General features: G+C 34.7%; 2 protein-coding genes across 3 annotated transcripts; one reads left to right on the forward strand and one right to left on the reverse strand.

Annotated features, from left to right (window-relative positions):
- Nucleotides 1-4,154: 4,154 nt before the first annotated feature.
- On the reverse strand, nt 4,155-129,635 carry LOC149788947 (uncharacterized). 2 transcript variants are annotated; one of them, XM_089975089.1, is made up of 20 exons: nt 129,519-129,635; nt 126,620-126,669; nt 106,172-107,017; nt 104,244-104,451; nt 99,477-99,518; nt 91,016-91,236; nt 85,511-85,671; nt 84,780-85,227; nt 77,840-78,079; nt 75,958-76,165; nt 74,680-74,845; nt 70,904-71,086; nt 70,049-70,148; nt 68,137-68,276; nt 62,039-62,228; nt 60,565-60,715; nt 53,550-53,696; nt 46,813-46,919; nt 43,556-43,648; nt 4,155-9,594 (listed from the first exon to the last, which is right to left on the reverse strand). In XM_089975089.1, the coding sequence occupies exons 3-20, from the start codon at nt 106,959-106,961 to the stop codon at nt 8,084-8,086; spliced, it is 5,106 nt and encodes a 1,701-aa protein (XP_089831215.1). In that variant the 5' UTR covers nt 106,962-107,017; nt 126,620-126,669; nt 129,519-129,635; the 3' UTR covers nt 4,155-8,083. The 2 variants fall into 2 exon arrangements, with proteins under 2 accessions (XP_089831215.1, XP_089831216.1); XM_089975090.1 differs by lacking the exon at nt 99,477-99,518.
- Nucleotides 129,636-129,811: 176 nt separating this feature from the next.
- On the forward strand, nt 129,812-212,545 carry LOC149788948 (uncharacterized). The gene is made up of 18 exons (XM_089975092.1): nt 129,812-130,001; nt 142,035-142,143; nt 153,517-153,658; nt 154,764-154,880; nt 158,738-158,936; nt 161,085-161,214; nt 162,850-162,961; nt 165,509-165,687; nt 167,899-168,088; nt 170,857-170,934; nt 172,007-172,167; nt 175,037-175,208; nt 175,680-175,925; nt 176,705-176,841; nt 177,661-177,739; nt 179,832-179,987; nt 180,624-180,707; nt 201,637-212,545. Exons 1-18 carry the CDS (start codon nt 129,950-129,952, stop codon nt 205,549-205,551), a joined length of 6,258 nt encoding a protein of 2,085 aa, XP_089831218.1. The 5' UTR covers nt 129,812-129,949; the 3' UTR covers nt 205,552-212,545.
- Nucleotides 212,546-218,595: the final 6,050 nt, after the last annotated feature.

A 218,595-nucleotide genomic window follows, 5' to 3' on the forward strand; every position in this document is an offset into this window, starting at 1 on the left:
GATAAGAAATAAGGTCACTTTCAAACACAGTGATTTGTTGATATGTGTATCATTGGATGATCATACCATTTTCAAAGTTTCATGATGATCCATTGAGATCTGGGAGACCAACTGCAAGATTCTGTCGTACTGCATTCATCACGAGGACAGAAATTCCAAAAGAAAATTGACCTGTCCATACATGCATCTAAAGATGATGACCATAACACTCACCCAGTTTCATGGTGATCTGCTGAAAAATGTGAGACTTCCGGTAGTTGCATTCAAAAGATATTAAGCAAATTTCATGTAATCCATCAAAAACTGGAGGATTAGTTGTGTCCCAAGATAGTGTGACAGATGGAAGGAAATTGATGTAAATTCATATATAGTCCTGGATCTATAGAGGTCTGGATACAAGAGAATCACAACAATGTATTGTCTTAAAAATTCACTCTGTCAGCATATGAATATCATTTTGTTTCTTGAAAAGATACATGCAATATCTGCTTATAATGGCATTTTACTGTGATGCTTTTACACTGTCCTTTTTGGTGATTTTAAAATACATAATGTCCTCTGTTCAAGTGATACTTTTATGTTGCAGTAAATTTTAAGTTTCTCCAACAGTAAACGTCATATTGTGTTAGATCTTCTGATTTCACAGAACTTCTTATTCGCTGAAACAAAGGTCTTTAATTTGTTTTATTACAAGATGAAATTTAGCTCATTTTAAAAGTCAAAAATCAATTTCAGCTGTATGAGACTATAAAACAACCCGAAAGTTAATTATGTCACAATGGCGCAATCTGATCAGAACATCCCAATGCCATCAGATGGCAGTAATTGAAGAAAAAATATTTCTTTAATATAAATCTTGTGATAATTGGATTAAATAAATCCAACAAAACATGCTTTTTGCAATGAATAATGCATCATTCTGATCTGTGATACAGCTCTCCCTTATTGTAACACTCTTCATTACAATGGAATTCAGGACACAGCATTGTACCACTATGGAACCCATGACCAGAATTAAATCAATGTATTTGAAACTGCTCTGTCAAAAGTATTACAATATGGGCTGAAATGAACAACCTGAAGATTGATATATATTATATCTTTATATCCAATTTATATATATCTTTATATCCTTTTTAAACCAGTACTTATCAAAATTAAGTGCACAACTGCCTTGAAGCAAAAAAAATTATACTTCCATAAACTAAAATTATTACTATGTTTAACTGCCATTTTGTTTATTCCCTTCCCTGTGACACACACACATGCATTCATGAAATTTTTGATCGTTCTCACCATGCCATAGTTAGTAACACATTGTGATGACAGAGAGAGAGAGAGCTGCAATTAACTGTCAAGTAACACATGGTAATGAGAGAGATAGCTGCAATTATCTGTCAAGTAACAAACTGTAATGAGAGGAGAGCACTACAATTAACTGTCAAGTAACTGTAATGAAAGAGAGCAGCAATTAACTGTCAAGTAACACATTGTAATGGGAAGAGAGAGAGCTGCAATTATGTCAAGTAACACCTTGTAATGAGAGGGAGAAGTAGCTGCAATTAACTGTCGAGTAAAATACCATAATGAGTAAGAGAGAGGTACAATTAACTGTCAAGTAACACACTAATGAGAGAGAAAGAGTTGCAATTAACTGTCAAGTAACACAATGTAATGAGAGGGCTGAAATTAACTGTCAAGTAACATTGTAATGAGAGCTGTAATTAGCTGTCAAGTAACACATTGTCATGAGAGAGAGCCACAATTAACTGTCAAGTAACACAATGTAATGAGAGCTGCAATTAACTGTCAAGTAACATTGTAATGAGAGAGCTGTAATTAGCTGTCAAGTAACACATTGTCATGAGAGATGCAATTAATGGTTAAGTTACACAACGTAATGAGAGAGCTGCAATTGACTGCCAAGTAACACATTGTAATGAGAGCTGCAATTTGTCAAGTAACATTGTAATGAGAGGAGATGGGTGTAATTAACTGTCAAGTAACACATTGTAATCAGAGAGAGAGAGAGAGAGCTGCAATTATGTGTCAAGTAACACACTGTAATGAGAGAGAGCCACAATTAACTGTCAAGTAACCCAATGTAATGAGAGGGAGCTGCAATTAACGGTCATGTAACATTGTAATGAGAGAGCTGTAATTAAATGTCAAGTAACACATTGTCATGAGAGAAAGAGATGCGGTTAACTGTCAAGTTACACAATGTAATGAGAGATAGCTGCAATTAACTGCCAAGTAACACATTGTAATGAGAGAGATGCAATTCGTCAAGTAACACATTGTAATGAGAGGAGATAGGTGCAATTAACTGTCAAGTAACAATATAATGAAAGAGAGCAGCAATGAACTGTCAAGTAACATTGTAATCAGAGAGAGAGCTGCAATTATCTGTCAAGTAACACATTGTAATGAGAAAGAGCCACAATTAACTGTCAAGTAAGACATTGTAATGAGAGCTGCAAATAATGGTCAAGTAACACACTGTAATCAGAGAGCTGTAATAAACTGTCAAGTAACACATTGTCATGAGAGAGGGAGAGATGCAATTAACTGTCAAGTTACACAATGTAATGAGAGAGACAGCTGCAATTGTTTGTCAAGTAACACATTGTAATGAGGAGAGAGGTGCATTTAACTGTCAAGTAACACAATGTAATGAGAGAAAGAGCCACAATTAACTGTCAAGTAACATTGTAATGAGAGAGAGAAGGAGAGCTGCAATTAACTGTCAAGTAACACACTGTAATGAATGAGAGAGATGCAATTAACTGTCAAGTAACACACTGTAATGAGAGGGAGATCGAGCTGTAATGAGAGAGAGAGTCACAATTAACTGTCAAGTAACACAGTGTAATGAAAGTCTGCTGCAATGATCTGTCAAGTAACACATTGTAATGAGAGAGAGAGCTGCAATTAACTGTCAAGTAACACATTGTAATGAGAGGGAGAGGTAGCTGTAATTAACTGTCAAGTAACACACTAATGAGTAAGAGAGAGGTGCAATTAACTGTCAAGCAAGAAAGAGTTTCAATTAACTGTGAAGTAACACAATGTAATGAGAGAGAGCATTATAATTAACTGTCAAGTAACACAGTATAATGAAAGACTGCTGCAGTTAACTACCAAGTAACACATTGTAATGAGAGAGAGAGCTGCAATTATCTGTCAAGTAACACATTGTAATGAGAGCTAGCTGCAATTGTCTGTCAAGTAACACATTTTAATGAGAGAGAGAGAGCTGCAATTAACTGTCAAATAACACAATGTAATGTGGGAGAGTGCTATAATTAACTGTCAAGTAACACATTGTAATGAGAGAGATAGCTGCAATTATCTGTCAAGTACCGGTAACACACTGTAATGAGAGAGAGCTGCAGTTAACTGTTGAGTAACAGATTGTAATGAGAGAGAGAGAGATGTAATTAACTATCAAGTAACACTATGAGAGAGACAGCTGCAATTAACCGTCAAGTAGCACAATGTAATGAGAGAAAGAGCTGCAATTAACTGTCAGGTAACACATGATAATGAGATAGGGAGCTGCAATTATCTGTGAAGTAACACATTGGAACGAGAGAGAGAGGGAGCTGCAATTAACTGTCAAGAAACACACTGTAATGAGAGAGAGCTGCAATTAACACACTGTAATGACTGAGAGAGAGCTGCAATTAACTGTCAAGTAACACAATGTAATGAGAGAGAGAGCTGCAGATAACTGTCAAGTAACACAATGTAATGAGAGAGAGCTGCAATTAACTGTCAAGTAACACATTGTAATGACAGAGAGGGTTGCAGTTCACTGTCAAGTAACACAGTGTAATGACAGAGAGGGCGGCAATGAACTATTGGGTATGTTACACTGTCATGATCATTACATTATTTACATGACATTATTAGAGGTGCTGACATTTCACTATTCTAAAATAAATTTAAAAGTTTTAAACTAAATCCTGTAAGAAAGAAATTAATGACCTCAGTTGAAGTCAATATGTCCTTTACTAAGTAATATTTCCCTACACTTTGCATTGGTTAATTTGAAATTTTCAAATCTTCTGGCTGTTATAATTTATCTGGAGTCAATAATAATGATAGAGAACTATCAACTAGGTCACATATATGAACAAAAGTGAATATAATGTACTGTACATGTTTATTATATCACAGTAAGCAAGATATCACAACAAGGAGTAATCACAGTAAGCAAGATATTATAACACTGTGTGCAACTTTACACTTTCATGTACCAAAAAGAGATCCTATTTCTACTGTGGAAAATAATTGCAAACAAGTCAGTACTGGAATACATTTAATATGTTGTAAAACTATCATATCTTGCAAGCAAGAAAAGGCTCTAAACTACGATTAAATGTAAGAAAGTAATTTTTTTAAATATATCTCCTTCCTCTGACTGTACCATTTTGTACAGTATATACTCACTTATAAGATGAACCCAACTGCAAACTGCATGCAAGCCAGATCTGCCATCACATAATGTGCTGGTAGCTCTGGGTCTGTGCAGTTTGTTAGGAGTAATTGATAAAATAGACAAGACAGACCTGGATATGCTGGTGCATTATGCTAATGTAGATCAGGATCTTTATTGTTTGCAATTTGATTCAACTTATAAGCAAGTATATATATATGTATGTGTGTGTGTGTATATATATATATATATATATATATATATATATATATATATATATATATATATATATATAATGCAGTTAAAATCAAACAAATCAACCTTTGTCAAAGATTACATCAAAATAAAATCATGGTATGTAGTTTATAATGAACTGCTTGGTATCATCAAATCATACCTTCATTTGGATCTAAAACTGAGTACTTTCAAGATCAAACATTTGCAAGAAATTGGCAACCTACAGTTATGTAAGTCAACCCAAAGAGCTTACTTTGATGTATATAAGATTTTCTTGCCAGGATTACTTAAATACGAGACTAGCACATGTTGACTGTCCTGATTTCCTTCTAATATTTTTTTTATAAAGCTCCTTCCTGTAGCTAATTCATAAGTAATGTAATTCTTTGGTAATTTACCATGGGGAAAAAAAAACATTTACAAAATCTGTAGCATCTAAACATCTGCTGAAAGACTCTGAAAGCAATTTAAGCTTTTGCCTTGATCTGTGAATTCAGAGTCATATCATGTATTCTGACAAACATTAAAACTCAGCTACCAATACAAGCAACACTATGATACACTGATACAAAAATATTTAAAGTAGAACATTTTTATGTAAAAAATGTGTAGACATTGTTTTATGACATTTTAAATAGCAAATTCAATACTCTGCAAAATGTGACAATGTTCATTATAGTAATGTATGTTGATAATATATACTGACATATATAATCAATGTTCAGAACAAATATATCATCTTCTCAACTGTCTTTTCCAAGTTATCTCCTCTATATAATCAAATATGAATTTTGGGCTCAGTTTACAGACAAATGCACAGGAGCTCATTACAAAGAAAATCAAGGGATGGGGGTTCTAACCTATAAAAATATTCCTAAGTTGGAAATTAGCAGATGCAATTAGGATAAACTAGCAGTGTTGGAACTACCGAGGGTGCGGACTTGTGTCTTCCCATGTGTTATATTATTACAGGTTAGAACCCCCATCCCTTGATTTTCATTGTAACGCGCCCCTGTGGACAAATGTGTTCATTGACCTTGATTGCCTGCATTCTGATTAATGGTCAAGCTTAATTATTCTATATTTCTTAACTTCCATATGAGCTTGTCATCTCTGCAATCTTAAGTTATGAGACTCTAAACTATAATGGATAATAATTTTGGACACAAACTCAAGCCTGCAAAAGTGTATATCAACATCACATAGTTTTGAACATTACTGGTTTTACAAGAACCCCATCTTCTTTAATAAAAACCTTCCGACTGTACAATTAATACATGCACTATACACCTGGAATGAACCCAAACTAGGTAAACATGGGACAAATGTACAAGAAGAACATTACTGTCTAAAGTTGCATTGTATGTCATGTGACAACTAACCCATTCATGTAAACTTGGATCAAAATTATTCATTGAACTGAGGGAATAATGCCTTCTGTCATAAAGTAAATATACCGGTTAAAAACGGAGAGAAAAAAATGTTCATTATTAAAGTTATCCCCATACTGTATTTCCTTTGTGTACAGTACACTCAGCTTTTCCCAAAAAATAAACCTGGACCTGCTGACAATTTAGGATGATCACTTGTGAAATGTTTAAGTATCCTACCTTTTTTTAAATAAATGTATCTTTTTAAATAGCTATGGGTGAAATTAATCCAAAATCACTAAGAGTTGATAGACTGGTGCACAATTTCCTGTACTAATGTTTTGCTGAATATCCATCCCCAAGCAAGAATCAATGCATTGAAAAGTATGAGAAATGGTTTCCTGTTACAAATTGCTCATAAAATAATAGCTGATTAAGTATAAAAAAATTACAGAAATTTTACAGGTTAAAGGTTAAGGATGCACAAAGGAAATGGTATGTAGGTGAGCAACGTTTTCAGTAGGGCACAATTATTTAGACTAAATTGAGTTTTCTGTAATTAAAAACCTGTGTGGTCTACTTACGGCACATAGTAAATTGATAACAATTTCCCAAAAGTCTGATATATCTATAGCTAATTTTCTTTTCTTTCACAAGACTGTTATAGCAATCATTCAAATTGTATTAGCATTTTCCTTTTCATTATTTAATATGAGACAGAAGTTGTAATCACAACGTTTTAAATCCAATCTCTCTCATAGTTTATAGTGTAATGATACATACTGGTTAAAAGTGATGTGATGCTGATGGCATCACAATGTAACAATCATATCATTTTGAATTCCACATTAAACACTGATTTTGAAAAAACACCCTTGATTCAATAGTAGATTAAGGTTTACACCATGAACTTGAAATATTGATTAGAACAAACAGTGGAGACGCTGATGTGCCAACAGTAGATCTGAGTCCGACTGTTCAAAGTCTGGATTGGGTTATTTGCATGCAAGTTAAGCTTGGTAGAGTAAACCATAAATTTTCCTGTCCATTATGAAATGACAATTTTTAGCTGTTTGGGCTAGATGGGTGAGGGAACTGTCATCCCCTGTCATGCACATTTTAGTAGATTGTAAAGTGGTTCATTAGCTTTTAGAAATGGACTACTAAAAAAAAATGGAAATTATCAAGTAAGTTTAGTTCTGGCTTTCTATTTACTCGGAATTCAAGGCAGAGATATCAGTGATGTCACAAGAAGAAAAGAAGACTCACTACCAGGTAGTGATCATCCTAAATTGTCTCCAAATCCTGTAGGGATTAAATGGATACATAGAGAATGGAGGGATGCTGATTTAATTCCCTTTCCCTAAATTGAAACTCAATTCTCTATCTCCAAATTGAAAAAAAAAAATTCTTCTATTTCCCTTTGAATGTTGACTGTCACTCAGTGCCTGATGACCAATGACCTTACCAATTGGAAGAGGGACTGTTTGACTTGGATTGGAGACTTAGCATCCCAGAAAAGGTAAGGGATGCAATAGTAGCAGGTTACTGCTATTAAATTATATGCTTACTGGTAATGTAAATTTATCTTATCCCAAATTTGTTGTAATTTTCCACCAGGTCACATTAAATGTGGAAATAACATATTGAAAATTCTCCAATACTTATTGTACAGTTTCTTCAGTTTGTTATTGAGACTATTATATGATCAAAAATGGACTATGAAAAACTCTATCCTATTTAATAATTTAAGTGTGGTTTTGTACTTGATCTAACTATGTGTATACTACTGGAGCAGACCCAAAATGTAGAATGTGAATGTTGACTTGGAACTTAAATCTGATTAGATACCAAAAGTAACCAAATGAAGATCTGCCCGTTTTACTTTAAAAATACACAGGGACCTTATGGCAGGTTGTGGTCATCACAGTTAGTTTGGTACAATTTTACAGACCAATTTACCCCAAATTCATAAGCACCTCCTTATGATCTAAGAAATCTGTTGTCACTTCCATATTGACTATTTTTTATGCTAATTCTGCATAACTGCCTCTTTGAAAGTCACCGTTGTCCCATGACTTGGATATACATGTATATCCTCTGATGGCATGGCTTCATCTACAATGAATGTGGCATGCCTTGAGGACTTAGGTCCTGGGGGATTCAAACCGGTCACTGTGGGACTCAGATCCAAAATGGAATTACCCTGATACACGTGGCCATTTGCATAGTCTGGACCTTGGTGCTCTCTGTTATTTGGTATTTCTTCCATTGGCCCAAAAGAAACTACATGTCCTTTTTGACAGGTTTGGATATTTCTATAAGCATCTCTTGTGTAGGGTGGAGAGTAGGTAATCTTTGGCTCTGGAGGGATGAAGTTTCCCGGGCGTCTCTGAGATCTTTTTGGAGGATATTTTGTCTTGGGGGTTTTGTATCGCCCTGGTACATGGTACCAAGCTGACTTGTGGTGAATCCTACGAGAAATATCCCGTGGGCATTGCACAGGCAGGATGCTTTGAACTGAACTGTAAGGTCCTATTGTGGCAGTGCGGGCATTGGTCAGTACGCTATCTGGCCCTGCAGGGATTCCTGATGTCCGTCTGCTACTGGTGGAGTCCATGGAGTACCCTGATACAGTGCTTACAGCAGTGTACAGAGAGCTACCTATGCTTCTAGCACTACCACCTGGACGCCTGGGTTTGACTGAAACCTGTCTAGATGAGTGTATACTGGACGAACCACTTTTTGCACTTCCAAGTCTTTTAAAGAGTCTAACTGGTGGTTGTGTTGGTGAAATTTCCACATTCTGCTCTTCATCAACCTGTACTTTTGGAACCAAAGCAAACTTGACTCCACTCCTATATGAGTCTTCTGCAAATGAATCTAATGCATGCTCTTCGGTACGGGCATCAGTCAGGTCAGCTTTGCTTAAGTCAAGGTCAACAGTAATTTGCTGTTTACCAGTCTCTTCAGACACCTGGTCACTTTTGGAAGGTGAGATCCTCATGGAAGAGATTGTATCTACCATCTTCTTTACTGGTATGTCTGACATCTGCTTCATATCTGTCACCTGCTTCAGCCTCCTTTCCATGCTAGCTCTCTGCTGTAACAAGCGTGGACGATCCGATTCAAGCAACAGTCTTTCAGACATTGGAACATGGCCAAGATTACTGTGTCTCCCATGTGATTTGACTGATTCAGTGTCCTGATTTAAACTCTTAGAGGACTGCATCCCTGACCTTGAACCAGTCAAATGACTCCCTGGCCTAGACCCTGTTAAATTACTCCCTGGTCTTGACACTGTAAAACGACTTCCAGATCTTGACAAAAGGCTAGGTGTTTTAGTTCTTCCAGGCTGTGACTTGAACTTCTTTCCTAAATTTTCCAGATCATTCTCACGCCATGTTAGTGAGCTGAATGGTCTCTCTAATGTGCGCACATCTGTGGGTTTGGATGGCCCATATTCATACTTTCCTTTCTTGATAGAGATCTCTAACTCATTTAAATAGTGCCGTACAGCCCGTGTATCTATGTGTTTCTCACCTGTAATAAAAATAAAAGAATTATATGTATCTATCACAGGTCTTTAGAGAAATATGGTGTCTTCCTTGCATACCATGCATTGTATTTGATGTTAAAAAAACTTTGACACAAATTTTTAAAAAAGAATCAATATTGACACCCCAGCTGCCATTGCCTTTGCCAGCAGTAAAGTTACACCCATGTGTAGTCTATTCCCCTCACCTTAAAAAGCTTTAACTCAATCTGGGCACAAAAGCCTAACTTACAGTGGGTGTTGAGTTGCCACTTCTGGTAACTGAGATGCTATCAAAGTAAGCAACTCTTTAATGTTATAGCATGGACCTTTTTGACCCAGAGTTAAAATCAAACAAAATGCAATAAATGCAATCTGTCTATTAACAAGATGAGAGACAATATATGCAATCTGTGTATTAGCAGGATGAGACTACATTCAACCTATGTATTAACAAGATGATAGACAAAATACATGCAATCTGTCTTTTAACAAGATGAGTTAATACATGCACTCTATGTATTAACAGGATGACAGACAATGCATGCAACATGTATATTAACAAGATTGAGACAATATATAAAATCCGTCTATTAACAAGATGAGAGACAATACATGCAACCTGTATATTAACAAGATGAGAGACAAAAAATGCAATCTGTATTAACAAGATGAGAGACAATACATGCAATCTGTACATTAACAAGATCAGAGACAAAAAAAATGCAATCTGGTTATTAACAAGATGAGAAACAATACATGCAATCTGTACATTAAGAAGATCAGACACAATATGCAATCTGTGTAAAAACATGATGAGAAAATACATGCAGTCTGAGTATTAACAAAGAGACAATACATGCAATTTGTGCATTAACACAACAAGAGACAAAACAAAAAATCTGTGTATTAACATCATTTGTACCAATCAAAGCATTAAATCAACTCCAAAACTAACTAGGCCAAAATTAAAGACACAGCATTTTAAACTTGTAAGTACTGTGAATGTCACATGATCTGCCTTTCTGACACAGCATTTTAAACTTGTAAGTACTGTGAATGTCACATGATCTGCCTTTCTATGTTAAACAGTACTCTATGTAGGCACTAGTAAGGCATGGTTGATATTACTGATCTCAATGGTCTCAATGACTTGCACCTTTCATCAGAGTATTTGGCCCTGAATTTCACTTACTATGTAGCACAAATCATTATTTTTTTATCTGATTAACCATGAGGATGACCTCTTGACCTCAGAATTAATAGGTTTCTTTATTAACCTAAGTGCAAGCAATCCACAAGGATTTACTCAATTAAAAAAGCTATGCTGAAAAGCAAGTTTCATGAATCACAATGGCATTGAACACTGCAATGAACCAAAATCAACAGGCCTTTTCTACACCTTATATGAAAGCCCTGAAAAAACTTTGGTCAAAGTATGAGGTTTGGAACTAAAATTAATATGCAACAAGGGTACCTTGAAGGAACTTACAAAAATATTTGTAAAAAATTTGTAGAAATACAAGACAAGACCATTTACTGCTGAGTGTTGAATCATCTGGTGCCAATAATGAAAATAATACTGACACTATTTATATTTAAGACCAACTAGACATTATAAGAAATCTTGGGTGAAAATCCCATATCAATATGACTTTCTCTTTCAGAGGATGAGCAATAACATGATTTTCAAGATGGCAACCATAATAATACTAGATCTCAGAGAGGTGCCACTTTCATTTAGAATCAAATACAGTACACATCTTAAGAAATCTTTTAGTGAAAACCACATGTTAATACAATTATCCATTTAGAAGGAGCAATAAAAACATTTTCAAGAGGGTCACTATGGCAACCATATTTTATGTTGAATTGGCACCATTTAGGTCCAACAAAACACCATAAGAAATCTTTCAGTGAAAACCATTGTCAATATGACCATCCATTCAGAAGGAGTATTGATAACATAAAAATGAGCCAAAAACCATTCTGATGTTTTCACTTAGTAACCTTGAATTTTGACCTTTTGACAACAAATGGATGTTACATTGTGCCAAAGCAAATAGTGTAAAATAGTCTTATCCAGGGACATGCCACAGCAGCTGACCATGGCTGATCTGATAGTAATGTTCAAACCTGCACCTTTCTGGTAATCAATCCAGCATGCTAACCACAGAGCCACTGCAATTCCACCAAATAATATAGTACCACTGAGTTATTGTGATTTCCCAAATAATGTAGTACCACTGAGTCACTGTGATTTCACCAAATAATGTAGCCACTGCGATTCCACCAAATAATGTAGTACCACTTCACCACTGCAATTCTACCAAATAATGTAGTACCACTTAATCACTGTGATTCCCCAAATAACATAGTACCACTTTGTCACTGTGGTTCCCTAAATAATGTAGTGCCAAGTACTCACTGTGATTCCCCAAATAATGCAGTATTCTCAGTCTTAAATTCCCATTCTTCTTTAATAACTAATTCAATCGACAGGAAAATTAAATAAATCAATCAAAATTAAAGTCTGCAATGTCTCTCAACATGGTTTGCTTAGTTTAAACAGCTGCATCTGACAGAATCATTTATAAGCAAAATTTATTTTTAAAAACTATATTCTAAAATAGCACTAGATGTGTAACTACCTGCAAACAGTTGCAATCAGTTCAAAACCGTAAAAGATTGATATATTTATATAAAAAAATGTATGTCACCTAAATCTAGTACGGTATATACTGGCCAGTCTTTGATGGGTTTAAGCAATTATCAATATCTACCATATATACTCACTTATAAGATGTATAAAACTACAAAATGAAAGGATCCTGATCTGCCATAGCATAAGGCACTTACTGATCAAGATATATGTTGTTTGTTCTACTGACTACTCCTAACAAACTGCACAGACCCAAATCTGCAGGCACATTATGCGATGGCAGATCTGGGTCTGTGCAGTCTGCAGTTGGACTAGTCTTATAGGTGAGTATATACGGTACACGAGAGGGCATGGATCATATAATATTTTAATTGTCCTTATTTAATTCATATTTATTTTCATTTTTCCAGCATTTTATGTTTACTTTTATAAAATCTAGCCACACCAAAAAGAAAGTTTTCCAATTTGTGGATTCCAGTCTGGAGTCACCCCAAGCTATCCAAGAATTACCAGGTACTACAAGTATGGTGGAAAAATTAAATCACAGACTAGCCTTAACAGTCAATGAAATAAGCTCTAAATCTTATTGCAAATTAAGACTGAGCCTTCAGAACAAATTAATCATGTTTGCATGGCAAGGTTTAGGCAGCATAGATCTATGATAAACCAAAACAAACATGGAATATTTATCATGCGATCCTCCAAATAATCTAACTTTTGTTTATGTATCATCTCCCTAAGTAAAAAGTAAACCAAACAAATTAACAAAAAAATAAAGAAATCTAAAACTGTTATCCATTAACAGATATCAAGTCTAGAAACAAAGCAGTTACTACTTGTTTTGATTACATAAAAAAATAATTTTGGGATTGATTGATGGATTCTTAATATTTTGGTTGATGTGCTATTTAACTCAAGATTCTGCCCCCATAAATTTTGCTATATTAAGTTTGTATTGGCACTATATAGCCAGGTTTGTGCTGATGTGCCATTAAATCCTAGACAGACAGACAGACACACACAACTATATATATATATATATATATATATATATATATATATATATATATATATATATATATATATATATATATATACTTTTAATGCAAACCAAATCCAGAAGATCTGAAAAGCACGCAATATTAATTTGACCAGTAATTCATTCATTTCATACACTTCATATGTACACATCAATGACTGTCTACACTTGTTTGTAAGTGAAGTCAAACTGTAAACAATGAAGATCCTGATCTGCTGTAGCATAGTGCACCTACAGATCAGGGTATATATTGTTTGCTCTCCTGATTACTCCTAACAAACTTCACAGACCCAGAACAGCATGTGCTTTATGCGATGGCAGATCTGGGTCTATGAAGTTTGCATTAGGCCCATCTTATAAGCGAGTATACATCATATATTCTGCTTGAGATTTATCAGTGGAGAGGAGTTTCAGATGCAAATCCACATCTTATGGGATTATAAATACATGAAGACTGTGTCCAAATACTATCAAACAACTGCAAATGCATGAACAGTGTACTTTTGCCAAAAATTAGTCCATGGAAAACAGAATTCACAGTGCTGTCAATCTTGGGACCAATCAGTTTTTACTAATTTGGTAAATTCAGTATTTTTCTTGAATAAAAAAAATAAGTGGTTAATTTTACTACATTTGTCCAGAGTTAAGACCATTCTTGATGATAAGCCATCTCTATTTTTACAAAAACTTTGACCAACATTTACTAATGATATATGTGTCTAATATTGTAATAAGTCCAATCACTATTTTATGACAAAATTAATGGACTGGTCCTCTGGTAGTACAGTAAAACCTGTCCTGAAAGACCACTGCTATGTGAGACCACCTGTCTTGAGAGATCACATTCTCAATACAAAAATATATACATTATATAGCATTGTGACATATTATGAGAGGCCACCTGTCTTGAGAGACCATCATTTTTGGGCAAAAGAGGTGGTCTTATAAGACAGGTTCTACTGTATTTTGAAAGAAACACTACATTGTTTATGTGATACTGTATGCTAGTCATATAAGTCAAGTCCAATTACAAAATGCACATACCCAGATCATACTGTGCTAGGTGATCTAGATCAATGCAGTTTGTTAGAAGTAATCAGTAAAACAAGCAATATACACTTTTATCAGCCAGAACATTACGTGACATCTGATCTGAATCTATGTTGTCTGCAGTTAGACTTGACTTAAAGCGAGTATAAATAGTAACAATTTTTCTTTTCAGTTTCAAAAGAATAAAGGTAATTATAACAAATTTTGAGACCTGTCATAAAAAATGTGAATATTCATTACAAAACTTCTTAAGCATTGAGGAATTTAGTAATTAATAGAAAATAGCAAGTAATGTAAAATTCTTCCCAAATTTAGTGCAAAACTGGGGGAGTTTAAAAGAAATATCTGTAAATGTATATAATTCGTCAAAAACTTAAAACTAACTGTTACCTGGCAACTTGAATATACTGGGTGATATTCCTGATATTAAAGTGAACATTTTTATTTCATGCACGCCAATCCAGTCTCTTTATTAGGCATATGGTCACAATGTATATCCTTCTTTAAAATCCCAACATACTCTTGTTGGTAAATTTCCATTTTGACTATGTCAAAGCCTGAAGTAGGGTCGGTGTATGTTTGCCTTTGAATAAACACATTCAGTCATAACATTTGAATGTTGACAAATCTGAGGAACAAAACACTAATGCCACCTCAACAGCAACATTTTTTACCTGCCATAGTGGTACACATTTATTTTATTCAGGAATTAAAACCCCATAAGAAAGGTCATTTATCAAATTTTGTCAATAAACTTCATAATCCATTTTACTGCCTGTGTGCCTGATCCCTCTTTCAAACAAATCCTCTTTGACACTCAAAAGCTTTGTCAAATGTAGAAACTTCATTTTAACCATGTAACATACTTATGTTCATAAAGGAAATGGACACAATTGACACTTCTGCTTTCTTATCGCTATGGACTGCTAAAAAGCACGGAAACCAGTAATCCTCAGTATAGAAATCCAGTAAAAAATTTCAACAATACCAATAATTAAGTGGAATTATTCATTAAATCCTCAATAAGATATGTTAATATCATTCACAAAATGTTTGTCCAAGAAACATTGTATCATGTCCCCATCCACTGGAGTCCCAATTTTAGCCAAAGCAATTAACTCCACTTAATATGTAATTTGAATTCCATACTAGTTGCCTACACTTTGATCTGTTCAATGTCAACTGCATGTTTAAAACGAGTATTAACAATTAATAGTTTGCTGGTCCATCTAATACACCCATAGTAAGTGTGGGGCTCTCTATGGAAACCCCACAACAAATTTTTATCTCTGCTCATTCATAATGAGGTTAATTTTTATACAGGTATATAATACAATGGCTTCGGATTCATCATGTTAATGAAATACCAATCAGTCAAGATAGACTTAATTAATTGGGTGACCTTTTAACTCTTCTTGTAAATCAGTTGTTCACAAAATCATCAATGGCTATTTCTTTATCTTTATACCCTTTTCTGACAAATGACATAATGTGATGGGTCAATGTTCCTTTCAACAATTATAAGTTAAAAGAATCAGGGAATTAACCTGAAATTAGAGTGTTAACAAAAAAGAAAGAAATTAAAACAGTCTTGGATGTATCCAAAAACTAGGTGTATCCAAAAACTAGCTGTATCCAGAGTGTATCCAAAAACTAGGTGTATCCAAAAACTAGGCTTAATAAAAATCCATTCATAGCTATGTCTAATCATGTTCACAGTCTATCACAGATTAAAAAGCAGTCAAGACCTTTGACCTTGAAATCGATATCTGAGTATCATCAACTTGTTTATTGAAAAACAATCAAATACCAAATATGGTAAAAGATACATTTGCATTTACGCAAGCTACTGTGTTCATAAGCTCAATATGGCAGGTTACAAATTCACCTTGTTACAGTGGTTATTACCGACAAAACCTGGTGTGCACCGCCATATTCTTTTCGGACAATGAGAAAATTAGAACAAGCAAGATGTGATGCTGACATTGAACTATGTCATTTACTCCGTGAGCTATTCTGATCTAATTGTAAGATAAAAATTATTAACCAAATTTATTAATAAACCACAAAAAAGACTTGTTGTATAATCTTTAAGTCCTCTAATATGAGAAGATTAGTGATTTTTTAGCTAAGAAGATAACTGTTTTATTGTTCAGTCTGATAAAAATAGTAACATAAAATCCTTCAATAGTAGCCTGTTTTTCATTGTCATAATTTGTATCTCATATTTTCATTCCTGGTTTCAAAAAAATTACAATGTCCATTTTGCAAAATGTTACGGTGGTCTATTATCCTCATGTTTTTTTTCTTCATTCCTGTATCAATATGCTTCATAATTCTCCTACTTGTCTATCTTTTCATACATTCATTTATTGTTCATTTGTTCATTCTTTCATTTATTTTATTCTCACACCTACTCTTTTACTTACCAACTGATATCCATCTACCTCTTTTTGTACATCCATTTCAATGTGCATTCCTTTTAATTGTAAAACTAACTGGTGGAATAGAAAACTAAATGATTTTTATTACATAATCTTAATAATTATTTAGAAGGACGACATCATCAGAACAATTTTAAGGCATAAAGTTATAATTAAATTGACAAAGCCATGGTGGAGGAATTCCTGAAGATTATTTCAATTTTTATCTAGCAAAGTAATGTGTGATTAAAAGCTTTTCATGCATTACAAATTTGTACAGGTCCTAATTCTCAAAAAATCTATTTATTACAAAATTAATAGTCATTATTGAATGATAAGAAATATCTATGCAGACAATTGTTTTTCAAATTCCTCTGGACTTTTCTATATTTATATGTTCTAGGCACATGCTAAATATTTAGGCAGGGAGATATTAAGGTAACATTGCTTCAGATTTTTTGGTGTAATTTCTGTTCCAGAAGTAATTTACACTTTGTTCATGATGAATACAATGCATTTTTATTAAAATTTACCAAGATATTAGAGAGAAACAAAATTAAATTAGGTTGGTGTGCCTGTCCATCTTATCAAAAATTCTAAATCTTGATTTAATACTCATGTCCACAGTTTATAGTCTGTAAAACAGAATGATTTTATATTTGTAATGTAATTTTGAACTGGGAACATTGTCTTCATTTAACTCTACATATTGAACTTAGCAGCTATGTTAAAAAATTGTCCTTTTGGTTTATGACCAGCCCACATGGGCTATTTTAGGTGTGAGGTCATTTATGCACTGCATCACATCTGCCTAATTCATAACCTGCCTTATGAAGCATGAAAATGCAAGCAGTGACCTTTGACTTGAGCCCAAGGTCAAAGTTTGATTTTTAAATGTAAGGAAAGAATACCTCATAAGTATGCAAAGGCCTTATGATAAAACTCGTTGAACGTCCTGATATTAGCCATCTCATGAGTGGTAATATTCAGTCAATCTTATGCAAAATTACCTCATTAATATGCATGGAACTCACTCATAATAAATTTCAAAGGATATCTTAATTATACAATATAAGCCTTACTTGAAAGTTTGATAATAATCTTACCAGAAACAGAATCACTAAAGTATTGACAAGCTCAGCCAATCAGGCAAGACCACCCCATTAATGACCATGTATGGTACATAATTCAAGAATACATAAGAGCTGTGCTGAAATTCTATATGATATTAAATATGTCACATCATGAAACTCAACTTAAGGGAGACTGCAGACTGACCAGATTTATTATATCTGGTACTCTCTTTAAGTAAGAATTTACAAATTTGTACACAAAAATATAAATATAAGCAAGTACCTGCTCCATTTTTACTTTGAAAAATGGTAATCTTGAATAAACCTATACCAAGAGACCACCTGTCTTGAGTGACCTCCTTGTTGGTAAAAAGAGTGGTCTCACAAGACAGGTTTTACTGTATCAAAAACATAGGAACAGTTAAAACTGTTTTATGGCAAACACTCAAAAAGGAAAATATTATAACTGATGAAATTTGGAAGAAATATCCTCATGGAACATGTATGCCCTAGACAGTGTCCAAAGACTGACAAAATACAAAACCTAATCAAAGAGTGACAGATAGACAAAAGGATGGATTGATGTCTAATGCATGAGTAACACTGTATGCCCACATCAGTGTTACGGTAGGAAATAAAAACAACAACTGTGTAACCTCAGACCTGTATTATTAACATAATCTACCCAGATTTCTAGAATAATCAATTACATCATAATGAGGTACTGTTTTAACTGCGCATATTGATTATATGACTTGTTCAAACATAAAAATTTACAGAACCAATTACATTTTCAATACATCCAAAATGTTCATGAACTAACTTGTATCTGCATACATTTGCATAATTGTTTTCAAAATGATGGAGAGATAATGTGTCACTTCTCTGTAGGAGGTCATCGTACAGCTTATCTTTGGACTGAATGGACTTGTTGGTAAACAAAAACAGGTATCATTTTTGTAATTTAATGGTTATTTTTTTCCACATATCATCCTAAACTCTTAGTACCTATAGATATGACTGTTTATCTTTTATCCACCATCTCAGAATGCATCAAGCATATAAAGTGTCCCACGTGTCATATTTACCTTACTCAGTCTAAAGATATGAGCCCCACCCCAACAATGGTTTGTCTTTGTGGTTTTATGGGTTTGACACCAATTTCCAGCATATTATAGGCTATACATAGTGGCCAGTATACTGAGTGGAGGAAGAACCCATGCAAAAACCTGGAAAGAACCACCAACCTACTGGTAAGATCTCTCACAAACCATAAGTGGCCAAGTCATGACTCAAACCCACACAGACTGATGTCAGGGATCTGTAAAGATGAATGCGTTAAACCACTTTATCACTTGACCCCCACAAAACAAAGGAATGAAGAAAGAAACAGGTAACATTTAAAAAGGAATTATGAAATAAACAGGTAACATTTAAAAAGGAATCATGAAAGAAACAGGTAACATTTAAAAAGGAACGATGAAAGAAACAGGTAACATTTAAAAAGGAATGATGAAAGAAACAGGTAACATTTAAAAAGGAATGATGAAAGAAACAGGTAACATTTAAAAAGGAATGATGAAAGAAACAGGTAACATTTAAAATGGAATATAATTTGGTTTTACTATACCATATTTTTTTAAATGCAGAATGATAATGTAATACAACTTTGCTAATTTAAAGAGAAAAAATAACTTTGCCAATTTAAAGAGAAAAAGTGATAGAATCTTTGTCACAAATACTAGTGCAGCCTATGTTTTTGGACACTGTTGTGCATTAGTTAATGAGGAAGAGGTGTACCATGATATACAGGTCCATACATTTTTAAAGAAGAAGCAATATTAAAAATTTCTTTCAATCTTCATGAAAAACATTCACAGATACCCACAATGATATAGCTAACTTCTTCATATGTAATGACGCATATACTATTTCTTGCAAAATAAAATAAAAATGCAGGGACAATTGCATCCATGACATATGCTTAGCAAATACATAGTTACAAATGATGTTTTGTCATTACCAGATCACCAACCAAATATCCATTATATCACCACCATTCAGACTGCTAATTCTCTTCTGTTCACAAAGCAAGAAAATCTTATTGTTTCCATCAAAATTCAACAATCTATAAAGCTCAAAGAGTAAACAAAAACACCTCTACATTAGGTAGCTGTCAGTACAACATATCAGGTTTCCTTGACTGGTAAATAATAACATTCCCAAACAGAATAGTGCTTTGTTCTTCTTCACTATTTATTGTCTCTCTGGGGGTAGACTGCACCTCAGTCTAGTCAATATAATCCTGATAAATTATTTCCTTGTATATCATATGTTAATAAGGAAGAATAAATTTTAGTTTTGTAAACTGGCAACACAAATATAAATCAGCTTCTGTGAAGACAGATTGTAATTCCCACAATTATGATTTTTATATTCATGTTCCAAAAGAATTTGATCAGTGTTTGATTTTATTGAACAATAGCCTAATTTTCTCAAGTTTCACAAAAAATGTCAAATAAAGTAGATTTTTTAGAGTGAGTTGGGTAGGTGGGTGTGAAGTTGTTGTTGTTGTTGTTGTGGGGTTTAACGCCATTTTTCAGCACACGATAGGCTATACATGGCGGCCAGTATTAATGGTGGAGGAAGAACCCGGAAAACCCCGGAAAGAACCACCGACCCACGAGAAGCTACTGGCAAGCTTTCTCACACGCCCACATTGGCTGAATCTTAGACTTGAACCACCGCAGACAGAGGTGAGATGGCAGTGATCCGTAACAAAGAGCACTTTAGACCACTCGGCCACTCGGGGCCCCTGGGTGTGAAGTTTTCACAGCCAGCCCAGATTTGGGAGTTAGATATAAAAGATAGGCATAGGGGCTATCACTGTTGGGTATCAACTCTTTTCATACTTCCCACAGGTGGTTATTCACGATTTAGCAGAAAACTAGAGCTATTATAAATGAGTCTATCAAAAAAGGCACCACTTAATACAATTTCCCTGTCAGGCCTTAAAAAGAGAAATTTGATTGAAACAAATGGGTATATCGCACAATAACAAATCATTTCTGCAAACTGACAATTTAAAATTGCTGGCAATCAGAATCATGTAAGAACTGAATTTTGAAGCAACACAAAAAATTCACTTGAAATCCAATCTCCTTGCACTATTAGAGTACAAAACCAAGCTTGAAAAAATGGACCATATTAGTTGCTGATATCTGGTCGTCACTACTTTGGGGAACTGAACTAGAAATCATCTGAATCTCATCAATATAAAGATGAAATCACCAATCCAAGGTAAGAAAAAACTGAAATCACCAATCCAAGGTAAGAAAAACTATTCTGAATGTATAAGAGGATGGAAAATCAGGGGCCATAACTTCTCTCATTCAACATGTAGAAACATTGGACTTGACCACATCGGAGGACCTGTTAATATAAAGCTCATACCATTCTAATCTGAAAATCAACAATTTCTTGTACTTGGTAAAACTGTGCTTCAATAACCAAAGTTTGGCTGCAGATGAAATCAGGGGACAAAACTCCTGAAAATGATGTTAAGGAATAATGGAAACCATATTCAATGAAGATCTCATTAATATAAAGCTCCAAGCCTGATTTCAATGAAATCCAACAAGCTTTGGTAACATTTTGTTTTGAAAAGAAAAGTAAGGAGGACAGGCAAATTCTCGCAATGATGATTTGGAAGGCTGGAATCAAAGTCTTTCAAAATCTCATCAGTATAAAAGGTGTATGCTATATCTGGTTCAAAATGAATGATCCTTAATAAAGTCATGCTGCAGAAGAAAAAAAAAACTAATCAGATGCCATAATAGTGCAATTTACCACTAACAAGATACAGCTTCATTAGTCATTAATATCATAATGCTATTAGGCAACATTGTTCCCACAACTTATATGCAGTATTACACTGGTACTGAATTTGGTCTGAACACCATATCAATGGATGTAAATTCCCTGCCTATATTCAGATATGATTACTTTGTCAGTCATGCACCATTTCAACAAAGCCTACAGAACCCTGAAAATAAAGCTCATTCGAAATTTCATTAATATATAGCTGCATACCAAATTTGGTTGAAATCCAGTGCTCCTTGACAAAGTTAAGCTACACAAGTTAAAGTCAGAGGATGGGCAATCAGGGGTCATAACTCCCTTAAATGATAATATACTGTATGTACTCGCATATAAGTTGAATCAGACTGCAAACAGCAAAGATCCTGATCTGCCATTGCATAATGTACTTCCTTAACAGGGTCTATGTTCTTTTGTTCTACTGATTAAGGTACTCCTAATGAACTGCACAGGCCCAGATCTGCTGGCACATTATGCTATGGCAGATCTAGATCCATGTAGTTTGCAGTTGGATTTGTCTTATAAGCAAGTACATACAGTAGTAGGCTGAAAATCAAGCTCTTTTGAACTCATTAGTAAAAAGCTGCACACCAAATTTGGTTAAAACCCAACTATTTCCACTGAAATTATTTTACTGAACCCAAACTGTTAACAAAAGGACAAAAGGGCTGACAGACTGACAGGTGTGATTATAAAAGGGCTATATCAACTGTGTCAGAAGGCCCCCCCCCATCCACAAATGTTAAAAAAATGGAAGAGAAGGATGACATTCAAGTGACCTCCCATATAAATCCATCTGTAGGGAGATATGCTGAGACCAAGAATTTGCCTCATATCTAATCTCAAATGGTAGAGGGTACTACACAGTATTACTATGGCTGGGATGGAATGACAATTCATAAATCAATCAGAAAATAAATTATAAATTGCTAAAGTTGTCCAAGAACTATTTGAAAATATAAACAGCTGCAGTGAAATCCCCTGGCTTTAATATATATTAATATGAATTGGCCCCATGAGAATTTGGTGTATTGATCTTTAATATATATTAATATGAATTGGCCCCATGAGAATTTGGTGTATTGATCTTTGTCATGCAATGTATGCTAGGTTTTATAAAGAGCTACATGGATTCTAAAAATAATGGGAATCAGTCGTTAGCGTGTTCTGTTTCTGTATTGTCTTGTGATTAACCTTTTTAAGACTTACAATAATAACACATAATTATGATGAAGTTCTCAAGATATGACCCAGGGCTAAGTTCTCAAGATATGACCCAGGGCTAAGTTCTCAAGATATGACCCAGGGCTAAGTTCTCAATATGACCCAGGGCTAAGTTCTCAAGATATGACCCAGGGCTACTATGACCCAGGGCTAAGTTCTCAATATGACCCAGGGCTAAGTTCTCAAGATATGACCCAGGGCTAAGATCTCAAAATATGACTAAGGGATAAGTGTTATGACCCTGAAATCCAGTGGTGCATAATGGCCTGTATGAAAACTTAACCAAAGGGGGATGTTTATGCTTGATTTGTTGATTTAGATGGCACTATTAATGGCTTTAAGAAAAAAAACAAGGAAATGAGAATTAAGCCCATTTCCTGCCAACACACAGATGAAGCTGACCTGGGCTAGCCTGGGCAGGTACCAAACCCAAACAAATTGGATTACAAGTCCAGTGCTCTACCAACTGAGCTACCAAAGCTCCCACCAAAGTAGGATGGACAGAAAGATGGAAGGAAGAACAGACAAGGGAGACACTATGCCCCTTTCACACTCATGGTAGGGCATACTAAATAACCCTCTCAGAAGTTGAGTCAAATGCAAATTACACAGATGACAGATCTGGGTCACTGCAGTTTAGTTTGCCAGGAGTAATCAGAAGAACAAATAGCAGAGACCTTGATCTACTGGCTCATTGTTTGATGGCCAGCCAGGGTCTATATTATTCGCATTTGGACTCAACTTTTTTAAGTGAGTACCATATATACCCACTTATAAGTTGAGTCCAACTGCAAACTAAACACAACCAGATCTGCATAATGTGCCAGCTGATCTGGGTATGTGCAGTTGTTAGAAGTAATCAGTAGAACAAACAGCATAGATCCTGACCTGCAGGCACATTATGTTACAGCAGATCAGGATCTTTGTTTTTTGCAGTTTGAATTGACTTATAACTGAGTATATACAGTATTGTAGAGTAACAGATCTTTCTTCATATTCTATCTTTGAGATAGCAATGTAAGATGTCAACCCTTGAAATTAGTTGAAAAGTCAAAGGCTCGTTATCACAGATCTCAGAAAGCGTATGATTCTGATGAATGAAAGCATGCATGTTTTTTTTAAGGTGATTAGAAGGAACAAAAACATTTTCTCTGTGGGAAAATATTCAACAAAACTACAACTTTTATTATTAAAGTTTGCATTAATTATGAATACCATTACGGACAAAATATCATGTTTTATAATCATCTTCAGTAACCATACAAAAATCAATGGTACTAGTTGCATTCTGAGTTAATTTGAAGTCACTCAAAAAATGACAATATGGTATAAATCCAGACTAGAGGTATATATCTCGAATAGTTTGGATCAAATTATCTATAGGTCACTTCAGTATTTTGTTATGTGTGTTGTGAATAAAGTCACCAGCCTATTTAAATGCTTCATTACAATGTGCTCCAAAACAGTTACAATTCATTGACAGACATAATTAGGCCAACTTTTTACTCTATCTAATGCACAGCCCAGCTGTGATCAATAATAATTAGTGATTAGAGGCTCCAAACTACAGGGCATCATCTAAATGATAATCCACAACATAAAAGACATCAAACTATAATACCCAAAAAATTTCATTCATATTATTAAACATCTGCAAACATAATGAACTTTGAGACTGAATGAAGGTCAAAATGATACTAATAAAATCCACAATTGTAAATTCTGAAAATATTGTGACATCATCACTCCCATTGAATGTGGTATAATCGACAAACAGAAGAAAAACAGAAATTGTCTTTTTTGGGGACAAAAAAATAAAAGAAATAAGAAATTTGTAAACTAGGTAACATATATATATATATATATATATATATATATATATATATATATATATATATATATGTCATGTTTACCCCGACACAGAGTAGCCCAGTTTGAAACATGTATAATCAAGGTAATTCTGACGGGTCATTGTTTGATGTCGAACATTGCCGAAGGCTAGCACTAATCCGTTACGTAAGATTGTTGTGGCTAGAATAGAAGAACCGGACATCGGAGTTGAGAGGCGCCCGATAGCCAATTATCACCTAGGTGTCGAAATGTTTCCAAGATCAAAAGAAATTGCCTGAAGAAGTGGGAGTGTCCTAACTTCTTTCCCCTGCAAACAGACAGACAGGTTGAACTGGCCGCTAAGACGATTGGACAGGGGCACAGCGCCACCCAATCAGAATCGAGATGGGGGGAGACCTTGATTTGGGTAGAATGATATCCCTGAGTTTCCCGGCAAAAGTTAGTTCGCTGAGAGAAACTACCCAGAGAAGAGGTTAGCATAACTCCGAATAGCCATTCGTTATTGGCGGGAAAATCTTAGAGCGGGAAATTCTAAGTACAGAAAGCTTCAAAAGGTCAGTAGATATTTGTTCGGTCTCTGTGGAATGCGACTGCATTTTAATTGTAGGTCGTATGTATACTTTATTAGTACTAGAATCATAGTACGAAGAATTACTTTGTTTTGTTAATATACTTGCATATTTTGAAGAAATGAGTTGATATTTGTAAAGAATTATATAGCTTGCCAGCCGTCGTAAGAGTTAATATTGTAATTTACTATGTGGGTATTTTATAGTAGACTAACACATATGTTCATATGATTATAGATTTTGCCATTGTTGAATATTTGTAATGTACAGACATGCGTCTGATTTTGTCAGATTATAGTACGATGAGATTAAATATATATGTGTATATACTGACGTGACGCAATGTATTGATGTCTGTATAACAATTCGCTGATACCGTGTTATTACGCCATTGTTTACCCTGCAAGAAGTGTGTGGGAATTTCGATGTGTATGCATGCGTGGCCGAAACAGTGACAGCTATCTGATGGTTAATTGTCGTTATAGTGGGAGGTGAGGTTTGATAAAACATTTGTTAACGCCTTGTGGTTTTTCACAGGAAGCTTTGAGGGACAGACCAGTTAAAGTTTGGTCCAGTTGTCTCGGATAGAGAGATGGAGGAAAGGAGGGAAGGAGAAGAGGGTGGAGTTGAAGTCTGGGAGCGGAATTGGAGGAGGAGATAATAGAGAGGGAAAGGAGAAGAAAGGAGAAGTTGAAGTCTGGAGCGAAGCTGGAGGAGATAGTAGAGAGGAAACAGAGACAAAGAAGGAGTTAGAGGAACGGAAAGAAGGAAGAATCAGCGGGAAGAAATAGATGAGTAGATGCAAGGACAGGGGGAAAATCGAACTCACACTGGAAATCACGGGATGAATTAGGCTGTCACTTGGTCGAGGGAAAGACAAGTGATTGGAAGTTATCGTGTTTAAATTATCACATTTATTAAATTGTTATTGATTGAATTTCATCTTCGTGTTCTCTATAATTTAACCGTCGGCATTGCTGACTGGGGGCTCAGAGCTGTAAATCTACATCATCACTAATTTAACTTTCTAACCTAACAAGCCAGGGTGAAACTTTCAATTTAATTTAATTAAATTATATTGGGAGAACCCCACCCCAATACGACAGAACGCCACAGTGGGCGCTCCGTCCGGGATCTGAATAAAACATAAATATTATTTTACGACCTAAAAGTTTATTTGTTAGGAAGTATTAGTGAACAGTGTGAGATATTTTCCATCCTATGTATTTTGAATTTTTATGATTTTCTCATCTTGTGTTTGTTATATTTGATATTTGCATGTTTGGTAGATCTTTAATTACTTGCAGTAATTGTGAAGCAAATATCGAGCAAATATCTTACCTGAACGAAATTAGTTGTTGTCGACAGGTAAGTATTTGGCTGGGAACTTGTAATATCTGTCCATTGTTAGTAAGGTCGAGACAAGGTATCACTTCCTATTAGTATAACAATATGGCTACAGAAAGGCAAATGATCAAGGAGTACTGTGCCATGGGTTCGGAAGATCTCGGATACGAGGGAGATCGCCTGGCAGCATTTATTGAAGAAAGAATCAAGGAATGGAAGGCAGAAAAAGCAGCGGAGAAGGCGCTGGCCAAGATAGCAGTGGACCGAGAGCAAGAGCTGGCCAAGATAGCAGCGGACAGAGAGCTGGAGCTGGCCAGGATAACCGCCGAAAGAGAAACACAGAAAGAGCTAGAGCTGGCCAGACTGGCTCACACTCTCGAAATGGAAAAGGTCAGGTTAGCGGCTAGGGACACCGATCGGGACGACGCCAGCACAAGTTCTGGAGGGACCGGACGACCTTTCATCGACCACCGAATGGTCCAGATAAGTATGCCGCGGTTCAGCGATAAGGAGGAATCTATCGACGATTTTCTTGTTCAGTTTGAGAAACTCGCTCACGCTCATAAAATTCCTGAACAACATTGGGCAATTAATGTCTCAGCTTTTTTGCAAGGTGCAGCTCGTGAAGTCTACCACGGCTTAGCTGCAGACGAAGCTGACGACTACAATGCGCTCAAAAAGGCCCTTCTCTGCCATTATCGGCTGACCACCGAAACATATCGCAAACTTTTTCGGGACTCGGCGAAAAAGGCAACGGAGACCCACTCTCAATTCCACACCCGTGTTCGAGGGTTATTTGAGAAGTGGATGAAGATGGCCGAAGTCGAACGATCGTACGACGGGCTACGCAAGGTTATACTCAAGGAACATGTCCTGAGTACTTACCGTCACAAGTTGACAGTCTTTCTAGCAGAAAGAGAGCACCGGACACTCGAAGAGATCGCTAGCATGGTGGAGCGATACGAGCAGGCACACTCGAAAAGTGGAGGTTCCGGGGGTGCGGACCGACCCCGACCCACTGAATCGCGCCGTGTGGTTGAGGTAGAGCCGGCTGTCCATAACCGTCAGGGCGACGGGAGGGTCGGAGGGGGATCTACAGGTAGGGATGCCAACCATAGACCTGGACAGGCCTCACCCACGAAAGCGGGACTTGCAGGTCGGCAAGGGCCGCCGACGTGTTACAACTGCAAGCGCCTGGGGCATATTGCCAGGGACTGTCCCAAGGGCAGGCAGACCCAGGTGAATGCCGTCGCTAGGAAGGAGCGCGAGCCGGAGGCAAGCTGTAACCCAGCCAACCTCGCGTCTGCTACTGTCAACGGAGAAGGTGCCACCATCTTGTATGACACTGGGTGTAGCGTCCCAGCCCTTGTGGACAAGAAGTACGTTAAGCCCGAGGATTACACAGGGGAGGTAATCGAAGTTCAGTATGCGAACAGCGCGCGTGACTCATTGCCAGTGGCTGTCATTGACCTCGATTCACCGTACGTGAAGGGGAAAATTGAAGCTGCATGCTTGGATGGTTTATCACATGACGTCATACTGGGATGTCGTTATGTGTTGCCACAACCGAACCCAGAAACCTGCACACCAATGCCGGTGAGTGCTGTGGAAACCAGGTCCAAGAGTTGACAGACAAAAGCGAAGCCGAGGGAAGTTACATCGACACCGGTGAGTAACGTTCTTCCGGCCAAGCTGAGGAAGCTGCAACAGGAAGACAAAACTCTGGCGCAGTTGCACAAATACGCTGCAGCAGGAACGGAGAAAGAAACTCCGAATGGCGCGGTGAAGTTTGAGTACAAGAAGGTCATCTTGTATCGCCACACCAGGAAAGGCCGCAAACACTTTAAGCAAGTCGTCGTGCCGAAAGAGAAGCGAGGCGAAGTGTTAAAACTCGTGCATGAAAGTCTCATGAGTGGACACATGGGAATTCCCAAGACGCTTGACCGTCTTGTCAGAGAATTCTACTGGCCAGGGGCCCAGGGAGACGTTAAGCGGTTCTGTCTCTCCTGTGACAAGTGCCAGAGAATGGCACCGGAAACGGCTCATCAACCCGTCCCCTTGGGGAGTAAACCCGTTATCGATGAACCATTTTGATGCGTCGCGATGGATTTAATCGGACCGATAAAACCCGCATCGTCACACGGGAATCGTTATATGTCGCGTACGGCAGTCGGAAGTTGTCAGCTGCCAAGAAGAACTACTCCGTATCGGAGAGAGAATGCCTCGGAATCATGTTCGGTATATCACGGTTCGAGCGGTACTTATACGGGCAGAAGTTCATCTTGGAGACCGACCACCAACCACTCGTGTATCTCGCGCAGGCGAAATTGTCGAATGGACGATTGATGCGATGGTCGCTGTTCTTACAGCAATACCAGATGCAGATCAGGTACGTGAAAGGAACTGAGAACGTAGGCGCCGATTTCATGAGCAGGAGCGCTGGAATGGTATAGATCGCTGTATATATATATATATATATATATAGTCATGTTCATACTCAGTGTGTACTGTCGCGATGATGTTCTTTATTTCGTGTATTAATGCCATTGCATTTGAAGTAATTTTGAGGGAATAAAATCCAGATTTTATTCTCAAGCGTGGGGGGGTGTCATGTTTACCCCGACACAGAGTAGCCCAGTTTGAAACATGTATAATCAAGGTAATTCTGACGGGTCATTGTTTGATGTCGAACATTGCCGAAGGCTAGCACTAATCCATTACGTAAGATTGTTGTGGCTAGAATAGAAGAACCGGACATCGGAGTTGCGAGGCGCCCGATAGCCAATTATCACCTAGGTGTTGAAATGTTTCCAAGATCAAAAGAAATTGCCTGAAGAAGTGGGAGTGTCCTAACTTCTTTCCCCTGCAAACAGACAGACAGGTTGAACTGGCCGCTAAGACGATTGGACAGGGGCACAGCGCCACCCAATCAGAATCGAGATGGGGGGAGACCTTGATTTGGGTAGAATGATATCCCTGAGTTTCCCGGCAAAAGTTAGTTCGCTGAGAGAAATTACCCAGAGAAGAGGTTAGCGTAACTCCGAATAGCCATTCGTTATTGGCGGGAAAATCTTAGAGCGGGAAATTCTAAGTACAGAAAGCTTCAAAAGGTCAGTAGATATTTGTTCGGTCTCTGTGGAATGCGACTGCATTTTAATTGTAGGTCGTATGTATACTTTATTAGTACTAGAATCATAGTACGAAGAATTACTTTGTTTTGTTAATATGTTTGCATATTTTGAAGAAATGAGTTGATATTTGTAAAGAATTATGTAGCTTGCCAGCCGTCGTAAGAGTTAATATTGTAATTTACTATGTGGGTATTTTATAGCAGACTAACACATATGTTCATATGATTATAGATTTTGCCATTGTTGAATATTTGTAATGTACAGACATGCGTCTGATTTTGTCAGATTGTAGTATGATGAGATTAAATATATATGTGTATATACTGACGTGACGCAATGTATTGATGTCTGTATAACAATTCGCTGATACCGTGTTATTACGCCATTGTTTACCCTGCAAGAAGTGTGTGGGAATTTCGATGTGTATGCATGCGTGGCCGAAACAGTGACAGCTATCTGATGGTTAATTGTCGTTATAGTGGGAGGTGAGGTTTGATAAAACATTTGTTAACGCCTTGTGGTTTTTCACAGGAAGCTTTGAGGGACAGACCAGTTAAAGTTTGGTCCCGTTGTCTCGGACAGAGAGATGGAGGAAAGGAGGGAAGGAGAAGAGGGTGGAGTTGAAGTCTGGGAGCGGAATTGGAGGAGGAGATAATAGAGAGGGAAAGGAGAAGAAAGGAGAAGTTGAAGTCTGGAGCAAAGCTGGAGGAGATAGTAGAGAGGAAACAGAGACAAAGAAGGAGTTAGAGGAACGGAAAGAAGGAAGAATCAGCGGGAAGAAATAGATGAGTAGATGCAAGGACAGGGGGAAAATCGAACTCACACTGGAAATCACGGGATGAATTAGGCTGTCACTTGGTCGAGGGAAAGACGAGTGATTGGAAGTTATCGTTTTTAAATTATCACATTTATTAAATTGTTATTGATTGAATTTCATCTTCGTGTTCTCTATAATTTAACCGTCGGCATTGCTGACTGGGGGCTCAGAGCTGTAAATCTACATCATCACTAATTTAACTTTCTAACCTAACGAGCCAGGGTGAAACTTTCAATTTAATTTAATTAAATTATATTGGGAGAACCCCACCCCAATACGACAGAACGCCACAATATACATACATACATATATATATATATATGTGATGTGTGATTTTGATTTTTAATGCATCTTTAACAATTTTTCAGTCATATCACTATGATGTCTGCAATGTGGCAGTTTATAGTGATGTCTAGCACTGGGGCAACATGCCGCAGACATATAGCATGATGTCCCACCCAGTCATATTATCCTGACACCAGGCCGACCAGTCCTAACACTAACCTCTTACTGCTGAACATCAAGCAAGGCAGCTGTTAGTATCATTTTAGTAAGTCTTTGGTATGACTCGGCCAGGGATCGAACCCATGACCTCCTGCATCTGAGGCAGATGCTCTAACCACCTGGCCACCGGAGTGGGCTCCAAAATAATGTAGTTTGCTAGCCAGAGGCTAGAAAATTTCCAGTTAAACTAATAGTTTCACAATTTACCTAAGTAGTTTGATGGCTAGTAATTATAGATAAATATCTGACATTGTTTTGTGAGAAGGGCTAGGGAAGATTCAGTAGGAGATATAAGACATTTATTTGTGAGAAGGGCTAGCGAAAATTCAGGAGGAGTTATAAGACATTGATCTGTGAGAAGGGCTAGAGAAGATTCAGCAGGAGTTACAAGACATTGATTTGTGAGAAGGCTAGTGAAGATTCAGCAGGAGTTATAAGAAATTGATTTATGAGAAGGGCCAATGAAAATTCAGCAGGAGTTATAAGACATTGATTTGTGAGAAGGGCTAGTGAAGATTAAGCAGGAGTTACAAGACATTGATTTGTGAGAAGGGCTAGAGAAGATTCAGCAGGAGTTATAAGACATTGATTTGTAAGAAGGGCTAGTGACAATTCAGCAGGAGTTACAAGACATTGCTTTGTGAGAAGGGCTAGAGAAGATTCAGCAGGAGTTACAAGACATTGATTTGTGAGAAGGGCTAGTGAAAATTCAGCAGGAGTTATAAGACATTGATTTGTGAGAAGGGCTAGTGAAAATTCAGCAGGAGTTACAAGATATTGTTTTGTGAGAAGGGCCAGTGAAGATTCAGCAGGAGTTAAAATACATTGATTTGTGAGAAGGGCTAGTGAAGATTCAGCAGGAGTTATAAGACATTCATTTGTGAGAAGGCTAATGAAGATTAAGCAGGAGTTGTACATTTCTAACTCCACCTTTTGTCTACAATCAAATCTAAGTAAAAATTCTCCCTCTCTTATGTCTATGTTATTCAACAAGAAATAAGACAAATATTCATATTTTATTCCTTCAAATGCTTTTGAATCATCATGATGGTTGCTCTTCGGGTAGGTATGTTATGCTTTCAGAGTGATTTGTAAATAAATAATTTGACATCAAAATTACTGTGCTGAGCTCACATCTGATTTTTATGTTACTCTTTTAGAAATCTGTATTCCTGTGAATTAGAAATGGATTTAAAAGGGTTAGGAGGGGTGGGAGTCTCTCAAATACATATGATATCAGAGGTATATCTTATTTGCCAATAATTATCATCATCATCTTCATGATTGTAACATGTCATTTATTGGTATGCATTTAATAATCTGCATATTCCTAATTGTTTTAAGAATATTCATAATCCGACAAAATTAGCTCAAATTTACTCCCCATCTGAAGATATCTACTTTCTGTAACTTTTATGCTCTTACAAAAGTTGATCCTGAAGATAAGTTGCACCCCTATAGTTGATCTTCAAATGGTAGTCTGGTTCAATGAATTACACATAGCTTGGATGTCAAGTAGATAAGTCACACTGAACTAATTCAGTAAATTTTTATTGCCCCCAAAAAACTGACTTATCTACAAATACACATGTCACAAGAAGAAAAAAAGCAATACAGGTACAGGAAGGAATAGTTGCTTTTTATAGTTATGTAACTGGTTATTAGATGAATGGCTCATCCCTTTTAATTCTTCCCACAATGTTATTTTGAAACAAACAACAATAAAATAGTATGCATATACCAGTACCTTATCTTTCCTAATCTTGTCTATACTTATTAATTTCTTGTAACATGTCTGGTATTTTCTGGTTCCAACAACTTGTTGCAAATTTATTGAGGTTTAAACATAATGATAATCACTGAACAGTTCTATATCCAGCAATTTGGCTAATTCCAGTGTAAATTGTTCATCATTGTGTGGCACACTTCTTGTTTTATAAAGAACGGGACCTATTTCCATATATCTAGCTTCTGTTCATTCATTGAAGAAGTATGAAGTGTCTATTTGGAGATGACCGAAATTTGCTGTTGATATAATCATTAAGGATTGATATACAATATGTTCCATGGACAATGGATTTCTGAGGTATGAGATGGTAAAACTGATAGCATAATCGCAGGGGCATAAGAAACTGGTTCTTCAAATTGTAAACACAAAGTAAAGCATATATATATATATATATATATATATATATATATATATATATATATATATATATATATATATATATATATATATATATATATATATATATATATATATATATATATATATATATATATATAGTCTATTTAAAATTATTGTGAGAGTGCATGAGCAAATAACAATTAAATACAGTCTGTAGTAGACAAAATTAATAAAAATCCTGCACAGCTGCATTTACAGTTAACTGTTATGGCTGTCTAATAACTAAGACTTCATAATATTATTCACAAAAAGCCAGGATGGTCTGCAATGTCTGTGTACTGTCATAAACTCACTAATAAACTTCACTAGTAATTGATAACCTTTAAGACATCAAATGAATAATCAAGAATTATGTCAAATGGTTGTATGACTGGTTAATAGGATGTTTCTGTAGTGGTCAAAAGAACACAGATACATACATTGCTGAATGCAAACATAAAGACTTACTGTATATACTCAGTCATAAGTTGAATCCAACTGCAGAACTGCACTGACCAAGATCTGCCATCACATGTGCTAGCAGATCTGGGTGTATGCAGTTTGTTAGGAGTAATCAGTAAAATAAACAACAGTGACCCTAATCTAATGGCACATTATATGATGGCAGATCAGGGTCTATGTTTTTTGTAGTTGGACTTGATTAATAAACAAGCATATATGGTATATTTTTTTACCATGCTTTAATTTCTAGTAAATCTATGGTTAAAGATAAACACTATATTCAATAACTTAGTAACATAGGTGGTACCAGTACTACACATGGTACATAATACACTTACTACCTGTTTTGTTGTAGGTCATTGTGACCTTGACCATGACCTATTCATTCTAAAAATCATCGTGATCATGGTATCATTCTGAGAAACTTATCTGTGGAATCTGGTGAAAGTAGTTTTAGGACAACTCAAGTATTGAAAACTAATTTCCCTTTGTTAAATGCAATGACCTTGACCATTAATGTCATAGTCAATATGATTATTCATATCATCAAGGGCAACATATCTATGAGGTTTGTTTACTGCACATTCAGCAGAATGCAAAAAGCATTTCACTTTCTAGGGTCACAGGTCACTTTTCCTCCTCCAAAGCACTAAGCAATTTTGTATGATATTAGGCAACCAATTGTAAAGTTTGATGAAGATATGTAAAACAAATGCAAAATTACTGAATGGAAAAATATATGCTTTGGTGGATCACAGTAACCTTATCCTTTGACTTTTAGATACCAGAATTCTTTGCATCAGAAAGAGCAACCCACTTACAAATGATAAGGTATGTGAAGCAAAATACAAATGATTGCAAGGAATCCAAACTGATATAGTATTGTTTATGCTCCCATTTATTTGTACCCACATAACAATTTTAAAAATGAAAAGCATCAAGGATGTAAAAAACATACAAAACTGGTCTTTTCATTCATCAATTTATAATTTCTAACCTGATTGTTGCCTGATGGTCCCTAACACTGTCAACTTGTTGGTGTTTCAAACCAAACAAGGGCTTCTTTCATCACATGGTCACCATATTTTCAAGCATGAGTCAATTTTTTTCTGTAAACATGTAGTTTGCCATCTTTAATAAGCTCTGAATTATCCTGAATATTTCTGTAACTTTGGGAGTTGTATCCATTTCAACACATGTAAACAAAAACTAAATCTTCTGATTTGTTCAATTCTTTTGAAATATTAAAACTAGAAATTCCCAACTATGGATGCTGATGATAGTTTACTGAAAATGGACTGTTCCAACAACCAGAAGATGACAGATAGCAGTCGATCTAAGTCCTTACATTGGCAACTTCTGTTTCCTTTGAAACAGAAGCAAGATGACAATGTAAGGGACCTTCCAGCAACAATCAGGTTAGAAATTATAAACTGATACCGTAGTCCTCCTTTTGAACAGTCCCCCCCACCCAGTGGCCACCAACTTCTTATGTCCAGAATCCCTTGGCACCAACAAGTCTGTGTTCAAAAGGACCCTTCAAGAATGTCCACCCCTCCAACACAACCAGCGGCCAGCATATTAGTAAAATGTTCCCTCACAATTGGTTACTTTTTATTTCAAATGTGTCCAGAACCAATAATTAATTCATATCGTGACCTAAGGTAAGTAATCAGATTATTTCTGTCATCGATACATGTCAGGTTTCTGGTACTGAAAGAAGTGTTGACTAAAGTACATGTAACACTAAGATTAATATTATATCATTGTCCATAAAAGCCGACGTTTACAGTAAATGGGCTCAACAATGTTATGATAGAGTTTTGGGCTTCACACATCTATTGTGTTCTTCTCTTTGATGATTACAATCAGACATAATTGTCAAGATCATAACATGGTCAGCATAGGCTAAAAATAGATTCTGTGGATTAACACACACAGAAAAATTAACCTTGAACAAAACAGGGTACCAGACAAAGACCAAACAATCTTGTGACAATACATTTATTGCTTCCTTTATGTCAAGAAGGCATTTCGTCCACCCTACAAAAGTTTTGTCTGCATAATTAAATCACATACAGTTAGCAACATCCAAATAAATCATTACCAAACATTAACATGTCATCACGTAAATGGAGATGTATTATTTTAGAAGAAAGCTGGTTATTCTACTCAACATCATCGGGTGGGGTGGGGAGGAGGAACTTGCCAAACCATTTTATGTAGAAAAGACTCAAATAAAACAATTTTATGTTGAAAGACTTGAATGAACGACGTCGCAACCAATAAGGAGGTTATTCAGCAGCAGTGGAAAAATGGAGCAAATGAAAAGAGAATTATGTATGTACCATAATTTAAATGAAATTTTTGAAAGGTTTTGCAATGTGCATGACAACAATACATGCTCGCATATCATGCTTATGTCAAGAATAAGAACTATTAATGTATATTCAGTTGAAATAAATCTATTGTTATGACATGAAGAACCTTATAATAATTAATGTTACTTTTAAATGAAGATATTAAATGCTCTGAAGCATGTAACTTTCTTACTACATACATTACTATAATTCTCACAAAAAATTTAGTCCCAGTCTGGAATGGCCACCCATCTTATAAGGCCACTTTCCCAGTACAGAAGGGGTGGCCATATAAGAGGGGAACCACTGTATTATAAATAGATTATGTGAAGACAATGTAAAATAAAAACAATCGACTTGACTATAGTATGTAAAAGTCTGCAATGACCCATATACACAAATGCATTGTGAACTGTGGTTATGACTAGAGCTGTTAGCAATAGGTACAGTTCATATTGCCCCACTCACTACAATTTGGGCTATTATCAATGGCTACATTTTCATATTGCCCCATTCACTACAGTTTGGACTATTAGCAATGGCTACATTTTCATACTGCCCCACTCACCACAATTTGGACTATTAGCAATGGCTACATTTTCATATTGCCCCACTCACCACAATTTGGGCTATTAGCAATGGCTACATTTTCATATTGCCCCACTCACCACAATTTGGGCTATTAGCAACGGCTACATTTTCATATTGCCCCACTCACCATAATTTGGACTATTAGCAATGGCTACATTTTCATACTGCCCCACTCACCACAATTTGGGCTATTAGCAATGGCTACATTTTCATATTGCCCCACTCACCACAATTTGGGCTATTAGCAATGGCTACATTTTCATTTTGCCCCACTCACCACAATTTGGACTATTAGCAATGGCTACATTTTCATACTGCCCCACTCACCACAATTTGGGCTATTAGTAATGGCTACATTTTCATATTGCCCCACTCACCACAATTTGGGCTATTAGCAATGGCTACATTTTCATATTGCCCCACTCACCACAATTTGAACTATTAGCAATGGCTACATTTTCATATTGCCCCACTCACTACAATTTGGGCTATTATCAATGGCTACATTTTCATATTGTCCCACTCACCACAGTTTGAACTATTAGCAATGGCTACATTTTCATTTTGCCCCACTCATCATAACTACAGCTATTAGAAATGGGCACATTCTATATGGCCCTACTCACTGCAACTTGAGCTATCAGCAACAAGTACATTTCATATGGCACCATTCACTGCAACTAGAGCTATCAGATGTGGGTAGATTTTATGTGGTCCCACTTACTATAACTGGACCTATTAGCTAAGGGTAAATTTCAGATGACCCTACTCACTACAATTTTGGCTATTAGTAATGGGTACAATTTATATGGCCCCACTCTCTACAACTAAAAATATAGGCAATAGGGAAATTTCAGATGGCACCACTTACCACAATGAGTATATTTCATTAGACCCCACTAACTACAAAATAAATGGATAAGTCATAACTAAATCCATTAGCAATGGATGCATTCCATACGACCAAATTACTTCAAAAACTACTATTAGAAATGGGGTACATTTCATATATCCCACTCACTACAATATTACTTATGCTAGCACTGTGAGAAATGGATACATTTCATGTGGACTTACTCACTACAATGGGTACATTTCATAAGGCCTCATTCACTACAATGGGTACCTTTCATATGCCCCACTCACTACAATGGATACATTTCATATGGCCTTACTAACTACCATGGGTATATTTTATACTGACCCACTCATTATAATAGATACACTTCATATGGCCCACTCACTACAAATGGTACATTTCATATGGCCCCATTCACTACAATGGATACATTTCACGTGGCCCCACTAACTACAATGAGTATATTTCATAGTAACCCACTCGCTACTACAGATACACTTCATATGGCCCAACTCAGTACAATGGATATATTGCATATGGCCCCACTAACTACAATGGGTATATTTTATATGACCCAACTCACTACAATGGATACATTTCACATGGCCCCACTCACTACAATGGGTACATTTCACATGGCCCCACTCACTACAGTGGGTACATTTCATATGGCCCCATTCACTACAATGGGTACATTTCATATGGCCCAACTCACTACAATGGATACATTTCATATGACCTCATTCACTATAATAGGTACATTACATTCACTTCAATGTGTATATCTCATATGGCTTCATTCACTACAATGGGCACATTTCATATGGCCCAATTCACTACAGTTTTCATAGGCAGTCCTCCAGCAGAAGAACTCTAGAAAATCAAAATTTGGAAAAAGTAGACATTCAGGGAACATAACTTATCTTAATGATAATATGGAATCATTCAACTTACAGGTGCCTGAAAATTTTCACTGAAATGCATTATTCCTAAGTAAAGTTAAGCTGCTGAAAGCAAAGTTAGGACAGACAGACAGGGGCCATAACTCTTTGAAACAAGAGACCCAAGTGGGCCTGATATTGTTTACTGACACATGGAGTTTTGTAAAAGCAAACACATACAAAAAAGATTGATCATAATATTTCACAGGGGACTGGGATTTAATAAACATATTAACCAAGAAATATTATATCCAAATTCATTGTCTATTTTTCAAAATGTTTATATTCATGTCCATCTTGACATACATGTCAATGACAATGGTCACAAGTGCAACAAACAAGTTTTGCCTTCTGCTGAAAGTGTCAGCTGGAAAGAATTGTCAACTGTCATCTGTTCTTTTTCTTCTAATCTGAATTTTTTTTTTACTTTTATGTTTTCCAATGCAAATGTTCATAAAGAATATCAGGTGTGTCACACTGAGCCTGGTACAGTCTAATGTCCACCATCTTGAACCTCACTGGTTCTGGCTACAATGGCTAGTTCTAAGTCCTCATCTTCCTTGTCATATCCAATAGGATATAAATAACCCAGCAATCACAAATTGCACAAACACTATCTTGAATAGTTTATAATGCAGATATGACAATATAACTACTGGAATTAACGTAATCCAAGATATCAACATCCTCATTACCAAACCCAAGCAGGGGAAACAACTCATCATGCACTGTAGCGAGGGAATTATGAATGAGGTGTGACTGACCATCATGCTTTTATTGTGCCTTTGCTATTTAGTGATTATAAATGAGATGTGATAATTACACCTTTGTTATCCTTTGGTATTTAAAAGACTGACATTGTTTACCTTACTTTTGTGTGTCTGGTGATACAAACTTTAGAACTGAACTAATTTTCCCTGACCACACCAATCAAATGCTATATCCATTTAAACATTGAAACAAAAGAACTTTGTAACAAAACCTTTGGAACATACAATAATTAGAACTTAAACTTTAATAATCTAAAAGAGAAAATGGTTACCCAAGAACATAATAGGCGATCTTTCTTGTACATGTACTGAATCTGTTGAGTTAAAAGAAAAGTATGAAGCACTTAGCTGTAAAATTGTCTATTAGGCAAAAAAAATTATATTCATGTTTCTGGTTCATGCTAAAAAGACTGTTTGGTCAGTCAGAAATATTTTGTTTTAATATTTTTTCCTGCAATTGCTAAAAGTGGACTATGCTTGCATGACCTAAATTTATCTGTTGAGGACAGGTCTTGTCAGTATTATTCAACAGCATTATGTATTAATATAGTTACATTATGCAATCTCTATATCACTACTTAAATAACTTGAGTTTGATATAACTTGTTATAAGTTTGAACCAATCACAGAATCCTGTATGTTGAATTTTAATGCATTTGTATTTTACCAGTCAGAGATTACTGTTTAGTAAAATGTGCAAAATGTGACAATTACTATATTAAACTTTAAAAAAGGAACCACAATAATCACAAGTAGGTTGATTCACTTATTACCATTTTTTAATTGCAGATTTAAATGGCTTATATTTAAAAAAGGTGGACTATCAAAAAGCAGTAATGATGCACAAATGCATTAATGAGCATCTTGCTTCCTATTTGATAGAAATTTTTCAACATTGTAGCTCAGTCAATAAACTGACATCTGACAGTCATAAAAATCTGATTTATAAAAGCCAAACATTGAACAATTCAAATGCTCATTGCATTATATTGGTACATTAATATCTAATTCTCTGCCAATGAACATAAAACCAGCAGAGACAGTAGGTCTTCAAACACAGGTACCTATGTAAGGTTAGAACATACCATCAGTAGAGACAGTAAATGTTTCAAACACAGGTACCTATGTAAGGTTAGAACATACCATCAGTAGAAACAGTAAATGTTTCAAACACAGGTACCTATGTAAGGTTAGAACATACCATCAGTAGAAACAGTAAAGGTTTCAAACACAGGTACCTATGTAAGGTTAGAACATACCATCAGTAGAAACAGTAAAGGTTTCAAACACAGGTACCTATGTAAGGTTAGAACATACCATCAGTAGAAACAGTAAAGGTTTCAAACACAGGTACCTGTGTAAGGTTAGAACATACCATCAGTAGAGACAGTAAATGTTTCAAACACAGGTACCTATATAAGATTAAAACATACTATCAGTAGAGACCATAAAGGTTTCAAACACAGGTACCTATATAAAATTAGAACATACCATCAGTAGAGACAGTAAATGTTTCAAATACAAGTACCTATGTAAGGTTAGAATATACTATCAGTAGAAACAGTAAAGGTTTCAAACACAGGTACCTATATAAGATTAAAACATACCATCAGTAGAGACCATAAAGGTTTCAAACACAGGTACCTATATAAGATTAGAACATACCATCAGTAGAAACAGTAAAGGTTTCAAACACAGGTACCTATGTAAGGTTAGAACATACCATCAGTAGAAACAGTAAAGGTTTCAAACACAGGTACCTATGTAAGGTTAGAACATACCATCAGTAGAGACAGTAAATGTTTCAAATACAAGTACCTATATAAGATTAGAACATACCATCAGTAGAGACAGTAAATGTTTCAAATACAAGTACCTATGTAAGGTTAGAACATACCATCAGTAGAGACAGTAAATGTTTCAAATACAAGTACCTATGTAAGGTTAGAACATACCATCAGTAGAGACAGTAAATGTTTCAAACACAGGTATCTATGTAAGGTTAGAACATACCATCAGTAGAAACAGTAAAGGTTTCAAACACAGGTACCTATGTAAGTTTAGAACATACCATCAGTAGAGACAGTAAATGTTTCAAATACAAGTACCTATATAAGATTAGAACATACCATCAGTAGAAACAGTAAAGGTTTCAAACACAAGTACCTATGTAAGGTTAGAACATACCATCAGTAGAGACAGTAAATGTTTCAAATATAAGTACCTATGTAAGATTAGAACATACCATCAGTAGAGACAGTAAATGTTTCAAACACAAGTACCTATGTAAGGTTAGAACATACCATCAGTAGAGACAGTAAATGTTTCAAACACAAGTACCTATGTAAGGTTAGAACATACCATCAGTAGAGACAGTAAATGTTTCAAACACAAGTACCTATGTAAGGTTAGAACATACCATCAGTAGAGACAGTAAATGTTTCAAATACAGGTACCTATGTAAGGTTAGAACATACCATCAGTAGAGACAGTAAAGGTTTCAAACACAGGTACCTATGTAAGGTTAGAACATACCATCAGTAGAGACAGTAAATGTTTCAAATACAGGTACCTATGTAAGGTTAGAACATACCATCAGTAGAGACAGTAAATGTTTCAAACACAGGTACCTATGTAAGGTTAGAACATACCATCAGTAGAGACAGTAAATGTTTCAAACACAAGTACCTATATAAGATTAGAACATACCATCAGTAGAGACAGTAAATGTTTCAAACACAAGTACCTATGTAAGGTTAGAACATTAGATCAGCAGAAACAGCAGAGGTTTTCAAAACAAGTCAGCTAATCAAGGTTAAGACATAAGATTGGCAGAGACAGTAGAGGTCTTCAAACAAAGGTACCTATGTAAGGTTAGAACACAAGAAATGCATGCAATATCATTTTATACATGCTAATAATTCTACTACATTTTCCTGTATCTTCATATTAACTGAATGAACATGATCTTATTACAGACAGGGCCTTCCATTAGATTTAAAGGTGAAGGGTGACTTGCCAATGTAGACAGGGGGTTTGGGGGACCTACCCCAATGGGGATACAATTTTTTTTTGGTAAAGTAGCCAGGTATAAACTAAATGTAACCAGGTAGATCACCTGGCTCCCAGCTGATAAAGAAAGCCCTTTATTGATATAACAGATGCCAAACTTCAGCATGTATGAGTGTAGTTGTGTGTTTGTACTATAAATACTCATGTATGTGTGTAGTTGTGTGTTTGTACTATAAATACTCATGTATGTGTGTAGTTGTGTGTTTGTACTATAAATACTCGTTTAAACATTGATTTCTACTGCCAAGTACACAGACCCAGATATACCATTGTATAATGTGCCAGGAGATCTGGGTCAATGCAGTTTGTTAGGAGTTATTAGCAGAACAAAAAATAAAGACTTTGATCCACCAATGCATTTTGTGATGGCAGATCTAAGTCTGCAGATTGCAGTTGAACTTGACGGGTCAGCATGTATATATGGTACTTTATTTGGAATCAAATTAGTGCTGAAACATTAAAAAAGACATTTAAAACTAAACTTAAAATTTGTTCAATATCCAATCATTATTCAAGTCTCCATTTAAAGATTATGTATAACTCATTACAGCAATCTAGTAAAACAATTACAACATTTTTTTTTTGTGTGTAAGGATGGACTATTAGAAATGATGAATATTTTAATATATAATTAACCTGATATTTAGTTCCACTATTTCAGCAGTTTTTTTCACCCCAAAAGTAAATATATCTGATTGTTAAGTAAGTTGATAGAATGTATGGAAATGATAATTCACCAATGGTCACTTCATATTACTAAATCCAAGGAGAAAACCTAATTTACGGACTATAAAAATATGTTTGCCCTATTAATTTATTCAATCAACTAAAATACGCAAGTAGAAATTATTTTTATTTCCTGCTTCATACTGTCAATCATATTTTCTTTTTTTCATAAATTTTGTGTATTCACTATATTTGTAACATAAAATATTTCTGATAACACACTGGCAATAAACGAATGGCATGACTGTACTGCTATTAAACAGGACTTAACATTTTTGAAACTGGATTTCTTCCTAAATTTGCACAAATTGTATTGTCATAAAATGTATTTTTGAGTAACAGATGTACAGACAGACAAATGCATGCAAAAAGGAGGTTTAAACAAACATACAGAAAAGTACAATGCCAAAAAAAGTATGATTATCAAACCAGTGCAATACTCTCTCACATACCTAATTTTCTAATTCTAATATCCAGAGCTTTGCTTAATATTCGACAAGCTTCCATCTTGGCTGCAAAGCTGGGCTCCTCTGACAACATTTTGCCTGTTAATTAGAAAAAGTTTTCCTTAAATGAGGCATGTCTTGTATCAAAGTGGTTTATGTTCAGTAATGAAAGAATGTTTGAGTAATTCATTTTAACTAAATACTGGGTAAATTCAATAATGTCAAAGTGGCTTATATGCACTAATTAATGAATAACTGCAATGGAATCAAAGTGGTTTATGTACACTGGTGAAATAATGAAACAATGTTTGAGTAACTCATTTTAATTAATTACTGGGTAAATTTGATTGAGTCAAAGTGGTTTAAGTACATTGATGAAAAAATGATTGTGTAATTCATTTTAAGTAATTAATGGGTAAATTTTCAATGGAGTCACAGTGCATTATTTACACTGATGAAAGGATGTTTGAGTAATTTATTCATATTGATTTAATGTACTAAATAAGAAGTGTTCATATAAAATGGATGCCTCACCAAAGTGTCTGAATGACCAGAACTGAAAATTTAACAAGGTGTTACATAATAGACAAATGAACACACAAGGGTAACAAACAAGATGCCTCATCACAGTTCCTAAAATGCCTAAGTAAAAAACTTAACCAAGGCATGACATATAGAACATACAAGGGTAACAAACAAGATGCCTCATCACAGTTCCTAAAATGGCTAAGTACAAAATTTAACCAAGGCATGACATATAGAACATACAAGGGTAACAAACAACATGCTTCATCACAGTTCCTAAAATGCCTAAGTACAAAACTTAACCAAGGCATGACATGTAGAACATACAAGGGTAACAAACAAGATGCTTCATCACAGTTCCTAAAATGCCTAAGTACAAAACTTAACAAAGGCATGACATATAGAACATACAAGGGTAACAAACAAGATGCCTCATCACAGTTCCTAAAATGCCTAAGTACAAAATTTAACCAAGGCATGACATATAGAACATACAAGGGTAACAAACAAGATGCCTCATCACAGTTCCTAAAATGCCTAAGTACAAAACTTAACCAAGGCATGACATATAGAACATACAAGGGTAACAAACAAGATGCTTCATCACAGTTCCTAAAATGCCTAAGTACAAAACTTAACCAAGGCATGATATATAGAACAGACAAGGGTAACAAACAAGATGCCTCATCACAGTTCCTAAAATGCCTAAGTACAAAACTTAACCAAGGCGTGATATATAGAACAGACAAGGGTAACAAACAAGATGCCTCATCACAGTTTCTAAAATGCCTAAGTACAAAACTTAACCAAAGCATGACAGGTGGACATATAGATCAGACAAGGATAACACAAAGAGACTTCATTACAGTGCTTGAAATTACCTAAATGCAAAACATTAACCCAAGGTGTTACAGATGGACAAATGGATGCAAGGATCAGGGTAATGCCACTATCAATGTCATGATGGGGCACACAAATATTTTAGCAATGAGCTACCAATGTCATGATGGAGCACACAAATATTGTAGTAATGAGCTACCAATGTCACGATTTCATTTTCTTTCCTGAAGTGGTTTTTACTTAAGCATGCTATCAAAGTTCTTCTCAAAAAAGTCCAAAATGTTCAAAAATGTGTTAAAAACATTCAATTTCTGTAAGAGTTTGAAAATATGCCTGTCCTGTAATGTTCTGAAAAGGGGTGGGAAGGTTAATAATAATAATAATAATAATAATAATCAGGACTTTGTATAGCGCCTAATCTTTAGAAGCTGTAAGTGCTTTACAACATTAGACAACACCTATAAGATAAAAAACATATAATGATATGATTACAAACACAAACACCATGAAATTAGAAAACACAGAAAAAACATGCTGAGAATATTTAAGGTAGGAAACATTATTAGGTCTTTAAGTTTGTTCTTGCAGTCAAAATAAGTGAGTTTTGAGAGCACTCCTGAAAGGGATCACTGTGTCTTTGTGTCTAAGTTCAGTGGGCAATTCATTCCATGTTGCTGGGCCCTGGTATGCAAAAGAACGCCGTCCGTATGACTTTGTTTTCATAGTGGGAATAATGAGTATACGATTGTCAGAAGAGGAGTGTAAGTATCTTGCTGGTGTCTACACATGGGTGAGGTCGGATAGGTATGTTGGACTAGAGTCCGTCAGTGAAATGTAGCACAGAGAACAAATTTTGTGTTTGATTCTGGATCGAATGGATAGCCAGTGTAGGGTACAGAGCAGTGGGGAGGTGTGCTCTGATCGTGGTACTCTAAGTATGATCCGAGCAACTGTGTTGTGAACTTTTTGAAGTTTCTGGAGTAGATATTGAGATGAACCAGACAGAATTGAGTTACAATAGTCCAGTCTTGAAAGTACTAATGAACACACAAGTGTTTTAGTGGCATCAACTGAAAGATATTTGCGAATGGAGCTGATGCGTCTCAGCTCAAGATATGCAGCCTTGCATATGTTCATGACATGTTGGTGCAATGTGAGGGTACTGTCCAGAGTAACACCTAGGTTTCGTACTGATTGTGTGAATTTAATGTTGGTGTTGCTGATATTTATTGTTTGAGGCAAAAGATGTGAATGAGAAAGTCTTTGTGTTGTGATCAGAATGGCCTCAGTTTTATCATCATTCATCTGCAGCTTGTTACATGTCATCCATGATTTCACATCAGAAATGCACCTCTCTACACCTTGGATGGTAGCATCAACTTCAGTTGGGTGGCTAGATTTGTATATTTGGGTGTCATCAGCGAACAATTGGTGAGACACTGGATGATGATCTATGACACTTGAGAGTGGCTGAGTGTATAGAATGAAGAGAACAGGTCCAAGAACAGATCCCTGTGGAACACCACAACATAGATCAACTGGGCTGGAGTGTATTCCATTTGCAGACACAATTTGTGTCCTGTGACCAAGTAGGACTTGAACCACAGTAAGGCTGTATCATTAATGCCAAATACATGCTGGAGACGGTGAAGTAATATATCATGGTCTATTGTGTCAAATGCTGCAGACAAATCAAGGAGGGTGAGGACTGTAATCTTTCCTCTATCCAAAGCTGACAGAATGTCATTAACTACTTTTAGAAGAGTAGTTTCAGTACTGTGGCAATTACAATTACAACTGAGCAAAATTTTATTAGAAAGAGAGATGGGTTATATAACCATGGACTTACCATGGCGAATGGTAGCACAGCACAGAAACAGAAATTAGTGGATCCTTACCCAACTCAAAGAGGACGTCCCCACACAGAGTATGTTCCTTCCCATAATACTTCTCTCTAATGTCCAAGGCTCTTCTGAAAATGTCTTCAGCAGAGTACTTGTCAAACCTGGTAAGAAAGGATTTTGACATAAGCTAATTTGTTTAATAAGTTGTAAGTCAAATGTCCAACACAAGATTATGAAGCAAATAGACATATATCAGAAAATATCAACGTTATAAAAATATCAGAAGGTCAAATAAATGCTGAGATAAAGAATAAAAATTACAAAACATCATGATTATGTCAACAGGAAGTTTAGTGAAAAAATATACTTGTTTACCATCAAGAATATCACTGCCCACAAACTTTAGAAATATTTGTAAATAAACATACAACTTGATAGCAAAGGCATTGAGCTCTTTAATATTTAGTGTTTTCTGCATCAATATGTTTGGGTCTTTTTCTGTAATGAAGCCAAATTCCAAAACAATATTCTTCATAGTGCTTTCTATGGAACACATATCAGATAGCCACAACTTCATTAATAAAGCTACAATCCATGAAACAATTCACAGAATCAAAACCTCCCGTCAGAATTAATTCACTGGTCTAATTAATTAAAATTAATTAATTTGATTAATTCACAGATGAAATTAATGCACTGATGTTTTTCAAATGATCAATTTTCAGAGTTTAATTAAAGTTTGGTATTCATCTCTATTATCTTATATCACATTCAGGATATATTCATATGAAACACACCTTTCTGAATATGGACATTTTTTGCAAAGAAACATGACAGATTTCTTCTTTGGCAAACATTACATATTTCCCTAGCTCAGAAAGGCAATGGGCCCTTGTGATGGGTCAATGGTCCACTTTCCTATACAATGCCATGCAAAAATAAACAATGGGTAATATTTCAAAAATTAAGGAGCCACTATGAAAATCTGATTGACCAAGTATCTTTAAACATTTCTCATGAAGTAAAAGAAAATGCTATATTTTAATTGGTCATATAGGAGTCCCATTCAGAAATTAATTCAGTTTAAAAAGTGTCTGTTATACTGTTCTTTGAAATTACCACCAACCCATCCCATGAATATCCATGCACATTACTTAAATTGACACCAACCCATCACATTAATATCAATGCACATTACTAAATTTACACCAACCCATCCCAGGAATATCCATGCACATTACTTAAACCAACACCAACCCATCCCATGAATATCTATGCATATTACTTAAACTCACATCAACCCATCCTATGAATATCCCTTCACATTACTTAAATCGACACCAACCCATCCCATGAATATTCCTGTACATTACTTAAATCGACACCAACACAACCCATGAATATCCCTGTACATTACTTAAATCGACACCAACGCAACCCATGAATATCCCTGCACATTACTTAAACCAACACCAACCCATCCCATGAATATCTATGCATATTACTTAAACTCACATCAACCCATCCTATGAATATCCATTCACATTACTTAAATCAACACCAACCCATCCCATGAATATCCCTGTACATTACTTAAATTGACACCAACCCATCCCATGAATATCCCAGTACATTACTTAAATCGACACCAACACAACCCATGAATATCCCTGTACATTACTTAAATCGACACCAATGCAACCCATGAATATCCCTGCACATTACTTAAACCAACACCAACCCATCCCATGAATATCTATGCATATTACTTAAACTCACATCAACCCATCCTATGAATATCCCTTCACATTACTTAAATCAACACCAACCCATCCCATGAATATCCCTGTACATTACTTAAATTGACACCAATTCATCTCATGAAAATCCCTGCACATTACTTAAATTGATATGAATCCATCTCATGAATATCCCTGTACATTACTTAAACTGACACCAACACAACCCATGAATATCCCTGCACATTACTTAAATTGACACCAACTCATCCCACGAATATCCCTGCACATTATTTAAACTGACACCAATCCATCCCATGAATATCCCTGTATACTATTTAAACTGACACCAAGCCATCCCATGAATATCCTTGCACATTACTTAAATTGACACCAACCCATCCCATCTAATGAATATACCTGCACATTACTTAAACTGACACCAATCCACCCCATGAATATCCCTGCACATTACTTAAATTGACACCAACCCATCCCATGAATATCCCAGTACATTACTTAAACTGACACCAACCCATAACATCTAATGAATATCCCTGCACATTACTTAAACTGACACCAACCCATCCCATGAATATCCCTGCACATTACTTAAATTGACACCAACCCATCCCAAGAATATCCCTGCACATTACTTAAATTGACACCAACCCATAACATCTAATGAATATCCCTGCACATTACTTAAACTGACAACAATGCATCTGATGAATATCCCTGCACATTGCTTTAAAAAAACTGCAATCTGAAAGTCTTGCTTACATTGTCATTACGACATTTAATACTATATATGCTCGCTTATCAGCTGAGTCAAACTGCAAACAACAAAGATCCAGATCTGCTTTAGCATGATGTGCCTGCAGATCAGGGTCTATATTGTTTGTTGTTCTGATTACTCCTAACAAACCAGATCAGCTGGCACAATATGCAATGACAGATCTGGGACTGTGCACTTTGAAGTTGGTATTGTCTTATAAGTGAGTATATATGGCATCCATAACTGTAATCTTGACCTGTTTGGACTTTTGGCCCTGTCTATCTACCTGAGGGATCACAGAAAAATGGTGGTACTCTACAGTTTCATATTTTGCATAGGGTTAAATTTATAAAGAAAAAGAATTTCCCAGTTTTCCTCACTGGTTATACTGGCTATTTAAGATAGACCTAAGTATATACAATGTATTGTCAAAAGAACTTTTAATTCCCTTTACACTGGTGTATGATTGATGGGTGTAATTGGGGTTATAGAGTATACAACTTGGTCTTACTTCAAATGTGCACATATAATTAAAAAAATGCTAGTTCTTCTTGGTCATTTTCACTTTCTGGACTTCAGAGGCAATTTATTTTGTAAAAAAAGAGACCCATAACCATTTTTTTTACATACATTACATTTGATAATTTATCCATTGCTTGTGCACAAGCTGGTATTGTTTAGTCTGGATAAATTAATTTTCCCTATTTTAGTAACTGTTAAAGACTGTAATTTAGACTAATTCAGGCTGATTTTTTGAGCAAATGGGAGCAGTCATTTTGGTTAGCTGTGTGCTTAGATCTTGTACAATATCTACAAATACAATATCCAAAGAAATTTTCAGCTATAGCATATTAAAGTAACATAAAGTAACAGCATCTCCATTGTGCATGTTTCAAATGCAACATTTAAACCGGTCACTCTCTCAGATGTTCATAATATCTGTTCAGCACCCCACCCCCAAAGAACAGAATGTGTGCACTTGCTTTCCTACTATCACTGTCACATGATATACATGATTTCCATGGAGACTATCCCAGCTACCTTTAAAAGTACATATATAATAGATCTAATCTGTTAATCTATTAACACATGTTATGTATGATTATTATCAGGATCCTACATTTGCATCATCATACCAATGACAGGAAAGCACCAGAGGTTATCTATATGACACATTTATCAGTAATTTGACCAAACAAGGTCATTATCGCTTTTAGCTCCTCCATGAGGGACCCCAAAAAGGGTTTGGGTAACAAGAACACCAATTCCTGCATGCTGAGTTTAGGCTAAAGCTAAACTGCAAATATTTTACCTTGAATAATGCAAGATCAAACAGGTGAGCTAGTGCATAACAAAATGAACTGTCTCTGAGTCATTTAGAACCAGTATCAAATATGAACTGACTCTAAGAAGAAGTTAATGAAATGTATGAACCATTAACTGAAACATTTTGCAAAACAATCTTAAAAAAACCTGTTGATGGTGATTATGGTATTGCTGCTGCCACATCTGTTGGAAAAGCTAATATGCACTTAAAAAGAGAAAAAGTTCAATCCCAGGGCTACTATTTAAATTTTTTAATGGCATTTTGAGTATTAAAGCACGAAGGAAAGGCACAAGAAACATCAATTAGTTTTTGGGACAAAACTCCTGCATGGTGATAGGGAAGAAAGAATGAGGCAAAGAGGGAAGGTGGTGGAGGATCTAGAACCCATTTTCTTTTCTGATTGCACACAACAGCTAAAATAAACGTGAAGAGCTAGAATAAGTGATGGAGAGTGATAAAAGAAAAAAGACGGGGCTTGTATATTGGGCCCATAATCAAAGCATTGCTGTAAAATGTTAACCAAAACTCTTAAACAAATTTCCTATGTTTTCTATGATCATGACCTTGACCCCTAGGTCATAAGTATGATAGTACATATCACAGAATTTTTTTTTTTTAACAAATTGACTAAAATCATTCAAGAAGTTTAAAAATATAAGCAAATGAAAAAAAACTTTCCACAGATTTTCTGACTGTGACCAGAACCCCATGAAGAATGGTGTGAAATGTCTTCGCTTCATAATAATTCATCCCAAATATGAAGAAAGACTACCAAGGGGTTTAGAAAATATAAGCAAATGAAAAAAATGAAAAATGCAATCCAATATCTTAACATAAATTTTCTATGACTGTGACCTTTACTCCAAGGTCAAAATAGCAAGTCCACATGTCAAAGAATTAAATGTCTTAGCTTCAAAATATTTCAACTCAAGTATGAAGGAGATCCATGAAGGGGTTAAAGAAACAAAAACAAATTTTAAAAAATATAACCAAAACTTTAAAGAAAATTGTCAATGATCCTGACCATGAGTCTAAGATCATTGGAATATACAAGCATTTAAGAATGAACTGTCTTAGCTTCTTAAAGCTTCATGGTAAGTGTATTGAGATTCCAGTGTTTAGGAAATATCAGCAAATGAAAAATCATTATAACCAAAACCTTAATGCAAATATTCCATGACAGTGATCTTGACCCCAAGGTAAAATGAGTAAGCAAACATGACATAGAATGAATTGTCTTAGCTTCATTATGATTCAAGCCAGTTATTATGACAGTGTATCAAGGAGTTTATGAAATATATACAAATGGCAAATGTTATCCAAATGCTTAACAAACCATTGATGCCACTAGCATAAAGTGACTGATATGTCTCATTTCCCACCAACATGATGTGCTCAACAATAATGAAGATGTCATAGGCATATATTTTAAACTCATTCTTCCAATTCTAGCTTTACCTGCACAGCAAGGACTCAGTACACTAAGCACCCTTTTTATTGTCACTTATGCTGATATTAGTCCTTGACTAATGAGTTACCCTCTATAAATAAAACATTATTATTATTATTATTATTATTATTATTATTATTAAACTGAGAAGATTTACTGTATAATAAATCAGGACTATTACATATGTACTCACACGCTTGTAAAGATCATCACAAAACTATCAACCAGTTCAATAAATCCAATGGAAACTATGGTTAGGTCTGTATGGGCCATTTACTAGCTTTTGTTCATTCGTGAATAGATCTAAGATAGGCAAAATATGTCTTCTAATCATACAGATATCAGGAACAATAATTAAGGATATGTCTACCATATGTATCCAGACATAATTTACATCTTACTGCAACCAGTATAGACCCAGAACTTCTATGAAATAATGTACTTGAAGATCAGGGTTTATGAAGTTCATTCTATTTATGATGCTGAGCAAACAGTGTAAATCATGATCCGCCAGTACATATTGTTCCAGCATATGTTAATATATGCTGGTTATAGCTGGGTGTGTTTTACATGAGTAAATACAGTACAGTACTTTCAGCATACAAATCTTGTCACATCTCAGAAAGAATGGTCCCCACACATGGCTCCAAACACTAGGTGTCTTTGCTTTGTGTCTACTGTGAATGAGGCAGAATATTTGAATCTCTGCAAAGATATTTAGGTCCCACTACAAAATGCACAGATCCAGATCTGCAATTGCATAATGTGCCAGCAGATCTTGGTTTATGCAGTTTATTTGCAGAAATTAAGAACAACAACACAGTACCTGATTTGCAAGCACATTATGTGATGGCAGATTAGAGTCTATGTTATTTGCAGTAAGACCCAACTTATACAGTTCTAAGGGAGTATATACAGTACTTCTTTGAAATCTTAACTCTTGATTTTCAATTATCTACCCCTTTTTGTCACTAACACACAATCCCACATTTGCAGTATATACAAAAAATGTTCATTTTGGTTTGGAAGATCGAACTAGTGCACAGGTTTAATGAACTTTACTGCACTGGGTTCACTTCTGCAAATATGTCATCTCTAATGTCAACATTTCCTTTTAACTGACAACAAGGGCGATTATTTAAAAACAAATGAATGCACGAAATCAAAATAAAATTCCTGATTCCCAACAATTCATATAACATAACACTCAGTATAATAATTTTATTAGAAACTTTCTTTAAAAGTTAGAAAACTCAAACTTTGCCCCAAAGCCCAAAACTTTTTTTGACATATTATTTACAAAGATAGAATAATACAAAATGAAACCTCACAATTTTATCTTGGATTGCATGAGTGCGACACGTTTCAGTGAAATCTGGCAAGTTCAAAATCAGCACTTATACTTATTTAATGCCAACCTAACCCCATCCCAAACCCTATTCCAATGTGCAAGCAAGTTTGGAAAAGTTGGTATTCCTAAACTTCAAGAATACTGACCTGTCATTTGCCAGATTGCACATCAATATTGCAAGATGAAACAAGACTTCAGCAATAAGAGGATGACTTTTGCCATACCATCTTTCACGCAGTGACAGGGCATTGCGTAGACTGTTTTCTGCCATCATGAAATCACCCTGTTTAACTCTGAAAAAAAAATAATAAAGCAATGACTGAGTAGATATTCAAAAAACTCATCAGCTATTATTCAAAGATCAAAGAGTGGCAGAGTCTTTTCTCCCACACATTCTACGTAATGACCCTTACTTCAGAACACCGTATATACTCATTTTAAGTTGATTAGACTATAAGTCAAACCCCCATCCCTTTTAAGTTACAAAAGCTAATCTCTATTAGACCATCCTTTAAAATTAGGGTTGTATTTTGCAAGCTGGATCCATCTAAAGATGTGACTTGTCATCAGTGAGTCAGAGATGCAGTTTGTTGTTGTTGTTGTGGGGTTTAACGCCATTTTGCAGCACATGATAGGCTATACATGGCGGCCAGTATTAATGGTGGAGGAAGAACCAGAGAAAACCCCGGAAAGAACCACCGACCCACGAGAAGCTACTGGCAAGCTTTCTCACATACCCACATTGGCGAGATGCAGTTTGGAAAAGTAAACAAGCCCAACTGGACAGATAGAAACACATGAAAAATAACGACAGAACCAATGTAAAATAAAATTATATTATTCAGTGGAACATGTGACAAATAAACTGACAATTAACAATTTGTGCTAATTCATTAAAAGCTTAATCACTGGGCATATTAAATCCATTTATATGATAAATCTAGAATTCAATTATAGGTCACATACCGATATAAAAATAGTTCAGAATGATCTGATTCACAATATCATGTAATATTTAAATTCCACGTCTAATAACTTAACAATGAAAGTTGCAACCCCATGTTTTTTACCCCCTTATCCTATAAATATCACTATCTAAAATTATCTTGCACAAAGTCCAAGAATTCTTCCTCACTGTCTGATGAGGTTCTGAAATTCTCCATTGTCATCTAGTAATTATAAATCTTTGTGAACTATCATCATAAATATCATCTGATTCCATTTCACTGTCACATGCGTGTGTTTATGAAGATACTCATCTTGGGTTCTGCCAGTAACACCTTATCATGACGTCTTTGAAATCTGATAAAGGCTGCAGTTGAATATGTGTCAGTTATGCAGCAACATCACAGAGGATTCAAATAGCAACCCTCTGTTACTTGACACTGAGCAAGTACCAAACTCATGGTTCAATCAAAGGGTAGTCATATGGGAAAATGAGGGGGCTACCTTTACAAGCTAAAGGGATTAAGGTAAAACAGTCACTGGAAGATGTAGATGTGGAATATACCCACAATAAACACTGATGGACACTTCACTTTGTGGTGAGAAGTTATTAAATTTATCCATAATATTTTAAATCCAAAATAACTGTGGACACTGGTATTGTGTAATGAACACCATCATGAAATGGATAAACACTGTGCATACTATATACACATTTCTACAATTGAATACTGTCATAAAAATGTAAAAAATGTTTGAACAGTATTTTTTCAACAGCACCCCTATATTATCAATTTTCTATTTTCTATGTCATGTTTACAAGATGATTCCAGTCATGAATGAATAAAAATTTTAGTAAAAAAAGGTTGACTTATGAGCAACATTCCCTCTAATTTGTCGGGAGCCGTGTGCGCAGAAAAGTTCCTATGTGTAACATTTTAGAAACAAAAATAAAAATTTGTGCACAATGCACACTCTGCAATCAACTGTCTTAGACTTACTATGATCATACAATTAAAATTATAGTATCTGTCAGAAATATAATTAAGAATTATTATAAACGTAAAATATATTTAATTATCAAAACATGAGAAACTGGTTCAAAAGTTAAATTCATCTTTCAAATATTTCTTTGATTAGTCTACATATAAATGCAGAATTGTGATTTGGGCCCCACCTTTATAGTTTCTCTCTGCCATACTTGGCATTTACCCATTCATTATAAATTCTTTCCAGGTCTATTAAGCCTCCTGCAAGATGGTGACTCTTAATACACATCAGCATGTCTAGATGACCTTCTTGTAATCGAATCCTTAACTTGGTCTTTAGAGCATTCAATAAACACAGTCCACACTGGCTGCCAGGAAAGTTCTTCTGATATCTATCAAATCTGGCAAGATTTTGAAAACTGTTCACTCTGAAGTGCATATTTGTCCATATCTTGAAAATTCAAGATCAATCTACTTTTAATTTTCTCTCCAATACCAAATTTGAAATCACAATGGGCAAGTGCTGCACAATCAAACACTGACCCCTCTTGTACGTAATTCTCTGGAAATCTGTCTGCCAAATGGTCACACAGGATCTTTATGAAGGTTAATATGGAATTCGTGTCCACTGAGTATCTTCTTGCTCATTCGTGTCTAAAAGAGCCTTCACTTTGTCACTCCAGGATACTAGATCACCAAGGTTTTGCCCGATAAATTTGTTACATTTTGCACGAGCGAAATGAAATGCTTCAAGAAGTGTAAGGCCACTTTTCTCAAACAGCATGCATAATGAAGCCAGTTCTGACAAAATATCATTCAAAACATGTAAGGTTATTCAGTAATTGAGGCTTTACAGTAACAGTATTTACAAACTGGATCAGTATCATTGTCTTGCTCAAAAAACTCCACAAGAGGATCATTGTTATGAATAACTGCTTGAAGAGCAAAATGCCTAGATAACCACCGCACTTCTTTAGGAGGCCTGCATGCAAATGATTCACATTCTGAAGCATTTGCTATTTCGTGAAATTTGTTGACAAGCGACAGAATACTGAGTACCAGTATACAGTTCTCATAAAAGTCTCAACATCTCTTATCAGCTTTATCTCTTTCCATGCAGAAGAAATTCTCAAATCTTCGCAGTGTGCAACACAGTGTTGTTCAACTAAGTGTGGAATAATCCATTACTGCTGTGCTGCTACACCATTTAGTTTCCCCAGCATCATGGAGACACCGTCAGATGTGAACATAACCATTTTCATTAGATCAAGATTGTGTTTTTAACAAAACACTTTGATTGCAGAAACTATTGCAGTAGTATCACATGTTTGCAACTGTGTTATTCTGCCGAACGAAGTTTTATATTCTGATGAATTTACAGGCTGAAATTTAAAGTAGAGTATAAATTGTTTGTAAACAGATATGTCTGTACTTTCATCGACAGCTAAACTATAAAAAATCGCCAAAGATATGTCCTCCATCATATCATGTTCAACAATGTTATTGATAATTTCGAGAACTTCAGAAGCATAATTTATTTTTGGTCCTCCAACTTTGGGGTATCGGAACATACTTTTCCATGTGCTCATTAATATCCTGGACAGAAAGCAATGAAGTATTCATTTTAACATCCAAAATGAAAATGTCAATCACAACTTTGATCTCCTCTCAATTTGACTGCTTGTGTTCATGATTACATAGCCTTCTTTCATTATCAGATGGACTTTCAAGCAACATATCAAGTGATTCTCCCTGTTTAGTATTTTATTCTGGAGTTTCTGAACACTAGCTAAATGTGACTTACTGGATAGATGATGCTTTAAGAAATCCAGTTTCCATACTTCATCCCACATCTTTCCAGTTGCGAATTCTCCTGTAACTTTTGCATCTTGGCAAAACAAGCAAATGACTCCATTATTGTCAATGTACATGAATACTTGACTAAGTTCAAAAGCACCATGCTGTAAGATTTTGTTGACTCAGCTTTCATGACCTCATTTAGCCATTCACTTTTAAATGAAGTTGACATTTTTTTGCATTTCAAAAAATTAGACTGCAACATATCATATTGGTTCTTGGTTCGGTTACGTTTTGCTGTTGAACTTATTTAATATTGCTACTATTATTAAAAATTGTAACCTTGTGATTGTTACAAAATTAATATACTGGAAATTGGGCAGTGTCGATTGCTGATCAATCACATCACGAGTCACATGACCAAAATGACGTAGAATAACAAGTCATTGCATGGTACCATTTGGTATTTGTAAGGTTTAGTATGCCAATTTATGCTAAGTATGCACAATTTTATTTTGTGTGAGCTCTTTGTTTTCTTGTGTGTGCTGTTTTTGCAACCTGTGTGCACACACACACACACAGCAGGGAGGGAACATTGTTTATAAGTGAGTATATACAGTAAATATTCAACAAAGAGTAGTGCAAAATAATGTACATTTTTAAGTCATGCTGGACTGCTTGGACCTTTATTAATGTAAATTATCAATTTTGAAAAAGTTAAATACGCCAATATTTCACAAGCAACCATCCTTAATCTGTATTGCTTAGGTTAACTGGAATGACCACACTTACGTAGTATAAACAGGAGTTTTAGTCTAATGCATGAAATTCAGTCATGAAACATTTTCCTTTCTCTCACAAAAAAGCAATTTATTTATGATATTCTGCAGCCATATTTGATATTTTCGAATAAAGAATTCAGATTATCCCTTATTGAAAAGAAATGTTGGCTTCAAAGATGGCTTAAAGTAGACATAAAAGAAATGTTGGCTTCAAAGATGGCTTAAAGTAGACATAAAAGAAATGTTGACTTCAAAGATGGCTTAAAGTAGACATAAAAGAAATGTTGGCTTCAAAGATGGCTTAAAGAAGACATAAAAGAAATGCTGGCTTCAAAGATGGCTTAAAGCAGACATAAAAGAAATGCTGGCTTCAAAGATGGCTTAAAGTAGACATAAAAGAAATGTTGGCTTCAAAGATGGCTTAAAGTAGACATAAAAGAAATGTTGGCTTCAAAGATGGCTTAAAGTAAACATAAAAGAAATGTTGGCTTCAAAGATGGCTTAAAGTAGACATAAAAGAAATGTTGGCTTCAAAGATGGCTTAAAGTAGACATAAAAGAAATGCTGGCTTCAAAGATGGCTTAAAGTAGACATAAAAGAAATGCTGGCTTCAAAGATGGCTTAAAGTAGACATAAAAGAAATGCTGGCTTCAAAGATGGCTTAAAGCAGACATAAAAGAAATGCTGGCTTCAAAGATGGCTTAAAGCAGACATAAAAGAAATGTTGGCTTCAAAGATGGCTTAAAGTAGACATAAAAGAAATGTTGGCTTCAAAGATGGCTTAAAGTAGACATAAAAGAAATGTTGACTTCAAAGATGGCTTAAAGTAGACATAAAAGAAATGTTGGCTTCAAAGATGGCTTAAAGTAGACATAAAAGAAATGTTGGCTTCAAAGATGGCTTAAAGCAGACATAAAAGAAATGTTGGCTTCAAAGATGGCTTAAAGTAGACATAAAAGAAATGTTGGCTTCAAAGATGGCTTAAAGTAGACATAAAAGAAATGCTGGCTTCAAAGATGGCTTAAAGTAGACATAAAAGAAATGCTGGCTTCAAAGATGGCTTAAAGTAGACATAAAAGAAATGCTGGCTTCAAAGATGGCTTAAAGTAGACATAAAAGAAATGTTGGCTTCAAAGATGGCTTAAAGTAGACATAAAAGAAATGCTGGCTTCAAAGATGGCTTAAAGTAGACATAAAAGAAATGTTGGCTTCAAAGATGGTTTAAAGTAGACATAATAGAAATGCTGGCTTCAAAGATGGCTTAAAGTAGACATAAAAGAAATGTTGGCTTCAAAGATGGCTTAAAGTAGACATAAAAGAAATGCTGGCTTCAAAGATGGCTTAAAGTAGACATAAAAGAAATGCTGGCTTCAAAGATGGCTTAAAGTAGACATAAAAGAAATGTTGGCTTCAAAGATGGCTTAAAGTAGACATAAAAGAAATGCTGGCTTCAAAGATGGCTTAAAGTAGACATAAAAGAGGAAAACTTGTGAGTACTTGGTAACCTTGGTCTTTGTTCTGCTTCAGCTTTCTTTGCTATACTGTACAAGTTCTAAATTAGGTCATTGTGAAACATTTAGTGAAATAAAACAAGACTCATTACAATTTGGAACCCTAAACACTATCAAAAGTGTTTGTGGAGGTACATTAGTAAATGTGGTGAAAACAAAATAGGCCAAGTCAAATCCCTTCCTAGTAACAAGGCATTTAATTACATTTTATAACAGAATAATTAATGATCAATTTAATTTTTGCTCAATCTTCTTTCAACAGTCAAGTCATGCTCAATTGAGTATAATGCATTTGATGATGTCCACACATATTCAACTGAAAAATTGGCAATGGATTACAATGTTTACTATTTTCTCTCCATTCTGATACCTGGAAATGTTTAATGCTGAGACAATCTTGGCAAAAACTATTATAATTTGGAAAAGTATCTTTTATATGGAATATATCCCAGAGCCCTTTTCAGTATTTTTATGAAGACAGCAACCTAATTACATATATTACTATCCATCACTGAGACATAACTACATTGTGTTTTCCTCAAAAATGACAATGGATTATGAAATCGAGATTTACAGGTGCGAAATAATTCATTCAATTTTACAAATGCATAAGGGGGACCCCGAGTGGCCGAGTGGTCTAAAGTGCTCTCCATTATGGATCACTGGCATCTCACCTGTCTGCATGGGTTCGAGTCTAGGATTCGGCTAATGTGGGTATGTGAAAAAGCTTGCCAGTAGCTTCTCACTGGGTTGGTGGTTCTTCCTGGGGTTTTCCTGGGTTCTTCCTCCACCATTAATACTGGCCAAAAATGCATAGCCTATAGTGTGCTGAAAAATGGCGTTAAACCCCACAACAACAACAACAACAAATGCATAAGGTAGAAAAGTGAACATTTATGTAGTAACAGATGTCTATCATAACAGTTTCCAATTATTAACTTTTAAAACCACAGTGCCATTTATAACAATTAAAAATAGAGATTTTGATATTTTTTAAAAGTGACTTCTGTCCATATCAGACTAAGTCTTTTATGTAAAAAGAATCATCTCCTGATTATTAGTGGGAATTCCTGAAAATTTCTCCCACAGATATGAGTCCTTTATAAGCTGTCTTTTTAAATGCAGGTTTCACTTTACCGGAGAAGTCCAAAGTGGAAGAGTATGGTAGCCCTATGGCTGAGAGTGCCCCATTTGTCAGAAAATTCTAGGCTCTCTTGGAGCAGATCTTCAGCATCATCCAGAATCCCCTTTTCAAGTCTCAGGTAGCCTATCTGGCTTAACACCTCACCTGTAAAATAAAAAGTACTGCTTAAACTCAGTCTTTCATGCAGTGTTTGAAATTCTATTTTTGAACCTGCTAGAGTTCAGGCCAACAACTACTACAACATTCAACAAAATTTCTTGAAACAGTAGTTGTCTGAACCCCAAACTTGCTGGCTTTGCACCACTGGGAATGAATCAATTTCACTGTTATAACACAGAGATCAAACAATATCTGTTAAGTTAAAACATTTACTGAAACATGTCAGAACATTTTGGACCCAGAAGCAAAGTTTGAGGATAAAACTTCTTGCTGCAGTGTTCTTACCAAAAAACACTGTAACTTGGAAAATGTTGCAAGTCTGGTATTATTGCATGATAGATCATAGCAACAATCAATTATCAAAGACAAATTAATGATTTACAATTTTATTTTAAAAAGGCTTGTTTTGAAAAAACATGTGGCTTTTTATAGTTGTATAAAATTCCAATATATGGAACAAGATTAAGTGATAAAATTACAGTCATCAAACTAGCCAAACCAAGCTTGATTATGTAAGAAGACTATTTTTTTACAGGAACAAAATTCCAACACAATCAAATCTTTCATATTTTGTGCAGGTTTTGTATTAATGAATAGTTCTTTTCAAAAATGTTTGTGAATTAGATGCTATCATCAATCTTAAAGATATAGTGTCAACAAAAAATTACATTAATTATAACATAAATGTTTATCAACATTGATTACAATATTAACTTTTTTTATTTTGTATCATTTATGTTAATTCATGAGAAATTAATCTTTTCAAACTGTAGCAAGAGAAATGAAATTGCCAAGAACTCCTAAATAAACATGAAAAATAAACATGTTAGAAGATTTCACTCTTGACAAATTTTAAGTTTTCAAAGTTCGTACAAATGCATTTAGCTCCATATATTATTTTAAATTGTTCAAAGAACGTCTTTAATGTTGTAACTATTTACAGAGTACCTCTATCTCAGAGTCTACCTTTCTATTCAAATATGTCAGCTTATATTTAAACTTAGACTGGGTACCAATTTCATGCAGAATAAGCAAGTCATAGGAATATGCATGCATATATATATATATATATATATATATATATATATATATATATATATATATATATATATATATATATATATATATATATACACATGTATATATGTATATAAAAGGTTTTTAAAAATTGTACATAGAAGACAATAAACACACAGATAATATAATTAAATTATCTTTTTACATTGTAAACAATCACCTATATTTACATGCTAAATTTGTGACATGGTTTTCAGAATAATATTATAATGATTAGTGACATTTCTTTACCTTTCATTTTCTCAATACAAGGAAAAAGAGATGACTCATCCTCAGCATCTGGTATATCCATTAGCATGTGCAGAGTTTTCTTCAGCATTTTTTCTGCTTCATCAGCATTTCCCTTCTCAAGGTGCATCTGCCCTAGAACTTCCATCACACGAGCCAACAGCAATTGATTCTCTTCAGACAGAGGGAAATTCTAGAAAAAGAAGTTTCAAATTCATAATAAATATAGCAAAGCAGGTCATTTTTGCAGCAATAAAAGTTGAGTCAATTGTGGTATGTATTTTACAACAAAATTATTGAAAGGTTTATTCTGGGATAAGCAAAGAAGTAACCTGTATTGTATATAATCTGTGCAGTTCCCAGTTTTCAATACATCCAAACAATTTTAAAGAGTGAACTTGATAATGATAAGTGCCATAATGGAAACAGGTTGTAAATACATACTTTAAACTTCATAAAAAGTGTATGCCCACTCCAGTGGCCTAAGTGGTTAGAGCAACCACCTCAGATGTGGGAGGTAGCAAGTTCGAACCTCAGCCAAGTCATATAAAAAACTTATAAAAATGGTACTAACAGCTGCCTCACTAGGCACTCGGCATTAAAAGGTTAGTGTTCGGATTGGTCGGTCTTGTGTCAGGATAATGTGACTGGGTTGGACATCATGCTAAATGTCTGCAACATGATGTCCCAGTGCTAGACATCACTATAAACTGTCACACTGCAGAAACCTTGATTCAAGATTATTTTCAATATGGTGCTACTATTAGAGACCATATGCATAATTAGAAAAAGTCCATTCCACTAAATGATATGGGCATGTGAAGATTTACTAGATTACAGCACAAAAATGGTGGCCAGTTCTGAGAGTTAGAGATTGTCCCTGAGTGATTGTTCATCCTTCAAGTTCAAAGATGAACATAACATCACTAACCGGTTTGGTTTCTGTGAGATCATGAGTGGATGATGAGACCAATTTGTGCTTGGATTTGTTTGTGGCACACTAGACATGAGATGCTGCTTAGAGTTGCTTGATCAATAGAGGGTGTGCTTCAGTTCTGAGATTTATGCTGCTCACACTTCTGCACTGCCTCAAGTTTCCTATATCTCCAGTCTAAATGAGAGGTGGAGTGATTCTATGCAAGATTTTCCCAAAACCCAGGGTCAATGCTGAAGTATATCAAGGATGATTGGAGGAAGTATTTGAAGTGTTTTTTCTGACCACCCTTTCCCTCCTTCAGCTTGCCACAGAAGATCTTCTTTGGTTACAGTCACCCTGGTGGCATGGCCTGCCCATCTCAACTGTGATTTCATCAGCATAGCGTGGATGCTAGGAATGTCTGTCCATGTGAGAACCTCAATGACTGGGACCCTGTCCTGCCATCTTATTCTCATATTAGTTTCCCCTGGCAACCCAAGTGAAAATTATTCAGCTTCTTGGTGTGGCATAGGTATACCATCCATGTTTTGCATGCATACCAGCAGGGTCAGCAACAAAAATATTTTGGTCGACTTTTCAGTTTTCTTTGCAGGCTGAAGCCTCTGCACTCCCACACATTGTACATAGTCTGCCAAAGGTCACATTTGCTTTACCAATTCTGGCATTGGTTTCATCATCAATGTGGCCTGCCTGTGAGTGTACTGCTGAGATAGGTGAACTTGTTCACTGCCAGGAGGGTTCGACCAATTACTGTGATGACAGGTTCCGTGTAAGGCTTTCCTGGTACAGGTTGGTTCATCCCCTCGGTCATATTGATACTGATTATGAGACAAAAATTGTCAAAAGCTGAAGAGAAATTATCCATACTCTGCTGTATGCCAGACTCAGATCTGGCATTCAGGGAATAGTCATCAGCAAACAGGCAATCATGAACTGTCACTTCCTGTAACTTTGTCTTTGCCCACAGTCTCCTCAAATTGAAAAGCCTCCCATCAGTACAGTATCTGATGTTGATACCAGTGTCACAGTCATGGAAGGCATCAATAAGCATGGTATATACAATTTTTTGAAACATGTTAGGGACAACACATAGCATTGCTTGATTACATTTGTGACTGTGAATGGTTCAAAAGACTTGCCATCGTCCACAACACAAGAGAGCATGTCATAATGGAATTGCTGATTCATTACAATTAATTTATCTGGGCAACCAAATTTTGCCATGATCTTCAAGAGGTCCCCACTATTGGCTATGGCAAAGGCTTTTGTCAGGTCACTGAATCTCATGTATAGGTTGGAGTTTCAAGGGTGGGACCAAAGATCTGTACCAAATTTTTTCTAGCTGGTTGCATTTTTCTAAAACAAAAATGTCTATTTCACATTCTCCTGTTTGAATTCAGAGATAATGAGCTTTTGGGGAACTTTTTTGCCTTGTGGTCCTCTCAACTAGGTTGAATCTGTACATTGATCTTGGCGATTATAAGCCTGTGGTCTATCTTACATTCCACACTTCTCATGGTCTTCAGCACTTTTGACATTTTGTCTGTCTCCTCTCCTGATGACAACATAGTCAATGAGAGTCCAGTGCTTGGAACATGCATAAATCCAAGATGTCTTGTTGTGGTTTGGCAGGCACATTTCCTTAGTAGGAGTTTACTGTCTTTGCATTTTTTTAAATGACACCTGTCATATCTGGTGATCTGTGCCAACTCTGGCACTGAAGTCATCAAGGATAATGAAACAAGTAGATAATGAAAAAAACTCATAACATGTACAGTGCAGATAATAATAATAATAATGAGGACTTTGTATAGCGCCTAATCTTTAGAAGCTCTAAGTGCTTTACAACATTAGACAACACCTATAAGATAAGAAACATAATAATATTATTACAAAAACAAACAACATGAAATTAGAAAAACATTCAAAAAATAAAAAACATGCTGAGAATATTTCAGGTACGAAACATTATTAGGTCTTTAAGTTTGTTCTTGCAGTCAAAATAAGTGAGTTTTGAAAGCACTCCTGAATGTGATCACTGTGTCTTTGTGTCTAAGTTCAGTGGGCAATTCATTCCACGTTGCTGGGCCCTGATATGCAAAAGAACGCTGTCCATATGAATAATGAGTATACAATTGTCAGAAGAGGAGTGTAAGTATCTTGCTGGTGTGTACACATGGGTGAGGTCAGATAGGTATGTTGGACTAGAGTCTGACAGTGAAATGTAGCACAGAGAACAAATTTTGTGTTTGATTCTGGATCGAATGGATAGCAAGTGTAGGGTACAGAGCAGTGGGGAGGTGTGCTCTGATCGTGGTACTCTAAGTATGATCCGAGCAGCTGTGTTGTGAACTTTTTTGAAGTTTCTGGAGTAGATATTGAGATGATCCAGACAGAATTGAGTTACAATAGTCCAGTCTTGAAAGTACTAATGAACACACAAGTGTTTTAGTGGCATCAAATGAAAGATATTTGCGAATTGAGCTGATGCATCTCAGCTCAAGATATGCAGCCTTGCATATGTTCATGACATGTTGGTGCAATGTGAGAGTACTGTCCAGAGTAACACCTAGGTTTTGTACTGATTGTGTGAATTTAATGTTGGTGTTGCTGATATTTATTGTTTGAGGTAAAGGATGTCAATGAGAAAGTCTTTGTGCTGTGATCAGAATGGCCTCAGTTTTATCATCATTCATCTGCAGCTTGTTACAAGTCATCCATGATTTCACATCAGAAATGCACCTCTCTACACCTTGGATGGTAGCATCAACTTCAGTTGGGTGGCTAGATTTATATATTTGGGTGTCATCAGTGTACAATAGGTGAGACACTGGATGATGATCTATGATACTTGAGAGTGACTGAGTGTACAGAATGAAGAGAACAGGTCCAAGAACAGACCCCTGTGGAACACCACAACACAGATCAACTGGACTGGAGTGTATTCCATTTGCAGATACAATTTGTGTCCTGTTGACCAAGTAGGACTTGAACCACAGTAAGGCTGTATCATTAATGCCAAATACGTGCTGGAGACGGTGAAGTAATATATCATGGTCTATTATGTCAAATGCTGCAGACAAATCAAGGAGGGTGAGGACTAATCTTTCCGCTATCCAATGCAGAGAGAATGTCATTAACTACTTTTAGAAGAGTAGTTTCAGTACTGTGGCAAGGGCAATATGCAGATTGTACATTGCTAACAAGACTATTTGAATTTAGATGAGATACAAGCTGGGATAGAACAACCTTTTCTAAGATTTTTAAATGAATGGGAAATTAGAAACTGGGCAGTAGTTCTTTAAATCGTTATGGTCTAGTGTTGGTTTCTTCAGCAGAGGCTTTACAATAGCAGTTTTGAAAAATGATGGGAATTCCCCAGATGAGAGAGAGGTATTAATAACATCAGTTAGTGAAGGCAATACTGGATCTAAGCACTCAAGCAGCAGTGATGTTGGAACTGGATCAAGTTCACATGACTTTGATGCACTCTTCATCACGATTGTACATACAAAATCCATAGAGACAGGTTCAAATGATGCTAATGGTTGCTGCTCAAATTCTGTATCCCAACTGTAAGGTGATGATGAGTCAACTGAAATTGTGGTGTCAAGCTTATCTCTAATGGTTTGTACTTTGTCACGGAAGAAATTTGCAAACATATCCGGAAGGTCGACTGGAGAGACAGTAGTTGGAAGTGGTGTTGATTTGTTCCTTGACATTAGCTTGTTAGTAATCTCGACAAGCTCTTTGCAGCTGGAACTTTCCATGATCTTAGTAGTATAGTGGGCTGATTTCGCTGCATGGACTATATTTGTGACATTCTTCTTAGCGACTTCATAGATTTGCTTATGAATAGTGAGTCTGGTGGAAAGACAGAGCCTCTCAGCTTTACGGCGGTCTCTTTTAGCAGTGCGAAGCTGGTCCCTAACACTGCTATACCATGGAGAACACTTTTGAATTGATACTCTGCACTTGGTAGCTGGGGCATGTTTGTCAAGTAATGAATGCAGACAGTTATCGAGTTGTTCTGCAGTAGGAGGTAAGCAAGTTGTTAGGTTAGCTTGGATGTAGTGCATTAGTTTAGTTCTATTTATCATACGGAGGTTTCTCTTAGTAGCAGATAAAGGTGGAGGGTTAGGGACTGATACGTCAAGATGGCATATAATGCAGAAGTGATCTGATGCAAGGTCATGGGATACCAGGGAGGACCGTAGAATGTTATCATCAGGTCTATATGGAATACCCTTTGCAGTCCAACATGATGTTACCTGTCATCTATTTTTCTCATAATTAAAAAATGCATTGTAGCCCTGCAAAAAAACTAGCTTTTCAGTCATTACTTTAACTTAGCTGATGTCATTCATGTATTTTGTGTTTATTGAAAACAAAAATAGCTAATATCAATAATTATCATGGGAAAATACTGGTATTAGCTGATCTTAAGCGTACTATGTGATGAAATAATGTTAGCCAATGTCAGCAGTTGAATTTGTTGTCCCAATTGCATGATTCAACTCTGCATTACATTCCCAGCAAATTACAAGGCTATTATTGTTGAATCTTTCTTGGGGGATTTTCTGTGGAAAATGATGTCAGACAAGGGATTTTGCCTTTCCATTTAGTACCATCTCATATACAACATTGGATCCCTTTCTACCTGATGGGAGAAAATGCGCCGTTCAAAAAAAAATTCAACATATACATCTCTCACAAATATTTTAAAGGGGTTTTAGAATAACAGACATTGAAAGAACAAAAATTCTAATTAAATAAATTATGGTTGAAGTAGAAATTTATGTAAATTTATAAATGAATAATTGGCAATGTATCATGGTACACATACTAGCATTCCATGCAATACCAATATACTGCTTAAACCACACACCGCTCATAAGCAGTGACCCAACTATGCAAACATTAGGACCCTTTCCTCATCAAAAGCATTTAAATAGTCTTTTTATATGTGCAAAAAGAGATACAAATAAAAAAAATTCAAAGTACCTGCAGAAAAATAAAGAAAAATCTGTTTAAAGAGGCTACCCTTCCAGCAACAACATGTGGTCTCTCAAGTCAAGTGATTTCTCATTACATGTCAGTCATCACATGGGGTCCTCTAAAACAGTGGTCTTTCCAGTCAGTTTTACAGTATTAACTTGTTTACCTTGTATAAGAGATTTTGCAGTGCTGTGAACACCTTCTCTGCCACTAATATTTCTCCAAGGTCTCGAAGAAGCACACCTATATGCCAGGTCAGTTTTGTCAACTTCCCATCCGCCAGGTTCAGCTTGGGCAGTGATCCATCTGTAGAAATTAAGATATCATGAATTGAAAAATTATCAGAAAATAGATAACCACACCTACTAATCAGCATAGTATTTTCTGTACAAAAAATTATCAAAAACTGAGCTGATGGAAGGCTTTTTAAAAAATAGTGGAACCTACCCTGGTGCCCAATCATGTGGGTGGTATGAATTCTATTAAGTTAGATTGAAAATACAGGTATCAATACATAATGGATCACAAGTTATGTTACAAGACTGGTTAATAAACAATCAATATCAAATAAACAACAAAAAGACTAACATGGTAGAGTCTGAGGATTCATCAAATCGCTTTGTACTTGATAGGATGATAGGCATAACTATTCATTTTTATACCAAGGAACAGGTCCTATTTTTTTATATACAAAACTGTGAAAAAGGTACTCACTAAAATTTAAGATTCATCAATATGTGGTAATATATATATATATATATATATATATATATATATATATATATATATATATATATATATATATATATATATATATATATATATCTATCTGAGCAGCAAATATTTGACAGTTATTTCTCTAAATCCAAAATATTTTGGTAATGCATTATAGTATTTTTTGCATGATAATACCAGGGGTCCAGTCTAATAAATATATTACATTATTCCCCCATGATAATACCAGGGGTCCAGTCTAATAAATATATTACATTATTTCCCCCATGATAATACCAGGGGTCCAGTCTAATTAATATATTATATTATTTTTCCCATGATAAGATTAGGGCCCTGTCTCAAAAATACATTACAATATTTCCTCCAGGACAAAACCGGGGGGAGGGTAGTCTATTTAAGTACATGACAATATTTCTCGCGTGATAAGATCAGGGAGACAATTTAAGACATACATTACAGTATTCCTCTAATGACAGGACCAGGGGGATATCCTAATACATTTTTAAAAATATAGGGGGTGGTCTTATTTTATCACACAAAACATATCCAAGTAAATATTTGCCAAACTCTGTGAAAATGGGATACAGTGAGGATGAGCTAATCAACAAGCATAGATCTATGGTTTTATAAATATTGTGAAAGCATGTATCAACCCAAAAATGTCTGGAAAACAAATTTTCAAATATATTCAAAATGAGCTGAAAATGAAGACTGGACTAAAATCGTTAAATTTTTTCAGTACAATGTTCAAGGCAACCAAGAGCCCCAAGTATAAAATGGAATAAGGATCCATGAGAATGCCTAATCCAAAAATGTATTTGCTACACAATAATTAAATCACAAGAGAATCATAAATATAAAATGTTAACAATGCATGAAATTGGGGAATTACTTCTAAATGAAGCATGGATAATACTGCATTAATAATAGTTTCATAATGAAACTTAAATTATATTGTAACTAATAATGAATTAGCAAATTCATATATTTATTCTTTCATTTTACATTTTTTAAAATTACTTTTACATATTTCAGTATCTTGTGATGTACTTAACAGAAGAGCAAATCCTAGTAAAAACCAATTAATGTCTTTTCACAGTGAATCCAAAATTCTAGCACTCCATTGCACATATGTGATGCAAGAGTCCATTCATGGTATGAACACATGCACTGGTCATCCATCTAGTGAAGTTTTGTCTGAGATTTAAAGTACAATCGAGCTGAAAATACATAACAATACTGACAAGGCTGGTGAGAGTAACTAACTTAGCATACATTTTGAGACCTTGCTGAACTATTGAAATAAAACAAAGTTTAATAGGTCAATTACAGTTAGCTTTTACCTGAAGATTTAGACACTGTGACAAACATGTCATCCATATCTTCTTTTTCATCTGTAATCTGTTCCTGGCTATTTTTGGTGATAGTCTTGTTATTTATATGCTGGAAAAGACACACACAAATTGTTACACAGATTCTGGTGCTTCTCACCTGTATCTGAGTCCTGATGCTACCCCACCATATTTGACATGCAAAATCTTTGCAACACAACATTACCATAAACCATCAAGAGTGAAACTTAAAGACTTTACACAGATAAAGCAGCATTGTGTTATACATGTATAATGGCAAATTATGGCATATTTAAACAAATGTTCAAGGTATGTCCAATTTGACATTTAAATAAATCCCATGCCAGACATCTTCAATATTTCTGTAGTGGACATTTCTAAATTCTCTATCTCATTACACCATTTTCACAGAATATTTCTGAGTATCAATGCCCTTTTAAACAAAGACTATCTAATTAACTAATTTACTAACTAATTAAACTCACTTGCTAAAAAATAAATTCTTAATGTCATGTGAATCTTGATATGAATAACAGGAAGGGCATTTTCCAGCATTCTGAGAAGTAATATCAGTATCAATTATTAGTAAAATCATCTAAATATATGAAATTTTACATAATTTTTTTTACATAAAATTGTTTAATGTAAACAACTAAAATTGAAATAAAATATTTTAAGTAAAATTGTATAATTGAAAAAAATACAAATTTAAAGGATGAAGACCACATAGACTACTGCATACACCATTTTAAAAATGATGTTACCAGGGAAGATAAATTATGATCAGATAATAGGAATCATAACCATGCTTAACATATATTATCTCCCTTTGAGAAACATTTTTACCCTTGCTAGATTTGTTTCACTTTCTGTAGTACTGAGGGATTCCTCAATGACAGACAGTTGCCTCTCTTGTATTGGACTGGCTGTGTAAATCCTGGACACAACAGAAGAAGTGGGAGAACCATGATGGGATGACTCCTTTATGGCGCTATCTTCTTCCTCAAAAACACTTCCATCAACTGATAACTGAAGAAATAGATCAGAACATCTTTTTTTTACCAGTAATGCAAGCTAGTCATTTTTTGCACATGATGTCTGTGGGAAATTTATTACTGTTTTCCTTGTGCATGAAACCATGTCTGCAAGACTAAAGATTTTTTTTACTGAAACAAGGAATCAGGAAAATGTGGATTTATGATGACTAATGAGGACTTGTATGATTAAGTGACTAACAAAAAATGTTGCTCGCTCAATACTGAATATCAAGTAACTACTAAAATTGTAATAAAATTACTATATGATATTACATTTTCATTTGGACAGTGTATTTATAAGGAGATAATAAGTGCCCAGCATGAATCAGTAGATATACAATTGTCCATAATGCAAAGAAACCCGTATACATGAGAAAAACCAAAATGTCTTAAAATGACATGTTACTGACTACTTAGGACTAAACAAGCAAACTCAGTTAAATTTGGCCTAGTATCAATGATTACGAGTTCACCAAAAGTATATTATCAAAACTGAACATAACCATTGTGACATATCTGAACTTGGCAGGCACAGAAAATAACCAAGAATCATGGGAATAAGAGTAAAATGGGAAAATATGAGACGACATCAAATTTAGAATATTAAAATTCATTCCTATACCAAAAAATGCTTTTTAAGATACAAAGCAGAAACAAAAGAAACCTAGAAATAGTAACCTATGATTTTGACCTTAGGATCTGAAATAAATAATGAAACACAATTTCTGCTAACAATCTATAAATGTATAAAAAATTTATCTAATTTATCTTAAACTGCTCTTTAAAAGTGCTGAAGGAAAAATGTGACTAAAATATGAATGTGTCCTTGACCGTAAAGATAGCGCCCATGCCATCAAGTTAAGAAACTTAAATTTGATATGATTCATCCCAGTAAAGAAACAAAACCTTAAAATATTGGCCTATTACCTCGACCTTAAGATAGGTCACCAAAAATACAAGACAACCCATCTTCTAGTCCCAATATAAAATTATACCACCATTTATCTTAAATGGTTATTAAGTTACAGAGCAGAAGGGGCAATGCAACTGAAACATACAATACTGATCTCTGACTTTGACCCAGAAAGTACCCCCTATAATGTCTTAGGCAACACACCATCTAATGATATGGGGTTGCTCTACAGATATTATGAACTACTGAGAGTTTGTGTTTGTGTTTGTATTTTTTAAATATATTTTTAAATAAGCTTTAACAATTTTGGTCATATTGCTATGATGTCTGCAGTGTGGCAGCTTAGAGTGATGTGTAGCACTCTAGCATCATGCCAGAGACATGTGCCATCATGTTCCACCAAGTCAAATTATCATAAAACCAGGCCAACAAGTCCTAACACTAACATCTTAATGCTGAGTGCCAAGCAAAGCAGCTGCTAGTATCATTTTTGTAAGTCTCTGGTTTGATCTGGCCGGGGCTGGAACCTATGACCTCCCAAATCCTATGCAGACGCTTGAACCACTTAGGCCACCGGAGCTGAAGGCCGAGTGTTGAAAATCTGAGAGTGACAGGTGTAAGGTGAAGTTCTTTACATCTGTAACATGCACAATGGAGAAAATGTTGGCATACCTGGTGGATTTTGTACATGATCTAAGCACACAGCTAACCAAACTGACTGCTCACAGGTACTCAAAATATCAGCCCAAATTAGACTAAATACACTATCTATAGCAGTTATTAAAATAGGAAAATGTAATTTGCCAGACTAAACAATACCAGGTTTTGAAAGTGCAATGAATGAATGACCAAATATTTCAAATGTGAAAAAATGTAATGGGTCTTTCTTTTTGCTTTTTGTTTCTATTATAATTTATATCTGAGGTCCAGTAAGTGAAAATGACCAAGTGGAGCTAGCAGATTTATGATAGATAGATGCATATCTGAATTAAGGTTCAGCTGTATACTCTATAACCCATATTATTCCAATCAATCATACACCAAAACAAAGGAGATTAAAAGGTCTTTTAACAATACCTAAGATACACAATGTCTTTCTTAAACAGCCAGTATAACCAAAGAGGAAAAATGGGAAAATTCTATACAAATCTAACCCTATGCAAAATATGAAACTGTAGAGTACCATCATATATTGAACTGAAACATATATTTGAAGATTCAAATTTTTGGGGGCAAACATTCAAATAGAAAATTGTTATTCAAATATGCACTTGTCTACCAAACAAGTTTGGCAGCATTTTCCCAAAGAAACAAAAACAGCCAAATGTAAACTATGCAGCTTAGAATTAATTAAGTTATAACAGAACAACTTCAAACCCACTAATTCACCTGAAATTAAAACTAAGTCTCACAAGATAATCATAATACCAAAGTCTGAACAGTAATATTGCCACTACATTGCCATTTCTATCCATTACACATTTAAAAAGATAACATGTCATATGACACATTGATGAAGAACATTTTATAGAACTGAGATCATATGCATATCAACAAAGCCTTTACGTATCAATCAACCAGAGTTCTGAAAAATATGTGAAGTGTTTAGTCTGTCAATGAGCAGTTGTAGTCAATCCCACAAACCATAACCATCACATCATGCTACATGCCTGCAGCATAATGCCCATTGCCAGACATCACTATAAACTGCCACACTGCAGACATAATAGTGATATAATTGAAAAGTTTTAAAACTATGTTAAAAGTCCATATCACACACACACAACTTGTAGTGATGATGTATATACCAAGTTTCATCCATTAAGCTCAAACTTCTCAAGAGTTTTATATACAGCAGAAAGGAAATTGTGAGGGAAAACTCTTTTTAGTAACTAGTCATCTTGACCTTGAAGAAAGCATTCCTAACATGGTGCACGACACCATATAATGCAGATGTATAATCTATCCGGTTTCATTCCTTAATCTCAAATAACCTTTGAGTTAAAAAGAGGAAAGTAAAGTATTATATAAAACTTCAAAAACTGAATTGTGACCCTGACCTCGAATATAGGACCACTCAATGTGGCATGTGACACACCTTCCAATGACCATGTATATATACATCATACACCAAACTGAATCCCTTAATCTCAAACTCTTAAAGTTATATAGCAAAAATGGAAATGTGAAGGATGAACAAACAAACAGATCAATTAAGCAAAAAGTACTATCTTCAATGCTCTTCAAAATAAGGCTGGTGACAAACAATTTTGACATAAGTGAAAATATTAACACTTAATAATTTTCTAGTTAACATTATCTGATTTGAAATTGTTACAATTCATGATTTAGCACACATTGGTGCACAAAATATGAACTTTTGACATAACTAATTATTTTATATAAAACATATATAAAATGTTATTACTGTCGTAGTCAATAATGCAGGTTTTAAGTTTATTACAACAACACAGTTTAAAAATGGTTTTCCTGAAATATACTTCAGTTGTCAGGTGCATGAAATTGATATTCAGTTATTAAATTGTTCTTTTTCATGGTAATATTTGTCTAGTAAGACAGATAATTAAATATAATCAGCTTAGACTTTACTCCAGACTCTTTTTTTCTTCTTCATTAAAAAACCCAAAGAGAACATGGGTTAATGCTAGTACCTCTTGGGCTTCGAGTTCATGGGAGATAACTCCAGCTTTGACTAGAACTTGCAGGTAACTCTTGGCAGGAGAGACTCCTTGAGATTGAAGATAATGCCAGTACATAAGAAGGTCATGGACATTGGATGGATTTTGCCCATCTGGATCTGCTAGCATCATGAAGATCCTGTACATAAGAAAGTAGTGTATTCATGACTTGAATTATGCACAAAATTTTCACGCATTTTCTTTAACATAAAAAATGAATACTGTAACATACAGAGAGATACAAAATAACTGTGTGTGGAAGCATAATGAATTATACTAAAGGCAACTTAAACCTCTAAATTAAGCGGAAAAGCAATCTATTCAAGTTTAAAAAGTATAAAAAATAAATTAAACTGAAAGACATTTATTGGCAGCCACTGGAAGATCTAGATTTGGGTGAAAAATTATAAGCCACATTTGTTTTAAAATTACACTGTTAGGGCAAAGGCCAGTTGGGCTTCATTAAACAGTGTTCCATTTTATTATAACTTTTAACATTGCATATAATAATTCAAATTATGACTCCAACTCAAGGAATTTTACATTTATACTCCACCAAGAAGCAAATAAATACTTCCCACCTTTTGAAAACAGCTATTCCATCTCTAATGCAAGGGAATGCAGACTTGAAATAAACTGAATGCACAAAAATTGATATGTTGATATGTTTTTATTAGACGTATCATGATCCTAACCTCTGACTTTTCAACACCAAAATCTTTTTTCAGCCACAACAATAGACCTCTTCCATAACCCAATAAAAAGCCAGCCGCAAAGTTTGGTCGAGGTCTCTGATGTAAAACTAATGTTAATGTGCAGAAAATTTTTTTGCTTCTGCTGTCACAGTGACCTTGACATTCATCCAGTTGACTCTGAAATTGATAGGTTTCTTCCTTACCCATGTGCAAGCTATGCACATAGTTTGGAAAGTGAAGCTGGTGGAGAACTCTGAGCAGAAACAATATTGGTAATAGTTTGATAATATGCTCTGCTTTATTGTGAGCATGTAACAAAAAAATATTCAAAGTTTGATCAAAATCAGACCAGAAACAAGATCTCCAAAGTGGTAACAAGCTCAGCCAATCAGACACAAGGTCACCTCATTAATATGCATATTTCTACTTACTCCGAATTCAGATGAAAAGATCTTGAAAAGTTTTATCATCTTTTTTAAAAACACAGTAACCATCACAATTACCATCATCAACATCATCATCGTTTTCTCCCAATGATTTTTAAAAAATGCCTTACTCAGGATCTGTAACCACAATGGTCAGTCCTTCAAAATCTCCTGACATCAGTAGTTGCCATGGTAATTCTTCAACACAGTGCTGGGAAATTGGCAGTGATGAGAAATATTGCACAAGGTGTTTGTGATAGGACTTCTTTTTCTCCCTCCAAACTTTGTCCTTGTCTGACTGCAAAGGAACAAAGTCTGCTGCTGAGGGTTTCACTGTGCCTGAAATAGATTTATTAAGACTTTAATATCATAATGGACAACCCTGTTTAAATATTAAACCAAAACACTATTTTACCTTCTACAGGGAAAAGAATGATTTTAAATTATTAAAACTTAAATTAAAACACATTTTTTTGGGCCAGTTTTGGACATGTTCTGTATAATTCTTGTGAGATGAAGTAGTGGATACCAATGGCAAGCTCAATTAAAACAACCTTTAGTTGTTGTTGTTGTTGTTCTAGGGTTTAACGCCATTTTTCAGCACAAGATAGGCTACACATGGCAGCCAGTATAACTGGTGGAGGAAGAACCCTGGAAAACCCAGGGAAGAACCACCGACCCACAAAAAGCTACTGGCAGGCTTTCCCACATACTCACACTAGCCGAGCCTTGGACTCGAACCCATGCAGACAGAGGTGAGATGGCAGTGATCCAGAATGGTAAGCACTTTAGATTACTCAGCCACTTGGGGCCCCTACAACTTTTAGTAGGTTATGCCAAGTTTTTCCTTTGCATAATAAAGCTACTGCAATACAGTGATACTGCTTTCATTATTTTGATATGGGTATTCCAAAAGAAATACCAAGCTTAAAAGACTTTCTTGCAAAAGATAGCATGATGTCCCCCACACACACACACACACCAGCAAAAGTGCAACAACCCCCAAAGTACAGAACTTCAAATTTATTAATGAAATTTTTACCCCTCAAAATAGTACAAGTTGAGGTTACATTAATATATGACAGTACCCTATCAAATCCCACTCTGACTTTTTTGGTCAGATCTTTCATTATCCCCATCAATTAAAGAGAAATCAGTCACTGATGTTCCTTTCTCACTAGACAAAAAGTCAGTGAAATAGAAATAGCTTTAATGGGGAATTCACTAATGAGGTGAATATTTCAAAACATCAAAATGGTCAACATGAATCAATCGCTGTTAAGCATAAGACCTGAGTGGAACCTATCAAAGGAACAAGTCAAGATCAGCGATATCATAAATTGAACAAACCACAGCAAGTTCTGTGTATCTGTGCAATTTTTAGCAAATGCACTAATAGAAAGGGAAGACAGATATAATAACATAAATGTATCTTGTATACTCACTTATAAGTCAAATCCAATTGCAAACAACATAGACCCTGATCTGCCATCACATAACGGGCCAGCAGAGCATGATCTACGTTGTTTGTGCTACTGATTATTCCTAACAACCTGTACAGACTCAGATCTATCAGTGTATTATGCAACTGCAGATTTGGGTCTGTGCTGTTTTCAGCTGGACTCAAATTATAAGCAAAAAATGTACACAGTATGGTCAACATCTTAACGCAGGTGATGCTCATTATATGCCAATAACATTTACACGCTCTTAATGCCATTTATCAGGAAGAAATAACATACAATTGGCACTAATGTGCTCATTTTTTATGCCATCACGGGATCAACTTGCTACAATTGCTTCAGCTCACATATGTGGATGTGCATGCATCATGCTGCTTTAACTGAGAGAGTAAACTTACTTTCAATTTATAATGATTTTGATTTATGCCATAACCTCAGGAATGCATCTATGGTGTAAACTGAGCATCACCTGTATGGATCTGTATCAAGAGTCTTTTTCTGGACACATGTTCAAACTGATTCTGACACAACCACTTGGTTTGAAACTTACGTAATAATTCATATTCCACAATTTCTCTCATATGCTGATGTGAGAAACTGATCAGACCATTTGGTTTCTCACAGAGGCAGCTTCCAACACATTGTTGGAATAACAGCCAATCGAACATGCTGACTGTCACATTTTCCTGGTAACCAATCTGATACAGAACATCAAGAATTTCACGCTGTGTCAGACCTGAACGTGACACTGCCATTAGACGTAATATGTCTGGTATCCAGCCTGTGTATTCTGCAGCAGATAAAAGTAATATGTTTTGATAATGTATATCATTTTAAAGTAATATTTTAATCGAAGACTAAAATAAAAATTGTCATACTCAGTTAATTTTTTTGATTTATATTTAATTCAAATTTAGGAAATACAAACCACATATACTCACATAAGTCTCATCCAAATGCAAACAACACAGACCCTGATCTACTGCTGCATAATGCACTGGCAGATCAAGTTCTACAATTTTTGTTCAACTGAATACTCCTAACAAATGTTATATATCCAGATCTTCCAGTGCATAATGCGATGGCAGATCTGGGTCTGTGCTGCTTGTAGTTGGATTGATTAATACGTGAATATATACGGTAGATAAAACTACATATGACTAATGTAGTATGGACATTGTACTTGCCAACATTTGATACAAATCTAAAGATAGAAGTTACCATTGTTCTCATTTCCTGTAAAGATAAACATATGTAGAATAAAATCACTATAACTGAATGAGCAAATAGATGGGCAAGCTTTAGAAAACCACAGAAAATTATAATTATGTACATAAAATATAATAAATGAAATAGAAATTACATACAAAAACTTGGCAACAACAAACTTTCTAAAATAACAAAAGCTTTCTAAAGTCTCAAAATCTTTCCTTCATTTTACATGAACTTTATTATGCACCATAAAGTTTAGAATAATGAATATTCAGAAATAATTCACATACAATTTTATTTCATATAGCTAAATGATTTAGCTATAAATACCTATTCCTATTCAATAGTGCCACTCATTAGAAATCAGCTGCAAGTTCTTACCTGATTGGGACTGCACTATTGGCAACTATGTACCTTGGAACAATGAACTAATGAATGCAATACAGACATTATCTTTCAAACATGTTCACCAATCTGAGTATATTCTTGCATTTGTATTCATTGTTCTTAGTTATTATATTTCATTGTCAAACAAATTACTTTGTATTCAATACTGAAGTAAAAAAACATCTTAACAATTACACAAAGTACCAAATTTGAAAGACTCGCCAAAGTGAATTTAAAGATTGTCTCTATAGTACAAGTCACATGGGGTATGTATGCGCATTTACTCATTTTAAATTAAATATAAATTGTTCTTAAATTTAACACTAATTTTTCTTTAACCAAAGTCTATTCAATCCTGACTGTTGAATGCACTGCACCTCAACTATCACCAAGAAACCTTCAGATGAAAATTAACTATTGCTATGGACTTTTACAATGGTGGCCATGTATTAAACTTGGGTCAAAATAAGAACATGTCGAGTGGAATTGTCACAATTTAGGCTAGTATGAATCTGTTTATCAATATGCAGAGCTTTCATTGTTACATCACAGTGCATGACATTCAATCCAGATTGTACTGGATCACACCTTTAGGTTCATTTTGTCCAGCAATGTCTGCATACTTTAATATTGATTTTGCCATATGCACCTATCGGGATGTCTAAATAATGACCTTACTAAGGAATGTGGATGTATATGAATCCAAATTAAGTGAATAATTGCCACTTAAAGGTATGTAGAATCAAAGTCTAAAATATGACACCCATTGCTGAAATAGTCTATGTTGAATGCCTACGTGACCCATGTGACTTGTACTATAGACAAGTATCAGGCACAGCCAATCTGATGCAAGATTACCTCAATAAATATGCACACATATTGCTTATCACTGTCCAAGAACATGATGCAGTATCAGATTATTTCCCAAGTTAGAAAAAAATTCCCAATGAATTTAAATCTCTGAAGTGGTAAGAAGCTCAGCCAAATTGAATATAAGATCACTAATCAAACTCTTCCAGCATCTTGATGATTAAAGACCAGCTCACAAGTTTGATCAAGGTCTGAAGAGAAACTGAGTTGCAAGACAAGCTCAGCTAATCAGATGTAAGTTCACCTCATTAATATGCATGGATCTCACTCTCATTCATATCAAGATATTGTATAAGCAGATTTACCAAGTGTGTGTGTGTGTGTGTGTGTGTGTGTGTGTTTGTGTTGTTGCATGTGATTTAGATTTTCAACATAGCTTTAACAATTTTTCAGTCATATCGCTATGATGTCTGCAGTGTGGCAGTTTATAGTGATGTCTGTGTGGCAGTTTATGATGTCTAGCACTGGGGCATCATGCCGCAGACATGTAGCATGATGTCCCATCCAGTAACATTATCCTGACACCAGGCCAACCAGTCCAACACTAACCTCTTAATGCTGAGTGTCTAGCAAGGTAGCTGTCAGTACCATTTTTATAAGTCTTTTGGTATGACTCGACCAGGGTTCAAAACCGTGACCTCCTGCATCCAAGGCAGATGCTCTAACCACAAGGTGAAGCAGTCTTATTTACCAAGCAAAAGTCTCTAAAATGGTAAATTGGATCCGACAGTAAGATGCATTATCACCTCATGAATATACCATGATATTGTTCATCATAAAAACCATCCAATACCAATCAGACACAAGGTCACCTTATTAACATACATATACTGTATCTTGTTCATTATCAAACTTGTCTGAGATCCTTGTTGTATTAGTCCACATTCTACTGATCAAAATTGAGTCAGCAGTATAGCTTCCAAAATGGCAACATGCTCAGCCAGTCAGAAGCTAGTTCACCTAAAGAATATATGGATCTAGCTCAATATCAAAGCTATCTAAGATCTGAATGACTTAAGCCCACAGTCCAAGTTTTATCAAAATCAGACCAGAAATATGACCTGCAGAGTTGTAACAAGCAGTATGGTAAGGTGAGCAAATAAAAAGAAAATAAGCATCACAATGATTTTCATTTTGTGTAGCATTACCCAATGACTGGTAAGAAAAACAAGAAAGCCTGGGCATGCATGTCAAGAAACATGATCTTAGCAATGTTATAAAATGTGTAACCTAAACCACAAGATTAAATGCAGAGAACAAGTATGCAACAAAATAAACTGCCTTGACTTCATAATAGTTCATCCAATCTATGAAGAAAAAAAAATACATCATGGGATTTAGGAAATATAAGCAAACTACAAACCTTTAACCAATACCACAATGCACATTTTCTATGACTTGGACACTGACTTCAATGTTAAAAGGACAAGCATGTATGTTACTGAATGAACAGTCTTATCTTCATAATCACATGTCCCAAGTATTAAGAAATCCATCAAGGGGTTTGAACTTTGTGACTTTGAAACGAAAGTAAATGGGCAAGCAAACATGCTGTATAATTCATTTGCTTAGCTTTATAATAATTCATGCCAGGTATAATGAGAATCTATCTAGGGTTTTGATAACGTATGCAAATCTTGAACCAAACATTTAGCAAACTGTTCATGCCACAACTACTGATGTTGGTGCTGCCAGAAAATAACTTCTATGTCTCACTTCCCACTAGAGTGGGCTTAACAAAAATTATCATTGATTGAAATTAACCCAAAACCAGTATCTGATGACTATAGAACTTTCATGTCATGGTTCCACTCGACAGTTTCACACTTCACATAGTTTTAATTTTAAAGAAAAACAATTTCCCAGGTTTTATGGTTCCACTCCACAATTTCACACTTCACATAGTTTTAAATTTAAAGAAAAAGAATTTCCCAGGATTTCACTTGCTACTTAAGAAATACCTCATATGTCTTAGGCACTGTTAAAAGAACATTCACTTCCCTCTAATTTTTGGTGTATGATTGACAGTTGTAATTTGGGTTATATACAGTCTGTAGTTTGTAGTTTGGCCTTACTTCAGATGTACACCTATCAAAATTCTTCTAGCTTCAATTGACCATTTTCACCTCCTGGACTTCAAATGTAAATTGTTAAAAAAAGGGCTCATAACATTTCTTCACTTTTTATATATTTTGTAATTCATTTACTGCACTTTCAAAACCTGGTACTGCCTACTCTGGCACAATTCATTTTCCCTGGTTTAGTAGCTACTAAAGTTAGTACACTTTGGATTAGTTCAAGCTGACTTTTTGAGCACACAGAAGCAGCCATCTCGATTTTCTGTGTGCTTAGATTATGCATAATGTCCAAAACTACAATATGTACAGAAATTTCAGCCACATTACATGAAAGCAGCACAGAGGTATACCAACATTTGTTACAAGTTGCAAATACAAACATCTTCACCTCATACCTTTCACTGTACATAATATCAGAAGAGCACAACCAATGCTGAAATAAAATTCTGAAAATGTAACACAAATAATACAGAAAACATAAAAATATAAACAAAGGGACTGATGCTCTGCTGATCAGGAACATTTTCCAGGAATCCATTTCTTTTTTTTTGACTGCTACATGTTCAAACAATCTCTAATATTCTTAAGCTATGCAAGATTTTGAAGTTGGCTATGCCTGAAGCTATAATGAAAGCTAAGATTTGGGAATATTCTGGACCAACCAGACATCATCAGAAGTCTTTTGGTGAAAATCAAAGTTTGATATGACCATCCAATGAAAAGAATTAGCAATAACAAGATTTGTTTAGCATAGGTACATGTACCATGACAGACATACTGGAGGTCAGAATGGCACCAGACACCATAGGAAGTCTTCTGGTGAAAAGCCCATATTTATAAGACTTACCAAACAGGAAGAGTAGCGATAACAAAATTTGAAAGATAGATGCCCTGGTGCACACACTGGTTGTCAGATCAATACCAATCTCATTTCAAACCCACTAGATCCTGGAATGAATGTGTGTGCAAAGCCTCCATGTAGTTTAGGAGGAGTAGTGATAATGAACTTGCACAAATAGACAGATGAATGTTGGACAAGAGTCCATGAAAGCCTTTAGTTTCTATCACCATCAGAGTTTAAGAAGAAAACAACCAAATAAAACTAATTAATGAGTCTACTCTATAAATAAAATTATTAACAAAATACCACTAATTACCAAAATCCCACAATGTTTAAACCAAGGCTCACTTTATTAAAATTAGCTAAAACAATGTCATATCCAAGTAATATGTATCTAACAGTTAGAAATCTAAAAAAATACTCATAATAACAAAATTCAAAATGTCACCTGTACCTGTGAGTTATTGCTGCATATATCATGGACATTGGTGGCATTTACTGAATGTAAACATGTAAAAGAAAATTAATCTAGCATTGGAATTTAAAAGTCAAGTGATTCCAGCAAAAATAATACCATGTAGCAGGTTTCTTTTATATACCTCAAAGTTATTACTTATTTTTTACAGATATATCATGTTCATACAAGGCAAACATGTAAACATTTACATTTATGATTTTAGCACATTTATCAATGTAATGCCGATTTAGCCCAATAAAATAATTTATTGCACCCTTTGCACATGTCACCATGATTACCCAAAACTCCCAGTGAAAACATGAGTGTAACAGTAAAATGACTATTTTAATCTTGGCTCGTCGCTTCCGAGTCCCAATGAGATTGTCATTCCAATAGATTCCTGACTTGCTTACAGTGTGAACGGAGTGTCCTTTGGGAAATTAGTGCCTACAACTTTAAATTACAAATTTTATACGAGTTAAAGTTTTTACACCGGAATTCCAATTGTTTTTATTTTTACTGCACTGATTTGTCCATAAAAATTAAATATGATAAAAATTAAATAACCCCCTTTCATTAAAAATCCCTATAAATTTTTAGCAGTAATAACCCATTATATAGTATAAACAATACACAAAGAAGATTACTGAGAGATGGTAAAAATTAAATGACAACATAAATGTATTACAAACAAATCCATGCACATACACATATTAAGAAAACAAGCATCAAACTTAACTTCAAAATAAATTCTGGCCCACCATCCTTGTTAAGTATATCAGGAAAAATGAAACAATATAATTAAACAGAAACTATGTACATGTATAAGTTTAGCCAGACTCATTTTAAGCCAAAAATGCTTTAAGGTTGTCTATTAAATATTACCATCAGTGTAATAAAAAAATAAATGGGTTACATTTTTGCATCATTTAATTCAGGAATGTTTTTGCTTTTTTGGCATAAACTTTTATATTTTGTATTAAACAAGTTTATCATACTAATTCCATTACAAAATAATCCATCACATGGCTGTGCCATGGATTGACTGGAGAACATGGATGTGGATTTTCTTGATACTGCATTTTACTTTGATGATTCTTTCATTTTAGAACCTTTCATATCTGAGAATCTAACAATAGCTTGTAATGTCAGGGACCATAGAACTAACGTCAAGTGTCCAATACAACAGGTAGCATCAAGTGTCCAATACAACAGGTAACTTCAAGTGTCCAATACAACAGGTACAATTTTGACATTTAGTTATGAGGCACCTTCAGTTCTTGGTTACCCACCCAGGGTTTCTTGTTTCCTCCATCACACAGAGCACCATGCAAGATTATCTAAACTTTCAAGAGCACTTATTTATCTGCTGTACAATAAATGTGGAAAAGATAAATTAAAACTTTAAACCTGTTCATCTCTCAGACATTCCTATTTACCATTGTCTGGGGTATATCAGTTTTCACAAGGGCATTATCAAACATCCAGATGCATGAAGTCCATCACAAAACATGAGATCTGTTACTAGATTTAACATGCTTATGCAAGAAATGTGAATATTTCAGTTGACAAGTAAAACTATAAAATTACACTACCAGTGAGCAAGTTAGCTTTCAAAAAGTATCTAGTTTCATATTAGACTAACCAAGCTCTTCTTCATCCCCTGATCCATCAGTGGGTATAACCTCCCAGCTCCAACTGAGTTCCTTCTTCCATCGTTTAATGCACCGAGTGAACAGGTCTCTTAATGAGGAACACATCTCTACAGTATTTTCCAGAAATGCCTTTAAATCAGTATGCACACTAAAAGATGCTATTTCATTACCAAGTAAAGTTAAGAACAGAGGTCGACTGGACAATTTGGATTCAAGTATGATGCTAACATGTTCCTGCTTGAGATGGTTATAATGCATTTGCATGTGCTCCTCAAGATATTTCATCTTCAGGCTGGCTGTTTTTAATTGAGGTAGAGTCAGGTGTTTAATGTCACCTCGTTCAGACAGGGAGCGATAGCTAAAGTCAGAGGTTGAGGTTGTCAAAATCATGCGACAATTTGATGGCAGTGGTAGTGGAATCCACTCAAATTTCTTGATCTGAAAATGAAAACATACTGTCAATTAATTCCTGAAAATGTCCAACACACAAAACTAAAAAAATACTAGTAACAAGAATAGCATATATAATATACCAATAGATCTGAGTTTAAGTTGTTTGTAATATTGATTACTCCTAACAAGCTGCATAGACTTAGATTTTAAAATCTCCCAAATGCAGCTGTCTCCATAGGTTACGATTGATCAATTTTGTTCTCAAAGATGACTTCCTAAAAGCTTCGTGAGTTTTGACAATCATGGAAATCATTTGAAATGTAATTACCTGTTGTGGTTCAATTCCCAAGGTACTTCCTAATTCATCTACACCTTCAACCACAAGAACACATGGACTCAGTGATATGGCCGCTAGGAAACCTTCATACAATTCCTGGAATGTAGTTGCTGCCCTCGGCTCAAATATACTGGCATCATCCAGCATGGAATCTGAACAGAGACATCAAAATGATAAGAATGCACTAATTTTTGTTGGGCACCAATTTCTGCAGATTTCATGGTTGCTATAAAATACAAGCTTCAGAACACACCCTTTGTGTTTTTTGTTTTATAGATATTCTGAATAAAGAATACAAAATGTGGACAAAACATTCAGGACAACTGTAGTGGTCTTAGTGTGAACCAACCATAGAGATGTATCAAAAATGCATGGAAACACATTTGTGCCATATGGTTTGAAATTAAATATGAGCAGCTGTCCATTTCCTCCTAGCTCTGGTTTAATGCATTAATCAAAATGTTCATAGTAATATTGAGGGAAATCAGCCTGTTTGTAGTCCAGTTGCCAATTCATTAAGTATTATCTTGGACATAATTGTCACCACGCTGAATATGAAATATATCTGATTTTTTTTCTTCAGTATAGGTTCTTAAAGTTAAAGGGATTTTCATATGATGCAGTGGGGTGGGGGTTGCTATGACTCTAAAAAGAGTAGTCATGTGTGGAAAAGCTTTGCCATGCTACACCTTTTAATGATTCTGTTTCTACCTTGTCTTATGAGTTAGAAATGTATGCAAGCTGATGGTCAATGGCTTACTTTCAAAGTGGTCAGTTTCAATGATGAGAGGCCTTGACTGCAGCCACAGCTAAAAATGTTAATCACAACCTTAATAATCATTTGCATACTGTTCAGGTTCACTTCATCAGATTTTAATTTGATGCTTGAAATTGATTTATATTATTCACACCCCTTAATGAAACCATTCCAAGGGGAAAAGCATGATTAAAATACTTAAAACTCATGAAGCATTAGCCCCGCAACACTTTCCAACAGAAGTTTCTACAGAACAATGCAATTTTCAGTACATGTACTACAGTTTTCAGCTGAGAAATGTCATTATACATTAAAAAAAAAAAATTTGAAACTCTGAGCACTTAGCCGTCTGATGTCAAAGGTTCATACTACAATGCTACCAATGAAATACATTATACGTCATTATCTGAGGTGAAAATCGGAGGTATACCAGATAAGGAAATTATTATTCCTGTACCTTTTATCCAATATTATTTTTATACTGAAAAAAGAAACTTAGTATCCAATTAGCAACTTTGATGGCTTTTATTGTCCATTACATACTTAACCCACAGATTTTCATGCTTAAATACAGCTGAAAATTCCCATATGTGAGTATAACGAAATGCAATCTTAATGGTACATTTAGTGGGTCCATCCCATATGTGGGAATAATGAAATGCAATCTTAATGGTACATTTAGTGGGCCCATCCCATATGTGGGTATAATGAAATGCAAGCTTAATGGTACATTTAGTGGGCCCATCCCATATGTGGGAATAATGAAATGCAATCTTAATGGTACATTTAGTGGGCCCATCCCATATGTGGGTATAATGAAATGCAAGCTTAATGGTACATTTAGTGGGTCCATCCCATATGTGGGAATAATGAAATGCAATCTTAATGGTACATTTAGTGGGCCCATCCCATATGTGGGTATAATGAAATGCAAGCTTAATGGTACATTTAGTGGGCCCATCCATATGTGGGAATAATGAAATGCAATCTTAATGGTACATTTAGTGGGCCCATCCCATATGTGGGTATAATGAAATGCAAGCTTAATGGTACATTTAGTGGGCCCATCCCATATATGGGAATAATGAAATGCAATCTTAATGGTACATTTAGTGGGCCCATCCCATATGTGGGTATAATGAAATGCAAGCTTAATGGTACATTTAGTGGGCCCATCCCATATGTGGGAATAACGAAATGCAATCTTAATGGTACATTTAGTGGGCCCATCCCATATGTGGGAATAACGAAATGCAATCTTAATGGTACATTTAGTGGGTCCATCCCATATGTGGGTATAATGAAATGCAATCTTAATGGTACATTTAGTGGGCCCGTCCCATATGTGGGAATAACGAAATGCAATCTTAATGGTACATTTAGTGGGTCCATCCCATATGTGGGAATAATGAAATGCAATCTTAATGGTACATTTAGTGGGCCCATCCCATATGTGGTAATAACGAAATGCAATCTTAATGGTACATTTAGTGGGCCCATCCCATATGTGGGTATAATGAAATGCAAGCTTAATGGTACATTTAGTGGGCCCATCCCATATGTGGGAATAATGAAATGCAATCTTAATGGTACATTTAGTGGGCCCATCCCATATGTGGGTATAATGAAATGCAAGCTTAATGGTACATTTAGTGGGTCCATCCCATATGTGGGAATAATGAAATGCAATCTTAATGGTACATTTAGTGGGCCCATCCCATATGTGGGTATAATGAAATGCAAGCTTAATGGTACATTTAGTGGGCCCATCCCATATGTGGGAATAACGAAATGCAATCTTAATGGTACATTTAGTGGGCCCATCCCATATGTGGGTATAATGAAATGCAAGCTTAATGGTACATTTAGTGGGCCCATCCCATATGTGGGAATAACGAAATGCAATCTTAATGGTACATTTAGTGGGCCCATCCCATATGTGGGAATAACGAAATGCAATCTTAATGGTACATTTAGTGGGCCCATCCCATATGTGGGTATAATGAAATGCAATCTTAATGGTACATTTAGTGGGCCCATCCCATATGTGGGAATAACGAAATGCAATCTTAATGGTACATTTAGTGGGTCCATCCCATATGTGGGAATAATGAAATGCAATCTTAATGGTACATTTAGTGGGCCCATCCCATATGTGGGAATAACGAAATGCAATCTTAATGGTACATTTAGTGGGCCCATCCCATATGTGGGTATAATGAAATGCAATCTTAATGGTACATTTAGTGGGCCCATCCCATATGTGGGTATAATGAAATGCAATCTTAATGGTACATTTAGTGGGCCCATAGGCTTCTTGCTTTGCATGCAGCAAGGTCAAGGAAGTACCATATTATTCATAATTAAAAATATTATCATGCTGTAGAAAAAGTGAGAATTTGACAAACCTTTTATTTTCCTTAAGGCGGCAATAAATATTTTGAATGATTGGCCATATTCTTTTTTAGTAAAGAGTCATTCACGCTTTATTCTGAATGTTTTTCCTTCATTATTTACAGTTGTGTCAAAACTGTATGATTCTGAAAACAAGATCCTAAGTGTTATTTCCAAGGAGTATACAAGGACTTCCAAAAGGATTCATGGCATGGTTTTTCTCACTGAAACCAAACTTGATACATTATTTTGCAAGTCACTGTAGAAACTGGTACAAAGCAAAAAAAAGCATAACTAATTAGCATTCAACTACAACCAAAGGACACTAGTCCATCTGCTGACTACCAATGTAATGTTGCATTCAATCAATTTTATCCTATTTTAGCTAGTTATTTATTCAAAAAATAAAAAATCTTTGATTTTCAAAAGTAATTCTTTTTTTTAATTTTAACTTTCTGTAATCCCTGTCAGATAAAATCAAGAAGTTCTGCGGGAAATTCAAAAAGTTTTGAAACATATTCAAAGATTCTTCAAAAAACAAGGCAAACCTACAGATTTAAGGCTTTTTCCAGATTGTGTTCAAATCATAATATTGTATGCACAAAGGAACAGTTCAAGTGCAGAAGCACATTTATGGCTTCCAGGTTCAAGATTAAGTTTTGGCCTTTGATGTGCAAGAGGGGCTGCCCATTTTCTCCTAGCTTTGTTTTTATGTGTTTACCAAAGTTTACATACCAGAAGTTAAATGATTTTGTGGGAAATATTCATTAAATTAGTATCTACCGGTAATCACAGATGGATCAGTTCTTTATACTGATTTGGTTTTTTCATTCTCTGATGTGTTGGAAAATGTAAGAACCATATTGATAGTTATGGAGCTTTACTTTGACAACAGATGACTTCCAAGATGAGGGTACATCTTTGTCTACTGTCACTGCCAAAAACTCTTTATTTCTACCAATGTTCTCACCTAACTGCATCTAAATATGTTGAATGGTTCATGAATGAGGATGATTACAAACAAAATTCCAAGTATCCATGTGAAGACAAGAATTTGCTTGACAAGAGACATAACTCTATCCAAAACAGAATAACTGAGACCAAAGACAATAGGCATTTGTAGGTGTATGAGACAATATTTTTACCAAATTTTGTCAGAATATGTTGTATGGGTCTTGAGCTTTACTATTTACAAGGTAAATGTAAAGATATAAAATTAATTATCAAGGGACAAGCTATATCTAAAATGGAGTTGAGTAAACAAAACCCCATTAAAGACACATCTAGGTCTATGAGATAATGTACAAACCACATTGCATCATACATGTTCAGTGGTTACCAAGCTCATTACATTACAAGGAGCTACCATTGTAGAGATTTAAAAGTGATGGAAAAAGGACAATACACTATATTCAAAATTGGACCTGAAAAGAAGAAACCTTAAAAAAGATACATCTACGTGAAATGGGCAATTTCCCTACCAAATAACATCAAAAAAATGTGTAAGGGTCAAAAGGCTATTGGTGGTTACAAGCAGAATGAATGGATGGAGAAAAGAGATAGATGGAAAAAGTGATTACTATAAAGGTCCCACATCTCTATGCAAGACCCTAAGAGTAAACGTAATTCTAAATCTGAACAACAGTGTTGAAGATGTATACAAAATGCAATGCTTCTGTCAGGGCTAGTAACAAATACATGCAAAATGCAATATTTTAGTCTGGGCTAGTGACAAAAGTATGCAAAATGCAATGCTTTAGTCAAGGCTATTGACAGATGAATGTAAAATGCAATATTTTAGTCAGGGCTTGTGCCAGATGCATGCAAAATGCAATGCTTTAGTCAGGGCTAGTAACAAATATATGCAAAATACAATGTTTTAGTCTGGGCTATTGACAGAAGTATGTAAGATGCAATGCTTTAGTCAGGGCTATTGACAGATGCATGTAAGATGCAATACTTTAGTCAAGGCTATTGCCTGATGTATGTAAAATGCAAGGCTTTAGTCAGGGCTTGTGCCAAATGTATGTAAGATGCAATGTTTTAGTCAGGGCTTATGCCAGATGCATGTAAAATGCAATGCTTTAGACAGTGCTAGTAACAAATATATGCAAAATCCAATGTTTTAGTCTGGGCTATTGACAGATGCACATAAAATGCAATAATTTAGTTAGGGCTAATGACAGATAAAAGGGAGTTGGGCAATTTATCAAGTGTAATGAAACAGAACATGGTGGTATATACTTAGCCACTCGTAAAAAGACCTAAACATTTTTGATAAAATCCTGTTATTTTTACTATCTGACTATGCAAAAACATTACTTGAGATTGCAATTGGCAATTACCATCCTTCAAATACTCCTCCCTGAGATCTTTGATACAGTGTCTCAGGAACACACTGATATCCCTGCTACGGCCATTGCTACCAACAAAATGAAAGATGATCTTGACTTCTGGATTTTCTTCCTTAAACTGCTTCAGCCAGTTGGCAACAAGTGTTGACTTTCCAGAACCACGATCCCCTGTCAGTACCATTAGGTTTTTTTCCTTGATTTCCGAAGATGACCTGAAGAAAAAGAGCAATTTCTAAAGAAATTTTTATAATATGGCAATTTATATATTTATTAAATTGATTAATTTATGAAATATGTATAGATAGATTGACTGAGTGATTTACATGATTAATTGATTGATTGACTCTGTAGGTATTAACTAATATTTAGTGACAAATAATATGATCCATCCAATCTAGTGCTGTTGGGTGGTAAAACCAAAAGCATAATAAGTCATACATAGTGATGATATAAAATATCTCTCTGATAATAAATCCAGTATGTCATGTGTGTGCATGCGTGTGTGCATGCATACAATTGCTTCAAATGATTTCTTACAGAAATATGGTATTTACATACTGCTCATCAAATCTTCTGGTATATATATATATATATATATATATATATATATATATATATATATATATATATATATATATATATATATCAGACAAAACGGAAAGTGCTATCCCTGGATTATATAGAAGAATGCTTAATGATAGTAGGCAAAATTAATATTTAACACAAATGCAGTGTAATTCTGCCTAGTATTATCAAAAATTCTCCTACAGAATCCAGGGATAGCACTTTCCATTCTGTCTGGTGTATATTTATAATTCTCTATAATTATTCCTATATACCTTGATTTCTTTCATAGGAATCCAGAATGACTGTGTAGATAGACGAGAATTAATTACTAGGTTGCCATGCAAGTGTGTCTGCTGCACATTAGTGTATATGACACCGATTCAAATGCCTCATGTTTTGGTGATGTGTGCTTAGTCATTATGGAATATGGACTGGTGTGTGGTGTGTGCAGGCAAGACAATGGGTGCCATTTACCCACGGAGTTGGGTTCAAAGCTCCGTAGAGTATGAATTAAAACTCCTCTAACCAGTTCGAAAGTATTATTTGCATTATATATATATATATATATATATATATATATATATATATATATATATATATATATATATATATATATATATATATATATATATATATATATATATATATATATATATATATATATATATGTGTGTGTGTGTGTGTGTGTATGTGTGTGTGTGTGTGTGTGTGTGTGTGTATGTATGTATGTAGCAGAGGTGAAATAACATTCCTTACTAAAGCACTGGATCAAAAAGATCATGTTGCTCAAAGAAATAGATATGACAGAAAAACAGACAAACAACAATGCAACACTGGTGTGAAACCAGCCCAAGTGCTTTTGAAATATATATATATATATATATATATATATATATATATATATATATATATATATATATATATATATATATATATATATATATATATATATATATATATTACATCTCCCAATCATTGTATCAGGTCAATTTTACCTCATTTATTATAGTCTGATAACAAAATGACCATGAATAGTGCATTATATGTCCATTTTTTGTGCCTAATAGTCCTCTGTGTAGGTACATACTAAGAGGGCATAGTTGACTCTGAATTGACAACTGGGTCTCAGTGACCTAGCTCTATATTCTCAAAAACTCTCAAACTTGAATGCACTCCAATAAATAAATAATAAATTAACTAACTGAACTACAAGAGATTTCAAACTGATGATACATTTAGATACCGATGTTTGTTAAATATGTATAGTTTATATGGTAAAAAATTAGCAAATACAAAACTTGTGACAAAGGTAATTTTGAGTTTGACTGAGAACTCAAGCTGAGGAGTTTTGTGAACATGTGGCCTGGAAGGTCACTCAAGGTGTGTGGTCTTGAACTAAACTTTCCGTGGAGACACCAATACAAAATTCATTTGTCTCTGAGTTATTATGACTTCAACCTTTTCCCTTTTGTCCCCTAAATCAGTAGGCCTTTTAAATACCCTAGGTGCAAGCCCTCCAATAACTTTAGTCAATTTATGTGGTCTAAAAATAATGATATTCTTTTCTTCTTTCAGTGTGACCTTGACCTATGACTTTTTCATCCAAGCAAAAGGGCTTCTTTCTTACCCCAAATTTAAGAGCTCTACAAATGTTAGTGATGGTACATGAATGAGAACTGCAATTTTTGTGCAAAAAACATTTTTCAGCAAAAGTGCCTTTGACCACTGACTGTTTGACTTCAAAAACAACTGACTTCTACCTTACTCCAAATGCAAGCTATCCATAAAGTTATGTCCGAGTCTGATGTAGAGCTAAAGTTGCTTTGCAAAAATAAATATTCTTTTAGTAACAGTGATCTTGACCTTTGACCTATCAAACCCAAAATCAGTAGTATATTTTTTTCTTTACCCCAAGTGCAAGCCAACCACAGTGTATGGTCCTGGTCTGTGATGTGCAATTAATGTTAATCTGCAGAAACCATTTTTCTTTGTTTGGTCACAACGACCTTAACTTTCTTACCTTCTGACCCCATAATCAGTAGCCTTCTCCCAAGTGCAAGGAATCCACAAAGTTGGCAATAGTAGATGGTGGAGAACATGAGTTACAGTGTGGAAGCAAAACAGGAGACAGATGGAGGTGCAGATGGACAGACAGATGTATGGATAATATCAAAACATAAACCACCCCACATATGTCAGAAAAAAAAAATTCTTCACAAAGATAACAGCACAATTAATATGCATTGATCTAGCTCATAATCAAAACTACCCATTATCTTGATAATATAACCCTATTTGCCAAGTTTTACTAAAACTGGATGATAAAATAAGTTCAACTAATTAGGTGTAAGATCACCTCCTCAAGGTCTATTCTAGAACTGAAAATTATGAGGAGAAATACCTTCATCAAATTGAAATTAAAGGTGAGTGAGAATTGAAGAAATGATGGGCAATGTTCATGCATTTCATTAATTTTTCAGCATGATTGGTTAGAAATAAGCAGAAGATAACATACCTCATTAAAACGTGCTGCTGTCATTTTATAAACAACCTGTCAAAAGCCATGACGAAGTTAACTGACCAAGTCTTAGCAAAATCCAACTGAAATTTTATCTCTAGAGTGGTAAGAAGCTCAGTCAATCTGATGAAAGACTACTTCATAAATAACTGTAGATCTTGCTCATAATTAAATTCACGATTAGACCTAGCTACCATGTTTGATCAAAATCCTACAAACAAGTTAAATCAATAAAATGCAAGATCCAGTTTTGAAGTGTACAGGGCTTAAATATAATAAAATATTAGTTTATATTATTATTATTATTATTATTATTATTATTATTATTATTATTATTATCATTATTATTATTATTATAGACAACCAGATTTACGATCACCTTATTACTATCCCTGAATGTAATTCATTTTAAAACTCATTTTGATGAAATATGCCCATATATTATCTAAATTGGACCAAAAGTGCACGCTGCAAAAAGGATACAGGACTATACCATGCATTCACATAACCATACAGGACCAAACCATACTTCGCTTGAATGAGAAAGCTTGCCAGTAGCTTCTCGTAGGTCGGTGGTTCTTTCCGGGGATTTCCCGGGTTCTTCCTCCACCATTAATACTGGCCGCCATGTATAGCCTATCGTGTGCTGAAAAGTGGCGTTAAACCCTACAACAACAACAACTTCACTTGAACATGCAGGACCAAGCCATACATTCACTTGACCATGCAGGATCAAACCATATATCCACTTGACCATGTAGGACCAAGCCATACAATCATTTGACCATGCAGGACTAAACTATACATTCACTTGAACATGCAGGACCAAATCATACATTCACTTGAACATGTGGGACCAAGCCATACAATCACTTGACCATGCAGGACTAAACTATACATTCACTTGAACATGCAGGACCAACTCATACATTCACTTGAACATGTGGGACCAAGCCATACAATCACTTGACCATGCAGGACTAAACTATATATTCACTTGAACATGCAGGACCAAATCATACATTCACTTGAACATGTGGGACCAAATCATACAATCATTTGACCATGCAGGACTAAACTATACATTCACTTGACCATGCAGGACCAAATCATACATTCACTTGAACATGCAGGACCAAGCCATACAATCACTTGACCATGCAGGACCAATCATACATTCACTTGAACATGCAGGACCAAACCATGCATTTCCTTGACCATGTAGGAACATACTGTAAATTCACTTGACCATATGCCAAGGTGATCTAAACCTTTGGATCTATAAAGAAAGGTTGAGATGACCTTTGTTACCATGTGCTCTCTCTAAATAATGCAGTGAATACATTATATAATCATAGTGCTTGGAATATTGTAGATCTAATTTATTCAAGGGTACAAACTTCATAAATGTTAGCACTGCTACATGGTTCATTTTACAAATTTAAAAGCCTGACATTTAATCCATCTGTGAAGTAAACAAGACCACATTTTAACAAGGAAATATATCAAAACCTTTTTTAAAAATCATTTTTGTGTGGCTTTTGGCAACCACCCCACCCCCAACTTTTACCCACAATATTAAATGAATACTCAGTATGTCACATTATTTAGACATTATAATATGATACCACAGCCAAAAATATAGCAAAGCAAAGTCATTAGATTACAACAAATTATCTTGAAAAATTTAAGAACGTTTTTTTTATTTCAACTGCAGAATTGCCAGGTTTGAAGGCTGAGAAATAGTGTATATATATATATATATATATATATATATATATATATATATATATATATATATATATATATATATATATATATGTCTTATTTAAAATTCCTACAATTATGTAATACATGGTAAATTCTGCTTCCCTTCTCTCTTTTATGTGAATAAGTTCTTTGTGACAATGCTAATTTTATAAGTTTTCTGTAAGGTCTATTTTCATACTGAGTTTTATCTGTTTTGAGATTTCCCTTGTTTTTGATATACTTCTTCAAACTAGGACTACACATTATAATTTTTTTAGCTTGATTTTGAGTTATTCAAGAGATTTGTCAACAAATCACAAAAAAGTTAAACTGTTTAAATTACAAGTACTTTTGATTGGCTATGAGATGTATTTAACCTCAAGCTCATGCCAAATGTTATACTCCCCATGCAAGAAAAATCATAGATGAAAGGACAAGAAAATCATCCATCAATTCACTGAGCATGGAAAGCTAGCCCCTGAAAGCAACATAGCTGCAAAATTAGTATATTAAAACTCTGCAGGCATTTTGCTACTCAAAATTTTAACACCCATATTTGCAGAATTTCAATAATGCAAGCTTACTGTTATATGATCAATGATTGAAAATGAAATTGTCAGATCAAGATGAAAGAAAAATACATGCATCAATATTCTAAATGAATTCAGCCTTTATAATCATGACTCTGGTAGCTTAAATGTCATGACACTGATAGCTTGAATATCATGACACTGATAGCTTAAATGTTATGATACTAATAGCTTGAATGTCATGACAAAGATAGCTACAATTTCATGACACTGATAGCTTTAATGTCATAACAGTGATAGCTTTAATGTCATGACACTGATAGATTAAATGTTATGATACTGATAGCTTGAATGTCATGACACTGATAGCTTGAATGTCATGACAATTTTAGCTTGAATGTTATTACACTGATAATTTGAATGTCATGACACTGAGAGCTTGAATGTTATGACACTGATAGCAAGAATGTTGTAACAATGATAGTTTGAATGTCATGATAATGATAGATTGAATGCTGTGACAATCATAGCTTGAATGTCATGACAATGATAGCTGGAATGTTGCAACAATGACAGTTTGAATGTCATAACACTGAGAGCTTTAATGTCATGACAACGATAGTCTGAAAGTTGTGACAATGATAGCTAAAATGTCATGACACAAATAGCTTGAATGTTAAGACAATGATGGCTTGAATGTCATGACACTGATAGCATGAATGTCATGATCATGATGCCATAAAGTTCATGACAATGATGGCACAAATGTCATGACCATGATAGCAAGAATGTCATGAAAATGATGGCATGAATGTTATGACAATGGTATCACCAATATCATGGCACTGATAGCATGAATGTCATAACAATTGTGACATGAATGTCATGACAATGATAACATGAATGTAATGTCATTTATATCGTGAACATCAAGACAATGATATCATAAATGCCATGACAATGATGACATGCATGTCATTACAATAATAGCACAAATGTCATGACACTGATATAATGAATGTCAGTACAATGAGGACACAAATGTCACAACAATTATATCATGAATATCATGTCAATGATGATATTAATGCAATGACAATGATATCATGAATTGCATGGTAATGGTGGCATGACAGTCATGGTAGTTATATCATGAATGTTATGACAATGATAGCATGAATGTCATGACACTGATAGCATGAATGAAAAAACAAAGCAAACACAGAGGGTACAGATACATGCAAGATAATTCTGTATATAGAAGGAGTATCTGCAGACAAAACATCTCATACAAATTTTCACTATGTTAGTGAACTTTTGCAATGTATATAAAAGCTGCCACCACCATAAAAAAATCTTTCTTGTGAGAAAAAAAATCAAACACAAAAAATGAAATGAAGGAAAAGAAAAGCAAAACTCTTACTGGGTCTCCATAATCTGGTACGCCCATTTTAACAGTATGTTTCTGTAATTCTATATATATCATGCGCTTAACAACATGGTCCTAGGATGCTTGAAACTGATTCTTCCATATATAGAACTGATTATTTTTTTGTACTTCTCTAATTTTCAAAGTAGATCATAAATAATTGTTGCAGACAGTAAAGAACCCTAAATGACAGTAACATTGGCCTCTGTAAAATTCATGTACAGTTGTAAACAGCAACAACACTGATCACCTTGATCTGCCACTATGAAATGTAGCAGTAGATCAGGGTATACAATGTTTGAATTATACCAGTAGTAAAATAAATAGCAAAGCCCCAAACATACTGGTGCATTCTACAATGGCAGGTCTTGTCCATACTCCTTCTACCTCAATATATATCATACAGGTAAAAAATGGTATAACACTGGAGTATTGGGGAAGAGGGGCAACTAATGGGTAAATAGTGGAAATGGTAATGAAAATGCATTTCAAAACAAGATCTGTGTCAACAAGACGCAAACTAATGCAACTGAAGGGCAAAGTTATAAGTTAAACAGGGCCATAATTCAAGCTGAGTCAGTAAAAGTCTAAACTGAAATTGAGCTAGATCTTCTTCTTATAAAACCTTATATTGCTTGTAGACCTTCTAATGTTGCTCAGTCAAAAAATAAATTAGGAACATAGGACAAAACAAAATGCCATAGTGGACATGATCAATGTTATGTGCAACCGCCTCAATAGATCTAAATGTGAATAATAGATAAATATTCTTCATTTTAAAACTCCAGTTTTATCGATCTTGAGATTACAAGAATAAATGACCAAATCTCAACAAACAAATGACAAAGACAGAACTTAACATCAGGAGAAAATATACACTGTTAAAGCAGCCATATCAAGAATGGCAAAACTTCAAACCAATTTGTTTGCAGTTGAAATTAAAAGAAAACGTCTAGCTGCAAAAGTGCTCAAAAGTGATTACAATGACTTATTTAAACAAAAGTGCCATAACTGTGTCAAATATGAACAAAATTTTGCTGATTACCAAGTTACAAAATACTTTTTGTATTAAGATAAACCTCTCAAATCAAAATGGAATGAAATTTTAAAAAATACTAGTGTTCATATATTAGAAAACATTACCGAGTCAAACAAGGGCAATAACTCTTACCAAGATAGACAATCCCTGATGACCAATTTATTCAAAGATAAAAATCCTGGTTAAAGCTTAGAACATAATAAGTGCTTGATAGAGCATTGACAAGACTATACATATTATTAATGGACATAGATGCAGGGTATCTTATTGCCCCTCAAATAACCAGCTGAAAACAAGAAATGTAATGTAAAACTACTGAAAACCAAAATCAATGAAAATCTCTTTGATTCATGTACATGAAAGTTGCTGTCAGATTAGTTGAAACAAATGGGTTTTCTGTCTGCAAACAATGTACAGAATAAATTAGTAAAACTTCAAAGAATTGCAAATTTACAGATAAACATGCCATAAACAGTGCAATATGCTGATGTATAGTTTAGTCAATGTGCCTAGTTATTCATTATTTTGCAAATTATTGCTAAGCAGACTTGTTCCATGTTGTTTGGTTCAGGATTATAAAACATGATATAGATTGATGCAATAATCCAGACTGTACCTACCACTGGGATTCAATACCACTTTTATCATCTTCAAAAGATTCTCTAAAAAATAGAGCCAACAACAACCTAAAATGACTGGGGATCTCAGATCATTTTGATAACATTTTAAGGTAAGTCAGTAATAATATGATATCAATAATATATTTACCTGCGTATAACATATATGTGAATAATAATATAATGTGTTGGCATATCAGGATCCACACTGTTCATTATATAGTGAATTACTTTAAGAACAAAACTCCTTGAGAGCAAACTACATTTTTAGTTTTGAAAATTTTTCTGATTACTGAAGTTTACTATATTCTACCTAAGAATGAAATGAGATCAGGTGTCATCTCACAGTCAAGTAAAACTATGTTTCTTTCTTTTACCAATCATTAATAGCCAGTGAATTCTGTTCTGAGAAATCATCAACAGCCAGCTAATTCTGTTTTGACCAATCATCAATAGCCAATCACTTCCTCTGGACCAATCACTAACAGCCAGTTATTTTTTAAAATAGATATCTGTGATAATTAGGATTTCATAAGATATCTATGTACTTCTGTGCTGAAATGTATTTTACTCTGCATGGCTGTAGACTGTCTGTAGACCATTGGCTGGCTGCAACCACATATTAAGTTCTGGCTTTTATCAGGTTTATTTTAATGTAAAACTGACACAATTTGGTTTTCAGAGCAGGGGGATTAGAGTTTAATTGATTGAAATTAAAGAAGGAAAAATTTATGACTTATAAGGGGATTTCAGTTTACTCACTTTTCAGTCTTGAAGGGTTTCACTGTGGCAATGAAATCAAACTAATAGCATAAACATAGCTCTACTGACACAATCTGGGTTCATGTCTTAAGCAACTGGACATTTGTTATATACAGGTATAAACAGTAAGTGACCACCAATTACTGTCAAAGTAACAACTGTATCCAGCTGTGAAACTATTGAATGAATAAAAAACATCTAATTAATGTTTTACTAAAAGATTGTGACACATAATAAATTACTGAATTAGCAATAGAAATACAGCAGACCAATGGTAATCCTGGTGTCATCTTCCAGACTTTTCATTCTTACACACTGCTACCAAGTCCCACAACAATTTCAATTTCCAAATATTTTCTGGATGACCGATCTTTCTGATAAAATAATTGATTCATAATAGGTCCAGACAATCAGTGTTGTACTGTATTATTTTAGTATCAGTTATGACTAAGCAGTGCTGCATATAGGATCCCAAGGGTAGGTGACTCTGTGTCACCCACCCCCATATTTGGGGGACACAAACTATTTCAGAGGGACAAACTAAAATAGTAGTGCATTATGTACCAATGGTGCTATAAAACTCAGGTACTCTTTTTTGCTTGGACAGTTTTGCATATTTAACTTTGTGATCTGTACTATACTATTATATTTTCCTTGGACACTTAAATTATCACAATAAAGTTTAATTATGTGCTCAAGTAACATGTGAAAACATTACCATCTTTGAAAATCCAGTTAACTTTATAAGAGCTGCAACAAGGAATTTTCATTTCCAGGTATTCCTCTCATTTAACTTTGTCTACACTCATTATCTACTATCATTTATTATAATAATCACTTATATTTTCTGAAATACTTTCATTTTTAAATGAAGAAATCATGTATTAATGATAAAATGTGTGTTCGCATAAATTTTTAGCCTCTTTTGTCACTATTTCAACCTCAAAATAAACTAAATCTTCCTGGCTTTAGGAGTGACTTTAACCTCAAAAATATGTTACACTAATGACTGCCAAACACTTTACATTGTAACTCTGCTGACTACCACAAATCTTGAAAACTTTCATTAATTTAGCCATTGCTAGTGCCAACAGAGATATGGACACGCACTAACGAAAAGTTGCCATAATATTTTTTAATTTTTTGTCATGAAAAAGTGCACCTTGAAAGGTACACAGGGTAAAGATTTGCGGGACACAGGACTAAAAATGCAACCCTATGCTCAATGTGAGACACTGATTAAGACCTATTATAAAAATGATAATTGGTGAAAGTTTGTAAAAATGTATTTTTTATTTACATATCTAGGAGTCCAAGAAGTCTAAAACCACTTGCAAATGTAAAAGTCAGTTTGCATTTTCTTGCACTAATCTTAATTAAATATCCATCCCTATATTAGGGTCATTATGTAGACATGCACAGGAAAAAAAAACCTGTCACTAATTTGACCATTACATAATAGCTGAATGAGAATTTGAAAATGTATAATACTTGCACAGGTCAAAGATCACAGATTCATCATATCAAATACACACAGAAATGTTTCTGTTGTTTACTGATATTTTTCAGTATGTCATAATTATCGAGGTCACAACATTTTCTGCAACAGAAAGCTTGTGAGACTCATTTAAGGCAGGTCATTAATCCCTACAGATTTCCCAAGTTCTCCTATGGTTTTGTTGACTGTCAATTCATTTTACATGACTGCTGTTGCAATTATTAAAACTGAATACCGGTAAGCAATCATTGTACATCCAATTTCAATCAGAATTCATACTTCTATGATACACTGATAGGTAACAGAAATTAACACATTTTCATTCAGTCTGAAACAGAATTAATACTGCTGTGATACACTAATGTGTAAAAGAAAAAGATGTCACATTGTACATCCAATCTCGGAGTTCATACTGCTGGTATACAGTAATAGGTAACAAAAGATGTCACATTGTACATCCAATCTTGATCACCGTACATGCTGCTGTGATACATTAATAGGTAGCAAAAGCTGTCACATTGTACAGTACATCCAATTTCTGAATTCATACTGCTGTTATACAGTAATAGGTAACAAAAGATGTCACACTGTACATCCAATCTCGATCGTAGTGCATACTTCTGTGAAACACTAATAGGTAACAAAAGATGTCACATTTATAACAAAAGCAGACATCCTTAAGTTGACTAAAAATTATTAATGAAACTTGTACATGAATGCTATTCTTAATATATTTTGTGAATTACTGTTAATTTTGGTACTCTGATGATGTGCACTTGCAATTTGCAGTAATCTGCAAAAATGGAATGAGAATTATCATTCTGACAACATATTAAACCTAAAATATGTATTAAAGAAAAATTGAAATTAAAACTAATCACAAAACATAAAAGGGTAGCAGCAGTTGCCTTCCTTGGTGCTCTGCAGTAAGAGGTTAGAGTTAGGAATGGTCAGCCTGGTGTCAGGATCATGTGACTGGTTCACTGACATCATGCTACATGTCTGCGGCATGATACCCCAGTGCTAGACATCACTATAAACTGCCACACTGCAGACATTGTGCGATATGACTGAAACATTGTTTAAGCTACATTAAAAATCCAAATCACACCCGCAGTAGTGGTTAAGAAATGTCATAATGTTATTCACTTGGAACATTTTTCTACCCTAACTTTTGGAGTTTGCACTAAACTATCATCTTTTCCATGAACAGATGTATTATTGTTATAAATGTTTTATCAAGCACTCAAGTAACCAACCAAAACACACTAACATCTTCAAATATCTGGTTTATCTAAAAAGATCTGCCCTATGAAATTTGTCCATTATGGATTTTGCTCTCATTTAACTTCAGTATTCACTTTGACATTAACTATCAGTGTTTGTTATAGCAATTCCCATGTGTTCATTTTTCTTTTTAAACATATAAATTCAATGACTGAGACCTACATGTACATTTCTGCATTTCCCTCCCCCCAACAAATTAGTAGGCAAATAAACCAAAAAATGTTGTTCAAAACTGGCAATTCACTGCCATCTTAAATGTTTTTATTGCCTTCAACCATTGCTAAAGCCATACACAGACATGGACAGACATGTCTGTGAGAAAAGTAGTAGGCAGATATTTTTAATTTTCAAAGATGAAAGAGCATGCCCAAAGGGTGCACTGGAGTAAATATCTGGTGGACCGACAACAAATAATTGTGGGGAAACCCAAGGTCATAATGTACACGAGACTGTAGTGCTGGCCCTAACTACTGAACTAATTAATCCACAGAATGTAGGCATTAATGCTTTTCTTGGCCTGGATAATCCCTGTTAATGGTTGTTCTTTCTGTATCAACAACCATGTGTTAGATGCATACAGAAATGATGTTTACAAATTGTAAAATACACATGCCCAAGTTTGTATATACATGTACTTTTAATTAAAGTATGATTACACATTTTTAAATGTCTCCACTAATTTTCACAAATTTTTAGTTCTATATGCAGTCAATGTACATCAAACTGACTATACAAACAGACAGTCAAAATATAGTACAAAAAGTATACATACTCGTAAACTGCACAGACCCAGATATGATATTGCATAATGTGCCATCCAATATGGGTCTATGCCATCTGTTAGAAGCAATCAACTGAACAAACAATATAGACCCTGATCTGACTGTACAATGTGAGATGGTAGATCAGGGTCTATGCTGTTTGTAACTGATGTCGACTTATAAGTGAGTAGATATGGTATATTATATTTTCTTTTGAAAATAAACATAATTACAGTTCATTTAGTTTAATGTATCATTTTTCATGGTGTTCAAAAATTAAGTTTTCATAGGTACTTCAATTCGTGGATTTGGAAAGAGGTCTTACTGTTTCTACAAAAGAAACTTTTTCTTTTGTGCATAAATTCATGGATCATGGTGACTATAAAATACATAAACATTCGTACCTCACAAAAAATAGTAAATTCACGGGACATTATTTAGTACAGAAGTAGAATTGCTTACGGCTTCCGGAGAATACTAGAGATTGAATAATTTCTGTGTCTGGGTTGTACAGAAATTTCCACCTCGGAATATTGCTCATCTAGCACACCTATCGCAAAGTTACTCAGTTCTTCCATTATACCATTTAGATCTGGGGAGGTAACAAAAACTTGTCGATGGTTCTCAGCAAAGGATTCGTGTGCAATCCATTCCCTGTATTCCTCAGTCTCTGTCAAAAGAACCAGAAATTACATAAATAACTTCTTAAATATGTTCTGAATTCTGATTGCCTTAAAACATTGTACCTGCTAGACTGTAGTGCAATATACTGGTTTTCTTCCAGTGATTTCAACTGTAGAAGACAATATACTGTATTCACAAATGATATATTTTTTGACTGTACAAAAGAAGTTATGCTCATTTCAAATAAAATTTATGAAACTTGTGGAATAATTTCAATCCATTATCTCGCCAAGACTTACAAAAAATAGATATTATTCAACTTGTTTCATATCTTTCATTGGAAATTAGCATCCATGAAATTAGCCGTTTGTACCATTCATTCATTCTACGATCCAGACCGAACAGTACAGATCAGGATTAATTCTATAGAGCTTAAAGTTCAGGATGAAAATTCACTCATCTGTTTGAGAGAAAAAAGGTGGGCAATTTTAAAATATAGGAGAGATGTCACAAAATAAACAAAGGTTACAGATTTGCAAATATGATGCATGATTTTCGCATTCACTTGATATTTCTTCCCACACTTATTTTGAGAAATTAATTTAAACCCATATTTACACATCCATGAGAATAGAAATTGTAATGATCCTGGCCCTTTATTCTGAAAACATTTTGAGTGAAAAATCTGAGCTTCATAAATTTTATTTAAAAAATCAGATATGACACTTACAAAAAAAATGTACCTGTACAGATAAATAAATGAAATTTGTCGTGCTTAGAATAGGGAGAAAAAGTAGGGTAAAGCTGATAGTTCTTCTTCATATCTTATCAAAGTTACAGAACATCAAAGTTTTCTGACTATAAGCTTAAGTTTGAGTTATGTTCTCAAGAGGTGTATCAACACAGGACCTGATCTAATGGTTATTATGTAATAGCATTATGTACTCAAAAGGTTTACTGAACAGAGGACCTGATCTAATGGTTATTATGTAATAGCATTATGTACTCAAAAGGTTTACTGAACAGAGGACCTGATCTAATGGTTATTATGTAATAGCATTATAGCATTATGTACTCAAAAGGTTTAATGAACAGAGGACCTGATCTAATGGTGTTACATGTAACAGCATTATGTACTCAAGAGGTTGAATGAACAGGTAGGTATTATGTAAGAACAAATCTGGATTTATGCAGTGTTTGCAAGCAGACATACATTTATATTTATGTATATATATAATTAATTTCTATACATGTATATGCCAACTTTTAAGTCCAGTCCAAGTGCAAACTGCATAGAACCAGATCTGCTGTCACATAATGAAATGATCAAAGTTAGAGCTGTTCCCATAAATCTGTACAATTTCAAGAATTACATTTAAAACAGTTTGCTGTTATTATTGGAATCAGTATCCAAACAATAGTGAAAAGAAAATTAGTCTTATCCAAAACTGCTAACAAATACAGTAGAACTTGTCTTTAAAGACCACCCCTTCTGCACAAAAAAAGGTCTCCCGAGACTGGTCATAACACTATATAACCAATAAATCTGTGAACAGCGATCATGGACTCTTAAGACGTGTTGTCACTCAAATTTGATCTAATATACATAATTATTTTCTGGCGATAAAATTATCAAAGAAGGAATTACGCATTTTGTTCTCATAAGAAATATTGTGGGTTACATGCATTAATACTTTCTCAGGATGGTTGTACTAAAATTATGAAAATAAACTAAAAGATAATTACGGTAAATTAAGGTTACCTACCAATTACACTAGGAGCACTGACTAGAGGGGGGTAAATTTCATCAACAACCATGGACCAATCTTTCAATACATGATCACCGAGTTCTTCCAGAGTTCTGAAATATTTCACTGAAATTCCTTTCTTCACAATTCGCTGTTTCAAGTCACGAATTTTGAAATCTCCATCTTCACTTGATGGTAAAAAAATTTTCATCAGTATATCTTTCTCCTCATTAGATAATCCCTCTAATTTTGCATCTAAATGCTCTGGCTGCCGATAGTAAAAATAACAGTATCGGTTATCGGACAAAAACGCTGCTTGGATTATTTCAAGTTCTGTAATGCTGCAGTTCTGACGGGATTCATGCAGAATCCAGGAATAACCAGCTGATGCTGCTACTATGTAGTTACGATCCAGCCAGTCTGCATCCGATGGAAAGCTGCTCACATCTTTTTGCAATTTAGGTGAATCAGCGGACCTGAATGGACCATAGGTTTGCCCAAGTAGGCATATAAAGAAAGGGGAACATTTTGATATACAGTCTAGGTTAAGTCGTAGAAGCTGTCCAGTTAATGTCACATTGTCTCCTGGCTGCCACTGAACGTCGATGGGGGAAAAGGCACATCCACGTAGTTGACATTGCTGATTAAGAACAGGAAATATATTTTCAGATAGAAAATTTCTTTCCTCCTCAAAATCTTCTGATGTTGAAGTCACATATGGCCTGATGGGGTTGCGCAGCTGAAATTTTTCTGAGGGTGCCTTCACTAAGACACCCTCCTCATCAGAGTCTGAACTGAGTTGAACCATGACTTTCTCAGCAATTGTCACCTTTTTCTTCGGCCCATCCTTCTTTGTTTTACCACCTGAAATAAATAATTTCATTATTTTCATATTATTGTCATATTCAAAGTTCCATGTCAAATGTCAAGCAGATGCATTTCACGGCAATTTAAAGCCTGGTTACAGGAGATTTTCTGCCACTGAGAAACTATAAAACTGAACTATCAATACTTTACTGTATTTAATATACAATAAGTAAACAAGACAGTTTAAATGATCTCAGGTTTAACACTGGTAAACAGCATTGCAAATAAATAGTCTTCAAAGCCAATATTATTTACTCATTGTCAGAGCAAAGAATTTATACTACAAACTGTATATATATATATATATATATACTGTAAAAAAAACTGAAAGTACATGCATGTAAAAGTGTCATTTAGTAACACGTTGTCTTGAAACCTGATCTCAGTTTAAGTTATACTCATTTTCTATGTGAAATTAAGTAGTTTCCCTTTTCTGAATAACAGTAAAGCTATTAGCAAGGGTACACATCATAAAAGAAACTACCACTCACTACAACATGATAAATGGCAGAGCATTATAAGAAAAATGTTTGTTGTGAAACTGAAGTCAGGAGATGGGCATTCATGGGCCATTACTCATCTAAATCAAGGGCGTACTTAAAGTATTTGGCATCCGGGGCGGATCCTTCCTTTGGCACCCCCCACAAATAATTTTAAATTGTAAATACACAGAAAAATATATTATTTTACTTTTGCCAATTTTTCATCTGGTTTGAAAACTTGTACTGGAAATTTCAACTCTCCTGATGGCACACACACCTCCTCTTTCTGGATTCCACCTGGGGCAGACCACCCACCCCTGCACCCCCCTTAGTATGCCACTGCTCTAAATGACAATGTGTAATACTGGAAATTTCAATAATTCATGGACTCATCTATAAAAATCTTCTTGATAAATGGGTTGATATCCAACCGTTTTTAGTAAAGCAATACTAAAGAGACAAAAGTAAAAAAGATAGAAAAGCTGGGACTGTTAACTCCTTTATATGACTTTATGAAATGTTAGAAATCAAAATCATTCAATGTCTTATTTAAAGGCTGATTACTTGTGAAATGCTGGATAATGCAGATTTTGGAAACATTTATACTTTTGCTTTGCTAAGGGTCCAAGCAATTAAAATCACCAAAAAATAATGATTTCATGTGCATTTTTGGCACTCATTTGAGGTAAATCACTATCCGCATGTAAGGGTCATTACATAGAAGAGTACCATATAAACTCAATCATAAGACAAGTCCAACTGCAAACTGCACAGACCCAGATCTGCCATCAAATAATGCACTGGCAGATCTGGATCTATGCAGTTTGTTAGGAGTAATCAGAATAACAAATAAAATAAACCTTGATCTGCATTATGCTATAGCAGATCAGTATTTATGTGTTTGCAGTTGGATTCGACTGATAGACAAGCATATCTGCTATATCACTAATTGCCCATAAAACACAAGTTGAATGAATATTTGAAGATATATAAAATTTGCACAGGTTGAAGATCACACACTCCTATTATCAAATACACAAAGAAATGGGTATGCTGGTAAGTGAATGTTTCAGCATGCCATGGAAAATCTCTCTTCATACATGATTTCTACTAAGAACCTCTATAAACAGCATAGAACATTCCCCCCACCTTTTTAGAACATTTTGAAGAACAAAAAAAAAAATCCAAAAAAAATTACAAGAAACACTAGGCAAATGCAACAAGAAACCAGCGATGTAAAGCAAGCAGGACCGTTCCCGAGCTCTCCTTCCCACTAATGACAGCCAACCATTCAACTGTAAGGGACCAATATGGACCCACAGATTGAGGCCAAACTATCAGGGTTCCTTGAATCCATAAAAGCCTGGGGGAGGTGGCACCATTCCCTTCCCCAGGAGCAACTAGCAGGCTGCAGTGCAGTCAGGAAAAAGTGGCACATGCACAATTGTGCGCACGCCACTATAATTAAACTCAACAACAGCAAATGCCATGGAAACCAAAGTTAGAAGGTCAATCACTCTGGAATCATAGCTGTTCAGTCTATTCTGAACTAACCTGCCCCAAATCGAAAGTTAAATGTTAAGTCAATGCAACAATATAACAATGTTTATGTTGTTAAAATAAATGGCTCAGCCAGAAAACTAGGGAATAATTTAACTGGCAGCTAGCTGATGATAAAAAGTGGGCAAACTCATTCAAAGTCCTGCCAATTTGAAGCCAAGGGCCAAAGGTTTAACTCTAGGCATCCTCATAAAGTCATGCACAGTTGGAACCAAAATCAAATTAATGGCAAGAAGAAAAAAAAATTTGAAAATGAAGACATGCAATGCTGGAAATCCAACTAATTCATGGTTTCATAAATATAAAGCTTTAAGTAAATTTGGTGGAAATTCAACAATCCTCTATAAAAGTGTGTCCAAAAACCCAAGTCAAGAGAATGGGTGACCAGAGGGGCCATAATTCTTTTAAATAAGGTCACAGAAAGCCAAACATATAAAGCATCGAAGTGTCATCAATACAAAGCTGCATTCCAAATCTTGATAAAATCCAAACATCTTAAAACAAAGTTATCTTCTGGAAACTAAATTCTAAATAGATGGACAAATGGACAGAGTTGGATGGATGAACAGAAGAATGGACAGAAAACATGATTATTATATGTCTCTGCCTACTTCTTTGAGTGGTGCCCTAGTTAATTCTCAGTATAAAAAAACCTGTCACAACAACTCCTATACATGATCAAAAGTGATATTAAATAATTTTTGAACATGAGTGTTGAGATAAAGAAAGGATTAAAATACAACAGTCTTTTCTCAACAAAACCGTGACTGACATGAATTCTACATGTGAAGAATTTACTAACTGAATTTAATTTCCAACACAGGATAGAGTGGTGAATATTTTAAATTGAGAGATTGACATTAATTGTTTGACTAACACGTCTGAAAAACCACTTGAAAATCTCTGTTTATAAGTGTTCAGACTGATAAAGAATGAATGATAGGCCTAATCTTGTTATTCAAGAAATTCATCAGAACACACAGTTCCCTCCATTGAGAACCTAGTACCTCATTTACTTTCTATGCTAAACATCAATTCTTCAAGTGTTTACTTGAACTTCTGCCAGACTATCCTGTCTGAATTTTCATCATTTATTGTTTAGATTTTGTAATGGTATGTATTCATCTACCTTCATATGCTTATTCAGTTCTTCATGCATGAACCTGATAAATACCTACAATTTGTTTTCTTGACCACAGCCATATATACAATGGTCCAATAGGCCACCTCTTACCATGTGTACTTGCTTAAAGGTCTAATATGCCACCTCTTACCATGTGTACTCACTAAAGGTTCAATATGCCACCTCTTACCATGTGTACTTGCTTAAAGGTCCAATAGGCCACCTCTTACCATGTGTACTTGCTTAAAGGTCCAATAGGCCACCTCTTACCATGTGTACTTGCTTAAAGGTCCAATAGGCCACCTCTTACCATGTGTACTCACTAAAGGTTCAATATGCCACCTCTTACCATGTGTACTTGCTTAAAGGTCCAATAGGCCACCTCTTACCATGTGTACTTGCTTAAAGGTCCAATAGGCCACCTCTTACCATGTGTACTCACTAAAGGTTCAATATGCCACCTCTTACCATGTGTACTTGCTTAAAGGTCCAATAGGCCACCTCTTACCATGTGTACTTGCTTAAAGGTCCAATAGGCCACCTCTTACCATCTGTACTCACCTAAAGGTCTAATAGGCCAGCTCTTACCATGTTTATTCACTAAAGATCCAATAGGCTAACTCTTACCATGTGTACTCACTTAAAGGTCTGATAGGCCACCTTTTACCATGTGTACTTGCTTAAAGGTTCAATAGGCCACCTCTTACCATGTGTACTCACTTAAAGATTCAATAGGCTACCTCTTACCATGTGTACTGACTTAAAAGTTCAATAGGCCTTCCTTACCATGTGGCCTCACTTAAAGGTTCAATAGGCCACCTCTTGCCATATGTACTCACTTAAAGGTCCAACTACAAACAATATAGACCCAGATCTGCTATTGCATAATGTGCTTTCAACCCAGATTCCAATTAGTTTAATTACTCCTAAAAAACTGCATAGACTCAAATCTGCTGGTGCATTATACAACAGCAGATCTGAATATGTACAGTTTGCAGCTGTACTCCACTTATAAGTGAGTAAATGCAGTCAATTACAACATTGGACCAAAACGTTAAATAATTATTTTGATCATACAATCACCTTACTTAAAGGCCACCTCTTTTCAAAAATATGAAAACTTTATATCTTTTTATGTAAAGTCCTGTCTTGTTCATGCTATCAAATATAGTCCTGTCTTGTTCATGCTTTCTGATGTACAGTCCTATGTTGTTCATGCTGTTAAATACAGTCCTGTCTTATTCATGCTGTCAAATGTACAGTCCAGTCTTCTTAATGCTGTCAAATGTACAGTTCTGTCTTCTTCATGCTGTCAAATGTACAGTCCTGTCTTGTTCATGCTGTCAAATGTACAGTCTTTTCAGGTTCAATCTGTCAAATGTACAGTCCTGTCTTGTTCATGCTGTCATTTGAACAGTCCTGTCTTGTTCATGCTGTAAAACATACAGTACTGTCTTGTTCATGCTGTCAAATGTACATTCCTATCTTGTTCATCCGACTTTCAAGTATCCATCACTACAAGAATCATTTTACTGAAATTAGTTTAAAATCAGAACTGTTCACTTCAAAATGGTTTGCATCTGATAAGTGAGACATGGTTGTAATTGTAGTGGAGTGAGCTGGGAGTGTCTGCTCTAATGGCTTGTGTGGCTGAGCATGAAAGTATATATGTGGATATTCCAGACTCCAGGCCTGGTTTTGGTTACATATATCTCCTCATTACAAATACAAAAAGGGATTATTCAAGATCAGCTGCTGTTTTCATCAAATACAAAAAAGAACTCTTGAGTGTTACTCAAAAACACACTAGGTACATCTATAAAAGACAGGTTTACATATGTGGCCGGAAAGAAACTGAATTCTCAGTACGGCCATCCTCTCAAAACAATGGATTAGTGGATCAGAATTAGAGGAAACACTTGAACTCTAAACCACTACTGTTCCATTACTTTGACTTGTGCAAATTCTGTAGCTAATGCTCAAAACAGAGACAATCAAGTTGCCACAGAAAGAAGAAAAGTAAGGAAAGAATAAGAATCCTAAGTTTTTGAAGACCAATTTATAGCAGCAGGTGTCAATAGCATTTGTATACCTTCAAGCACCATCATGGAAGCTGATGATTCAGTCTAGAAGTCACTGTTAGTCCACCTAATCACTAACATGCAATAATTGCAAAGTATTCCAAATCACTTTAACAGGTGCACTTGGAATGTCATCAGCCCACTGTTAAAACCAAACTGACCTTGGATGCCAATCTTCAGTCATTTTAAACTTCCTTCATGGAGATGAACTCATATATAACCAATTGGTAACCATGGGCAACACTACTGATACAACTTATCTTTCAAAGATTATATAAAACAACTATACCTAATTGAATCTCATTTTCTCAAATGGCTAGAAATTTACAAATTGGGAAGGAAAGAAAGATTGGGAAACTTAAAACAGCATCTTGGCCCGGTTCAAAATAGAACCTCAATGTGGTATTAGCTAAAAGAAAAGTGTGACATAAAATTCAAAATAGTGAGTAGATTATGAAATGCTTGATTGAAACTAAGTTCAAACATTAAGCCTGACCGTAGCGCGGAAAATAATTATCCATAACATGTACACAACACACCTTTTAATGATGATGTATAAATATACAAAATTTTATCCCATTGTCTCAAATGGCTTTAAATGTCATGCAGCAGGAAGTCAATGGTATGTAAAATGAAAAACACTAAAATATGACCTTGACTTTGATGACTGAACCACTCAGTGTGGTAAGTGACACACCTTCTAATGATAATGTACAATATGTTTACAAAGTGTTTACAAAGTGTCATCCCTTAATTAAAATATGGCATTAAAGTCCTATAGAGGAAGTAACAGTGGGATAAATGGATGGAAATACAAATACTATGTGCCATGTTTTTATTCTAAAAGACACAGGATAATAATATAAGAAATAACTCAACTTACTTTAAAATTCTTCCATCTAGTGAGCATCATATGTTGTTTCTATGTAGCATTACCTACACTATATAAACTCATGTCAAAATATACAACCATACCAGCCAAATATATCCACATATGGATATAAAAGATATAACACATTATTGATAGTTATTGTAGCTATCTTTGTTGTTGGTAACTGCAGGTTAACCATTGTGTAATGTTTCCCTTTCAAGGTCTCTGGTGAAAAATTGGTGGCCTTCCATACATTTTTCAAGAGACTTTTTATAAGATCATATATGACTGACTACCATAATAGATATGTAAGATCATATCAGACTCTACCTGCCATGTTTTCGACTTTGTTATTGAAGTATCTATCAATTCTTTGGTTGGATCTTTAAATCTACTCATTTGGTCCTTGAATGAATACTATGTTCCCATAATGTACCAAATTCACCATTGAGGTAGGCTAAATTCACCACTAAGATAAACTAATCGTAATTTCTAATGGCTCACTGAGCTGAACTGCAATAAAAGTATTCAGTAAATTACAGATTCATTTTAAGTTGAGTTTAATCATTCTAGAAGCAGAATTACCACCATCTAAGTTTGTTTTACTTCAAGTACTATATAAAGTCACTCATAAGTCAAGTCCAACTGCAAACAACACAGACCATGATTTGCCATCGAATATTGTTCCAGTTGATCAGTCTATGTTGTTTATTCTACTGATTATTCCTAACAAACTGCATATATCCAGATTGGCCAGTGAATTATGGGACTGCAGGTCAGGATCTGTGCAGTTTGTAGTTGGAATTGACTTACGTACATAGAAGTGCAGGGTCTTTTTGCTGACAGTAGTATCTCTTAAATTATAAATGCACTTACATACACTAGTCATATTACTAGGCTCATATCAATTAAATTTGGTCAAATCGATTCATGAGTCTTAAGTAAAATTCTCCTTAAGTCAAATGTACTACCATATGTACACACTTATAAGACAAGTCAAACTGCAAACAACAAAGAATCTAATTTGCTGTAGAATAATGTGCCTGCAGATCAGGGTTTATGTTGTTTTTTCTACTGATTACTCCTAACAAACTTCACAAACCCAGATCTGCTGGTACATTATCTGATCAGATCTCAGTCTGTGCAGTTTGCAGTTGGACTTATCTTAAAAGTGAGAACTTACGATGATGCTTTAAAAAAAAATGACAATCCAATAATAAGATGAGTTGTATACAATTATATAATTTGCCCATTTAAATGTTTTAAACTAAAAACATGCAGGTGTGGGTCTTCTTTTTTTGTTGTTTGACAAACTACATATATTTCAACAAGGTCTAGGTCTTAAAAGTTCCGTTTTTCATTACTGGGGAGATGTTGGAGAGGGAAAGCACAGTCTTTCTGTAAAGAGATAGATCTGTGTCAAACATTACCTTTTATCTAACAAGTTCAGAAATTAAACTGTTTATGCAACACAACTACTGTATATCAATAGTCTTACTTAAGAAAGACATGAGAAAAAAGACATCTCACAAATTCTAAGAGTGACAGATAATTATATCACACAATGGCTTATCACAAATTATTTTTGTTCTAGCTTCCATAAAACGAGTTCAGTGTAATAAACCACAAATGCTAACTGTAAGACAAAGAGAGACATCATGAATTATGATAAAGATTTCTGAGACTGTTCCAACTAATCAAACCCAATGATCATAAAACTTTACTTGAAACTTGTAATTAAAAATATGTTATTCCATAAATTTCACTCAAATTTACAAATCAGCTTTTTTATTCTGTAAAATATTTTCTATAAAGGTCTGGAGTCAAGTAAAGTTTTGTTATGGAAATGTCTGCAACAAATTTTTTAAAGAAATATGTCATGATAAAAGACTTTAGGGGACTATAAGAGTTAGACCTTATTGAAAAGGTGTCCTTCATATAAGGTAAAATAAAAAGGTGAAATTAAGAGAAAAAGTAACTCACAAACAATACAGACCCTGATTGTGGGTTATAATGCACTGGCATATCTGAGTCTGTGCAGTTGGACTTGACTTATTGCCAATATATTCAGTATTGTTGTTCATTGAGCAACCATATTTAACATTGAGGACAGTGGCAAGTTTCTGCTGCACAAAATGTCCTCCCCCCAACTTGGAAAAAAATACTACAAGCTCAATGAAATGACACCCCAGGCAGCCACCTGTATCACTTACCCCTACGAGAGACATGTTTACATGGAGGTTGCCCATCACCAACCCAGGTAAGTTTCTCCATACAGCATATTGTTTGAACCTGATCTTCTTCCAGTGATCACTCTTATGGATGATTGCTACTGAAATGTTAGTATTTAAGCTTCTTAAATATTTATAGTTTTACATAGCCAAAGATCCAAGGATACTTTTATGCTGATGTGCATTTTCTTGTTAAACTCTTAGTCGAATATCTTTTCCCAAGTAAGGGTCATTATACGGAAAACTATGACTATGGGGAAAAAATAAAATGCCACTGAGTCATTGACTGTCCATAAAATAATAGCTCACTGAGTATTGAAAAACTAATGAAATTTGTAAAAGCTGGGAAATTAATTTTGTCATTAACTCACAATTACTGAGTTAACAGCTGCCCTGCTAGGCACTCAGCATTAAGGTTAGTATTAGGACTGGTCAGCCTGGTGTCAGGATAATGTGACTCAGGGTGGAACATCATGCTACATGTCTGCAGTATGATGCCCCTGTGCTAGACATCACTATAAATTGCCACAATACAGACATTGTAGCAATGTGACTGATTTTTAAAAAAAAGCTATGTTAAAACTCCAAATCACACACACACTCGTGCACACACACACACACACACACCCACACACACACACACACACACACACACACACACTTACTGAAATCACATTGGGTTTCCACAACAGAAAGCTTGTGCAGCAGATTTACTGCTGGCAATAAATAAATCACTAAAGATTTCCCAAGGTCATGTATACATTATGCTGATGGGCCCGGAGTGTCCGAGTGGTCTAAAGAACTCTCCGTTATGGATCACTGCCATCTCACCTCTGTCTGCGTGAGTTCGACTCTCAGATTCTGCCAATGTGGGTATGTGAGAAAGCTTGCCAGTGGCTTCTCGAGGGTCGGTGGTTCTTTCCAGGGATTTCCTGGGTTCTTCCTCCACCATTAATACTGGCCGCCATGTATAGCCTGTCGTGTGCTGAAAAATGGCGTTAAACCCTACAACAACAACAACATTATGCTGACACTGGTATGTCATTCTTTCACAAGAGTATTATTGCAAATATCAAAATGTTACAAGAAGTTTTCTTTTTCATTATTGCATAAGAAAGGTAAGTCACACTCATGTTATTTTATATCTGATCTCTGAGCTTATCATCCATGATACATGTAGATAAAAGTGATGTCATATTAATTAGATCATAATATACTGATTATATCATCTTGAGCTGTGCAGTAAGTTTGGGTTTTACAAAAGTGGACTGATATACATTAACTTAAAGTATTAAATATGTTTCTCACAAGCTGTAACCACTTAAAGTATTGAATATGTTTCTCACGGGCTGTAACCACTTAAAGTTACAGGCTGGAACTACATAAAGTATTAAATATGTTCCTCACAGGCTGTAACCACTTAAAGTATTAAATATATTTCTCACAATCTATAACCACTTAAAGTATTAAATATCTTTCTCACAGTATATAACCACTTAAAGTATTAAATATCTTTCTTGCAGTATATAACCACTTAAAGTATTAAATATCTTTCTCACAGTCTATAACCACTTAAAGTATTAAATATCTTTCTCACAGGCTGTAACCACTTAAAGTATTAAATATCTTTCTCACAGGCTGTAATCACTTAAAGTATTAAATATCTTTCTCACAGGCTGTAACCACTTAAAGTATTAAATATCCTTCTCACAGGCTGTAATCACTTAAAGTATTAAATATCTTTCTCACAGGCTGTAACCACTTAAAGTATTAAATATCTTTCTCACAGGCTGTAACCACTTAAAGTATTAAATACATTTATCATAGGCTATAACCACTTTTCACAATTATATTTACTTCTGCCACTGAATTTATCTTGATCAATATATTTGGTCTATTTGCTTATCTTTAGAAATACATATGACTGATAACTGCAGTAGCCTAACAAATAACATTCCAAACACAGCTTATGTAATCAGAAAATAGTCTACATGAGGGACATTCAATGTAAAATTCATTAAACCAAAATACTTTCTACAATTATATATATATATATATATATATATATATATGCTATCTCATGAATGTATTAACCAATGAACATGACACTGACAGTACAGCAAAGCATGTCCATGTCAGACCACACCTTCTGCCAAAAAAATAATGGTTTCTCAAGACAGACAGTCTCTCATAACAAGCCATATATCACTGTGATTAATAAATCCTTTCATTAAGAATCTGTTCTCTTACACCGCAGTGGTCATTCAATTTATACTTTCTTACTAGCTGTAGTAACTGTCAAGTCATTCATAAACAACTCCATATGACTTATGTTCTGTACATGTCCTTGCCCTTCTGTTAAATTCATCTCAGTCTGTTCTGCATTTCTTTAAAAAAAAAAGGCATTCAAAGGTTAGTTCGATATTGTACTGGCCTTCCTTTGAAAATAATAAATGTTATGAAGCATAATGTGCTGCCAGATCTTGGTCTATGTAGTTTGTCAGAAGTAATCAGTACAACAAACATTACAGATACTGATTTGCTGGCAGATTATGTGATGGCAGATCAGAGTCAATGTTGTCTGCAACCAAACTTGACTTAAAATCAAGTATATATTGTGTAAAGAATTACTACCAAGCTAAATTACTATTAGCCCAAGATTTCATACATAAATCAAAGCAAAGACAAAGTAAATTTTTAACATGATAGTGATGCACACTGAAAAAATAAAACCACTTATTACAGTTTTCAAAGGCAACATAAATACTTTGCCTACATTAGGGCATAATAATTGGTTTAGAATCAAAGGACATTAAAACATAAATTATCAATTAATGCAACTGTCTCAAAATCAAAGAGATTAAACAATGAATAAATGATATCTCAAATATGTCAAACTGTATGTCAAACTGTGATCTCAAATATGTCAAACTGTGATCTCAAAGATGTCAAACTGTATGTCAAACTGTGATCTCAAATATGACAAAATGTATGTCAAACTGTGATCTCATATATGTCAAACTGTATGTCAAACTGTGGCTCTGACATACTGATATGCATCTCATCATTCCAAAGTTTCGATCTGAGGCAAAACAAACGACAAATGGACAGAAACGTTTACATATTTACAAGAATGAAAGCCTATGATATTAATCATACCAACAATTATGGGAATTTGGGGAATAGTTGATTCTGTTCTTATAAAAATGATTTTGCTTTAGCAAGGCTGATAGAATAAAATAGTCTGAATTTAACAGATCATAGCTACATGGCTGGTAAGATAAACACATGTACATAGCTTGATATATCAAAGATTATTTTTTTTCTTCAGCAATTTTAAAACATTACTAGCATATCATGCTGAGGAGAAATGGGAGCTAAGTGGCTTTCCCAAGGACACACAGATGGTCTGGGTGGGTATCGAACTTGTAATCTAGGATTACAATTCTGATGCTCTACCAACTGAACTATCATGGCTCCCCCCAAATAAAGAAAGATAAATGTTACAATTAATAACATATAAAACTTACAACTTCATGCAGTTAAGTTCAGTTAGATTTAACCAGTGAAAATTCAGATTTATCAAAAGTATTAGACAGAAAATCTAGATCTTAAATGACATGTTTCATACAGGAATTCAATGTAAAAATGTTGTTTAATGTAATATGTGCCTTCTTGCCATTCAACTGCAAGTTTGCAGGGAATTTCAAGACTGTCAATGTTCAATACCTAAGTATCATGCTTGAAACCAAAAGCATAATTTGTATATAAAATACAAGTACTGTATGAAAACCTTATTGAAAGATAGACAGTGGAATCAATAGTCCAATATCATTGGGAAATCGATGTACAGGATGAAAATGCAGAAGGTTGTAAGGGTAACCTATCATAATATACAATGTATAGTCATTAGAATGTAAAGTTTACAGGTGAATAAATATGTTCTATTTCCAACAGCATCATCAATGAATAATGAAACAGGAGTCAAAGTGACATACCTTCATAATGAGAGTGTAGTACTCATCAAGATGCAAGCCCTAACCAAATTTCATAATTCCATGTATAACATATGTACACAAGAGGCAAAAAATGCAAAACCTCAACCTAAGCCATTAAACATAAAATGAAGCTCATAGGTAAGGGTGTGGTACTAATACAGATGCATACAATTATCTCATTTGATGGTTATAGCATTAACAGTTTCAGAGAAATAAACTGAAAACGTGAAACTTATTCCAAGTCATTGAAGCATGAAATACAGGTCATAGTGACCTATTTTTGTGAAGAAGGTGTTAAACAAGATGCATCCCCTCACCAATTTTCATAATTTTAGATATAACAGTTTGAATGCTCCATGCAAAAAACCTAGGCCAAACACACAAATGAATGTACAAATAAGGTGCATTTACAAAGTCATTGACCTTAGACTCCTCACTATGGGATAGGTGCTATAAAATTCACTGAAACTGTTGCCTAAGACCTATGTTATGTATTCTTGATTTAATTTATATTTGATTTAATTTAATTGTTTGTTAGTTAGTTTTAATTTTTTTTATTCCATTACATGCTATTGTAATGTAACTTTATTTACTGGATTTGACATTGTCCAGAAATTCAGTTCAGTTTTATTTGACCTGACTGATTTTTGCAAACAATAAATTATAGAAACTTTGTATCTAATGCTGACCAAGTTCCTGACCTTGATTCAGAAACAGTAAGAGTTGAACTAAACAACTTTATACAATTCTTTTTCAGAGTAAGATTCATAAAGTGAAATCAAGGTCATACTTGGAGTACGTGACAAATAACATGTATCAATTAGGTTTTTCCAGTGGATTGACCCACATCCGGGCATTTGTTTTGCATCATAGCTAGATTTATTATTGATGTTTTGAGAAAGAATAGTCATTACTTGCCTTGACAATGGAGATGTCCAGGTGTTGTATGTTAATTCTTGAACAAGGACAGTTATCAAAATTTAGAGAGAATTCAAACACTGGAATATTATTTTCTGTGATTCAACAAAGAACTGTTGATACATTAGTACAGTGCTGACCACAGTATATGTCACCACCTTTCATCGGGATTAAAACTCAGTTTCATTAGAACTTTATATTACTAGGACTTATATTTTTAATTCTTGGATTATTGTTGAATTTGATTTGTAAAACAGTAAGTTCTTTTTCCTATTTTTACCTTGTTTTTCTAGGGAAATAAATTATTTGTTAAATTTTACAAAGCTTGTTGTCTTCACTCTTTTCATGTTACTGTTTGAAAGAGCCTAAACACGTAACACCTAAGCAGAAAGAATGGCTGAAATGCAGTGGTGGTGTAGACATGTATAAGCTTTTATATGTGCTGTTGCTGATCCAAGGGGTAATAGAATAACTCTTCATTAAGGAAAGTTGACAATTCATCTAATTTGAGGGCAGGACAATGCAGGAGAATAAACTTACCTTGAAATGGAGTTTCGCAAGTGCTGTTCACAACTCCCTATCAATCAGGACCAAACAGGTATTTGTTTTTTTCTGTATTTCATACACCACATTTGGCTACCAACCAATGGCATCTTGTACTATGTGATAAGGAGTCAATACAAGTCTGCTAACCAGGTTCACAGCATATATCATTTCAATGCATGTGGTCAAATCAAACATAGCAAATGAAATCAGAACCATTTGCTGGATTTGAATCAATATTATATTCACAATAACATCTATTTAAAATTATCAGTCTGTCAACTGCATATTTATGTGCAATTGCAAATAAAAGTATTTAAGGGGACAATTCATGACTTGTCAAGCATAAATGTCAAATACTGTTGATTACTTTCAGAAAGGTACTGTATAGGTATCATGTACAAGTTCATTACAGATATAAAGAATAAAGCGTATCTCCATAATGATTATGCTAAATAAATCAAAACTACCAAAGATCAAAGAACTCATGAGGAATTGTAGTGATATAGTTCCTTGATGAGAGACATGAGTAAATTATTCAGCATAATCACTATAATAACATGCATTGTCAAATTTATTATTCACATCATAACCAAATAACCAGCACCATAAGTTTAAGGTTGAGACATACAATGGTTGGCTGTGCATAGTGGTTATTTACTGACTGAATTAAAACAATGCACCAACCATAAAAGATGACTAGACTATGATGTCATACAGGATGTAAAGACCAAGGGCATATTTGGTAGCGAGAGCATATGAGAAACTGTTTTCACTGATGCAGAAGAAGTGAATAAATGAGCCCTCACATGTTTCAGGTTATCTCCAACAAAAAAAAGAAAACTGTAGTTCTGACAGCTGATAATTTATATGTAATTACATTCAGTAAGTCACATTGTGCAATTATTAGAAATAATGGTAACAATCAATACTAAACTCATTTGGATTAAAATTTATATCTCTGAAATAACAGACATCTAACATTCCCCAAAATGTGGTCATGTTGTATTGACCTTCAATTCACCAATGAAATAATTTTAACATTTATGAAAGTGGAAAATGACATTCAGAACATAATATTTCTATCTAGTGATACATTTCCCTAACATGAAATGCAATGCTTATCTGATCGGTTAGTAAAAAAATAGTTCCCCAATATTCCAAAGGTCTGCAGAATGCAAACCTGTATTGGTGTATGATAGATCTACTTAGTATTATAATTATCTTGATATAGAACTCTACCAGTCAACTGTTGCATCAGTCTCAAAAAGTAAATGACACCATAACAATATTTAATTCTTCATTTTAGAACCAAATGACTGGAAGGCATACAAATCAAAATAGGAAGCAATTATTTTATAAACAATATAAATTTCACACATTAGAGAATGTGATTTTATATGAATATGTCCCAAAATATGACATAAACATGACTTGGCACATGCAGATGCAGACTGGTTATCAACTTTTAGCAATATAACTTTCAGTATGGTAATATATACTAATTCAAGTCAGGGTCTATTTATAGTAAATAACCCTAACCAAACATGATCAAAAATGAGCTTTTAGTAATTGATAAGGAATAATTAAGACATACAAACAGTTGCATTTTTGACAGTATAAATATTTTGAATGAGCTGGTGATAAGCAGTGTATATGTATTTGTTTCTTCAAAATGAATTGACTAAAAATGTATAATGATATCTGCAATGCATCCAAATTATACAAAACATTATTTTTTCAAGTATTTAATCCGAAGTTGTATGTGTATTGTTCATGTTGTTTGTGAAGTCCCTCTTTTATTATGGTGTGCTCAATCAATATAAATCGTACTACCCAGACCACAACGGTGGACTATTGGTTTTAGCATCCACCTCGGATGCAGGGGGTTGTGGGTTCGATACCCGGCTGAGTCATATCAAAGAATTATAAAAATGGTACTAACAGCTGCCTCGCTTGGCACTCAGCATTAAGAAGTTAGTGTTAGGACTGGTCAGCCTGGTGTCAGGATAATGTGACTGGGTGGGACATCATGCTAATGTCTGTGACACGATGCCCCAGTGCTAGACATCACTAAAAACTGCCCCACTGCAGACATCGTAGCGATATGACTGAATTTTTTTTTTAAAGCTACATTAAAAATCCAAATCAGACACACACACACACTGTACTATCCACATACATGTATGTTTTGGATGTTTCACATGTTTTTCAAATGAAACTACATGTACTTTGTCAAAGTTAAAAGAACACTCATTTAAAATGAGCCAAATAACTGAACACACCCTTTATTAGCAGTGATTTTTAAGCATTTTGATGCATTCTAAAGTGATCAATGTCTCAATGACAACTGTTATTCAGGTATCATACTTTAAATTTTGCATTGTTAACAATAATCCATTAAATTTTTAAACAATACAATTAGTTCCAAACATCATGGAGTAAAATACACAATTAAATTCTCATGCAGAACTATTTTAGTTTCAAAGTACATGTAGTAGAAATTTTTCTTAAAATATAAATATCAACAAACAAATATGCATTGCCTGCAAAATTTTAATAGTTATGACATTCATTTAAAGAAAATATATTTATCTTTTCTGTACTGTATACATAATTTGAACACCAGCTGTATGGGCTTTTTATTGATTAGAATTTCTAAGAATAACTAACCTTGAGTATCTGTCACAACACGCATAAATATAAAAGCTTGAAGACATATTTATTATCCTAATTGAAAAGAGATCTTTCACTTTAGGCACAAGTCAAATAGAGTTTTAGATAAAAGAATGTAAATTATGGTTTAAAACTGGACACCATGGCTCTTTCTTTAGAATATTTATTGAATGAAGGTCAAATTTACTTCAGTTCCCTTATTTGGATGATTACCATAAAATCTGGATAATGAGAACCTATGTGAAAATAAGTGACTCTAGAAATAAGCACACTATTTGAAGCTAAATTGTGTGCATTTTATCAGTGAAAATTAAAACCAAAGAATGCATGAAAAAAAAAGAGTCCTGTCATGATTTGTTCTGATTCTGATTCCAATTAGTAATTATCACCATTATTTTTTTAATTGTCTTGTACTTATTCTGCTTGTTATATCTTGCTGTTCTTACTCTCATTTCATGTATCAGTGATGTCCTAAAAAAGTACATAAAAATAAAAAGAAGGCATATCAAGTCATGGATTGATACATATCGAGTAATGCACTGATACATATTAAGTCATGGACTGACACAAACATTTCTGTCTAATTAAAGTACAGTATAAAGTATATTCTAGATTTTTTATACTAGCAACAAGAACAACAAAACCAAACTGGCCATGTTAAGAGTCAAATAATCCAGTAATGCAAGTAGTTGGTAATGTTATGATTCTCCATCTGAAAATTACTTCCTGATGTTCAAAAGGCGCTCAGTCTGCTTTGGTTTCTGGAGTTTAATGCCATTTTTCAGCACTTGATTGGCTATGCATGATGGCCAGTATATCTGGTTTAGGAAAAACCCAAGAAGACCCTGGAAGAACCAATGACCCACAGAAAGCTACTGGCAAACCATCTCACATACCCACATTGGTCAAGCTGAGACTGAATCTCATGCAGACTGTGGTGAGATGTATGAGTGACCTGTAAAATGATTAGTGCCTTAGATCATTCAGCCACACACAGCCCCTAAAAGGCACTCCAGCACTGAATGGGACTTAAACATTTGATTCAAACATTGTACCTGCTATATTCAAGGTGTAGCTTGGAACTAATTAATATACTATATATGGTAAGTAAACTTAAACAGACACAAAAGCTGTATATTTGATATGGTCCAAACTTAAAGTACCAAATATAGTCGCTTATAAGTTGAGTCAAATTGCAAACAACAAAGATCCTGAACTGCAGTATCATAATCTGCCTTCAAATCAAGGTCTATGTTGTTTGTTCAATTGATTACTCCAAATAAATGGCACAGATTCAGATCTACCAGTGCATTATGTGATGGAAGATCTGGGTCTGTGAGATTTGCAGTCGGACTTGTCTTATAAGTGTGTATATATGGTACAAGTAACAAAGTTTTTCAAAAAATTTAAGAAATTCAAAAGTTGCATCAAAGCAGAAAAGCCATGGTAATACTGTTTTCATATTCACTGCATTTAAAACATTTAGACAGTATGCATTTCTTAGTGAAGACTAAAAAGATAGTCTAAAATAAAAACAAAGATTTGTAAAGGTCAAAAATGAATGGTATTAAAGTTAACTGAATGACATATTTTTCAAAGAAAACTAAAGTCTGTGAAACCTAAATTTTGAGCTACACCAATAATATTATTCTGTAAGTCAGATATTAGCTGTACTGTTTTTAACAAACTTACCAATGATTTTATAGCCTTGCTTGTAATTCAGCCAGTATAAGGTATAATCACTTATAACATTTACAAATAATAACTTTTAGAAATAGAGAATATATATAAAAGTGAGAGAATGGTTTCACTGTGATATATCCCTTGAAGTTGTTAAATATTTTTGTTACTTAGATATTGTATTCTCTTTTAAATTATTACAGTATATGTGTCAAAAACCTCTGGCAGAACAAGCTTCAAAATCAAAGTGTAACATTCTGCCTCAGTAAATATGGAGATTTATCATTTTTAACATTATTTAGGATCTTTGATTCAAAAATTGCCAATTTTGCTGTATGCTGCAAAATTATGGGTATTTCATGAAACTAAAAGCATTAAAAAAAATTATAATAATTTATTTCATACATGTAGCTTAACGGTCTAAATATATATGAGAAACTTTACAAAGCCTAAAACCACTTATACTTTTAGAATAATAAAACCATTGATAGAAATGTTTGGATATGCAATTGAAATAGTAAGAATATACAAATAATTAATTACTAGGTGAAAGACTTCTGAAGTAATCAATAGAAAGTTGGTCAAGGCCTCTTGTGGAGTACTTTTCCATATGTTGATTTACACATAAACATTTAAAATCTGAGTAAGTAAGAACAAGTTATGGAACTTAGATTCATCTCTTTGTACATTTACAGACAATCCTCTGTAAATGAAGACAAGGCTTATTGGAGATTAATGATATCAGAATTTCCCTTATAATGAATATAACTGTCCTATGTGTAACAGCAATGGTATTTCATTCTGTAATCTATTGTTCTGCTTGTTCTCAACTAAGGCAGGAGTTATTACCTCCCTTTAAAAACAGTATACATGTACTAACATAAGTACCGGTACACTAACATAAACTCTTATTACATTTACTTAATAATATCTGGAAAAAGATGTAAATGTAAATTGATAATGTAAATTGATAATGAAGCTTTACAGTATTGAGAACAGGTATTAATGTAACTGTGATCTTTCCACTGCATAGTAATGTATATGTCATGGTGTAAAGTATATTAATTTTCAAAGGTGTTTCAATCATTTAGATGTGTATGTATCCAAAACCCATATGAGAAAGCACACTTCATTGGTCAATGTGGCAAAGTGACACGCTGGCACCATACCAGATAGGAAATGCTGACTTTTTGTTATAGTTTCAACTGGCTATGAAGATATTTATCACAGATCTGTGAATAATTAAACTATATCCGTGTAACTTATGCACACACCTGAATATTTACGAGTCCAAATATTGCAAAATATCTTAGAATAATTCATAGCTGGATTAAATTTCACAGATCTGCATCAAGAAATTTTGCGATGCATCAGGCATGTAAGACTACTTTTTAATCTCAAAAGAAATGTAAAAAAGGGAACGTAATATTACTAACCTGTCCAGCAAGTAACAAAGTCAGAGAGATGTTCTTATGGATACTCAAGCCTGAAAAGTAGAGTAAAAAAAAGTAGGTCACCTTGTCCTCTTTACAGCAATAAATAGTTTTACTAAAGAACCACCCCCACCCCCAAATTGAGCATCAATTATTAGGATTTTCTTGTTTTTAAAAAATTACCTGACTTGACCTACTTCTCCTGCCCTCCACCCCCACTAAAGCTGATTAATTTATTGTTTTTAAGTTTCTTTTTTCCATCCAGCTAACACTCAATAAATGTTGCTAAAACATTTCACTTGAACATAATTTAAATTGTCCTCAAAACTCGAAAGAATACAAAATTTATAAATAAAACATAGTGCTATGTATATGTGATTAATTTATATTTGATTTAATTTAATTGTTTGTAAGTTTTAAAATCTTTTTATTTTTACTTTCATTACATGCCAAAATAATGTAGTTTTGTTTACTGGGAACTTGATATTTTTTCAGAAAATAGTTTGACCTTGACTCTTCAGTTGTAAACACCTACAGCTGATCTACTTCCCAACCTTGATTTAGAAATCAGTGAGAAGTAAACAGCTTTGTATTTTTTTTATATTCTCTGGAAAAAATGATTGGTTTTTATCAAGGTCGTACTGGGGCTATGTGTTTTTTTATATATGTAAACATCCTTCATTTTGCAATTCTGGGCTTTCTGAAATTGCGCATTAGTTAGTTTTAAGTGATGCTTAAAGAGAGATCTCTCAGTTGGGACTTTTTCTTTACTCTGGAAGGTGTGTGTTTGTGACCAGTTTGGGAATTACATTTTAATTTTTGTTCAAATTTTTTTGGATCCTAAAAGATTAATTCATTTTCCTGGAAATATATGAGTGTTCATACAGAATTATTGGACAAAGACATTTATCTAAATTTTATTCTGAAATTCAAACACTGGAATATTATTAACTGTGGAATAAAAAAAGAACTGTAGATGATACAACACCATACTGACTACAGTCATCGCCTTCCATTTTGGATTTTTCATTGGGACTCAAACTTGAATTCATTAGCACTTTTTATTGCTAGGACTTCTAAAATTTAATTCATGGATTAGTCCTGGATTATTTTTGGATTTGATTCTTAAAAGTTCTCATTTTTTCATCTTTTATAATGTTTTTCCAGGAAAATAGATTATTTGTTAAATTTTTCAAAGCTTGTTGTTTTCACTCTTTCTTTTGCTACTGTTTATTATAGTCTAAACATGTAACATAAGAGTAGATGCAATGGGTATACCAGTTTACACAGTAAATGGTGTAACTTATCCTTGAATAATATGTTATGGTTTTATAATGTTGTACCAATGTCATGTTAAACATATAAATACAAGCAGGAACCTACAACGTTTCAAGTTTTTCCAGTGCTAATTTTTTGTGACTGAATTTTGAAATGCATATCAGTAAATATTTTATTCATCAATAATCTTTGCCATGTCAAATTTTTAAAAAAATACCAGCTGAAATTTGTAGCTCTTCTTGTTCCAGCACAACTGTACTGTGGCTCAAATATGTGCTGTTTTCAACTGTTTTGAAGCAACAAAGTAAGTACATTAACTAATTAATATATACTTTGCATCTACAGCATTAGAAAAAATGTTTTCACTGTGATAGATTTTATTTTTCAGTTGATTATGATATGAAAGTTGCCTTGCACATGTAAGGCTACAATGTTTACATATTTTAACAGCTAAGTTTAGTTCACTACCTGTAAACATTTATAAAATCGTTAAGCAAATAAACAAACATACCAAATGTGTCATCGGTAGGAAAAAGCCAATGTTGACCAGAATAGTTAAGAACCTCATATTACACATCAGGTTAAATCTGTGATAATGCAGACTAAAAATTTCTTTTACTGACCTTTAAAAACATGTTCATTAAGAGAATCTTTGGTGAATAACATTATAATTTAAAAAATCATTTTTTCATGCTTGCAACTCACTGCAATTTCTTAGTCATTGAAGATCTGGCCACAGCATTAAATGTGCATGAAATGTTCATTCTAGGAATGGAAACAGTGGGACCCAAAGGTCCCCTACCAGGTCAAAAAATGGGGCAATTTAACAAAAAAAATCAAAGGTCACAAATATCATGAACTGTTCTTGTTTCTTTAAGAAAATTCAAGCATATATCATTATCATCCTCACCTGTTGTCATATTTCCACACCAGGACTTAACCATCATGCTTGAGTAACAATTCAACTGTAAAATCTATTTTGAACATTTGAAAAATTGATTTTAAAGTTCTTTATGAAGAGTATATATTTTCTTCTTTATATGTGTAACCACAATCTTTGACCATGTGTTGAAAACTGGTGTCCAAGCAAATAAATTCCCATTTGTTTCCAAACGCCAACAAGTTCACATAGTTTGCCCCCCCCCCCCCGTAACAATTGTTAGAACTTATAAATCAGTGAATGAAATGACTACATTTTATGTCTTTGTAATATCCTTAATGCCTTCTGTTTTTAAAATCAAAACGGGAAGGTACAAACAAACGGGATGGTATGAGAATAATATCCGTTTTGTGCATTGTTTTTAAATTCTTGATGCTTTTCGTTTTTAAAATTGGTGGGGGTAGTAGGTAGAAATAAACGGGGGAGTGTGTGAATGCTATAGCCGAAATGTGCTATAGCCGAAATGTAGCTTCAACAATTAAATCATAGGTAAATCTTCTCGAAACCTACTGAGAGTGTCAAATGTGCTGTAATGTTGGGCCAGTGGCCTATAAATTACATACATAACTGATAACCTCAATAAATGAAAGCTATTATTAATATTATGTTAATGACGTTCCAGATTTAAGTGCTCAATAAATATAACGGTATATTATATGCTCTTTACAATGCATTCATTCTTACCGTTAAATTGAAATGCTGAGTTAATTTCGGTTTTAAATTTTAAAGTACTAAGTGACAGATGAGACCATAGCCTCTTGTCTCAGACCCATCACCATGGCATGCGTAAACTTTCAAAACTTCCTCCGGAAACACCTTGAACCGGAACTAGTAAGTATGATGGGCGATAATGCCCCGAACTCTGTATACGGAGTCTCCAACGTCGAACCAATCACGTGGAGCCAAGTAAATAAGTCGGCGTCTTTACTTGGGAAAATATGATTGGTTCATCATCTGATCGTGGGAAAATTTGATTGGTTCACAAAGCCGGTTAGGGAATTCCCTACAAAAGTCCTCTCTAGCAGACAATAATTTAGTGTGGAAGGCAGTTATCAGGTTGTGCGAAATAGACTTTTTCTCGTGCACAGTGAAATAAGACGTTATCATTCTAGAAAATGAAGAGTAAAATATTATTAATAGGACTTTTAGGATTGATATTAATGACTGGTAAGTCTCACTGGAATTTTTGGAATGCGTTTGTAGTAGGTGCTCAGCCAGGACGTGTGCGATTCCGGAGTGGTGGTGGTGGGGTGGGGGTGGATCTATGATTTCTATGGAAAAGATTTGCTTTTGCACAACCAAGCAATGAAAAATTCATTTACATGGATTATAATTGAAAGTTACAATTGTAGGCAATTACATGATTTGTAAAAAGTTATTTAGAATTCCTAATGCAGTTAAGGAATCGTACAGTTGGATGCAAAAGGAAGTCTTGTCTGTTTTAAATTTTTTTTATTATATACTTAAATAATCAAATTCAAATAATTGATACTCGTTAAAGAAATAGTTGGTTCTGAATCCTACACGACCTTTATGACATTTAGTGTAGGAAATAACATTGCATGTGTTTATACATTGATGAATGTTACACTATTATCACACCATTCTGTTCGTTTTTAAACCCAACCCCCAGTTTAACAAGAGAAGGCATCAAGGACATAAAAAATGCCCAGAACTTGGTAATTTCATTATTTGCACGTTCTAACCAGATTATTACCAGCGGGTCCCAAACACAACTTGTTGGCGTTTAGAATGAAACAGGACTTTCTTTGACAACATGGTCACCTTATTTGCTTGGGCCAATATATGTTTTCAGGCAACAGATGTGATGTAGTTGACCGTCACTGAACTTAAATCCATAAATTTTGAATTTACATCTCGTAGAGCACGTGTGTACAAGAGGTCCTCCATAGATTATATTAAAACTTGCAGTCTGTTTGCTTGCATACATCAGAAGCTTCAGTTTGCATTGAAACACCAATAATTTGATGGTGTTGGGGACCCTTGGCGCTAAGCAGGTTAGAAATTTTAAATCTGTGAATGAAATAACTAGGTTTTATTCTTTCTTTATATATCTTGGATGTGTTTTGTTTTTAAAATTGATTCGCAGGTTCAAATAGGAAGGTGTGCTAATACAGAAATCTTGTAAGAAAATTTATGTGGCTTTAAAAAATTTCCCAGTGGAATTCTTTGCAAAAGTAATTTTCAGTCCCCAGGTGTGTAATTTGTATGGTTTAGCACTTGATTCTAAAGAGGTGGATGCATTTGCTTAATTCTGTGCTTCAAAAAATTTAAGACAAGGATTTGATAAGGAAGATAATGCAGACTGTTTATGAAAATGTTCAGCATACCACTTGTGGGAATGATCAGTTGCCATCAGGCAGAAATATACAATAATTTTAGGAAAACTAGATGATGCAGAAGATGTTTAGATGTTTAAGCAGGTTAGAAATTTTAAATCGGTGAATGAAATAACTATGTTTTATTCTTTCTTTATATATCTTTAATGTGTTTTGTTTTTAAAATTGATTCACGGGTACAAATAGGAAGGTGCGCTAATACAGAAATCTTGTAAGAAAATTTATGTGGCTTTAAAAATTTTCCCAGTGGAATTCTTTGCAAAAGTAATTTTCAGTCCCCATGTGTGTAATTTGTATGGTTTAGCACTTGATTCGAAAGAGATGGATGCATTTGCTTAATTCTGTGCTTCAAAAAATTTAAGACAAGGATTTGATAAGGAAGATAATGCAGACTGTTTATGAAAATGTTCAGTTGCCATCAGGCAGAAATATACAATAATTTTAGGAAAACTAGATGATGCAGAAGATGTTTAGATGTTTAAGCAGGTTAGAAATTTTAAATCGGTGGATGAAATAACTAGGTTTTATTCTTTCTTTATATATCTTTGATGTGTTTTGTTTTTAAAATTGATTCACGGGTACAAATAGGAAGGTGCACTAATACAGAAATCTTGTAACAAAATTTCTGTGGCTTTAAAAGTTTTCCAGTGGAATTCTTTGCAGAAGTAATTTTCAGTCCCCATGTGTGTAATTTGTATAGTTTAGCACTTGATTCTAGAGATGGATGCATTTGCTTAATTCTGTGCTTCAAAAAATTTAAGACAAGGATTTGATAAGGAAGATAATGCAGACTGTTTATGAAAATGTTCAGTATACCACTTGTGGGAATGATCAGTTGCCATTAGGCAGAAATAGACAATAATTTTAGGAAAACTAGATGATGCAGAAGATGTTTAGATGTTTAAGCAGGTTAGAAATTTTAAATCGGTGAATGAAATAACTAGGTTTTATTCTTTCTTTATACATCTTTAATGTGTTTTGTTTTTAAAATTGATTCACGGGTACAAATATGAAGGTGGGCTAATACAGAAATCTTGTAAGAAAATTTCTGTGGCTTTAAAAATTTTCCCAGTGGAATTCTTTACAGGAATTCCTTGCAAAAGTAATTTTCAGTCCCCATGTGTGTAATTTGTATGGTTTAGCACTTGATTCTAAAGAGATGGATGCATTTGCTTAATTCTGTTAGTGCTTCAAAATATTTCAGACAAGGATTTGAAAAGGAAGATAATGCAAACTGTTTATGAACTTGTGGGAATGATCAGTTGCCATCAGGCAGAAATATAAAATAATTTTAGGAAAACTAGATGATGCAGAAGATGTTTGCTTACCTGTAGCACACAGTGACTCCCAATACTGTTTAGTCCATGGACTATTCCATAACTTGCATGTATTAAATGAGTGGTTTTGCTCTGTATATTTATACGAATGGTGTTGAAATCATTTGTGCACAAAACAAATTTGGTAATTTTACCAACATTGCAAGATGCTCACATACTGATGTGTTTTGCTACTGGAATTGTCAGAAAAGCCTTGTTCAAGAAGATTCTTAAAACTAGTTACAAGTTTTGGTATCGGGCGTCAGTGCACCTGCATGCATTCAAGTTTTGTAGATGCTACTTTTTCCACTCTTGTTGAAAATGTGAGACGGGTCCAATTACTGGAAATTCTTTATTTACTGTCATACATCTTGTTACTGCTCTTTAGAATTCTCATATAGCTGTCTTAAGCAAAGCATTGTTTTAGAACATCTATTAAGGAATTTAACTTTATTGAAGTTTATAAGAATGTATTGTGCTGAAACATTTTTATCATTCACAAAAACTGGATGATGAAACTTGTTTGAAGACAAAATAGTTACTGATTTGAAACAAAAAAGTACTGTCTGTGATTTAGATTTTTAACTTAGCTTTAACAATTTTTGTCCAAATCAGTACAATGTCTATATTGTGGAAATTTATAATGATGTCTAGCACTGGGGCATCATGTCCCACCCAGTAAAATATAAAATGTACATGGATGCTGCCAAACCACAATTGACATACTGAAGCCTTCTGTAAACTTTAAAAAATTTGTAAAATGTTCAAACCTAAATTTCAAATAAGAATAGAGATATCACCAAAAGTTAACAACAGCAGAAATATAAACCCTCTTGGAACTAGGCAATAACGAATATTGTTCATGAAATGCTGATAAAGACCTTACTGAGACAAATGATTTCATGATAAAATATTTAAGACAGCAAATGAAGATAACTATTGTGTTAAAGTACCATGTAAGGAATTAACTTGCCAAGTCACATCATAATATGGTAAAATTCATGTTTTTTGTATGCATGATAAAGGGGAATTCAATATGTTTCATAATTTTATCAGTGTTAACTGGAGCTGGGCATCATGAAATATTTTGTACTATGGTATACTGCAGTATTTTTGAACATACCACAATATGTACCATGGTATTCCACTTTTATGTTAGGGACTAACAATTAAATGTTCTAGGACAAGGGCCAGACACTTAATTTTTAATTTCTACATGTAAACAGTTAGAAAATGATCTTGCTCAAATTTATAGCAAAATGACACTTTATTGTATTTGTTATATTATTTTGAGAAAAAAAAATTGTTATATTATTTGGATTTTTTTAAATCTTGAGATAAAATAAAATTTAAAAAATGGCTCAGAAGATATTTACAGCCACTTTACACCCCTGCCCCACCCCAAAAACTGACTGGTCAGTACCTTGTAAGTTGTAGTGCATACATTTACTCTGTATGATAATTGTTATATGAACACGTGTATAATCAAAAACTGTAATGAAAGTGGGATGATTAATCTTACTATAACACCCAGTGAAAAATATTGTGCTGTCATTAGAGAGCTTCTTGTTAAGAACACAAGAGTCTACATTTTACTAGTTACGCTAGTGATTCAGTCCTACAGAGGAATGCATGTTATTACCATAATAAATAACTAAAAGAAATGAAAAGTTTTTGTGGGTTATTTGTTTTTATCTGAAGTTTTCCAAAAGTTGGAATTGGCCTGAAAATCTTTCACAACATCCATTTATGCACCACACTGGCATAAACAATTTGTGTCAAAGGTGTAATTAAAGGATCATGTATAATATAGTTTGTTATAACCAAAATTGAATAATTTTATCATGAATAATGAAAACGTGCTGCTAATATCATTCATTTTGTAACAAGATAACTGGTACTCAGGGATTGTCATATTCCTTACTGACACAAACTGCTGAAGTACAGGTGCAGTGAAAGTACCATGGACCATACCAGTTGGAAAAAGTAATGGGGTGTATTGGTAATGCCGCACACCTAATGGCAATGTCTACACCTGGGTTCTACCTCCTTTTGAATATAAATATAAACCTTATTTCCATAAAAAAATTCCTTGGAGACCCATCATTAAGTGGAATAAATCTACTGAAAAAAAAAACTGTTTGTTTAATAGACAGACATATTAAACATCATATCTAGATACCACAGATTTTGTAAATACTGTATCTAATCTCGTCCAGTTTGATGGAAAAGGCTATTCTCCTTTATCTTTAACAGAAGCTTTAAAGCAAGACATAAAATCTGTTGAGATCTGCTTAACCCTACTCCAGTGATAAATCTAGTAGTGTTATACCAGCTGGCTATACATATAGCAAACATAAGTTATGTCTCTGGCAGAACCCTGGGTGGCAGAGTGGTCTAAGGTGCTTGCCTTTGTAGATCACTGGCATTTCACCTCTGGGTTGGCCAACATAGATATTATGAGAAAGCGTGCCAGTAGCTTTTAATGGTTTTTCTTGGCTGCCATGTATAGCCTATCATGTGCTGAAAACTGGTATTAAACCCATAACTCGTTGACAAGTTGTCAGCCATACTGCCTGACCCTGTCAGATCCAATTCGATTCCTTCCTGTTTTTAACAGAATTGGGTTTAAATAAGGTAACCATTTAATTTAATCAAAGCCAAGTTTTACAGTAAACACTCATGTTTTTACAGGTAAATCATTTGCAACCAAACTACTAGATTTCAAAACCATTAATGGCAGCATTTGCCTTTTTAGAAGCACATTATCTTACTTGCCTGCCATCGCTCCTGTGGCCTAGTGCTTAGAGCGTCGACCCCAGATGCGGGAGGTCGTGGGTTCGAACCCCAGCAGAATCATACCAAAGACTTCTAAAAATGGTGCTCAGCATTAAGTGGTTAGTTTTAGGATTGGTCTGCCTGGTGTCAGGATAATGTGACTGGGTGGGACATCATGTTACATGTCTGCAGCATAATGCCCCAGTGCTAGACATCACTGTCACACTGCAGACATCGAATTGATATGACTGGAGAATTGTTAAAGCAACATTAAAAATCTAAATCACACATACGCTTACTTGCCTGCCACTTATGCAGCAAGGTAGGTGAGTCTAAAAGGGAATTCCATGTGAGAAGAAAAAGAACACCTTAGGGATCCAGTTAAGTTGTTCAAATTTGAAAACTGTTCCTACTTGATTGAGAGAAGCGGGGAGGACACAACTGGAATGGACTTAACGCTGGTCCATGTTTGTACAAATAGATCCTTTCCCTTAAATATACCTGGGACATGTTCATATTTTCAATGCTAAACTTGCAAAGTATGGGGTGGCCCCAGAGTGGTCTAAAGCACTTACCATTCCGGATCACTGCCATCTCACCTCTGTCTGCGTGGGTTCGAGTCCAAGGCTCGGTTAGCGTGGGTACGTGGGAAAGCCTGCCAGTAGCTTCTCGTGAGTCGGTGGGTTTTCCAGGGTTCTTCCTCCACCAGTTATACTGGCCACCATGTATAACCTATGGCATTAAAACCTAGAACAACAACAACAAAGTATCCTTTTGAAGTTAATTTCCTCTGTCATTTTTGACAGATATATGAAGCACTGATGTTACACATTATTGATTAGTTGGTACAACATACTAAGGGAGGCAACTTTGAAATTCAGTAGATGTCGCTAGGAGAAAGTACTGAAATATCTGATCATTCTCCCAAAGTGTAGATAGGGTTAACATACCAGAACATTGGCTGGCAAATATGAAAGACATTCGAAAATAGGGGACTGCGGTGTCTAAACATTAATACTTTAAATTTTGTTAAGTTTTCAGGTAATAGAAATTGTCCAGTTGGATCGAGCACTCTCTAGTTGCAACGTAAAATGGAAAGATGACGAACTTGATTAGATACATACTCTTTATCCTGCAGGGATCAGCATCTCAGTTTAAATGAGTCTAGGCATTTTCATTTTAACACATTAACCCCTGGAGGTTTTGTCGTTTTCGCCTGAAATTTGAGTAGGAAACACATTTTGAAAGCCGTTTCTGATTACATCCAAAAACACCAAAATTCCAGGTGATCTTTCAATAACATGCTGCCTAGTTGTGTTAGAAACATCATTTTTCATTTGTTATTTGGCTCGCGCGTGAGCAGAAGGGTGAAAGTTGGAGTTTTTTGTTTGCTAAACGGACCCATTATTTTTGTATCGAGACCACTCTTTATTACAAATGCCCATCTTATCCTACTTTTTGCAAAGGTTCATCTCTCTATTTGCAGTTCATACCAGTTTACCTGAGGCCAAAAATTCTAAAATCCGGACACAAAATCGGTCTCTCTCTGTATTTTGTAGTGCAACTAGAAATTCCAGATTATTTAGCATCGTTGTAGAGCTACATCTGTCTACCTTTCTATAATACCAACACTTTAGTGTATCATGCATGACCATGATGCTACAGAACTTGGCAGTAGGCTACTACCTCCTGCCACGTTAACTCGTCGCCAGGGGTTAATGTGTTAACATTTGAAACCACTATGACATGTACATAAGAGCACTTGCACTTGTCTTCATACCATACTGTGGTGTTCATCTATTCAAGCCACAGTGGCCACATCCCACCATGGTTTTTTAAAAAATATTCAAACATATCACATGTACCGGTATATGTTAAAAATACAACTTGCCTACCCAAATTTTTAAAACAAGGCAATAGAAAATGGGGATAACCTGAACTTAACTACATGGATATAGGGAGTTAATTCAAAATTAAATGTGAATCTTTTTTTGAAAATAGATGTCATTTGCATCATATAGTGGCAGTTGATTAACTATTTATATCCATTTGTAATCTAGGTACATGTACTTCTATCAGTTTGATTTAAGTATTATATATAGTTTCAAATGTGGCACCACACTGTCATGTGAGAGCAAATATTTTTGGAATGATTTTCTTAATATAACCGATCACACTTTCTATCTTTACAACAATCCATAGATACTACAATTGCAAATTTATGGTTTTGTTGCATGTCTGTATAATGAAAGTAGCATCATATATTTGTTTGATATTATTTGCTTCATTAAAACGATCATGACCTTACATCACTTCTCAAATACCACAACATAGCATTGTCTTGTATGTTTCGAACCTAATTATTTTTAGAGTCAAAGTTTTCTATCACACTATATTTAGATTTTGCTTTCTATGACTGGTTTAATTTCCTTAATTTATGTGCACTTGAATTGCAAAAATTTACAGCATAAATGAGATGCTTCCTAGAGAGCGATCATTGCCGATGTCTGAAAGTGTAGTAAGTGGACAAGACTGGAAGCAACAAATTAACTTTGCATAAAAGTGGCCATTCAAAATCAGTACGGTGCTTTTTTTTGGGTATATGGAGGAAAGGTGTAAAATGTCTTTATGTTGAAGAAAGTTATGAGTGACTAAATGCATAGATAGCATTGAAAAACCAGAAGTCATTGAGAGATCAAACTGTGAAATGCGACAGCTAGTTACCTTGTTTTAATTGGGAGTAGGTATGTTTGTTATTGGTTTCCCCCATTTGACTAATAGAATCAAGTGCTTGTACCGCCATTATTACCATTTGACAGGTTGACTTGCAGTTTCAGACTGATTTTATGAAGAAAATGATAACACTCATGGCAGTTCAAAAACTAAAGACTATATTTAGAAAGTGCTTTCACAGATCCTATTGAATCACATGGCTATTTACATGTTGATGTTTTAAGTTTCAAAACAGAAGTTTGTATGTTCATTTCACTGAACCTTTTCATACCCTAAGGGACCCATTGAGATGACATAATGTCGTGTGACTAGTCAGTATGCAAGTACAAAGTGATAGTCAGTTCATGGTTTTAGCTTCTAGGGAAGTTTTGTGGTTTTTCCATTAGTTCAGGGTATCCCCTCTTGTTTCAAGACTGCTGTAGAAGACAATAGGACTAGCAGTTTTCCTATATTTTGCAATTCCTTCCTAGAGCAAAGTTTCACTGCCCATGGGGTTTTGGCAAGAAACTATGACCAACAGCCCTGACTTCTAGACAAACAAAATAGTTTCGTTCTTGTATAGGAAGCACCACAACATTATCTAGTGTCAATGTTTCATGAGATTGAGCACATATTATGGGGTTGCAGAGCAGTTATTTCAAGTAGCTTGCCTTATTCTCCCCTCTTTGCAGCTATATTTAGTGTTTATTTGGTTTGTGACACTGAAATTGAGCATATTATTGGAGCTTGTGTCGTGGGACTACAAAGTCATTTTGATTAGCAGGGCTTGTTTCACATTCTTTACCTCAAGCAACATCACACAAGATCATGAAAGGACTTTGTTTTTATAAGAAACTCACTTCAACCTTATTTAATTAATATCAGTATGGTTCATGACACTGACATTGAGCATGTTATTGGTGCTCATGGCATGGGGCTGCAGAGCAGTCATTTCAATTAGCAGGTCTAGTATCACCCTCTTTGTTTTAAACGATGTCATGAGAGTCATGTGATACAAATGTGATCGCTTATGGACAGATAAATAGTGAGTCACTGCAAATGAATAGTATGTAATAGCAACAAGCTGATATGGAAACAGGCACTGGCTGTGATCAAGATCAACATTTTCTCAACATGGCACCCTCATTACACCTGGTACTATTTCTGTTTCATATGTAAAAAGTTGACATTATCACATCTGAATGTATTCATAATTGAAAACTCGACTGTTGTTTGGCATATATGCATTGCTGATTTTTTCACAACATATTTGGTGGAAATAAAGACATGAACATGTACGCTTGGTTATGCCTTCTTTTTAAATATGTTGTTTTATTTTGGAGAATGATGGCAAAATATGTTGGAATATTTGTTCATTATCAACCAATATCTTGCAGAAGTCTGGCAGTGATAGGAATTAACTTGCTGGGGTAAGATTAATGGTCATTCAGCTATTAAAAGACATGCCTGTGCATTTGAAGTCAACACCTGCTTAGGTTGCATGCAACACATTTCAGTACTCTGCATTGGAGGGAACATCTCAGGCTATAGACTACTGTTATCCAGTGTACATCAACAAAATCAAAGGGCAAAGTTGTTCTGCTTTCATAATAAAAGGAATATAAGTTTACATTCTTTCATTCACTTTGTGGCCCACTTTGCCATGTAGCATGACCCCTGATTACTGCAAGCTTCAGAGTGATGAGCTATGTAATCATTAATCACACTCTGGTTAGGTACTGGGGGAAACCCTGTATATGTACAAATTCTACATGAGGAGGGAGTATAATGTATTGAAGCTGCAAGTAAAACTGTTCATTGGAGTAGGTAAGACTAAGAGGCAGCAGGAATTTTGGTGTTGGCATGGAAATGATGCCAAGAACTGAGCATTTTTGCCTGTCTTCTTATCCATAAGATTGCACTTAGCAAACTTATTTATGCATATGTTAATTATTGTGCATATGGTGACTTTCATTATGATCATCACAATTTTTTTCACCATTATCTGAATGGTGTGTCTTATAGATGTCTTGGGATGAATGGGAAGCTGGATATAACATCACTTGATTTTTGGTTGGCAGATATTAAAACAGTTACACATAAAAATAAAAAAAATTTGATACAAAAAGCTTGATTTTGCTATGCTGGTGCAAGAATTCTCCAACCAGTCAAGATTTGTACTATGAAAATAATGTGTATTGTTATTAGTAAATATGTTAGTATCAGGCAACACTGAAAATTTCTATTTTAGGTGGTGGCATAGCAACCATACAGGCCTCTGTAAATGTTGGGAGTAGCTCCAAGCCCAAAATACCCATGAATCGGGGGGGGGGGGGGGGGGGCAGAATTTCTTGCTCCAACACTTGTTTTGGCTTGAACCCATATTCAACTAATTTTATTAGCCAATATGAATTGGTTTTCTTTCACAATTCCCCATTTTTACTTGCATTCATGTTTGCAAAATTTATTCGACATGGTTTTATTGACTGAATTGCCATCTGTGAATTTTGATTGCCAATGACAGTGTTTGGCAATCATGAAAACCAACATGGTTTCTGTGCCAAGACAGCCATATAGAAGGTGTTTTTGTTTACAAGGAAACTCTTTAATCTCTTCTCCAGCTGAATCATATAAAATCAGTTTGAGATCGATACCCATTTGTTATGGGAAAACCCCCAACCTAGACATAACTTTTCAATTAGCTGAAAAAAAAGCATCAGATCTTGGCTTCATGCAGACTCTACATACACATGTACCTTGATTTAACAGCATGATGGCTGCCACCTGAGCTGCTTCTAAATTGTCTTTGCAGACAACATTGAGAGGGCATCAACAGGTTGAGAATCAGTTTGTACCAGCATATTGTTTACCTGATTCTGTCATTCTATAAGCAAATTCCTGGTACACTGTATTAAGAAATAGCCAAGTCAACCATAGGTCATCTGTCTTTTGTAAACGATAACAGTTTAAAGAGACAGGAATATTTTAGGGGATCTAAGTCCAGGCATTACTTCTTAAAGAAATATTTCTGAACCATGCATGGTTTCTATTTCAGCAGCTCTTTCTCTATTCTGATTTTATAAATTATTCTTTTGTATAATATGCTAGATTCACACTGGAATTTTTTTAACCAATCTCATGGTTCTCTATACGATTTTGGAAGTTGCACTCAAGGAATCCTTCCATGGAAAAAGTTGCGGTCCCAGTCCAAAAACTAGGAGTCTCAATAGCTATAAATTGCATATCAAGGACAGCACTGTTGAAATTTTTTTGTGTGTCCAAAAATGAAAAGTTGCCATCTATTGATTACCAGTACTTCCATTTCATGTATAGCCCAGTTCTTAATCCTAGCATAGCAACACTTTATGATTGTAGTGTAGCAGGAGATCAAGAATTTAGGTCAGTCCACTATGCATTCTTCTAAATTTTCTACCCACATAATTGTATAGTATATTTATGAAATTTTAAGTACATGACAGACTAACAATTTAGTCCTTTGATGTTTTTAATTTAAAGGTCTTTCACGTTTTCCTTATTTACAGGCTTTAGATTTCTACCCGAATTTTTAGTGTGAATTGACACTGAAATGATGCGTAAAATAGACTGGTTAAGGATATTGTAGAGTTTAAATTATAATTTAATACTAACGTTTTGAAGCCAATCTAAACTTAAAACCTTATTTTCGTGCCCTTTCAACACTAACGTTTATATTGAAAGCTTGAATGTCTCTCTGCTTCAACTAAAGCAAAATAAAATACGAAGCAGTCATAGAGGTCAAAAGATCAGTTTAGTATTTACAGGTGTCTCATCGTCTATAGTGCTAAACTTGGCTTCACTTGTACAAGGGCAGGTTCTATTGCAAGCTTCCAGTTGATTTGTATTACATTTGATGGTTAACTTGTGCTTGAACTGCTGCAATATAACATGTTAAATGACACAGACATGTTACAGGTATTTATGCACTTGATACTAACATGTGCTATCAATTGAATTAATCAATATAGCTTACTAAGTCTCATTATTTTGTCCTGCAGCCCTGTGTGCAGCAGATGATGGAGATGAAAGTGATACAGATGCCACAGTCGAGGATGACATTGGCAAGAGTAGAGAAGGTTCAAGGACAGATGATGAAGTTGTTAAGAGGTAAAACAGGCAAACGGTCAATACACATTCAGCAAAAGCAAAACAAAAAACATGCTGGCATGCTGGTATGTAATATTTCCCACTAGCTTTTTATGACAGGTATCAGTACAGTATTTAGTTTCATCTGCCTTTGCTGTCGTAGTGTAAGTGGCTCTGTGATTGATATGGAGATAATGTATGTGAAAATTATGGGGATGAGAATTAATACTACAAGCTTACAAATGACAATATTTTTCTAAAGACCAGTTAATGGCTACTTGAACACAAATTACATAATAAAAACTTGAAAACAAATAACTTTTACTAATATTGCAATATGTGCATTTGTTGACTGATATGCTATGGATGTTCAGAAACTACAAGGGTGAAAAGTGTTGCGTTGTGTGTTAGTAATGGGTATGTATAGTTCCATGTCAGAAGTGGGTAGCTGCCCAGGTAAGAAAGGAGCATCTTGTCTGTTTGAATTTGGTGAAATAAACAAACCATATTGCCTCTTGGTATGGAATTGTCTGAAACAGGTGATAATTCAGTTACTTTGAAAACAATTAGTTGTAGAAAAAAATATTTGAAATAACTGGAATGTTGTGTTCAGTAATTCATCTACTTCTGGGGAATTGATCTTCCAGGAGAATAATTGTGTTCATATTCTTAGATGGACAAAACAATGGAAAATGATAAAACAATGAGTCCTCACCCTGTCCACCACTGATTCTGTGCCTCAGTGTTTTTAATAATCTAAAGCATACAATTAAATACAAGCTTGAGAAAAGACTAGTTTAATCAAATCTGAAGTGGATCACAGGTTTTTCTCGACATTTGAGATTCTTAGTCAGTCTTAAACAGGGGACTTTATGACTCCTTACCTAAATGACTGCAAGTTTTTAAAAGAACCCAGAGATCAGTTGCTATTTGATGTGTAAGTAGCATTTTCTCTCATGTGTTTGTCAGGAGATATTTTAGCAATAGCAAGGTTACCTCCCGACATCAAAAGTAGATACTGAAATTTTTGACCTGGTACTGTAGTTCTGGTATACCATTTATTGAGATAATAGTCCATCATAGTTAGTGGATCTGATGGGGTAGAAAATTTGTAGATGTACCATTGCCAACCTCCATACCTATCTAATGTTGTCATTGAACTGTAGCATTTGCCATGGGTATGAAAATAAGACTGCTGTCTAATTTTCGTGATCACTTCAGTGGCCTAATGAGTAGAACATGCACCATGGACACTGGATGTTGCCGATTCGAACCACAGCTGAGTCATAGTAAAGACTTATAAACATGGTACTGACAGCTGCCACACATGGCACCTGCTAGACTTTCTAATTTTTTTCAGCCTATTGACACATTACATATCTTCTCAAATGGCAGTTTTGTTAATTGAAGTTGCAATTTTTAATGACTTGTCTTGGGTTAAATTGCTCTGGGCAGATGATTATGGACACTGGGGCAGTTGATCAGTCGGGGACGGTTGAATTCCTTCTCATTCTTATTGTTGGAAGTACTGATGCTGCTGTATCTAAGCAAGAAATAGTGTATGTAAAAATACCATGACAATAACAAAATCAACAAAAGTAAACCCCCTGAAAAATTGAATGCTATACATTGATTCTTTTCTTTTTAATATGCATTGTTTCTTTTCATTTTAATATGGCTTAAAATTCATACATCTCATCAAAACAAGGCAAGAGATTGAAATTTTGGGAAAAGTGAAAATGTAGGAATTTTCTGAAACCAATTATCTAAGACAAATGGCCTTATAAATTTGTTAAGACCTACTGGGGACCAGAGTTTTAAATTTGTCAAAGTGAAGACAAGCCCATTGTTGGACAAAATATCCTTAGTAAATAATTTCCAAAAGATTTTAAAATTGCAGGTGGGCTTGTTAGGCATAGGTCTATCATTGGATAAATATGGTATACTGTGTACTTGGAATAGTCTGATGTTGGTGTAAGATGGTTTTTCGCAGTGGAGGTATTCTAAGAACCTGGAAGCACTAACCTTTGACATGCATCCAGTTTTCCATTGCTGTGTATGATTTCTCTTTCACCCAATAGGGTGATTATGGGACTTGTGAAAACCGGGTTGTGAATCTCAATTTTAGCTCAAAAGGCCAATACGGCTGAGTGAGCTTATGGCTATGCCTGTGGTCACTTTTTCAAAAACCATTTTACTTTCAAACAAACTTGGCAGAGAAATGCTGGCATGAGTTTCAAGTTGGTACAAAGGATGCTGATCCACCGTAGCAGTCATTTATTATAACAAAAACATTTTAATGAATCCTCCAAAACCACTGAACACAATCTGAAAAGCTTCTTTGCAAAAAGGTCATTTTAAGTTTGTATAAATAATGTGATACACCATTAAATATATAGCTGTCACTACTAACAATATCCAATATACTTTTTAAACAAATGCAAAACAGAATTTAATGAAAAGCATCCAGACATGCAAATCTTACTGATGATACCATCTGGAAATCAAATATGGCCACCATTACTAAAATAAACAAGCCTATCAAAAATATCTCAACAGAATTTGACCAGATTAGACAGGTAACATCCCAGCAATGAAAATTCTTTAGATTTGTACAAATGATGCATATTTGCCATCAGATGTCACCACAGTAACTGAAATTAAAAAGCTTTTACCAGCCACTTCTCAAAAATCACAGGAAAACATTTGCAGAAAGGATACTGGCTTGAATGGCTTTCAAACGTGTACAGATGATTAGCTGTCAAATATGGCTGCTATTATAACACACACAAAAATGTCCAAGAAAAGACTTTGACAAACAAAAAAACCCACCTGCTAAACAGAATTTGACCTAGTTTGATAGAAAGCATCCCAGCATAAAGTGCATAAACTTTTGTACACATTATGCTGATCTGCCATAAAATATGCCACTATAACTAAAACTGTAAGCGGTGGCATCTCTGGGAAATCACATAGCTGAATTCAAATAATGTGACAGAAATTATGATTTGATCAAATGCTGATCTGCCATCAGATATGACCATTGTAATTATGAATAGAAAAGTTTTTAATTACTTCACTTTTAAATCAGTTCGTGGAAATCAATGGAAAAGTTTTTGCCAGTTTCACAGCAAGAATCATACCTTGAAGGCTTTTCAAATTCATGCAAAGATGTTGATTTACCATCAAATATGGCTACATTACTAAAATTAGAAATTCATTTAACATCTTGATCTCTAAAATAATGCTCAACAGAATTTGTTTAGCTTTGATAGAAAGCATCTAGGAATAAAGCCCTTGATTATTCGACAAGTAATACTGGTGTGCAAAGTATCATACTCATGCAGATTGCTTTGCCAACTGCTGTTGTGTATGGCTATTATTCAAATGTTAGCCAAGTGAGCAACCTGACTTGTTTGGGCCTCTTGTTCATTAACACCTTCTAAGTAGCATCTGAGCTTTTGATGGGACCCTCAGTATTACATTTTCAAGAAAGACCAGAATGTGATGGAACTGTGAATCAACCCTGGTGAGGCAGAGGGGCCAAGAATGCACATGGAGGCTCGTTTACATCACATCTGCTTTTCATATGTCAAACAACGTCAGATTTTTTTCATGCCTCTTTCTTAGGAAATTGTGACATAACATTCCAGGTCTTAGCAGCTGTAGCATCAACTTGGTGTTAACGTTTTGTGCAAGCCCATCATCCTCATTACAGTAATCAAAAGTAAGGTTATAGGCTGAGAGTGGATAGGGTAATACACCTGTTCTACATAACCATTGTGCTTGAAGGTGTACATAATAATTTAAAGAGAAAAGACATCTTGATTTCAGTATTGAAGCACTTTTAAAGACATGCAGAGATATTGTTGTACATTTTGTTGATACATACCTACATATGTAATGTCCTTGAATTACTCATAGACTATATATTTTAATCAGGTCTGTAGATTGTGGAAGCACTTTTGTAATTTCTGTACCCAATGACTAGTTGTGGCTAGAGAAATACGAGTGATTTTTCATGAATTTCAAATAACCCCGAAGTTGTATAAAATTGGAACGTGTTACCTTTGGTCCAAGTATCAATTTGTATCAAACTGGTAATATATACTTATTTTAGCAATAGAAAGACAAATTTATAAAAGCAATTGCCATTTACCCCCAGTGTCCATCCTGTCCATGGGAAATTAGCCTCTGGGTCAAGAACTGGAAACTATTAAGATCCCAATCTCTGACCTTGTATATACACTGGGCATGAAAGACAGATTTATACATGCAGCTGACATTGACCTTTGATGCATCCTTACCCACAGTGTAAATTGACCTTTTGATTCATTGTTTGAAGCAATTGACAGGGTTCTCAATTTCCAAACTGAAAAGTCAGTTGACCTTTAACCCCAAAATCTCTGGAATCAAAATGAAAATTTCAAGAGTCTAAACTAAAATCTCACGAGTCAGTTCTTTTGAACAGTCATGAGCCTGTAGCTGTGATTGTTTTTACTGGTGCTGAAAAATGAGAAATACCTGTACAGTATTTTGTAGGCAATGTACAATCTCATTTTTGAAAGTGTTTCGCTTTCTAACTATATATTGTGTGTATATTTTGTATATGAAACCAAGAGAGGATTATTTTATACTTTATTATATTTTCAACTTTTCAACATATTCTGTTATCGACTGCTCAAATCGTTTTATATGCAAAAATAGACCTATACAGCTATGAAGGTTATATAATAATGGGATAGTAAGGATGTACATCACAAAATTGTCAGTTCACTTTTCCACTTGTCCTTAAATTTTCCAACAAATTTCAGAGATTGACTCCTCATCAGAGCTTTGCCAGTTTAAGCAGATTAATCACCAATAAAACACAGCTTGAAACTGGCTTAGCGAGAAGCCATATATTTGTTTTGTCAGATTATAATTTAAAACACAAACAAATGGCGATATTTTATCAGAAATTAATCCATTGAAGTGATCCAGTCCTGACCAGTTGATTAGTTTTATGTCCAACTTACCAGTGCTGATATTTTATTAAAAAGGCAGACCATTCATGTCATATTTGTTTCCTCTTTCTCTATCATAAACATCAAACTTAAGTGAACTGTTAGCTCCACCCAGTTCATGTGTCTTCCATTTGCCATTTGGACACTTCTTAGGCTTAAGCAATGACTATCAATCTGTAAAGACCTATATCCATGGATCAACTGTTTTTAGCTGTATTCAAAGACCACCAGCTTATAAAAACCACTTTTAGATGGTTCTATTACCCTAATAAGCAGTGTATGCAAGCAAATCAACTAAATATGCGTACAGACATTTTTAATGTGTTAAAATAATGCAATATATTTTATCTTAAGCATCTAGTACTATTTGCTTAGCATATCCCTTCTGCTGTAAGCACATTCAAAGTTTTAAGAGTGTGTATTCAGTCCGTATAAACTGCTGTCAGTTCAAGTTTAGATGTTCATTGCACCTTTGAAATGATGGTACTTGATCCTTGCAAAAACAAGTAGAGCCGGTCTAAAGCGCTTTCCGTTACGGATCACTGCCATCTCACTCTGTCTGCGTGGGTTCGAGTCTCGGATTCAGCTAATGTGGGTATGTGAGAAAGCTTGCCAGTGGCTTCTCGTGGGTCGGTGGTTCTTTCCGGAGTTTTCCCGGGTTCTTCCTCCACCATTAATACTGGCCGCCATGTATGGCCTATCGTGTGCTGAAAAATGGCGTTAAACCCTACAACAACAACAACAAAAACAAGTAGAGCTATAAACTTGAGTACACAATGAATTAGCTGGTCACCAAGCTATATGACACATTCAGAAAGATAGGATTAACATCATAATAATTAAAACTATCTGGTAGGTTAAGTTTATGCTTTGCAGTTTTCACAAAATAGCCCCATCCCACCCAATTTCAGGATATATAATTGGTTACAAACGAGGAAGTAAAATACTCAAATTGTTAAATTCTTACTACAAGTTATGTGGTCTCATGAATGGTCTTTATACACAGGTTTGATTGTAATACCTTTGTCATATAGCCAAGATCATTAGGCATTAGTGGACTAGTGGTTAGAGTCTGCCTTGGATGTAGGGGTCATGGGTTCGAAACCCGTCCAAGTCATACCAAAGACTATAAAAATGGTACTAGCAGCTGCTTTACTTGGCACTTAACATTAAGAGGTTAGTGTTAGGACTGGTCGGCTGGTGTCCGGATAATTTGACTGAGTGGTACATCATGCTATACTGCAGACATCGTAGAAAATTGTTAAAGCTACATTAAATATCCAAATCACGCACTCACGCATACATAGCTATCCCATTGACAATATGGCACAACTTTATCCATATCAAGTGATATATAACTTTCTTGTCTTAATAACAACCAGATTCATACTAAAATCAAAGTACCTGTCCAGATAAGAAATACTAGTCCTGGAATCACTCTGATTTTGAGTGGCCGAGTGGTCTAAAGCGCTTTCCATTACGGATAACTGCATTCTCACCTGTCTGTGTGGGTTCGAGTCTCGGATTCAGCCAATGTGGGTATGTGAGACTTGCCAATAGCTTCTTGTTGGTCGGTGGTTCTTTCCGGGGTTTTCCCGGGTTCTTCCTCTATCAGTAATATTGGCCGCCATGTATAACCTATCGTGTGCTGAAAGATGGCGTTAAACCCTACTACAACAACAACTGTTTTTGTGGGATATAATTTGACTCATTAGTGGTTTGAGTGTTAGTCCTCAAACAACTATAAAGTTGGGGCAAACTTCTATAACAGAGCAATATGTTCTGATGGTTCTCTCATTTGTTTCACTCTGCCTCTTTCCCAATCTACATGTTTTTACACAGAAATACACATAGACATGTGGCAGATGGCATCAGTTAGCCATATTTTCTTAAAAACCAAGGAATGATGACTATAACAATTGAATGTTAATTGTAATAGCATCAAGAGTTAACTGGTTGTAAGCTTCTTGGTTGAGGGTTACTCTGGGGATAGATATGGTAATATTTACAGTGTGTGCAGCAACACAGTATGTAGATCTACAATCTTCATTAGGAAACCTGATATCTTCCCATGTTTGGCTACTGCAACTATTATCAGGCAAGTAGGTACATGTACAATATATACCTGCTTAGAAGGATATGGAACTGGATTATATATGTATTGTATACAATGCGTGGCTAATGTTAGGCACTAAATGGTAATTTGGATCTGTGATATTTAATGTATAAACAAAATGTCTGTCTGAATAATTGTGTATTGTATTAAAATGTACATCTGAAATGATCCATAGGTGCAGATGATTTTTCATCTGGATTTTATTACTGTTAAAAAAAGTTGACACCATAAACAAATTTTGACAAAAGAATTGAATGACAATTAAAACTTAATTTTCTGGTCAATTCATTATGATTGATAATTTATGACAATTGTTCTTCAATTTTGGTTATATGAATTGTTTTCTTCAGTTACATTATTAAACTCATAAAATTGATTTTCTTCCTTGCAGAATTGTTTTAAAAATTGTTAGCAGCAAAGTGTTTCTGATTAAAAGTTTTTATGCAAAGTTAGATTGTTGATATTTAACCATAATAATGTAGGATTCTCTAAAAAACCACGATCTGTCTACAGAATGATCTTAATACCATCTGCATTTTCCATTTTATATTATCAGGCTTGATACATCTGACATATAAAACAAAGTATGCATTGCCTTGCAACATTATATCCCAACTTAAATGTGATGTGGGTGCTATGTATGTTTGGGCCATGAACCTTTGTAATGTTTAGCTCTCCCTGGCTGTAATGTCATTAACAGTAGTTATTTTCAATTTCTTCTCACATCCCACTAAATCTATTTCAAGCAAACTTGGCAGACTGCATCCTGGCATAAAGGCTTCAGTTTTGTACGCAATACCAATGTGCCATTAAGTATGGCCACCATTTATACTAAAAATAGAAACCATTAATTAAAAGCACCCAGCAGAATATGGTCCAGTTTGACATACAGCATCATGGCATAAAGAGCTTTCATATTAGTTCACAAATTCACAAAGATGATCCTCCACAATTAAATGTAACCACCATTAGAAAGATCAGAAAAACTTTTAACATTTAAATGACAACATCCACTTGAGATATTTTGATCAAATTTCACAGCAACCGTTTTGGCATAGACAGCATTCAAAAGTTCACACATGCTGTCAATCCACTCTCAAGTATGATCTCCATTAATAGCAACCAAAGAAAGCCCTTTAAATGACTTTTAAGAAAAAAAATATTTAACAGTATCTCATCAAATTTGAAATCAAGTGTCCTGATGTGATGGTCTTTCTGTTGTAATATGCCCTCCATAATAGTGTTAATGCCCAATCTCTTCAAAGGAGTTAGGCAGTTAATATTTTTTCTAATGCTGTTGGATTTGCATATTCTCTAATTAATGTCTTTTGATGGTGTTGTGTATTTGCTTTTGTTAAGATGCCAACTTTCTCATTGATGTGGAGATGCTTTTCTCAGATTTTTTGTTATTCTCATTTTTGGGGGTTCAAAATTAGCAGTATTCAGCTACTCCAAGGCTAGTACATTTCCTCAGTAAATAGTTTTCATATATTGCAAGTATTGTTTTGTGTGAACAACTAGTGAAGATTCGGAAGGGTTATCTGCCCACAGAAATTTATGTTCAGTTTATGATCTGTGTATGGTCTTGCTCACCCAGTTTGTTTTAACACCTGCACACAAAGATGGCAGGTGGAAGAGATTATAACAAGTCATGATGTAGAGTACATATGAGAATATGGGGATCATATTTCTTTTCATGATAAGCTTTAGAGGAAGATTCAGGTTATCAACAAGAGACTGTATATTATTGAAACTCCTCAAACTCAAACAGTATTTGCCATTGTTATTTTGTTATAACCTTTTGGTTTCAGGTGCAACCTTTTGTGGCTAAACTATATACAAGTAGTGAGATATTGGAAATGAAGTGTATATGAATATTGGGAATACATGGTTTAATATGGTGGGCTGTGTATGATGCAGAGATTCCAGTTACAATAAAGAGATTTTGATTGCTCTGCCAAACCTTCAAACTGAGCTGGATATCAGATAAACCCATTTTCAGTACCAAGAAGACAGTGTACAATAGCTACAGTATCTTCATTACACATCTATGTTAATTTTACATGTTAAACTTCAAAGCATATTAGGCCTGCTGATTTGAAACTATTCCCAAGTGTTCAGGCAAGCATTTGAACTTGTCATTCCATAATCCTTATTTTCAGAGCAAAGAGTTTTTTTTATGAACCACCATGTTACCCTGTCCATCGCACTCTTGAGGAAATTTTTGCAAACAGTTAAATTTCATGCACTGTGGTGGAGCATCCGCGTTCCATGAACACATTTCTAGTTTTAAAACAAATATTGTCGGTATTTTTTTATATGTAGATTAAACTGGCTAAAATAATAAATTGAATGCAAGAGCTATCTGAAACCAATCAGCTGTATAATTTTAAATGTTAGAAAGGTGAGACAATTTTAGCTCTACTTGTCATCAACTGAGAGAGCTTGTGGAATGGTCTGCTGTCAGCCATGTTAACACAAGTATATTATCATTCCATGATCTGGTTGGTCCAAAATGAAAATGGTGCTACTCACACATCCATCATTGTCACCACCGTGGCCATCTTGAAAATCTTGTTACTGTTCCTCCTGAAAGGTCATGTTGACACAGAATTCACTAAAAGACTTTTTTGTGATGTCAGGTTAGACCTAATTGAAAATAATGCTGATCTGACATCTAATAATGGCCACCACAGGAATAATCTTGAAAATATTATACTACTCCCAGAATGGAAAGCCATATTGACATGAGGTCTTCACCAGAAGACTTCTTTTGAGGATTTGCTGGTCCTAAATAAAAAATCAGATCCAGTATAGACTATGTTGAAATGTCTCACTGTCATTATTCTACAAAACCAAACTAAACCAAACCTCCCAATTTGGTGGCCATAACAGCTTGAGGTTTTCACCAATAAAATTTTGATACCTAGTTGTTCATAAATGAAAATGGTACCAATCTTGCATCCAGTATAGAATCCATGACATCCGTCTTGAAAATCTTGTAACTGCTTTTGACTGGATGGTGATCTTGTCTTTGGGGTTTTCACCAAAAGACTTGTAGTGATGCCTACTTGGTGCTGAATGAAAATGGTGCTAATCTGGCATCCATTGTATATCTTATTGATGAATATCAGTGATGGTTTCTGTATTTGACAATTAAAAGTAAGAAATGGTCTTTTGTTAAAGCCCTGAAAATTCTTTTTAGTCAGTAGAGTGCCAGTCCCTTCAAAAGCTGTTCTCCGTTGAAAATCTTTAGTACTTTACCATGGGTATACTTCTTGGATGAAACACGATAGGTGTTAGTGGGGGTAAATGAAGGAAATGTGAATATATATCAGGGTTCTTATGGTCTTTGACAGTTTGGGAAAAATGAGGTAGCATTTTCAAAGCCTTGAATATTTGGGAAAATCGAGCATATTGACCTGAGGTCTTTGAAAATTGAAACCAACCTAAACATTTTAATTTCTTTCCATAATCACAAATTAAATTGTCCAAGGTTGTTAGATTCAGATGAACTGTAGTTGAGTTTTCCTGGTTTCTGTCTTTTGCTTATAGTTTGAATTTCATCATTAAACAATATTGTAGTATTTTGCATACGTTGTTTTCTCGTATAACATAAGTTCTATTCAAAATGTTAGCGAAAAAGTCTTGGAAATCTGTGGTTTTTGAAAGTTTGGGAAAAGTCTTTGAATTTATCATTTAGAATTCTGTTTGAACCCTGTGTGTGTGTGTGTGTATATATATATATATATATATATATATATATATATATATATATATATATATATATATTATACCTGAAACTATTCTTTTTTTGTTTTAATATAATATACATTTTTAAAGTTAATATAGATTTCTTTCTCATGAATCTATTAGAAAAGTTGTGACCTGTTTATGTACCCCAGTAATTGTGGTTTAATCTTTAAAATCATTCAATAAAATAATTTGTTAAAAAGCATTCATGTTTCATAATGAATTATATACTGTTTCCAAAGCTCAAACATTTGCCTGAAATCTCCAGTGCATTCCAAACTTGAGAACTTTGCAATCATTACAAGATTATTCCTTTTGATGAATCACCAAACAATTAACAACATGCAAATTACAAACAAGAGAATTCTGTATTAACAAACAATATGCAAAATAGCATGTATTGTGTTTGTTACAGAAATGTATGATATTCAGCACTTTGATTTCAGAGAGGAGGAAGCCATCAGTATAGAAGGGCTAAATGTAGAATATGATTTTTAGCACTACTCTTTATGTTTTCAGAGAGGAGGAAGCCATCAATATAGAAGGGCTGAATGTAGCACAAATGAAAGAGTTACGAGAGAAAGCAGAAAAACATGCATTCCAAGCAGAAGTAGATAGAATGATGAAACTCATCATTAACTCCTTATATAAGAACAAAGAAGTAAGTAAATAAAGACTCACTCTTTAACTTGAAAGTGAACATAACATTTGTTCCAGTTAAGAGAAATTTTAATAAATGGTGAATGTTTTAAAACATGACAAAGCTGCCCTGGTATTTTTTTAGTCTTGTTCCTGTTCATCATTGACAAAAAGAGCTTATGTCATGGCCTTTCATCCTTCATCCTGGGTCTGTTGGCACAGGTTTATTATTGCTGCCCCTTCAGAACTGCTGGGCAGATAGTCATTAAACTGTACCCATTTACCCAAATGTCTAATTTGTCCTAAATGAGAATGGTACTAATTTACATCTGATATGATAACCATCTTTAAACTCTTGATTTTTCTACTACTCCAAGATGGCTATATTGACATTTTTAAAAAAAAACAAAATGACTTTTTATGAAATTATCCTAAATTAAAATAGCATCTTATACCTCAGTTGTGTCCATATTGAGAATTTTTGCTCCTCCAGAATGGCTGGTAGTATCTACATGAAGTTCTCACTAAAAGACTTGTGATGTCTGTTTGGTATTTATAAAAAAAAAAATAGTGCCAATTTTTTCCATCATTAGCACCAAATATTGTTATTGAAGGATGCCATGAATGATGTCACTTTTAATTTTTATTTATTATTTTACATGAAATATTCCTTACAGATTTAACCAAAAATCATGTTATTATATCGTTGGGTTTTTGTCTGAGACAAGTTAATTGATCCACAATCAACAGTTCAAGGTTATGACAGTTAATTTGGACTACTCAGATATATCCTGTGAACATCTTAATGAAAGCACAAGACTGTTTTGCTGCAAGTTTCTCAAGAATATCAGACGGTTTCATTACTCTGCATTTAAAAAAAAAAAGAAATGGTCTTATCTTGGATTCTTGAAAATTCTTTTCAGGCTGTAGAACATGAGTTCCTTAATACAATTTTCTTAGATTGATAACACTTTTTTTTCATGTGTTCCAAAAGTTCTTCTTGATATGTAACAAAATAAATTCTGTAATGTGTTGTCCATGGCTAATACAATGCCTGTATTAATCAGTTAAAATGATGTAAAAGTTGCGAATCGTTGATTACAGAATGCTGTCATTTTCAATTGCAGATTTTCCTGAGAGAATTGATATCCAATGCCTCAGATGCTTTAGACAAAATTCGGTTCTTATCATTAACAGATAAGAATGCTTTGGCAGCTACACAGGAGCTTAGTATCAAAATCAAGGTAGGTGCACAGTTATTGCTGCTGCAGTGACTGATGTATTTTCAAGCTGTGATAAATATATGTAAAAGAGTGGATCTTTTTCTTAATTTTTTTTCTTCTTCTCTTGTCTGTCATTAAATTGGAATAGGTTATATTATGCGAATTGCAGGTTTTATTTCTTTTGTTAATGTTGTCCATTATAACATTGTAATAGGGTATAGAAGTGTCAAACTGTCTCAGAATCAGCAGCTTGAAGACTAATTTGGTTATTCCAGACTATATTAATAGCTTCTTGTACATCAAATAGGTTTTTCTTTCCTTTATTGTTATGTTGTCTTTTGGGGGAAAAAGGAGCAGGAAACTGCTTTATTACATTATGTTACTGAATCTCAAAGCTATTTTTCCAGTTAGATTAAAAGTTCATTAACTGGCTATATTTATTAACTCCCTTTAACATTACCTGTAGCCTTGTAGGACAGCACTCTAGTTACCTTTCAAACTGGAGTAGCTATATGACAACCAACTGGAAGCTATTTTTGGCTTCTGAGCTCGACAAAAACTTAATAAATTGTATTTACTTCCTCATTTAGGACTATATGAATTTTTTAAAAATTAAGTGGGTGGTTTTGGACTAATTGTATTTTTTGAAAGTCAGTAAGATATTTTGAGAATGCAATATATGCAATTCCGGACTGAGCCTTAATCATTGAGGTTCTAATCATGCTTTCAAGAATGCATCATATGGATTAGTGACCTAGACCAGTTAAGGGTGCATCAGTTATATGGCTCTGTTGGAAGGAGTGTGCTCACAGCAAGCAAGTACATGTTCTATAATTTCAAACCTGGATGGAACATCCAAAACTTGTCCCAGAAGCACTGAGTTGATCCTATGCACAATCATAAAGCATAGACTATCTTGTGACATGGGGAAAGTACTGAAATTTTAGATTTAGTGCTTGAAAATTATATTGTTTTTGAATAATTTGAATCTGTTTAAAACTTTCTTCATGCAGTTTTGGTTGATTTGTTTGCTAAAATATGCAGCTTCTCAACAACTTGACAATTTTTACTTGCAAATGTTGACTCTTTTGGATGCCTTGTGAGAGTAATTACATACAGTTGCATAATGCCAGTATGCTAGCATGAATCAATTTCTTAAACTGGGCTAAAGTACCAAAAATGTCTCTGAATTGAAGCATCAAGTTGTCAAAATGTAAATAGTTTTGACATATTAAACAAAACTTGTTTAACATGCAGTTCACTGAAGTGGTGCTTTGAAATGATCCATTGTTTAAGCATCTTGAAAGTTGAGAGGATTTCTTGGCAGTTTTTATCAGGTTTTGAAACCTGCAATAATAAATACCTATATACTTGTCCCTAATTACAACTTTGTGAAACCAGTTCTGTATGTCCTTGCTTTTAAGTCAAACCCAGCTGCAGGCTGCAGAGAACCAGTTCTGTCATCACATATCATGCTGGCAGATCTGGGTCTTTGCAGTTTGTCAGGAGGAATGTTTATAAGAAACAAACACAGACCCTGGTCTGCGAGCACATTGTGTGATGGCATGTTAGGGCCTTTGTTATTTGCAGCTAGACAGACTTTCAAGTGAGTATATATGGTAATGTAAATGAATAGGTTAGATGAAGAATACGGGGTGGGGGGGCATAGATAGATTTGTAGTTGAAACAGTACTGCACTGTAACAGTAATAGCAGCTCAGCATGCTTTTTTTAAAAAATACATTTAAAAAGAAATGTAAACATATGCCTGCTATCATATTTATTGGCTTAGTAAAGTTTGTAACAAATTATTTTCAAGATTAAAGGTATTCATGAAGTCATTGTTCTGATTTTGACATACCAATCCAGCAAGACTCTTGTAGGGAAAATGGTCTCTATAAAGATTGTAATAGTTTAATAAAATTCCACTTTGTGTGGGCTTGTTTAGTCGTCCCCTGGACCATTCATGTAAAGGCATATCATGTATGATAAAAATCATGCATTCCAATCCTGTACGTCTCCAGTAATGTCAGTTAGTAAATCATGCACATTCTTTGGCAAAGTATCAGTAATCTTCCTAATTTTGTTGGTTTGCCAAATGCAAAACACCTCTTTTCTTAATTCGTAAACAAGTTTCCAATGTTGTAGTATGATATTGATAAGAAAAAGAAAAGATTTGAAAATAACAGAATTATGAAATTTACCTTCATTTTTTGATCATTAAAGGCTATTACAGAATTTAAAGAGAAAACTTGAATTTTCTAAATGCAGTGAAAAAGTTGTAAGTACATAATAATGCATTTGCATATATCCATATATAGTTCATCTTCTTTTGAAATATAATACTACCAAAACTGTTCCCATTAAAATGGTTAAAAATGTTCAAGTAATTGCATATATTCGTATTCTTTTCATTGTTGTAATGAAATAGAATGCTAAAATGGGTATCTGTAACTATCACTTAAAATTTTTACAAATTGTGGCATGTTGAATATATGCTGCATTACTTTCCTGCCAGAAAAGAGGTCTGACATTCATTTATTTCTTGTAAGAAGCTTTAAGATATTACATACAATATTGACTGTCTGAAACCCCAAACTTTTTCATTAAATTAGTGTATTATGAAATATTTTTAGGATTGGGTGAAAATCATTTAAGCGTGCATAGATTACTTAGAATTTTAACATGAAATAGAAAGCATTTATTAACAACTAACTTTTGGCTAATAAGAGTGAGACCAGATTGTGCCATTACAGAAATTTCCTATCATTAATGTAATACATTACAGGGTATGTGTTTGTTCCTTGGTCAGAAAAAAACTGCTTCTAAACTATTGTAAGAAACAAAAAATGTCAATGTTGATATTTAGAAGTATTTTGTATCTTTCATTTACATAAGCCGATTAGGCAATTTTCAGATTGAAAATAAATTGTCAACTAAATTCATACTGTCTGTATGGAAATTCTAGAACCAAAACTTGTTGCTAGAAGAATCATTTTCCCTAGAGCACATGTAAGTTTATGAACCAGTATTAGAGTACCCAATTCTACAAAATACTATATACATGATGTAGATTTGACCAAGATGAAGCTGGATATGTTCTCATTGCGCATATTATTGATGCAGAAATCAAAGGTAAATAACTTGGCTATGCTAATCATCACGTGGATTTCTGTTTGCTTCCTGTGTTCAGTTATAAATTTTCCTTTGGGTGAGTAATAAACAAATACCTTGTGTATGCAATATTTTTAAAATTCCTACACACTGTGTGACTGAGTCAGTTGCCAGTATCCTTTAAGGTGGGTATTGAATATGCATCGTGTTACAGTGACATTTTATGCTACCCTAGTCCATTGTGTGACTGTCAGTCAGTTGCCAATATCCCTTTGGATGAGTGCATGTCACATTTTTATTTCCACATTTCTCAGACATCATCAGCTTACTTATACCAACAGAGTACATGCAGGTGTTTATTGTTCTTGCCGATCATGATCTGTCCTTATTTCCCCATTCTGATATTATGTGAACAACATAGACTAGACTAGTGGCAGTGCATTATGCACTGAGAGATCAAAGTCTGCCATGGTTGGTATCAGCCATCTGCATAGACTCCTAAAAATCGGGATGTGACTTCTGAATTTGACAACTTGGGGTTAATTTATCTCATAATGTGAAATTGTTATTGAGACTGCAGGTAAGTAAGACTTCCGAATTTTTGTCTTTCATGCTGGTTTTTGTTTTTAAACCAATTCGGAATCAAATTTTTATGAATAAAATTGTTATTCTGTTTACAGTGGAGATTGCGTGATCTGTTTGAATATTAAAATTTTTAGACCATTCTGTTTCTTAGAATCTCATTATCATGTAAACTTTTTCTAGGCTGACAAAGAACACCATGTACTCCACGTCACTGATACTGGAATTGGTATGACAAAAGCAGACCTGATAAACAACCTAGGAACTATTGCCAAGTCAGGAACCAGTGAGTTCCTCACTAAGCTTGGTGATGCATCATCAACAACAGAGATGACTGACCTTATTGGACAGTTTGGTGTCGGATTCTACTCAACATTCCTTGGTGAGTTTCTTGAGATTTATTCTCCCAAGAATCTACTGTATATACGTCTGTAACACAGACCTCTTTGCAAACATTTACTTGAATCTACCTGTACATTATGTGGCAGCAGGCCATGGTCAAAGTTGTCATTTTAGTTATGATCTCAAATGAACATTGTAGACCCAGATATACTGGTTCATTTTTACATGGTAGATATGGGCTTACCCTGTTCAGATATTGTTATATATAAATATCACGAAATAAGCATTTTATTTTTTAGGCTTACAGTTGTTGGCTGTTTATATGTAAACAATTCACAATGCACTTGCCATACCTCACCGAAACCTGCGATTCTTTCTTTGGAAAACATCTTTTAAATCATTGTGAAAGGGTTCAATTTATAGGACGCGTTTTTGTCAAATATATCTGACAATATTAGGTCAGGTATCCATAGGACATCATATTGTTTCATGCTGCTACATTTATGTATCTTTTGAAAAAAATCAATTAAACTGGACTTGTTGCCTGGTTGTGCACATAGGATGTTTTTCTGGGATCTTCTGTGACCAAGAAACTGCATTGACTTAAAAACTTATAAGTGTTTCTTACAATAAAAATAGTAATAGTCATAGGTTCTGTTAAAGAACACATTTTTGAAAGGTAAATAATGTAGTTTTAATAAGTCTTTGTCGGCATCATCAATAAAGTCAGCATGATGTACAGTGTGCAGTACAGTCAATTCTTGTCAATTCATCTTATTTCCTATCAGTGCAACCAATTCTTGTCAACTTCAACACTTTTCCTATCAGTGCAACGTTTGAGGTGACACTCACGTCATTACTTTATGAAAAGAATTGATTGCACAAATTTAATAAACAGTTTTCTTAAACAGATGTGAAATTTTGTTATTTAATTGGATTGAGCAGCTCATGCATCACTGACAACCACATGCATGGTGTTACTTGAAATGATTTTATAAATGTTTACACATTGTAAAATTACTTAGCTGTTCACCCTTGTAAATATTGCCGACTTAAAGCCCCAATATCACTCGTTACCATAAATTGCACCATTCTTCTAGTCTAACTAAAGTTTGGAAGGAAGGAAATGACTTGTTATAAAAGATATGGCATAAACCATTTGTTCATTGAAATAATCAAGATGTTAGGTTTAAACGACATTCAAATATTCAGTTTAGAATTAAGAGGTGCCACCCCTTATTTCAGTCAACAAAGTCGCTCATAATATTGTTCTTTATTGGAGTTCTCCAAAAGTAGTGATGTGATACATTCAACAAATTCCGTATGTGACTAATCTAATAACAACAACATTCACCCATGGTGCACACACTGATTCGAGAGGGAATATAGATAGACAAGCCCACTTTTTTAAAGTTGATCTGAGAAGAAAAAGCATGCATTCAACAAAAATAAGACTTAAGTGTGCTTATTGGTGATCAGCTGGTGTGCTGGAATATTTGGAAGGGCTAACTTGTGCATGACGTTGGCTTCTTATGTTTGCAATGGTGAGTCATCAAATCTTGTGTTCAGCTTTCAACTTAGATCAGTTGACCCACAGTGTCACTAATCAATGTCGGATTAATTCATATGCATGTGAAAAATGGCTGGATTTCTCAGCTTGGGAGAAATTACATGGCTCATAAGATGATGTGTCAATATTATCTTCTTTTAATGGAACCCAACAATGTTTTGAACCAGTATCTGTCAGGATTCAGTATTATTCAGATGATTTGGGATATGACTTTTGCGCATAACTACAGCATTGGGGCTTTAACTCTTAGTGTGATAATGAGACAGCCTTTTACCTTTTGTCCTGCCATATTGGGACTGGCTTGCTAGCAACCTGTTGTCATGAAGGAGAAATTATCAGTCCATGTCCACTTTGTGATTTTTGATTGTCCCATTTTCACTTGTAAGGAGAGGAGGGCAACTGGAATTTTTTATGTAGCATCTTGTTTAGTGATTATAGTCATCTAGCTATTTTCATGAACAATCCACCTTGGGAAAAATTAAGAATTGCACACAAATTATATGTGAATAACTATGAACAGTATAGTAAATGATGTATTTTGATTAGATGTTTAGAAGTGCTCAATTCATTTAAAGCTTCCTAATCTTAGTAAATGCATTGTAACATCTTTCCTTTTAGTGTCTGACAGAGTGGTTGTGACCTCCAAGCATAATGATGATGAACAGTACATTTGGGAATCAGATGCCAACTCCTTCAGTGTTGCAAAGGATCCCAGGGGTAACACACTGGGTAGAGGCACTACTGTTAGGTATTTGATTCCACCGTTTAATTTTCTGTAGAGTAGACTACCATTCATCTTGTATATCAATTTAAAAGGATCTGACAAATTTCAAACTATGATAGTGTCCTGTTGGACTTCTAGGAAAAGAACCTGGTAGCCATCTTAAATTAGGTAGCCCAGAGAAGAGAAAGAAAACACTTGAATATGAAATTGATAGTTTAAGGATAGTATTTGTGTGTCATTAATAATTATTGTCCATTGGTAAATATTGGTTTAGGTACACTTTGCAAAAAATATTGGTTAAATTAATGATATGGTGGCCCAGTAGGCTACCTGACTTCAACATATGGTAGCCTGGACATAGCATTCTTGTAGCTGGGCTCAGAGCACAAGATCTGTAAGACCCTGATTTGTCAGAATGGCTTGTATGACCTTAGATAGTGTAAATTTTGTTGCATCTTATCTAAACTTGCAAGATCAGATTATTTTTCATGCCCACAGGAGTTTAAATAAACTAGATTTTGGCATCCTATGTAAATTTATTGATCTGTAATCGAAAGGTAAATTTACTGACAGTAGCAGTAAAATATTTTGTAAAACACATTTATGGTTGATATTTAAATAGTCACCCATAATGGACCACAGGCATAGGGAAAGGGGAAGAATCTTGAAAAACTAATGCCAGGCTTGTAACTTTGGGTTTGTCAATTCCTTAGTTCCCACAGTTTAATTTGGCAATATGTCTGCAGGCTTCATGAATTCAAGCTTGGAGCAAACTATGTGCATAGTATTTGACCTCTCCATTGGCCATGTGGTTAGAGCATCTGAGATGCAGGAATTTGAATTCAATCCCCGGTTAAGTCATACCAAAGACTTAAAAAATGGTACTAACAGCTGCCTCGCTTGGCGCTCAGCATTAAGAGGTTAGTATTAGGACTGGTCAGCCTGGTGTCTGGATAATATGACTGGGTGGGACATCACGCTACATGTCTGCGACATGATGCCCTAGTGCTAGACATCACTGTAAACTGCCACATTGCAGACATCTTAGTGATATGACTGAAAAATTGTTAAAGCTACATTAAAAATCCAAATCTCACACACACATACAAATGCATATTATTTGAGGTTGCAGCAAAACAGAATCCTATAAGTGCTTTACAGAATCAAAACAAAGCAGTTTGCAGTGTAACCATGGACAGGACTTGACTTCAGTCTGATTTGCAGGGTCAATGTGCAGCATGTTTCTCAAACTATGCAAACCAGTCTTGTCTCAGTTTTCTGTATAAGCACATGTTTTGCCAATTGGGTCAGGCCGTGGATTCATAAACATGACAGATCTTGGAGAATTTATTTTAAATTTGAGGTTCAACATTTCTAAAACTGTATTGGTAACATGCATGAAATTTTAGAGCAAGGGGATTCTGACAATTAATACCTGGATAAATGTCTGCTTTTTTATTTTAAAAAAAAATTAAATCTTGAGTGAATTCCATCATAGTTTGTTGGACAATTAAACCTAATTTGATGAGGTTGCAACAATCAATAAGTATATTGGGAGAGACATTACATTTTGGGATGCAAAATAAGTAAATCTTTTTTCTCTGTTGTGCTAAAAGACTGAAATTAAATAAACATATCCTTTGCTATATTTTTTCATAGCCTGCACTTGAAGGAAGAGGCCCATGACTTCCTGGAGGAGAACACATTGAAAGACTTGGTTAAGAAATACAGTCAGTTTATCAACTTCAGCATCTATCTTTGGACTAGCAAGGTATCTGTCTAAAAGTTGTGTGTGAGATATAGGTATCCTTATATTTGGTAGTAATGTTTGTGTTAAAATTTGTATTAAATAGAGAAGTTGCACCATCAAGGTTCACAAGCAAGATGTAATGTTATGCAGAACAAACCAATTTTTATATCTAAGTCACCTGTACCATTTGCATAGCTGCCAACCCTCACAATTTTGTCATCAATGTCACGACTTTCTACAGCAATTCGCAGATTCATGCTGCATGCAACAAAAAAATGAATTCCCCATTTCTCAATTATGTTAAATTTTCCCGTTAAGTGCTAGTCATCATATAGGCAGTTGCCGAAACTGTCTGGTACTGCTAGTCGTGATATTAGAACTATGGCCGATTGGTACAGTTGGCCCAGTAGCAAGCATTTTAGCATATTTTAATCTGAATGTATAAGAATAGTCTTACAAATGCTTTTGAAAGAAACCTGGGTCTAACCAGAATTTTTCTCTGCATACGCCACCAACACTGATTTGAATTACCATTCTGCGTCGCATCTTGAAAACGTCTTCACCACTATGGAAAAAGAATGTATTGCACAAAAAGTGAGGTTTAGTTTGGAATATAAAATAAATTGGCTGTGCCTTCAACCATCAAATACTGATATACACCATGCTTTCTGCACACAGTGAGTCACAAATTTTAGCATCAGGCATGGTGGCATAGACGATGTGAAGAAGCACATTGGTAGCAAAAAGCACATAGCCTGGGAAACTACATGACAGCTTTTCCGAGTGTTGGAATTTTTTAGATTGAAAGATTAGCATATATCATAATTTGCTCGAGTTCAGTTTTCCACGCATGCGCCGACACCATTAATCGATCACCCTTTGACGTTTCTGGATTAATGCCATTTTGTAATTAAACTACACTGCATTTAAAATGTTTTCACCTCCAAGGAAAAAAAATTGGTATTCCACAAAAAGTGAAGTAAGTATAGATTGAAGTACACCAAAATTTGGCCTAGCATTCAGCCATCAAACATCGATTTACATTATGCATTTTGCACAGTGTGTGCCATGAATTTTACAATTGGGAATGTGCACAAGGGCTGGTATTGTTGATTACAATTTACCTATCATACATGAACTATGTAGATTTCAGTTTTGGAGTACTTGAAGCCACCTGCTCTAGCCCATCATGCTGCCAGTGCTGAAGCATTTTTTGTGAACTTTCTTGTTGAACATAACCTGTCTTTCTAAGTTTTAGATCAGCAACAGTGACAGTGAAATATTTTTTCCTATTGTGAGAAAAATAAGACAAATTTTAGTGCCTCCTTAAGTGCTTAAAATTTGTAACAATTTTAGTCACCAAGATTACCCAGCAGACAAAAAGCCTCAACTGTTTTGAAAACAAATTTACCATGGCGTGATTGAGGAGGGTGGCCGAGTGGTCTAAAAGCACTCACCATTCCGGATCACTGCCATATCACCTGTCTGCGTGGGCTCGAGTCAAACACTCGGCTAGCATGGGTACGTGGGAAAACCTGCCAGTAGCTTCTCATGGGTTGGTGGTTCTTCCCTGGAAACTTTCCATGGTTCTTTCTCCACCAGTTATACTGGCCGCCATGTATAGCCTATCTTGTGCTGAAAAATGGCGTTAAATCCTAGAACAACTGATTGAGAAAGTTTAAAACTGCCACAGCATCATATCATGACAAATAGTATGAAGTTTGTGTATATCAGTAAATTTGGCTGCAAGTAAAGTAGTACATGTAATCAATGTAAATGTTTTTGTTTTTGGGATTTTCATGTAATGCATGCAGTACTGGCCATCAAAGTGGCTAAGTTAGTGTCATGATATAATTTTTCACCAGTTGTGTTTAAAATTCACTAATTTTTATAATACTTTTCACTAGTTGCGAGTCTGGAGGGTTGGCAGTTCTGCATTTGTTATGTTCTTCCCAAACATGTTTTTATCATTTTGTCTTTATAGATTGACTGAAAATTGTGAATTTGGACAAATGTCCTATTTCTCAGTCATGTAGCGCTTTGCAATATTCATCTGTGAACAAGGCAGTTAATTAACAATACCAGAGAAGTAATTAACAATGCCAGAGAAGTAATTCATCTTTTTTGTGCTGATGTGCCAATAAACTGTAACTAGACAATCAACCAACCAGTGATCACAATTGCATATGATTTGCTAATAGAAGCATCCATTGATTGACATTTTACTGTAGATCTTTTTTATTACTGTGTTTATTAAATCTTGTATCCAGAGTGGACACAGTAGAAGTCTATACATTTACATTTATACCTACTTCATTGTAAATTATGTGCAGCAATATAATGATAAATGTAGACTATGTAGTGAAATCAGACGTGTAATAATATTTACATTTTTAATGCTAGATAAATAGCAACAATGTTCAACCATTGTTTGGATGAAATTTTCATCGTGCTAGGGTGTGGTTCACTTTGTATCTTCCCAACCCTGTATCATAAATGAACTGGTTAGGTTTGCAGCAGTTAGGCTGTTTTTTTTAAAATTCATGTCCACATTTTTGTATCCACTAGACACAGGAAGTCGAAGAGCCTTTGGAGGAACCAGAAGAAGCTGAGAAAAAGGAGGAAGGTGAAGATGAAGATGAGGCAAAGGTAGAAGAGGAAGAGGAGAAACCAAAAACCAAGAAAGTCAGCAAAACTGTTTGGGATTGGGAGCTTATCAACAACATCAAGCCAATCTGGACTAGGAAGTAAGCTTAAAAAGAGCAAGGAATAACATTTAGATCATTTTGTTTGTTGTAGGTTGGCAGAGAATTTAGTGTTCATGTCTATAAAGTTCATTCCTACATTAAGAAAATCTCAGGGTTACATGGAAGGATGAAACTTAATATACGCTAGAGCACTAATTGTATTTGTCACATGATTCTGAAAGTAATTATTGCTATTAATTTGATTATTCTTAAACTCGTGTTATTGAGAGCAAGACATAGCAGTCACTTTTTTGGTGCTTGTGTTTGCCTCGGGATCAAAATTGATGTAAAACTGCAAATATGAGATCAGTAAATGTTGATGGATCACGAAACCCAAGCCTTGCAAATCTATTGAATCAAAATTTTACCCATCACTGGCACAAGTTAACAACTATTCTTGCATCATTTTGTGTAAGGAAACACTCCCTTATAGAGTTAATTGATGTGTGTGTGAGAGAGAGAACTATCTGCAAATGTCCCTGTCTTGATGTGGTACAGCGGATGCCTGAAGTAGAAATGGCCACATGATCTTCCATGCATTTAGTTATGAAGAAATAATTCTTTAGCATACCATCAAAAAAAAACTCTTTTAGTGTCTACTAGATGATTTAACAATTGCACTGTGTTCACGTAATTGTGACCAATGTACATACATAGGTTATTATCACCTAAGTTTCCATACAGTAGGACAACTTGGATATATAAATTTGTCTTTATGATTGTCAATACATTACAATCAGTATCTTGTCTCCTTAACATTAAAGATGTTATCTCATCATGACAGTAGCCCAATACTTTCATGGGATGGAATTTTTTACATAATTTGTTTGAAAATGTTTTTTCAAAATGGTGTTGATGTAACTCCCAGTATGGTCATCACAATGGCCATCTTGGAAATCCTATTATTACTATCTCATAAATGTATGGTCATGTTGCAATGGAGGTTTCACCAGAACACTTATCATGTCTAGTTGGTAGTACAAGAACATGGTTCCAATCTGACATCACTATAGCTACCAGGGCATCATCATGAAAATCTTTGTGGCTACTCGTCCTAAATGTCATCATGGGTTTCACCACAAGACTTCGTATGGTGTCTAGTTGGGCCTGAAATGTTGTCCGTCTGACATCTAGCATTGTCACTTTAGTGTCCATCTTGAAAATGTTGCTTAGTAGATAGTGCTTTATGGTGCAGCAGCACAAGTAGGTTATTTAGTGCTGAGACAGTCGGACTAAAATGACGTACCACAGTAGTGGACATGGGATTCTCTGATAGTGGGAGCAGAGCATTAGTCCCTTCAAGGTACTTTTGTTAAACAACAGTCCACATTTGATTCATTCCATAAAAATATAACTTGAACGAAAATCGTAAAATATTTTGTTCCACATTGTAATTGACAATTGTTGCCAGTGTATGATAGCGATTGGTCAAACGTTTCAACTTTTCTGATGAATCTTTGCATAACAAAAACTTTTGGGGATGGAAACAGAAGCATTTTTTTTTTATATGCATGGCATCTCATACTGATGATAGAGACTTCAAGACAAAAGTTTGCATAATGGTATGAAAATGTGTGGAAATCTGAATATCTGGAATGCAAAGTAAGTGGGAACTTAGTTGGTCAATGAGACCAGAAACAGTGTGAAAATCTTCAAAAAAAATAGTTTAAAGTTGGGCAGTATTGCAAGCCATCCCCACCCCCATATAATGTGATCTGGAATCAGACTTAGTTGATGCCCTGATTATTTTATTTTCGTTTACAACTTTTACCCATACAAGTATCAATACAGAATCATCTGATCCTGATATCACAACAGAATTGTATGGAGATTAGGATGGATTGATGATGAAGCTCAGTTTTGTATGCTTCCAGTCTGAAATTCATTTTTGGACACCTGATCTAGTGTTGCTGCCCCCTGAAGCCCAACTGTTGGACCCCCAGAATACACACACACCCCCCAAGTTTCTGGCTTCTTTTTTAAAAATTACAAACAACCAAAATCATGTGTTTGAAATATCAAACTCTTAAATGAACTGCTTTAAAATTCTGGAATTAAAAATTGAAAGCAACTTGTTTGAAACCAATGCATTGTGTCAGTCCTGAAAATGGTAAGTTTTTAGAATTATCAGCAGAGTGTAAGAAATTGGAATTGTTCTGAACACTTGAGTCAGAGACCATCATAAATAACAGCAGCATTTCTGCATTACAGGATTGCTGATATCACAGAAGATGAGTATAATGAATTCTTCAAGTCCATCAGTAAAACCAGTGACAATCCCCTAGCCAAGATTCATTTCGTAGCAGAGGGAGAGGTCACCTTTAAATCCATTCTGTACATACCAAAGACAGCACCTCATGATATGTTTGGCAACTATGGCAAGAAGATGGATGGACTTAAGGTAAGTAAAACTCTTATGTGGAAAAAGTTCTTTGTAATCACAATGGCATTTAATTTTAATAGTAGTAATACAAAAACTGGAAGTATGATTTTATTTTCACCCATCAGTGGACTGGCCATGTTCTAACAACAGAGCAAGACTGGATGCTTACTTCTACCCCTCTCTCCTGGCAACCCTGAATGTAGCAGGAGACTTTGTTAACCTAGGAAGGCTTCATATGGCCTCTACTGCAAACGAGACCTTGCAAGGACCTCCTGCCCACTTGCACTTGGATTCAGAATTTGTCACAATCTGAGTTGGTGGGAAATTTAGAAAAGATTTCAGGCCAGAATTCATTTACACTGCATGTGGTTTGGGGAATATTTTCCTGCTATATCAAGACTTTAGAAATATATGCTGTTTTTTTTATCCCTTCATGAGACATTGCTACATAATGGGTGTTGTTGATAAAATGTTGATAATAGCATACCCAAGTCTTAAAGGGGGAATGTGTGCCCCTTCTCTCTGCTTGGAAGTCTGGAAACCTTCTGCATTGAACAATTTTGGAGATTAGCCTTATTCTGCCACATTCCAGGCAACAGAAATATTCAAGTGGACAGCCTTTCCAGACATGGATGAAAAGTTTCACAAAGAATATCTCTGCACCAGTCAGCACCAGATACTTTTTCATCACATTGGAAAACTAATGAGAGATGACATTGATGACGGATGCCTCAGTCCAAGGTGGGATCATCTGTATTCCTACCATTCAGAATAATCCAAGTCAGGACCTCAGAGTCACCCTTTTTCCTGAAAGCTTCTTTGTGACTAAAGTGATTGTGGTTCATTGATCTTTTTCTCAACCTATTAGTCGGTGAACCTAGGTGAATTACCAAGAAAGGATCTAATGTTGCAGCACAGAGGACCCTTCTTCACAGCTTTCCACAAATTCACTAGTCCTCACACCTGGCTCATATCAAATAATCTGTCTGCAAGGCTAAGGCTAGAAGGCAATCAGTTTTCAAGATCTACAATGCCATGGGTAAAAAAATTCTGTAATTCGTGCAGTAGGACATGCATTAGTCCTATTTGTCCCTCTATAACTGCAGCTGAGATTTTCTTCTTTTTTGTCTTAGGATAAAGTCTGCTATGTATCAGCCATTAAGGTCTATAGATCAGCCCTCTCCATTCCTCTTTAATTTCTATATGGGCTCTGCTTTAGAGTTGGATCAGCATCTTTGAGTGGTCATAGTCTTTCAGTCTCCACCTTCAGTAGCCACCTTTCTGATAATGTAACCCTATCTACACCTTAGTGGACAGAACAGTGATATTGGTTGTTATTGTTGTAGGGTTTGACACCATTTTTCAGCACACGATAGGCTATACATGGCAGCCAGTATTAATGGTGGAGGAAGAACCTGGGAAAACCCCAGAAAGAACCATCTACCCAGGAGAAGCTACTGATAAGCTTTCTCACATACCCACATTGGCTGAATCCTAGACTTGAACCCACGCAGATAGAGGTGAGATGGCAGTGATCCGTAATGGAGAGCGCTTTAGACCACTTGGCCACTCGGGGCCCCAATAACAGTGATATTGGAGCTTTATCCTAGTGACATCTATTGAATTTCATAAGCTGCCTCCCTTAGTAAGTAATGCCAACTAACCAGTAGCATGGTGCACTGTACATTGGCCGAAAATGGTTGGGGCAATTGACCTAAAAACGATACTTAAGAAGTTGAACATCAAAAGTATGATTATGTACCTGAGGGAAACCACTGCAGGTGTTTTAGAGTGAAAAGTATTTGTACAGCACGGACTGGCACTGGAAAATTCCGATAATGTAGAAACAGTGTTCAGATATGAACTACTTGTTTTTTTTTTTTTTATTGGATGTGGTTACTTGCTCTACATCCAGTGAAATTCAGACCCGAAGCACAGAAATAACTGCTCAATACGCCAGTGTGTAGATGGTTATCACATTGGAACCTTGGCTGGCAAAGATAACCAGTCTTTTGCTTTTTTAATGCCTTTGGAACCTTTTTGTTTCCTGTTGTCATTATCTAAACCTCCTTTTGAATCTTTGAGTGAAGCTCCATTGTGAACTTTATGTTTATAATGGTGTTTCTTCTCTTCCTGGAGTCAGTGAGGAGTGAAATTCTTGCCTTATCAAAGGAAAAGAGTTGTTTACGAGTCAGCAGTAATGATGTTTCAGTCTCTCTCAGCTGCCACCTTGGTTTCTTGCTGCAGTTCCAGTTGGAATCCCCAGTCTGGGTTATGTCTGCTGGGGATGATCATGATCATCTGCTTTGCCCAGTTAGATTTATGATTCTATAAATGAAGAAAAAGGGTTGCAACTATCAATTTCTCACACCCAAAAGTACCTCACATTTTTAAAGCCACAATAGAGAGATAGAATATAAATATATTAAAAGAACTTATCAGTCTCCGGGAGATCTTTGTTTTATGAAAACTAATGATGAGGTCATTGCTGTTTGATATAGGTGCTAGCACTAGGACAAAATAGAGCAATCAGTAATATAATAGCAGGTAAGTATTATATTATTAAATTTAGCTTCACCATCATAAAAGCTACATTTTAAATGTAGTTCATGCAAACATTTGGTCATACCATCTACAGTACCCAAGCTGAATAATTGAAAGAAATACATTCTTGCAATAACAAAACAAATATTTTGTTCCATTTTGTTTAATATAAAAATAGGTACTTTCAACAGCTGAAATGCCATTCTTATAAATTAAAGTGTAAAATTTGCACTTCTTTACAGATGTATGTGAGACGTGTTTTTATTACTGATGACTTTGAAGATATGATGCCTAAATACCTGTCATTCATCAGAGGAGTGGTAAGTTGACATTATCTTAATATAATCATTATCTTTAGTAATGACGATATAAAACACCTAGAACATTGAATTTACTTGCTTGTTGCAAATTGCATGATGTGGGGATCATTTTTCTTTCAGCATAAGCAGTTAAGATTTTCTGCTCGGTTGCACATTTTCAGAGTTATATATGCATGTAACTTCATTAGATGGTGTATTCAACTGAAACTTTTCAGACAAGATTAAGTGTATATACAAAGTTCCCAAGTATTATTAAAAAGATTCTAATAAAATAATCAAGATAATTGATGTGTACCCCTGTTTATATATTGTAATTTGACTGATTCAGTTTTTCAGTTTTTATGAAAGGTTTATGTATCATTTTGATCCACTTAAACTTGTAATGTTTTCAAAATGATCAATATTTATTGAACTCGTTTGAATGATGCTTATGTTTAGTGTTAATGTCATCTATTTTGTATTTGTGTCGAGAGAAGTGTACATGATCTTGTATATTTTTATGTACATGGTTTAGGAAAAAAAAACAGATACCAGAATAAAGGGACTTTGAAGCAGCTGTGTGTTCCAAGTTTTTCTTTCCCCTTTTGCAGTTTTAAGTATGTGTGTGAATTTACATTTATAATCTGCCATGTCAGCTGGTTAGCAATATCGGGCCACTTAGGCCTTGGGTGGGTGGTATGCTGTTTTCTTTATTGTATTAACTGTTAACAAATATTGTTATTTTAGAATTTATTTTTTGCACATCTTGTATCCCTCTGGCATTTATTTTCTTGCCTTTAATAGATGTCCCAGCAAGATATATATAATATGCATGAAGTCAACAATACTGTCAGCTATTTATTTCACATTCTTAAAATAGCCATTAAGTCTAATTAAATCAGTGGTACCATGTATGTGTACCAGAGGAAAAAACAAAGCATAAACTTATGGGTCAAATGTCAGAGGTAAAGATTATTGGCAATAATTTGATTGCAAAAATATATACTGATGGATATTGTAGTACCAAGTGTTTCATTAATGATCAGAACAATGTAAACTTTCAAAAATTTAACCTACACTCTGTATATTTTAGGTGGACTCCGATGATCTGCCATTGAACGTTTCCAGAGAAACTCTGCAACAACACAAATTGCTGAAGGTTATCAAGAAGAAGCTTGTCAGAAAGACGCTAGACATGATCAAGAAAATTGAGAAGGACGATTTTGAAACTTTCTGGAAAGAATACAGTACAAAGTAAGTACAGAATATTATATGAAATACTTGTCTTCTATGACCTAATTGCAAGCAAGCTTTTGAAATTTTGATATAGACCAAAGCAAATAAGTACAAGTGAATTTTTTAATTCAGTGTATTCATTTTATTAGATCTTATTCTATCTCATCTATGAAATTGGGAGGGAATAAAACCTTTTGCCCATTTGTTTGCATATTACTCAACTGATTTATTCATTACCCTCACAGTATTTTGTTACCACTTAAATATCTCTATCCCAAATTCACCTACAGTTGTGAAAACTTACAATGCCTCTCAAGAAGAATAACTTCGCCATACCAAAATTAGGTCCCTTTGACATAATTTGCATGCTTGTGCCTTTTATATTTTGACCAGTTTTGTCATTACAACCTCGGTGTCTTGGACTCTTATTTCAATAACACTCATAAAAATTTGTTTATACATCTTCATAAAAGTAATTCAACCATCTATGTAAATTTGATGCAAGTTTCACACTTTGTTCATTACATTTGCACACACTCACCCAATACATTGGACCCTATTTTATCTGCATACATGAACTTGGAGGTAATTGATGAAAGTAACTCTTTCATACCAAAACTAGGCCAATATGATCAAGTTTTCAAACTTGAATGACTTCTTGTAGTTTTGGTTATCATTTTCTTGTATCCTCATTGACTTGGACCATATTTCACCTACTGACATTGTTCCAGTTTTGTGTTGGACTTTGGCTAGTGGCTGAATTTTTACTCTATTTACTGGTTTTTCAGTGGGAAGTTAAACAAAACATCTTTGAAAATCTTTTATCAGCATAAAGTAAATCACATGAATTAACATTTAAGTTGATCTTATTAGGTTTTAAATAGTACTCACTTTTCTTTCAAACGTTAACAAAAATATATTTTAAATTTTGGTCACTTAAAAATAAGTCTTGTGTCATGTTTTACTTTTAAGTTTTACAGATACAGAAAAATTGTGAAAGGAATAACATTTCAACTTTTAGAATAGTTGTAAGGAATAACCAAAATTAGTGAAGTTCACTATTTTCTTTGGCCAAAGTTTACTATTTTTAATAAGAGCTGTTTATGAGCAAATTTCTTTTGAAAAAAATTTTTGGTCAGAAATGTGCAAGAAGTATATAATGAAGGAATCTGTTACACCGATAATGTATTAGTGGCAGGAAATTAGATAATTAACGCATCCTGCAGTTAATGAACGAGTTCTGTTTTATGTTTGGCTGTTAAAATGAAATTATTCCCTTTTTTTAAATTTTTAAGCTTCTGAAAAAGAATACAATAAAACTTTAGTTGTATTTTATATTATTGTAGGCTTAAATACTGATACAGTTGCAATTAATTTACACTTATTTGACTGATGTTGTAGTGTTGTAGTTGTAGCTATTCATAAAATTCCTCATTGATGGCTGATTGGTTAGTTGGGACCAACATACTCAAAAGGCTTTGAGATTGGAAAAGACACCGATTCCATTTATAATGGGTTGAAATTCAAACATGTGACATTCAACAGGCATATTTCCATAAAAGATCTGTTTTTTAAAAATATTTTCCTCATTGTCAAGCTATATTACTTGCATGTGCCTGTAGTTTCACATTTTATTACCATCATGACTCCACCATTAATTCTGGCTGCTATGCATAGCCTATCGTGTGCTGACAAATGGCGTTAAACCCCACAACAACAACAATAACTTTGCCTTTCAAACAGAAAATCATATTGACATAGACTTTTCACCAGAAGACATTTTATGTTTAGTGGTCCTAGATGAAAAATGGTTTTGCCCATACTTCCAATATGGCCACCACAGCAGCCATAATGAAAATCTTGTTATTGCTACTAATCAAAATGGAAAGTCATATCAGTATGGGGTTCTTACCAGTAGACTTCATTGATGTCCAGATGGTCTTTAAAATAATTGTAGATCCAGTAGCCAATATGGCCACCATAGTGGCCAGCTTCAATTTTTAGTCTCGGCTCCTAAATAGAAGATCAAACAAGCATTGGTATTCCACCAGAAGACTGGTGTCTGGTTGGTACTAAATGAAAATCATGCCAATCTAACCTCTGGTGTGACCACCATGGGAACTCTTGAAAGCCTTGTTGTTGCTCTCTCAGCCTAAATTAAAGTCATATTAACATGGGGTATTCTCTAGAAGTCTAATTATGATGTCATTAGTACTGAAAATAGTGCTTATATGACTTAAAATATGGCTGCCATAACGAACATTTTTTTAAATGTTGTTGTTTTAGGGTTTAATGCCACCCCACAACACAAGATAGGCTATACATGGCGGCCAGTACAACTGGTGGAGGAAGAACCCTGGAAAACCCAGGGAAGAACCACCGACCCACGAGAAGCTACTGGCAGGCTTTCCCATGTACCCATGCTAGCCAAGCCTTGGACTCTTATAATCTTGTAACTAATCTCCTAAATCAATGGTCATATCAACAAGGGGTTTCACCAAAAGTCCTCAAATGATGTCCAGTCTGCCCTAAATGAATATGGTGCTGATCTTGCATCCAGTATGGCTGTCACATTAGAAAATTTGAAAATCTTACTTCAGAAGAATATCAGTGATGAGTTCAACACTTTGCAGTTACAATTAATAAATGGTCTTCTGTTGACTTTCTGGAAGAAAAAAGTTCAGGCAATAGAGCATTAGTCCGTCTTTGTTCAACTTGGATGGACAATTTGTTGTATGACTTGAAACAAGGGCAGTAATTGCCTGACATTATTTGGTTTCTGTTCAGTTAATAGGAAAATGATTATAATTGTTCACCAACATGTATTTGAATGTCTACCTTGTAAGACTTGAAGAAAACCATTTATAATATTTCTTTCTTTTTCAAGTATCAAGCTTGGTGTGATTGAGGATCACTCTAACCGAACTCGTCTTGCCAAGCTACTGAAGTTTGCCTCTTCACACTCCGACACTGAGACAACCACTCTTCAGGAATACATAGCGCGGATGAAGGAAAAGCAGGAACACATCTATTTTATGGCTGGATCTAGTAGGAATGAGGTAGGATAATAAGGGTATAACATTTCTTAAAATATGTTACCTGATCATAATTCATCTGATCCACGATCTTACAAGCCCCCAAAAATGTTGTTTGACTTGCTTTTGCAATAGAGTTCTCTTTGCCAAGGTGAAAGTCATACAAGAAGATCGAATGGCGCCATATCTTTTCAATTTATCATTTACTAGTTCCAATTTTGCTTTAAAGCATACATATTCTTGAGGTCTCAAAACTGAATTTTATTGTTCAGTTTGATGAATTAAGTAATTCTTGGAGTTCTTACATCAAAGAAGTATAGACCATCAATAGTTGCATCAATTTCGTGTTCTTTTATCATAATATACGAGGAAACTAACTGTTATCAGTTTTAAAATAAGTTTATTCAGCTTCAGGTTTAAGTTGGGGGGGTGTTTTTCTAACCCTGCATGTTTTGTTCTGATAATGAATTGGTTTGATTGTTCATTTTTGGACAGGTTGAGAAGTCTCCTTTTGTTGAGAGGCTTTTGAAGAAGGGTTATGAAGTTCTGTACCTTACTGAGCCTGTAGATGAGTACTGCATCCAGTCCCTGCCAGAGTTTGAGGGCAAGAAGTTCCAGAATGTGGCCAAAGAAGGATTGAAGCTGGACACCTCTGAGGCTGCCAAGGCCAAGAAGGAGGAGCTGGAGAAGGACTTTGAACCTTTGCTGAAATGGTTGAATGACAATGCACTAAGTGGAAAGGTGAGGAAAAATAGTGCAGTACAGCCCTTCATAGCAGTCATCACTCTGGAGCAGTTACTTCTAATATCCACCCTTCTTATGGTTCTTGCTGTCCATCTATGTACATAACCTCTCTTTAAGAGTAACCTTCCTCAAGGTATAGTTTTTATGCAACAGATGCCCCAAGTCTTTAAATTTAGATGGATCTTCAGGTTGCATTATTTAAAGGACTGATGCCAGTCATTTTAGTACAAGAAGTTTATGGCCATAATTGTTTGGTGTTTTGTTCCTGATTAAACTTCATGAAAAGAAATTTATACAAGAACTTTTTTCTGAATTGGCATTTGAATTCCAAGATAGTTGCAAAATTTCCTTGCAAAATAATGACATCTTCAATTTTTTTCAGTTTACCAACAAAAGGTCTGCATTATGGGACTTTACATTCCAGACATGGTTCCTACTTGGTTTTTGTCATTGCCCATTATAACTAGTATTTTCTCTCATTATCCCCCACCTCTCTTTAAAGACTAATGCATGTTGGATTTATGATGTTTTTCTACAATTTCCTTTGTCAAGAAACTGTCCTTTGCATTATTTATACAGTTGCTGAAATCCATTACACTAGTGAATGTCAGCAACTTCAAAGTAAACATTCTGCAGAAAACAGCACAAGCTCCTAAATTGTCATTCACCAAATGTTGTTTGATTAAAATGAATCATCTGATAATTTTGACAATCACTAGTGCCAGCATAGCTATGGCTTACTGAGTTGATTAAGTCTTGAAGATTTCTTTGTTCAGATTGAAAAAGCCATCATCTCTGAGAGGCTCACCTCCTCCCCCTGTGCCCTGGTAGCTAGCCAGTTTGGATGGTCTGGCAACATGGAACGCATCATGAAAGCCCAAGCCTATGCCAAATCTAAAGATCATCAACAAGAGTAAGTAAATATAAAGAAAATAAAACCTTGGGGATAAATAAAAATCAGATCTTTTATTATATAGTTAAAACTTGTTTGGGATGCAAGGAGGAATTTCCACATTAGAGAAATGTTTGTGAAGAACCAGTTAGAGACAACTTGCAAATATAAATTATGCAGAAATACATGTATGAATGAGAATCTTTTTTTCAGATAAGACTTTTATGGTAAAAAAGTACTGATTATTTAAAATATAAAGAATTCATGATAAAGCTATTTTTCTTGACATATTAATATCTCGTATAACACTGATAATGATAAATTGGATCATTACTGTTAATCTGTGTAAAGATGTTAGTAGTATAACAAGCATAGGATGGCATCTTGTAATTGCATTGCATATTATGCTCATCACCATGATTACCACTCCGGTGGCCTAGTGGTTAAAGCGTCATCCTTGGATGCTGGAGGTCATGAGTTCAATCCCCGGCCAAGTCATACCAAAGACTTACAGAAATGGTACTAACAGCTGCCTCACTTGGTGCTCAGCATTAAGAGGTTAGTGTTAGGACTGGTCAGCCTAGTGTCAGGATAATGTGACTGGGTGGGACATCAGGATACATGTCTGTGGCATGATGCCCCAGTGCTAGACATCACTGTAAACTGTAACACTGCAGACATTTTAGCAGTATGACTGAAAAATTGTTAAAGCTATGTTAAAAATCAAAATCACACACACTCATCACCATGACAATTTTCAATGCACAGGCATATGACACTGTTAATTTTCAGTAAAGAGATCAGAAATTGTAACATTTAAATGTGATTTTTTTCCAACAGATACTATGCAAACCAGAAGAAGACACTAGAAATTAACCCAAGGCATCCTTTGATTAAGGAGCTAAAGCACAGAGTTGAGGTAATTGATTGTAAAATATTAACTTTTAGTGTTTTGCTCCAAATACAGATAAGTGTTATATAATATATAACAGGATTATTGCTGTGGAATCAATCAGGGTCTTTTATAAAGGCACACAACAGCAGGATTAACATTAAGTACATTTATGCCACACTAAAAAAAAGTCAAATTCACCAAGACTGTGCAACATTTTTGCAAGCCCTACCCCAGATTTTGTTAGATCTATATATTTTGAACAATTCCAAGCTTTTTATTTAAATTAAGGTGGGTGGGAATTCAAAACCTTCGTTTCTATACTTTACCCAGGTCAGTGTCATAGGACTATTTTTTATTATTATATTATGTCCTCATTTTATAAATACTGAATGTGCCTATTACATGAAAGCCTGCTCATTTAAACACAGCATATCTTCTTGAATTTCACGTTTTAGAAGGGCTGAAAGATGTTTGAGCCGATGGCAATTTCTTTACTAAAAATGTCTCTTTTGAGAGAAGAAAGTTTGTTCTTAATATATTCTCCTGATAGTAAAGGTCTTGTGATTTAAACTAAGCCAAGTTCTTAACAACAAAAACCCTTGTATAGCACATATCAAGTCCTGAGTTTTCAACAACAGGAATGTAAAAAAAAAAATCTAATTGACATAACCTGAAATTGGGATTTGCTTTTATTGTTGTACATCTGTGGGTTGGTGGGTGTATTTTCTTACTTTAATAGTATAATGTTTAGCTCATTTGGCCACGTGAGCATATAGTATGGTCCAACTTCCATCATGCATCATCTGTTACCCATTCACCTTTTAGATTTGTTCAATTGGTGCTGATCCATCATGCACAATTACTAAAAAATAGAAAAACCATTAAACATCTACTCAGAACCTTCCAAAGTATTTGACAGAAATCCTGGCATAAAGGTATTTCATATTTATTCAAATGATGCAAATCCGTTAACAAATATGGCCACCATTACTAAAAAGTACAGCAACCTTAACTTCTCTTAAACAGATTAGCAGAATTTGACCAAATTTAAAAGAAGTCCATTCTGACATGGGGCTTTAAATATTTTTGGCATGACACTGATCTGCCATTACTAGATACAGAAAATCCTTTAAACATCTCTTCTCAGAAACTGCTCAGCATAACTTGGGCAGATTTGGTAGCATCCTGGCATAAAGTGGTTTCCAACTGATGTAAATGCTGCCAATCCACCATTAAATATGGTTGTCATTATTTAAATTTAGAAAAATCTTCATGCACCTTCTTAAAATCTCCTCAAAAACTTTTGACCAATTTTGACAAGTATGCTGGTGGGAGCACAATTTGGATTTGTTTTAATAATGCAAATCTATTATCACGTTTGAATACCATTACTTAAACTAGAAGAAAAAAACTTGAATCTGCCTCTTCTCAAACACTGCTCAACTGAATTTAACTAACTTTGACAGAAAGCATAATGGAATAAAGGATTTTTAGTATTGGACAAATGATCAGGTATGAAGATAAAATATAGAAACCTTTAAATAGCATCCATGATGATAAATGCCAACAATTACACTTTTGGTACAATCATTTCCCTTTTTTCACTGAATTGTCTTGCGCTCATCTGTAGAGCAATTCAACTTTTCTGGTACATTAAAAATTAAATAAAAATAAAGCAATGTTTGTCATTTATATCATCTTTTTAATTCCACTCATAAAAATTTTAGATCATAAAGAAAGACCACTGCATAAGAATAGCAGATCTTGATTAGTATTAAAAATGAATGTACATTTTTCATACAGAGTACTGTAATTATGGGATGTAATATATTGGCTATGATGTCACAACCTCAACGAAATACTGTGACTAATATATTAGTACTAGTAATATATAGATTATACTTTTTATTTTTAGATTATGCTTTTTTTGCTACCTATATTAGAAAAAATTATCCTTGTACCATTTTCTGTGTTGGCATGTATGCATAACATTGGCAGTATAGGAAGAAATTTCTGTAGAAAGTATCCTGCTGACACAGATGTTTTTGACAAACTGCCATTTGAACAGTCTTGGGTCTATTGTTTGTGAACATTCATTTTCTTTTCTTCCATCTAGACAAGTGAAGATGATCAGACAGCCAAAGATTTAGCTATGGTAATGTTTGAGACAGCCACACTTAGATCTGGTTATCAAGTGTCTGATTCACTTGGATTTGCTGAAAGGATAGAGAGGATGCTGAGGCATGCTATGGATATTTCTTTGGATGCAAAGGTTTGTGCAAGTCCTCTTTCTATTTTTTTTTAGCTATATTGTATTGTAGAGGGTTTTTTAAATTTTTATTTTGCTTATTTTCTATCATTCAGCCTTTGCAAAATAAAATGTGTTAATTTGATAAAGAGTTAATATTCAAAATTAAACCCAGGAAATGAACTGTAAATAGCATGAAATGAAAACATTGTAAGCACATAATTTGTGGGGTACAGAAATAACCCACTTTGCTGAACTGGTTGTAAATATTTTCATAGTGGTGAAATGGTGGTTGACAGTTACATTAGTCTTAGTAAACCACTTGGATCACCAAGATCCAAATGTAAGTACATTTAAACTGAAGTTTTAAAATCAGAATTGTCCCATTTATGCCCAGGGCCCCAGGTGGCTGTGTGGTCTAAGATGCTCACCTTTACAGATCACTGACATCTCAACTCATCCAAGTGGGGTCGAGTCTCATCTTAGCTACCATAAGTGTGAGAGAATGCTTGCCAGAAGCTTCTGGGATTTGGTGGACTCTTCCTCCACTAAAATATAATTAAACTCGGCCTCTCGATCAGAATATAATATATCCAGAGTATTTGGATTAGACAGGTTTCCAACATTCATTGTATAAATATGAAGTATTACTCTTTGTAGATTGAGGAAGAGCCTGAGGAGGCAGCTGAAGCTGGGGATGATGAGGAAGAGGTAGATGCAGAGGGAGAGGAGGAAGCAGATAAGGCAAAGGAAGAGAGAGCTGAGCCAGAAGAGGCAGATAAAGATGAAGAGAAAGTAAGTAAACTATGTACATTGTCTACTGCACGGAGTGAGGAGTGTTGCCACTGACCCTCATTAACACAAGCAGTTTTATTTTTAGACTTTTTTGAAAACATGTGGTTATTGAACAAAAATGGTATTGTTTAATCACATCTCTAATTCCTTTAATGAAATTATAGTGGAGACTCGTCAACAGACATTTTGTTAAGTATGAGCTTTCAATGACTGTTGTCCACCTGCTATAGGAACTTTGTTTTGACGAGTAGACTCTTTTTACAAACTTGCAAATTATTCTAGTCATGGTTAATGATATAGTGGTTGTGGACTGTTTGAATATATCATTCAACACAGTAATATATGTTATGTCTTTACCCACTCAAAAAGGTTTTGTAAATAGAGAATTGTTATTATAGACTGATAAACTGTATAATATATAATCAGTTTCCAGTTTTATAGATTTAATGTAAAGAAGTAAATTCTGAATATCTTTGATGTGATGGTCACTACAGTTTAGTGCATGTTGTTATTAAGTATGAAACTGACGAAACAAGTAATGTGTTCGATTTCATGAAGGTCAACATTCTTTATCAGAAAGCTGAATAAAATTATGTATATTCATTGCATATCTGTCCTTAATACAGGAGTAGAAAGATTTTGTTATTTTGATAACATGATTTCATTTATATTTTTTATATAGCTCTAACACTCATTTTGTTGTGAATGTTTCCCAGTTTACACCATATTGCTTTGCCTGTGTGTGTTCATCTGTGTTTACACCTGATCATGGCATAGACATAACCAAAAGACAGTTTTAAACTAGGAGTAGCCATACTCTATAAAGAAGATTCCACATGTATGTGGTTGAGCGATTTGTTAGGTAACTCAAAATAGCTATCATTATTAAGGTCAGTCATTAAAATAATTAAGCTACATATCATTAACATTTTCGAACTAGTCAGAGAAGGGAGATTGTGAGAAGATTGGCTTGATAATGATACGTTTGATTCCACCCTTTTGAGTAGCATCAGCCCATTTATATAATGCCTAGAAATTTTAAAAAACTTGAGAAACTTAACCCCATAAAATCAAATGTGTTTCCAGTGGCATATCTACCTTACCAAGGGCCCTACATCAAACTTGTTATTCTGCCCCGACCCCTTGACTTCAATTTTTTTTTTTTTTTGTTTTTTTCCTGTTTGGGCCAGGCCCCCAGCACAGGCAGACTCACAGCATGGATGTACCTGCTACCACAGTAGTTATGTCACTGGATATTTCATATGCAAGGCAGTGAAATTATTTCCATTAGATTACTTTCATGACAACCAGTGTGGACCACTACCAGCAGATTGATTTCCCACAAAATCACTCGCAGTGAAGATTTGAGTACACACATAAAAATGCATGAGAGAAGATGGATAGCCACTCGTGCATATTAGACAGTCTTAATCTCAAATCCCGCTGGCACAAATGTGTTTGTGCACTTTTTGCATAAAACATGAAATCATGTATTTCTTAACACAACTACAAATAACGAGGAAGAAACGTGGAAATTATGATCGTCATTTCATTAAAAAATTTACTCGTGGCCAATCATGCAAAACTTTGCTACTTTAAAGAAAATTCTAAAGTTTGTTTAGTCCTTCCTACAGTGTGATAATATGCTAGATTATGAATAATAAAAAATTTGGCTTTCTGCAGGCAAAAATATGCTAAAATGCCACAGCTAAGGTACCAATTACTTATGCAATGCATTATATCTGCATTACCCACATATGGGAAACCAGCTACACTTCACCATGAAAGTCCGTGTTTCAGAAAAGGGAAATGTGACAGTAAAGACATCAAATTAGTCTGCTGGCTACACATTTTTTCATTTCAAAATAAAATATACAGAAATATTTCTTAAAGTGTATTTGAAGATTTTCTTTGCTGGAATACTTCAAACTTCAACCTAGAATAAATTATCATTCTTGCATGCTTAATGACCTCTGAGTGAATTGACCTTGATTAGTGTTCAGTGGAAATTATATATAATTATTTTGAATATCAGATATTATTCTTTCACCACTGAAGCCGCCTACTCTCAACTTCAAGTACATAACCATCATCATGTATGCATTTTTCAATGCAGCAGAGAATGAAGACAATAAATTTGTTAAAAGATTCCTATGATTACATCCTTTACTGTCACATGAATCTCCCTTTCTGTATTATGAGAATCCCTAAAACTCACCATTATGAACCACAAAAGAACATGTACTGGTCAATATAAGGTGGTGACAGCTACATCCCAGATAATACTTCAATTGAAGATGAATATGGATAATGAATGGACTGATTTCCTTCAAAAGCTCGGAAAATTGTGGCAAATTTAAAAACAGGAATAAAATAGGCATCTGACATGACTAAAACTTAACCTTAAATCCAGCTTGAACAAATGTTTCAAGACTAGTATCGTCCCCCTTGACATAAATAGAAGATGAAATTGTGCATTCTTGACACCACTGTAAATAACATTAGGAAAGAATCTGGCTCAAAAGTATGGATGTCTCTTTAATCAGAAAGTTATGCCCTTTACTCGTATGAAACTGTTTAGTGCTACATTTGGAATAATTAAAATTTGAAAAACTTGTGACATATAGTTAGAGACATGACCATTGCAGTTTCCTGATAATATAAAACAAATGTCTCATTTTATATCTACTGTCATATGAGACAAGATCATGTATATAAAGCTTACTTTATTTTTTCATGGTGCATGTGGCTTTTTGGCATCAGTTAAAAATCTGGTTACATTTATGTCAGTGATTGGGTATAAATTCGAAGTTTTGCATGAAACAAGAACAAGTAGAATGAAAAAAGAAATTTCTTCCATTTGTGTTGTTCAGTTTGTATCATTTTCCAATGCATCTTGATTAAAAAAGAGTTTAGAATTTTCTTTGAAATAACATGACCTACTTTGATATGAAACAGTGTCAAAGCTGTGTCCATATTTAGTCATGTATTTGCAGAAAAAGTAGAGAGAAAACATTTTTCTCTTATAGTGATAAATTTCTTTCAGTGATAAAACAAGTCAAATTTATCAACTTTCAAGGAAGGTTCTTACCTATAATTGAGCGTATGTGGCTTTAGGCTCCTTTTAAATCCATTTAAAATTGTTGTCACAATACCTGAAAGAATACTGTAACTTCAATAGACTAATCTACAAAGACTCCAACAAAAGGCAAGAGTTACATCCCTTTGCAATAGATTGGTTGTCACTAGAGAAAAAGATGTACATTTAGAAACAATTTTGGCTAATGCACACTAAAATAAGCAAAATTGTGTTTTGTCAAAGTTTCAGTTCACTGTAAAATGACAGCCATGCATATTTTATGCATTCTAATAATTTTGATGCCTTCAAACGAGTTGTGCATTATTTTTGTCATTAACCTCCGACCTGATGCAAAGGAACATTAACACATCACCTCAGACAATGCACATGATTTGAAATGAGGACATTAGAAGGACAACACACATGCAAAATGTTTGGTGTACTGGGAGAAATAAGATTAAATTCTTATTTTCCCCCGTCTTTTCTTTCAGACCGATGATGCAGAACATGACGAGTTGTAACAACACGAGTTGTAAAGCCCAGTTTATCATTAGAGATACCATTTTATTTTCCCCATTTCATTTCTTTAAGTATTAGTTGTTTGTGATAATATATTTACTGTATTACAATATTTTGTATGCAGACAAATATGACTTTGAAGGAATCCTGCAGTCTACTAAATTTAAGGATTATCGTGTTGTTATTTTAGGAGAGGTTATTTTGAGAATATTACACAGTATGATGGGGTGACCAGTTAGTGTGATTTTCATCTTCCATTCTGCACTCTTGTACATTTCATTGTTTGTATTTTGTACTGAGAGCATTTGTTGCTCAGGCCACGAGTGAATCATGTATATTTCACTGGCTGATATTCCTCTGTGCCTGATGGTCTGACTGATTAATGTGTGTGGTATGCCTGGATAGTGAACATTTCAAGAGCTGAATGAAAATAAATGATTTTGTTGATTAATTTGTTATTCATGTGTTTGTCATAACTTCTATCATATCTTTTAAAGTGCTGATTTTAAAATCCCTTTATAACCATCTATCTGTTTCTCTTTTCTTTCTTTTTTCATCCCCATGTTTTATCGTCATGCATGGGGATATTTTTTATACTCTCAGCCTGTCTGACCATCTATCCATCATTACATCTCTTAAGCTGCCAGGAGGACATTTCACAAAACATAAAAACTTGTTCATATGGTAGCCGTTTGCAAGAGCAAAAATATATTGGCTTTATCCCCGTTTTCTTCAATAATGCAGTTAAAGGTGAAACTTTCAAAACTTTCAGATAGTGACATTTTTTTACATTTATTTATGCCCTCACCATTATTAGTGGAGGGGTCATAAAGTAATGCCCTTGTCCATCCATCCTGTCAGATCACATTACAGCATGTAAATTTCATTTGAGCTTTTCGAGGACTGTGGTTTCACATTAAAAAGACCTAGGAATAGTTCAATTTTCACTTTTCAGGGAAAATTGTTGAGTGATATGGCCATTGTTTCGCTAATAACTTGACTGTTCAGTTTCATTTCCACTCTAACTTTTGAAGAACTTAAGGCTTTGGAATCAAGTTTGGCATGAAGCTTTATATAAGAAGCCCTTGGTTAAGTTTTATTTTCAGTCTTCTAGAGCCAGGGTGTGCCCTTCGAAAAGACGCTTAATTTCCTTTTTCTCTGTGTGATATAGCCAATGATTTGTTACAAGTACCAATAAAATCAGCAAAAACAAAAAATTAAATTGATACAGGGCTTTTCATTAGGAATATCTAGATCCAGTGCAGTTTTCTCTTTTCTGGAAAAGGTTGTAACGGTTATTTTCTGTGTTTGATACAGAACTTTGCCTATCCATTTTGTTTCTTTGTTTGACATGGAATATTGACTATCAATTTTGTTTTTATGTTTGACACAGAGTATGGCCTAGCAATTTCACTTCTGCTCAATAACATTAGAAGGTCTTGCAGTTTTAAAAGAAACAAATCTGATCAGGTTTTATATTTGGAAGACCCAAGTTTAGTTTAATTTTACCATTTTGTGGAAAACTTGTATAGGTTTATGGTCCTTGTTTGACTGAACCTCCCTTTTATATTTCCACTTGATAATTTTTGAAGGCTTTCAGAAATTAAAACATATAGTAGGAGGCTGTATATTAACATTATGGTCAAATTTTATCTCACCAGGCAACGGCTCTGGTGGCCTAAGTGGTTAGAGCATCTGCCTCGTATATGGGAGGCCAGTTTTGAACCACGGCCAAGTCATACCAAAGACTTGTATAAATGGTACTTGCAGCTGCCTTGCTAGATGTGCAGCATTAAGAGGTTAGTGTTAGAACAGGTTGGCCAGATGTCAGGATAATGTGACTGGGTGGGACTTGATGCTAATTGTCTGTGGCATGATCCATCATTCGCTATAAACTGCCACACTGCAGACATAGGTAAAAATTCCAGCGATGGCTTAGGCATTATTCATTGTCCATCTGTCAACACTTAATTTTGTAACAGATGGGGATTAAACTTGGTGATAAGTTTATATCACTGAAATCGATTATGAGCAACTGCTATGAATATTCATGAGATGTTCTTGCAGGTGATTGGTTGAGCTTGTGAACACTTTTGAGGCCTCATTTTGTAACAGATCATGACCAAACTTGTATGAGCTTTGAGACTTTGAATGAGTATTATCATGAGTGTCTTTTGCAAATAGGAGACTTTCTTGCTGTTGATTGATGGAGTTTGTGAACACTTAAGAGGCTTCATTTTCTAACAGATGAAACTAGAAGCTTATTTCATTGAAATCATGGATGGGTTTGATTATATGCTTCATCTGCACATGTGAACATTCTAGAGGCTTTATTTTGGAAGGTAGCATTCACAATATAGAGGCACTCTTAAATTCAGCACAATTACAAGACAGATTTCTTTGTTTGCCAAGTCATCAATTTGTTATCTCAAGGCATACGTTTCCTCTCTCTCTCTCTCTCTCTCTCTCTCTCACATTTAGAACGGTTAAATTCAAGTAACCTCACATTAAAACCATGTATAGTGCACAACACATGAAATTACTGGCTAGTTTGCCTATTATAGAAATGTGGCACAATCACACCTAGAGATTGAGAATTTGAATAGTAAATAAAACAAATTATGGACAATTACAAAGTTTCTAAAACCAATGACTCCAGAATTTTTTTAATAACAATACAGCTAGAAGATAAGAAAAACCAATAAACTGACAAATATCTTTAGGCAAAACACTCTAAAGTAGGCTTTGTCCAACCAAACCAAAATGATGTTGAATATCTCCGATGCACACCTGTGTGTAAATTTTGCTATTTTTCTAATTGTATAAGGACCCAAATTTCTTTTCATAATTAGTTCTTTATTTGCAACAATCTTTTGTGTAAAATTTACTTTGCTTCATTAGTAACTTTTTCATTTGCAGAGAATACTTGCTGAAAAGTTTACCACATTTTAAGTTTCCTAAATATTTTGAAGCAACTTTGATATTTGGTTACATAGTTTAATAATTGTTTGTACTGGTCTATTAAATTGCTTGAAATGTTTGTCATGTATATGTTGCTACGTGTACTGTGCATTATTTTATCTTATGCATTTCATATATTTATTGCAAATACTCATAAATTATTGTAAATTTACATTTTATATTTTTTAGTTTCTAATAAAATATTCCAATATGCTGTTCTGAAACCATTAACAGTTTTAAACAATTCTAGCCAAAAAATTCATTGCCTCAAAAGAAAAAAATTGGAAATTTGTAGCTGGTCCAATGGTAGGAATCTGGCTTGTACCCTTCTGATTACCAATTCATTGTGTTAACCACTGAAACACGTATGATTTCAGTGATTTCCTTGTTGTCTCCCGTGGGTGGGGGTTTATGACAGACCCAAGAATCCATCCAGACTACATAAACTTAAGTCCTTTGTAATGCCAAGTAACTGTATATATTCTTTAACTGAAGGCATATGAACAATTTGCAAGTTATGAACAGGATGGGCTAGTTCTCAAAGCCAGGGAGAGAGCCAGGGGCTGGTTACATAAATAACCCTGCACAAAAAAAAGTATATGATTATAAGTAGGATCTCAATGGTTTTCAAATTATGACCCATGTGCTAGGGTCTTGGGATAAGGACAGAAACAGATGTATGGTGCAGAGGGGAAATTTTGGTTTAAATGTTAACTATCTATACTTATGCAATATCGCAAAGAAAAATCCAGATATAAATTCATGCATCACAGCAAATGTGCACTGAATTCAGTCAAAATACGTAGAAACTAGGGAGAGACGTTTTTGCCTCTCTTTCATTGGGTTTGAATGAAAAAAAGCAATCCCCACTTCATACAAATAGTTTCCAAGTTGTGAACTTGCCTCTGGGTAACAAGGGGCCTCTGTGTCTTTGTAGGAGAGGAATATTGTCTTATTTTTGCTTTTTCTTTCAATAGGAGCTTCTTTTTCTTTACTGAGACCTCTTTTAATTGTAAAATTCATTTTTTAGATATTGCACATTAGTTTTTTTTACAAGATTAATTACAATACTGAAGAAGCATTTATATATTTTCAAATTTACCTAATTACATAATTTTAGAATTTTGATGAAAAGATTGTCTCACAAAAAGAGGACTAAATTTAAACTATTCAGACCAGTCAAAGGTGCCATTTTTAAAAAAGATCAGGAGACGTGATTATTTGAAAAGACTGAATGTGACACTGTACTTGTGTAAGCAATGGTAATCATATTCTATGGACAGAAGGAAAATAAGAGGCAAACTTGTACATCTTTCTTATTCACATGTTGTAAATGAACAAATTTGAAGTGACAGACTTGTTCAGAAAATGGGAGAACTAGCAAGAATTTTGGACTGTATCAGGGTGTTTTGTAAAGTTTTCAAGGAGAGTTGCCCAGTCTTTGATTTTCTCAGTGCATTAACAATGCACATTTTATATTGCCACATTGATACAAAGTCTATACATACTAGTTTTCTTTAATTTGAGAGAAAGCAAATGTCAATTCCTACAAGATCTTCAGCTTGAATGTTACCAACTGTTCCAATCTACAGTTCTATTGCTGTTGTAACTTACAAGAGAATTTACTGCTCTTAAAACATTTCCCTGATTAATTTTCTTAAAATGTCTAAATATTTAAAATGCCTGTTGTACACTCTTATCTACATAGCATTATTTGTATGTTGTTTCCAAACTGTAATGTACGAGATACAAGATGGATGTTCCTTTTATTTACATATATTTTTCTTTATACTGCAGTATGACAATATGGAGTCATAGTTGCTCATTTGGTAAATTGTCAGACCCGATGCAAGGTAGACATGCTCAATATCTACATAGATCTGTGTCAGACTCATAAAGCAAAGTAGATGGGTTCACTATCTGCTCAGGTCAGTGTCAGACTCATAATGCAAAGTAGACAGGTGCAATATCTGCATAGGTCAGGGTCATACTCATAATGCAAAGTAGACAGGTGCAATATCTGCATAGGTCAGGGTCATACTCATAATGCAAGGTAGACAGGTTCAGTATCTGCTGAGGTCAGTGTCAGACTCATAATGCAAAGTAGACAGGTGCAATATCTGCTGAGGTCAGTGTCAGATTCATAATGCAAAGTAGACAGGTGCAATATCTGCATAGGTCAGGGTCAGACTCATAATGCAAAGTAGACAGGTGCAATATCTGCTGAGGTCAGTGTCAGACTCATAATGCAAAGTAGACAGGTGCAATATCTGCATAGGTCAGTGTCAAACTCAATGCAAGGTAGACAGGCTCAATATCTGCATAGGTCAGTGTCAAACTCAATGCAAGGTAGATAGGTTCAGTATCTGCTCAGGTCAGTGTCAGACTCGAAATCCAAGGTAGACCGGTTCAATACCTGCAGAGGTCAGCTGCATTGGCGTATGTTTGAAGAAGGCACTTAGCTACCATTTCCTCAAAATGATGGAGTCAAACAGTGCTGAAAGTGTAATTAAAGAAACTAACCAACAACATGACAATAAATGCTTTCAAGTCCATTTTAATATTCTTAATCCTTTTGTACCCTGTCTTCTCACATCTTCTGCATCTGATATAACGTCCTGCATCTATAGCCTGTAAAAGAATGTTGGTGACACCAGCAATAATAATAAAGCAACAACTTGCTCCAACCTTTTCTTTCCCCGCTACAATTTAAATAGGGGCCCTGAGTGTCTGTGTGGGTTCGTGTTTGGATTCAGCCAATGTGGGTATGTGAGAAAGCTTGCCAGTAGCTTTTCGTGGGTCAGTGGTTCTTTCCGGGTTCTTCCTCCACCACTAATACTGGCCGCCATGTATAGCATATCATGTGCTGAAAAATGGTGTTAAACCCTACAACAACAACAACAATTTAAATAAGTGCATAAATTGCATTTACAAGCTAATATGACGATTACACGAGTGATGTTAAGTCCTCTTGGACCTATTTTTATTGTTTTCTGGTCAAAATTTACTGAATTATGACCTCAGTAAAATCTTTGACCTTCAGTTGTATTATATTGGCATGGGCATGCATGTCATGTGAACAAAGTTGTACCAATGAACTTTAGAATGAAAACACATAACAGATTTGAGATTACGATTCATGTGTTATTGTGTGGGATGGAGAGAAAAGTATCAAGGAATGGAAGACGGGGTCAGAAGTAATGCTTTTTAGCTCTATTGGTCATAGCTTATGGGATGATCTGTTGTCCATTGTCCATGTGCTCCATAAGCATAGTTTATCACTTCTAAACATTTTGAAGGATTGCCAAGAAACATACACACACATTTATCCCATGGTCTAACTGGTCCTTAATTAAAATGGTGCTGCTCAGATGTCCAATATGGCCTCCACAATGCTTATCTTGAAAACTGTGCCAGGGCTACTCCTGAACAGAAAGTCATATTGACATAGGGGTTTTACCAGAAGACACATTGTGATGTATAACTGATCCTAAATGAAAATAGTGTTTATCTTATTTAAAAACATGCATAAAATGCATTTACAAGAATATATGACATTTACGCGAGTGATGTTGGGTCATCTTGGACCTCTTTTTATTGTTAATAGTGCTTATCTGACATCTAATATGGCCATCTTGAAAATCTTGTTATTGCTATTACTCCTGAATAGAAAGTTGTACTGACATTGGGTTTTCACCAGAAGACTTCTTATGACGTCAGCTTGGTCCTAAATGAAAATGGTGCTGCTCTAATCTCTAATTTGGTCCTTATGGCAGCCATCTTTAAAAATTATTAAGCTACTAATCCTAACTGAAAATGGTGCCAATTTGATGTCCAATATGACTGCCACAGCCAGCTTGATAATCTTGTTGATGCTCCTCCTCCTGATTGGATGGTCATATCAGCAAGGGGTTTTCACACAAAGGTTTCTTAAGATCTCTTGTTGGTCCAAAGTCAGACTGGTGCAGATCTGATAGCCATTATGGCCACTACTGTGTCCATCTTGAAAGACTTGTTTGCTTTTCTGGAGTAAAAAGTAATATTTCCTTGGGGTTTTCACCCAAAAACATTTTATGATGCCTAGTTGATGGTGAATGGAAATGGTGCTGATCTGATGTCCAATATGGCCACTACAGTGGTCATTTTTGAAAATATTTTTATCACTACTCTGAATGGATGGTAGTATGAACATGGGCTGTTTCAAAGCAAATTCTTGTCATGTCTAGTTGATCCTACTTGAAAATTGTACCATTCAAGCATTCAGTATTCCTGCCACAGTAGCTGTTTTGAAAAACACTAATTCTTCTGAATGAATGGTCATATCGGAATGGTTATTTTCACAAAAAGACTTCTGTTGATGTCTTATTAGCCAATCTGATGTCTAATATGATTATGCCCCAATGGCTATTTGGAAATGTTATCATCTAGATGGCCAATTGTGTTTGTGCTTTAACCGAGAGACTTATTATCATGTCTAGTTGATACTAAATGATCACCATGGCACCCATCTTGAAAATCTTGTTATTGTTCATCCTCCAAAATGGGCTTTCCACTAGAGAGAAGACTTCTTATGATATCTTCTTGGTCCTAAATGAAAATTTCTCCAAAATGGAAAGTCATCTCAACTTAAGGTTCCTGCCAGAAGATTTCTTATGATGTCTTGTTGATCCTAAATGAAATGGTGCCAATTTTAACTTCCAATATGTTCACCAAAGCAGCTAATTTGAAAATCTTTTTATATCTTAATATCAGAAATGAGGGGCCCCGAGTGGCCGAGTGGTCTAAAGCGCTCTTCGTTACGGATCACTGCCATCTCACCTCTGTCTGCGGCGGTTCGAGTCTAAGATTCAGCCAATGTGGGCATGTGAGAAAGCTTGCCAGTAGCTTCTCGTGGGTCGGTGGTTCTTTCCGGGGTTTTCCGGGTTCTTCCTCCACCAATAATACTGGCCGCCATGTATAGCCTATCGTGCTGAAAAATGGCGTTAAACCCCACAACAACAACAATATCAGAAATGATTTCAACACTTAGCAGTTACAAGTAGAAGTGGTCTTATCTTGAATTCCTGGAAATCCCTTTCTGTCAATAGAGTACAAGTCCATATTTTTTTTACCCTTGCCTATCCTTCCTGCATAATTTGATGCTACTGGAGTTAGTGGTCTAAGAATACATTTCAAGTGGGTAGTACTGTTAATGGAAATGGATAGAACTATTTATGCAAATAGGCCATTCAAAAGAAAGCAGTTCACCCAATTTAGATTATGTACCAGTATATTTATATAGCTGCTGCAATAGTCCTTAATGCAGCTGTAGACCTCATTTAACTGGAATTATATATATATATATATATATATATATATATATATATATATATATATATATATATATATATATATTACCTGCAGATCAGGTTGAAAAATCCTGAAATTAAAAGCAAATATAAGTAAATAGACTGGGATTGTATATTACAAGACTGGTTTAAAAAATTTTAAGTCAGCATTTCTTTAATGGCCAAAAATGACAAGTTAGTTTAATATACATGTATTATTTACAAGGATGTCTACTGCATCTTTGCTATTGCTCTATACCAGTCTTTGGGTGAATCCGAGATTCATGTTGGAGATGTTCGATTTGATGTTTCTCATTTTAATAAAACATGCATTGGAATTCTGTGAAAATTTTGTAATATCTACTCTAATGTATCACCTGTGGCTGCCATCTTTAAAATCTGTGCAGATTGTGACTAATATTGACCAAGTTATTTTTTCAAAACAAGCGCAATGATATGTGTTTGATTACGACTCAAATTGTGTCAAACTTAACCCACCAACCAAACTAACTTAAATGCCAATTCTTTTTCAGATCAGTTAATCATAAAGGTATACTGGTGTCTTTTCCAGATGCTTTTAAAACTTTTGTTTAATTATTGTCTGATGAGGTGCAGATGAGCTTGTGGTATATCCCAGGTTTTGTCTGCTGTCTTGACTAAAGTCTGAAAGGTTTGTGTAACAGCCAGTACTGATATCCTTTGGCACAAAATCTGTGTACAACCTAGGTGTTCCTCACATCATTCTCAACTACCCAGGGAAGAGTAGGTCACAGTAGCCTACTTTCTTTTTGACAAATTATTTTGTTGTTAAAAACTATACACTGTAAAATCAGAATCTTCCTGGCATTTCTGCATTTTTAGGCATGGTATGTTGATATTGCTAGACAGCGTGTTCCTTGAATCATTCTCAACCACTGTACAGAAATGCAGATCCTGGTGCCCTACTTTTTATTACACTAATAACTTGTTTAAAAGTCTTGCAAATGTTTTGTCTTAGTGGTAAATCTCCAGCTGTACATATCCAGCTGTATGTACATTTATGTTGTGTTGATGGAATTTTGGTTTCATGTTTGTGATTCTAAGCTATACCAAGTACAAGTTGGTCAAGGTGATCTACTTCCTTCACACTTGGTTACTCTTGTAACTCTTTCTAACTGTAATATGGCATTCAGTCCAGTAGTTAGTAATCTGTATAAAGATGATGAGACTAGTTCATCATATGCAATCATGTGGTCTAGGAAAATCCCACCCAAGGATCAGAATTTGTTGACAGGAATGAAAATTAAGATCCCAAAGGTGGGATTTTCCAATCCCACTTCATCGCTTTTCATGGATTATATTTCTCTCATTTCTCACTTAGAAATAGTGCTGGAAGAAAAGGTGATTTCTATCAGCGTTATTGACAATGGTTCAGAAATATGTATTTGCTAAGAGCTGTTATTTCACTAGCAAGAACATAAACTTAGTTTATAGCAAAATTTGTTGTAAACATAGATTACTGCTTAGAGGTTTGCAAAATTTGTTCTGTTAATACTAAAGATGCAATGAAACGTGGCAGATGTTGATGACAACAGAAGCATAACAATGTTATCTGCTGTGTCAATGAATGCACTCATATGGGATGGGCATATTTAACATGATTTTTTCATGTGGACAACTGTATCACACATACCATATATACACATGCTAATAAGTTCAATCCAAATGCAAACTTCACAAAACTCGGACCTGCTGTCACATAATGTACCTGCCTGTCTGGGTCTATGCTGTTTGTTAGGAGCATTCAATATAACAAACCACACACACCCTGATCTGCCTGCACATTATGAGACAGCACATCAGGGTTTGTGTTGTTTGCAACTGGGCTTGATATTTCTGCGAGTATATATGGTATATAGGAATGAGAGTAACAGTAATAGGTACCACTTTTCCACTGGATGTCATGTAAAGGTTTTGAGCAAAATTGTCATGTTCAAGTTTTTGCAAGTTAGATGGGACTGAGAAAAGAAACGGCAAAATTCAGATGCAGGCAAGACACCAGGTTCCATGGACACTTGCTATTGTTACTACAAAAACTTTACCATCACTACACCTTAATAGGTGCCATTATGAGGAGAAGACACTTAAACATCTTTGCCAAAAGAGTTCTTCAAACATAAAGGAACGGGTTTTCAGCCATTCAGATTTTGCTACTTCTTAAAAGTGATGCTTTCTGAAATTAAGTCATATTTTTAAAAACATTAATTTTAGCCAAAAAATTAATGTCATACATCAATTATCAATCACCACTTGGTATTTTCAAATTCTTGATAGTTTAAGTTGCTGTTGACTATATATGATAGACTATATATGGCAGCTAATGTAACTGGTGGAGGAAGGACCAGAAAAATCCCATTTTGAACTACCAACCCATGGGAAGCTACTGAGAGCTTTCTCATATACCCACATGGGCCAAGCCAGAGACTTGAACCTGTATCAACAGAGATGAGATGGCTCTGATTGGTAAAGGCGAGTGCTTTAGACCACTTGGACACCTGGGGCCCTTGACAGATTGAGACTTTCACCAGTTTTTACAGAAAGTATTCAGGTGTGATGGTCATTACATTTTATATAAAAATGATGCATGAACTTTGCCATTGTTACTGAAAATAGAAAAACATTTCAAATTACTTTAAATGACTTTTCAAAATAGTTAATTGGAATTTTAACCAAATCTAAAAGATGTATGCTGGACTGATGGCCATTCAAAAAATTCATAAAAATTATAGTGATTTGTGCTCAGATATGGTTTCCATTCCTAAAATAATAGTCTCCTTTAAACAACTAATTTTCTGGAAAGGCTCAACAGAATTTAACAAAGTGACAGAAATGATCATGACCTTCCAACTTTTTGCAAATGATGCCGCTCCACCTTCAGATATTGCTACCTACAAATATAAAACAAGAATTTGACCTTGAAAAGAAGCTTTCAGATTTTACAAATGATACAGATGTGTCATCAGACATTTATACTGTTCCAAGAAAGAAGATTTTGAAATGTCTTCTCACAATCAGTTTGAACAGAATTTTACAAAATTGGAAAGACTTGACAGTTTTGTACAAATAATGTGACACCACCATTAAATATTACCACAACTTGGATTTGGTTCTTTTGATTCCACAGATAGCTCATTGTTTGTTATGACTTTAAAAATCCAAAATGATAACTAGTGGATCGATCATAAAGGAAATAAGAACTTCAAGAGGAATACATTTCCAAAGTATACAATTTACATGTACTAAGGTGCTTAGAGTTGTTGTTTGGGGTGTATGGCATCATTTTCCAGTGTGTTAGGCTATACATGGCCGCCAGTGTAACTGGTTGTGGAAGAACCACCAATCCATGGAAAGATACTTGCAAGCTTTCTTACATACCCACATTGTGGCTGAGCCTGAGACTTGAACCCACCATGTGGACAGAGGTGAGATAGCAGTGATCTACAAAGGCAATTGCTTTTAGACCACTTGCCCACCCCCCGTACCCCAATGTGTCTTAGAGTAATGGACCAAATTTATTTTACATCTGTATATTTTATTGTATTTGACTTTTCCATTTGTTATCATAAAACCTGGGTAAAATTTATGAATTGTCAGTGTGTTCCTTGTGCATGTCACCTCTCTTGGTTAATGAAACTAGTCCATATTGACCTCATATTTTAAGCTACAGCCACCATATGTGTAACTACAGCCACCATAGGTGTAACTACAGCCACCATATGTGTAACTACAACCACCATATGTGTAACTACAGCCACCATATGTGTAACTACAGCCACCATAGGTGTAACTACAGCCACCATATGTGTAACTACAGCCACCATATGTGTAATGCAAACAAGTTACTCCTATATTATAACCAATTTAAGGCAGTACTGTTTGTAATACAGAGACCATTTTTACTTATAAGCAACTATACAGTTCCTGAATTTACATACAAAATCCTGAGTCAAAATCATAAATAATTCAGAGGAGGCAGTGGTAAGTCATTTAAGGAGGTTTGATGTCCAACAAGCATGGTTGATTGGTTAGTTTTGTAGCATGCTTAGCACATTACTGCCCATAGGATGCCGAGGAAATGGGAAATAAGTGCCCCTCAGGAGGACACATTGAAGCAGCTGACCTGAGGTGCCAAAGGTGGATGGTTTTGATGTATGTAGTACCTAATTATTTGTCAAAATATTTTGATAAACATGACAATATGTTTCAGCAGGAATATTAAAAACAAGATTTTCAAAAAATGAACATCAACAGAGAGATATTTTTGTCATATAAACAACACTATCTGGGGTAACTGATAACAGAACTGTATGATGTACCGTATTTACTGGCCTATAAGACGATACTTTTTGACCAGAAAATCTTAGCTTGATCTTGTACTCCAAATCCAATTATATATGGATTTTGTCATCTGAATTGCTTTATCGTATGTCAATTTTTCGTATGGAAAAATATTCTCCAAATATACAAAAAATGTGTAAAATAATATTTCATTTTGGGGAAGAGAAAGTGTATGCAAAAAACATAGAAGGATTTTAAACAGTTACATGATGGTCAGTATTAAAAATTGTTGTTGTTGTTATAGGGTTTAATGCCATTTTTCAGCACAAGATAGGCTATACATGGCGGCCAGTGTTAATGGTGGAGGAAGAACCCGGGAAAACCCAGGAAAGAACCACCGACCCACGAGAAGCTACCAGCAAGCTTTCTCACATATCCACATTGGCCGAGCCCGAGACTCGAACCTACACAGACAGAGGTGAGATGGCAGTGATCCGTGACAGACAGCGCTTTAGACCACTTGGCCACTTGGGGGCCCTATTAAAAATTAACATGAATTAGATGTAATTGCACTGAAGTAGCATGCATTAGTAACATATGTTGTTTGAAATATACGTTTAAATTTGATAGATGTGCATTTGAATTGACAAGTTAGAAGATGAATAACCATGGCAAAGACAGATATTCCATCACAATTTTCATACTGCACTTTAGAATTAAATAAAAATTATGCACCATTATGAGAGAGAGAGTTAGAGATATTGTACGGTAGTCTGTATTGTTCACATACTTGATATCTGTTATCTTACTTGTGTACAAAAGTGTAGTACCATATTCTATTATCAATTAATACCACTAGGTAAGCAATTCCTTCTAGTTTTAGATATCACTTCCATTGTCCAAGAATTACGTGACTTTGAAGCGGTATTTACATGCTAATTAAACCTGCTACAGCTGTAGTCAGGTTTTCTTAAGCTAACACCTGTTTGAGGTCGAAATTCAGCAGACCAGATCAGACTAGTGAGGCTACCAATAGGGAAATGACACTACCCATGGATCTTTTGAATACAGTACCATATAATGAAAGGAAGTGCCTGGTGGTTACTTGTCTCAATTTCTCAGTTAGTGACATCTTTTAAACTTGCCAATAGGACTGACCGCAATTACAGTAACATATAGCATGAGCAAAAATCAAAAACAATTTCCACCTAAGTACAGGAAGAGTACATGCACTTTAAAAAAAAAATTATTTGTTGGAAATGGAGAGGTTATTATACTTGTCAAGAAAATTAGCACGCAAAATGGTCATCCTTGGGATTTAACCTAATGGAGTCAATATGGATATAATTATTGTGAATATTTAAACCCTGAAGGAGTATGGTATGTATTTTCATAGTTTACATTTACTATTTAATTTATTAATGTTTTCTCTCTTTGACAATAGCTTCAGCTAAACATTGGCAATAAGGTAAAAAAAAAACAAACATGAAGAGCTGGAATCTCTCTCTCTCTCTCCCTCTCTCTCTCATATATATCGGGTCATATTTTGTTCTGATCACAAGGTACAAGAAGAAAAATGTGATGGATTACATGTGCATCACTCTACCCCCACCCAAAAAAAATGTCGAGAAAGCATTTTTAGCATTAATAATGCAATTTCCCTATTGCTGGTACTCTGAAATAGCATACAGTGATAATTTTAATATTTATGAAACCGGAAGTTATTATAGTTTAATTCCACAGAGCATTGCAAATTTGATCCTATCTGTAACTCAATTGATTTTCAGGTCAGCATAATTATATGTAGCTAAAAGTATATAATACATTTAAAATACTTCATGTGAAACAAATTAGGTACTTTTAGTTACATTTAACGATCTAGACTGGAAAGGTTACATAGTTGCAGGTAGGATAGAATTCGCAATGTTGTATGGAACGAAGTGAAAAAGACAAAGCCAAGGTGTTGATGTGGCCTCGTCTTATACTCAGCATCGACTTATATATGGATGAAGGATGGAAAAATTTAACAAATTTGCTCATTTGACTTATACTCCACATTGGCTTAAAGGCTGGCAAATGTGGTACACCATTTTTCATTTTTTCTAAGGAACCAGATATTGTGAAACTCCATGACCTATTTTTTCAAAAGAAATAAGACAATTTATTCAAAGACAGCCACTATGATCATTTTGTTTGCAGGTAGGCAGAATTGTCAGGATAGAGAAAACAAATGTTCTTTTAAAAAAAAAACACATTTGTGAAAAAATCCACATAAAAAAAAATGGGTGGAAGGAGCAGCAATAACAAAGCTATAAACATGTGAGTCATTGCAGCTAGCATGATTAATGTCAGATGGGTAATAAATCAATTAGGTAGAAGCCATCCATTAAGTAGGACAGAAGGGTTGCACATAAGTAGTAATATTAACAACAATAGAAATGGGAGTGTATATGGAATGATTTTTCATCATCAAGGTCCTGTTGTTCATTTCTCAGTGAGCTTGAAAGTGTGGTAGTGTCTTTGAGGACCTTGTTTGCTTTGTTTTATATGCATATATTTTTCCCTGATCTTTTTTCACAATTGCATGCACTTTTATAGCATCCTCTAGCTTTGACTGAATGCTTAACATAGTTTGCATATTTTTGTCACATTAAAGTAAAACCTGCTATGAGGGACCAATTGTCTTGAGACCACATTAAAGTAAAACCTGCTATGAGGGACCAATTGTCTTGAGACCACATTAAAGTAAAACCTGCTATGAGGGACCAATTGTCTTGAGACCACATTCTCAATGCACGGATTTATTAATTATATATAGTGTTCTTATATGTCACAACTGACCCTAATTTTTCTGGGCAGGAGTGGTGGCATTTAAAAAGATGTTTTATATAGTCAGGACAAATTATTAAACACATAATATAGATATATATATAGCAACAGCTTGTGATGATTCTTTGTTTTGAACAAAAATTAATACATTCATTTTAACTTCAATGTAGCTTGAAAAACTCCAAGGCCCTGCATTATTTTACTTAAGGTTTCAATTATTCAGGTTTTCTAAATGCCCTAAGTAATTCACTGGCAATAAAAAAGCAAGTCATTCTAGTTATGCAAATTTCAGAGTGAACAAAAGTTTAAGTTACAAAAGCTTGACTGGATGATTCATATGAAGAATTACAGTGCACACAATTTTATTTATTGAAGAAATAGCAGATATCACAAGCTGAATACAATTAATGTTCAGCAAAATTTAACTGAAGCTATCATGGGGGGAGTCCTTATGTATGATCCATATTTTGTGTTAGCCAGTCACAAAAGAATTTTGTAGCATCAAGTTTGATTGTAAGAGAAACATCAGTCTTGAGCTCAAGCTTTAGTCCTATAATTTCCAGGCCTGTTCAAGATATGAACAGACCAGTGCACCTAGCATAATGGCAGGTACATACAGTTTCATGGACTCGTTTATTTAGTTCATAAATTCATATACAGTACTTGATTTACAGAAATGTAAATAATTTTGCTATCAGTAATTTTAATCATACTTATTTTGAAGAATATTCAAAACTTGGATTTCTCTGGTAGACAGCTAGGTTCTGAATCTCTATGTTTAGGGTTCAATGGCACATCAGCACAATTAAGGCACTGATTAAACGGTAAGTTCTAAAAAAAAGTAAAAATAAAGAACGATTTTAAAAAAGACTTTAAGAAGATAAAGCTATCAAAATAATGTAAACCATGTTGTGTAACATGATTAAAGGTAAAAGGTAAAGATGTTAAAACTGTACAAGATATATAAAATATTACAAGATTAAGGTAACAAATCTAAAATCCATTAAAGTCTAAATGTAAAGAGCTACTAAATATGAATAAACTAATTTGTTTCATTGTACCACAAGATGCCTCTCCCTTCTCCAAAAATGAGTTACAAAAATTCATCTCCCAAATATAAGCATTTTATTCTTATCAGTGATGTCTGCAAATGTTTCATGTGAATTTTGTTACAGAAGGCAAGCAGCATGAATGTTGTTGGCAAATCAGTAATGAAAGAATAAAACGTCGAGATGTTTGGTGAATCCAGGTCTCACAAGCAAATGCATCTCCAGCTTGAGTATAAACCACAGCTTAACTTTTGCATGCTGATATAGCGAAGTAAGATATGATAATTGAAAGAAAGAAATATTTTGAAACAAAACGATTATATGTGGGCTAAACGTTGTTATGCTGATCAAATAAATGGGACTTTTAAAGATTTTTGAGGATCAATATTTTGAGCCGAGAACATATGCAAGTTGAGAAGTTTAATGAAATCATGGTCAGGACTGAAGGCTATACAAATATTTTTCTAAATATCTGAGCACAGACTAAACAGAGTTCAGAATTTTTATTTCAAATCTGATCTTGAGAATGGTCCTGTTTTTATAACCTCGTGTATGATTGGTTAATTTCAAAGCACAGACCCTTCTGAGGTCAGAATTTTATTTTTTGTATCTTGAGCATGATAAACTTTGTATACTTTCTAAGTAAGGTTCTGAACCTGAACATAGCACTAAAATTAAAATTCACATCAACTTAACAAATACAAAATTAATTGACAGATAAGATCTTCTAATAGCCACTTTGGCAAATATCTCAGTTATTTTAGCTTAAGCATCCAAATTTCTATTCCATTTTTCAGGAGACCTGTCAGTTCTGCAGGAGGAAGATCTTGTCCTTCTGGTCTGGTAATGATGACAAAAAGGATACAGATGGTGATGGAATACCAGATCATCTGGATGATGATGACGACAATGATGGCATCCCTGATAATAAAGATAGTGATGATGATGGTAATGGTATTCCTGATGATGCAGAAGGACAATGTGACAGTGAGGATTGCAAGAAGGACACTGATGGGGATGGAATTCCTGATGACCTTGACAAGGATGATGATGGTGATGGAATTCCAGATGATGAGGAGAAGGACACTGATGGTGATGGTATCCCAGACAATTTAGATAATGATGATGATGGAGATGGAATTCCTGATGACCTTGACAAGGATGATGATGGCAATGGGATTCCAGATGATGAAGAGAAAGATACTGATGGTGATGGGATTCCTGATCATCTAGATAATGATGATGATAATGATGGTATTCCAGACCATTTAGACAAGGATGCCAATGGTAATGGCATCCCAGACCATATGGAAAAGGATACAGATAGTGATGGAATACCAGATTATCTTGATGATGATGATGATGGTGATGGTATTGCAGATGATGAAGACAGTGATGATGATGGAGATGGTATCCCTGATGATAAAGAAAAGGACAGTGATGGTGATGGCATTCCTGATCACATTGACAAGGATGCTGACAATGATGGCATCCCAGATCACCTGGAGGTTGATTCAGATGGAGATGGAATACATGATCATCTTGATGATGATGATGACAATGATGGAATACCAGACTCTGAAGATAAAGATGATGATGGTGATGGTATCCCAGATGACAAAGAAAAGGACAGTGATGGTGATGGCATTCCTGATAACCTTGACAATGATGCTGACAATGATGGCATCCCTGATCACCTGGAGGTTGATTCGGATGGAGATGGAATACATGATCATCTTGATGATGATGATGACAATGATGGAATACCAGATTCTGAAGATAAAGATGATGATGGTGATGGTATCCCTGATGACAAAGAAAAGGACAGTGATGGTGATGGCATTCCTGATCACATTGACAAGGATGCTGACAATGATGGCATCCCAGATCACCTGGAGGTTGATTCGGATGGAGATGGAATACATGATCATCTTGATGATGATGATGACAATGATGGAATACCTGACTCCAAAGATGAAGATGATGATGGTGATGGTATTGCTGACAAGGATGAGATAAAAGATACTGATGGTGATGGAATTCCTGACCATATAGATACAGATGATGATGGGGATGGAATTCCTGATGACCTTGACAAAGATGATGATGGAAATGGAATTCCAGATGATGAGGAGAAGGACACTGATGGTGATGGTATCCCAGACCATTTAGATAAAGATGATGATGGAGATGGAATTCCTGATGACCTTGACAAGGATGATGATGGAAATGGAATTCCAGATGATGAGGAGAAGGATACTGATGGTGATGGGATTCCTGATCGTCTAGATGATGATGATGATAATGATGGCATTCCAGATGAATTGGATGATGATGATGATGGAGATGGAATTCCAGATAATTTGGAAGATTCAGATGGGGATGGAGTTCCAGATAGTCTTGATGATGATGATGATGGTGATGGAGTACCTGATGATGAAGAGAAGGACACTGATGGTGATGGCATCCCAGATCATCTGGATGATGATGATGATAATGATGGCATACCTGATAGTGAAGATGAAGATGCAGAAGGTGATGGAATCCCTGATTATCAACAGAAAGATACTGATAGTGATGGAGTTCCAGATTATCTTGATGATGATGATGATGGTGATGGAATTCCTGACAATCTTGACAATGATGATGATGGTGATGGTATCCCAGATGACAAAGAAAAAGATTCAGATGGAGATGGTATTCCAGATCATTTAGATAATGATGATGATGGAGATGGAATTCCAGATGACAAAGAGGATGCTGATGGTGATGGCATCCCTGATCATCTAGATAATGATGATGATAATGATGGCATCCCAGATGATGAGGAAAAGGATAGCGATGGAGATGGCATTCATGATCACCTTGATGAAGATGATGATGGTGATGGAATCCCTGATGATAAGGAAAAGGACAGTGATGGAGATGGCATTCATGATCACCTTGATGAAGATGATGATGGTGATGGAATCCCTGATGATAAGGAAAAGGACAGTGATGGAGATGGCATTCATGATCACCTTGATGAAGATGATGATGGTGATGGAATCCCTGATGATAAGGAAAAGGACAGTGATGGAGATGGCATTCCAGACTCATTGGATGATGATGATGACAATGATGGCATTCCAGATAATCTTGACAAAGATGATGATGGTGATGGAATTCCAGATGACCAAGAAGACTCTGATGGTGATGGTATTCCTGATAATGAAGAAAAGGATACTGATGGTGATGGTATACCAGATTATCTTGATGATGATGATGATGGTGATGGTATTCCTGATGACAAGGACAATGATGATGATGGTGATGGTATTCCTGATGATAAAGAAAAGGATACTGATGGTGATGGTATCCCAGATTATCTTGATGATGATGATGATGGTGATGGTATTCCTGATGACAAGGACAATGATGATGATGGTGATGGTATTCCTGATGATAAAGAAAAGGATACTGATGGTGATGGTATTCCTGATGACAAGGACAATGATGATGATGGTGATGGTATTCCAGATAATCAGGAGGATTCTGATGATGATGGTATCCCAGACCATCTTGATCAAGATGATGATGGTAATGGAATTCCAGATCACTTGGAAAAAGATACAGATGGGGATGGTGTTCCAGACTATTTAGACAATGATGACGATGGTGATGGAGTACCAGATGATCAAGATGATGATGATGATGGTGATGGTATTCCTGATGACAAAGAGAAGGATTCTGATGGAGATGGAGTTCCAGATTACCTTGATGCAGATGATGATAATGATGGAATTCCAGATCATTTAGATGATGACAAAGATGGTGACGGAATTTCTGACAACCAGCAAATTGATACAGATGGAGATGGTATACCAGACTACCTTGATAATGATGATGACAATGATGGTATACCAGATTCCAAAGATAGTGATGCTGATGGAAATGGAATTCCTGACTTTCTGGAGAAAGACACTGATGAAGATGGAATCCCTGACCATCTAGATGATGATGATGACAATGATGGAATCCCTGATTATTTGGACACTGATGATGATGGCGATGGAATTCCAGATGATAAAGAGGATCATGATGGTGATGGCATACCTGATCACAGAGATAAAGATGCTGATGGTGATGGTATCCCAGACAAACTTCCTGATTCTGATGGTGATGGTGTGCCAGATCATATTGACCTTGATGATGACAATGATGGTATTCCAGATCACCTGGATAATGATGATGATGATGACAAAGATGGTGATGGAATATCTGATAAAGCTCAAAAGTATTGTAAAAAAGATTCTTGCAAACAAGCTATGAAAGAGGCCAAGAAAACAGCCACACGAGGCAAGGATAAAAAAATAGATAATCGTGATCATGATGACAAAAAAGGTGGAAAATCTGGGTTTTTCTCTTCGGTAACCAATCGCATAAAAGACATGTTTTTCTCAGATTCTAATGAGGAGGAGGAGGAGGAAGCAGAAGAAAGAGAATCAAAGAAGACAGCTGCCAAAAACATTCCAAGAAAACATGCTGCTCATGCTCAACCTATTCCAAAGAAGACTTCAGGACAACCCCATGATCAAGATGAGCATGAAGAAGAATATGATCTTTTGGATTTAGTTAAAGAGGCAGTCTATGGAGATAATGATGATGCCACTAGCAAGAAAGGTGCCAAAAAGCCTAGTGAATCTAAACAACAAACAAAAAGACAAGGGTGAAAATGTATAATTTTAGATCTAAGTAATTTCTTTGGATTTTTGTTTCTATTTTGGGGCTTCAAAAATTTATTTTTGAATCCAAGACTTCACAAGATCTTGAGGTTTTTATTACACCACCATCAAATGTTTCAAAAGGAGAGGAACGGATTTTTGCAAAATAAGGTGCATGTTGTTTGTTGACATCTTAATTTTTTTTTGTACAGAAGACAAATTAGCCTTTAATTTATGATTAGTGGACAGGAGATAATTAACATTGTGCAATAAATTATCAGCCACATGGCTGAGAGATTTTCAGTTTTATGTATTGATATACATGTATCTTGTAATATACAATATCACAAATTTTAACAGGTACTTACTGTTACAAAGTTAAGCCTACCATCTGCTACTACTTGCTGTCTTCTGTTTCACTGGGTAAAATATCATAATATGTATTTTATGTCAATGAGAGTGATTTACAGTACAAACATGATACCCTTCATACAGGTGTAGTTTAATGGTTGCTCTGGCATTTACTATGAATATCCAGTCTGTACATGTATTTCTGTATTACACACCCAAACTGGGAGGACTATTTTGGTGTTTTTATGGGTCACTGCACATGGACATTTTTGTAGGTACCAAATCTAACTTTTTAAAGTTTCAAAATATTTTGAATTCCTTTCACATTGTAAAGCTTACAAAATATCTGGAAAGCATAAAATAGGGTGTATGTAATACAAAACCACATTTGTGTTTAGTTGGAGGGGAAAAAACCTGTTTGCAACCTCAATATATCTTATCCCATATCAAACTTACTCTTTCCATCAACTCAGAATTAACATATTTAGATTTTGGCATGTATTGACACTGAAGAATGCATTGGTATAGGAAAGCCTTAATTTTCCAAAACTGTCCAAAATGTATTTCATTATACTTTGAGCTGATCAAACTTTCCAATTATTTAAATGAAATTTTTTTAAACATTACCATGATTTTAATGATATATGCTGTGCGAGATGAACTCCTTATGTCAAATACATGAATGAACAATAAAATTATTACTATTATTATTATTATTATTATTATTATTACAGTAAAATGACAATGATCCAGATCCATGGAAGGCTGCATATGTATAGCCCAGATAATTGATTTCACCATGCCCCCACACAGTGGGACTCTTAAATGAGTTAAGAATCTGGATAACTGGCATCTAGATAATCAGTTTTCCACTGTATTATTAATTGTAACAACATCAGTATATTTAAGAAATATCAATCAAAGCTTTCATTAGTTGATGTAAATTACTGTATGCCAATATAATACATGTAATGATGTACAGTTTCAACTTTAAAACATGATAACTGTTTTCCTCTCTATACCATATGTACTCACTTAAAAGATGAGCCCAACTACAAAGGCCCAGATCTGCCATTGCATAATGCACCAGCAGAGCTGGGTCTGTTCAGTTTTTTCAAGGAATAATCAGTAGAGCAAATGATATAGCTGAGCTGCAGGTGCATTATGCTATGGCAGATCAGGATCTTTGTAGTTTGATTCGACTTATAAGCAAGTATATATGGTAGATTTAATGGCTAATTCATATTTACTTTCATACACTTTTTGATGCTTTAAGTGAAAGTATACTATTCACATGTGCTCAGTACAAAACTGTAGTTGCTTATAATTGGTAGCATAGTGAGTAGATCTGTATTATTGACAATATTTTCTTGTACCATATTTATCTGATGATAGGCCCAAGCTTGATAATAAGCCCACCGCCTATTTGTGCACAGTGTTGTTAAATACCAATGATATGTTTGTCTCATAATAAGAGGATCCCCAATTTTTTAATACTTTTATTAGGCTGATAATTGTATAATGGGAGAAATACAATGTGTATATTTGTTTTCACATAATAATTTTAATGGTATGTTGCCTTATAGTAAATGAATACAGTTGCAGGTACATTTTAATAAATTTTGTGGCAGCAAAGCAAATCGAAGTTTGATAAATCCCATTATTGCCCAGTGTGTAGAGCAAGCATCCATCTGCAAGAAGCAATCACCCAGATATGCCAAAAGTCTGTCAGTGCATTATGTGGTCTGTGCTTTTCAATTTAAGTCAAAATTAAAATGAACAGCCTTTATTAAGCATGTGCAACTTTCACTAGGCTTGTCAGATAGCAATTTTGACAGCCATGCCATATATACTCATTTATTTATAAGACAAGTCCAACTGCAAACTGCATACTCCTAGATCTGCCATCAAATAATGTGCTGGCAGATCTGGGTCAGTTCAGTTTGGTAGAAGTAATCAGTAGAACAAACAAATAGGCCCTGCTCTGCAGGTGCATTATGCTATGCAGATCAGAGTTTTTGTTGTTTGAAGTTTGACTTGACTTACAAGCAAGTATATACAGTAAATTGTAACTAGATAAAACCAGGTCATGGGCTGGATGTGACCCATGGCCATACATTGTACATGGCTGGTTTAGACACCAAAAAGATAATTTAGGATCATTTGAGTATTCTGTTAATAACATTTTGCAAATTAGATGCTTTAATAATGGTAATATAATTTTACAAATTTTATCTAAGCACAGCATTTACACAAGTGAACTGTATAATATACACAATGAGTAAAGATTGTAGTATTTAAACTTGACATTCTTAACAATTCATATATCGAATGATATTCACAGTCCTTCACAAGTATCATAGCATCATGTCATAAAAATTGCTTGCCACACAATGCTATAACATTTAACGATGCCACAAAGCAAAATCATTGAGTAATGTAAAGTGTGAAATGTTAGGTGATAAACAGATCATTAAATTATGCTCATTTGACATAAAATGTTATGACACTAATTGAATAATAAAATATGCCACTAACTGCTTGTAGCATAAAATATTATTCAACTCAGTTCATAAACTTTATACCAGATGAACAGATGTACAAGATCCTGATTTACATGGAAGCTGAGGTGATTGATCAGGGCATTGCTCTTAAATCTGCTTTACAGTTTCTCAAAAATAAATTACCGTATATATTCTTAGGCTGGATCCATCTGCAAACTGCATAGATCCGTATATGCCATCACATAATGCCTCACCACATTTGGATCTATTCAGTTTGTTAGGACTAATGAGTAGTTCAAACAACATAGACCCTAATCTGCTAGTGCATTAAGTGATGGCACAGCAGCATCAATGTTATTTACAGTTAGACCCAATTTATAATTGAATATAAATGGCAGTTCTTTTTTTAGCTTACTGTTCAAAAGAACATGGCTTAGGGCAATCATTTTAATTGTATTTGCTATTGATTTCTGTTTATACCTTAAATTTAATGCATTCAAATTATTAATTACCATGGAGTGCCAGATAATCATTGAAGATTTGGTCAGAATAAATGCTAGTGATAGCAGTCCAATATTACATTAAGCAGTGGTATCACTATACTGGTCCCCTTCTTGAGAATCCCTTTTTATAAGTCCATCTTGCCTGATGCCAAAAGCATATATTTTCATTATTTTATCTCCATCATAAGAGATCTCTCTTTTCATAAATGCACATTTTTACAGCAATAGGGCTGGATTTCAATGAGGGGAACTGTTGTACTACATAACTCTGTAATATTGAACTTGCCATTGTTACTGTCATTCCAATTGTACATGCGGTATGTTGCAGATATGTATTTTCTTCAAAGTGACATCATTCTAGGGATTCGCGCTTCTTGTTTTGTGGAGTAAAGGTAAGATGTAATGTGTTATGTTGTGAGCCTAATAACAGATTTTAATATGAAGACCAAAAGGGTATGTTGCAATAAGTGTCATATTGTGACCCTAGGTAATAAGGACAGTGTTTTATATGGAGAACAAGGATATTGTGTAATATGTGTTATATTGTGACCATATGTAATAAGGACAGACTATGTGAGCATATGACAGATTTTTATATGGAAGACAGATGATATCAAGCAATTTGTGTCATACTGTGACCATATGTAATAAGGACAGAATATGTGAACATATGACAGATTTTTATATGGAAGACAGATGATATCAATCAATTTGTGTCATACTGTGACCATATGTAATAAGGACAGACTATGTGAGCATATGACAGATTTTTATACAGAAGACAGATGATATCAATCAATTTGTGTCATACTGTGACCATAGGTAATAAGGACAGACTTCTATATGGCAATCAAAGAATATGTTGTAATAAGGGTCATATTGTCACCACAGCTAACAGGACAGATTTTTATATAGAGAACAAAGGATATTTTGTAATAAGTGCCATATATATGATAAGGACAATTTTTTTATATTTAAAACAAAGGATGTGATATAATAAGTGTCATGTTCCGACCATAGGTGATAAGGACATATTTTTATGCTGAAAATAAAGGATATGATGTAATTTGTGTCATATTGTGACCATAGGTGATAAGGACAGCTTTTTGTGTTCAGAACAAAGAATATGCAATGATAATTGTTATTTGACTAAAGGTGATAAGGACAGATTTTTATGTTGAGAACAAAGGGTATGCTATAATAACTGTCATATTGTGACCATAGGTAATAAGGACAGATTTTTATGTTGAGAATAAAGGATATGTTATGATTAGTGTCATATAGGTGAGCATGAGTAATAATTGCATACCATCCACAAAGTTTTTTATAGAGAGTAAGGGGCTGAAACAAATCTGTCCATACAAATACCTTGTCTTCCTGGAATTTTTATTTTTTATTTGCTTGTTACTTGCCCCATTTTGATCATCCACCATTTCTTCAGGGTGCACCATGACACTGTCACCTGCACTAGATTTACCTGTGGATTACATACAACAGCACAGTCAACTGCAAGCAGCAGTGAAGATACAGCAGTACAGTTGCAATATGTACCAGGAGATTAGGGTCTATGCTGTCCTCTTGAAATCATAATAAAGTATGGTTTCTTATCTTCCAGATCATTTTTTAACAAAAGATCAGTCTATTCTCTTCACTTAAAATCAGAGTCTATCATATTCACTTAAAATTAGAGTCTATCATATTCACTTAAAATTAGAGTCTATGATCTTCACTTAAAATCAGAGTCTATGATCTTCACTTAAAATCAGAAGTACAAAGAAAAACACTACATAGTGAAAGTCATAGAGGTCATGTATGTATTCAGTACAGACTATTTCAGTAACTGGTGTCATTTTTTAAAAGTTGATTGTAAATACCTTTAAACAGTGAGTATTCACTTTATTTGTAACCCCCATACATCCATATTCCTTCTGAAGGTCATTATTTACAAGCCCCCCAAAACACATACAGCAAACCAAATGTCAAAGTATGTAGACATTTTTCAAGTCCAGTACACACCAGACTGAATGTCACTCACTGTTATATCACAATGAAAGCTAAGCATGTTGAAAAATAAATTGTACTACCCAATATTGTGCTGATTAGACCTGACATGCTCTTTTAATGACCCAGTTTAGTACCTGGCACCATTTAAAAATCCATAATGATCATTAATTTTTCTAAGGTACAGAGCATTCAATAATCAGGATTGAATGGACTGACTAAAATATATTAATTTTAAATTTTAGAACAATTAATTTAAAATGAGTAAATTTGCCTACATGACCATATTCACTATATCACTGTCTTTCAGATCATTATTTGGCAAAAGATCAGAGAAGATCATAAACAGTATAGTCCATCCTCTACCAATGCATTATGCAACAAACAATCTGGGTATATGCTGAAAATTATAAGTACACCTACTATAAGCAGTAGTTTCTGATCTTCCTGTACATTATGTGAGAATAGATCAGGATCTGAGCTGTTCACTTGAAATCATAAATACAATAAACAGTGGAGTCTCTAATCTTCCAGTACATTGTGTGAGAAAAGATCAAAGTCTGTGCTGTGCTATGAGAAAAAGGAAAGTTCTTCATCTTTCAAATTATTATGTGACAACAGACCATAATCTATACTGTTCACCTAAAAACACAAGTGTAAGATCCTGATCTTTTCAGAACATTGTGTGACAATAGAACAGGGTCTGTGCTGTTGTTCACTGGATGCATGTTATAAGCAGGTAAATATGGTGAGAAACATAAATCACTGCTGTGCAATACAATTTGTTTACTTGCTTGTTTACTGGTATACATAATTATTGTCCATATATTATAGAAAGGATTGACTGTACATAATATGTTGCTATGTCTTTGTGAACCCTTTTTGTGTTTTACTCTTTCAGTGACAATTCTAACTCTAAAGAATCTCAAAAATAAAATTTTAATTGGTATCAATATGGCAAAAATTATAATTGAATTGGTATCAATACAGAAAACTTATTATTTAATTCATACCAAAAAGACACACATAATTTAATTGGTATCAATATGGCACAAATTATTATTTGAGTGATATCAATAAGGCAAAAATTATTATTTAATTTGTGTGTGATGTGTTTTGGATTTTTAACGTAGCTTTAACAGTTTTTCAGTCATATTGCTACGATGTCTGCAGTGTGACAGTTTATAGTGATGTCTAGCAATGGGGCATCATGCCGCAGACATGTAGGATGATGTCCCACCCAGTCACATTATCCTGACACCAGGCCGACCAGTCCTAACACTAACTTCGTAATGCTGAGTGCCAAGTGAGGCAGCTGTTAGTACCATTTTTAGAAGTCTTTGGTATGACTTAAACGGGGATCGAACCCACGACCTTCCGCTGCCGAGGCGGATGCTCTAACCACTAGGCAGCTGGAGAAGTTTATTTAATTTGTCTCATTACGGTAAAATTATGAATTAAACAGGGCAAAGTATCAACTTAATGCTTAATTCTGCTTCATAATTAGTAATTGTTATAGTAATAGTTTGTTGCTCTAGTACTAATATCTAATGAAACAGTTTACCACACATATTGTTTTGTCACTGAAAAGGTACGACTGAATCCTTGTTAGGTTGAAATTAAATAAAATTTCCTTTAAATTTATATTGTTGTCTTTTATATGTTCATTCAGTTCCAAAACTTGAAAAGATATTAAATTAAGACTACACAGAATGTTTTATTTTACTGTATTATTATATAATTATTTATATCACGTGTCAAGTGATACAATTTTTTATAAAAAGATCATCACTGGAAACATCTGATGGCAGAGTTGAGCTTTTCCATGGAAAATGTTTTTAGAAGGATATAATAAACTGTAAGTGTATATTTTATAATTAGGGCCCAGCTTGAGGAAGTCTGTGGAAAACATGAGTAATACATTGTCTGGATGCCCATCAACATATTGGGTTCCACAATATAACTTTACTGAGAATTGTTGGATTTTAGCCAAAGTTGGTGTGCAGTTTTATATTGATGAGACCTGAGATGATTTTGATCTTCAGTCTTCTTTGTTATCTTTTTGGGGAGTTCTGGCCCCTGATTACCACTCTTGCTAACTTGGTTTCTGCAGCATAACTTTCCCAAGCATTGTCAGATTTAATCAAATTGGCAAACAGGTCGATGCTGACATTTACAAGAGCTATGCTGTCTAATTGACCATCCTAATGCCTTTTACAAGGTTTTTTTTGGAGGGGGAGGGGATTTTAATCTAATTTTTATTGGTGAGTTCTTTAATGAGTAATACCCTAATCGTCTTTACTCCTACTTTTGGTTTTGATGCAGGACTTTTATCTTGTTAAATTTCAATAAAATTCTTGAGGAAATTTGGAATGAGTTTGATTGTCGGCGTTTACAATATCATTTACAAGATTTATGCCCCATGATTGACCATCCACCTGGCATTAATTTCCACACTATAACTTTAACAAAATTTGCTGGGATACAACCGCATTTGGTATGGAGATTTATGCTGGGAAGACCATGGGTGAGTTCATTTTCCACCAATCCTTGATACCATTTACAGAAATCATGCCCACTGATTGCCAATCAAGGTCTCCACAACATTACCAAGGATTGTTTAATGTTAACCAAATCTGGCAAGCAGTATTATAGTGATAAGGCCTGTAATGGTTTTGATTTCCAGCATGTCATAGTTTCATTCAGAAGAATTGTTGCCCTTGATTATGCAACTGCCTTTGGTTTTCGCAGTACAATGAAATGTTGTATTTCAACCAAATTTCTTGTCCACTTTAAGATTCCAAACACAATTCAGAGGAGTTATATCTGCTGAATACCCATTTTCTTAACTTTCTTTTCACCAACACAAATTCCTCTGCTTAAGGTTCAACACTAATTCTGCTAGTTTAGCTTACCTTGAAATACGCCTTAAAATATGTCCAGGTATTGCTAGGCTTTTCTGCATAACATTCTCAAGTATAACACCCACCCAACTGCAAACATGATAGACACAGCTGTACCTTCACAAAACACATTGGTAGATTAAAATCAATAGTAATCTTAATTTAAATAAACAGCTTGGCAAGATATGACACTGAGCTTGATCCTGCCCTGAACAGGTTGAGGTAGTCACTGGTATGTATCAGGGCAAGTCACTTTACCCCAACTGCCATGGCATAATATAACCATGATTTGAATTCTACTCTGAACAGGTTGAGGTAGTCACTGGTATGTATCAGGGCAAGTCACTTTACCCCAACTGCCATGGCATAATATAACCATGGTTTGAATTTTACCCTGACCAGGTTGAGGTAGTCACTGGTATGTATCAGGGCAAGTCACTTTACCCCAACTGCCATGGCATAATATAACCATGGTTTGAATTTTACCCTGACCAGGATAAGTCAGTGACTGGTGCATATCTAGGCGAGACACTTTATCCTGCAGCCTTGGCATAATACAATCAAGTTCTAGATGTAAGATATCAACCCTGATATTTATGATGCCAAGACAAGATCCTAATCTGAATTCTGCCATGACCAGGCTGGATCAGCCAGTGTAGTTTGTATCTGGGAAAGACACTTTACCCCAATTGTACTGTATTTAGTAATTCTCTATGAATGCATTAGAAGAGTATAGTTGATTCTGGAGGTTATTAACTATTAGGTCTAAAAATCTTGAACTTTGATCAAGGTATGTGGTCTTGAACTAACAATACTGTGCAGAAACCATTATCTTTGTAGATTTAACATGACCATAACTTCTAATCTTTACACTTTAGAATTGACAGGTCTCTTAGTTATTCTAATTGCATGCCATCCACAAAGTTTTATCATGAGACTTGATTTAGAACAATATACCACCATGCATGTCATAGAATGCCACTAATGGAGACAACCTTTTACTATGGGATGTGTCCCATGGTGATGTGTCATCTGAGAATGTCTGTCTTTCAAAAGAGTGTGGTTTTTCATAAAAACTTGGTCTTTGTATTTTAAGGAATTTACCTATTTTTTGTTTTTGAGGACATTTAAACCTACTAAGCAATGAATAACCAGTATAGTGATGATCTGCCTGCCATTAAACCCCTTACATAATACACAAATGCATCCATAATCTACAACAAAAGTTGTTTTGCAAAACCCATTTTTCATTTGAGCCACACATGACCCTTATATATGAATTTTTCACTCCAAAATCAACAGGCCTCATGCAAATTTTAAGTGCAAGCCCTCCACAATTTCTGGCCAAAATGCATGGTCTAGAACTAAGGTTATACATAAATCATTTTTCATTTTGCAGTAGCAATGACCTTAACCTCTGACCCAATATCAATAGGCTTCTTTCTTACCAAATGCACAGGTCAACCACAAACTTCATCATTGATAAATCATCAAGAACTAAAAGCTATGTACATAAACCATATTTCTTCTTTCAGCCAGAGTGACCTTGACCTATGATATTTTGACCCTTACATTGCAAAAGGCATTTTCCTTAGCTCAAGTAGTAGCCATCCACAGTTTGGTAACTGTCGATAGTAAAGAACATAAGTTACTGAAACTATTTTTTTTCTCTGTCACAATGATCTTTACCTTCAACCATCTGACCCATAGTGATAGGATTCATTATCCCAAAAGCAAGCCATCCTATTAGTCAATATTTCTCTGTAAGAAAACTGAAAATATATATTTAAAAAATGCCCCAATAGGCCGGACATCATTCACTTGGCATGCATAACTTAACTGTTGACAATTTCACTCTGCAGGCTTATATAGTCTTGCAAGATTACAACCTATGTAACCAATCTCCCAAACTTTTGATCATTTGATAATACCTATTTTACTATATCCTAAAAAAATTCTAAAGTTAAATACATCATTAATATGCATGGTCTCATGGTATCCCAAGATCTTGATGATACAAACTCATGTCCAAGTTTTAATGAAACTGGATGAGAAATATAGTCTATAGATCTAGATATAGACAGGTAACACACTCAGGCAGTCAGATAGAAGACATATTAATATGTACAGATCTTACTGATTACAACATCTTACCACAGAGGAGCAAAATCTGAGAATTGGTTTCCAGATTGATAACAAGCTTAGTCAGATACAAGATTACATCATAGGTCTACTGACAAAGTTTGATCAAAACCATATATATAAAAGTTTACAAAATGGTTTTAAAAAACTACACAGCCAATCAGATTCAAGATCACATAATAAAAACTACACAACCAATCAGATGCAAGATCACATAATAAATATAACTGGGTCTTACTCAAAATAAAAATCATCCAACATCTTTTGATGTCTATTTACCAAGTTTTATTAAAATTCTGTCAGAAATGCAATCTCTCAACTAATTAACCTCAGCTAATAATGTGCAATTAATATGTGTAAATTAGTTTTGATAAAAATATTAGAAATAGAGTTGCTAAAATTATGACAAGCTCTGCCAGTCAGATAAAAATCTTACCATTTGTAAGCATGGATCTGCTTGTAATTGTACTTATCCAAGTTCTAGGTGATTTAAGCTTATTTTCCAAGTTTGATTAAAATTGTATCAGAAATACAAACTCTAGAATGGTAACAAGCTCATCCAATCAAATGCAAGATCACCTCAATAGTATGTGTAGATCCTGTGTATTGTTTTATTATATAAGCCCACATTTAAAGTTTTATCAAATTCAGAAAACCATTACGATTCCCAGAGTGGTAAGAAGCTCAACCAGTCAGACCCCAGATCACCTCATTAATATGCATGGATGTTACTCATTATCAGATTTGATATAAGTATATAAGCATATATTTCAAGCTTGATCTAAATCAGATAAGTTGGCTTCCAGAATGGTAACTTAAGACAGTGAGATGCAAGATTACTTTGTTAATATCAATAATTATCAAACTCATCCAAGATCTTGATGCTGTAAACCAATATTTCAAGCTTGACAAAAACATATCATAAATATTACTTCTTGAGTGGTAACAAGTACAAATGGATCAGAAATGTGGCCTCCTTGGCTGTAATTAAGTCAGTCAATCAGATGTAAAACTGCATCATTAATATGCATGGACCTCACTCGTTTTCAACTTTCTCCAAGATCTTGATGATATTAAGGTTATATTTCAAGTTTTATCAAAACCAGATCAGAAATTTGGCCTCCAGAGTAATTATATGGCCAGTAAATAAGATGAAAGATTACCTTAAGATAAGATCAACCTTACCTGGGTTTTTTTCAACTGCATCAAGCAGAATTAAACTTGCAGCCAAAATGGAAACATCAATTATCCACAAGAACACACAAAAACTAACTTTTTGCACATTTACTTTTTTTATAGAGTTTATATCAAAAGAACAGTGTTTCAAAACTAAATAGATATTTGTAATATTTTATCTTCTGCTTTTCTTGTTTTCTTCTCTTTCTTTCTTTAGACCATATTTATTTGGCAAGCAACTATAAAAATTGAGGCAATTATGACTTTAAATTCATATAGAGCAGCAGACCTGCCAACCCTAACAAGGCCTTCTCAGTAAGGCAGTTGATGTTTTTTTTTTTATACATAAGTTGGACCAGTTTTCAGTAAGGTGTAATAAAATATGTACTGCTACTATCATGCTGGAAAACATGCATTCAGGCATTCCTACTCTAGGCTGGAGAAGGACAACACCTTGAGCAGTGCGAGTTGTGAAGAGCACTTGTCATTCACGCAAGTAAAAGACAAGGGATTGAATATAATTTGGGAAAATTATACCCTTCAAGTCTGATAAGGAATAATTAGTTTTTCTGTGATAAAATTATAAATGCCGGTAGGTGGGTTGTATACTGTGTATTGTATTTGTGTAGGTTATATTCTGTATTGTATTTGTCTTGTATTCTAAGTATGCGTTTTGTATTGTTTTACATTTATAAATCCCACAATCAATGAGCTAGTGTTATTATTTAAACCCAAAATTACAGATAACTCACATCTGGATTTTACAGCAACCACATCCATAATTTGTGCTTTTATTCAATAAGTCCGTATTTTAAGGGTCATTTCTGTAAGACTTACAGCAAAATCATAACGGTTGGCATGTCTGCAGTAGTGTTGTACATTGAGTATAAACAATTGGCATAATTTAACAAACAAGAGTCCCTCAATGGGTTTGACTCTCTACTGGTTGCAAAGAATTTCCAGGAATTCAAGACAAGTCCTTTTCTTCCTTTCAAATGCTAAGTGCTAAGATTTTCAAGATGGCCTTTTGGATGCCATTTTTTAAGTTAGATAGACACCATTTTCATTTATAAACAACTTGACACCATAAAGTCTTTTAATGACAACCCATTGCTGATATGACATACACTCAGGAGAAATAGTGATTATAATATTTATTTCTGGTGTGTAACCAATAGGGCTAAAAATCACATAAAAGATGGCTTTTAATGGTTTACAAGTCAATAAAGTATTAATATCCTTTTGAAACTAAACACCTGGGTCTATGATGCTTGCAGTTAGATGTACATTATGTACAAACAAATCTAAACCTGAATCACTTCTAAAGAATGAAAAGGTATAAAGAGGATTGATAAAATTTCATACAAGGCCAGCCTAGACTTTTAATGGTTTTTATAAAATATAATTTTTTAAAATAAAATTAACCAAACTGCTACATCACCACCACAACCATCACTACTGTCATCGTTAAAT

This window comes from Sinohyriopsis cumingii, chromosome 11, assembly GCF_028554795.1.
Source record: "Sinohyriopsis cumingii isolate HCF-2022 chromosome 11, ASM2855479v2, whole genome shotgun sequence".
In the NCBI taxonomy this organism is placed as follows: Eukaryota; Metazoa; Mollusca; class Bivalvia; order Unionida; family Unionidae; genus Sinohyriopsis; species Sinohyriopsis cumingii.

Bases quoted from the DNA above. Each gene is read 5' to 3' on its own strand.
- LOC149788947 (XM_089975089.1), bottom strand. From the start codon at position 106,961: ATGGTTCAACTCAGTTCAGACTCTGATGAGGAGGGTGTCTTAGTGAAG. The intron at 99,519-104,243 runs GTAAGCAATTCT...TCTATTTTTTAG, and splicing joins TCTAGTATTCTCCGGAAGCC to AGAATCTTTTGAAGATGATA. The intron at 62,229-68,136 runs GTAAACAAGTTA...TTCTTTTTCTAG, and splicing joins TGCAAAATCTCTTATACAAG to AATTTCCCTCTGTCTGAAGA.
- LOC149788948 (XM_089975092.1), top strand. From the start codon at position 129,950: ATGAAGAGTAAAATATTATTAATAGGACTTTTAGGATTGATATTAATG. The intron at 154,881-158,737 runs GTAGGTGCACAG...AACTTTTTCTAG, and splicing joins AGCTTAGTATCAAAATCAAG to GCTGACAAAGAACACCATGT. The intron at 165,688-167,898 runs GTAAGCTTAAAA...TCTGCATTACAG, and splicing joins AAGCCAATCTGGACTAGGAA to GATTGCTGATATCACAGAAG.